General features: G+C 40.1%; 2 protein-coding genes and 2 long non-coding RNA genes across 6 annotated transcripts; 1 reads left to right on the forward strand and 3 right to left on the reverse strand.

The window, feature by feature from the left end:
• Nucleotides 1-16,266: 16,266 nt before the first annotated feature.
• LOC148186077 (uncharacterized) lies at nucleotides 16,267-168,816 on the reverse strand. Its single transcript, XR_015775377.1, has 3 exons — nucleotides 168,467-168,816; nucleotides 67,582-67,624; nucleotides 16,267-16,877 (listed from the first exon to the last, which is right to left on the reverse strand). It is a non-coding gene; the product is annotated as an uncharacterized LOC148186077 (long non-coding RNA).
• On the forward strand, nucleotides 83,164-179,203 carry LOC148186078 (cadherin-20-like). 2 transcript variants are annotated; one of them, XM_088072066.1, is made up of 12 exons: nucleotides 83,164-83,447; nucleotides 148,547-148,845; nucleotides 154,747-155,041; nucleotides 155,751-155,870; nucleotides 159,504-159,671; nucleotides 161,107-161,294; nucleotides 162,397-162,650; nucleotides 170,286-170,422; nucleotides 172,901-173,022; nucleotides 173,772-173,889; nucleotides 174,401-174,652; nucleotides 176,744-179,203. In XM_088072066.1, exons 2-12 carry the CDS (start codon nucleotides 148,627-148,629, stop codon nucleotides 177,259-177,261), a joined length of 2,391 nt encoding a protein of 796 aa, XP_087928192.1. In that variant the 5' UTR covers nucleotides 83,164-83,447; nucleotides 148,547-148,626; the 3' UTR covers nucleotides 177,262-179,203. The 2 variants fall into 2 exon arrangements, with proteins under 2 accessions (XP_087928192.1, XP_087928193.1); XM_088072067.1 differs by lacking the exon at nucleotides 83,164-83,447 and adding an exon at nucleotides 140,240-140,508.
• On the reverse strand, nucleotides 173,728-181,339 carry LOC148186079 (uncharacterized). Its single transcript, XR_015775376.1, has 4 exons — nucleotides 181,213-181,339; nucleotides 178,822-178,946; nucleotides 174,470-174,667; nucleotides 173,728-173,873 (listed from the first exon to the last, which is right to left on the reverse strand). It is a non-coding gene; the product is annotated as an uncharacterized LOC148186079 (long non-coding RNA).
• Nucleotides 181,340-209,592: 28,253 nt separating this feature from the next.
• On the reverse strand, nucleotides 209,593-269,062 carry rnf152 (ring finger protein 152). Of its 2 annotated transcripts, XM_042510383.2 has the most exons (3): nucleotides 268,542-269,062; nucleotides 245,677-245,784; nucleotides 209,593-215,830 (listed from the first exon to the last, which is right to left on the reverse strand). In XM_042510383.2, exon 3 carries the CDS (start codon nucleotides 215,638-215,640, stop codon nucleotides 215,002-215,004), a length of 639 nt encoding a protein of 212 aa, XP_042366317.1. In that variant the 5' UTR covers nucleotides 215,641-215,830; nucleotides 245,677-245,784; nucleotides 268,542-269,062; the 3' UTR covers nucleotides 209,593-215,001. The 2 variants fall into 2 exon arrangements, with proteins under 2 accessions (XP_042366317.1, XP_087928063.1); XM_088071937.1 differs by lacking the exons at nucleotides 245,677-245,784; nucleotides 268,542-269,062 and adding an exon at nucleotides 229,682-230,112.
• Nucleotides 269,063-278,547: the final 9,485 nt, after the last annotated feature.

A 278,547-nucleotide genomic window follows, 5' to 3' on the forward strand; every position in this document is an offset into this window, starting at 1 on the left:
GGAAACACTCAACTAGGGCACAATGAAGTAATGATCAAATAGAAACTGCCAAACAAATTAGTGATTCATATTCAGTGTTATGGATTATCTTGATCTATTGAAGTCGTTTTTTTCCATACTGCCGAGGGCTGAATGGCAGCAAATGGCTTTTTCTGAAGAGAAGGAAATGAGGAGCTCAGACAGCAGCAGGAAGAGGAACGTAAAGAAGAGGACCAATCTTCTCCATTAATGGAGTTTTGGATCAGATGGGTGTAAGTAGATAATGAGTAAATGTATTTAAAATCTGGGGAGATGGCACGACTGAACATAAAGTTTTATTTAAATAAATTTGATAGAAATTCCATGCATAAAAGGCATCAATAAAACAAGTCACAAGGTCTCCATTCTGATATCAAAAGGAAGTATTTGAGACAGTGCCTCTACTGTTTCTGCTTCTGACAAAGTAGGCCTCTCTCTCACACTTCATCTCACTGTCTTCCCCTGCAGCGTTTTTTATTTTTTCAAGAGGAATCCCATGACTTCCAAAGAAGCAACATGACTCCAGCGCTCACGAGATAAATACACAAGGAAAACAGAAACCTGGAAAGATGAGCGAGAATTTTTTGAAAGTGAAAAATCAAGTTATTGGTGATGAGATCAATAGTGAGGTCTGAAATGGCCACAAAAAGAAGCAACATGCACACAAACACACAAGCACGTGGCTTCTCTGCCCTGTTTTGATGTTTTCTCCGGGTATCGGTATCTTTCTACTGCTGTAAATATATAGCTGCAGGCTAATGGGATCTGGTCAAGGGAGTGTGTGTGTGTGTGTGTGTGTGTGTGTACCGAAGGCTGACAACACACACACACACACACACACGCACGCACACACACACACACACACACACACATACACACACGCACAAAACACATCTGTCTTTTTACCTGCTGCACTGCAAATCAAATTCATGCGAAGCAGCAGAAAAAGCAGTAAATGCAAATCCTTGAGAGGATGAGAAGCTGACATCTAATCGCACACATTGAGCCATTAGGATGAATTATTGATGCATGCTCATATTTATGCAGGTAATAATAGAAAAAGTGTTAATCTTTTCACCCAACCTGCAGCGCAAAGTGCCTCCATCACTGTTCCCTGCGCAGCGGCTTTATTTTAATCAGAAACAGACAGCAAAGCAGCGTGCAATACATATCGAATTAACACTTCTGGCAGGTTCCCAGGAAGTGCATTATGGGAAGACATCTTTAGCGCTTCCCCTCACGGCCTCACCTTACCTCAGTCTGACAGAGGTTACAGCGTGGCCGGATGTCCTACTTCAAGATACTGATGGTTGCATTTGCAGTCAGAGGTCAAGTAAAAACAAGAGTCTAGAGTGGATGTATGCACTATTTAAAATGCTGTCCACAGACCAGCGGGTGACATCACGCTGGCTTTGTCTATTATTTTATACAGACTATGGTTATGACTACTGCACAAGCAAACATCTGCTGCTTTAAATCTGCATTATGACCTTTTTTGGCCACTAGAGGGCATAATAACTCAACAATGACCCGACCTGAAACATTATTTATATATAAAGTATATATAAATATACATATAAAGTATAACTATAGCTTATATGTTATTAAAAATAGCCTTTTTGACTACATATTAGCTATTAAAGTCCAATATTCACTCAACCTTAGCTTCTATGGTCCTTTTTGTTCACCAGCTATTTGCTAAATGTGCCTGTTGTTGCTGGGCAGATAGTTAAGAGTGTTTTCATGTGAGCTTTTAGGCTTAAAACGCAGCATACTGGATCATACCGGCTGGCTAAAAATTGTATGCATTATTGAACAAGGCTTTGGAGAGTTGATACAGTGCTAGGGATGAGCTAAAAAGTGGGAATTCAAACCCCAAATAAGATTTAGGCAAGATTTATTTTAAAAATATGTCTCCTGCTGAGACATGATTTTGAAGTGAAGCAATTATGCACATCATGAATTAACACTTTCTCCCTAAAAAGAGTGTTAAATGTTCCAAGTTTAAAGATTTTATGTCCCTGTGCATTCAACACTTGTTCAGTTTCTTGCTGCAAGAAGACGTAGCAAACAAGGTCATGATGTAATTCTTGCTGCTTGGAAAATACTTCTGATATTAGAGAGCAAAGGGAGAAATGGGAAGAAAGTTCACATTTGGGGAAAAAAAAAGAATACACTGTGAATCTACTGGTTTTTATTTGACCTCGGTCTAGATGCCGATATTTTATTACTACTTTTTTTTTTGGCTGCTGCACTATTTTATGTTGTTTTATGCATGAAAAAGAACTTGAAGTAGTTCATATTATATGTACCTGACAATGTAAACCAAACAATGATCCCTGGAGAGAGAAGCAAGCCTTAAAGAACATAGTGTGGCCCCTAAATCTAGACTTGATATGTTTACCTTTAGTGAAGCTGGAGAGGACAGCAGGGATGCTCCGCTTGCTTTGCTTCGGGGCCACTTCTGCAGAATGACAGGAGGTCAGGGGCCAGTCTCAGCAGCTCCGTGCATGTTTCTAGGATTTTAGGACATTTCTACAACTTTTGAAGCTGTTTGTAGGATTTTATTAAATTGAGGATTTTAGGATGTTTCTAGGATTTTTGGATCTTTCTATGATTTGAGGACTTTTCAAGGATTTTCAGGATGTTTCAAGGATTCAAGAACATTTCTAGAATGTTTCTGGGAGTTTACAACATTTCTAGGATTTTAGGACATTTCAAGGATTTTAGGATAGTTCTAGGATTTTTGGACATTTAGAATTTTAGAAAGTTTCTAAGATTTAATTACTTTTCTTGGATTTTCGGATGTTTCTAGCATTTGAGGACATTTCTAGGATTTTCAGGATGTTTTAAGGATTTTAGGACCTCTAGGATTTTAAGACATTTTTTAGGATATCAGGACATCTCCAGGATTTTAGGACATTAGGGGCTTAGCTAGGACCTCCGTCGGTACAGGTACAGGGGATCTTCCATTGGCACTTTTTTGTTCTATTTTAATGCTGTTTTATGCACTCCTGCAGCTTATGTATACTAAAAGTGCAAAGACAATTGCAAATGCCTGTGGGGCCCCCAGCAGCCTATCCAGGGCTATAAATTGAGTATCACTGGTGTAGAGGTAGAGTTTTTAGGGATTTTTAGCCTTTGTTATATTACTGCTCGCTCGATTGCTGCTCTAAATTAAGTAACCTGACACAAACATACAGCTGTAATTTAAAAAAGGAAGAACTGCAGGCTTGCATGTGGTCTCACAAGATAAAAGACAGGGGGGAGAAGAGGGCTGGCATTTATTTTTAAATCCGCAGAGGGGAACATACTCCTCCCCTCCGCACCCCTACACCCACTTGAATTAAAATAATCCACTTTTTCCTTCACCACAACTTGAATGTTTCCAGAGGGTCTCAATGATACTTGACCATATGACGCAGTAACTGATTTTTTCCCCCTCTGAGACACAGCTGTTTCAAGTCCCATTACAGCGCATATGAAAGGAGGGCGATTAAAGCGTCAACATCCCTGCTTTTCCCACTGACATCTTTAATGAGAAACATATTTCAACCGAACAGAAATGCCTTTTTTTACTCTCCGCTGATTGCATTTAAATGGATCCCATGAAGCGAGGAAAAAAAAAGATTCAAATTTGTTTTTTAAGACTGCTTTGTCACAATATGCAGGTTATTCAATTTCACACACACACACACACACACACACAGCCCATATTGAGCATATGTTTGATTTTATGACAACTTCTGCCATTCTTCCCACAAACATTATTGCATCGGGGTTTATGGGCTTTCCAAGGCAAACAGCGCTGTCATTCCTGATCATATTCTCTGATTTATACCATTTCTAACTCTATTGTAATGCCGAGCTGATGGTTGCCTCTCACTGAAGACCTCATCTATCTCAAGGTTTCTCAATGACATCTTAAACCCGGACAGAAGAGGAATAAAAGAGTGAAAGAGAGAGAAATTGAGAGAGGGAGAATAAAGAACACTGAGCAGAGAGACCGAGTGCAAAAAGTTAAGAGAGGTAACTAAAGAGAGGCTGTCGGGGAGAGGGATGAAATTGAGAAGTAGGAGATGGAAAGAGAAAGACTCGGTGAGACTCACTTCATCATGTTCAGTGTGTGAGTGACCTTCAGGTGTCTACACACATTTGTGCGCCCACAATTGTTATTTTCGCAACAAGGAGGGAGAAAGGTTTAAAGGAGCGTGGGTGTTATGGAGGAATGATCCCACACCCACAAGCTGTCAGGCTCATGATCAATGAGGTCGGCCACAACTTTGACTACGGTTGATCAGATCAGCCGAGTTAACCCAGGGCACCTCTGTGCTACGCTCAAGTGTGAAAGCAATCCCTTTTTATAAAGGCTGCTTTCTGTGCGTGACAAAGAAAAACAACATTTTGGCAGGTTTGAACATGTAGGTTGACACCGACACATATGAAGAAAGCAACTGCCTGAGCTGCAGAGCTGACCAAAGCCCCAAAAATAGGACATGATACCTGAGCATGGACTCACTGCTGTGAGATTTGACTTAAGACTTGAATGCAGAAATATCCATCTGTATTAAGCTTCAACTTTTGAATAACTTGGTCTAACTTATGTGAAAAAATAAAAAAAATAGTAGTTTGAAAGAAAAGATGTTCCAAAATCACTCAAAGTTTTGCAAATAACTCACAAAGACTTGTAACTTGACTTGGACTTACCCTAAAAGGATTGGGACTTGAGGAATTTCAAACTTTGCACCATTGAGAGCGTCCTGACGATGAACATCAAGGCCTTGTTTTTCACTGTCTTGCGGATGTTCACACCAGGTGCTGCAAGAATAAAGAATAAAGGAGAATCATTTAATATCCACCTGGATAACCAACATGTTCTCATCCCAAGTCGCCACAAACCGCCACTTTATCAGTGGACTTCTGTGTCTACATATTACGCTCTGGTTATCCTGCTGCATCTGCTGTTGATGTTCCAGATGCCGCTACCGACGCCAGCCACATTACCAACTGACACCGGTACATCGTAACACCAAGAGCAGTTCTGTCCAGTCACGCTCTTTACTGATGCCGTTCAGCAGCATATTATGCGGGTGTGAAAGGTGGCTTTTTGGGTCTGGATCTGGTCTGGACACAGAAAGAACTGACAAAGCGGTTTATTAGATGACTTCAGAATGAGAATGGACTGCCACCTCATAAATTATGTCAAAGTGACAGCTATAGCTATCCATGCTAGAGAGACAAGCCAGAGCGACACATCTGACATCCTTAAAACAAGCCCCGCAAACTCTTGATTTTAACAGATTCCCAATCAAAATTTACTTGTACTTGAAAAAAAAGTGTCATATTCTTGATTCTAATATAGCAACTGGCATCATCCTTACTTGGTTACGAAGTTGTTGTTTTTTTTTAAGTGTGCTGTAATGTTTGTCTAAATTGAAATCTACACAACACCAGTTTTCCAGCCCGTTCTATGTCTGCTCCGTCAGTGCTTTAGGCGTACGAGCATGACACCAAAAGCCACTTTCTACATCCAATCATAACGTGGCTAGGACTGGAAAGTGGCTGGACGGCATTGGATGAGAATGTGCTTGGACAGAAATAGTGGCATCGTTACTGGGCACGCTCACATGCGATGCACATGGGCGGCATCACATGAAAACATGGACGGAGAGAACCCAGTCGGTTAAAAGGTGATATAAGGAGCTTGAGTGCAATTGGTCCCACAAACAACAGACTTTTATGCATACAGAGTTTGCTTCCAGTGTGGATGGGTTTTTTCTCTCTTCACTCTACCCTGTGCCTCTTTTGCCAATATCAAACCATCCTCTGGTGACTTTGTTGCACTATGCTGCATCCCACCATGTACATTTGTTGACGTTACTGTAATGACATCCCAGAGCATAAACAGCTGACACATAAGGATACCTAAAACGTCATAAGCATACGCACTGACAGAGCGGCACCATGTGACAAGCTGGGATGAGAATGTCTTATCTTCTTGTGCTGTCTTCAGTTGGCTTTCACACGCATTTAAATTTTTGAAAAGGTTCCATCCACCTACGTTATAAACTGACACCGCCCATGTATCATGCAGCTGCAAAAGGTGGCTTTTGGTGTCCGTATTTATGCCAGAGCTGTGGTATTTGAGGACTTTAAAATGAAAACGAGCTGGGATAATGATTTTTTTCCCCTGTTAAGCTTTGTAAGAAGGTACCAGATACACTAAGTCGCTACTGAGAGGCCCAGGAAGACTTTCTATCCTCAGGCCACTAGGATCCAGAATAAGGTCACTGCCTAGGACAAGATTTAAGACTTGACTTCTCTATTGACTTGAGATTTCACCTGGACTTTCCCCTCCAAGGTATATTATGCAGGACTTTCCTAAAAAACAATGTAGACTCATGCAAAAGTAATACTTCTCAAGCATCACTTATGACCGTCAAGAAGTGTGGAGGTGTATCAATCTGCAGAGACTCTGCCCTCTGCCTGTATTTTCTTATCTCTACTGAGTGCACTTTTCTTCTTATTTTGCTATATTCAGTAAGTTCTTGGGCTGCAGTCTTTGGACAGTGGTATGTAGCCCCCGGCCAAAAACAGTGTGCAGGAGAGGTCAGGACATTTTAAAAAGGTAGCATCCTGGTAGCAGCAGCAAGCATTTAAAAGGAAGCCATGAAAATCTCACACAAAAGGCAAAAAAAACTTGCACAAAATGCAGTATCAACAGTTAGTTCCAAAACTTGAGTGAATCGGATGTTGGCATCACTCTCACTTTCTCTGGTGAGCACTGAAGGAGAGGATGGGGATGAAAAGCATAGTAAAGTTGGCCTGCTTCCTGTTGGACAGGAAGGTGCAGGTGCTTAGGTTAGTTAGCCTGCCAAAGCTTTTTTTTGTAACTCCCAGTTACATTGTAACTCCCAGTGAATGCACAAGCAGCGAACAGAGAAGGTTTGTATGTTGTGTTTTTAAACAGCAACCAACAATTCCTGCAAGGTCTACCTCAAAGAACTTAAGATATGACTTGTTTTGCATTTTATTTGGCCTCAATAACATAAAACTTGTCTTGGACAAAGCTTGATGTGTAACTTAGAGCTACATTAACATGTAAAATAAAAAGCATAGTACAAGAGAAATGTACAGCGCCGAGAGGTTATACATTTTCATCGTTCGACATGCAACCCATTTGTTGTTGTGAACTTGTTTGGTATGTGACATAGGTAGCTGCTGCAGAGTTCAGTTAAATGAGCCTAAACAAGATTGGTGTGAAGGCGCCCTAAGCCTGAGACCACACCGTGACTTCTTTGGACTCTAATTAGTTCAATTGTTGCACCAAAGTGTTCTGAAATTTTTTAACTGGTTGTGTTGGTGTATTTAAAATAGTCTCCGTTTCCTTTTCCAGTTCATTGCCTTTGTTTACACCTCTGTTGCATTTACTAAATCCTCATATTCCCCCAGCCACTTCTCTGACTCTTTTGTTCTGTTGTTGTTCTTGTACGTTTTTGTCACCGCTGCTTGTGGTTTCCCCACATTACCGTTAATGCTCTAATGTTAACACAACACCCCCCTGTCTGGCATGCAAAGTAAACAAACAATACAAAGCTTTAGTGAGTATTCACAGATTTATGTGTGAAACTGTGTTTCCTTTTGGGTGTGTACCTTTGTCTTTAATGTCAGGTTGTACAGAAAAGGATTAACTGCTGCAGCACAGGTTTGACAGTGTTACAGTACAGACTGGAAGAGGCGTCACAGTCACGTGGATACACGGCTCTGAAAAACACACAAACTGCAGCTCTGCCCAAAACCTCGAGACCACCCTGCCAATGTTATTCCTGCTTAGGTCCTCCACCTCTAACACCAACACACACCCACACATTGTGCTGACTCTCCAGAATGAACCACGCCAGCGTAACCTAAACATCTGTCCGTTCTGACGTCAAGCTGGCCGCTCTGGGTCTGACAGGAAGTTGTACTGCTAATGTGACTGACTTATGTGTAATGCAGTGGCAACTTTAGTTGTGTAAGTTAGACAATGACAGAAATGTTTTTTTTTTTAATATTTTGGAATATTTCATGAGACTGAAAGTAATGGAAGTAAGGATAAGATGTTTATAATGCATCACTATACACAAACGTTTTACATAAGTGCAATTCTGAGGTAATTTATTTTACTTTAGTGCTTTCTTTTGGGGCAACTGTCTCCTACTACGCCACTAAATTTGTTGCTTTTTACTCTGCTACATTAATCCGACAGCTGTAGTTTCTTTGCAGATTCATGTTTTAGTTACAAAATTATATGATAAGCAGATAAAACATACTGTATTGCATGGAGCTCAAGAAGGGAAAATAAGAAAACCCATAATCCAGCAAATCTAAACCTGAGCAATGAAGCTCACAGCAGGCGGGTGGCCAGGTCAAGTTCTCAATTTGAACTAGTAAAAGACTGCAGTTTTGACAGTGTTTTTGGCATTTTGATCATGATGCTAAAAGCCACCTTTTGCATGTATATGCAATGCGGCTGGACAGTGTCATCTGAGAAAGCGGCCCGACAGAACCATTTCCAGTAGGCTTTTGGACAGCACCAGCTGCGTCCGCAGGATATGTGTATGGGTGGCGTCACTTGAGAACGTGGCCAGACGAAACCTGGCGTATCGGCATGAAATGTGGCGAGACGGTGTCAGGTTGAAACTCTACTGGTAACAATGTAATACAAGGAGTGTGAGGGGGCAGTTGATTGGTCCAACGAACCCAAAAACTTTCATGGGGGAGTTTCGCGTTTAACTTCCCGTCTGAATGTGATGGAGTTTTTTCTGAACCTAATCACGTGCTTCCTTTGTTTAATTTCGGGCAGTGTTGAAGCATAGCAGACAAGTACAGGTGTTTTTTTTTTTATTATCAATCTCTCACACTGGCAGTACGAGACACACATACTCCCCATTGTCCCGACGGGTTTGATTTAGAGGCCTTACGTTCTACCAGTGTTGTCGCTTTTCTGCCTCCATCTCAGCGTTAACATGAAAGTAACCTCCTTGTCCTCCTTGAGTGTCACCATGTCTGTTGTTTACATCCCACACATCTGGTAGTTGTATGAGGCCCGTGCTCTCCGGTGTGCCCTCTAGAAGGTATCCTCCAGCAACATGCGTAGTGCATAGGCAAAAGCACTCATGACGCAGCTGGACATGATTACAAACACAAAGTTAAACAGCAAGTATACCTCCGGCCTAAGCATCAATGCCCGTGTTGCCTAATCCTAAACCATCCACGCCAGCATCTGCGTTGACATCACCGCAGCAGCATCCCGAACATAAAGAGCAGACTTAGAGGGATACCTAAAACGTAATATGTGGACGTGGAAACCCATTGTAAAGCATCAATATCTGATGACTTAGGTTGAGAATGTGTTGTGTGTTTTTGTAATTGAGTAATATAACACAAAGTTGTATTGGTGCTTTTTATCCGTAGTGAAAATGATGACCCAACTGGCACTGAAGTCAGATCATCACTCAGGTAAAATCAAAAGTATTTGATCGCAAAGAAATTTTAAACAAACATCTGTTGCCCCAAAGGATGAATCATACAGACTCTGGTGATCCCCCGACTTTTTTTTCTCGTCATGAGGTTGGCATTTATGGTTTTGGGTGAAAAATCAAAACAGTGAAAGTGAAGGATATGAATACTTCATTGACCACTGACTTCACCCTGCTCTTAGAAACTGCTGACCCACTTTAACTAATTTTAGTTTTGGTTTCAGCAGATGTTACATGTCCTTGATGTCCTTTAGTGGCCTTGAGGAAAAATCCTCAAACCTCTGATTTAGTATCAAACATAGATGTCATATTGATTCTGACATCAACTTAGTCACTAATTTTGGGTCAACAGGCTTAAACTGACAATTTGATCAATTCACACACAAAAGTCACACTAATGTATGCACCATATTGTCTTGCAGTCACACTCCTGTAGCTCTCTATCACTTATATCATCACTTCCTCCTTTCTTATAAGCCGGGGAACTCTGACATCAGCGTATGCTAAAAGAAGCCATGACACTAAATCCAGTTTCCATGAGGCAAATCTGTGATAAACATACAGGTGTGAGACATGTTGACACATGGGGGAGCAGAGAGTATTTTTAGGGAAAAAAAATACATAAATATATGTATTAATGTGACAATTGCTCAGTCTGCATGTCTTGAATGTGTCTGAATGTGATGGAATTTTTAAACTTTGCCAGATGGAAATGAAAGCTACCGTCTATTTTTATATTTTGTGCCACTGTTTTTATAGCCATATTTCACATTTCAGGATCTTTTTAGTGTGATTTCCATGTGACTATAGGGCATATATTAACAGCATGTTGCATTTTTCTCTGTGGAAATGTTTATAAAAGGAGTGAAATTTGTCCAAAAATCTGTTCTATTCTGCTCATATTCGCAAAGTTTATAAATGTCAAATACATTTCACCCCCTCCTCTACGCCGTGGCAGCACATGTAAATAAAAGGCTACAATTAAGTTTGTCAGTTCTGACACAGTTAATTGTTACCGCGGTTGGTGGCCTACCTGTGTGTAGGTGTGTGTCAGGAAGAGGTCCGCTGGGCTTACACTGAATTCTGCACGCTACGGTAAAACAGCCCTAATACAAAGTGACACCTTAAATAGTCTCATTTCCGTTCAGCTCCATTTATGCATGAAGCCCCTGAGATATTGTTTATGAGACCTTCCAAAAATATGGATCAACTGCATAGTCAAGCAATTTCACCTGCTTCTCCCCTAACCCGTCTTTCCTTTTCAGACTTACAACATATGAAATGTTGTCGCTGTCACAAGTGTTTTAAATGTCACCCGGTGTCACTGCTTAGTTGGATGTCAGGAGAGAAAGGGAACCAGCAATAAGAGCAGAAATACCTGCCAGCTCTCAAGTCCTTTTCCATATACATCTTTCCATAGCGGAGCCCAAAATAAACTGATTAATCTTTCCTTCGCCTCTCCGGGGATCTATTGTTTTGAAATACCTGTTATTTTAGTGCTGTGTGTGTGTGTGTGTGTGTGAGAGAGAGAGAGTTAAGTGCTCACAAGCTGCAGTGTGTTTGTTTATGAGGTTCTTCTCATAAAGGTTTGTGGCATGAATTTAAAACATGGGTGGACTACTGAACGGGCCTCGGAGCATTTGTTTAAAGTGACCGCTGACATTTATTGTTTGAAAGACAATAAAGCAGCATCTGCCCTACGTTACCTCGATACCTCTGATTTTTTTCCTCCATCCAGGTTAGGCTCTCTGTTACCCAGCCCTTTGTTTCCTCACATCAGACACAGACCTTGGGGATGACCGTGCTAAAATCAATTTCAAATTTTTTTAAATATCACATAAACAACAGCCATAACAGAGAGAGACAGAAAAACATGAACAAAAACATCACCTCACTGGTGGATCTGAGGAGACATAGAGCTCAGGGAAGCTAGACAGACACCTCAAAAAAACACTATTCAACCACACAAAGATGCAAAATTTACTACAAAGTGACCCAAAGTACAACAAAACATTTTTACTCCCAACTTGTCATATACCGATGCTTGGAAGTGGCCTACACGTCAAAATAGTATGTATGTATATATATATATATATATATATATATATATATATATATATATCATAAGTACCCCTCCTGTGTCATTTTTGGACATTCAGGGGTAGTGTATCAATTTACACTCATGTATTGTGTTTTCATAATAAACTTACATCCTCGCAGGAAATGTACAGTTTCTGCTCTTTAAATGCATATGTAACCCGTGTGACTTTTCCCTCTCTCTCTCTGGAAGATGCAAAACGACCACAAAGAGGGATAAAACCACTACAAAGAGATGCAAAATGACCACAAAGTGAGGTAAAATAATTACAAAGAGATGCAAAATTATCTCAAAAAGAAGTAAAACAACCACTAAAAGATGCAAAACAACCAAAAAGAAATGCCAAACGACTACAAAGAGATGCAAAAACACTACAAAGAAAGGCAAAAGGACTACAAAGAGATGCAAAACGACTACAGGAAAAGGTAAAACTACTACTACTACAACTACAAAGACAGCCAAAATTAAAAAAAGAATGCAAAATGTCTACCAGGACATGCTGCATGATCATAGCAGAAAAAGTTAAGAGTTAAACACAAAACAACTACAAAGAGATGCTGACGAGAACCACAAAAAATGTAAAAACAACTACGAAAAGAAACAAAACTTCCACAAAAAGATGTAGACCAACTACAAAGAGATACAAAATGACAAAACAGATGCAAACCAAACCAGACCCAGAACAACAAAGAGAGGCTAAATAAACACAAAGAGATGCAAAACGACCAAAAAGAACCGCAAAACAACTGCAAAGACATGCAAAATGACTGCAAAGACATAAAAAATTACCACAAACACACACAAAACTGCCAGAAAGAGCACAAAATGACTACAAAGAGACATAAAACTACTACAAAGAGAAGCCAAACAACTACAAAGTGAGATTTGACCACAAAGAGGTCACATCATTTGCAATCGTCTTCCAGCCTGCTTCTCATAATCTGTTCATTAACAGCACGCAGACGACACGAGTCAGCTTCATTAATCCCACACAGACGACACGCTCACGTGTGCACGTGAAGTTAAGTCTGTCTGTGCCTGCAGAGCTGTGAGCAGGCCTCGAGCTCTCACCTTGGCGTCTCACTCTGCTCGCTTGTTAATACCACTCCTGGGATGCCTCCACCACCCCCCCACCTTTGGACCAGGTGATTAGGATCCTACGTAGTTCCTTGTTCTCTTTGCACTTTCTCTTCATTCCCTTACCTCCAGGCATCAAGGGAAATGAAGGTAATCCACTGACGGTTTGCCAGGTGAGGCGAACAATGGAAAAATGGAAAGAAGTGGAAGGTGGATGTGATTCATCATGAGGCTCCTTTCATTTTGCAGGAGTGCGCCTGGCACAGCTGTTTGAAATGGCACCCCTCGCCTGCAGACTTTGGGGAAGGGCGCTTTATGAAGATGCATGAGTCGGAAAACAGACTATTAAAGTTAGTGAGAGTTCATTAACCTTGTAAAAGTAGGCTCTGGCTCCCATAAAGCGCCATATTTTAGGGTTTTGCCCGTCATTTTTTATCATAAGTGCTCTTGGTGGCCTGATAGTTCATTTCACACGTGACAAGCATTAAATGAGACAAAGACAATAGGAGCTGGAGCTACGCACACGTGGCGGCTAATGACTGATTTTGTGGCCTGTTATCAGGGAGGAATTAAACTCGGCGCTCCTGCGGTTCATCTGGTCTCCTGGGCTAACCCCTCAAAGTCTGTTTTTTGCACTCAAATTTGGCAACACCTCAAGCTGAGTTTAAATTAGAAAACACAGAAGGTAATCGCAATCAGGCGCGCTGTTGCCGGGCTAACATGTCTAATCATGGACAACTCAGAGGGGGTCCCGCGCTAAGCGATTCGGCGCTCTTGGTGCACGAGGAAGGCGTTAGAGGAAATGGGAGCAATGAGTGAACCAGCATGGCAGCTTTGACTCGGAGACAGAGCGATTATAGTTTCTCTACCATCTGGGTGAGTCATCTGCTCTCCCCCATCACTGTATACCAGGTTCTTATAACCATCATCATCACCATTTACACTGCCGCATGCTCCCCTTTGGACCGACTCCACTTCAGATTTTTATCTTCGGAGCATCACTGTCACTGCAGCAAAAAAATAGCATGAAAACAAGCAACACCAGAGAGCGCGGAGAGTCCCAGAACTGAGCTTATATGCATGTTCAGTTTTTAATGAAAGTATTTGATTTTTATTGAGCTGTCTGTGCGGATATCAGCCTTGCAGAGTTTACAGCCGGCACATCAGGGTAACCTCTGCCAAATTATGGAAAGAAAATAATGAGTAATTCCGAGCAGATGTGCTTTGTGCTTAACAAAAAAAACAGTTAATAAATGCAAATCACTGCTAGTTTTTATTATTTGAATGAGAGAGGGTAAATAAGCAAGTGCTCCTCCACATTGTTTTCTTAATTTGTGATTTTTGATGTGCAATCGGGGAACGATCATCTCCTCTGGGCCCTAAAAATCCACAGCTCACAAGCAAAACAAGCCTGTAATTTAGCAGCAGAATGACGTCTTTTAGCAGCGGGGCCGAGCATTCAGAGAGGGCTTCCTCCCACCCGGCCCACATCAACAACAAGTTTAGAAAAACCGATGGTCAACACGTAGGAGAGGCTCGGTGTATGTGCGCTGCTAATCGCTCAGCCCAGCTGGACGCCCCGTCGAGCAGCTTCCTAGGGAAACTCCCACTGTGGCGCTGAACAGCCGGCAGCTGCATCTGTCTGCGGGGAGAGACGGAGGTTTGCCGTCCAGAGTCGGGCTTAGTCAGCAGGCAGCAGGCTGATAAATGCAGACACACACACACGCATACACACACACTGGGGACCTCTTTCAAACTGGACCCTTTAAACTCTCACGCTGTCACAGACTGTAACTCTGTAGTCACACTCACAGCTGAGTGAAGCACCATACATTAAGGTGTAGAGACTGGGTCTTCAACAAAAGGTCCGCAACCCCTAGTGAGTCCTCTGAGTCACTGTTGTGGGGCCGTCATATTAACATGAAGCCAATATATTATTAGCGAAGATAAAGCTGCCTATTTCTTTGAAAAAGAACAAGGTCAAGCGGCTTGATTTACTGTCAAAAACAGGGAAGGACATGAGCAACTTATGAAGACATGACCCAAAAATGTTCAAGGAATTAGTAAAAAGTACAAGAAAATGCCCTAAAATGATCACAAAGACAAAAAAAATAAGGAGCAAAAACAGGAAATGACCTGCAAAAAAGTCAAATGAAATAATGAATATAAATAATAACAAAAAATCTGTTGATTTAAATTATAAATTACAGTAATTACATTGTTTTCTTGACATTTTTCCTATAATCTGAGAATTTTCAAACAATTGTCTCTTTGTTTTTAGCTAATTTTCAGGTCATTTTCTTGTCCCCTTTGGATTTTTTTTTTTTTTTTTGCTGCAGTTTGTAAGACAGTTCATTTCAAGTTGCTGATTGCCTTTTTTTCCAATATTTTTGAAAGGATTCAAACCAATCTGTTGTTATATCAAATGTTTAAATACTTGTGAAAGGTGTCTGAATGCTTATATTTGCTCTGAATGTGCTGTTATCCACTGGAGCAGACGTATTACTGATGAATGAGTACTAAATAATGTTACAGAACACTTTTTCAGCTCTCCACTACAAAGTGCCATATTAACATGCATGAAAAACATGCATTTAATAAAATATACATGCTCACATTAACCCCTCTGATCCGACACTGGAATGCAAAATGCATGCACAGCAGGCCAAACCTATTTGCACAGAAACATACAGATGAAACAAAAGCGAACAAACATCCAGGCAACAACCATCCTGCCGCAAGTCTAAATCAACATTATATTGGTTATCACGTGCCAGCAGTCAGGAGATAAATATTTCATACACACAGGGAGACGTGCGGTGTGCAGAGCCGCACACGCAGCCACATGCTTGAGACAAGCGCAGTGAAATTAAAAATCGTCAGTCAGTGAGAGGGTGATGGTGACCAATATCTTGGCTTTTCAGAAAAAAACATACTCTTCAGACTTTCATTCATAAATATATTAGAGCCAAAAAAATACCTGAGCCGCAGAGACCTTAATACCTTCTTTTGTGATCTGTGGTTTATTTTATCTATTTGTTATGTGTTTTTGTACAGATTTTTTTTTTTTTTTTTTTTTAATAAAGTATGGTATAATGGTTTGAGAAGTGCTTATTATTATTATTATTATTATTATTATTATTCTCAATTTTATTCTATTTCTGTTTATTTGTATTAACATCTTTTTTTAAATTCTTTTTTATTATCATAGCAGTGATAGCCGATCTTGTGGATATACATAATATCTAAATATTTACGTTATTAGTAATTAACAGAACCTTACAATTCTATGGTGATGATATGTTTTAGTAAACATGAGAAAAGAATCCCTCCTTAAAGTCCATTTGAGGTCGACTCTTTCAAGTTCAACCATTTTTAACGCTGCCTGCCAAGTCTTTGAAGATGGCGGCGATTATTATTGTCATCATCATTAGTTTTGTACGGTGACACAGAAAACTACTTTCAAAGTATGTCAAAAGAACATTGATGCTGCTTAAAACATCAACTTTGCTTTTGTGGCAAAAAAATATTCTCTCACAGTCGGAAAACTTTTTTTTCTTCACTAGACAAGCAGCAGTTTTTGGGGAATACAAAGCACCACTGTTCATAGTTTCCACTTTCTTTTAATTTGTGGGCGCGTCTCATTATCCAGAATTTGAGTGGAACTTTTCTCAGTTGTTGACGGAGGAGTAATTTCACTTCATGAGCGGTCCAGACGCAGCGAGCAAACAACATCAAGACAGTTTATAATAAGCTAAAGTCCACTCTATTCCCTTAAATCATTTAAAGTTCCTTGTTGTTAATTGAGCGCTTCCGCATGAGACGGAGCGCTGTTTGTTTCAGTCCTCAGTGAACGTGTTTATGACTCAGATCTCCGCTTACCTCGCCAAAGCTGGGTGCCAGCTCGTTATGCACATCCCTTGCACTCATTTGCGTGAAATCAGAAGATGAGAGGAATTAGTTCCTGTCTCTTTTAGCGCCCCCCCCTTCATCCTCCTCTTCATCTTCCAGTCGGGGTGCAGATGTGGTGGGTCCTTTGAGGGCCCATCTGTTGTGCTGTCGTAGCTTTGGCCCAGCCGGCGACTGACTGGGGGCCAGATGATTAGGCTGCCATCCAAGGCAATCCACCCAGGTAAGCCACGGCTCCATCGCCCTGACCGGCCCTATCAAGGAGAGACAGGAGACGGATGTTAGACCAAACACATCATGCAAAGCCTCGAGTCCAGCTAAAACCAGAGGAAGGTTTTACACGGATATACACAAGTTTGATGACGTGAAAACCCTCCAGGTTCAGCGTCTCTGCTCGTTTCACCTCGAGCTCAAAGAACAATTAGCTTTCCTGCATTTGCCAACAAAGAAGACGTCTTAACACGAGCGATATGAGAGAACACGGAGAAGGAAACAAAGCCGCCGCAGCCCACAGGGAGCTGCACTGGTAGCAGCCATCTGGGAACCACTTCTGAAGCTTTTACTGCTGAGAGGAAACTACCAAATATACAAATGAAATGAAAACAATATTAATACCCACTTTAATTGTGTTGTACTGTGTTATTCTTTTCCCCCCAGCTGTGACCAGTAAGAACATTAGTCACCAAAAAGCCATTATTCATCATCATAAGTGCTAAATAGCCAAATGACAGCCTGTTTGGAATAACAAATGAAGGGGCTGCACGGAGAATTAGCAAGCTCAAGTGACCTTGTTGTGTTAGATGGAGACAATTCTCTGAGGACTGTGGTTGGTTTGACAATAAAAGGCTTGCTGGGATCACACTTGGTCCATATAGTGCACTTGGGTTGCTGCATGTGTACAGTTTTAAACAATGGTCTCGTGTCTGGAATCTGCATTGGAGCGTCCATCCTCCAGGACTTAATGTCAGGGATTGTTATTCTCTATATCTGCTCTATACCATACTTCAAAAACAACTTTTTTATCTTATGTGCAGTTTTTGGGAAGATGGGTGCAGTGCATAAACCGGCATTACGTCCACAGGCATGGTTTTTTTTTTTTTTTGGAGACAGAGGTGATCACATTTAGGCATGAGGCCGGCGCTCTGGACGAGTGAGGAGTGAGAAGCCGAGGACACTGTTTCCAGACGTACTGTCGCTCTAAGAGTGAAGAAACTAAGGCCTGGAACACACTAAAAGATTTTTAAAATCTTAACTGGAAGGAAGGAATCTGACCCAAAATCGGCCCGATTATCTTGCACTGTGTACCCCGCTTAGGAGAACTGGTCTCTGTTCCTGACTTTAAAGGTCTCATAAGAAAAAGGGTGACTGAATCGGAGCTTAGTGGTCTGGAAGGACCCCAGACTGGAGCTTCTGTGCATCGAGAGGAGCATGTGGAGGCGGATCAGGCTCCTGGTGAGGATTTTGTTTGGGTGTCTCCCATCTTGGCTCATCTCACTTGTTGAAAATCTGAAGTCAGAGTGCAGAATGAAGGGAGCGATACGTCCCAGCTGGCATGAGAGCAGATGGGAATCCCCAGAAGGAAATATGTGGGTGAATGTATTATTATAAGTAACTGGTTCATAACCGAGGGGACAGCAAGTCCTCGACCCGAATACGCAGATTTAAACACCCTCCATGTCTGCTGTGTACCTGGCTTGCTGATAACAGTCGATAACTTGAGAGAGACGATAACTTTTGGTTGACATCTTTGAACTTCTCTACTTTCATGAACAAAGACAACAAAACTTTGAAACATGGATCGACAACAGTTTCCTTGTCCTGCATTCTGATGCCTCCGAAACAAGAGCACATTAGTTTGATTTCTTTCAAAAAGATGCAAAATGCAAGAAATTTGTAAAAGGTGAAAAATATGGGTGAGGGAGAATTATTAGAATAAAAAAAGTTATATTTATCATTAATATACATTCAGAATTATGTAACAGAATAAATATAAAATATTATTAATATTAATATTATTAACAACAACGAAAATGAAAATAAAAATAAAAGTAAAAATATTTTAGTTATTAGTTATTATATTTAGTTATTTATTTGTTTCTTTTGTTTTCTTTTTTAAATATATGCTATTTTTCTAATTTTTTTGCAACTTTATTCTGATTTCTTGCTCATTTTGGGATAATTTCTTGTTAAGTTGCTTATTGCCATTTATTTCTTCTTTTTTCAGGTTTCAAAAGGGTTATATAAATTTACGATACAATTTTACTTTTTGAAATATGAAGCCTGAATCGAATTTAGGGCTTGGTTCCAGTTCATTCTGTACTTAACTAAGGCCGAGACATTAAAAAGTGATTAATGAAGAATAATACAGCCTGTGTGAACTCCAGTGATGCAAATATTGTGAGAGAATAAACGGCAGGCTGCAGTTTTTTATTTGATAATATGAGCATTCATGGGTGCATCAATGCTCCATGGATGGGTGATTTCTTCCGTTTCTTCCCCCCCAACTCTCATATCCAACCAAATAACAGACTCAGCAGGATGTATTTGCAAACACGTGAGTTTCTCAGAACTACAAATTGGACTTTTCAATTATACTTTTTTTAAGCAGCTTTTTTGAAGGCAGAACTGTAAAAGAAGAGCTTGGAAACACTTTTGTCATCATCTCCTGCAGTCGGTTATCAATACCAGACAACACTTTTTTAAGGGATGATTTCAAGGATTGATTCTGCACTTTTCTGTACAACTTTTGACTTGCTTTTTAAGTCGGTACTGGTGCCTCAGTCACCACAGATGCAGCATTGTGCCGTCCTAATGTCTGAGACAGTTTAGTCTCACTGTTGGTGAAGGTCAGATATTCAGGTTAGAAATATACAGACGCAGGTTACATTTACTGAAGCTAGACGGGATGAGTGGTTCATTTTCTGTTCTGCTTTCAATGAGGACTGGTGAACCGCTCGCATGCAAAATTACAGGATTCATTGAAACGATAGAAAACTTTTAAACAAGTGAACTTTGACCTCAGCAGAACACAGTTATGATATAATTGAAACGATGGCGGCGTTTCCAGAAAGATGCTGCTGACCTCCAAGTGTTTTATGTTTTCATTTCAATGTTTCCATTTGTATGTATCTCTCCCCAAAGACAGCTTTTAATAAATGTGCAGCTGAGTAGCGAGGGATGCAATTTTCAAAAAGATATTATGCAGGTTAAATGGATGAGTTTCACGGGCTATTAGCACCCTGTGTTCCTGGACTGCAAACTGTGATCTCAGCAGTGCAGGCTCACATTTTCAAAAATGTACACCTTTTGGCAAGAGCATGGCAACATATTGGGGCATTATATGTCACAACAAGGTGATTCATTTGGTAATAACTGTCCCCGTTTATGGACATCAAGGGACACTGTTACGGCTGCGACTTGGTTTTGCCATTGGTGTTTCTTCTTTTTTCTCACATCACTTTTTATTATATTTCATGATTGTTTTTATGATCTTTAACAACAGAAAAAATGTGCAGAGCAACAACAGCAACATATAATGTCTTAAATCCAACTCTACGTGCAAGCATTTGTGGCTAAAATGCTCAATAAACACAAAGTTAAAGCATCAACTGTCACTTTCATTTAAAAACCAAAAAGATAGAACTGCTTTGTTTTAACTTTTCTATTTCTGTATTCTTCATTTTTCTTATTGTCACAAAATCCTGAATCCTACAAACCAACTCAACTTCCCCATACCATCTGTTCAAGCCCCTTCATTCCCACTTCAGTTCTTAAACTGCAAAAACAGTCACGAATATATATTTGTTTTTTAAAAGAAGGTTTAGTAATTTCCTAAATATAATATTCTCGGGGGATGGCGCCCGCCCGCCCACGTATGCATCTGAGGCGTCAGGTGCCGTCAAGCTGCCTGTCAGCATATAATAACAACGGTTCTGTAACGGCCACATTCACAACTGATACCATCCAGTGGCATATCATGCGGACGCGAAAGGCGCCTTTTGGCGCTGGGATTGTACCCTAAAAGCACAGTCAGGTGGTATTTGATGAGTTTGGACTTAGAAGGGGCTGATTTCTCACACCCTTTATAATGGAAAGCTGCATTACAATATTACAGTTACAGCAATTCTTTGATACGAACTATTAACCCGATTTAACTTGTAATGTTATTCAATATTAATGAAAAAACGAATATGCGAGTTCAGAGAACACCCAGCAGCTTTGCATTCGGTAAGTAAATCAAACATGTGAGCACGTCACTGACGGTGTTTTGACAGACTTGATGCACTTTTGAGCTTTGACTGATGTATTTTCCCTTTATTTTCTTCTCAGAGTGAACCAGAATGCTTCATTTAAAGGGTGAAATCACAAAAAAATGGTCACTTCTTATGAGTTTTCAGATCTGATGATAGTTTTTTTTATAACAATGGAGCTCTATGGCACAAAGTCAAGTCAAGTCAATATTGTTTATAAAGCCCATTATTTGCCTCAGGAGGCTTTACAGCAAACGACATCCCTCTGTCCTTAGAGCCTCACATCGCCTAAAGAAAAACTCACCAAAAAGAATCCCTGAAAGAGGGAGAGAAAGAAGATATTTCAGGATATGGAGACAGTAACTGCAGTAGGATCAATTCATTGTTTTTCCTCATTAAAAAAATGGAGTATCACTCGACTTATCCTTTAAACAGTGACAAATTTTAGGATATATCCACATCTTTATTCATCTGTTTTATTTTATGTGACAAGTAAACAGAAACATGAGCAACAAACTCATCAACACAGATCCTTAAGATGCTTCCAGCCGTTGCTCCTGGCTACTTCACCACCAAACGAATCTCAGACAAACCGACTCTGTCGCGTCTTCTACTTTACCCCAAAACTCATCCGAGCTCACGGCTCGACCTCGCACAACTGCCACAAAAGGCTGAAATTACAAGACACCAACGCGACTGTTTACCTTCCAACTGGCAGCGGTTGTTTATAATTCGCAGTTTTGAGAGAAGACTTAAGCAGAATAAACGCATTTGTGTTAATACCCTGAAATATTGTATTCTCCATGCTCTCCTTTAGATGAGGGCGCATGCGATGCATGGGGCCCAGAGGCACAGATTATGCACGAATCACAGATTGCCACCTTAGTCATCTTTCCTCAGCTCAAGCGCATATTTACCCACGGATAATGCAAACAATAATTCATGAGTAAACATCTTGGTTTACAGTAATTTCTGGAGCATTTTATCCTTTCTTATGTGAATACAGAGGGGGTGGAATATTTCCCGCGGCTTTTGTCTGAGGGTTGCTGTGTGAGGAGAAATTGCGATCATTTCCATTATTCCCAGTGAAAGCGCCGTCTCTCCTCTGTGACCTGATTTGGCACCACCCCTGTCGAATAGGGCCCTGAACACAAAGGTGGCGATGCGCGTGCTTCGGAGGGTCTCTTTGTTAAGCCGGTGGGAGTTTGATTTGCCACAGGGAAGAAAAAAGGAAGCATTCCACAGGGAACGAGGCCCTATTTGATTGTCCTTGTTGCAAAGTGTAAGCTGCAAACAGAGCCTGGGGGGGACTGAGCAGGTCAGGCAGCCTGATCAATACACGCAATTTCACAATAAAACACGCTGAATATGTATGAGGGCGCTCTTCCATGCAGCATCTATTTCCCTCCTTATTTCCTTGTTGAACGACACATTTGACGCTCTGCCCTGGCACCAGTCTCGTAGCCTTCGTAAATGACTCGATTTGCCAGTGAGATACAAGCGCCGCGGTTAGAAAAGCTCCGATTCTGAACACCCACATCAGTCCCACATTCTTTACTGTAACTGAATCATCTCGTACTGACTGAGATTCTTGTGACATACGACATTGTTGACTAAGAGGAGCCGGATATTTCTTTGCATTCATGGCTTCATGACACGCTCCTCACTCTTGCATCAAGGTCTGAGTTTCATTTATCTGAGCAACTTGAAAAGCGAACACAAACACGGGAGAAAGTGATGAAACTGGATCTGAAATTGAGTCAGTTCTCAACCCCCCCTAATGTATCAACACATATTTATAATCAGAAGCAAAAATATTTGTTAGTAAGTACATTTTTAAGAGACGATGTCGCACAACACTTTACAACTGAGGACAAATAACAAGCGCAATGAACACGGCTTCATAAAAACAGGTCTAAAGAGGAGGCTGAAGTGATTTTAAGAAGTGTCCACAGATCTTATGTTCAAAGGGAGAGAGCCACAACCTCAGAGGCACAGCCTGCGCTAGTTTTAAGGCTGGAGCCAGGGGCCGGATTAACCCGCAAGGGGCCTCGGGGCAAAAAATAAGATGTGGGCCCCGACTGAGCCCCCACAAACACGTTCCCCAAACCCATAGTACCAAGAATCTCATACACCAAGTATTTCTCTTGTTGTTAAATACCAAACTCACCCAGGTTTTATGTACATACATGATTTTATATTTGATTAAACACAATTTTGTTGGATATTGACCGTATAAGAAATAAATCATTCAATGTAAAGGAATTACAACCAAATTAAGGCCCCTACTTTAGATTTAGATTTTGATGGAAGGTCAACAAATCAAGACAGGTGTCAAATTTGAGGCAGCAGCACCAGAGAATTGTGATTTTGGGAGCTACGAGGTGATTGTTTTTAGCATAAAACAACCCTACCACAGAATAAAAAAAGATTCAATGATCCCAGGCTCACAGATGCCAACCCTATCGCTAGAAAAAATGTTGGCATTGTACATTTCTGCAAACCACAGATACATCGCGTTTGTTAGTTATTAAGTAGTGGATATATTTGAACTTTATTTTTCAACAATACTGTGCTTAACATTTGGATAAACACCAACGGATTATGCAGAGGAAAAGATGACGTTTTGGCTTAAATTTCTTGGCTTTGGAGGCACAATTCCAGCTGGAAACGAAGTGATCTGGTAAAAACAAGAGTTGACAAATTTCAGTTGTGTCACGTTTTTTTAAAATCCTATCATAAATTACAACTAATCACAGCTAAAATGTATTAATTTCATGCTTATAAGATGCATTTGGCACCTATGGTTTGTACAATTTTTGCAGTACGGGGAATGCTTTTTTGTTTCGTAAGAAAGACGCCAGATACCTGTAGATTTTGGTATAAAATGGTCAATATCAATAATGATTGTCAGCTAAATTCATAATCCTTACTTCGAAAAATATTACCCTCAAAAATGCTCATCGACCAACCCAAGGGCAATCTGGTTTAATAATGAACTTAAAATAAAAACTCCTCCTTGGCTGTCTCTTCCCCTGAGACGATTTCTCTCTTGGCATTTAAAAAACAATCAACCTGTGGGAAACTTTCAAAATATCACTGATTTTAAAAAGAAAACACCCCCGAGCTCTCGCAGCGCCGCATGCAACACACCCTTCATTCTGCAAGTCTGTGTCATTTTCATATCCTTCTGACTGCGCCGCAGGCTTTTTAATAATTGAATTAATTAGATTGACATTGTTCGGTATCCTCCTCTAATTGTAAAAGCATCGCCGGGATGATAAGAGTGTCTGTCAGAGTCAGAGCTGCTCCCCCTGGAACCCATCTGGTCTCCTACTGGACACGGCAGAGGCTGCACACGAGGCCAGCGGTGTCAGAATTGAATTGTATGAAAAAGAGATTCCTACTGTGTGTGTGGGCATGCAGTTTGTGCTTCTGATGGCTTATTTGTACATGTTTTTCTATGCTCTCGCCTTGGCCTGTGTTTATATAAACAACAATATCCTGCTTGTTATTCCTATATTCAGTCCTTACAAAACGCTTAACCATCTGCTGTATAACCCCACACTGGAAACACAACAGCGAACAACACGGGCAATCTGTCGCTGCAAATGACCTACCAACTGTCTGTAGGAGCAAAGAATAGGAACAATAATACAACTGTCCATGCATTTCACTGTTGTTGCAATTGTCACCTTTAAAGTCTTATAACTTTCTTAATATCTTGAACCATATGTCTGCTTTTTTTTAATTTCCAGTTTTATTATCATTTTTAAAACTTCATAAAAAAGGGGAAAAAAGCCTGCCTGTTCTCATTAGGAAATAAATTACTTTTTTTGTACACTTTATTTTTATTAGTTTGACAAAAGTGTTAGAAGAAGAGAAAAAAAATGTATAACAAAGACGTACAAATAAACAAAGAACAAAAAATTCTGGATTGCTATTTTCTCTAAAAACATTCATTCCTATTTCATATTCAGTGGTTCTGTCTCTTATCTTGTCGTTGACATGTAAAAACTGTCCATTTCCCCCACTTTTCCTGGCCCTGCTCTTCTTGGACCCTTACCTTATAAGTTAACAATTCTGTATAATAAATTTAATTCATAATATTCAGCCATTCATCTTGTGTTGGTGGCTCAGCCTTTTACTACCTCTTGGTGATGGCTTTTTTACATGATGCCAAAGGGATTTTTAGTAAATATCTTTCTTCTCTTAACACAATGCCCCCTGTAACAACACAAAAATACAGAACTACACATGCTCTCACTATAACATAGCCCAGGATTTGGTTAATGGCCCTATGAACATTTATCCAAAATTTCAGGACAGAGCCAAAATACATGGCTATGATCAACATTTACTGCCCAACATCTTCTCTAAAATGGTTGTGTAATAGACAAACATTAGCTTTTAATCAGTGTGTAATAAAGAATCTGATTCCATTTTTCCAACAGTGCTCTCCCCAAATACATGAGGATGTTGTTCAATGTTATGTTTTCTAAATATGCAACATTCCCCTTATGTTATATTTACAACCAGTTCTTTCTCCCACTTCAGTTTTAAATTCAGTTTTGTATTTCCTTTAGAAAATAAATTACTTTCATCATCCATGATGTACAATGCAAGATGAATGAGTGCTGACATCTCAAGATGCATTTAGGCCTCCATTAGTTGATCAATATAAGGTCCTCCAAACCCATCATACTTAGCTGTTTTTTTTTTCAAGATCTGGAGAATCTGATGATTTATATATGTATTAAAGCTGCTTACCTAATGCTTGTTGTTGGGTTTGGAGGATACATTACAAAAATGAGAAAGTTGGATCTTTTTTTTGAAGGAACTGATCCCAGAAATGACCTTTAAATGTTAATGCATGAGTAAATACATTTGAAGTCATCAAAAAGCCATCCAGACGATGTTTTCTACTCACATAATGAGGACATTATTGTTGTTAATTATCTGTCAAGTTGCAAAAGTGTTGATACATTTTAAACATAAACATTTTATTGACGTATTGATGTATTTCAGTTGTTTGCTGTCAAAATTTTCCATTTGTCCAACTGACAGTTCTCCCAAAACAAACATGCAATGTTCTGTAAATCAGTTACTCCAAAATAGTCTACATAATCTCCCAAAATTTGGCACATCATTAATTATTCAGTGTAGTCTCAAAGAAATATGTGACATGTACATGTACTCTTTACAGATTATGAGCACAAAATGTGTCGAAATTATGTGCTGGCAACACAAAATCAATACCAATAAAGAGTTAATGAAGAACTTTTGTTGTGGTGGATACACAAATTACATAAAGACTGTTTCAAGGTGTATTTTGATTGATATAAGCAACAATATTGTTGTTACACTTTGACTTCTCGCCACTACAGCACAAAAACAGCATATGAAACACTGAATTTAAGTCTTTCTGATATGAAATACACACTGTGGGAAACTGCATAATGTGTTTAAGGACCTTGGATGGATTGCAATGAGTGCAATGATTGAACAAGAGAACTGGACACTGTGGAGAAACCCCAGAGTCTTACCATCTTTCCTGGGCTGTTAAATATGTGTTTTAAACTGCAAATGTCCGTAGAAGACCTTTCTCTGCCCCTGATTGGCTCATTACCTGTGTTGGTTGGGTTTGTTACGTTAAGGCATACAGAGTGATATTAGTTAAAGTCAGTGTTAAATTTTCCGGATAAGCCAATCAGAGGAAACTCCAGAGATGTAGTTTTGCAAAATAATTAACATTTTCATTATAAACAATGACTTCTGTTTCAGAGTCTTATTGGAGCTTCGAAATTATGAGCTGTCAAAGCAATGTCATGGCAACAAAGACAGTCTGTGTTCACCCTGTAAGATCATCATATAAGACAATCCAAAATGCAAGGTGTTATGGGTATAAGGTGGTGAGATTTGGTGTCTAAAGGTGAGAGGGCTTCTTCCTGTCAAGGCTCAGCTTTAGGACAACTCTGCTAATCTTCATCTTTTAAATCTCTTCTTAAAAGTGACTTTCATCCAAAGAGTTTTATTTCCATCTTTCACTTTTCTACACATGTATAAATTACAACTATGCCCACGTACTGAAATCACAGCACGCTTTGATTAATGAGAACTTCCTCATGGCAGGAGATTTATAGATGTGGAGATGCCTGAGAGGAAGATCAACACACGTACCAACTGGTACGAATATCAAAGTTTGGAAGTTACAGCAAACAGTCTATCATACTTAACAAAGTTAGGAGGAGTGGGATTAATCGGCTTCCTTTTGGCTACCCCCTGCTGACAAAATCTCTAACCTGGCGGGGTGACAGCTGATCAAAACTTTGTCCAATCAAAGAGTTTCTTGGGAGTCTGTGAGACTTTTGTTTGGAAGTTGTTACTCTCCTATAATGATGTAAATGTACCATTTTTCACGAAGATTCAAGGATAGGTTTGGTGTTTTTCGCCATGTTTTGTGTCTCAGTAAGAAATGTGAAAAGCAGTTATTAACACTGGTCAAATATTGAGCAAGAGTGTTGCAGTCAGTTAGAGTAACTTTAGTCTCAATACTTGCATCAATTTACGTCCACTAACAATGCTTGTTTTTGCCACCGACAGGCTCAGATTATTATTCCAAGTCTCTGAATATTTATGGAAAGGATCCCAAAAGAGATCAATCTTTTTGTTAAGTTGCTGTGAGCTGTCAATTCACAATTTCTAAGAAGAAGGCAACAGATAGCTTTCTTTTGGAGTCTTGCCAGACAAAGGCTCTTCTCATCCTGGAAGCTGCCTCTGTGTCTGCAGCTGAGTCTGTGTCTGCAGCTGCCTCTGCAGCTGCAGACACAGCTGCCTCTACTGCCTCTACTGGAGGAGAGCATGACAGTAAAGAGTGCTCATTCTGCAGTTAGTTTGGGTACCAAAACATCCCCAGAAGTTCACTGGCTAAAAGATAAAGACTGCTCTACTTTACAGAATATCGCTTTTACTGACAGGTCATTACGTCAACAAACACACATACCCGCACGGGTGGTTACGATTAGGCAAAAGAGACGTAGTAAGGTGCAGAGAAAATCCCCCATCACATTCAGACACCGGACTTCCACGAGAGTCAGGGGTTTGTTGGATCCATCTGCTGCCCTCCCATTCGCCCTATATGCACCTTTGTGCTCCTTATATTACGTTATTACCGGCATCATTTCAACGTTGTACCATGCAGGTACGACAGGTTCCATCAGGTTCTGTTGACTGCGTTCTCAACTAACACCGTCTGTTCACGTGTCATGTTGCTGCAGCAACGGGATCTTAAGCCGGCAGGACCACAAAAGTGGCAGCATGTGACAACTTCAGAATGAGAACAGACTGAAGATGCTCAATCATACAAGTATTTTCTTTTTAAAAAAGCCATGTGTACATCTTCAATCGACCCGCATGCACGTTAGCTTCAGCCCAGATTAAACAAGCATGTTTTTTTTTTACCTTGATCCACTCTGGTAACCTTCAACCCTTCGTTTGTTCTTCTTTTATAAATGTAACATTGTGTGGCAGGCTCTCCAAAATGCATTAGCGCTCAATAAAAATATTGTAACACAAAGACAATGAAAAGGAAACTCAATGCTCAAGAGTCTGCTAAGTGATTTTTATATTGTCCAAAAATAAATGGAACAATTGCTGCCTCGAAGTGCAAAAAAAATACAAAATATGTGTCTTCTACCTTCACCTGGGCTTTCAAGCAAGCTTTAGATTTTCACAGAATTTGATTTATTACAGTTTGTAAGCTTGGGGTTGATATTCTTTCACCACACATGAATGAATCCAAGGCCAAGAATGAAGCTCCGTGCTCATAATATGCTTTGCGCGTAGTAAAAGGGCTAGAACATGCAAAGCCACTTAAAACTAGTTTCCAAGGGCACCCACTTGTGCACCACTTTGTTCTCATTTCCACTACACATTCCCGCAGTTCACCTGAAATAACCCTGAGGCTCACATTGTCAAACATCTACGATGGTTATTTTAGTGCAAAGGTTAAAATGAAAGCCCCCAACTAATCCGATGAACCATTTCTATAAAAGAAATAACAAAGCCTTCTCCAAACATGCTCATGCGAATGCACGCTGAGATCCATTTGTCTAAAAGCAGACCTCGTCCAAAGGTTAACGCCTCCAATGTTCAGCCGCAGGACAGCTGCTTGTTTGTGGGAGACAAAGTGTCAGAGTGCATCATGTCCAAGGTCCTGGGGAGAGGGGATACATCAGACACCCAACTGTAATGGCCTGTAATTAGAGAGCTGATTAGTAGAACTAATGATCCAATAAATGATCCTTCTCTCATATCTCAATGTCTTTGGAACGAGGCTGGAGCGGGAGATAGGGGACAAACAGCGTGGCTGGATGACGTCGGGGACGGCCCCCGCTCTCGTTAACCTAATTAACATCCATACAGGTGAATACGTGATGATGGAGCATAATGAGGCAGTCGGGAGGTGTTTGCTAGATTTCAGCCGAAGGTTTGGTAGCTGTTGTTGTCATTGTTAATGTTTGATTTTACACAGGAGTGTGACGAAGATCCTCGTGGAGCTAAAACATTTTTCTTTTGCATTAACCCTTTGGAACCTTGGCTTGATTTCTTTCAAAAACACAAGTAGAAGGCAATGACCAGCTTGACAAGAAATGGTCCAAAAATTAGCAAGCTATACTTGAAAAGTAACAGAGAAAAAAATAAACAATAAAAAAAAGGTTAAAAATAATAAAATAAAATAAAATTTAAAAAAGGATACAAGAAAATGACCTTAAAAATACATGAAAATTATGTGTACATATATATATTTTTTCTTCAACATAAAGTTCTATATATAATTATAGGAGTTAGAAATACAGTTTTTTTGGATAATATCTAACAATGTCACCACAGTTCATTTTCAGGAAAATGACCTGAAAATAAGCACAAAAAGGTAATATATATTTATGTTTATATATACAGTATATATTTATATACCCTTTGATCCACCTCAGCTTTGTTTTCTATTTTCTATACATTTCTTGCCAAGGTGCTCATTTCCTTTTTCCCACATTTTCAAAAGGAATCAAACTAATCACTAAAAATACTCTGGTTCAACAAAACTTATGTCGATCCATGTTCTAAAGGGTTAAAACCTCTGCACTCCCTCTGTGTCGAGCCAAGATTTTGCACCACCACATACAGAGAGCTCCCTCTCTCTGTATTCAGCAGAGTGCTGCAGGCCACAGGGTAATAGGTGGCTTGGGGCACATCAGATGGGGAATAACAGTGGTGATTATCTTCTCTACCTCCTTGAAGTAATAGATGAAAGCCTCGCCATCATGTAATAGGCTACTTAAGTCTGTCAAGGCGGGAGAAATTTTTACCCCGTCCTTATTTGCCTGGCTCTGCTCCCCTTTCTTTGTGGTTAAATACGCTTTGTCTGAATGCCCCTGATGAATAGCGCGCGGCCTTTCTTCCTCCCTCTTTCTCTGACATGATAATAAAAAACCACACAGGCGATGTGCTTTTAGTTCCCTTCAGGCTAAATCCCTGCAATCAAGAGTCATTTAAGATATGACACATCCAGGCGCTAAAGAGCAGCTTGGCCGGGCAGGAATAATCATACTGTTAGCCATACTTTGACATCATTAATGAGGCGGAAGAGAGGGACAAACCCCGAGGTGAGGAGCAGTAGAACGAGGCAGATAAATGGGCTTGTTTTGCACAGAGATCGTATAGCTGATGCTTCGGCGCGATCATATCACTTAGCCCTCTGCGCCTGCCTCAGCAGGAGCCGTAGTTTTGGAAGAAACAAAAGCCGGTTGTGAACAGGAAGCAATGACACCTTCGGTATCTGCGCCGCATTGATCTGAGAGAGCGTGTTATCTTGTTAAAAGCTCACCTCTAATGGCTGCTGATGCCTCGAAGTTGGGTTTTAATTTGCATCAAGCACCCTGCACCCATATGGTAATCCCGCAGCACCTGCTATGTCTTTGCATAACTCTGCATAAAATTCTTATCGTACTCTTTCACGAGATGTGGAAATGTCCTTTAATGTTCTTATTGGGAAGACAACCCGAACACGTCGGAATCAACTTTGCAGAGCAGATAAAACTATCTAAATGCAAATAAACAGCATAATCGTGTCACAATCAATTCAGAGTTTATCATGCCACGGCTCCTGCAGGGCACATTGTTTTAAATCTCTTCTGCTTGTATGATCACATCCTCTTCTTACATCATTGTTTTTTATTACCGGGGACCATGCTTGGTCAGACATAATTTGTTGTCTGGTTTACTACGCTGTAGCCAGGGTAAAATTTAAACCAAGGCCTGTAATGTTAAAGTCCTAAGAAGCAGCTTCCATCTCGTCTTAAATGCACATTTAATCCGTCTGAGTCTCTGAATCTCCTCTTGCTCTTCTCTGTCCAAGCTGACTTTAAAACACTTATTTTGGCTGCAGGCCAACCCCCTTCAGCTGCATCAACAGAATATTTAATGTGTGATGTGACAATAATGGAAAAACTGTGTGTTTTTCTTGTTCAAGATTCTTCAGAACCGAATTCTATGGTCTCTGTATCATATGTGATTTATGATGATACAGAGTGAAGTTCCGACATTAACAAGAATCAGATTCAGAGTTTGGGATCAGAAGCTCGAGACTGCTGTTTTTCAGTGTTTCCAGGCAGGGAAGCGGGGAAATAAATCTACATAGACTTTGATGCTCACTTTTAATAACTGTTTCATTACACCTGTCAAGACTAAATATCCACAGGAGCAACTGAAATTATGTTATTTATGAAAATGGCTTCAATTCACAAAAGCAATCATTAAATAAATGTGGCTTGTGGAAACAGTTAGTGAAGTTCAGAGCTCACTGGCAGCCACGGTGATGATCTACAGTTCACTGTTCTTATGTTTCATGGTGTTTTGGAGAATATTATTGACTTTAATGGTGGTTTTGTGTTACTACTACAAATCTGGCTATTTAACCAACCGTTTTAGCCTGAAATCACCACAATAATGCAAAAATGCGAGTTAGTCTGAAACCCTACCCGTTCATTTTTTATTCCCAAGAGGCTATATCCAACCTGTTCTCATTCCCAGGTCGTCAGATACTGGCACCTTAATAGCAGCACACACTATGTGAGGCATAGCTGAAACGCATAAAAGCATAATGTTAATGTTGTCAAATCAGGACTAGATTTAGGCAACAAATCTACTTGGTAAAGATAAGAAAAATGATGTTTTAGTCCATTTGTTGCATAATGTCATGCAAAATAAATGCTTGATGTCAGTGTGCGATGATGTACGTAACTGACCAGCACCTTTTCATCCAACTCATCACATGGTGCCTCTTTGTCAGTTTCGCTCTGTAACTACTCAAGACATTTTAAGTATTCTTCTGCATCAGCTGCCATTGTACATTTCTGCAAACCACAAATGTTATATTTGTATGTTAGTATGATTGTTTCAAAGCTGTGCTTCACGTGTGCTGAAGTTTAGGGCACAAAAACAGTTATGATTTGGAAAAGACAATGTTTTGGCTTCAGATGCTTGCTTTTGGTGGCACAATCAGAACAGGAAATGCAGCAATGTCTCAGTAAAAACACTTTTTGTGGCAATATCCCAGCAGGAAATACAATGACGAGTTGCTATAAAACACCCAATTGTTTGGTGGGTAAAAAGCAGCAACGGCTCCCTAAAAAACAGCCAAACTGTTGTCGGTTGGTCTTAAACAGTGGTCTGCAGCTTGCAGCATCCAAAATTCCTTTCCACCTCCTGATGCAAAGTCAGCTAATATACTACCTCATATACTATGTCATATACTACAATGTGGATTTGAGGCTTAAATGCTGTTTTCTCACATCAGTTCAAATCTTCAGATGCACATCTGATTTGGTCTTGTAACTGATCTAAAGACAGTGTTTTTCAGTGTTGTGTTGGCTTCATAGATCTCTGCTGGTGCTCATTTGATAAACAATATCTGTATATTTATATATTTATTCAGAGCATCTCCGACAATGGAAAAGAAGGTTTAAAAACACATTTGAGTGCTGCACATTCAGACAGCGGGGAGAGGAAAATAAAGGCATGGAGCTGAAGTGGGAGAGAAACTAATGTAACTGGCAGCGTGTTTTGTTTTTGTGCACAGAGAGCTTTCCTTCACAATGGCCTCCTGCATGTGACCGAGGGAGCTCATCAGCAAAAAGTGAAAGCATTAATTACCTGAATAAAGGCAGCTGGCATGGCACTTTTTAAAAATTCACCCTCTTTCAAGCTTCGTGTGAGGGAAGAGAAGAGATTTCAAAGCTTATTGGGTTGGGAGCAATTTTACGTAGTCTATAAAAACCATTATTCTCTACATAGTTGAAAGAATTGCAAGATGATATGATTGAAAGGAGGTAATGGTGCCTCTTTCAACAATAACAGTTCCCAGTTTATTCCGACTAAATTACCTTTTAGCAACGCAACAAAGAAAATTTCCCTTGTTGCACTGCTGAGGGGCAATTTTCAGTTGTTGCAGATCATATTTATGCATTCCGACTTCATCTCTTGTTCATAACAGTTAATGATTACTACTTCTTGCTTCTTCCTGCTTATGACTTCTAGTTAAATTGGTTTTGCTACTTTCAAAAGAATATGAAAGCTTTCATTCCAGAACAATCTTCTTTTTTGGGGAAAATATGAAACAAACCTATCATTCCTTAATTCAGAGCTTCACCAACGGAATCTGGTTGGAAACAATCTAAAAACAGTGTAATAACTATGATTCTGCTAAATAATTTGCGTCAGATATATCAATAATGTAGAAACAAACAAACAGAGGACAATAGCATCAACCACCCACGACAGTGCCCAAGCCATGCTGCATGTTGCTGTGTGAAATAACGCTGCCATGCCACTCTGATCCCACTGTGTTGTGTGAGCAGTCATTACAGGGCCTGGGCTTCAGCAGCCACCTGTAGACCGATCACGCTGCTGCAGGTATACAGCTTCAGCGGGGGGAAAAGTCAGCTGCTTGTAATGGTGACAAATAGCAGAAAATACTGCTGCTTTTAAATGTGCCCACTGCTATTTTCAAAAAAGTACAAACCCAAAAGGCAGAATGTAGTTTTTAAAGTAGTTGTTCTAAAAGTTCTAGTTTCATAGCCTCGATTTGGTAATTATAGCACAGGCTCTCGTCAAAAGCGCCCGGCTGTTCACACCAGGAGTACATTTCTCTGCGCCTATTCTTGTTCTCTGCTCCTCTCTCGTCACACGGAGAGCTCTGTCCCTGCTTGGTTGTGTGTCTTTGAGTGTGTGTGCGTGTTCTTTATCATATTAAAAAAATATTCAGTCAAAAAACAGAAAAATTTAATCCCTTTCATATATTTCCTCTCTTTTTGAATCCAAATACAGGCTGGAACTATTATCTCCGCATTTTATCTGTACATCATAAAACAAAATTTAAAATATTTAATTGTTTTTTGTTGATGTGTCCAACTTTTTATTGTTCTCATATGAATTAATGGGTCAATATGTCGTTTTTTGGGTTGTTGTTTTTTGGGGGTTTTTTTTACAAAAGGAGAAGGACATGTAATTTCATTTTGATAAAAAATGTTGGTTAATTTACAAAATGAAAGGAGACAAAAGTAATTTCCTGCCTATATCTTTGTTTGGAACACGCAGAGAAAATTAACTTTTACATTATATATTTTTTATCCTCATGATCAGAACAGTCTTCAAGGACTCTTAAAAACCCTCAGATTAGTTTATGGCATTAAAGATTGCCTGGGTAACAAGAAGCACCAACATATTGAAATGCTGCTTTTCCATCTTTACTCTAAACATTTCTGCATGCTGCTGAGTCACCTCTGAATTTAAAGCCTCGCTCATGAGTCTCCAAGAGCAACCAAGAACCTATTAACAATCTCTTTCAAAGCTCATCAATTATCGGGCTGAGAAGAGATGTCCATTAGCCGAGCGTACAGTGAAGACACTATTATAAGACACATGCTTCGCTTGTCATCTTACCTTTTCATGTGCAAGAAACCCCATAATCAACAGGCACTGAACTAAAAAAAAAAATTTAAAAAATCTCCTCACCAGCAACACCGAGAGCATAAATCACCCAAACTAACTGTCAGAAGCAGGCCGGCTAACATTAAAGCCTTGTTAGTATCTATGCCAGTGCCCATTAAGCTACATTATTCTGTGTGTGCAATTAGGAGCGTTATATTTAGTTAGCTCAGGGACCGTAATTTAATGTCGTCACTGCATGTTAGAGATTACAGGAAATCTGAAGCGCCTTTTCCAGAACATAAGAAGTGTTCCTGGAGGTACTCACACGCAGCTGAAGGTACAAAAGTAGAAAAATAATGGTTTCTCCTAAGTGCCAAAAAGGTGTCGTGGACTGACACCCGAATCTTTAAGCAGATATCAGTATGAGTGTTTTGGAGAGTGTTCTCACTATGTCTGTGTGATATAATGAAACTGAAAAGACCAGTGGAGTGTGAACGCGACGAGCAATGTAATCAGTGAGTAGGAGGCAAGTGTCGATAGGGATCGGTGAGGTAAAACCAGATGAATCTTGTGGCCTGCTGAAAATCAAGATACTCCTATAAGACATATGACTTCATGAGTACAGGTACTTGCTAAATTTCCCTGAGCCCCAGCCCGTTTGCACTGTTTGACTGAGCTGCCCCTCTGGAAAAAAAAGTTTTTTTATTAGAGGTTAAGAGAGGTTTTATTTTAGCTGCTGTGAACGAAAAAAAACAAGTTTAAACAGTTAGGCGATATTAGAGTTGGGTCAATTTCCAGTTTTGCCGGTCGGGTGCACAAGCTTCTTAAACCAGTTTGACTTTATGAAAACCAGCTAAAGCCACATTTTTCATCACAAAAAGTCAAATTGCATTAAGAATAATAAGCAATATGACAGTGTGATTAATATAATATCATGTTTATAAACTGACTAATGGAGCCACTAGTGTCCAACAGGTGGTGTGTAATTTAAATTTACTGCCGAGCAGAGGCAGTAGCATGGGAATGGCCAACATGTGCTCATCCCAAATCGTCACATATTGCCGCTTTGCAGTGGACTTCCACGTCTGCAGGCCCTACAGGCACCCTCACTTTTCTCATATTACGTTGATAATGGCAGCATTTTCAATCTGATGTAAATGACAAAATGACATTACAAGAAAATTAGCTTAAAATAAGCAAACAAGACTAAACAGACAAGAAAATGAGGAAGCAAAAGAAAATATATATATATATATATATATATATATATATATATATATATATATATATATATATATATATATATATATATATATATATATGGATATTTTACCCATTTTTTAATTACCATTTTCTAATAATCCCCTCTTTAAAAAAAAAAAAAAGTAAAATTTTTTGCAATTTCAAGTTGGCCATTTCCTCTTTTGCTCATGTTCTCAAAAGAATCAAGTTGCTCAGTAAGCAGCTTGTGAAAGGCATCTGAAAGCAACACAAGAAAAAAGACATAAATAGGTCTATGCTGGGTCTCAGAGTGTTAAGATAATGTTAAAACATGCATAAAATAGGGCAAATGTGAAATCAAAGCCTATCTTTAACATCAGCCTGTTTCACATGAAGATCTCTGCTGAAGTAAGCAAAGGCCTCTGACACTACTTGACTATTTATGATAACCTCTGACATATAAACAGTCTTGGAAAATGCATTCAAACAGTGTAACGAGTAGTGTGACTGCATATAAACGTTAAATTAATGCTAATAAAGTTCCTCCACACGCCCTGCAGACTCTCTGATGAGTCAGTCACCTTCAGATCAGGCTGCACAGCCAGGAACCGAGAATCAAATGAGCATTCAGTGCAGGTGAAAATCCAACTCCGTCTCGAGTGAGTCAGAGGCAGAAATCAGGCTTTAGTGGCAGCCTGTGTCCTCCCAATTCCAGTAATCAAAGCTCTGTAAATTACAATGGCCCGGGAGATAAACTGTTTTGAAACCTTGCCATGGATCAAATGGGCAATCTAGATTCAAGCCAACTACAAAATTAGCCAGCCAGTTTCAGTTGTTTTTCTTTTTTTTCCTTCCAGAGAGAGGCCCCAATTTAATTTCACCCCAAGTGTGCCGAGAGGTTGCTCAGACAGTGTGATCAATTGATAATAGGAATATGGGCCAAGCAGGACACAAGTTTCATTATTTTAATTCTTTTATAGCCGCCCTCGAGCGTGAAGTCACATGAATTTATTTGTGGCCAGATGAGAGGATTAGTGTATTGATTACATACATGATTAAATGTAACAACGTCTCTAATGGAGGCTTCTTGGAATTACAGAATAAAAACATGAATGCGGATCAGTTTTATTGCTGCACATGTGGCTGTTTGCACTCTGAAGAAAAAAGTTTCCAAACGGGTTCGGTGAAGGGCCTTGTGTTATAAAAGGGTTTCAAGTAGAACATCCTGGGCAGGCCCTAGATTAAACCCTTGGAAAGGGTTCAAAGTTATGGCATCTTATTCTGTGGGAGAACAACAGCATATTAGGGGCACTGTAGGTAAACAAAAAAATTAACAAAAAAAATAAAATACAGTACCAAGGAAGTCTGGTACAATTCTGATTAAAAACAGATTTAAGTTTTAATTTTTTTTATTAAAAACCTAAATTTAAAGTCATAAATTCAAGAGAAAAAAAGTGGTAAATAATAGTACTAAATGAAAACTTCTAATTACAGAACATTTTTTTAATTCCTTCTTATAGATTAATAAGGTTAAACTCTCAGAAATGATCTCAATTATTATCTTGAAAATGTACAATTTTTATCTTGGAAATTCTTGTTCTTATTATGCTTATATAATTATATAATTCTTCTTATACTATCTAATATTAAAAAGAGATCTTGTTTAACACCAGTACGGCTGTGTTTTGGGTTTGATGTGTGTGTGATTTTATTACTTTTTCTCATAAATATGTGTCTTTAATTTCAGAGAATGTTCAATTATTTTCTTTCAATTTTTTTGAATTCTTAACCTTGGAGAATATTTTATTGAGACTTTTTAGATTTTTTTTTCTTCAACTTAATTTACTGCTGTAGTCTCGGAGATGATCCGATTAATCTTGTTGAATTTACAGCTTCAATCTTTGAAATACTGAGTTTTTCATATTTTTTATATTACATCCCTCCCTAGCTTTTAAAAAAAACAAAACAATAACCCAAGTACGCCACCATATGAACCAAATATAATAGCAATCCCCCCACCACACATGAAATACTGAATATGTTCATAAAGTGATGGTCCTCAATATCACCCCAAAACTATACCAAGGTGATGGATGCTAATTAATTACTAAAATACACAACATGTGGATCTCCAGACATGCACTTGCGTGGGATGATTTAACTGAAACATTTTATTCCAAAACAACCTACGTATAACAGCCTCCACTCTTTTGGCTTTACATCAGATTTAGGAGGCTGGCTGCAGGGAAGGCAGCAGCTCAGGTGTTAGAGGGGGTCAGCAATTAATTGTCAGGTCAAAGTATCCTTGAGCAAGACACTGAACTACAAATTGCTCCCAGTGTGTGTGTGTGTGTGTGTGTGTGTGTGTGGAGGGATAAAAGTGTGACTCTAAAGCCAAATAAATGTAATGCTGTGTAATGTAATGGATTTGCACCCATTGAGCCAAAAGAGCATTACTGAGGTCCAACACTGAATTTGGCTCTCAGTCAGTTCATCCCAAAGGTGTTGGATGGGTTTAGGTCAGAACTCTGTGCAGGCCGGAGGACAAGGATGTCCACTTACTTTTGTACTAATGTGTGTGATGTATGCACAGGTGGTTATGCAAAGTTTAAAGTTCCTACTGCAGAGCCCTTGTTGAAAATGAAGTTGTAAAACAGCGTGTTTTACTAAATATATGCACTGCTCACAGAAAATAAGATATAGACGATCAAGCAAGGCACTTGTACACACCTCCGGGCTAAATGCAAAAAGCATATTCACAGTGCAAGCCTGAGTGCTCAATTCTGATTTTTTTTCTAGATCCAATTCTTTAATGTATCTATTCACATTATCATTTTGTTCAAACAAGACTTTAGGGGATGTGCAAACAAACTGGCTAAAAAAAAACATCTTTTTAACAACATAGGTTCTTAATTGCTGTAAAAGAATTTAAAAAATAGTGTTTTCTTTCTGTCATTTTGTCAGTCTCTACCGATGGCTATTCTCAGTGGCCATGTGCAATTTTAGATTGATTGGGCAACCCACTGATGAGAACAATGGATGCAGACTCATCCTTGGGTCCAACTGAACATTTGTGCCAATTTTTTAAAAATTCCCCCAAGGCATTTTTGAGATGTCACATCTATGAAAATGAGAAAGATGCAAGTCACAGTGGCCTTTGAGCATCAAAGTCTAACTATCGTTGAGTCCAGGTGGACGTTTGTGCCAAATTTGAAGAAATTCCCACTAGACTCTCTTGAAAAACATCATTCACAGGAATGAGACAAATGCAAGCCATCCAAATCTAATCACTTCATCACTGAGTCCAAGTGGATGTTTGTGCCAAATAAGAAGAAATTCCCTTCAGGCGTTCTTGAGATACTGCCTTTTTGATAATGGGACAGACACATGAATGGACAGACAATGCCCGATTATAATGCCTTGCTACTGCTCTCACCGACATAAAAATAAAAAAAATGAATACATCACACATCAAAACGAGTCCTAGCTCTTCCTTGGTGGTCTTAACCTTCATTATAAAAGCCTTTTGGAGCAGCAGTCAGACACCTCCACTTCCCTCAGATCACACTGCACCGTGTCACAGATCCACATCACATAACAAGCTCCACAAATTTAACTAGTCTGTGGAATCCATAAAATCCTGACAGGCGACTTTCCATAAACGTGAAGCGAAATAAAGTCTTTTGAAGTATGACACTTTGTATGACAAAATAATGATATTTACTGTTTGACTATTCACCTGTGTTTACCTTTAATAGGTTAAATTCTGCCTACATCAGTCTGTGCCCATCAAACTGACATTTCTGGTATAAACACTGCAGGGTGAGTATTTATTTTCATCTTGCATGCTTTTTTATTTTCCTTTGCGCCCACATTGCAAACGGGTTTCCCCTTTGTGATGATAAAGTCATTAAATGAAAAAAAAACTTAAAAGAAATTCTTTTGAAAAATGCAAAAGTTACTGAGTCCTTGTATCTTTGAATACTGGGTGGAAGCTAAATCTGTCACAGTGTACTATAACGAAGTTATATGTCACATGAGAGGTCAAAGCTGTTATGTGTCCGGCATACTGTCTAAAATCACACACTGGAGCGGCATGACTCCACCTTCATTTGCTTCTTTGAAACTAAAAAAGTGGCAGTAAAAAGGGACTTTGTAGCAGTGTGATCTCTGCGTTAAAAGGTCTTCAGTTTTCGTTAGAGCAGACGTTCTCAATGTCCGGACCCACACCTCGAATTAGGAATGCAGTAATACAAAGTAATGAAGTGTACGTTTCCTATTTTGACCAAAAAATAGTTTCTAGATCAAACCTTTAATGTAATTGTTTCCCTGTTTGACCACATTGTCATGGCAACATTGACAGCTAGAGCGTATGATGTTTAAATCATCACGTGTCAGAGTTGAAGGGTCGCTCAACAGGCGTACGTTTAAAATGATCAAGTTCATTAGAGAGTGAGACTTCTGTCAGTGTACGTCACATCGCCATCACAGTGAGGTAAGTTATAAGCTTATAGGTTTAATAAAATTAACTTTCTTATCAACAATTGCTCTGGATTTTGGCCTTGAAATTATTATTAGAAATCAGATTTGGACCTCAGAATAATAAGTTGAGAATCCTTGCTTTAGCCAAGATTCAGGGCTTTAAAAAATAAAAAATAAAAATATTATGGGCTGAGCAGAACAGACTTTACGGTACCTGAACAACATATAATGTAGATACCAGATACAGTTAAAGTAGTCATATTTTTATAGCACCTTTCCTGGCTAGACTCTGAAGTCAGTTCTCATGTACACTACTTGAAGGGCATTTAGTTATTTTCATAACGCTACAAGGAGGCTGCAAAAGCTATTTTAGGAGTGTTATTAATATTCCTACGAGACAGCTCCAAGTGTCTCTATAACTTGTCCATTAGACAACATAAAATCTTGGAGGCAAAAATTACACCACGTCAAATTAATCTTACAACGACTCAAATTCATCCTGGCATTACTGTAATTTTTTTTTTTGCAGTGATGACCATGCACTTAAGATACTCATTTAGGCTGTTGTCAAATCCATCTCCAGCCATTCTGTCTTTCAATACCATGAGACAAGAAGGATGGGAGACAAAATAAAGACCCCACATAATATTTTTAAGTCAGCTGAAATTACTCTCACTTAGCAAAATGACTTTGTCACTCAATTTCACCCCGCTGGAAAATAGCCAGGGAACACTGGGGGAATTAGGAGATGAAAAATCATTAATGAAAGACAGTTGTCATTTCTGACAAATGACACATTGAATGAATTTGTCTCGGGACAGCAGCAGATTCAGGACGGCGAGTAGAAGATGAGAAGAGTCAAAGGACATTATGTCCCGAAGTCAAAAATGCACAGAAAAAAAAAAAAAACAAAAAAAAACCTTGCAGCAATTTTCTTTCAGAGAGTAAATTCTGCGGCCTTCAAGTACTAGAATCAAACTTTCAAGCCAAAAGTTCGCTCTACTTTATATAATTTTGCCACGATTTGTCCCCAAATCACAGTCTATTTGATACCAAGTGCAGTTTATCTTACAGCAAAATAGGACTCAATCTCTGCATCAGAAAAATGTATTCTCTCTGTCGGAGCTGGAGGGGATGACGGCAGGATGAAACATGCTATCAGGATGCGCACACTAACCAGTTATGCATTGATTTTTGACTTTACATCACACTACAATATATTAAGTAATGCTTTTACGTTGTCCATTTCTTTAACAGTTTACAGCGTAGCATGAGCTCTTAACTGAGTTAGAGGTAGAGTTGTGTTGAATTGAGTTCTGTGAGGAAGTTCAGAAACAGGGTGCAGTAGCTTCAGGCTGCTTCTCAATATGACATCATGCATTAGTGAATGTTGTTTTTCCTACTGTGGGGATCATGCTGTATCCTGTTGTGCACAGTGTAGCTCCCTAAAAGTGTCCAGTGCAAATGTGTTTACTCAAGCACTGTACTTTTAAATATGCAACTTTTCTGCAAAATGTCTAAAAATGCACATATTTTGTTAAGTCACCCTAAATGTTTCAAACAATGTTCAGACCCAGAGAAATCTGTTATTTTAAACAAGATCAACATTATTGTCCCCCGGGGTAACTTTGTCTTGGGCTGCAGTAGTGCACAAAGCTGCAAGCACTGCTAGACTATAGAGACAATCAATCGATACAGCGAGGTGAGATACACCAAAAAACTAAAGACAGTCTTCACCGATTACACATTTTAGACCAGCGGATGAGGAAGGAAAGTTACATGGCCTTCATGTATCGCACCTGTCCTATAATATTGCACCAGCCTCTATAACCTCAATACTTCAAGCATCTAGAGTTAAAACTGAATTTAACTGAGTCTGCTTTTAGATTTTCTGCCCCCAACACATGGGGCATCCTACAAACCACTCCGAAACTCAGTTCACTTGTATCCATTGGTCAGTCCAGATCTCTGACCACCAAAAATTCTGTCACAGTCTGCAACTTTTTGCAATTCTTTCTGCAATTTTTATTATTTTTAATGTATTTTAATTACATTGTTTGAATTACTTTAATTGGTTAGATTATTTTAATACTCTTCTCATTGTGGACTGCAACTTGAGATGAGAAAGTGTTGAATTTTTAAACCTAAAAATTATTAGTGTATTTATTTTATTTTATTTATTTTGATCAAGATTTTGACATGACATGACATGAGGCCATGCTAGCTTCATGCACCACTTGCAGCAACGCTTTAGGTTATGCCAGTATACACTACATTACTTAAAAAACATACATCTGTTAGAAGATGATGTTACATAAAAGAAAAGCAGTGGTGCTGAAGTAATAAGAACACTTAGAAATCTCTAAGAGCTCTGAAATCTTTCCACAAAAGACAGTAGAAAGTAAAATCCTCCAGATCTTCACAAGTACTTTCCAACACTTCAGCGGCACCATGTGACCCTCTCAAGTCCAATTATATGCAGAGCCCCTTTCTGAGAATCCCACCGAGCTCACCTAAGATGCTGGGCTTGACGTTCATTGGCTATGCAAGAGGTGTTTGTCCCCGGAGAGCCTACACCATCTTTTGTTAATTACCCCTTGTCTTCCTTTTGCATTCGACATGGCTCCCATCTCCTCAAGTCAAGATGAGGAGGGAAAAAGTGCGAACCTTGAAGTGGGCAATTATTCCTAACATTGTTCAAGTTTCAACTGCAATCAACTCAGGAAGAAAAGAGTGAACTTCAACTGACTGCAGTGTTGTTTGTTTTAACTGTATTGGTTTAACTCTCAGTAGGCTCTTGAACGCTGAGGGAGGGGAGATAAGCCTCTTTGAATGATAAGTTTGTTGCAACAGATTAAAACCAGACATCAAGTCAATATCCAGCACCACTTTGATTTGATGCTTGCAGGACCTTTAGGTTAAGTAAATTTGCATTTAAATGCTCCATGTGATACCATGGATCATGTTGCATTGCTGAAGGACAAACTGGACACTGGACATTTATTATAACTTGATTGACTGATTTTTCCTCTGTTCTAACACGTCTGCTCTGAGCGCAGACATCATCAGTTTCTCTGTCATTAAACCTCACACATCCTATGCACTGAGGCGCTCCTCTACTTAAAGCACTTGACGATTGCTTGCCAAAACGTCCCCTATTGGTCAGAAAGAACAAACCATCCAAAAAATGTTTAAAAGCAGAAACAATCCAAACTGTAGTTCAGTTTGATCTGGACCAGGGCCACCTGGTCTGGGTAAGGTTTCAGTAGGTGTGACTAGCCCATTTCACTGCTGCTTCTGCAGTGCTTTGAGGCCAAAAGCCACCTTTCACTAAAAGACGTATCATGCAGACGTGACAGGTTCAGTCCGGCTGCGTTCTCAATTCATGCCAACCATTTACGTATCCAGCCCGTTCTCATTCCAAACATGAAAAATAGCCCAGCTTTGTTAGCACTTTTGGCGTAAGAGTGCAATGGCAATGTCCAGCGGCATATCATGCAGACACTAGAGGTGATTTTTGGCAAAAGCGGCAGCTTTTAATGACTTTGGAATGAGAATGGGCTTAGATATCACTGTAGCAGAATCAACGGGGCAAAATTATGTATGGTCACGCAACACTTAGTCAACTTAGCATAAAATCGGAAAGTTATAAAACGTTTGCGCGCTATACCAAAACAACCACCATGTCCAGCATTGACGGCATCTCATCAGGAGACAGCTGAGTTTGAGTGATTGGATCACAATGAGACTTTGTGGTCATTATTGAATCTGCTTTCCCGGTTTTTTATTGTTTTTGTTTGACTTTAAATCACTGAATGGATGATTGTTTGGGATATAAACTCCTCCGCATCCCATGTGACGTCAAACTACAGGTACATGCGCAAGAATATTCTAAAAATCTGCTCTTTTTCCACATCTTTTCTTTTAAAAAAAACCCTATAAAATCAATCAAGTCTTCCTGTGCAACAAGCACCATGATTGGCTGTTAAACACTTTGATGTCACCGCTAAAAGAAGAAATTACTGCTCACATGTAGGTGATGCCAGCAACATGTGAACTTTAACATCAGGCTAAAAAACAATTAAAGTAGCTTCTGAAAATTAAAAGCATTTTACAGAAAAGGTATAAAGATTAATGGAAATCATGCTATTAACGCTCAACTGCCGGACACCCTTTCGCTTAATACACTGTTTGACCGCCTTGAGCATCATGTCTGATTGCATTTTCATTATTGTTAGACACAACATTGAAACTATCATTATTATTTTATTAAATATCAGACATAGCAGGTGTTTCTTTTTGACCTCAGCGTCATATATCTAACCGTTCCCTATAATTGCCTATTGGAAAGGGCAGGAAAAAGTTGTGGATGGTAAATTAATGAAATGACAGGATTTTGTGCTGGAAATATCACATAGATCTGCCCAGGGCTCCTATTTCTCTGAGAAAATAGTTTGGTAAAGCTTCCTCAACTTACTCTACAAAAATGTGGAAATATGATGAATTCTTTAACTTGTGGACTTTCACAAACAAACCACACGCGTAACTCTCAAAAGCAATAAATCAGTGTAGGAGAACAAACAGCAGCATGACTGACATTTATTATAGTTTTCATATTTCCACACATTGTCACAAGTGATTTCATTGAAATCTATATATAAACTCAAGCATAACCGCACTCCGTGCAAGTTCTGATTAACAACAGGCAACCATAATGATTGCGTTCTTTGCTGGCATCGTCTCTTAAGGAGTTTTCACATTGATTCGTACCGTGTTCGAGTACGATTGCGCTCCTTCCCTTCTCCCCCGCTGCTCGGCTTTCACATTAGTCATGTTGTTCCATAGTCTTGTGCACTTACAATCATCTATGTAACATTTGTGTGTGCTTGCTACAGCATTAAAAAAAAAGCGCCAATCTCAAGATCATACCGTAAAGTCTACCGTCGCATTATACCTACTGCTGTTTATGATGGAAAGTGCAAAGAACAAATCTTTCGCCCGTCTTCCTTCTTTATTATCCATGGCCGTGCAGTTTAGAGGATGAGACCGGGCTGCGGACATATGCAGATTTCAGAGGAGAGCCGTGAGACATGCCTTTTGGTACAGTGTTGGTTTTAACACCTGAAGTTAACAACACATATGAAATGTACTCTGAAGCATCTATTCAAGTGGACCTTGGCATGGATACAAATTCTGTGCCTGAGACAGTAGACAGTGTTAAAATAGTGTCATATTAATATCAGAGTACTCATGAAAACTGTGGGTTTTAGTCAGAAATGTCTTTTAATGAACAGTCGGTGAATAAGGGCTAGTTTGAGCAGCTAAAAAAAAAAGATAATAAAAGTAATAATATTGGATTTGAGCAATTAATCCAAATTGAGCACCAAGACTTGCAGTGCATATGAAGCCTAAAGCTCAGCAGTCATCGTACAGTGCAAATGTGAGCTGTTATAAAAGACAGAGAAATTAAAAGTAAATTTGAGGTACTTTTGCTCGCTCTATTTCGAGGCAGAAAAATAAAATCAAAAGATAATTATAGTCCAGCAGACCTTTAAAACATGCAAAAATGCTTTCACCAGCTGCCATGTGAACTTTTAGTGATTCTTTTTTGGGCATTTAGAGTTCACAATGAAAAGTTACCTTGAGCGTCTCCTTTCCCCTTTAGTGAATAAAGAAATTTAGATTTTAAAAGAGAAAAGATGACTTGATTTAAGTATTTTATTTGCAGTTTCTTTTAATCATGCAATTTTCCTCCCAAAAAGGGTTCTGATGTTCTTGAACATCTCTTTGAACTGAATCAGATTCTGTGTATATGTGCAAATTTCTTTTTTTTTTTTTGTTCCCACCAGTCTCAATATGCACACTGTGCTCATTGAGCTCCCGTGTTTAAAAACCTGATGGTTTTATTATGAAAATGTCCTTTCATCTTTGTTAAGAGAAGTAATTTTACTAATGAGCCTCTGGCTGAATTATAATTGACAACTGCCAAAGACCAGGTGTTTCCCTGCATTTGAATTTCAAAATTGTGCTGGATAGATGTTTGCTTAAAGCCCGTATTCAAATGCTGAGTGTGTCGAGATGAAGGACCAGCTTTGGCACCAGCTGCCTGGCACTACGGAGCCCCTGATTACGGCACCGGGGGCGACGTGTCAGCTTGAAATACTACGCCCTGGGTTAGCATGTTTTGAGGCCAACAGCTCCAGTAAAAACCCCAGCTGGATCATGACTTTACTCAATGTGTGATAGAGTAGGCGAGAGAGGGCTGCAAAAGAAGCAATCCCAGGCAAGGGCATCTGCAAGGCCAATAAATAATGGGGTGTGTAAGGAGCTGGAGTGATGGCTGGCTGTATTTACTCTCTGCTCTTCTTGACAGCTCTGTGAATGTGGTGTTTTTCTTCTTCTTTTTAAACTCTCTTGCCTGCAGAGGGACAATTAAAGAAGCCCATGCTCAGCTCTAGACTCGGTGAATGATTATGGAATACTGATGAGAGGTGATGCCCGGCCAATCCTAACAGAGTTTCACTGCGGAGTCCTGCATTGATTTGTTTCTTTTCTACTTTTTTTTTTCGGCTGACTGGATGAAAAAAGGCTCCGCCAGCTGACAGACTAATAGAAAAAATAATACATTTGCTTGGTTCTGATGAGGTGGCGGGGTGAGAAATGTACACAGATAAAATGCTGGGCTGAGGAAGTTTTGGGAATATGTGAGACATAAAGCATTTCATTTACATTTCACATTAAGTTTTGTCCTGATTGTGCTCTTTATGTAGGAATATCAGTGTTTACTGAAGCTGGGGGCAGACAGAAAGACTAATGCAAAGACTCGGTGCCCACAGTCGGGGCTAAAAGCATCTAATTATTAAATCTGCATCCAGCGTCACAGCCAACGGTGAGCTCCCAGCAGCCCATGCCTAACTGATACTGCACCAGACCTCACATGGCAGCAGACTTATTTTGTCTCATCAGCCCTAAACCCCAGACAGAAGAGAATGCAAACTCTTATTCATATATTTTATATGAATCATATTAACGTTTCCATAGACAGTCATGATTGTGCAATCAAACCCAGAATTTTTTTAGCAAAACACAGCAGCATTTCCAACCATTATGGCACCACCCAAACTCCTTGTTTTTTGCATATTTGTGGCATTTTCAACAGTGAGGGTGCCACCAAAACTGTTTTTTGGCCATACATCAGCAGCATTATGAGCCATGACTGTGCTACCAAAGAAATCCAATGAAAACCCCCCAAAAATAGATATTTTCTAAGCAAGACATCAACGGCACATACAGCCCTGATTGTACTACCAAAGCTGGGTGTTTTTTTTAAGTTTGTTTTTTAACAAGACGTTGGCAGCATTTTCAGTCATAAAACCAAAGCTTGTTCTTCCGGAGCAAGACCTTGGTGATATTTTGAGCAGAAATTTCACCACCAAAACTGCTTGTTCTTGAGTAAGACAGGGATGGAGTTTCCAGCCATGATTACATAACCAACCCCCATAAGTAAAAGCATTTTAATTTTGCAGAAATCCTTCAGCAGGTCTGAAGGAGGCTTGCATTTGGTGTTGTTTTTCTAAGTAAAGAATATTCCCTCAATGCAAAGATCCTTGTCAAGATGGAATAAACACACATTACTATTTGTCTGCCTTGTATCCTACAAATTACGTTCATGTAGGATAATGATAGTGCACAATGTCGCACTGTACTGCAGTGTCCATTTATGTACTGAATCAGACAGGGATTGTGTGGAGGTCGGAGTAGTGAATGGGCACATAATGTTTCCTGTAACAGACATACAATCAATGCTCCTTTATTTTTTCTACCATGACAATGAGCTCTTCTTAAGCTTAATAATAAGTCACTGCTTCACCTGAACTATATCATGTCCATAATTAAATTGCCATAACTGCCATCTTACCCTGAAGTTACCTCTACTGTACATTCCTCTTCAGATATGCAATTTAGAAAACATTAACATAAGAGGTTTGTTTTTTATGTAGTCCGAGGTTTGGTAGAATCAGTCGACATTGTTTACTGGTGATATAAATGCATTTGTGCCACAACTGATTAGAAATCCATAAAAGACAAAGAAAAAGTGGAAAAAAGCCAAATCTGGATGAAGTGTCGGATGCAGAGACTTGGGCAACAAGAAGTATAAACTCTGCAGAGAGAGTTGTGAAAGGTGAGTGAACTTTGTAAACCTGAGATGAACTTCAGCTCCGCACTGAGACCCAGATGAACTGGATTATAAAATAATACTCTCTCATGGCACAATGCAATAACTTTCTGTGTGCTCTCTGTTTTCAGGCAGGTTTTATTATTATTATTTCTCCTACACAACCATGTACTGTTGGCTGTCGTGGTTTAAGCCCTAATTTAAAAAAAAAAATTCTTTAAGGGGGAAACTGCAAGCAAACGTATGGAGACTCAGATCTTCAAACGCTTTCATTTTATCTCCTGACTGTCAACAACAAACTGGACTCTGACCTGGTTAAATTGGCTGTAAGGTCCAGTTGTAAAACGAGCTTCTGGATCTTGTGACGGTAAAATATTAATACCATTGAAGGCATCAGAAACTAAACTCTTTCAGGCTGGTCTATGAGCAATGTGCCTCCTTCTTCTCCTCAACAGCAGGAAAAACTCTGTGCTGCAGACTGAACCTGGGATCAAACAACGGGAGTTCTCAAATCGTGCCTGCAAAGGGCAGTACAGACTAGGAGCTAAGCTGCTCACAGTACGTGATAGGTCAGTGGTGGCTGTTGTACAGGTGAAGGCAAAGGATCACACACCACCTGATCCAATTCGATCACAAATATAGTTTGTAGGGCAACTGTAACTGGGAATACAATAAGAAAAACATAGTTTTAAAGGATCATATCCGGGCATTTTTTGGTATTAAAGGCCTTAACACACCGGGGATGGTTTTATGTGAATAATTTGCACATTAATATGTATTTCAAACAGAATATTATGGGGGGGAAAGTTTTTTCATAATGAGGTTGATTTTTCAGAGCTTCTACACCTTAAATAAAGGCATCAACAAATCATGTTTTGACAATACTTAGGATTATAATAAAACTTCATTATTCCTTTCAACCTTGAAAAAGAAAGTCATAACCAGATCCACTCCTTCTGTTTGCACATTTCACAATAAAAGCTCCAGACATACCTTTGTCACTATTTAAACTCAAACTAACTCAGAGCATTTTGCAAAGAGGAAACTGATTAAAAAGTTAAGAGGAGCTTATTCCAAACTGGTCTCACTACCAGCTCATGAAATATCAACGCTTGGGCAATGGCCTTGGCGTGACATATTGACGCATCCTTCGCCTCAGGATAAGACGCATGGCTCGGTGTTTTTTTGCCTCGAGCCGTAGTATAAAGAGTGAGAGAATCATCTAAGGTGGTCGGGAGGTGAGATGGATGGGTCAAACAAACTCCGGACTTTCACTCAAGTAGACCAGACTGTTCATGTCCAGTGTAAAACGAAAAGCAAACCAGGATATTTTTAATAACAACACAGCCTAGTATGATAGTATGTCTAGCATACTAAGCTAAGTCAGTTGAGGTACAACAAACATGCATCCAAAACCAAACCATCTTGTTTTTTCTAATCAAACATTTACTTTTGTTGAAGTAAACCTAATAAAGTAAGCAAGTAAACCTATGTTGGAAGTTTATTTTGAAAAGATACTATGTGCATTTAACAAGCAGAATCTGTACATTTTCTGTCGAAAGGAAACTTTATTACGAAAAGACACAATGCATGTTTGGAGTATAAATTGATAAGCTCAAGGGGTACTAGAGTTTCATACTGTAGTTTGACAAAGGCCTACAGGGCTACTGGCCAAGAATGGGTATTTGACGAGTTGAGAGTGAGAACATGTTGGCTATACAACTTCCTACCCCCAGACAGACTGCTGGATGCTGCTTTAGGTCAACAGGATGCCAGTTAAATGCCAATTTGCATCACTGCTGAATCTATTTAAAACACTGACTGAAAAAGTGTTGCAACTGTCGCAAATTTACATAACTGCTGGTATGTGTTAATTTTTTATATGAAATATTCGTAGCCAAGTATTTTGCATTTTTGTGATTTTTTTGTGTCATGTTACAAGTGTGTGAAGGCTTTAAAGTTTTTTGTCTTTCTTTTGTTTCTGTTAGGTATTAGCTGTTAATCTATCAAAATTTAGAAAGTAGAAAAAAAAGGTTTTTTTCAGAGCCAAACTGGATGGCTTTATTTTTTTTTGTCAGATCAACAAACATAGTCATTCACAATAATTTACAACAGAGAAAAACAGCAAAACATCCCTTTCAAGAGACTGGAACCAGCAAATACTTGTAATTTTTGGATAAATGTGTTCTACAAATAAAATAATAAATATGTAATTTCTTTATTATAAGCGATTTGAAAAAGAGAACAACTGAGACTTATCTCTGTATTTTTTCTATAAAGAACCAAGTCAAGAAGCTGTGTCATGCATGAAAGTTGATGGTTAAAGTTACTTCTATTCCAGTTCACTTTCTCAGATTTTCTCCAAAGCCATTAAGATTTGCCAGCATTACTCTCAGAACTTGGTGAGCCTTGGACCGCTTCACTCTGCCTGAGCCCGGACAGACTGGGCTTGTCAAAATCAAACAAGATTATTGTCGAATTTCAGCTGCTCCGGACTTATAATAAACCAATCACCTGTTATGACGCTGTTAGTGCCAAAGGGAAAACCTCCAGACTGGATGGTTGGGGTGGACTAGCAAAAACTTTCTGCATGACCTCGACTTTAGTTTATTAAAACCAGTCCTCCAGGAGACGCGTCCTGATTTGGACATTCAGCGTCTATTGTCCTGTTTAATGATACGCTTCTCATCTAATCTACACAATAGCACAAGAGTGTTGTGCTGATTACGGCTGACCCTAAAAGTAATTGGCAGGCTGCTTGCCAAAGCAGGGAATTAATCTAATGTTTTGGAGCAATGATGAATCAGAGGCATTCAGTAGGGATAAATCACAAGAGGCCCCACAAACAAATGACAGTGACTGTAATTATCAAAAGGACTTTGTTTTGCAGCTTCACCTCAGACTTCAGAGTACTGAGAGAAAGGCAATAAACCTCTCTGAGAACGAGGACGCAGTCTCAGCAGACTCTGCTATTGTGTAAGTCAATGCCCAGCCAGGAGAAGCTGCAGATTACAAACGTCTACTGAGAGATGTGAACACCAGGTTGCCGGTTCACAGTGAGAACTATAATCAGCGGACTCTCGAGCAAGGCACAAAACACAGCGTAACGGCTCTTATTATAGTGGGGAGGCAGGACCAAGCAGCAACCTTCAGGGCAGAAAAATGAAGCCAACACGGATTGCCAAAAAACTGCAGTTACTCAACTGGCCACTTGAAGTTTGGTCCAAAAGCAAGTCAATCCCCACAGACCCCCATTTCTAAAATGCACAACTTTACATCAAAAATATGTATACACAAACCAACAGGTGACATAACAGTCACTACGTTCATTTTTTTTTACATTATTTCTATGATAACCAACTAGTTAGTTAAAAAGAGGATGTTTGTGTTCAGGCCCCACACAAGAGGTTTGTCATTAGTTACCTAATTACCAGTGCAGAATGAATGTATGAATGAATGCCCTGTATTTCAAAATTTCAACTGATTTTTGCTTTTCTTTTAAACCATTAAACTGCGTTACAACGTCAGGCCTCTAAAATGTGTCTAAATAAACCACGGAAAATCAGTCAATGTCAAATGAACTGCTCACACCTCACAGAAATGACCTCTAAAAAAAGAAGGATCACAGGCTACACAGATGGAAACTAGCACACTCTTTTTGCAATTGATATAAAAGAAATCACAGTATGCACTGAGGTTAAATAGAGAGCAATTCTGAGCATTTTTTAGTGTGCAAACCAACTTCTTTCCAGTTTAAACACACCAAAGAGTGAGTGCCTAATATGAAATTTGGGCAAAGCTTTGAAGAGTTGTTCCCTCTTCAATAGAGCTTGTGAAGAAAGAAGGCTCTATTGGATTGGATTGGATTGGATTGGATTGGATTGGATGGGTGCATAAAACTCTAGAATTAACTATCACATCAGAAAATGTACAATGTATGTGCTATATTTAGTATGTGCAACATGGATTATCAGCGATTTTTTGTTGCAATGTGGTACAGCAAGTGCTGATCCTTTGAAAGCATTTATAGGTGCAACATCTGAGTCCAAGACAAATTTCCCTACATGGTTGATAAAGTGTATCGCATCACACTGTGAAAGTATTTAATTGCTCAGCTTTTCAAGACATTCAAAATATTATTGGACCAACTTAATCAAATGCTATTGGTGATTTCTCAGGGGTTATGATGAAATGTATCCACTGACTGACGTCTATCTCATCATGTAAGTCCATTGGAAAAAAAGTGTTTTTGGGCTCAATTGCATCATTTGACGGAGTCAGAAGCTTTAATTCTGCTTTTTTTCCATTTTGAAAAATTGGCATCCAATCCCAACACTGTTACTAGGGGCCTGATTGTTACGTAAAAATAACTCAATCAAGTCTTGCATCCATCTGTACAATTAAAAATTCTCCGGTATTGTTGAAGAAACAAAAAAATGTGTTTCAAACTTATAATTTAGCAAAAAAAATACTGATTTGTTTCTAATACAAATAACTTAGGAAATTGCTCAAAATTTTCCCCATGTTGGGGAGACTGGTGCCCCACTATCTCAGATGAGTGATATCCTGAAACCTGATGAAACATTTGGCAATTAAATCAGTTTGCATTTACTCCTTGATATTCAGAGCCACAAGCAAAGCCAAACTAGAATTTTTTATATTTTTAGAAACCAATTTGAAATAATGAAAGCTAGCAGCCATTACATGAAATTACAGTATTTTCAACAAGACCTTTGTGTTTCTATGAAAACCATGGATCATTAAAATAAGATAATCACATATTTTTTTCAGTGGTTGAAAACTCTTCTCAGTCTCACAGATAAAGGTTAACAGGGACGCACTGAATGATTTTGCCTCTGTGTTTGCAATTTGTTCATAATCAACATCTATTCTTTTTGTATTTTATTATCACCGAGTGTCATCAATTGGTGAATGCAAATCAGATTTAAATGGGCGGCTGTAAAATCAAACAACATCGCTTTCTTTCCAAATCTAACAATAAAAGTCATTTTGAATCCAATTACCAATCATGACTGATGAATTATGAAAATATGTCAGCAGGCAAACGCCAAAAAAGCAGGCCTGTTAGTCAACATGCTGTGATGTTTTGTTTGATGTGGTACAGTTTCCACGCAGAGAAGCTTTGGCCGCCACCGCCACCGCCGAGAGAGCAGCTTCCCCATACGATGTGCTGAAGGTGCTGCTTGTGGATCTTTTCAAAGAGCATAAACATGGGTATTCATAGGATTCTGGAGAGCTCACTGAACGCTGCAGAGCTGTCCCTCACCACGGCTGAGACAGTCACAAAATACCTCAAATTAAAGGATGTTGGGCAAACACTCGAGTGGGAAGAGAGAGAGGGGAGGAGGGGGTAGATAGGAAAAATCAAGACGGAGGGAGAGAGGCGAGTGAGGAGGCAAGCCAGTGCTTTCATGTCCTTCCAGTCCTCCCTCTCACATAAGGGTTTACTCAGAGAAATCTGCCGCCTGTGGTTCTTCATAGAGTTCTGAATTGGCCCTATCGGTGGGATTTGTTTGCACAAAAGGGAGACATTTGGACTGGGATTATCACAGACCCAGACCTCCATGTCTCAGCTCAGAGCAGCAGCCTGCCAGAGACGCTCGTCGCTGCCAAACTCCCGCAACTCTGAACCGAATCGGCGCGCATGAGGTTGCAGTAGAGCGACTGGCTACTTAGTGTTTAAAGAAGTTGGTGGGCGGTGTCTTTTTTTAAAGGATTTTCAAAACGCAAGAGCAAAAACGTAAAGATTGGATTAAACTGTGTGTTTATAGGCTATGCTGTGGTGTACACTTCAACGGTTAGCATGTCCGGTTAACTGGCTTAGTACGCACAGGACTCCCTAGAAGAACAGATCTTGTATCTCAATGAGACCTTTCTGGCTAAATCAAGCAACGCCGGTAATAGTGTTACTCAGAGGAGCATATAAGCTAACTGCTTTTGGGTTTTCGGATTTTAAAAAAGCCCTTACAACTGAAATATTTACAGTTTATCATTTCCTCACTAAGCTTGTCTAAGATGGTAAAGATGGTTAACCAGCTTAAGGTATGTTTTCAGATCGTGTTTGATGGTCTAGCTGGTCACAGCAGCTTGTGATGGTCACTCTAGCTGGTTTATCCACTGAAGTTCCTCTAAAATGGAAACCACATCAATGTCCTTGAGTCTGGAGAAATAACAGTGTCATGAGGGGGAAGTATGGAAAGCAAAGAGCATAAATCAGCTGTCATGGGATATGCATAAAGATAAATGCGCGTATCTTGACAGGCTGGTCACACCAGCATGTCCAGCTGGTGGTTCACCCAGCTAAACCATCAAAGACCAGCATCAGCTGGTTTTTAGCTGGGTTTTTTCAGCAGGGTTGACATCATCAACCACTTTGCTTAAGACATTTAGCCTCTGTTTTTTTTTAGCACACAACCATAAAGCTAAAATTTAAACCCCCTTTCACACGAGACCTTTTTTTAAATGTGCCCATTAGAAACTAAGAAGATAAAGTGAGACCAAGACAGAATTTTCAAAACATTTGTTGAACTAACTTCAGGTTAATGGGTTAATGGTTTAGTTAATTTCATCTGTTAAAGTTTAGCAACAGTTGACGTCCGGCGGGAAAAATTAACAGTTGCAAGCTTGAAATGAGTTGTTATGTGTGTTTGTTTTGTCCTAAAAAAAGTTAGTCAGAAATGTAAGCGCTAAATTTACTGCCATTATTTTAATCTGCAGGTTTACAGCAACAAATTGTCAAATTGTGCGTGCCCATAGTTTATGGATGACACAAATTTTAAGGTTTTAAGATTAATTACAATGTTGTTATTAGGATTTATTATATTTATTGTGATCAAATCTGCTTAGGAATGGCAATTTGCAAACTGGTGAAGATCATTTTTGTCCTGCAAAAGGACTAAATAATAAAAATGTAACTTAAGGGTGGACAGGAGCCGTTTTTAATGCCCATTTCCACTTGCTCATTACTATTCTTTCCCCTGGCTTTTTCCGCCCTTTAATTAATTTTCAGCATTCCCCCATTTCTTTTTTCCTAACTGGAGGAAAGAATGGATATTAAAAGGAAGTTAAAACATCAGTGTTTTCACAAGATAACTGGTGCCATTAATCGCAAGATTACAGTGTCAACATCTTCTTTTGCAGTGGTGTCACGGACCATCTGCTGCGTATCATGAAGTACGCTGCGTACAAGAAAACAAGCAAGGAAAGGCACTGATTAAAGGGAATTTGGTAGGGAAAAAAAGAGGTTCTCATTAATTTGAAGCGTTACTAAGAACTCCGTGTTTCTCCATTGAACATGAAAATGGTGCAGCTGCTTATGCAGCACCCAAAAAAAAAAGAAAAGAAAAACAAAGATTAGTCTTGTGAGATCATTCCAATCAGATTTCCCTTCAAAGAGATAAAATGGCATTGCATCATCTCTCTTAGAGAAGCATGGAAATGTTTATTCTGTCTCTGTTGGTGTGCATTCTGGGCCGAATGCATAGTAGCGTCAGGGTTTGCCGCGGCAACAACCTCTTACACTGAGAGCCATGAGAACAAATATAAATAAATAGATAAAATGCTGGGAGGGAGTCATGGAGGATTTGCAAAGAGAGAAAAAAACAAATATTACAGCTGATTTTAAGACACAGCTGCAGCTCATCTGCAGAGCGTGAACCCTGGAGTCTTTTCACTGCCCTTTTCCATGCAGATGCAACTGCATCTTCTTCTCCACATTATCTCTTCATCTTCCTCTTCTCGCTGTTTCTTCTTCTGAGTGCCGCTATTGTTAGCGTAATGGCCTCAGATGCTCAAAAACAGAGATTTAAAAACACATAAGAGGGAGGATGGAGATGGAGAGAGGGAGAGAAGCTCCAGAGGCGTCGGCATATTTTCGTTAAGCTTTTTTACCGCATGCCCCACAGATGTAAAAGAGGAGCTGCAGTTACCACGGAGCAAAGACCTGGAGAATATCATGTTTGCCTCATTAAAAACGACACTCTGTGAGGTGAGCGCAAACAAACAGACAATAGGAATAATAAGAAGCCCTGAAGCCCCTCACATATTCAAATAAAGTGGGATAAATGCAGATCTGCACTTCATTATTTAAAAATGTTCCGTCCAAGCTCACTAAATACGACCAGCCATCAGGATAAAACAAGCAGGGGGGAAAAAATGAATCAATTTCACAGTGATTCATAGCCGTGAAACCCATTAGTCTCCAGACAATTAGGGCGCATGTTTTCTCCGATGTGTCGTCGTGCAATATGAAGCCAAATGCAGCAGCTAAAAGGTGAATTAATCAGTTAATTAATCAGAGGCTTTTCGCCGAATTACACACACAAGTTTCAACAACTCAAAGGGAATGAAAACAGATACGAGGAGAGGAGTTGGAGTCCCTTGATATCATTGCATATGCATGTTCATCTACATAAGCAGCAGTTTGTCCGTCTGCTCCAAGACACCAAAAATACTTTCATTAAAAGTTTACTCCCAGAACTGCTATCTAATATTCAGATTGTTCTGGAGTCCACAAGTTATTAAGTCTTATTCCACAGTGGCTCAAAATACATTTATCATCACAAAGATAACAAACACACAGATGACTTTCTCTCCATCAGTATTAAAGCGCCATTAAAGTAATTAAGCTAATCAAATATGTTTGTAATTTTAACCACTGTTAGCTTTTCATCTTTTTATTTCAATGAAGTGCTCATTTTTTATTGACTAACTATGAAACTTCCAATTTAATAGTTCAAAAGAGGTTATACTAGCATGAAAAATAGATAAAGCTCAAAATAAACAATGAACATATACAGCAGTAATATTAAATTTACGGCCTGCAGGTCAAATCTGGACCCTGAGAGGGAGCTGAGTGACCCCCCAACCATATTGTAACAGCCAATGAAAATACAGTGCATTACACATTACACTCATTTTTGTACTTTTAGTATACATAAGATGCCAAACGGCATAAAACAGCATTAAAATAGAGCTTGTTTATGAAAACAAGTGCCATTGGAGGATCCCCCACACCCCCAACAGAGGTCCAAGCTAAGGCCCTAATGTCCTCAAATACTAAAAATGTCCTGAAATTCTAGGAACGTCCTAAAATCCGGGAAACGCCTTTCAACATCCTAAAATCCTAGAAACATCCTAAAATTCTAGAAACATCCTAAAATTCTAGAAATGTTACTGAAATATGGAATTTAAATTGGTTCTCAAACAGGACTTGTCACACACAGTAGCTCTGCTCTGTCAGTGCTTTCGGCAGTCAAGTGGGACGCCAAAAACCACCCTCCGTGTCCACCCTGAATGCAGCTGGACAGCGTCACATGAGAATACAGCTGGACAGTACCAGTGACAGTATTAGTATACACCGCCGTTTGTTTGCCTTATCCCGACCATCGCGACGATCCGCATTGGTTATGTGCCCATTGTGTGTAAATGTAACGATGTTATCCCACCACGTGCATTTTTTTGGAAATCACCATAACGGCATCCTGGAGCATAATCAGCTGACGCAGAAGGATACCTAAAACATCATAAGTAAGTCACTGACAAAATGGCACCATGTGGAATTTGGATATTTTCCAAATCTTGAAATTCATTTTACCTTTTAGCTTAATTTGGCTACAACTCGCTACATGTAGCCTATAGTTTACTGAAGCCCTCTGAGTATATTTATTTTTGAAAAAAGTCAAAAAATTGTCAAAAAAGTCAAAAAGAAAACAAAATGTTTTTTTTAAAAAAAGTATTCAACATTTGCTCAAGGGTATATATATATATATATATATATAAATAAAGAATAGCTTGATTGATTTTTTTATGTTGAAAGTGAAGCCGGTTTGGCTGAGTATGAGCCTGGTTGAGAACTGGCAGCATAAACAAACAAAATGTTTGCTTTGAATTCGGGTCAATGTCCCTTTAAATAAGTTAACGTTGATTAAATTCCTGTAGCATTAAAATGCAGATTTATGTAGATCATAATGTGGCTTATTGCTTTAACTGAAGGATCTCTTCTCCTGCTACGTGACTTGATAAAAAGCAACCTGAACTTAATTACAGTCCCCAGGTTCATTTATTCCGGGAGAGAATCATGAGGAGAGCCTGGCGGGTTTTACGTCCTGTCACCAGGACACATGGTATGCAGTAATGGTGGCATCTGTCTGAGCGCGCACTTATTTTTGTAAACACCATAACTTAGAAAGAATACACAAGAGAAACATCAGGCTCATCCTCCAGAGAAGAAAATCAGCCTTAAAGAAATGATTCATCCAAAACTTCAATGACTCTTTAGTCCTACATCGTTCTTATACCAATTATAAGTGAGGAGAGGGATGTTGACCTACAAAAATGGGTTAATTAGGGGGTTAATTGGCTTAATTAATGGCCAAATAAGTATAAAAGGTTTTGTTAATATATAACAGGGATTATGGAAATTGATTTCCTCTTGGCAGGATCTATGGCCAGGATTTTAGGAATACTGATGTCATGAGTCCTGACATTTTTAGTCACGCTATTAGGTACAAGGTCAATTTTTTTTAAAGGAATTCCCTCAAGGCACTCTTCAGATATGTATCTTTTTCATGATAATAAGACAGATGCAAGGTCACACTGACTTTGACCTATGACCACAAAAAAAAATTAAATATTCATTGTTAAGTCCAAGTGCACGTTGGTGCCAAATTTGAAGAAAATCCCTCTGAGTGTTATTGAGATATTGCATTCAGGAGAATGGGACGGACAGCTGACAGACAAACCGGAAACACAGCTGTTTTTTCTGTGTTTTGCAGAAAGATACAATGCCAACATTTCACTCTGATATCTGGGCTGGCAAAGCAATGCTCGCACACTGACTATGTTGCTCATTTTGGGTCCAAGCTTGCAGCATATACCATTTTTTTAAATACCTTTTGTGCTTCTCTGTTTAAGTTCTGTTTAATTCTGCCACTCAAAAAATATAAATATGGCTTATTTTCCTTGTCGAGGAATGGCCAACAACAGGGCAATAAAGTGAAATATATGTTTGAATTATGCATATGTGAGGGAAGTGCTGTGAGTACAAAGCATTAGTAACAGGTCCTCAAATACCGAATGTTATAATAGAATTCCACTCAATATGCAAATTTTCTCCGTGTTTTCAAGGCAATCACAAGTACGCTCAGCCACTGCTCCTCGCTGTCCTGGACATGGTCTATTTTGGTATTGAATTGAAATGTGTTTATTTTCTGAATTAATTTTTTCTTGCTCATTGCTGTTTACAGTATCCAGGAGGAGGATATGGATGGTTCGAAAAAAAAAAAAAACACAAACCAGGATCTAGGATCATAAAAGATGTCACATGATCAGTTGATTCTGTCCTTGTTAAATTTCACTGTTATCCTGTTTTCCTTCCTCCTTTGTTTTTGTCATCAGACCGTGCTTCTGACAGCATGGCGGCACTGAAACATGTTTTTAGTCTGTAAAAAGCAGAAACATGTACATTTAACAAACTGATGTTTTATCAGGCAGCTCTGAACTTATGACAGTCCTCCGAACACTCAGCGGGGATGGAGGAGTCTCAGCAAAAGGGTGTCATTAGTGACGGGAGAAATGAGCGGTCAGATTCAAAGCTTCCTTTGTGTGTAATTAAGGGAAATTATCCTTCACAGTTTTGGCAGGGCAACGGGCTGATGAAAATTTCGCCTCCGCTGCGGTCAGACTGACTGCAAAGAGGATAGTAAATAGCTCTGTCACTGCGAGATGGGTCAGAGTGACTTCTCAGACCACCTTAATGTTTCAAATTGAGGCTTTCCTTTCAGCTGAGGTGACACTGAAGTGACTTTGAATCACGGTGCACAAATGGACTGTCTTATCCAACACATACTTTAGAAAAATGTTAGAAGAAACTGACAAATGTTCTGAACTGTGGTGTTGTCAGGCCTAAGGGACTGTTCTTCGTTTATCTGATGTGGAGGGTGGATCCCAAAAGCCACAATTTTTTTTTTCCACATTTAGTTTTTCCCAAGTGACTTGGGGAAAATGCATCAAGGACCATCAGATATCTGATAAGTTTAAGTTAAGTTTTAACATTTTCTTGCTAAAAAATAAATGGTGTAATTTTGAAGATTTTCATTTAGATGAGGGTTTGGAAGGCATGTTTTCTTTAAAAATCACATATAAATGATTAAAGAAAAAAATATGCCAAGAAGTTGAAAAAAAGCCAAAAAATAAAAAAGTAACAGATAAAAAAGTCATATAAAATATTGAAAACATTTTTAAATATAAATTTATAAATTTAAAAAAATTAAAAGAAAAAAGGAAAAAAAAAAAACATGCCTTTCAAACCTGCAGGCCCATTTTCTTTAAAAATCAGCAATAAATTAAATACAAAACCATTTAAGTTTTATGCCCCTCCTCTAAGCCAAAATAAAAAACAAAAATAAAAAAGACCATCCCCGGTGCTTAAAAAATTATCTGACATGCCTTCCCTCTTTCTGCACCGCCACCTACCTTCTAATGAATAATACAATGTCCCTAAAAACGCTAAAAAAGCCCTTGATCTCTAGTTTTAAAGTTTTTAAGGGTAAATAAGTTGCCAGATTGTATAAAAAAGCATCAAAATAGAGGTCTGGGCTGAGCCCCCAATGTCCTCAAATCTATAGACACCCCTGCTTCTGAGCATCTCCTGTAGCATGGATCCATATTTCAAAATGCAGTTACAAAAGGAAAGCTTGAAACACACTCTTTATTACTTTCTTTGGGCAATGATTTGATGGAAACATGATAAAAAGGCTTGGTTTTCTTTGGCAAAAGGAATAAATTAATAATAATCTATTGTAAAACATAAGGCTAATATTATGAATTGTTAAAGCTGCATGTTTTCAGCTCAGTAACCATCTGTCCAATTTAATGATAAATAACTATGTTTTTGCAGTCCAATTTAAAGTTTTACTGTCTGTGGGCACAAAAAGTTATAGAAGTTAACCTGTTACAGTCAACTTCTCCAGCCCGCCTGTATATTTTTATTCCAAAGGGACTGGACCAGATGTGCAGTGGTGCATGTAACAGGTGTACGGCGTATGCTCGCCCCTGTGTGGGAAGATGTTATATATACCGACACAAAAACAGCCAAAAGTGTGTGTACATGTTGCAGAGCAAAGCTGTAGACAATCATGTTAGTCTTATTTAGTGCTGTTCTTTCGCTGCCTGCAGGTTTAAAGGGACAGTTTATCCCCAAATGTATTTATTTTCCCTCTTCTCTGTAAATTTAAAAAACTCAATGCAATGTCTCCTTCCAGAAATCATGACCCAGTTACTAAAGATAATCTAATGACCTTGTTGTTGGGGAAACAAAATCTATTGTAATTATTTTGACTGGTTATTAGCATTACTGTTAAGAGAAAAAAATATGTATTTTTGATTTTTATTCTATTTATAATTATTGTAAATATAGTTTTCTGGGTTTTTTTCTGCAGATTTTTTGCAATAACTGCCACCACTAAAACTAATTTTCAGGACAATTTCTGGTGTGTAACTTTTTTGTAACTTTTGATAAAGTTTTTGAAAGAAATGAAACTTGTTCAGGCTTAAAAGGGGTAACGGAGTGTTATTTTCAGGCCATGTAAACAGCTTTTTAGAAATGATGTCTCTGTCAGAATACGAGCAAAAAGCAGACAATTTTATGCTGCCAGCATACTCCCTCTCGTATTTATGCACAATAAGTAAAAAGCTGGAGAGGGACTTGGTTAGCTTAGCATTACACTGGAATCAAGGGGAACTGGATATATAAGTCATATTGTAACAGAAATAAATCTGTGAGCCACAATGTTGCACTGGCTGACATGTTGCTTCACTGCCATGAACACACACACTGTAGTTAATTTTGACTCCTATTAAACCACCCTGCCGCCACAAATACTCACTGGAGCACCAAATGTGGATTAATCCGCCACTGAAAATAGTCCCCAAAAATGCACTATATATCCTCCAGTCCAGTCTGTTCAGTTCAAAGCACCAAACCTGGAAAGCTATTATCCCCACCTGCACCAAACTCAATAAGTAAAGCTTTACAGATTTAAAAATGAGCAGCTCTAATTATTATTATTGTGATGAGCCACATTCTTGACCTTGACGGCGAAGATCGGCGCACTGCGTTTCCTCAGTGGAGAACGTCTGGCTGCTTTCATTATTTGCCTGCAGTCGAAACTATCAGGAGAACCTTTTAATACTTCATGTGCTCTCGCTTGGAATCAAATAAAATCAAGTAAGAAAAAAACAAAAATACTATTGTTTCACATTTAATTCCACGTCTTGCAGAGGTGTTTTGTCCTCATCGCCTAATTGTTATTTAAAAAACTAAGACGCAGGTCTGCCAGATCTCCCACAACGCCATCACCGCTGCCGCCACTCTCCTCTTCCTCCTCCTTTTGTCTTCCCAGCAATGCCGCCTCTGGCATTTTGATCACAGCTTCAAGGTCCCTGACGCCTGAGCTTAAGTTAAAAGCATCGAGACAAAGCAACTCCAATTAGGTTTTCTCTTCTCTCATAATTTATTTTCAATCAAACAAAAGAATTAAACTGTATTTTTTTTTTTATTAGGAAAGGGGCGACATCTGCGCTGCTTTGTGAGCTCCGTGGGGTACTACAAGTTATTTGACATAAATTTGACAATTTCCTCCCACTCTATATGAATTGTAATGACAAACATTGACGTTGTACAGACACTGCGAGCTGCTCTCTCTCTATCTTTTGGCATTATGTTCCCCTCATTCCTGTTAGCTGTGATTTGTAATTTAGCAGCCTACTGTTTAGCAGCAGGTTTTTTCCCACAGGGACTCCAGGGATTCCCAAACTAAACCAAATTACAGTACAGCACTGATTATTTTCTCTAATGCTTTTAAATATAGACAGCAGAGGAAATATCCGTTTCAAGGGAAGGGAGCCGAACATTTGGGCCAAGCCGAAGATGAAATTTCTCCCTCAATATGGTGCAACCAAGTTTAAACGCCAAAACACACACACTGTAACAAATTTTCCCGTAAAACTGCGTAAACCACTGGCAGCTGTAGCTGCCAGCATCCTGCTGTTATTCTAATACTGTAAAGTATTTCAACAGTATATTACCATTTAATTTACTGCAGTATTTACAGTACAATTTGAGTTTTACAGTGTAACACTGGCCCCAAAAAGCATAAAGACTTTTGGTATTTTACTGTATTTTTTGGAAAACTGTGCATTACTGTTAGAATTTGGCTATATTTTCGCTGTCACAATTTTTCCTGTAAAATCACAAAAAACTACTGGCATCTTTAGTATTGTTTTAGGCACTTTGTCTTTTGAAGCCCCAATTATGTTATATGTTGGAGCTTTTGGTCAAGGTTTCTTTTTGTAATTATGACCTGAATGTTGTGTGAAATTTATAACAATAAAAGGTGAGTTTGGCTTTTAATTGAATTGTATCTATTTATCTATTGACTATTTATCTATACATTTTAATCTTTTTTACTTTTTCCCATCTCACTGTATTATTTTTAACATCTGTTTTGTACTTATTTTATTTTGTGCTGTTATACTCTCATTTACCTCCTATTTATAGTTTGGTGCAAAAACCAAATGTACACACTGCCAAAAATGTAAACAAATCTTAGCTTTTTGTTTTGGAAGCCATTTATAGAAGATAAATAAATGAACAAATAAAAAATAAATGAACAAATAAATAAATAACATCTCTGATAAAGCTACTCTACGCTATCTGTTAATAACTACAGCAACATGAAATTGGTGGAGACCAAATCAGAGCTAAAATGTGAGTGAATTTAAGACTCATTAGGTTACCAGAACCAAAACTCTAAATGAGAGCTAATGTTGCTCTGAGTCTGCAGGACGTGTAAACACATGCTCCATAAATCACATCATAAGATAATAATGTGTCAATGTTGTGTTTACAGCTTGTTCTGCTGCCCCCAAGTGGCCAAAAAATCAATTAATGCTGCTTTAATGTCTCCTCAATAGGACAATAAGATTCAAAACTGGCACCAAGACACACATTTGAAGAAACGCTATTGATACCCTTTACAGTACTAATGGAAAACAAACATCTCTGGAGAAAAGTTGAATTTTCCAACTTTCATTGATGCAGTCTGGGATATTATTGAGAAAGCACCTGGTGGCCAATAGAGGAACTGCATCTGAGGGCACTTCAGCATTTAGTGCGAAAATGTATTATTTATTTTTTTATTTCTTCTATTATAACTGCTCATTTAGACCACAAGTACTCATGCATACATAACAAAACCCAGCTTACACATTACAAGTGCACGGCAAGATTGCACTCAATGTGCATTTCCACGTCCTTGTGGAGGTAAAGCACCTTCCTCTTTTCCACTTACCGCCGCATTTCACGGCTCTTTCTACCACTTACTGCACAATAAACATCATCCGCTCCAATTTCTCAACTCACTGTCTCACCAACGCACTCAAAGTGTGTTTTCTTATGATGCGTGGAGAGGGAGATAGGTAGCAGGCTGAGAAGTCCGAGCCAATCAGTGTTACTCGTCTCCTTCCTGGATGTTCAGTACAAGGTAGCCTTGAAAGCTGACAGAGCCAATCACCAACAAAAGGCCATGCATACCCCCGGACCCCCCCCCCCCTCCCATCCGAGCACCTCGTCATGTCACATTAGCGTCCCCCCAGCACGGCGAAAAAGACGTGCGTGCATCCCACCAACCTGGAGCCTCATCTGAGGAGAGCTTTCATCGGCAGGAGCATCACGTTGCAGCTCTTCAGCCCCCCGAGGCAAACACCGTACCTTCTCTGAATTACTTTGTAAGACACTTAAAATGCTTCAAAACAGGTAATGTGGCTCCTGAGATCTGCCAAAAAGTCTTCGACCGAAGCCCTTCACTTGCAAAATGAAATAAACAATGAATTTGTGTGCCAGATTAGACATTTTCTTCCATAAATTGCCAGATGATTCACCCACGAATGTACTTTGAGTGACTGATTGGACCCTTTGAAACCTGGATCCACATCACTTTTCTTGTTCTGTGTTCATATGCCTCTTACAAGCTGTTTAACCCTTTGAAAATTGAACAAATTTGCATGATTTCTTTCAAAAACATGGTAGGAAGGCCATGAGCAACAAAAGAAAAAGTGAACCAACAATTTACAAGAAATTTGATTTAAAAAAAAGAAAAAGAAAAGAATCTGAAAAATATTATATATAAAGTTGTTTAAAAAATATATTACAAAATCTAAATATGTAATTATGATATGCTATAAATGTAGTTCCAGTTTTTTTCCTTTTTCCCTATCTTTTTAAAAAAAAAAAAAATTCTAAATATACTATTTTCTTGCAATTTGTGGAATTTCTTACCAAGCTCATTTTTTTCCACCTTTTTTTTGAAAGAAATCACAGTTTTCTTAAGGTTTCAAAGGTTAAGCAAAGTAGTTTAAATTTTGGGGGAAAAAGGCAGTGAGCAACTTGACAAGAGATGTCTCACACATTGCAAGAAATTAGTAAGAGGTGACAAGAAAAAGTCATAAAAATTATTATTATTTTTAAACGGGAAAGTAAAAAGGGTTTAAAATTTTTTTTTTTTAAATGTATATGCATACTTTTTTAAAAATGTTCAACCCTTTTACTTTTTATTATGTTTTTTTGTTTGTTCATTTGTTTTGTCCATTTTCAGTTAATTTTCTTGTACCTTTATACTAATTTTTTGCTAATTTTTGGGCCACGTCTTGTTAATGTGCTCATTGCCTTCTACCCTTGTCTTTGTAAAAAAAAAGTTTTCAAAGGGTTAAAATCAACACTTTAGTTTACATTCAGATTTATTGAGTCTATAGCGTGTTTTCTTTTTTTTAAATGAGTGGAAAAGCTGCTGTAGAAATATCCTGAGGGTTTATCGATCTTCATGGGCAGATAAAGTTGTAGAAACAGCACAAGCAGAAGGATTCTGCAGAAAGCTGAGAAGGTGTAATGCTGTTAAGGCTGTTACAGGCTGTAATTCACAGTACGGGTGACGCAGAGGGGAGACTCTCTCTTACCATGAAACCTGCCAAACAACGGCCACATGTAAGGTAACCACAGGTCACCAAGTCATCTCTGTCTCCAGACAGCTAATGCGATAGCTGTTTGCCAACAAGCTTTTTTTGTATGAAGAAATGTTGGACAATGGTCACATTTTTGCAGAAATAACTGAAAAATACATTTGTTCCCTTTTTACTATGATGGCACTGAGCGGTTCCATCTTCATTATCTGATACGGATCTGATATCCAGCCAGATGTTCTGAGCCGGAGAGCTGTGGGCTGTGTGTCATTAGTCGTTGAACATGTCCTCACAGACTCATCCTCTGGGAATCATCCCCGCCATCATAAGTGTCATCCTATTTCAGCCTGAGTTTAACTTGGAGAGATCCGCCCTCAGAGGGCTGAGGGAGCTAGCCTGCAAAGAATATCACCAACAATGCATTGCAGGTATGCATTTGATGCCACAAAATGCATCCATGGCTTTTAATAAAAATAACAGAATTCACCAACATGCTGATTTCTGCCAATATCACAAACCGATATATTTCTTTTAGATAATAAAGTGAACATGTACAAAAGTATTTTACTTATTTTGCACAGTGACTGACAAATATTCATCTCTGGGTAAAAATCTGCATTCATCACTCATTTTTCACCTAGCTGTCCCATCATGGTGGGATCGGTGCAGGTCAAATATCACAAAGACCAACTGTCACATTGCTGAACAACAACAACGCAAAATAAATGAATAATATCCTCTACAGGGTGTCCATCATCTCTTTGTATGTATTTCAGCCTTCAGTTCATCAAAAGAAAGTAGTCTTACCTTGTGCTGACATTTTCACTTGCATGGATATTCCCAACATGATCTGTAAACACATAAAAAAACAGCAGTTTTACAAGATTTATGAACCTGTTTTTTTTTGGTTTGTTTGTTCTTTTTTATTTGTTTTTTCAAATTTGGCACATTCTTGTGAATCCAGTATCTCCAGAGTGCCTTGGGAGAATGTCTTCAAATTTGTCACTGACGTCCACTTGGTCTCAACAACGAAATATTTGTGATTATCTCTAAATTTGGCACAAATGTCAACTTTGAGTCAAGGATGAACTGATGAGATTTTGGTGATCAAAGGTCAAAGTGAGTTTGACCTGTGCCCACCTTATTCTTTTGATTGCAATAACTTATGAATATTTTGAAGGAATTTCTTCTTCTTCTTCTTCAAGTAATTATTTAAAATTTGCCACAAACGTCCACTTGGACTGAACGATAATTTGTATTGTAGAATTGTAGAATTTGTATGCTAAGTTATGTCCAAACATTTTATATACAAAACATAAAAAGGTCAACTTCACTGTTACATCATCTTGTTCTGCAAAAAATTAGTTTTCTGTCTTAAATTCAACGTCACATCTCAGGAACAGAGGACACATTTGGTGGAGACATTTGGTCAGATACTGAATTGGTGACGCTAATCTTGAAAATGCGCTGATCGTACAGATCTGTGTGTGAAGCGTCCGTGCTTTCACAGTCATAAATGTAGACGAAGTGGTAATTCTAGTTTAATTTTGTTGAAAATATGAATGAAGCAAATATTTTTTTACAAACATTATGTGAAACGTTTGATTTTTCATCTATTCTGTTATTTATTTTGTATTAAAAAAAAAAAGAGTTTCTGTTTTTCAGACAAAAGTTTCCCTTTCAGCGAGTCTCTTTGAAATGTATTTTTCTCTATTCAAGTCAAAGGTTGTTTTTCTTCCGAATCTACAGTTTCCATGACTTCAAAGAGAGGCAGGGGGTAACTTCCACCACCGTGTCAGTGAGCGTACGCTCGTCTGTCTTTATAGGGTCCGCTTTTTCCCCTCACCTTTAGACTGAGGACATTTCCCTCCTGTTCTTACTTTGTCAAGGGGTTATTTAAGGGTCAAGGTTTTGCTCTTCACAAATTTAGTTTCTCCTGCTCCAACTGGTGACTACTCAAAGCAGGAGCTACATTTCTCACCTTGTTGTCAGCTTAAATGAATCGCTTTAGATAACTTCATACAGCCTTAAAAAGACAGTCTTTTTACAGTGTAATGTTCAGTCGCATTTCAGAAGGTGGAATTTTTTTTTGTTTGGGCAGAAGTGATGGTCAAAGTCCAACCACACCTGGATTAAAACATACACGATTTTCTGTCTTGTCACATTTCCTTTAGTGGAAAAACTCTTCCTCTCCCTTACTGCGTTTCATAAAGAGCCAGTGTTGTATCTCGCTCTGTAAACAGCTAAAACAAATACATGTTTGTTATTTTTCCTCGTGCTGGGGAGACTTGTGTTAATAAGTAAGACAAGCAGAAGCCGCCTCTGTTTCTTCTTTTGTTTGTTTTAGAGAAACATTGCCATTATGATGTCTCTACAGCGAATTGCGAAAAGTCTGCCAAAGACGGGTCACAGCTCTCCTTGTATTTGCACATTAAAAAGCCTCGCAGTTTCCTCTGCTTATTATTATTCTTTTTTTTCTCTCTCTCTCTCTCTCTCACTACAACAGTGAAAAAGGTCCCTGCAGATGTTCGCTTGGCTTTTATGTCAAAAGCTATCTGACTGATACGAGGAAATGTCAGCCGAATCCAAAAGTAAAAAACAACCTGATTATTCCTTTCCGTGAAAGGTCACCTGTGACACGGTATCTCGGAAATGTAAGATAAATTTGTACAACATTAGGTGTGCCCAGCCGTACCCGGGCCGTGCACATGCTTCTGTCTCCAGAAAAAAAACAATTGGCTGCAGACACGCTCAACTTAAGCCACAAAGTCATGCATTTTTCATTTGTTTATGTATTCTTTTTTTGATAAACTCCGTGTTATACACTGCAGCTGGCTTTTGTTATTCCCTCGCGGTGAACGTACACACTTCACGGCGGCTGACATTAGTGTGTGTTCGCACCACGAAATCCGATGTCTCCATCAGGCTGATTGTGCGCATGCAGTCATTTTCTTTTCTTCCACAGGTGACCGCCCTGTTCACTCATACAGGCAATGGAAGATGTTAGAAGATTGCTTTTTATGGATTGCATTCTTAACAGCTGGGAGTGATGCTTTTCTTCGGCTGGCTCGGGGGTGCTCGGCACAAAAAACACAGTGGGCGACGCTTTGTGCAGCAGCACGTCGGGAGAAGGTTCTCTTCTGATGGCCGTGGCAATTTCAGCTTGCAGACACTAAAAACTGTAGTAATATTGTGCTGTTTTGATGATTTACTGAATATTGTGGGTAATATAAAGCATGATCTCGGGCCGGAGCGGATGTTTCAGAGCAGTATACACACTGGTGGTGTTTCATGTGGCTCCCCGCTGAGGGGGGCACAAGTTTCCATTGGAACTCTGACAGTGAACGCAGCACAGCATGCCTTTCCTCCTGCCTAATGATGCAAATTATTAAAATGATTTCCCTCCACAACCTGTATCGAGCATTTCCTTCCAGAAATAATTGAGGAATCTTTTTATGTTTTCAATTAGCTGCTTTTTTTTTCCTCGCCCCTGTCTCTCTTCCTCCCTGGTTGACATTTGTTCTAATTGCAAAAGATTCAGGCTTTGCTCGGAGATGTTGCGGGGCATCACAATAACAGAGGCACTTTATTTTCCCTGTCAATCTTCTACAATAGGAAGGAGAAGTGAGAGGGAGTTTACAAATAATTACTGGAAGAAAAACATTATTTTTTTTAGTTCTGCCTCAGAAAAAAATACGCACATATTCCTCTCAGGGAGTAATTACAGTCTATATTAATACAGTTTTTTGTTGTTGTTCTCAGGAAATTTGCTTCAGTCACACCTGACATTCTCTAATCCTGCCTTTTTATTTTCCGGTTGCCTGTATACTAAACCAGTGATATTCAGCTTATGGCCCACAGACAAAATCTGGCCCCTGACAGGGTGCCAGGTGGCCCCTCCAACAATTTCCTAATATACATACATCAAAATAGAGCTTGTTTATCAAAAAGTGTCAGTAGAGGTTCTCCCATATCCCAGGACAAATGTCCTAAAATCCTATAAATGTCCTAAATTCTTTGAAATGTTCTGAAATCCTAGAAACATTCTAAAATCCCAGAAACGTCCTCTAAATCCTAGAAATATCCTAAAGCCCTACAAATGTCCTAAAGTCCTTGGAATGTGCAAAACCCCTGGAAATGTCCAAAAATCTTGGAAAAATCCTCAAAATTCTAGAAACATCCTAAAAACTTAGAAATGTCCCAGATTCAAAGAAAAGTGCTAAAATCCTAGAAATGTCCTTAAATCCGAGGAACACCCTAAAATTGCAAAAATGTCCATAAATTCTAGAAACTTCCTAAAAACATCAAAGAAATGTGCTAAAATCCAAGAAATGTCCTGAAATTCCAGAAATCCTGGAAATGTTCTAAAATCCTACGAATGTCCTAAAATCAGAGGAACGTCTAAACAATTCCAGAAACATCCTAAAATCCTGGAAACATCCTTAAATTCTAGAAAGGTCTTAAAATCCTAGAAAAGTACTGAATCCTAAAGATGTCCTAACACGTAATATATAGACGTTAAAGTCCACTGACAAAACGGCGATATGTGACAACGTTGAAAGAGAATGTGCTCATATTTCAGTTTCTGCAACTGAAAGCTGAAGCATGATTACCAACCTGGTGACCACTTTTAAGGGTTAGTGCTAAATCGAGGCTCCTTTGATGCCAAACTGAACCAAAGACACGGGTCTGGATGTGAAGCTGTGGTTCTTCAACCACAACCCTGCAGATCCAGCTCAGTGCATAAATGAAGTGTTTCAAAAACTCATTTTCTGTGAACATAATCCAGGCAGCGGTTATGAATCACCACAATGTTGTTATGAAAACACGACAGTAATATTACACACTTTTGTAGCAGACAGGGAGGCCTTAGGATGGAAGGACGGGACAAAACGCACACATATGGACACAGACTGACTCTCCCAGTGTCCTGATGGAGGTGAAAACTAGGCTAACCTTCCTGGCCGTTTCCCTCGGGAGGAAGTGGCAGATGTACAGAACCATACTTGCCCTCCCTAGTACATATGCAACTCTCACAATCAAACACACACACACACACACACACACACACACACGCACACACACACTAAACCCAAAAGCTCTCCAGGGTTCTGTCTCAAGCCGAGCCAAAAACCCAAGCTGGGGTAATCCCGAGGGAGCTCAACTCTACCACCGGCTCTCCCCTCAAATCCTTTTGGGTCAGAAAATCCAGAGAGCAACTGCTCCTCCACTGAAGGGAGGAGGAGGAGGAGGAGGAGGAGGAGGAGGAGGAGGGGCTTGTTTTGCTCACAGTCCTATACAGTGCTGATGTCCCTGTGGAGACACTCGGACACGGGGGCGATTCGTGACTTTGTGAGGCCCCAGCTGAGTGTGGCCAGCTGTGTGCCATCCTAAAAAAACACACATACAGAATATATATATATATATATATAGTGCATATGTAGTGTGTATGTTGTCCCCCGTCTCCTGGGGTTCAGCAGCACATCACATATTTTGAAGTTTCAATCAGGCGTGATTTTGTCACATTAGAGAGGTGGATAAAAAATCTACAGGGAAGCAACTTCTCTCATCACTCAAAGCTTTCTGGAAGCACAACAATCAGTTTCAGACTAATCCAAACCAAACGCAGCGGTCAGCTAATCAGCTGCGAGGCCGCGAGGTTCGCCGTGAATCATGGCACGGCAGAGTCGTGCCGGATGGCGCGGTGCTGGCACGGAAAAATCAGGAAATGGGCCAAAGAGGAGGCTGTTTAACAAGCGAGCCGGAGAGGAAAGATAACACAGATAGATACGGCGAGACAGAGGCGCTCAACATGCTTCGCTCAGGGGCCACTGCTGCAAAACGACAGCAGGCCAGGGGCCAGGGGCCAGTCACAGCAGCCCACACATCTTTATAGGATTTCTGGAGGTTTTTAGGATTTTAGGACATTTCTGTAATTTTAGGGATTTTACAGGATTTCTTCACTTTTTTAGGATTTCAGTAAATTTTTCAGGATTTTAGCACATCTCTAGGATTTTCAAACATTTCCTGGATTTTAGGAAGTTTCTGCGTTTGTAGGACATTTCTATGATTTCAGGAAATTTGTAAGTTTCTAGTCTCTACAGTTTTAAGATGGATTTTAGGATGTAGGCTTTCTGGACATTTCTTTGATTTTAGGAAGTTTCTATGATTGATTGATTTTTTAAAAATCTTGAACAAAACAACAAAAAAGTAGTTCACTTCAACACTTCAATAACAAAAGAAAAAGAAAAAGAAGACAATGAATTATATTGATTTTAGGACATTTCTAGGATTTTAGGCCTTTATTTCTGTGACCTATCAGAGGCCAGATTAGGCCTGTACGAGGTTGTCAATAGCGCTATCGGGGAAATCAGCGAGCACTAATCACAGCCATAATAGGAATCCATGTGCAGGAATTAGTCATGTTTTTGTGTAAATTGTGACATTTTAAGTAACATTTTTCTGGCATGTAGAAACAGAAGTGCCTGTATAGTACAAAGTGTCCATGGATGTGCTGCTCACATTCAATTCCCCGAGGAAGTAAATCATTTCCAGCAAAAGTGCAGGTTTGTTGCTTCGTTTATGTGATTATCTTCAATCCAAATGAGCACACTTTGAAAAAGAAGAAAGCTCGGCCAACTATGCAGCATTTGTTGATTAAAATTTACCTGAAGACGAAGTAAAACCCTTCATACAAATGACCCCCCAGCATCAAAATCCCATCGTCTTTGGGGATCCGTTATAAGAGGCTGTGCAGATATGATTTACTGTCGTGAAATATTTACATCTAATATCCACATACAATCTGTGAGCTGCTGGAGTGGCCTAATAACACCTCATTTCCCATCCCCCCTGTGCAAAGCAACCAAAGGTCAACATCTGCTCTCGCCAGTTTGGAAAACACTGGGAGGCAGAGGATGACTGGGAGGGGAGGGGGGGCGGTGTCATTAATTGGCAATCGGAATCTCAATCACTTCATGAGCTCTGTGCGGTAAATGAACAGAACATTTGTGTAGGTGATAATGACGCGTGGAGTAATCGGCAATAAATAAAGTAATCTGTGTGCAACAGGAGCTCAAACATGCCTGTAAATGGATGCACATACAACATTAACGATGGCGGCTGTCACGACATGTCACGCCTTCATGAAGAAGGCGTGTTCAAGCTACAGTGAGGTGTTATGAAATCGAGTTTTTTCCATCCTTTCGGCATGGCTTTAAGCACTACAATACCCATGAGCCTCAGCTGCCATTGTCAAGGAAGCGTTGTGCCATAGCTGCTGAATTCAACCAAAACTGTCCCACAAATTTAAAGTGGTCCAATTAAATCCTCGTCAGTCTTCTGTGTCCAAGAGAAGAATTTAAAGGTGAAAATGTGTTTTTCCGTTTGAAACAGAAAATAGGTTTCAGAATATTACTTTAGGATTTTAGAACATTTCTACGACATTAGGGCACTTTGAGGATTTTAGGACATTTCTAGGAATTTAGGACGCTCCTCGGATTTAAGACGTCTCTAGGATTTTTGGACGTTTCTCAGATTTTAGGGCAATTCCAGGATTTTAGGATCTTTCTGGCATTTTCAGACATTAGGGGCTTTCAGGGGTGCAGGGGATTTTTTGGGGGGGATAAACAAGCCCTATTTTGATGCTGTTCTATGCACTCTGTTACCTTATATAGTACAAAAAAGTTTCCAGTGTGAATCACTTTAATTTTATTTTTAATTAGGCCAATGAGCGGCCCCCCAACCATTTTCTATCAGGGGGCCAGATTTGGTAAAAACTGAGTATCAATAACCTACCAACAAACTCAACATGATTTATGCACGAGAATGTATTTATCAAGTAAAATATCTACAAAAAAAGGTGTGTTTGAACACATCGAGGATAGGAAAAAAAAAAGATTAATTTTTTCTTACGGTGAAAACTGCATGAAGGAGCAAACAAAGTTTTTACAGCCACCGATGAGACACTGAGGGCGCAAACGACACGTGTGTCAATAAAGGTTTGAAAAGGTTAATATAAGAGAGATGATGACTAATTTAAACTGCATTTGCATATTCATGGGTATGAATAACAACAAGCTGTGATTGTTTCTTGATGCCAGTAAACCTCACACATCATCAGGACCAACTTTACTTAAAGAAATCGACGGGGACAAGAAGGGAAAAGATTTGCCGTCCTGTCTTTTGCAGTCAGACTTTGTGAATTAGTCTTAAAAGACAATCTCTTCCTCTCAGACTTTTCCCATCTGCTGCAGTCGGCTGTTCCATCCAGAATATCTCATTAATTCCAATAAAATTGTTGATATTGGATTTGATTTGCGTCCTCGTGCGCACAGCATGTATGGATCACTCTGCGTGGCATCTCACATTTCACACATCTCATCACTGCGGAGAAGAGAGACAGTCCCCGCAGAGAGACAGCAGCTTCTGCCAGAGGTCCATCATATAAATAAATACACAAACACACCGAGGCACAAACACACAGGCATGCTGAGATATTTGGAGTCCAATGACAGGATTTGGCTCTAAAAAAAAAAAAAAAAAAGAAAAAAATCCAGTTTATCTGCTTGCTGACTGGCAGGTTAACCCTGTGAGGTCTGCGAGACAGAACGCCGAGCATCAGCTGACTAAGTGTAGAATCAGGCCATGATCAAACTCAAGCTCAGATTTTCTCTGATCCTCGGCTAGAGTCGTCCGAAGCGTCACCTCCGAGAGCTCCTCTCCGGCAACGTCCGCCTCTGTTTTCCAGAGCGAGCGGCTCTCCACGCAAATTATTCATCAGGCCAAGACGAGACAATCTGCTGCAAAACGGGAACTGAGAGAATGGTAACTAACTGTCACGAGAGAAACTGGTCGAGGCCTTTTCTTCTCTCCTCTGCTGGTTCAAGATGCCAAAAAAAAACAACAGCACATCAATCTTGCATGCTGTTGACAGATTTCGGAACACCTTTCCAGCGACATTTGCTTCGCCATTTGAATAATTTGTGTCATTGTTGTTTCACGGCCGGACCGTATCAACAATTTACAGCAGCTGTGCGGGCTCCAGCGGCACTGTGTCTTGTTTGGTATTTCAAACTATGACAAACTTTATGTGACAGTTGAGTTTACAGTGTAACGCTGATTCAATATAAAGAAGTGCGAGGCTCCCAAACCTAATTTGCCACATATGGTTCCCCGGTGGCTCAGTTGTTCCTCGCACTACAACTGTTTTGATTTATCTCACGACTTCACGGCCATATGACTCACTTTCATATGGATACTTTCATGTTCTCTGCAGATTTGTGTAAACTGTACAAATCAGAGAACATGTTCTTGATGAAGTGGTTATAGGCTATTCTGGATCATAAAATCATTTCGTTAGAAGTCCTGGTATAAATAAAATATTACTTTTTTATTAAAGGGGACTTTTTACACTGATTTTCAGGGTTGCATTTAAGGTTTCTACCAGATCATCTCTACATGCCTTAATGGCCAAAAGACACTTTATTCGTCTCTTACTGTCTGTGCTGTAACACGTGAAATCACGCTCTGGTTTAGCACCTGTCCAGTGTTTAGGATTTCGGGGGATATATTGCACGCGTCCAGGAAGTGCACAAGGCTTTAAAGCTCATTTTTGTAGTGGCTAAACTGTGGAACTACAACTTCCAGGTCTGTCCAGTCAAATACTGTTTGTATTTCGGGTATCCAGAATGGTTTGAGGTATTACTTGCAGGGATTACTTTTGCATAACTCATTATTGGAAATTTTGGCCGTGTTTTATGTGAACATCTGGAATTCTTACATAATATATATTGCAGAAAATACAGAAAAGCAAAATAGGTCCCCTTTGAAAATTTTTCATTGAATATTTTTTAAGTCAGTGTACACTGCCAGACAGAAAGCAAAAGCCTTCTCAGGCAGTGCAGAGATTGGTTTGACAGGTCCAGTCTTTTTTTTTTTGTTTTACAGTAACAAGGAGCTGAATCATGAATCAGACAGCCAGGACCAGCAGCCACTGCACATGTCCATCACAACGCAAATGGCAGTTTGCATTACTGCAGTCCAAAAGCCTTTGTCAAACCGCCAGCTAGTCACAAAACAGGCAACCGTCACAAGGAAGAGATACAGCTGACAATTAGGAAGCTGTCACTGTCATTCCCTCCCAATCATTCACGTATGAAACAGAGCAGCGGGCCAGACTGAGAGGATGGACTTCAACTCTTCCTTTCTTGCTTTAATGTTTAGCTTCACTGTTTTCCTCATTATCTCCCATTGATGCTTCACAGAGACTTGTCAATTCTCACTAGTGATTTGGCTGTCAACCACAGCACACAGAGGGCATCTGGCATGTCTCATGACCCCCGATTCGTATGACTTCCAGGAAAATGCTGCTTCCAAGCACAGCAGACAAAGCAAAAAAAATGTAATGGTTTAAAACTGGTGTCATTTAATAACTTTCTGCTGCATCTCAAACAAAGGGCCTGGAGAGAAACCCTGACCTACACCTACACTTTCTATCATTTGTATCAGTTATTATTTGTTCTACTGTGGTTCGACTACTCAATATTTAATTTAATTTCATTTCATTTAGTCTTATTTTGTTTTATTTTATTTTTACATCTTTTATTGGTTTTAACCCTTTGCAACCTGGCTTGATTTCTTACAAAAACATGGGAAGAAGACAATAAGCAACAACTGAAACATGGCAAGAAAATAGGGTGGGGGATGATAAGAAAATTACTACTCTTCATATTATTATTTTTTTAATCAGTTCTGATGCACATGTCTTTATATTATTTATTGCTTCATTCTTCATCTTAATTATGATTTTTTTTAGCTTTTATTTTTAATAGATTCACTTTTATGTCCAGTAGATGGGTTTGTCATGTTCCTGCATGTCAAATGTCCTATTTAAATAAAGTTTTACTTGCTTCCTTGTCAGTTTAGTCATTGAGGTCTTGGGATGTTGCAACAACGGAGACAAAACTTTACAATGGGAGTTCATCGACCGTAACATCAGATATGCCTCATAATCAGATCTGTACTTGTTATTCGTATCCATCCCACAGACATCGTTATCAGTATTTCAGAAGCTGCGGTAACTGTTGCTAAGAGCATCGAACTTGATACCAAAGAAATGAGTTTGAAAATGATTTTAACAGCTGTTATCTCCGTAGGTCGTCTTACATCAATCTGTCAATCTCATCTTTGTCCCGCTTATTTTCATTTCCATCTAAAATGGCTCCGGCACAAAACGATGAAAAATTAGTAAAAGGTGAAAGGAAAATTATCTCAAAAAAGAGAGAGAAAGAATCATTAGAAAATGTTTAAAATTACCACGGAAAAATACAAAAAAAACTATATTTATAATTTTCAAAATTACCAGAAATTATTATTGTTATTTATATCAAATGTCTTATTTTATTTTATTTTATTTTAGCACTTTTTTCTAGGTAATTTTTGTTCTTTTTCTTTCATTTTTATTTAGATAATTTTAAGTAATTTTTTGTTTTACTTTTACAATTTTTGTGCTGATTTTTGGGTCATTTTTTTGTTAAGTTGCTCATTGCCTTCTTTTCATGTTTTTGACAGAAATCAAGCTAATTTGCTGCAGCTGCATTGTCAGTGAGCACTGGACACTTGACTTGAGTTTAACACAAAATGTTGTAAATAAATTATGTGAAATTAAACTTAAAGCAAACACACCCATTTTCGTATTTGTACAGTGTATTTGGAAGAGTTTGGGTGATAACGTGTGACTTATGAGGTGTTTTAGGTATGTGGAGACTTGCTTGACTCTTAACCGTCTAAATGTCAAGAAGTTCTCAATGTTAAAACTTGGCCAAATTTGGTTCTCATAACTTCATGATAAAAATTCTTATTGAAAAACACTTAAATATTCTTCAATGACAAAACAACCATTTCAATATGATTTCACTTTCTTAGCTTGTCTGCAGCTCTTCACTCTTATTTCCTAATTCAGCGAGTCTGTAAATGTTAAAGAGTTAGGAAATCGCACATTTGCTAGAGAAAAAACAGTATTCCATTTTTGAGTTTTTCCGATTGAGTGATATTATGCGACTTCCCTCTCGGGATAACATTCCAGTAACCATGGTGATGGATGTCCAAAATGTTGGCAGGTTAGGGTTATGAGACTTAAGAAGATCTCGGTCTCTTACCGCCACCCTATGTGACACATCATATGAGCTATAAAAGCGAAAAGGTGTTCCAATTGCAGTTTTGCGAAATATGGCGTTTTCGCCCGAAATACCACCTCATGTGAGCGTAAATACATGTTTTGCGATAAATGGGAGTTTTTTCTAAATTGTTTCCATTTGCCGTATTTTATATTTGCAATTCCAATTTGCGAAATTTGAGGATTAATGGAAACTCACCTAATAACTAAAAGGTTGCTGCAAAAATACAAACAAGTATGTATATATTTGTGTATCCAGGGTACTGTAGGTGGAGATGAGTCCAACAGACTCCACAGGTCAAAATGAAGTAGGTCAGGGTTACCAAAAAATGTCAGCAATGGTGTGGGAAAGATATATAAGTGAGAAAAAAAACCCTGCTCTGCCCTATATTTAATGATTTCTTTCCCTGACACTTTCTGCACCTTTGACAGTTCATACGAGCATCATCCCCATTTTGCTTTTCTCCTTTCTGCCTTCATTTTTTTATTGTCTATCTCTATCTATCTAGGTCTTACTTGTTTTTCATCTCTGTCTCTGTGTGTCTGTTACCATGCTCCTCTAATTGTTTTCTCATCTCACTCTCCGGGGATGTGTAGGCATGGCCTTATTATCCCGGCTGATCAATGTGATTTATAGGTTTAGGGAGCGAGACATGCAAACTTTCTCATCTCCTGGGGATAAACCGAAGAAATCAATCACGCACTGTGTGTGTGGGCCAATCCAGACCTGAAAACTACTTTCTCCAAAGACCATCCTGCAGGCAGTAGCACTCTTCAAATCCAGCGTCTGTGTCTTAAGTTGTTTTTTTTTTCTCCCAAATACGCAATTTAATCTTTATACCAGCATGGTGCTCTGTGGGTAAGCTAAAAATATACTCTATCTTGATGTTACTCAGCTGAAACACCTGGAAACACATTTCCATGAGTTACCATTTTACGTCTTTTACTCTAGTTCTGCTGATTAATTTGTTTGTGCCGTTGCTCGGTACAGTAATTTGCCACGATGCAGATGGCCTGTTAATATAATCACGTTGGCCCAAAGGAGGACAGCAGGAAATCATATAGCTGCGGAGATGATTCCAAGCAAGATTTGATGGTGATTGTTGCCTGTTTTTTCTCAAAGATGCAGCGTTTTCAACTTTGTTAGAGAAGAAACAGCAAGAAGCAGCGCTCTTGATCCAGATCGTCTACATGCCTCAGACTGGCTGATAAAGCCGCAGGGACAATAAACGCCTCCCAAAGACCGCATCGGATTAAAGCCACTCTGATTTCTTAAAACCTCTTCCTTATCCTTGATGATGGATCATGCTGTGCACCTGCCAGACAGGTGTGTGATGTCAAATCAACATACGGCAAGCTGCGTTCGCCACAGTGGGACTTCCACGGGATCGATACCGCTGCAGTTTAGCATTCAGAATCAGCCTGAAGCCTAAACGGATCAAGTATGCATGTAAAATACTCTGAATCATCTCCAGCAAACTCAGCAAGGTCAGATGTTTTTTGTCCTTAAACTATTACCACTGATAACTGCTTTCTGCAGAGTTGAGAGATGTTACTGCTGAAGAATCAGATTCTGCTGAATTTTGACAGTGTTTCTAAAATCATTTTGAACTGCTTATGAAACTGTTTCAATTTAAAACTGATATGCAGGGACGACATTTTTCTGTTGGCCAACCCGGAAGCTAACATCGCCCTCATTCCCTCATCAAAAAGCACACGGGATTTTTCCATTGGATTTTGGATCACTGCAGAAAATCAGCTCTGTGGTAAACAAACGCTAACGATACTTACACATTTTGTTCAGGAAGATAATCTTCACAACTGAACAATACTTTCAGATTTGTTGAAGCCTAAATGCAATCGCCAGAAGTTAAAAGCTAATGTAATTAATAAACAATACACGCTACAGCCACGTTGCCATGGGTACGAGGCTGTTTGGCGCGGTTCAGTTTGATGATATTCTGCAGTCTTTTTTTAAAACATATATTACTAATGTAATGTGTTATTACCCAACACTGAACGCTTCAAGAGCCAAAATCTGCTGCATGCAGATTTTGCATTCATGTGCATATATCTTTTCATATAAATAACTTGCTAAGTTATTCTTCAATGTCCATTGGATAAGATCGAAGTGGATTCAGTGGCCTCATGCAGTGAGGACTGCAACAAACTGAAATTACTTCTGGTTAGAATTCCTCAAGTGTTAATTGTTCAGGAGAGTTTTACCAGAAGCCGAATTATCCCCAAATGTCCCTTTCTTTCCAAAACAAACAATTCAGGTGATTTAAACCAGTAAAAATACTGAATAAAGCAGTTTCACATTACAAATAGGTATTTCTCCAATGCTGTTTGGCATGTCTGAGACAAGCTGCTCTCCCCACTGCTGTGAGTGCTCAGGTTTTAACTTATTATCTAGACATCAGGAGGATTTTACCAGGAGCCAAATTATCCACAGAGGTCTTCTCCTCTCCAAGACAAACAGACCAGATGATTTAAACTGGTTAAAACACTGAATAAAGTAGTTCCATGTTTTAAAAAAAATGTGTTTTATCAACTTTCTCATCACAGAGGGGCTGTCAACTACACTGGCTGAAGGAAAAACGTGAATGGTCCTTTCAGGAGCCAATGTTTGGCTTTAGGCTACTGTGGAAACATGGCGGTGCAACATGGTGATCTCCGAAGACCAGGATCTGCTCCTTATGTTGATATTAACGGCTAAATGTGCTGGAAAATGTTCAAAAAGTACTGATAAACACACAAAAGTCACAGTGTGTCATATAATAAATCATCAACCATGTTTCCAGAAAAGGGGAGGGATGGATTGCACTTTCAACGTTGCTGCACGAAATTAACTTTTTGACACACTGGCAAATTTGGCTTCTAAAAAAAATCTACCTTTTACCAGCCAAATTAATAAATCCCCTTTTTTGTTTCACACATTCGCTTAAGCAAATTCAGTTGAGATAATAATAAATGCAAATCTTGTAAACAACCTTAAAAGATTTGATCGCATTTGGCGCTCGGCAGGTGTTAATATCGGACCTTGCTGACAGTTTTTACTGTGATTTCAAAGCATGGTTATAACACACGGTTATAATTGAAATTTGAATGATATTACTAATCATCAGGGAATTTACCACGATTAGCCTCGCTAGTACACACTGGACCTTTAAAGCATGTGGAGAACAAGACAAATATTAGAACTGAAGCAGAACAATAAGACGTCCTACATTACATTAAGCTCCTATATTGGAATTTATGGACAGTTATTTCCTTTCTATGTCAACATAATTGGCCAGTAAAGTTGACTCTGATTGTGTTTCTATGGAAGGGAGGATGTAATTAGCAGTAATCAAATCCAAATCACTATTACGGAGACTTGACTCTGACTGTGATCTGGTGACGTTCGAACATCTCTGAGTCCGCTGAGCTCATCGGAAACGCTCCCCAGTCTGCGGGGACACAGTTTACTGTCGCTGGCTGATTTTTATCTGCCTTCCAATGGCTCGATATCTTCAATTAGCTCCAATTAGACTTGTTTAGCAACAATTAATCATTAATTAACCAAGGGAGGTGGGTGGTAAATACTTACTTATTCATCATACACATTTCTTGTTTTGCTCATGATTATTTTATGAGCCAATTTTCTTATAATGTGTGCGCAGCACTCGAATCTAATGTTGGGGGGCGGCTGGCGTTCCTGATTGCACATTCATCATGGATGTTTGACCATAATCTTTTATCCGTGCTTCAGACGGTCCGCTGATGAAAAAAAAAAACAGTGGAGCGCAAGAGCCACAAACTTAATAGACTATCACTCCCCCTAAAAAGAACTGATTGTACTATTCGGGAGGGTCACACACACTGTCAGAGGGGTCGCGGCAGAAGCGATAACAAAAGAAAGACTGGGGGGAAAGTGAGTGCTGCGAAAGAGTGTATTTTGAGTTCTGCGGGTTAATTCAGAGGCTTTCAGCTACAATTGCCGTGTCTAAACATTCATGAGCCGGAGAGGGATGAAGGGGAGGGAGGGAGAGAAAGAGGGGAATGGATGGAGCAACAGCACAGCGCTCAGACACAAGAGGGAGAGCTGGAGAGGCAGCTGCTGCGCGAGCTCGTCCACAACGCTTCGAGCAGGTAGAGCGAGCACAGGAGCGAGAGAAAGAGAGAGAAAGAGGGAGGGAGGGAGGAAGTCTTTTCACCTGAAGATTACTTTGTCTCACACTTCTCTCACCCCGAGCGCTGTGAGGAGCAGCGAGGAGGGAGCAGAGTTGATCAGGAGGTGCCAGATCTTTGCTCTCTGGTATTTTTTTTTTTTTTAATATATTTATTTTTGCTCTCTTCTGCACTGGGGTCAGCTGGACTTCTGTGCAAAACCCCGGTGATCAGCCTCTACTGGAAAGACTGAGAAATAGAATCCGGCAAGGACAAAAACGAAAAGTGAGAAAACTGCAGAAATAAAAGCTACAAAGGAGAAGTTTCACTGAAAATCTTCCAAAAGGTAGGATTTATTTATTTGTTATTTCTGTGCTGATGTGCGTCTGATAAACCTGCACCACCTCAAGTGGTGAATGCGACTACTTATACGTGGATTATTATTTAAAAAATCCCTATCACATATTGATTTGTCTCACATGAAGATGAGAACAACCTGTTACAAGGTAAGTCTTTAAAAGCAGAGCTTCTTCTATAGATCATCATTTGCTGACTTTTTGCAGCAATTTGTTCTATTTGTATGTGCCACATGAGGAGGAAATTACAAGGTAAAGTCGAACAGAAAGGACGAAAAACTGAAAATGAAGAGCAGAGAGTGATGAGAAAAATCAGAAGGAGAGAGAGAGAGGGAGAGGGATGAACCGTGGGGAGGCAGAGAGAGAAAAACACGAGTGTGAAGGAGAGTTAGATCGAGAAAGACCGACAGAGAGAGTAAAAGAGGAATAAGAGGAGGAGGACTGGAGTGACGGGGGGCTCGCTGGCAGCCAACTCAGTAACCAAGGCAGCTGACATGAGGGAGAGCCAACAGGGGACAGTGGGATTTCTATTTTTCACCCTTGCCGAGATACTCCGGGGCTCTGCCAAGTCCCCTGCCTCATCCCCCACGGATAAAGATTTCATTGTGCGGATCTGTGACCGAATTCATTAAGCATCTACATGTACTCTCTCCTGGCTGCTCTTACTCTCTTACGCTCCCTCTCTCTCTCTCCTCCCGACTCCCTCTCCACTCTGATACTCACTCTCTCCCCCGTCTGCTCCTCCCCTCTCGCTTTCATTACGGTCTCAATTGGCCCTATAATCAGCTCCGCTCGTGTTGCATCAACAGTTGTATTTTGTGCAGCTCCGCAGAGAATAATAAACACATATGGTACCATTCTTGAGGGATTTCTATCAAAAGAGCTACTTTGGCAAGACAAAGTTTATCAACCTTGGTGCATCAGCTGAGGGTCACGCTTGATTTAGTAGATGGGAACTTTGCTGGCGCCATGGGAATTTGGGGAATTTTAGGCCAGTAGGGGTGTGAAATCTGGCTGACTTTTTAACAGTATTAATGTCAAAATGAATTCCAACAGAAAAAAAATTACCTCCAGAGGAACGTAATATTACAGTGCTTATAATATATCATTTTATAATGACACTGGATGACATTAAGGACTGCAGCTCCTGTCAGCTCTGTGTTGGTTTTTAGTGTCTTTCAGCTTATTGTTTTGGTTTTACCACTCGCAGCATTATTATTCTGGTCCTATATTTCTTTTCCAGCAGCTGCAGCAGGCTAGAAGCTCTGGTAAAATAAATGCAAGCTACTTGCCCAGCACTAACCAAGCTTTAATGTGCGTTTTCTTTGAATAATCACAGCTTATTTAAAGATATTATGCACGATTGTAGGTTATGGTTTATAAATGTGCTAGCCAGAGAAAGAGAAAGAAAGTAAGAGCCAACCCCAGATTCCCTCTCTTTGCTGTTTTCTTTAATGCTGTGGATCAGTGCTGCTTACGGTCTGGTACCTGGTCACTCCCTTTTTGTAAAGCTTGTTTGCAATGATGTTGGGGTATGCCCATCAATGTCCTAAACACAGAAAATAAGAAAAAGGGCAAAATCTCTGCAGAAAAATAACACTCTCAACAAGTCAGCGCATGTTGCCGGTCTGCAGTGGACTTACATATTACGCTCTGGGTATCCTTCTGCATCTGCTAATGATGTTGCTGGATGCCACTACTGTGATGTCAACAAATTCACACGGTGGCATGATGATGTTACGTTTAGGCAACAAAAGCACATGGCAACCGATGCCGAGACGTCAACAAATGGACATGCTTGTACGGATGGTAAGTTTTAGGCAACAATGGCACATGGTAAAGTGTAGAAAACAAAACATCACATTCAGACGAGAAGCAAACACTGGACTCCGATATAAAAGTCTGGGGTTTGTTGGCGCCAACCACTGCCCCTCCTGCCCGCCGTATGGGGACCTCTGTGCTTCTTGTACTACATCATTAGCAGCTTTTCAACCTGTCGTTGTCCAGCGGAGTATCACGTGGACACGAAAGGTGGCTTTTGGTGTCAGGATCTTACACCAACAGCACTCGAAAAACTGAAAAACTTCTTAATGAACTGAAGGGTAAACTTTCAATAACAGCAAAACTATATCAAAATATATTTACAAACTCTCATACAACTTCTGTAGTTTAATCCAAACCTTAATTTTCCAGTCGTACATTACGTTGTACTGCACGAGTTGTGTGAGAGTTCGTAAACTGATTTTTTTGAAGTAGTTTTGCTTTGCTTTTGCTTTGTTGTTAAACGTGGACCCCTATAACTTCCAATTCATAAAGACATATTTTCTGTTTTTGGATTCTTTTTTCACCCTTGAAGTGTGTTTTCTTCAAGAATTCAACATAACACAAAGTGAGTAACTGATACACAAATGGTGTTTTCAGGGGTGAAACGTTCCTTTAAGAGGTTACGGTGAATACAAATGTGCTGTTATAGAGAAAGGGATGAGTGAAGCTGGAGAAAGCTTGATTCAAATGGTTTTTATATGTGTTCACTGGACATATCAAAGTCCTTTCATGCCTTTCTAAGTCATCATCTCTTTAGGTAAAAGGCTGGTGAGAGCCTCCTTATTGTTTCAAGGATGTGAGACACTTTGCTTGCGGTGAAATCAATAGCCCAGTAAATTCTTAATTGAATGACTGCAGGGCCTGGAGCCTGGTGGTGCTTTATGGGCTACCAGAAGGCGCCTTTGAGAGCACGCAGAATAACAAGGACCCTGCCGGCATTGTTGTGGTCTGGGAAACAACGTCATGTCAATCAGCCGGGCCTGGCAGGCGTCAGCGGCGGAGGGAGTGTCCAAGAGCTTGTATGCCTGCCATGTTCTGCTTGAGCCAAGGCCGGTGTCACATTACCTCCAATTAGCCTTTGTTCCTCTGAAACACTTTTTTTGGCTCATTTGATCATTATGCAGCACATTTTCCCAGTGATATGTGACACCGGGGAGTGGGATCAGAGATGTCATCGCGGTGATTGAAGACCCTCGGGGTAGAAACGCAGCTGACAGCAAATGGACAAACGTCAAAATGAGAGTTTTCTGTACATGAAACACCCTCATAGTATTTTGTATCAGAGTGAATCCTTTTGTCGGAGATGTAGCTCCTCCGTCTGAGCTGCTGATGGATCAACTGACCTCGAGGCTCTTGCAGCCACTTGAGCTAAAGGGAAAGCCTACAATGCATACTTCTTGTCAATTTACCGAGTGTTATGTTTGTGTCACGCTGCACAATCTCGCTCTTTGTTGCACTTTGTTAACCAGTTTGTCCACAGTGGAAAGTATGCTGATGTCTAACAGCAGGAACAGTTTACCAAATAAGTATTATTTTAATATGAAATTAATGGAGGTCTTAGTGGATTGAACCTTATAACTAAACCAACAAAAGCCAAAGTTTTTGTTTCAACCATTAAATATTACTTTTTTTCTAATAAATGGGAAGTAATGGACACAACATGAGAAAATTAAAATACATGCACTAAGAGGAGCTGCTGGGATACACTGGAGACCGTGCTATTGAATTTTATAAGTTTATAAAATCAGAGATCCAGTCTGTACCAAACAATCCAACCATGTCCAAATTTCTCGAAATGGTTTAAAGGCACATATTAACAAAACGTGTTTTATTCCAACCAATTGCTAGGATTAGAAATATTAACAGTTTCTGCAAAAGATGACTGCACCAGTTTTGTAGTCGAGACCACATAAACTAAGACAGGGTCATGAACAAGACCAAGATGTGTATTAAGACTGAGACAAGACCAGGACTTTGAGGAGTTGACACCAAGTCAAGACCAAGACCAGACCGATAGAAATTGTTTATTACATTCGTATTATTCTACAGTGAAATAAAGAGAAGTCTTCTGGGATTTAATTGTACGTAGACTTAAACCAATTTGATTTTCTCACATAAGGTTCTTGTTGACATTTTTTTTTAAATAAATCTGAAGTCATGGATAGAACATGAAAAACATTTTAATATATGCACCCTAAGAAAAACTGTTGAGATAGTCAGGAGACTACTGCACTGCCAAAATTTTAGTACGAGTCCACTGATCCAACATGTACCAAACAATTCAAACATGTCTAAGTCTCTCTAAATGGTTAAAGACGCACTTTGGAAAACGTAGTGTAGCAAGGCTTAGAAATGTCAACCATTTTATATCTGCATCAGTGATGGAGTCAAGATCACCTAAACCAAGACCAGGTCATGACCAAGACTACAGTGTATCATGACCAAGACTAGACCAAGACCAAGTCAGGGCGAGTCCCTCACTGCATGACACACTTAAAGAGATACTTTGCCAATTTTCAACCAGCTTGGGATCAAAACAATGTGAGTAGTATTTGTAGATTTATTGTGGTAAACTTCCCTCCATTAATCCAATGCCTAGATATCCCACGCTACTTCTCCTCACGCCAAACGACTTTTCAAGTGATTTTAGAAAATAATGAGAGTTTTACTACCTTGATGTTTGGATAAAACCAAACAAGCTTAATAGTATCTGAGGTTCTCAGTCTTGGCTCGAGCAAAAATGGAAGTTTAATGATGTGAACATTATCAATGACCAAAAGCTGAGCTCTCTCCAGCACCAATCAGGAGGCAGCAAACCAGGTACACAGTGAACATGGACAGGACTCTCCAGAGGTACAAGAACACGAACAAGCCTCTGTTATCTTTTTGGGAAAGGAGGAGAAACTGGTGAAGTTGTGGAGTAAACAAGAGTCTGTGCTTAATTTCGGCATGTATCTGATCCTACAACCTTCATTTAATTTAGTGAGAAATCTTAGTTTTTGAAATGTTTTGCTTCTTATTCCCACAGTCCTCTCACACTAACATAGCAAAACTAACCAACAGAAGCTGGAAGCGAGTTGAGGGGACAAAATCCAAAATATCAAGTTTGCACACACATACAGTTTCTTTGTCATATAATATTGATACTGAATTGACATTGATATGCTGTCAACATATGACGTTTTGATCTCTGGGGTTATGTGTATTTGCAGACACATAAGGCATTGTTGAAATTTCATAGAACTTATAGAGAGTTTGGCATAATATTTTCTGACCAGAAACAGAAAAAAATTATTTGAAAAGGAATCTTGTAGTATCGAAAATGTGAGCCTGTATGATCCCCAGTCGTACAGGGTCAAAAAGTGTGTTAAATGTGAGAGTGTCTGTCTTTCATCTTTCAAAAGTATTTTCAAGGTCTCCTCAAAGTTTTCTAGTGAATGGTATTACTGATACCCCTCCAGCTGATGTCTTGACCGCTCTTGAGATACAATCCTACGTCCTCTTTGTTTGACACCGAGTCACAACCGAGCAAAACTGTAGTCGAGTCCAAGACTGAAACCTTGAAAAGGTCTTTAGACCAGTTTCTAATACTACAAAAGTAGTCTGCACTAGAAAAAACAAGATGTGCACTCTCTTAACAAAAAGAGTCACGACCAGCACTTTTCCTGAGGCATCTGTTTAGCACCACAAGTTAAAGAAGAGGCACGCGGCGAGGAAATGCACTGAGGCAGCTAAAAATACAACTGTAATTTAAACTGTCAGCAGCAACACAGCTAATACAACTCCTCCACCTTAAACAACACCTACAGCAAGTAATAAGTTCATTCCCGTGACATTCGGAGTTTTTAAACACAGGCAGCAGTCCCCCCTTTTTCCCCTCAATGCATATACTCTACAATAATGTGTGTAATTCATATAAGTGCACGAGGCATTGTTTGTGTGTAAGTCAGAACAAATTCCTCAATGCCGGAGCCTGATCACGCACCACAAGATGCAGGTTTCCATTTCATTAAGCTGCTCCTGCAACTCCCTCTAAGCTCAGACAGTGAATTATTCCATCCCCTCTTGGGTTGAAGAAAGCAATCATGTTTTCACTTCTTTTTTTTCTTTTTTTTAGCAGGACTGACTCTTAGGCAACGGATTCATTCAAAATGAGAGTTGCTTAAAGTAATAGACAGAAACACCTCATCTTTAAAATTAATTTGAATTGATTCTCCCTGGTCCTTTTCCCCCTCCTGCTCCGACAAGGTTTTGAGAAAGGAAATTTTCAAACGTCAAGGCCACGTGTAAAAATCAATTTCCAAATGAAGCAGATCCGAGAGATGAGTCGACTCTCTCAGTAGTCCTCACAGTGGGCAGGAGAGCCGGCTGAGCACATACCCAACTCGCTTTAACTGTTGCACGGTAACTAACACGCTGTAGAGCTCATTAGTTTTCACTGAACAATGGGGGATTGCCTATAAAAAAGATTAAAAAAAAGAAACAGCTCTGCCTGTTTTTAATTCATTTCCAAAGTCCACAAACGGTGACTGCCATGATTTGTGTGTACTTATACTGCTCATCTTAACGACTAAGATGACATATCAAAATCACCAATAAACCACTCCCCAAATGACAGAGGTTAAAGACAGTTTGATGCCATCTGGTTGATTGTAAATCTTTAAAGCCTCTGCTGCACTGCGGTGTGCAGACACGCCATCGTCCACAACAGTGTTGCTCCTGCTGAGTTTCATGACGAGATGCAAACATACAGCTTTACATCAGACTGAAACAAACAGGTACTTCACAAAGGTTTCCCTTACAGATTTGCACAAAACTTTAAAGATGGATGTTCAAAACATTAGCAGCTTTATTTCTATTGCAGCCACCGTAACCGTCATTATTTCCAATCCAAGGCCACGTAGGCGTGTTATGCAATTATGGAAAGCAAGCCCTTTATACGTGGAAGTGGTCTGGGAGCTGATAGTCCAAGATTTCACAGAGGAATTAAGGGTTCAAATCTTCCGTATGATTCGCTCAACTCTTGAAGAGTTATGTGATGCGATAACTCGTCTTGTAGCTCCTGCTGCATCATGAGGAATCCTGTTTTTTTGTAGTAATAATGCTCATCAAAGACCAAACTGAGTCACATGACCTGCAGTCCTAACTGTGGCCACGACTGTAAAATCACCACACAGCTCAGTGTCCATCCACACTCTGCATCAAATTTGGAGAACAGAAAGCAAATAGAAAGATGTCAAACTGTCTTATTTCTGCCAACAGAGAAGACCGAGGAGTCGAGGAGGTTTCCCCCCACTGAAATGCCACCAGCTTAATTCATGCAACAGCAAATGTGCACGCTGTCAACCTGTTCAAACACCCATCCTACTCAGTTATCTCACTCTGGATTAGAGCACCAGGAAAAACACCTAAAATATAAGTGCAAACTATGATCCGTAATTACATCAAAACCAAACATCCTCTATTTAATTTTTAACAATCCATCTCTCAGGCATGGGAGAAAAATAAACAGCTAATCGACCTTCAGCGAAGGCCAAAATAATCATCTCATTGCAGAAGGAATACAGTGTGACCTTGGTTCTGGCAGACAGTGATTACGTTTTATTGGCCCAAAAAAAAAAAGGAGCCCAGTATTCACCAATGTACTCCGGCTGGATAAAATGGAGCGCGGTGGGGAATGAATTATAGTCTTTGGAGTCGGTGCACTCCAGTCAACTTTTTCTCTCCTATAGCAATGGAGGGGATGAGCCGCCATAAATCTGAGCCACAGATCCATTAGGTTTCTGTACTCTGCAGCACACAGTGTAAGGCTACTCCTTTTCCTCACTCTGTCCACTGCTCTTTGGATCAGCACTTATAGGAACATCATCATCATCTGTAATGTTATGCAGGATTTTATTAATGCATTTTTAAGAACATACAGCATCTGCCTCTTTACTATGCTGTGATTTTAATTACTTGAGTTACTCAAAGAAACCAGTGAATTACTACAAATCACCTCTTCAGTTTTAATGAAAATAAGACAGATTGTAATGTTTGGACTGTCCAACCAATTGCATGACTCTGCTGATTTTCTTGGCCCTTACAGGCAACTTTGATTTAAAAAAATCAGTGCAGTTCACGTTCTCATTTAACTCGTCACATATTGACACTTTGTCAGTGGACTTACGTGTCTTCATGTTACAAGTGAGGTATCCTTCTGCATCTGCTCTTTATGATCTGGGATGCCACAAGATCAACAAATGCACATGGTGGGATGACACTGCATCAACAAACGCACATGTTGCTACGGGCGGTTAAGTTTAGGGGAAGGAGGCACATGATAAGGTGTAGAATAAAGAAACATCACATTCAGACGGGAAAAAAAACACTTGACTCCAGCATGGACGGCCTGATCTCACACTGAACTGCTTTCGGCGTACGAGCGAGATGCCAGAAGTCCCCTTTGGTTGGCATCAGATGAGAACGCGCACAGACAGACCTGGACCTTGTTTCTTCACCTGACCATGTGCCGCTTTTACCTAAATTTACCATCTCTGGCTTTGTTGCTTAATACCAACCATGGTGACGGTCCATGCTGTAAACATAAGGACCGTGCTGCGTCATCCCACCATGTGCATTTGTTGACGTCATCGTAACAGCATCCCCGAGAGTAAACAGCTGACACAGAAGAATACCTAAAACTTCATAAGTTGACGTGGGAGGTCACCGACAGAGCGGCGCCATGTGATGAGTTGAGAACGTGCTGGCATGAAGTCAGTTGCTTGTGGGAATCATCACCATCGGTCATGTCCTCCCTACAAACGTCCTCGTATTACATCGTTACTGGCAACGTTACTTCAAACTGACGCTGTCCTGCTGCGTTTCATATGAATGCAACAGGTTCCATACGGCCACGCTGTCATGTGACGCCGCCCGTGCATGCATTGGGAGGATGAGGCAGGTGTCTGTCAAGTCGTCTGCTGCGTATTATAACCCATAACCGGTTCGGTCTGGCTGCATTTTCAGTTGATGCCTTCTAGCAGCGTATCATGCAAACACGAAAACATGCAATCACGTGGCTTTTAGCATTGGGATGTTATGCCGAAAGCGCTACAAAACATTGCAGTATTTGACGAGTTCAGAATGAAGATGGGCTGAAAAAACCCAATGTCAGGGTTATACCAACATCCTGTAAGTAATTTCTATTGATCCAAGGAATTTGGGATGAAAAGCTTTTTTTATGCAGAGTTCAGCCTGGAGACTAAAAATGTAGATTTCTTTAAAAACTCATGTCACTCTAATCCAAAAAAGCAATCAGTTCTTCCCTGGCTCACGGCCGCATTTTCCATAAAACGATTTCTTTAAAAAGATGTAATATGTATTTTTTCCAAGATCATTTCATGCATTTAGTGCAACAGGGTGCTTTTAGCTTTCATGTCCGGGCTCGATGTGAAACCTGACCTCTTTGAGCGTTTATGGGTGTGTGTACATTTCTTTGTCGGAAACCTGTGAATACATGTGGGTGTATCAGTGTACGTTACTCATGAAATATGACCTCTGGAAAACTTTCCTGTCCATATTCTCTTCCCCTTGAACTCCAATCCATTATCTTCAGGTATCAATTTCATCCCAACAGGTGGAGTAGTGTGTTAAATGATATGGGCTCATGGCAGCCTGCCACAGACGCCGGGATGAAAGAGCAGATCAGGTGCCGAGCGCTGCCTCTGCTTATACACACAAACATACATATACCCGCATATCATTTCACAGAGGCCGCGTAGTACTGCAGTAATCGCCCGCATCATCTGCAGCTGTGAGGGAAGTGAGAGCGTCACGCCATCACAGTCATCTGATTGAAGTTTAGTGAGTTTTTTTTCCGTCGTGTAGGAGATGTGACTCAAGTTTTGAAGACATATTGCAATGAAAGATACACTTTGCTCTCTGATTGGTTGGAAAGCTTTTATCTGAGCTTTATCCTCAAACACGATTCTTTCTTCCATATCCCGAAGCATCCGATCAATACGCTCAGAGTCATGTCGACAAAGAAGACAAAACCAAAAAAGAAAAGTCTCACATCTGTCTTCTTTCCTGCTGTTTGCTGAGACACTTAAGAATTGCTTGTTGTTTGTGTGAAAGAATACATCTTTGGATACACTTTTGCCTCGCAGCATTGAAAATGAAATAGTTTGGACTGATCCACCTGAAAAAACCTTCTACCAGAGAATCATCAAAATAATTACAACCTCTTTTGGACATCAATCCTGTGAAACTGCTAAATCTAAAATACATTTGCTAAAACAGTGAACTTGTGGTTTTTAAATAATAATTATTTTTATGCTGATGATGGATCAAATGACAATATGTTATGTAAGAGGGTTCACTTTTAGTGGCCAAATGTTCTTTATACAAAGTTAAGCAGTTAGCACTGATGAAATTATAACATTTAGGATGAAATATGGTTTGACAGTTAATGTGGTTTTCTGATTATCATTTTTTTTGTCCTAATTGTGGCAAAATTTGTGGCAAAAATTCAGTGAAAACAGCTTATCTTATTTGAGAAGAAGTGAAAAAAGAAAAGAAAAAATATTTATGAGTGCTAATTTAAGGCGATTAGTTTGGTTATAAGTTAAATAATTATCAAGCAGAAGAAATTAAAGCATGACTAATTCTCTTCAAATATTACATTTTCTTCCACTCTGAATATTCAATGTTAATATGCATGAAATCACTAGATTTTCACGATCATTTAAGACGAATAAGCTTCAGTATAGGACAGGAGATGAAATTATCTGTGTGGAAATCATTTTTTCGTGCATCTGAATGAAACACGTTGCTGACAGCTCCACTCAGGACCTATTTATTTGCTCATGCTGAGCCAAACTCCCTTGTGTTCACGCAGGCTGTTTGATGGAGCCGACATCACTGACGCCTTGTTGCAGTGATGGGTGGGAGTGGGGGGGCGGGGCACCATACCCCCCCTCTACACACAAACAGAGATGAGCTGTTTGATCTCACTCAGAAGTGATCTCCCCCTCAACTGCAGTCCTGACCCCCCCCCGAAAACACACGCTTCAACACCCGTCCTCCCTCACATCCCTCCTCCCGCTATCGCTTTGAAACATCATTACCTGCGTCCTCTTTTTCAGCAGGAGTGTATCGCAGCAGATGAGACAGAATGAAAGATGTGGAGGACGAGTGAAGAGAGGAAATAACCACAGTGAGAGTTCAGTATCGGCTGTCTGCAGGAGTTCCCGGTCAGACGGGAGGATCAGTTCCACTTCCTACTGTCTTCAGGGTCTCACATGTCTCCTGAGGAGATTTAAGTGTCTCATGTGGTCGCTATGAAATCACACACGTGGAAAATATGAAGCGGAACCTCTTTTCCATTTTCCCAGCAAGCGTGGTTTGGATAATTTGCAGGTCAACAGACGTTTAGATGCATTGGTTAAAGTTTTCTTTTTACTTCTAGGATACATTAAATCATTATTTGAGACACAAAAGCCTCAAATCACAACAAAAAGTCACACGCTCTCATTCAAAACTCATCAAACACGCCCGCTCTGTCAGTGCTTTCAGGGTACAAGTGTGATGCCAAAAGTCACCTTCCACGTCTACCTGGAACGCAGCTGGACGGCATCAGCTGACAATGCAGTCGGCTAAAACCTGTGGCGTTTTTAATATATGCCAGCGGACAGCCGGACAGCACCAAGCACGTCCACAAGAAACGCCGAGCTAGCCATCATTATTTCCAATCAAAGGCAGCGTAGGCATGTTATACGAGCGATAATGCAAAGGAAAGCTCTCAGTGGGAGCGGCCACGTATGAGGGATTTCTGGGAGGTGATAGTCCGCAATTTCATTCATCATTTCACGATTCGCTCAACTTTTGAAGAGTTATGTGATGCAGTAACAGCTCTTGCAGCTCCTGCTGCATCACGAGGGAGCCAGTTCCTACTGACAAGCACATAACCATAGCATCATGTGACCTGGAAAAGACTGAAAAGTGTTTCCACTGCACTTTTGCAAAATATGTCTTTTTTGAATCGCCTGAAATACCAACTCATGCGTTGAGTTTTTCTAACTTAGGCGTATTTCATATTCGCTATTTAATATGCAAGACATGACGGTTAATGGAAACCTGCCTCGTTTTTGACAACTTGATTTGTCATCATAAAAAATCTCAAATGAGAAACACTACTGTAGTAGCCTAATTTTAACTTTAGAGGCACAAATCCGTGCTTACTGGTTCCACATCCAAGAGCAGAGCTCCCTAAAAAAGGAGAGTGTATCATTGCTAGATAATGGAGCAATGTCAGCCAGGGACACCGGCACAATGGTTTGGCTTCCCTCCTTAACTTCAGCGCCGAGCTCTCGTGGCCATATGCTGGAGTAAGTGCCTGTCTTGTACAACAACCTACCTCGCCTTGTCAAGTGGGCCCTGGGATCCATGTTTGCAGTCACTTCAATTCTTAAATCCTACCTTTAAATATTTGAAGAGCCAGACACGAATTAAGAACAAGGAGAGGAGAGGCTGCGCGGCGCACATACAAGAATAGGAATGCATCCATAATGAATGCGCCTCACTTCCCTCTCTTGATTTATTTCAAGGCGAATGAGCATAGTGCGCGAGAGAGTCAAATTAACTTGTTTTACACACTGAACATGTGATGTGAATGCTAATTTTTTCTTCATGATTTTTTGGATGCAAGGGCTTGATGATTATTTAAAGGGAAATTACACGTTTTCTTTTATTTTTCAGGTAAACTCACTCCCTCTCTTGTTCCTGTCAACTTTAGTTTGTCATCTCTGACATTTCCCAGAATATGCTTTCCAAAAGAGGCAGACAGCACACTGTATGCAGCTGTGGGGTTACATGTGAGCTACAGTCGGGGAAAAAATAGGAGTCATGTAGTGCGCCCATGTCCTGTGGCTGTACGGCATCATGCTCTACTGAACCCGCTGTTGTCTGAGAAATTGCTCTGTCTTACGATGGATTTTTCTCTGTTTGATGTTTCAGAAGGCTGAAAATGTTGCCTTCAAGAGCCACCATAGTTCGGGCATTTTATGGATCACATCATCATGAATGGAAAAAAAAATTTACAACCAAAAAAGACTGTACTGAATTATGACTTTATCCAAAGATTTTTGATTAGAAAAAAGCTCAATTTTGTACCCACTATGACAGTGATTACCAACATACAACTTCGCACCAAATCTGGCCCCCCACAGGGTACCAGGTGGCCCCCCAACCACCTTCTAATTCACAAGAAATAAAATGATTCACAATGGGAATTGTTTTGCACCTTTAGTATACATAAGGTGCCAGAGTGCATAAAACAGATCAAAATAGGGCATGTCCCCAATGTCCTAAAATCCTCAAAATGTCCTAAAATCCTAGAAATGCTCTAAAATCCTAGAAATGTTCTAAAATCCTTGGAGTGTCTTAAATCCTACTGTCCTAAAATGCAAGAAATGTTCTGAATTCCTGGAAATGTCCTTAAGTCCTAGAAATGCTCTTAAATCCTAAAAACATCAGAAAATCCTAGAAATGCCCAAACATTCTGAAAATGTCATAAAATCCTTTTAAGGCCTAGAAATATCCTAAAATCATAGAAATGTCATAATATTGAAAAATGTCCTAAATGCATAGAAACATCAAACTTCCAATAAATGTCCTACAATCCTTAAAATTCCCTAAAATCTGAGAAATGTCCTAAAATCCTAGAAATGTCCTAAGAAAATATGAATTGGCGAGTTGAGTCCTTGCTTGAGTGACAATAACTGCTCAAAGTGAGACATTTTTTGGACAATCTCTGGATTCCTATTTTTGGTGTTTGTGGGGCATTGCCCCGTCATGCCCCATACTTAGAACCGTCCTAGTGTTTTAGGATTTTCCTTCAGATGGAAACACATCATTTCAAAGATCAGATAAATTCGGGGGAATGGCTGCAGGCTGGCTGAGTCTCATAGTTTAACATTCTGAACTACACTTCGACAAAAACACTGAATCCCTCCCTGCTCGCTCTCTGGTGGGCGAACCGAGCAAAAACGGCAAAAACAAAAAAATAATAATAATGGTCTTCCTTTTTGTTTGTTTTGTAATGGGAATTGGAAGCACACATAATCACAAGGGAGCCTGCATGTGAAGAAAGCAGTTCAGACCTTCATGTTTTATTTGCTTAGTGGACACTCTAATCTGTCATTTCAACACCGACAGCTTTACACATTTGGCGTTTGGCGGATGGATTTGTTTTTTATGGCTGAACGTTTATTAGAGCAACTGAAGTAAATTACTTCTCTTGAGGAAAACGGTTTATTCCCCGCTCCTACCATCACGCAGCTCCATATAGTGCAACTTAACTACAGTTTTGAAATGCTCAACTTGACAGTGTTGTGTTTCTAGGAGATGGATGATTAGTATTCAAGCACCAACAGAGGGAGAGAGATTGTGTGTGGTTCTGTTTGTAGACAATCCATGCGAATGTGCCAAGCCGGGAGAAGAAAAAAAAAGTCTGAACATTGATATGGTGCAAGTAAGAAAGAGACAGACGTATGTAAACAAAGCAGGCAGAGAAAAAGCGAAGTGGAAGCCTGCTGAGTCTTGGACTGTGGATTTGTCTCCTCAGCTGCTGGCTAAGTCTGTCATCTGTTCAATGGTTGAATCAACATCTGGTGAAACCCGCATAAACACAAGCTCTCTGAGCCAGCGACGAGGAGGAGGAGGAGGAGGAGGAGGAGGAGGAGGAGGAAGCTTACACACTCCACTGGGTGTCACAGTTGTAATTCACGTATAGAGAAAGCTCACACGTGATACAGCAGCTCGCTTCCCTTGGGGGGGGCACTTCCTCAAAATGACGGGAGGACAGTCACTGCAGGTCCAGACATGTTTCTAGGAGTCTAGGAAATGTCCCTGATTTTAGCACGTGTATTGGATTTTAGGACCTTTTTAGGATTTTTGGAAATTTCTACGGTTTTACAACATTTCTTGGATTTGAGAACATTTGTAGGATTTTAGCATGTTTGTAGAATTTTAGGACATTTTCTGGATTTTGGATGTTTCTCAGATTTTAGCATGTTCGTAGCACATGTGTAGGATTTTAGGACAACTCTAGGATTTCATCACATTTGTAGGATTTTAGGACATTTCTTGATTTTAAGCATATTTGTAAGATTTCAGGTCATTTCTAGGATTTCCAGATTAAACGACATTTCTCAGATTTTAGGACATTTCTAGTATTTTGGGACACCTCTCAGATTTTAGGATATTTCTTGGTTTTTAGCATGTTTCTATGACTTTAGGACATACTCAGATATTTGTGGGATTTTAGCTTGTTTTTAGGATTTTCATGCATTTCTGGGATTTTAGGACTTTAGGGGCTTAGCTAGGACCCATCAGGAGCTGCGAGGGATCCTCCACAGGCCCTTTTTTTTTATAAACAAGCTAAATTCTGATGCTTCTTCATGCACTCTGCCACCTTATGTATACCAAAGTACAAAAACAATTCCCAGTGTGAACCACTTTATTTTTAGTGTGATTTGAAAAATAGTTGGGGGCCACCCGACACCCTATCGGGGGTCAGATTTGGCCTGCGGGCGGTAAGTATCACTGTGATACAGCATTCTCAGCTGTAGTCTGTTGGAAGTAATGCATTAGAGAGCTCTGTAATCACATTACCCTTTCCTGTAATAGAGTTAAGCCGGGTATCAAAGGTCTACTTTTAGTCATCATATCACATTTGCTGATCGTATCAACAGGTCAGGGCTCATATTACACGTACACTATTATAAATAATGCTGAAATATCAAACCTATTTAAGGCTTTTGTATGTAGCTGCTCCTGCATTAAGAGAGAGCGGAGAGGAAGAAAAGATGAGAGGACGTGAGATGAGAGACAGATCTGACAGAGGAGGATGCTTCTAATGGCCAGATGAGCAGATTTAGCTTTGCTTATTGTCATCTGGCAGAGCTCAACAGACTCTTCAAAGGGTAAGAGGTGTGACGAGTGGACCGAAATTATTCTGCATTAGTTAAACTGCGGCAAAACAAAACGCCAGCGTGTACGTGATGCTACAGGTGCTGGTTAGAAGATTAAACGTAATCCAGACGGGTTAGTTTGAATAATACAGACATGAATTTAAAGGCTTATAATGCAATGAGGAAGAATTTGACAGCTTATGGCAATAATCACTTTATCCTGCATCTTCACAGTCATGAGGTAGTACCACCACGTTGTTTGCATTTTAAAGTTATTGTCCAGAATTTTGAGTTGTCGGACAAATGATTTTTTTTAATCTACTGAGTAGAGCTGGGCAATATAAAAATATAATATTGTACCAAGATATGAGACTATATATCATCTTAGATATTGCTATTTCATGAGATGGAATAAATGATGTTTTTTCCTGATTTTTAGGGCTGCATTACAGTGAGTAGTGATTTTTTTTTTTATTATTTATTTTTACAAGTGATTTATTTTTCTTAACTTCAGACAGTTCTACTTGTTGTAATACTCACCTTTACCCACTTATTCATTATATCGACATTACTAATGATTATTGATTAAAAATGGAATTGTGTTAATATTTTTTTAAAGTACCAATAGTCATTCCAACAATATTGTCACATCAAAGAGGGAATTTGGTTAAAAAATAGGAAGAAATGTTTGATTCTGTCTCCCAGTTCTAGCATTAATGAAGTGCTTTTGAGGAGATGTATAAATATTGAGTTATATATTGGAGATTTTGCCTTTGGGGTGATGAGCTGTCAGAACAATGGCATTGAAGGCGACAAGCGACATCACAAGTTGAATCTGACTGGATTTTGTCAGATAAAAAAAAAAGAAAAAGATGATTCTCCTATGTCTTCTCCGATATCTAGTTTGAGAAAAGGCAGAGTTGACGTCTATTAGTGACACAGATGCAAAAAATGCAAATCAGAAAAGGCAATAATCAATGCTTATTATTAAGCATGTATGATAATTTGCATGCATACTTTATATTTTGAATCAAAAATTGATATAAAATAATAAATATCAAATGTAAAGCTATTTAATGGAGGTTTTATCCTCACCGGCTGTAGTTAGGTTGGTTACAGAGGATGATGAATTAGTATTTTTCGCTTTTGGCAGCAGCAGTTAGAACTGCATAGCTGGCATGGTGAAGGTGAAGAAAATGCTGGAAATTCAAGGGAACAGATACCACAGTGCCCAAAACACCCTCTGAAACTTCAGCAAACTGGTTTGGCTTCTTTTTACATGACGAGAAGGCGATGAGCAACTTAACAACACATGGACAAAAAACAGCAAGAAATGACAAGAATGTTTATAAGAAAATGACCTGAAAATAAGCAGAAAAAGAAAAGCAAAAAAAACAATAAACAAAAAAGAGAAGATTTGTTAACTTTTTCTTTAAAATAATTCTAAAAATTCTAAACAAAGTTTTCTATACATTTTCCCTAGTTCTTGATATTTTCAAAAAAATTCTCCCCACGTTTTAAAAGTAATTTTTAGGTCATTTTCTTTCTTTGTTGATAACGATGTTTTTGAAAGAAACCAAACCAATTTGCTCAGTCTCAAAGGGTTAAGTAACTTTTTGAGAGATGTCTGAATGCGGCAGGGAAACGGATGTCGAGCAATGTTTTAAAGGTGATCGTTCGAAAGAACGTAGCAGAAACACCACAGCAACATACCACCAAAGACGGCGCCAAAGTTAGATACAAACAATTCACAGATAAACACTTTATTTAAAGTGTGCAGTCAGTGTTTCAGTCAGCCGTCACGAGCCATCCTCAATGCATCAAGCTGTCGTGCTATTTCTGTTCGGCGGTAGAGAGACGTCCTATATCAGCGCCTGTTCAGGCTCGCTTTATGGGCGACCTCCTCCTCTCGCAGTTCAAGTCAATTGTCAACATGATTTATGGAGACGTGAGCTATCTCCAGACTGGCTCCTCAATCTTCCCCCTGACGAATTGGTACCATCGGCCCATGTAACCGTCGTTTGTTTTCTTCACCGGCCAATTTTCATCCAAGCTAACAAATTAAACCTGCCATGTTTCTGAGGAAGCTATTTTTCCCTCCCCTCTCCTTTTTTTTTAACATATATGACCTGCGCAACAATTACCGGAGACATGAGATTGACACAGAGAGATGAACTTCACACACACTTTGGCACTCGTCTCTTCGCTCCTCGCAGACTCTGATATGAGTGATATCCAGATTTTTAATGGAGGTATAGTGTCATAACATTTAATGGTTAGGAACTTGCTTCGGATGACACGTTCTGAGTGTCGAATCTCTCAAAGACACGCACCACTTATTGTCCCAATCATCTCGTATAGCTCACCAACACCAATACAGCTTGATTAATGTGGCTGGCTTTTATGAGTGGGATAAAAGGCTCTGCATATTACCCAGGCAATTATAATACCCCAGGAAACTCTTCTAAAAACAATGGAAAGCTCGTGCAATCAACCTAAGTGGCGGTAACTTTTTAAAGTTTGGCTATTTAAGTTTATAATTGACTCCTCTCCACCAACACTAAAAGGAAATTAGGGTCCGGTGAGCAATCAGCCATATCTTTATCCAGTAACTTTGCTGCCCCGCTCTGCCCTGACCTGCCTGCAGATTAAGGGAAATGAACTGCCGGTGGCAAGGTGGCTGAAAGGTTGGAGAAAAGTGAAATAGCAGCAGAGTTTGACCCATGAAACGGCCGTCTGTCCGCAGAAAGTGTCCACGATCAACATACAGTTTCCAAATGTCATCGGCAAACTTTACAGTCAGCGGCCTAAAAGCTAAAACATTACAATGCAGAACCGCATCAACAACTTAAAGTGTTCTTCAAGAGTTATTCGGGCAGAACTGTCGACGGTTCGTTCAATATGATTTCATAAAAGGCTCATATTTTATGATCAAAGCATTTTTTAACAAGACTAAATCTGCAGAAGTACTTGCTTTTGACTACACATTTGCATGATGGCTGCATCACACATCTACATCTGTTAGAGAGTTGGGTGTCAGTCCTCAGAAATAAATGTTACACAAGATGTGACACGCACATTTTCCAATACTCGAACTACCAGACTATAAAGTATGGCAAAAAGAAAGACTGACTATGTCCAGATGCATAATGTGTCAAATGCATTATGCCAAAAAAAACCAGGATGTGCTACTACAGGTGGTCAGATTTTGCAGTATGCAAGCCAGTGTGCTATTCTGACACAATCCTCTGTGCAGGGGGACGACAATGACAGCTGATCGACTGCTGTAAAAAGACAGATGACGGTGCATTACAATACATACATACCTGATCTTTAATCCTTTAAAACCTTTTTTGAACCAAAGCAAATTGGTTTATTGTTTTTAAAACAATGGGAGAAGAAACTAAGAAATTACTTGAAAAAAATCTACAAAAAAAAAAAGAAACACAAAAGAAAATGACCCAAAACTGCTGAAAATTATATATATATATATATATATATATATATATATATATATATATATGTAAACTTTTTCCCTGTAACTCATTTAACATTTTTCTTATTTTTTTAACTATTTCTTTTCTTGTCACCTTTTGCAAATATCTTGCAATTTGCTTGACATTTCGTAACTTTTCTTGCCTTTTACCCATGTTCTTAAAAGAAATAATTTCACTCAAGTTTCAAAGGGTTAAACAGGTTTTTAAAGGCATCTGAAGGCAGCACAAGAAAAGTAATGTCAAACCAGGTGTCAAAGGGTTAATCATGGAGGTAGCTGAACCAGCAGCCATCAGATAATGTTGCTAACTCCATAAAGTGTGCTAAACAAAGCCACTTCACTTCTGCAACGACGGCTTTTCAATGTCAGCAGTAACAGACGCGTGAGTGCAAAGTGCCGGCAATGAGTTCGCCGGTGAGACACAGACATGCGCCTACATGCACGTGCGGCCAACTTATCAAATACATCCAGTGCTTTCGGCATACAAGCATGTCGCCAAAAACCACCTCCCACATCTAACCAAATGTGGCTGGACGGCTTCAGATGAGAACATGCTCGGATAGAACCGGTGGCGTTGTTATCAAACGCCAGCAGATGGCTGGACGGCACCGGGCGATGGTGTCATATGGAGCTGATCACATGCACATGACAGTCCGCGTTGGTTGACGAGTCTGGACAAGAACGTGTTGGATTAACCACAACGAAAGGATCGCTCTGATAACACACAAAGGTAGCAAGACTTCATTTCCTGTTCACGATGCCATTATTTTACCGTTTATTTACACAGCAGATAGTTGTTTTCTGCTTCATTAATGCTCAGAACCTTTAAAAAAGACAACAACAAAAAAAAAGTTCAACAAGCGTGCAGAAATACTCGAGAAATTGAGATGATCAAGTCAGGCAAAGATAATAAAATCAGCTAAGTGTTCACTTTCATGCAAGAAGCATATTTTAAAAGCAACATCTGTTTATCTGCCAGAACAAAAACAGTGTCGGCACCTTGTGATTTCAACGCTGCAAACTGAATTATTGAGAAAGAAATGAAAAGCAATCCCACTGTTCACGACTCTGAAGTTAATAGGACTTTTTATCCTCCAGCAAATATTGTCAAATTGAAACAACAAGATGCTAATTGTCAAAATTCCTCCTCATTTGTTATTTTTCCCCTGACCACCAGCAGAAACTGAACCGAAGACTCCTGGAGAAATTAAATAAGTTGTGGAGCTCTGAAAGAAAAGTAATCGGGCTAAAAACAGCAGCGATGTGATTCATGGGAGCTGTGGATTTCAGGAGACAGGAAGCAAAGCTTGAGGCTTTTAAGACTCTCCATCACCCCCCTCCCTTACCCTCCACCCCTTCTTTTCTTTCCACTTCCACACAACACAGAACAACACAAACGCACACGAAGGCACGCACATCCGTGCACAATCGCACTCTGGAGTATCTGCACCTATAGTGCCAGCTGAGAGAGATGGATGGGGAGCCAATGGTTTCTGATTTAGTCCGCACAATAAGGCTGAGTGATTTTCTCTGCGGAGCATGTCTCGCCTCTCTTAACCCTGCGAGGGGGGAACTCGTCCCCCCGACCAACCCCCCGTCCTCTTACCGCACCGAACCCCCCCTTCGCCCTCTGTGGTGGCTCAGAAGATTGCCTCCCTTTTCCTGGTGTGATTGAGGTGATAACCACTAATGGATTCGGAGCCCTGGGTGCATTTAGGAAGAGAAATGTTGGTGAATCTTGCTCTAACTCCATAATAAGGAGGGAATGGTGGAAAACACGTTAACCCAACGGCTCGCGTCAGGAAGGCAAGACTTAAAATATGCAAGGCGAAGCATCTCATGTTTGCAGGTGAGCATCGATCTCACCTGTCTTATGTCCAAAAAAGTATTTCAGTGCTGTTAATGAATAAAACCAGGATGTCTAAGAAGAAGAAAGATGCAAATACTTTTGAAAATGGTGCCAGAAAACACAGAGAGGATGCTTTTACTCAAAAAATAAAAAAACTAGAACTAGCAGAATGCACTGCAGCACACCAGACAAATAAACACTCCCACTGGTATTACAGTGAGATGATGAGCTAAAACAGCCCATCCTCACCCACAGAGACTGCTGATGCATAGGGCCCCAAATTTGGTGCTACACCCCTGCATGTGATGCTCAAGACCTTAGAGGAAGTCAAACAAAGTAACACACTCCTTCATCATATCAGCCAGCAGCTCAGCGAAGGGAAACCTTAAGCAATATAATCATTTATACATTCAGGCACAAACACAAACAAATGTGTACAAACAGTGGTGCGCCTGCACAGCGTGAGCCGCGTACAGGCTTCTTTTAGCTCGCCTCGGGGCGGGGAACTCTGGTTGTCATGTCGAACAAAATGTGCCGTCAAGGCTGCACTTTAAAGATGGGACGTGTCACGGGGGGTGGGGGGCTATATTTGAGGAGGAAGTAAACACAACAGGCGGCACAGACAATCCTTGGCATTTGGCTACGAGCACTCGTCTTAGCTGCTGCTGAATACATCATCTGGAGCGCAGGAATGATGAATATCCTGACGGCTGAGGCGGGAGACTTTCAGCCAGACCTCCAGAGGGGAAGAGTTATTGGGTTTGAGGTGAGGAGCCAGAGACACACTGGGAGTCCATTTGACTTTGGTCCAAACATCCAAATCAGATGATGGCTTTGTGCTGTGGGGCGCGCTGGTCCACTACACTCACTTCACTAAGAGAACTTCTGAAAGGGGAACCAATGGCATCATTAGGCGTTATCTGAGTGTTTCATGAATAGCCTCGGATCGAAACACGTAAGTGTGTTTGTATACGATAAGACAATGTTAACACATTTTTTTGTGGTTGTTGTTGTTGTTTTTACCATCCCTAAAGCCACAAATATTGTTCCTTTTTGGGAAAATCCATGAAATGTTTGCCCCTTGTTTGTTTCAGAAATGTCAGAAACTTTTTTTAAAATCCAACGATAATTTTGATAAATTAGTTTTTACAGTTTCTGGCTGTGATAAACAGTGTAATTTGGAAGATTTATATTTTGGCAGGCAAATCTAAAAAAGTCATTTTTTTCTAATCATCAAAAACAAATATTTAAAATAATATTTATTTTAAAAAATCACCAAAAATGTTCAAAGAAAAAAGAACATTTTAAAAAATCACCAAACATTTTTGATATTATGAAATATCAATATAATTACAAAACCATTTAGAGTTATGTGCCACTCCTATAAGCCAAAATAAAACATAAAAAACATAAGTGAATAAAAGTCCCTCCCTAGTCCCTACAAACAGTCCCTAATAATGATAAAAAGCTCCGGATCTAATAATCGGTCCATACTTGACAAAATGTATTTCGATAGATTCCGCCACTTTTAATAAAAGTACACCAAGTATTTTTACAAATGCAGTCAATACATTTTTAGTGAAAGCAGCTGTAAAGTATTGTTTCTATTTAGTACTAATTACTAACAACTATTAACATTTTCAACACATCATATTTGTTTTAGGAGTTTTTTTAGAGGCTTTTTGGGGTAACTGGCAACTTTGCCAGAGTGCATAAAAATGATCAAAATAGAGCTTGTCCATCAAAAAGGTCCCCCTGGACCCCTCTATGATGTGGACTAAGCCTCCAGTGTCCTCAAATCCTAAAAACGCCTCTGAGGGAAACCATGTTTGGGTTGTATTTAGGTTAAATAAATCCAGATTTCATCAGCATTTTTTTTTAAATGTGTGAAAATGTACCTGTAACAGTGGGGAAGGACTGTACGACAGCGCTGGTGTTATTTGTTTTTTTGGCTTCTGCTGCAGCACACTGCACCTGCCTCCGATGCCAAACACTCGAGAAAACAAGTGGGCTGGTGGGGAGCCACAAATCTCAGCACCCTGCAAAGTACCTGTTGCTTCGTTCGAGGATCATTTGGTGAAATCAGACAGCGACGACTGTATCATTTTAGATGAATAAAACAATCTGTCAGCGAAATGCAGCTTTTACAATGCAGCTACGGTCGTTTTCCTGAAGCAGGTGATGATATCTCACTGTGGCATCACGATTGTATCGTTTTATTCGCCTCAAACAAGAAAACAGTGATCTTATCTCATCAGAGAGGATGGATATTGAGCAGCTGCGGCGGCAGGGCTGGTGTTGTTTTCACCTTGTGAGTCTGTATGTGTGTCATTATGGCATAATATGGTCCTATTGTTGTCCACAGGAGCTGTTTGAGTGCTTTGCCGAGTGTTTATACGTCTGCGGGTAGATTTTCATCGCTGATTGTATCACAGCAGTGCAAGATGCATCAGGAAACTTTACAGGTGTGCAGCTGAGATCATAATAAAGGCTGGAATCAAGATGTAGCCCTATCTCGTCCCCTGGTCATCAAATACTGATGCTTTGTCACCCCCCAGCGTGTGATATCGACCCCAAAGGCACCCAGAGACAGACTGTGGTACAAATACAGAAGAAACCTGTTTAAGGCAGGAGGGAGGGTCAAACAAAACCGGACTTTCACTCAGGAGACCACAGTTAGTGTCCCTTGTAAAAGCAAAAGTCGACCTCATTTTAATGTAACATAATGTATTTTATGTACAGTCATCATGCACTGATGTTGTGCACTTTCGTAACTCAACATTATGTTATTTTTTTCTAACAGAATTATACCGGTCAAATTGAATTTGGCAATATGAGTATAAACCTTTAAAAACTTGGTTTGATTTCCTTTAAAAACTAAAAATGCAATGATTGACCTGGCAAGAGATGTCTTACAAATTAAAATATTTTGGGAAAGGAAAACAGAAGAAAATTAGTTTTATTATTATTAATTATTATTGTTATTATTATTATTATTATTATTATTATTATTATTATTATTATTATTATTATTATTATTATTATTACCAACTATTTTAACTATATATTTATCTTTTTTTTTTTACCTTTTTTAAATTTCAGGTAATTTTCTTACAACCTGTCACGTGCTTTGTTTTTGAAAGAAACCAAGCCAATTTGCTGAGGTTTTAAAGGGTTAAAAGGGCTTGTGAGATGTTGCGGTCGTGACATAACGTCTGTATTTGACAAACTGGGAAACGAACGCTTGGGATATGGGTGTGGTCCGAGAAAAAGGGCTAGAAGAAGGGAGGGAGGGAGCCAAGCCCCGCTTTATGCACCTGGCCCACATTCGTTGTCAGTCCGGGATCAGGACTGCGGTTGGTTTTATGGTCTCTGGTTCTTGTTCTAAGGTTGCTGAAAGATTGAACTGTTTGTTGAGATCATTTTTCCCCCAGGTTTCCTTTCGTTTGTTTCCTCCTGTTATCCTGTTATTCGTGTGCCCCGTTTGCACCTCGCTCTATTCCGTCTGTATAACACGCTGCCTCAGAGGGCTTCATGCTTCAGTAGGTGCACATGGACCTAGATGGAGCTTCTTAAATGGGTAGAGAGGTCAAACTCTAACAGAAGCAGGAGTGTGGTCGACGCAGGGCTTAGAGCTGGACGTACGGGCAGCGTGGCCAATTATTTGTTTTCCTCTGCTCCACGTCTGCTTCTGTCCTCCTTCCCTTTTCACATGTACAAACACTGATGAGTCCAGTTTCAAAGTGAAAAGTACAGTTTCAAAACATGTTGAAGGGAGCGGGAAAGGTGTGGGTGGACAGCTTCTTTTTTTGTGTCCTCTTATCAGTTTCATCCAGTCTGACAAGTTTCCTGGCTACTCTGTAAAATGCTTTGGCATCGGAGGAGGAACCCAACCTGTGCTGGCCCCAGTAAGAAAGTGTGAAAATCAATGATGTTTAGATAAGCTCACTATCAATCCTGACATCTGCTCTGCCTCCTCCTCATCGCTTCCCTCCGCGGAAAACAACAACAAGAAAAACAAGCCTGAGAAACACTGTGCTTTGTGTGTGTGCATGCACATGTCAGATCGGAGCGTGTCGGGGTGAGAGGGGGGAGGCTGGAGTACAGAGGAAAGCTAAATATTGGAGAAGTTTGTGCGTAAGGTTGCAAGCTGGGGAACGCTCTCTCTAAATTATGCTAATTTCACTCAAACACCGAGCCTCACACCGGCAGCGGTGGTGAGACGAGGAGGAGATCTGAGACGCTCAAAGTCTGGAGTGAAAGTTTGCAGATCTCACTGAGAGACTGATGTGGGAACACAGGGATGGACCGAGGATGGAAATATTCATGCACTCGCACTCAGCTGGGATTCTGGAGGGTTTAAGGGAGGTTTTCCCTGTACAGGTATGAAAGATATTGCTGTGGCTAAAATGCTGGAGCGCTGCTGGAAATTTATATTTATTATAATCTTTCATTTTATAATTTTCATGATTTATTTTCAGAAATTTAATTTTTTTTTTAAAATAAATTTTACTTTATAAATATTTATTGTTTTTAAGTTTAATTTATTTAATAGACTTTTCTTTATTAAATGTACTTTTATTTTTAACATTAGATTATTTTGAAACATTTATCTTCAACATTATTTTATTTTATTTTATTTTATTTTTTAAATTTTTACTCAATTATCTTATTTTATGTAGCTTTGTACTTTTGTTTATTTTTCAATTTTGAAAAAACAGGACCATAATTTTTGTTTATTAAGCTTTAGTTTTGTTTGTTTTATATCATGGCTGACTTTATTTTTTCATTTATTTAAATACAATATTATTATATTTTGAGCCTTTTTTGTAAATTATTGCTTTATTATGACTTTATTTTATGCAATTTATATGTAGTTTTCATTCATATATGTTAAGGAAATGATCTGTGTACTGTATTTTCTTATAGTTATTGTAATAATTATTTGAGTTTTTTTAATAACATCTTTGATATTTATTATTTGTATTATAATTACATGTAACATTTTAAATTATTCTCATTTATTTATATCTATTAATAAATATATATTATATATATATATATATATATATATATATAATTTATTTTAAAAAATTAAATTCATATTTCTTTTTTTCCTTTTTTTTCTCCATTTGTATATTTTATGATCATCTTCTTAGTATTATGATAAAGGGAGCATCACTAGTCAATTGTCCATCTTAAACCACAGATGAGTCACGTCTGCTGGTTGTTAGAAACCCCACAGACGAGGATCAGTGAACTTATCGCGGCATTCTGGTCCTGAGCTTTCTTCTTATCCATTTGCTCTCCCTTCTGCCGTACTCCACTGCAGACGTGCTGAGAGGGGATTGAGACCCAATATTCTCTCACTCCACCTCACATGAGACATGACAGGTGGCAGGAGATTGAAGATTCGGCTCCCCTGCACCAGAGTAAGCCTCAAATTACCAGATAGATTAGACGCAGCGTCAGAGGGGCCCAGCAGGCCGATCAGGGATCGGAAATACCTGCCGTGAAGAGGTGCAGGGCAACATTAGAGGGCATCCCAGAGCCACGGCTTGTGGCATGCTGAATTACACGTAAAGAGGCATACTCGGTGCAGGCTGGACGATAGGCACTGGGGTTAGGGTGAAGCACTGCAGCCCAGAGAGCGAAGCAGCGTGCTCATGTCTAATTCAGGAAGCTCAGAGAAACACCGAGCTTCATTTCTGGATGGGAGACTGTGTCTGCTCTTTTCAATGCAGTTGTTTTATGGGTGAGTGGAGAGGGACGTGGACAGAGGAATAAATGAGGAGTGAAGATGTAATCATGGTTGGACAGCAGTGGAGGATGTGAGGAGGCAGATGACACTACAGCTGTTGCAGTGCTATTTTCTCCTCAGGTGTTTAATTACAGATTTAGTTTCACCACTTTTTTAGTCAGAGCTGCTCATCGGGGAAAGAAGAAGTTCTTGTTTTAACAGTGACTCTGCAGGCTGACTGGAAGACGCTGAACTACCAGCTGATTGGGTGAAAGGTGCAACAATTGTCTCACATCACGTGAAGATGCCTTTCGAGAGTTTGTTTTTGAACAGTGCTGCAGAGATCTGTTATGGAGGTCTTTACTTTTGCCACTTCTGCAGTATGGCAGGGAGACAGCAGCACTCCTCATATTTCTTAATTATCCTCTGCAGGAGGAGTCTAAAATTCTATGGTTACAGAATTAGAAGTGATCACATGCCATCTATTTAAATTGTTTTTCATCCATTTTCCAACACAAAGTTTGAGAGAATCAAATCTCCATCATGATCTCATCCCTACATATATTGACTTGTCACTATACAACCCACTCTCATTCCGAATTCATCAAATACCAACACTTTTAAAGTACTTTTGGCGTAGGATCCTGATGCAAAAAAACACCTTTTGCATTCACCTGGTACGTGGCTAGATGGCATTAGACGGAAACATTTGCAGTGTTTTTATATGTCAGCACGTTCTCATCCCAAATGGTCACACGGTGCCGCTCTGTTACATTTTAGGTATCCTTCTGCGTCGGATGTTTACACTCCGGTATGCTATTACCGTGATGTCAACAAATGCACATGTGATCGGATAATACAGCTCAGTCTTTATGTTTACACATTAGCGGGGACCATCACGATGGTTGGGATTAGGCAATAAAGTCACAGATGGTCAGGTTTAGGCAAAAGAGGCACATGGTAAAGTGTAGAGAAAAAAAATACACGGAAGGAGGCTTTTGGCATCTCGCTCATATGCCGAAAGCACTGACAGAACGGTGTTGGACTTCAAATCAAAAACCAGAATGCTTGCAGTAACAAAATCTCATACTGCTGCTGACAGATTCTGCAAACACATGCAAATATCTGTTTAAAGTTTATATAAAATCCAACATCTTCAATCAGTTCTGATGACCGTAATGAGGCATACTTCTATCAGTCGTTAATTTCCTATTGGAATCAAATTATTTTAGCTCTATGAACCCAACAGTGTACAAAGATCAGTGTTACCAAGTTTCCCCTGTAGATCCCAGCATCTGAATCATCTCTACTCAATGAAATTAGGGGTAGGCATTAGCATGCGACATGAGTAATCTAGCAACATCTAGCGACCTTTCCAGATGACTTTAGCTACTTTCCATTGAAAATATTTGGCAGCCGTGGTGAAGCCGTGCATGTGATGTCAGTTTGCCAAGGCAGAGTCTCGGGGAGGATCGCAAAGCTCCATTGAGGCTGCAGCTTGTGTGGACTTTAAAGATAATTTAACCAGACGTTTTGGAGATAAACTGGTCCGCCTTCCTGACCTTCCAAGATTATGTCATTTTCTTTGCACTGAGCCTACTTGCACTCTTTTTCTCCACTGACATTCGACAATTTTAGGATGTGCACTTTATTTGCTTTCTTGCCAAGAGTTAGATTAGAAGATTAATATCTCTCTGGAATCTATACAGTGAATATGAAGATACATACAGGAGGCGGTTTAACATCAAGATATAACTAAAAAGGGAAGCAGCTCGTCTGACTTCGTTCAACGGGGGAAACGGGTGACTTGAGGCTCCTCTTCTAGTTAACACTTATATCTTATTTGTTGAAAATTTAGAAAGAAGTGTTAAAATAAGCTGTTTACCACAGTTTGCAGTCTTTATAGTGGGCAGATTCTGCCCCCAGCTTTGTGTTTAACTAATAGATATGAGATTAGTTTTGATCTTATATAGGGAGAAAAAGGTCTCTATAAAGCGGGTGGGAGGTGCAGTGGATCGGTCCAACAAACCCCAGACTTTCATGCAGGAGTCCAGTGTTTGCTCCCTGTCTGAATGTGATGTTTTTTTAAACACTTGACTATGTGACTTTGTTGCCTAATCTTAACCATCTGTGCCAACATGGGTTTTTGTTGACGGCCCCGCCGTTGGTTGCCATATGCTTTTGTTGCCTAAACATAACCACATGCAGCATAATCAGACTATGTATTTGTGTTGACATCAAGGTAGCAGTGTCCCAGAGAGCATAACATATAGACATGGAAGTCCACTGCAAAGCGTCAATATGTGATGACTTGCTACAGCCCTATTTAAGTCCATAAATATTTGTATAAATGTCTGTTTGGTCTGATTTTCCAGAGAGGTCTGATAGTATGAGCTGCTTGGTGTTCAGCTGCTGATGGATGCAGCAAGCACAGTAACTCTCAAGTCATTTTTGAACTTGTGACCTTCCACGTTTCAAGGACTTAATGCTGTAATGAAAAATAAAGTCTGAATAGGAACTAGTCATATACTAGAGGGGAATAGAAAAAAAGCAGAAGAAAGTAGATGGCACCCTTAGGCCTCCGCTTGTGTCCTTTTGTAAAAACCCATCACTTTGCCAGTCCCCATTCCCTTTGGGCTCTATTACAGCCGATACCAGCTCCTGCTGCCCGGCCAGATACAAACATAATCCCTCGGTGGCGCAGTGAAGCCAGGAGCTCGGGGCAGGGCGCATGTTTAACATCTCGATTCTTCTTATTCCACTGTGGGGGGAAGCCGTCTTGGCAAGATCCCGCTCCAAGATCAACACGAGGTTGACGGCCATCTGGTCTACAGCACTGACAATCCTCAAATGGCAAATACCACCCACAGTCTGGGCTCCCAACAAACACAGCAGCAGCAGCCTCCAACAATCAGTCAGGCAGGCCAGCCCGACAGCAGACCAGCGGCCCCGGACCAAACTAGGGAGATTAGATCAAACAAACGATCCCGTGTGTGTGGGAAGGTGGCACGTCTCTTTAAACAGTGAGGTGATTGGCTTTGTACTCTTTTATTTATAGCAGCGTTTATCTGAGGGGAGAAATAGACTTTGTGAAGGCCGGGAGGCTCAGTCATCCGGGGGAGCGGGGTTTGTGAGCCAGTCAAGGCTGTGCACCGCTCCATGGTGGATGGAGCAGAGCTGTGCACAAGGGTACTATTATCCTCCTTCGCTAACATGCCCTCTCTGGATGATCATTTCTATGAGAGCTGCCATAAATCATTTTTACTGCAATGGAAACATCTATTGTGATTGCCTGCCCTTCTATTGGCAAATGTCATTGTCATAATAATACCCAGGAGGCTTCGCTTTACTGTGATTATGAGTGCCACGCAGATGCGGCTAGGTGGGCATCACCAAATCATCTGAGTGAAGAGCATCCTCGGGGGGAGGATGACTTTTATTCAGCAGCTCACGTATGGAAAGTTCTGTGTGAAAAGTTGAAAGGAATATCAACAGTAGCTCGGTGGGTAAATCCATTACAGGCCCCCGAAAATAGATTCTCTCAGGCTGCCTTTTTCTGTAAGCGACGGGATTCCACATGAACACACTGTGAAAGCTGTTTTGGGTATTTTTTACAGGAGAGATTTCAGTCTGTGCTTTTCTGGCTGGTTTGAAGGGTTCGGTTGAGGGGAAAGTGATGTCACACAGTGCACCAGTAACAATTTTGTAAAATTTGAATCGAAATCTGACTACAGCGGTAGGAAAGATTACTTTAGTTTTTGAGGGTTAAACTGTTTATTTAGCCATGAATATTTAATATTTTGCAGGAAAACACAAAGCGCTTTAACTCATGCAGTGTTTCCAAATTTGGTGCAACAAACTAATAGTGTGCAGCAGGGACACTCATTTGTACACAGGGGCATTTGTAAGAATTTAGGATATTCAGATCCTCTCCAGGTACTTCCTTGGATAAAGTGACACACTGCATGCAGAGCAGCATGTATGTGTAAAGGAACCTGCCCTTTTTTATTTTGGCGCCCGTGTTAACAGGTCAGCGCAGCGCTGCTCAGCTGCGGCTCAGCTGCTGCTCATCTGTGGAACATGTAGAAAAAAGGGGGCTCGCAGATTTTTAATGTGTGACGCGCAAGGTTTTCAGCAAAAATAGACTGTGAAAAACTTTTTTTTTTTACAGATCATATTGACATTATATAAATTTTAACAACAGTTTCAATGTCTGTATCTGTCACAGACATGAAAAAATACGAATATACCAGTTTTACTCAACCTTTCCTGTTTGCGTCTCAAAATAAAAGCCCTCTGACAATGTTTCTGTCAACAGAATCCCATCAGCTTTTAACACAAAGCCTTTTATTGTGAAATATTTACAGGACCATGTTGTTGACAATGCAGTAGCTTGCACAGCTTCATAAATGAATGGAATATGTGCTTATAAATGTGGAAATACAGTAGTACAGCTGCCAGTGGCTCTGCAGCAGCGCCACAGCAATGATGCCGATTGAACACCACAAGTGTGCAAGCCGAAGCAGTTCAGTAAGGTTGCCCTCATGTGCTGCTCACGCACGCAGTGTAGCCCAGGCGTTAGCTCTGCAGCCTCATGCTGCATTCATGTGGTCTGTTTCCTTTGCTCTTTGTTATCAACACGTTTCAAACGCTCTGAGCAATAAAATACAACACATCTCGTCCCTCGGGTCCATGTTGTTTCCACAATACAACTCAAAGCTCATGAAAACACAGAAGTCAGAACAACCACGTGAATGCACCACTGGCCTCGGCTGGCAGAGGTCTCGACTCGAGTCCGATTCAATCACTTCCCGTTCACTCACCATAGCAGGCAGCGTGAGCAATTCCCCAAAGATATCAGGACTCATGAGCACTTGCATGGTCGACAGACTGACCCAGTACATACCAGCCACCAAAAAGATTAAATTATTTATTTACAGTATTGTGCAAGAAATATGTACAACATTAAAAACACAAATATTTCAGAATAAAACAAGTTCAACTGGCAAAAGTTGAAGTATTGAATGTGACCTTCCTTTCCACTCGTGTTGAACTCTCTTGGATCGACGATATGGGATTTATAATACTAATATACTGCTGTATTTACTCCAGGTTGCATTCAAGACATGTCCAAAGCTCATTAGTGGTTGTCTGAGCTACCTTTTGTTATGGTTGTGCTATTTTGTTTCAAACTAAATATTGACTTCAGCCTGAAGAAACTAGTTTGTTCTGACTTTTTGGTGTTTTTATGCATTGTACATGTTCCCTGTATTCTTTATTTGTATCTCAATAGATAGATAGATAGATAAATAGAGATGTAGATATACATAGATATAGACAGACACAGACAGACAAATAGACAGATAGACAGATAGATAGATGTGGATAAAGATAGATACTAACTTTATTTCTATAGCAACTTTAAAAACAGAGGTCATTAAGTGCTTTGACAAACAAAGACAGAGCCAAACAGCCCGATCTGAACAAAACAACAACAAGCAACAGAAGCACTAAAAGCAATAAAACAAAAATAAACAAAAAGGAAATAAAATAAATACAACATAAACTAAAAAGGTAAACTAAAAGAAATAAAAAGATGACAGACAAAAGAACAACAAATCTCTGGTGGCCTCTGACTTTTGCACATAACTATATTTTCACAAAACTTATTCAAGCCTGGAAATTGCTTTTTCGGTCAAATTCCATGTCTTTTTTCTCCTGGTTTTCAACAAACCCTGAGAGTGAATAAACTGCATGAAGATAGCCTTTAGAACAAAGCTGTGCACATACAGTCAGCGTGTAAAGTAATTACTGAAAAGCTGAGATTTGCTTAAGAGCAGTGAGACACATGAAACAGGCAAATCCTGAGAGCTGTATGCAAAAGGAGAAACATCCTGAGCTTGAATCCTGCAGCGTGCAGACACCAGCTCCCGGCAGCTTTTTGTAAACAATGTCTTCCAGGAACCTATATGTCAAACATTAGCATGCAGAACAACTGACTAGCGCACAGAGGAATTCTGTTGTTTGGGACCTGGGATGTGTCATCCTGAGTTAAGAATATGTCAGCAACGAGGGTGGCTTCCTGCTTCCTCCCCATCACCCTCCAGTGCACCCAATACATCTACGTATTCCTCTTTTTCACTAACTTTCCTTCTCTGTCTTCCTGTCTGTACAGTGACATATCAGCTTTTCTTTACCGACACTCCCTGTGTCTCTGGTTAGCAGTCCATAGATCAATCCTCTGCCCGTTTAGCTAATTGTGGGCTATTGTGAGCGGTGTGTAATTCATCCCCAGGCGTGATCTATCAGCCGATCGATCGCATTGACGTGCAGAAGTCTCGACATGTGTTTATCACAGTGCCGCGGAGAACACATGCAGAGGGTGGCTGATGGATGTGCATCACGTTGATGAATATGGAACAACGCACCGGAGTGAATCGAAAATCCAGTTCTGCTTAATGCAAATGGCATTTACAGTTTATATAAAGATTCATATTATTTATAAGCACTTCTAATAAAAAATTTAACACATTGGTTCTTTGATCTTGCCGTGAGTGCCCACATTTTCTTCAAAATTTGTGACAAATATGACTAAAGTGTCATAAAGACACAGGTTAGGACCAATAAATTATTAGTATGTAGTTTGACATTTTCAAATCTTTTTGAAGACTTCAAAAGGCTTCGAAGAGCAATGAAATACGATATTTTTACAGTCAACAATGAACCTAAATGCACAACTACTAGAGGTGTGGACTCGAGTCACATGACTTGGACCCGAGTCGGACGAGAGTCAATAATTTGATGACTTCAGATTCGATTTCACTCCACTAAGAGTTAAATTCCAATGATTTCACTTGGACTTGAAAATACTTGATACTTTCCTCCAAATATTACAAAGTAGGCTGTTATATTTTTTTTAAAAATGTGCCAAAATTCAATTAATTTTCTGAACTGAGTATCATCAACACCACTTTTGTCCCAGTGAGTCGAAGTCCTCAGAACCACTTTGTTTGAACCAATCTGACAGCATCCAGTCAAGGTGCAGGAGAGAAGAGTGAAAAGCGTCCATTATTGTTTGAAATTTTTAAGAGATTATGCATGGATCGTGATATGATTAAGGTCTGAAAATAATGAGATATTTTCTTTTAATCGCATGCTGTTATTTTGTCAGGCACTTTTTCATTTGGTAAATGGAGCTATTGAGTATTTTTGTCTGTTATGAACTCTACATTTCCTCGTTATGGCTTCTCAACTGCAATAATTCCTGTTTGTTTCAGTTTTATATCATTATAAATTGACAATATTTGGGTTTTGAACTTTTGGTTATACATAAATTAGCAAGTTAAAGACATAACTTTGGGCTCTGGGCACATGTGTAGGCAGCACTTCAGCAAATCAGTTTTAAAAAAAATCAATTCTTTACTCAATAACAACAATGAGCATTAGTTGCAGCCCAATATTCAAAAGTCATTTTCTTTTTAGTTTGTTTTTGGTTCCCTGACAGACACCTGATTCAGTAAACAACAACTGGCTGCAGCACACCTCTCCTGACAGACACACGGAGCTTTAGAAAACCTGAAATCCTTCCCACAAATCATTGTGTGAGTAATGAACAGCACGGCCCGGGACTCATTTTTTGATGGAGATGAATTACTGAGAAAGAAACAAAAAAAAAAAACCCGACACAAAAGCAGCAGAGACACCAACTGACAACGCAGCCTCAGCGCTCAGATCTGAAAGTCCAAGTGTGTGACAACAGCGATGGCAGCGCCTGCATCGGGTGACAGGCCCGATCCATTTGGCGCCGGCAAAGACACAAACACAAGCTGTCTGAAGGGAGTAAGGTAGACTTCAATCAGCTAAAAGGTGATAAAACATAATTAATTCAATCACCCACTCACTCTCACTCCTCTCTCTCTCTAACGCCGTCCTCTGAGGGAGAAAAAACAGCAGCGAGCTTTTCCTCGTGTGCCGATGCATTCACACAGGAAAGTTAATGGGAAATTGCATTCACAGTTCCTCTAAAAAAAGAAAGCCGCCATTTCTTTCTTTTTCTTCATCCGCCACTCAATAACACAGCGTGCAATTCATTCCACACTTTCACAATGCAGCCCTCGCCATCAAACACACACACGATTATGTGCACTCTTAAAGTTAAAGGTTCAAAAAAGAGTTCATCCTCAGGGCCTGAGGTTCTACCCGGAACCATTTGTTTCTGAAGAACCCTTTTTTTTAAGAAAGACCTCTCCAATGGTTCTTTGTAAGACTAAGAAATCCATGGTAAGTGGCAGAGTGATCTATGGGTAATGTAGTAAATTACTATTTTTAAAGCCCAAAAAGTCAAATTCTCTGGGTGGGTTCTAGATGAAACCATTGGAATATAAAAGAATTCTAAATAGAACTTCCTGTGTAAATTCTAGACTAAACCCTCCTTAGTGGGTTCTAGATGAAACCCTTGGAGTATCAAAGGGTTCTTGATGGAACCCCCCGGGTACGTCATAGATGAAACCCTTGCAACATGGCAGGGTTCTTGGTAAAATTCTCTGAGTGGGTTCTATATGAAACCTTTGGAATATCAAAAGGGGTCGTAGTAGAACCTCCTGGGTGTGTTCTAGATTACTTCCTTAGAAAATAAAGGCTTCTCAACAGAACCCCCTTTGTGGACATTTTTCCCTTCGTTTTTTTTTCTAAAATAAATCTGTATAATTAAGTTTTTCTGGCGATTTGCGGGACATTTCTATCCTATTTTGACCTGAATTAGCCGCTTTGCTTCTGCAGAGTATGTAGTTACTGGTTGTATAGTTTTTCGGATAAAATGTTACTTTTGTAAAGGCTTAAATATCAGAGGCATCCACTGAATTATTCCAGTGGGTTTGTTTTTATATTGATACAATACATTTTCAAACATCAAAATCATGTAAAACAACCTAATTCAATCCTTCATCATGTAAATCAAGTTGCCAAGTTGTTCATTTTTCCATGTTTTCGAAAAAAAAAAATCTAAGATTTAAATACTTTCGAAAACCATCTTTCATGTGATGTCAATCTAGGTTTCAAAGGGTTAAACTTTAAAGACATTATTATTTGACTTTTTGGTGAGATATGTATGGATATCGACCAATAGGAACATTTTATATCACAGATAATTTTTTTGCCATATTGCCCAGCCCTACAGGTTCTCCTATATGAAGAAGCCGTAGAACCCTGTATGGTTTTAGTTAGCACCGTTATTTCTAAGAGTGTGCACGCAGGTCTTTATAAATGCATTGCATGTTGAGACCCTCTTCACACGTCTACCTCCAGTCATTAACTGTAAGACCTGCAGAATGATGGCGGGTGAGAGGTAATGACTATCCAATGAGCGTCTATATTTACGTCTGTTGATGCAAACCAGCGACAGAGCACCATTAGCGCTGCTCATTGCCCCCACGTTGACTGAGAAGCCATCAACACCCCGAACCAGCACAGACTCCGTCCGTCAGGGTCAACTAGGCCGGGATTGCTCCACGGCGGCACGCTCCACATCTCCTCGAAAAAGCCGGTGTGAGATGGAGGAACGGGCTTGTGTGGAGGAGGAGGAGGAGGAGGAGGAGGAGGGAAGGAGCGGTGTAGCCTCTGCAAATGAGTTAGCATCAGATTTCTTGTCAGGTTGGTGTGAAATATGCGCCGGGAAAAATTAGTTGTCTGTGAAGATCACAACGGCCCCGAGGAAGATGTGGAGGGATCAGAGAAGCGTGTGATTTGTGAGGTTTTTTTTGTGAGCAGGTAAAAGTGTGCGTGTGAATGTGAGATGTTCATTTCGGGGGCCGTACAGGCAGCATAGCCCTGAGAAGTGGTGCACCGGTGAAACAAGAATCCACTTCCCCGAGGCGCTCGTCTCCCACTAGAGCAAGGTGTGAGGAATGAGAACAATAGCCGTTGAAGGCAGAGTCATGTTTCAGCACAATTGCTGCCCGCTGTAATACAAGGCCGCTACATCCTGTCTCCCATGACAACCAAGCCCCTACGCTCCGGGGACCGTCTGGTAACAGGAGACGGTTTGTCCTCTCCGGTGTTAACCTGACCACTAGCGGTGTCATGGAGGGAAAAAAACAACCTTGTTATCAAAGAAAAGCTTCAAAAATAAAAATAGCAAAGTGATTTTTAACCCTCTGAAACCTGAGCAAATGGTTTGATGTGAATGAAAAATCATGGGGGAAAACTCACTGACCAACTTGGCAAGAAATGTTGTTGTGTAATTGTAATTGTAATGTAATTGAAAAAAGGGAGAAGGGTTAGAAAAATGCTTAAAAAAATAACAAGGGAAAAATTATGGTGGAAAAGGCAATTACCAACTTGGCAAAAAAATGTCCCACAAAATAAAATTAAAAAAATAGAATGGTGACAAGAAAATAAGCTAAAATTAATTGGAAAAAGAGAGAGGGGTTAGAAAAATATTTTTTAAAAAAGGCAAAATGTCAACAAGTCTATATTTATATTTACTATAATTTTATATTTACAGTTATGTTACAGAAAAATATACATTTCTTTTTAAATAAATGTCACCACTTCTTGGGGGGCCATGTTTTTGTTTGTTTTTTTTACTTTTTATTTGCTTATTTTCTGGTAATTTTCTTGTAACTTTTAATTTTTTTTCTTTACTAATTTCCTGCAATTTTTTAGACATATTTTGGTAGGTTTCTCCCAATGTCTTTGAAAGAAATCAAACCATTTTTTCACGTTTCAAAGGGTTAAAAACAAAAGACTCATTAGTCTGTGACCCACACATTAATATGGGTTTCAGGGTCTAATGTTTCTGTAATGTCGCTGCCAGTTGCAGCTGTCTTGTATCAGTCAGTATCTTTTGATCTATTTTTAAAGCTCCACTAATCAATATTATATTAACAATGAATCAAATGACTACATGTTATGTGAAGGGGTTGCTCGCGGCTGAGGAACCTGCAGGGGATTATCACCACAGAAAAAAATGAATGAGTAAAAATAAATGAGAAGAACAGACATTCCCATTTAAATCAACAGAGCAGGATGGTTTTTATGTGTTGCCTTTGCAAATAACTGATAGCTGTAGCAGGCTTGTGGGTATCCTGTTTTTTGTTTGTTTGCTTACTTATAATTCATTGACATCGCAAATAAGTTAACAACCTTTCTCATGTTTTTTGGTCATATTTTGGATCCAGGAGCCCCTGTTTTTGATACATATGTGAATTGAGTGTTTGTTTTTTGCAGCTATCTTAGATTTAATTTAGTCTCCAAAGTGTAACTTATCAATCTCTGTCACCCCCTGGTGCCTGTCTGCAGTATAGGTCGTAAAGCCCGCCCCTCCATGTTAGTGAATGGGACATAGGTGAAACTAATACCTCAAAGTAAACGTTAACTAAAATTTTCCCAAAGATGGTTTCTGTCAGTGAAGGTAGTTCTCATCACCCTGATGTTTGTTCAAGTGTTTGTTTTCTATAAGTTCAATTTTATTGAGTTATTAAATTATACAAAATAGGGGGCTTTTCCACCATGACTGACAGCTGTGACAGCCAATTCATGCACGAGCATGCAATGGAACTGGATGGGTGACGTCACCATTGCAAGACTGCAACGCCCAAATCTCGGATATTTTAACATTACTTAAGCATGGCGGGGGTAAGTCGGGGGTAAGTCGGGGGCGCGTCATCCATCATTATTTAGAGTCTATTGTGGAAACCATTCAACACTCCTCCCACACGCCCTATAAGTGCATTTGTGTTCCTTATACTAAGTTGCCACAGAAAGCATTATTACCTGAAGCTCTCCTTCAGGGTTTTATGCATACGCAACCAGTTCCATCCAGCCACGTTCCTCAAGTGACGCCGTCTGTGCATGTCGCATGTGGACACGCCCGGTGCTGTCCACCGACATATAACAACAACCCCACCTGTCAGAGCGCGTTCTCATCTGAGGCCATCCAGCCGTGTTCCGGTTGGACGCAAAAGGTGGCTTTTGGCATCACGCTCGTACGCTGAAAGCACTGACAGAGCAGAGTTTGGAGTAAGAACGGGCCGTCAATTATCACTTCCAGTGCGTTTTGAGCCATAATGGTCAAGAACCATGAAGCAGCTTTAAGCAAAAATAATTACATATATCCAGTGCCGCCACCCCCCCAGTCAAAAACTATTGTCAGGAGAGAAGAGCTTATTAAAACTTTTCCGTCAACTTCTATTCATGGTTTGCTGCTCTTTAAAGCCAATGACTCACTCTGTTGATTCAATTGCAAGGAAGTCTGGCGTATATTGCTTTATGAAAACTTATTAACAAACAAAAAATATATGCAAATGTATGCACCATAAATACAGATTGATTTTATGTCACAAATAATAAAAACTTAATATCAGCAAACTCATATATCATTCTAAACACTCCTGACAGATTCTTTATGACTAGAAAAGTTCCTGGGCTTCTTTGTGTGCAACTAAAATAAAATGTAAACAGATTTAAATGGCTTTAGTCTGCACCTGATGATATATTACTGCATCATAGTGCAATGTAGCATAGCCCGCATGCAGGACACCACATTATAATCCCATTATAATAAACAAGTAATTTAGTTTGAATTGAGTCTTATAATCTTGTTTTCCCAAAACCAGGTCAAAAAAGTCTTGCCAGTGGGGTGATATCATAATGAATACAATCATAATTTTATGAAAGCAGTTTTGCCTGTTATGAGAATTTCTAAAGTGTAATAAATGGACTTGAGGCAGGTCACAACACACAAACACAAAAAACACCTATAATTTGTTTAGAAACCATTAAAATTATGAGATGGATGTTTTCCAAAGCCAGAATACAGCTCTTGTTCTTTTATTTTGTGCACCAGTGGGTGATGTTGCCCATCAAGAAAGAACTAAAGAGCAAGAAAGAAAGGGAGCATAATAGTTAGACAGACTCACACAATGAGACAGAGAGTGAGGGGAAACACAGGGAGGTTTCTGTCTCAATGTGGATAATTACATTTCTACCTTTCTCTGGCAGTTGCATAGCCTTAATGCTCGTAATTAATTTCATTATTTTTGGCCCTGGCTGTTGAGTGCAGATTAGTTCTCTCTGAGTTGTGGGGATAAACACACAGTAATTGCTTATTACTCTCAGAGCCCGCATTAGATTATACTAAAGCCAACGAATTAGAAAATATCCAATCACCTTTAGCTAAAATTCAAAATCTGCCGTTGTTGTCGCCGCTTGTTTTCATTTGCCCAATATGTCTTTTTAAACGGTGTGCTGGACACTTGAAACAATGCTGTGACTCCTGCTACCCTGCTGCAGTACTTATATATCTGATGTTTGTCATGTTATGAGTATGAGGACAGATTTGTGTCAGTGTTATTTGTGTGAGTAGATCAACAATCTGTGTGTAAATGTGCAATCTGTAAACATGAAACAACTTCTACAAGCATATATATAAAAAAAAGATTCGACATTTTGCAGGTATAATCCAGAAAAAAAGAAAACAAACAAAAAAAAGACTTGGTGTGTGTGTAGAATTGAGTTTCATAAATAAAAACTAAATGTACAAGTATGTTTTTTGAACTTAATAAATGTTAGAAAGACTCATTTATTTTGCAAATTAAAGATATTTGTTTTTTTATCTCCATATGAAGATATTGACCAATAAACTTGAAAAGGACCGGCCCAAGAACAGAGCCTTGAGGAACTCCCTTTGTAATGGTGAAAAAAGAGCACTGATAATAACTGACCTTGACATTTACACTCTGTGTGTAAATGTGTAATCTGTAAATAAAAAATAACTTCCAAATCTGCACAAATAAATGCTAATTTCAAGTGTAGAATTGAGATTCACATATGAAAATGTATTTTTATATCACATGTATTCACATTTTTTTTTATTTGTGGAGTTTGTGTGTTTGCATAACTGTTTTATGTATGCAAAAAAGTTTTAGGAGTTTACAATTTTGGGAGGATTTGTGGAAGTTTTTTTATTTTTTAAAGATTACACACCAACAGATTGTCAATCTGCTCACAAAAATAATATTGAGACAAATCCACCTCCATATGTTATCCTCGTTTAGTTTATATATCTCTTAATTCATGACAAGACAGTTGGTATTAAGGCCTTCTAAACACATTTTAAACTGATAATATAATAATATTCTTCAAAATCTTGTTTACAAAATCCTGTTCATGCTCAGTACAATGAGCATTTTCCATTTCATCAAACCTGAGTCCCTTCTTCTTCTTTTTACCTGCTCTATTTTTGGGAAGGTTACCAGAGCATTGCCAGTCTTTTTTTCCAGTCTACAGCACATTTCACAGTACACAGTTACATTTATACCCAGAAGCTGGCCACTGCAAATACAGTCCTCTCCCGCTGTCTACTGAGCAGCAACACGGATGAGGAGTCTTGCTCAAGGGGACGTCGTGGTGGTTGTTGTTTATCAGCAGCTTACAACCGAGAATTTACTGGCTGGATTGGAACTGGCAGCCCTCTGGCCACAACACTGCTTCTCCAACATCTGTCCATTAATTAGCTGGTGTGTAAAGTAGCAATTCGTGTCGACAACATGTTCACTAATGCCTCTCAGATAACTTGGATATCAATCTCACATGGCAGTTTTTCCTTATCGTACCAATTAATTCTACCTAAAACCTTGTAAACATTGCTCTTTTTAACCCTTCAACACCTGGAGTGACATCATTTTTCTGTTGCTGCATTCAGACACCTCTGACAAGTATTAAACTCGGAGACTTAGGAAAGCTGGTTGGATTTTCTCTAAAGACCAGAAAAAGGAGATGAGCAACTTGGCGAGAAATCCCAAAAATTAGTAAGAGGTGAGAAGGAAATAACCCGAAAATTATTAATAATTTTAGTACAAGACTGTAAAAAGTAACGTAAAATCTACCCAAGAGCAGCACATTAACAGTAATCCATTACAACCTTCTCCGCTTTTGTAAGAAGTACCCTAATTTCTGACTTTACTCTTCTATTGTGTGGCGAGTATCTCTGTGACTCAGAGCTCACAATGTGGTTACTTGTGCTCAAAGGCAGACAGACACTTATCTGTCACCACCGGCAGAAAATCTACCTGAGGAGCAGATCAGAGTGCAGGCTGTTATGAATAGATCATAACTCCCGTAACAAGATCTCGACACAGACACCTCTTGTTCCATCAGGCAGGAGGAGAGTTTGAGAGGGGCTGAGGTTAGGACTTCTGACAATGCTTCTTTGTGTGGAGACAATTTTCAGTGCGGCTCAGTGAAAAGGCGACGTAACGAGATCCAGCAGAGAGGAGACAATGACCCACGGGTAAACAGAAAGGCAGAAGAAGTATCACTGTGGCAACAGGACAAAAATACCTCCAATAACCTGCCAAAGTTTTTCTTATAGCTGCATCTTCGCGGTTTGTTCGTACGTTTTGTTTTAATCGTCCGTTAGCTCACAAAGCTAATGAACACTGTAATTGGTCCTCACTTTGTCTGGTTCACCAGATCTAGAAAATCTGATGATGTCATGCAGGTATAATAGATTTACTGAGTTTTTGTTTGTCAAGGTTTTTGAGTTTTAACATTTCTGCCACCATTCCAGAAAAATAAAGCTGTTTTATTGTTGCTCAGAGCACTGCAGAAATATTCAGGAGCTATTTTTTTGCAGCAAAGGTGACGTAGTTCAAATAGCTCACAGCACATTTTGCGGATTATTCGGAGCAAAAGCCGTTTGACATACGCACAGATATTCACTTTCTCATGACAAAACCCTGCTATTTAAAGGGTTAAAAAAAAATTAAAAAGTTATAAATATTTGATATCATGATTAGGACTGATGCTGGATGAAAACAAAAAAACCTAATGACAGTAGGAAATACTAATAATGTATAATATTTTTTAAAGATTGATTTTGAAAAGCGCATTTTGTGTCTAATATTAAAGCGGGCCCAAAGGGTTAAAGAGCAGTATATACTGACATTTAGGGCTGCAGCTAATGATTATTTTGATAATTGATTAATCGGTCAATTATTTTGTGCTACCAAACCTTTGACGTTTTCGTACGAAAACGTTCTGCCTCTGCCCATCTGCATGGGACATAAAGAGTCCTGCCACACAGCAACTGACTTAACGAATCGATAATTTTGTTCATTGCCGACACATTTAATAATCGATTATAATCAATTTTATTGATTCGCTGTTGCAGCCCTATTGTCATTATAAAGAGTTTAAAAGATTGGCCCTGTATGATCTTCAGAGCCTGACTTTAAACCGTAGTTAGACTAACACGCAGAAAACCTTGGATCAGGTATTCCAGCATGGTTTTAAAAAACAAAACACCGCAGACTGACAGGAGGGAACAGGAGGCTTAATAGTGGCCCAGCAGCAGATTTAGCCGGGAGCAACCTCACAGTTGCGAGTGTCCAGACTGAGACTGATTCTTCTGACATCGTGACACGAAACAGCGGTTTCTCGGTTGGCAATACAATTGATCCAATGAGTGCTGCAGGACTAATGATTAGCCAACCAGCACAACGACTAACGCTGTTTTCAAACTGTGGTCAAGATTGCTACAATGGTGCAATGGAGTAATAACAACAATGGCGAGCTCTATGGACAAGATAAACGCCGCTATCAAGGCTGTTTTCAACTGATACATTTTCTAAAACTCACCTGACATGGTATTTTGGTTTACTTTGTCCTGCTCCATCTTTTAAACCCAGAAAAGCAGGTTACGTTGGCGTGGCTATGCATCAATTCGGACTTAAAATGACATTAGATGTGAGTGGATCGCTCGGCGTCTAGCGATTGGTTAGAGAAAATCAAATCCCTCTTCCCCAAGGAAATCACTTAGAGTGGACGCAATGTCAAACTGACGATGGAAACAGAGTGGAACGAGTTTACACTTCTGTCTGACATCAAGTAAATCCTGCATGTTTAACCCTATGAAACCTGGAACAACTTTTCTTGTGCTGCTTTCAGACAACTTTCACAAGTATTTAGACCTTTAAACCCAAAGTAAATTTCTTTCAGAATTATGAAAAAAGGCAATGAGCAACTTGATTTAGAATTTTTCAACAAATTGCAAGAAATAAGAAGATTTAGAAACTTATTTTGAAAAAGCTACAGGAGAATTTTAAGGGGAAAAACTAAAAGAAAGCTAGGGAAAAACTGTACTGATAAATGCATACTTTGAATTATGATACAGAATTATCTTAACTTCTTAAGCACTTGTTCAGGTCATTTCCTCACTGCTGTTTTTCAATTTTCTTTTTATATATATATATATATATATATATATATATATATATATATATTTTTTTTTTTAACTAATTTTCAGGTTATTTTCTTGGACTTTTTACTAATTTCTCGCTAATTTAGTGGTCATTTCTTCTTTCATTCTTCATTGCCTTATTCCCATGTTTTGGAGAGACATCAAGACATTTTGCTTAGGGTTAATCCGGGAGTAATTTCTGATCTTTTTATGTAATTTTTCAAGTACTACAAGTACAAAAAACAATTTACGTAGTAATGTACCGAACTGTCAGTATGGCCACAACACTCGAGGTAATTGGCTTTTTGGTCTGTTGGTTTTGGTAAATTGAGTGAAGCAACCTTTCAAAGACTGCGTGGGCAGCTGTTCTTTTCTAAATGATCTTACATCTACTTGTAGTCCATTTGCACCTCCTCCACCATCCACATCTTCCTGCTCGTCATGCTAAACAGCAAGGACATTTTGTTCTAATCACTTGCAAGCTAACGAAGGTAGCCATCGGCATCTTTGACGATTAGAAAAACCTCCTCGTGGAGGCTGATGGACCAAGGAGCAACGAACCTGTCAGCTTAAACTCGACTCGACTCGCAGATCAAATCCACACTGTCAATTCCTCCACATGTACGTACAGATGCATGCAGAGTGCCGTCTGCAGAGCCGCAGAGCGCTTTAAAGCCTAACTAAATTTCTTGTGAAGAACCGGAGGAGCTCTCCTGGGATGCAGCAGCCTGGCCCTGCCACTAAAGGTAATAGGGTCAGACAGCTGCATATTAGCCGTGGATCATCTCCTTTGACACAGCCGTTGATCTCAGTGGCGGCAGCAGCGCAGAGCCCATACCTGTACCTGCCAGGCATATCTGTGCACACTGCAGAGAGTGTGTGGGGGAGAGGAGGAGGGCGGTATGTTAAAGCAGCGGGCAGCGAATGGAGCGCCTCTTCCCCTCCTCGCTTCCCAGATACACTTCACGCGTCACAAACTCTCCGTGCGGCGCTCGCCTTTCGAAGACATCCTCACTCTCTGCATGTGAAGGATGGCAGGTTTGTTTCTTGCAAAACGCGCTGAGGCAGGTGTACACACACTCTTATCGTAGGGTACACTCGCTCTAATATTCAACACCTCCTCGGCCATCCATGCATTTTGTCGGAGGAGGATAAATCCTGTGAAGACGGGCGGTCAGGCCGTTCATTTCACAGAAGCAGATCAGACTGAAGGAGCCGCGTCTCCCCAAGGCCTCTCATTTGAACAAGACAAACACAAGGTCTGTAATTAAAGATGTAACAAAAGCTGTCAATTGTTCCTCCTCTTGTCTCCGCCGGCACGTCGCCTTGCATTACGGCACAAAGCTCAGTCTGGCGTGCTCCGAACACGGGGGTGCTAGATCAGGTTCGGCTGTCCTCATATCCACTCAGCTAAAAACTTCCTCGCCCCTTCCAGAGAGACACAACAGCTTCGTGTTGTTCTTTTGTTTTAAGCTTCATAATATCAGCCATGGAGATAATAAAAATCCTTCAAAGCATGCAGTGATTCATATTGCATGACTGAGCAGGGTGGGATTTGGAGTCTCGCTCAAGGACAGTTTGACAGTGCACATGTCTGCTGATGGACGCATGCTGGTTGTGGAGGGAATTGAACTTGTGAGCAGATTTGAGTTTTTTGCCATAAACATTTCTCGGAGACAGAGCTGCTCGGAGGCGGAAATAATCTCATTGATTGAGTTAAACCTCAGTGGGCAGAGGCAAAGAACTGCAGCATTTCTCAGCGTGTAGAGGTAACTCACAAAAGACAAAATGAATTTTTATGGGGTTTTTTTTATTTAGTGGTTCTATCGTCTCTTGATTTCTGATGTGACCTTGTCGAAAATAGGAACATCCGTCCAATTAATATCCACTGTGCAGCGCCACAAATGTTCAACTCTTTTTATGGATCTCTCTAAAACAAAGGAAATGTTTTGCCTATATCTCAAATTCTCATGCAAACAGATTTCTTTTGATGCAGTTGATATCATCTTTATTACAGGTGTTACTGAAACGTATGATGGACCGTCGTTTACATCGCACAGCGTGGCACAAGCTGTCACACACTGCCGCTTAGCACTCGATATTAGGCTCTTTTTACTATATTTATGTAATAAATATATGATTCTAGATTTAGTCAAAACTTTGTCCAGTCAATTTTTTTTCTTCTGAACAAGTGAAAATATTGATTTTCTGCAAATCCTGACTCAGAATTTGGATTTTTTTGGTAGTTATGTTATGACATTGGCTCAGTTTTCTGGTCAAATTGAATCACGTGTCCAAGTCTTCACTTTACCTACGACGAAAAACAATCTTTGAGGTTTGTGAGGTGGACATTTCACAGACAGTCACACAATTTAAAAAGATCACATTAAAGGCAATTCAGTCTCTTGGAACTGCAACTTAACCCTTTGAAACCTGCGTACTTTGACTTGATTTCTGTCTAAAACATGGGGAAAAAAAGCCCTCGGCATCGACTACTGACGTGGTGGCTTTTGGCAGCGGGATCATACGCTGAGCGGTGGTCTTCAACAGGAAGACAGACCACCATGTTTAACTCTCTATCTTTAAATGTTAGAGGTATGACTTAAAATGACAACACAAATGTTGATTTCACACCTCTGCAAATAAAATATATTGACAGTTGTTTTTGTTTGCAACGTTGCTGTGATTCGGTCTAAAGCTCCACTGCAGAATTAAAATGTGAGTGCGATCCATCTGCACCACATCTGCACTGAGTTTGTTTGCAGCATGCACTACAAGTTACTGGGTCATTTTTTCCAGCCAGGGACTTTAAAACTGTCTGACATTAACTGATATTCTGCTCCTAATATTTCATGTCATTCTGACTCTCTGGCTGCAGCGTCTCTGCTACATTTGCAGACGTCAGTTTGGTGAATGTGGAGGTGTCACATTATCCCATTTCGTGCAATGGGGAATGAATTCTGATTTAATTTTCCCGCAGATAATGCCCAGATCAGTCCCAGAAGTGTCACATCTTCAAAACCTCATTCACAGCGGCGGCGGCGGCAGTGATGGCAATTAATTCTGACTTTTAGGAGCGTCGGCCCGCTTTCTTCCACTTTCGTCAAAACCAAAATGTTTCCACATTCTTGGGATAGTTTTTGTCAGCTCGGTAAATGAGGTATTAAAATCCTCCTTTGCTTTCCGTGGCTGTCTATCCGGCACACAAATGACTCTCTTTTAGAAATAACTGATGGCAACGTTTCTCAGACGCCTCCGGATTTTCAGCAGCCCAGAATGCTGCTTCGCCGTGAGGCTGAGCACAGCGGTGGAGTCATTAGAGCAGTCAGAGAGAGATGATTTCAGATCAGTCTGTCACCCACCCCTGGGTTGCAACCCCAGCGCAGCGTTAATGGGAACATTATTAAATCAGCAAGAAAAACAGGTGCCAGATTTTACTCTGAATCAAGCAGCCACTTAAAGCTTTGTTTCATCCCGCTCTCCTGCTTTGTCTCCTTCTCCCTTCATGTGTCTCTCCACCAGCAGTGTGACAATCCAATCAGCTCATGATTTGGTGAGATACGAGATAAAGAGTTCAGAGATCAATACACTTTTCCTTTTTTTTAATAAAGTGGTAATGAAAACTGCGGCTGTAAAAAAAATATTTTAAAATGTACAAAGAACGTAATTTAAAGTTTAAACATTCCAACTTGTTTCAAGGTTTGAATTAAAAAAAAAGAAAAAAGCAAAATAAGAGAACATCTTTGAAATGAAAAGCTTTTGTACAAGCAGAAAAGCTGAACTGAAGAATAGTGTGTAGTTGAGTGTCCTTGTAAAAACCCAAATTTGAAATTGGTTTCGGATTTCTAAGTAAGGCGTTTGTTAGCCGCACAAGGCTAACAATGACGGCTAACGGTCCTGACTGAATATCTCTAAACTATTGTACAGATTGCCTCAGAATTTGGTATTCAAGGTATTCAAGGTTACCAGAGAAGTTTTTATTGAGTTCTTCACTATTTGTCATTTCAAGTAAACATCTCAACAACTTTTAAACGGATACATTTTAGTTACACTCTGTTACCCAAAGACAGAATTACAAAAAACAAAAAACATTACCAGAAATTTAGTAAAAAATGAAAATAAAATAAAAAAGAAAGACATACTAAAATAAATAATAATAATAATAATAATAATAATAATAATAATAATAATAAATATAGTTTTCTGGACTTTTTTTATAGATATCTTTTAATTATTATTTTCTTCTAATAATTTCTTTCTCTCTCTCTCTCTCTCTCTCAACTTTCAGTTCATTTTTTATTCAAAATTTCTTGCAATTTTTTGGGACATATTTGTCAAGTTGCTCATTGCCTTTCAGCCATGTTTTCAAAAGAAGGCAACAATTTGCCCATTTTACAATGGCTTCAATGTTTGTGGAAGGCGTCTGAAAGCAGCACAAGAAAACCGATGTCGTTCCAGGTTTCAAAGAGTTAAATACGGTTAAGTTCGGTTTTAGACCGTCAGGTCAAACTTTTAGATCAAAATGCAGCTAGTACTGCAAACAAAAATGGGATAAAATCATTCAAATGAGAACTACATATGTGCTAACATGCAAAACTAAAACTGTTTCTCCAACAGTGGGCCTACATTTCTGTGTACGCTGCAAAGCTGTAGCACATACAAATAATTTGTTATGAATTTTCAAACTTTTGAAATGTAGGCGGTCGCTGTAGTGTCACCATCAGTACTATTGGCTTATGTTTGCAACAGAAGAAGTTTATTTTATTTTTTCTAATTTCCCTGGAATTGTTACTTTGGAACATTTTATTAAACGTGACGGAAAACAAGGCAAAGCATAACGGTTCCCTTTAAGTGCATCCTCTGCTATTTAATTCATGTAAACTAAAACTGAATAAGTGATCAGCTTTAGTTACCTTCACCGCAGCGTTTATGTTATGACATATTTTGTCGTAACCTGCACTTTACCTCTGCCTTGTTTCCCTTCCTCTATCATCTTGTGTTCATACGAGATGTTTAATGCTAATGTTCCTTTCTTTATCCTGGTGTTCGCTCACATAAGGTTGCAAAGAGGCTGGCTCTGCGAGCAGCAGCCACACAAACGCCACATTAAATAAACACAGGCACCTTTTATCTGCTGGCACCTTGTGAAGCCACCAACATGGGAGTCTTCAACATAATCGCTGTAAGTGCACAGAGGAGGAAGTCGTGTTCTCTGGTAAAAGGGTTCACGTCTGCGGTCCAAGATTCTTTGACCCCCAGATGGTGTTTTGTTTGAATAAAACCAGCGACGAAGCAAAGGTTTTGTGGATCTGAGACCTGCTGAGATGAACGGGTCCTTTGAAGCTTTTAGTTGCCAGGTGACAGAGAAAAAAATGTATTTTCTCCCGCACAATCCATCGGAGCATGCTGTTAGAGACCTTGGGAATAAGACTCCAGGTAGAGGGAGGACTTCATAACTATCCTAATTGATTTTTTTCATGCACCAGTAGTTAACGAGTAATTGGCCAAGATTGGGCAACGGCTTCATCTACAGTGCAGCACCAGTCAGGGGAAATAAATACAGCGTCCTCGCCTCCTGCCGTAACTCCTGTTCCCTTCCTCTGTTTGGACAAGTCGTGTTTATGTAGTCGGAAAAGAGAAACTTTTCACGCACGTAGCTTTAAAAAGGAAGCACTGGTTTTTCCACTGTGATAAGTCAGGTTTGTTTGGAGGTGGAAGGCGAGTGGCGGACGGTGTTGTTTAAACCCCCGCTGAACTATTTCTCCCTCTGATCACTGGATCAGTGTGGAACTACAAACACTCAGAAACCAACAAAGGAGACATTTATCCTGCGTGTGTTTGTTTCTCGTTAGACGTGGCTGCCTGTGCATACACCCCCGCATACCAAACGTGTAATGGAGCGCGCGCACTCCCCCTACTTGTTATTCTATTGACTCTGGGAAGTGGAGTTAAAGACTTAGACTCCAGACCTGCTGATATGAGACGTGTGCACTTGCTACCATTACATAAGCTCCTTTGAACTTCAAATTTTGGTTGATTAAAGAAGTATTTCTCTGATTTAAAGAAGGTCATCACGTAACATTAGACTGTCTCTGCAGTAGAAAGATACAAATACTTTTGGTGCAAAATGATCAGAGAAAACAGAAAACGCATTTGGTCAAAAGGTAGAAAACATACAACTACCAGAATGCACTGCGCCTGATCATACCAACAAACACTGGTCACCCACTGGTGGGTGACGTAATGTGGAATGATCCATGTGAAACAATGGCGGCAGCTTAAACGGTAAGCTACAACATGTTACTGGAAACATTTAAGGCGAGAAATTTGCAACTCAGAAACAGAATCTTGGTTTATATTTGATCAGCGCTGCTTAGTTTTACAGATTTTTACAGAGAACACCAACAAAAGACATCATTTATGTGTTTTGTCAGAGGGGAGGAGGGATATCCAGGCACTGGTTAAAAAGAGAGAAGATTAGCACAGTTAATCTACACATACGACCCACATTGTTTTGATACCCAGCTGGCTGAAAACTGTATCCCTTTTAAGTTCTGGAAAAAACGCTCCAAAAAAAAAAGAAAAACACTGAATGCTGCCACTGTGTGAGTTTAAATACTCCAGATCAGGATGCTATTTTTCATTTGTAGCAACATGTTTTCCTTTCTTATTCCGACATTCATTTTTGTCGTAAATAATTAAGCAGGAATAACACTGCAGACAGCATACATGCATAATTCAGGCATTACATGTTCTGTGTGCATTTGTAGCTTGCATCAGTCACGACGTACAGTACGCACCCCCACATGTGCGACTTCAAAAGTTACTTTAGTCTTTCATTTCACATTCAGTTGCACAGACAGGGTCACGGGGACCAAGCGGGGGGTAGGGGTTATGGGGTGTGACAGAACGGGGAGGGGTAAATATCAGAGCAAGGCGCAGTGTGCCTGAGGTTTGTGGTCCTGCTGCTGCGAGGCCCCACGTCTCCTCGGCTCCTGTCAGCTCATCAAGGCCAAGTCCCTGCCTATCCCCGCCGGAATACCGCATCAAACAGCCCGGGGAGCCTTTTATCCCAAACAGAATGCCGCCTCTTGTCACAGCGGAGGCTCTGCAACGAGCGGCGTGCGGATGGCAAAGTTTAACACGGCGGAGTGAAAGTCAATACCCTGCCGAGGTGCCGTAGCTGCAGACGCAAGGGGGGGGGGAGAGGGAAATGGTGAAAAGGTCACCAGGAAAATGGGATCTTGAAAGACACAGCTTGTCTGAGACAAGAGCACGCGAAAGCAACGAAGCCAGATGATGCCAGGCAGGCAGTTAATGTCACGGTTCACTCTTTCGACCCCTGCGCCAATCCCGATGTCTCACAATTAAGGCCAAACATCCTATTTTTGTCTTTTCCACCAATTACTGTAAAGGTTACCGCTTCAGTTGTGAACCTTGTGTATACAAATCCTCCCTCCACGCGTGCATCCACCCCAACAAAGACACAATAACTTCCCAACATCTAATTTCCCTTTGTTTCGACCTGTAGCTGGAATCAGACATGAAAAGGCTTGACTGCGCACCCCAAAGACACAGAAGAGCTCTTTGTACTCGGGCTTGTTCTGCTCCATGCCATTTTTAATCTCGGGCAGAAGGGAAGAGAGCTGCTCCTCTTATCTTAGATGACATGGAGGCTTTGCTCCCTCTCTTCGGCGCTCTCTCATCTCGTTCTTCTGAAACCTAACCCTCTTTCATGCTTTCCCCTAGTGGTGGCTGTGGTGGCAAAGTGATACACTGGATGAGACTGGCAGAATTTTGTTTAGGTTATTCAGTCTGAAGGCTGCTTCTTGATAAGTGAGGGTGAAGAACGGCGGGCGGCAGTGGGGTATTACCTTCCCGGGCTGGATTTTTCATCAAGTCCGGTGCACCTAACTGTTGTCATTATTTTTAATTGCCTATTGGGTGCACTGCACTTTTAAGAGCTTATTTAACTTTCAATCTTAGCAGAGAGGGTCAGGAGTGTTTACTTGGTGGAGGATTTGAAATGTCGCCCATAACTCTGGTGAATGGCTGTCTACATAGCCGGTGACACACCTGACCCAATCCGAGGCTTTTTTCCAGTGGTACTAAAGTTGGTGTTTTTGTTGTAGTGTTAGTCATAGTTTTTGGAGCAGGTTTGGAGTTAGGGGTGCTCTGCTCCTGAAGCCACCAGGTGAGATTCGTGCTACATGGGACAATGAAATAAAAAGATATTGTGGGTGAAAGGGGCCGAGGAGAGGAGGGATGTGATGAAATGGAAAAAATGTTGTTAATAAACAAATATAGCTGCCCTCAGTCACCAGCACCAAAAAAGCAGCCTGGTCGGTCACGTCGACAGTACACACGCACTAGGTATTCTCCCGTATTTCTTGTTGACGTGCTGAGATGGCATAAATGATTGTTTTAAAAAAACATGGGGAAAGGCAATGAGCAACTCAGAATAAATGTCAAAGAACTTAGAAAAAAAAGTGAAAATTATCACAAAAAATAATCTATCAATAATAAAAATAAATCAATAAATACATGAAATGACCTGGGAAACTGCTTAAAAATATAATAATTCAGTTTAACAAAAATCCATAAATATAGTTATTTGGATTCTTCTTTCCTAACTTAAAAAAGGTTTCTGAAACTGATTATATTTTGCATTTTGGGGACTTTCGTGCCAATTTCTCATTGCCCTTTTCCAATGTTTCTGAAGGACATCGCATCTATTTTCTCATCAAACTAAAGTTTAAATACTTGTGAAAGGAGTCCGCATGCAGCACTAGAAAAGTGATGGCAATCCAAGTTTCAAGGGGTTAAAATACACTTCCATTTCTACAGGAAACGTACACATTTTACTCATTAGATGCATCATTACATGTTGATATCAAATCCATTAACAATGTCTGCAAAACACTTTTATGTTTAGTGCAACACAAGCACGTAGTTAGCTTTAGAATAAAGCACCATGGTTTGGCTTAACATTCATGCAGGAAACTAACAGCTGGCTGACAGCGGGAAGGAAATGGCCAATAAGTAAGACAGATTAATGAAGTAGTGACCAAATTGCAAGGACACTTGTAACTCTAAAAACCATGAAATCTGCCCTCTAAAGAAAGATCAGAATAATCGGTTGTACGTGTTGGTAAAAGGTACTCTGAGGTGACAGAACAAGTCATGGCTTTTATAAACCTACAGCCCTCAGCCTTAAAAGTAGGCGTATTTGATCAGATGCGTGAAAGCACCGTGTCCCTACAACATCCTGCACATTATCACGAAACCAAAGTCCGGCAACACGCAGAACATAACTGTATCCAATCTATTGCTACGGCGGATCTGGGCCTTTGTGATGGGACCCGGAGGGACTTGTTTTCCAGACGTCTACCGCAGTAACAGACTTTAAAAACAGACAGAGGCCCTTCCATAAGCCCTATAGGTTCAATTTGTTCTGCCAATTATTATCCTCAGCTCTGCCACAGTGATGGAAGGTGGCGTTCAATGAGCCTGAATGCCACCCTCTCCACAGCCCGCCCCGACAAAGAGGGAGCCCCCTGTTTTTTTTTACTGGGGGTCCAGTCAAGCATTCGCTGACAGATTGGCTGGGGCGCTAACCAGTCAGGTCTTCAAAGAGACAAAGAGGATGGGGAGGGCAGCGGGAGAGGGAGGGGTGGGGGGGCAGTGGTGAAGAAGAATGACCTGCCAAATGAGAAAGAAGACATATTGAAAGGGACAGAGTGGGAGAAAGAAAAAACATATTGAACCGATGGAGAGGTACAACCTTTTGACCATCTGGCTCGCTGGGTGACAACAGCCTTCATCTGTATTTTTAGAGCTGGACAACAAACCAAATTACTCTGTCAGGAAGATTAAGGAGAGTCAAAAGGGCTGTCGAGTGGAGGAAAAAAAGAGCAAAACAGTCCCAATTGGTGATGAATATGGGGAAACTTTGCTAGCTGATATCTGGAGCTCTAAAGTAAAAAAAAAAATAAACAAGTAAATAAAAAACGCACTCTGGGGTTACTAGTAAGTAACGTACCCACATTTCCAGTTCTGTAAAGCCTCATTCCCACTGTACAAAAACCCACTGACACCCACTAACATCTGGCTTTTTAATGCAATGGGCTGCGTGCAATCGGCATTCACACCTGGGTCAAATGACTCTGCAGTAGACACGGGTTTTTACTGCGTCTGGCTCCGATCGGCTTTGACGGGAACACTTGTGTGAATGTGCTGATTTCAGCTCCTTAACCAGCAACATGCAACGGCATGCCATCACTAAGTAGCATCCATCTCCTCCCAAGCTGTAAACATTATTCCGAATTAGTCTGAGAGCTACTGTATATATAAAGAGAAGAAACCACTGAAACGTTTTCAAAGACCTCTGTCCCTGCTGACGTCTACTGTTTACCTGTTCTCCAGCCTGTCCATGACATCACACAGACACACCACCAAACAACCCACACACACACACACACACACACACAGAAGCTGACAGAAAGGAGGACTCAGGTGCAGCAGTGCTGTGTTCACTGGCAGTGGGAATGCAGCCTATTGCCAATATATAGCGGGTTTACCCGTGTTTGAAATAAACGTGTGTGCACTCACTAATTTTGGTAGCAAAGTGGTTTAAGACCACACTCCGTGGTTACTGGTGTGCAACACAGAAGCAGAAAGTAAGAGTTTTGTCCACTACTTTATTAACCTTAAAGAAGTATTTCACCGATTTACAGAAGGACCTCACATAAAACTATGTCGTCGCTGCAGGAGAAAGACGCAAATATTTTTGGAATGACCACAGAAAACTGAGAAAAGGATGCATTTGCACATGATGCTATGTCTATGAGCTTGTCAGTAGGAACTGGCTCCCTCATGATGCAGCAGGCGGTACAAGATGTTGAATGGATCATCCGGAAGTTGTGAATCCACAATTCCTCTGTGAAATCATGGAAATATCGCCTCTCAGAATTCCTAATACGTGTCCGCTCTCACGTATAAGGGGCTCGCCTTTCCATCATGGCTCCATAACACGCCTACGTGGCCTTGTATTGGAAATAATGAAGGCTAGTGCGGAGGCTGTGATAGAAATAAAGCTGCTAATGTTTTGAATATGCATCGCCATGCTTGGTGCATGTTATCACGAGAGGAGAAGTTGCTTCACATCACTCAGTGGAAATGCAGTCATCTCACACAAATATCACTTAAGTTTTGAGCAAATCTACAATGGAAACCTTCCTAGTTACGGCTGCCGCTTTCAGGAACAGTGGAAACCTGTATATTTTTCCACTTTAAAGATGAAACTGGTTTGTTTGTGTCATTTGTGTGTGACGATTGTGTCTTCTAAGAACTTTTGTGATGCAAGAAACGGTTAGCCCCGAGGTATTTTCACTTTATCTAATCTGGGCCCCGTAGCAAAAAGTTTTGACATGGCTGTCAAACAGTATCTTAACCTTCATACAGCCTGGATCCTCCTCACATGCCTGCATGCAGACAGTAAAGGACTCTGAGGGCTCAGAAAGTACCGAAATCCCACATCCACACAGTGTATTATGCAAGATGACATTGAAACACTCTCATATTGAATCATTTTCTGGGAGAGGCTCCGTCACTTTATTTTGTCTGTAAATATAATATGAAAACAGCTCAGACTTTGAAAAAACACCAAATAAGAACCCGAGCAGCCGCCTAGAACACTTCTTGTTTCTGTGTAATATATTCTCATTTCTGTTTAAGCATGGTTGAGTTCATCTCCAATATGATTTCATTTTCCCGGTCCCTCTCCTCATGAGGAGAAATATGCAACTCTGAAAACCTCTTTTTGCTGCATTAATTCCATGATTGCTTAAATGAAACACTGCTATTTTCCCCCCGCTCGGCGCTAAACAGGGATCAGATCTCCGTGACCATGACTAATCTTCCGCCGCACTTTTTGTGCGTATTGGCGTGCGGCTAATTTTTCAGGATCTTTTTGCCAATTTGGAAAACTAATTGCTTTGACTCTGACTGGGCAAGCAGCAGAATATAATGCAGTTTAAAGCTTCATCTTTTATGCCCATAAATCCCTCTACAGATCCAGCCGTGTTCAACAGCGGCTCATTAAAATGCATTAGAGGCAGGTTTCGTGTGAGAGAAGGTGTCCCCCCCCCAACTCCTTCATCCTTTTCTACTTCGCTGGTCAGTGATCCAAGGACCCCTGCACCCGCAGCAATCTCCACACACACTCCTCGAGTCCCTTCCCGCCGTGCTGGTCACTTTTTTCACTTGCAAATACCCTGAGATGAAATGCTTTTGTGGCGCTCGCAAGAGCATTTCCCTCCACTGCTAACTATCTGGCACCTCATGTCTCCCTCTCCTCATTCCTCCGTCCCCCTTTGCTTGCCTGATTTCACTCCACCTCTTTGATTCCCCCCTCCTCGCTGTAATTTCACCCCCATCCTGCTGTCAATCGACCCCCTTCGACTCCCACTCCCCTCCTCTTCTATCTACTTTCTCCACCTCCTTCCCACATGCTTGAGGTCGGAGATGGCTGAGTTATACCGGAGTCGCGGGAGGCCGTCCCACTGATTGTAAAGAGAGGGACAATTGGTCCTTTAGTCTGATTGGGTGCCCAGATAGACAACACCAGGGATGAGAGTGTGCAGACAGTTATGAGAGGCAGAAAGCAGCGGTGAGGCAGCGAGAGAAGATATATATTTATATATTTGTATTATATATAGATGGAGAGAGGGGAAACTTTACAAAGAGGACAGTGAGAGAGAGCATGGACTCAAGGTGACTTTAGGGAAACTGATGCACTGCAGGCAGCAGCTTTCACAACTTTTACAAGGGAAATTTAGGGGGAGCGTGCAGGGAAAAGAAGAACAAAGAGATAAGAGGGGAAGAAAAACGAGCATTTTTCACAGAAAAAGGACCGAGAAAGAGGAATAAAGTTGAAAAGGGAAAAAGGTAAGGCGTGGAATTTTTCTGCTTTTTTTAAAATGAAAAAAAAAAGACTTGACTTTCACCGGTCATGTTTTGAAACACAGCACTGCCAATGAGAAACGCCAATAACACTTTCAAGCTGTAAACAGTGAACGCAGGATGATTTAAGGGTGACTGGGGATTTGTCAGCTGTAGCTGAGCGTTGACGCTCTCTGAGTGGAGGTGGAGAGCGCTGGGATGAATGAGGCACGAGATGGGAGCGCCGCTTCATTATTGAATCGATTGCTCATTTTTTTTGTGTGTGTGTGTGTGTGGGGGGGGGTTAATTGATAAACAATGTTTACAGGAACAAATATATCTGGCTGTCAAAAGTAGGTCACGGTGAATGTACGGAGAGCCTCAGCCGGGAGGGGGTTTGGTGGCACATTAAAAAACTTTTGTGAACACGAGCTCAGACTCAAAGCATGGCTCCAATTCTCAGCACGTCTGCACTGTCGCTACTTCAAACAAGTCATGCTGAAGGGAGAGGAATGCCTATCTGCTTTTTACGGACCTCTGTTTGGCATTCAGACCTCATCCCTCAGCCTGAGCCAAGGTTCTAGTTTCTCAAGATGAGAACAGATTCATTTTTTTTTTATAAAACCCATTAAGCTATCGCCTGTCTTGTAAGCTCCAGCCGACAAATAAGACACCAGATTGGCATGCGCGCCGTCGCCGGGGCAGCAAGACTTTTCCAGCCATTATCAGTGTCAGCGAGAGGCGGTGAAGGATCCTCTGAAAGATGAGCATTGTGCGCTGGCCTCCATATTAACAACACCTTTCAGGTTCTCTGTGATGGCGCTCGTTTGGTTGAAATATCTTAAGTGACATTCGGGTGCAGGAAACGGTCTAACGGAGGGGAGGGGTCTCCAGCTGCAGCCATGTGGCTGTGACAAAAAACTTTGTTTTGTTACCAGTAAACTTCCATGAGTTTCCATGACTTTGAGGCAAATTTTCAAGACCATACAGTCTCTTTCTTCACTACTATATAAGAGCTTATTTAAACATATATTTTTCAAAATATAAGGTATTCATAACAAGAGTAGAACTAATTATTCAAATATAACTTAGGGACTGTTTGTTATTTATGGGGGGAGGTACTGGGCAGGGACCTTTGTTTTTTTTATTTTGGCATTACGGGAGAGGCATGCGACTTTCAATGGCTCTATTTATTTTACTAACAAAATTTAAACATTTTGAAAAAATTTGGCAATTATTTTTCTTTTTTGGCAATTAAAAACATTTCTTTAAAAATTCTTTAAAGAATACATGCCTTGCCGTTGTTGTTGTTTTTTTTTTAATTTTGTTTTTTTTGTTTAAAATTTTTTGGCTATTATTGAAGAAAAACTTTTGGAATATTTTTTTCTGTGAAAATGTTTGATGATTTTATTGAAAAACATAACTTTTCGTGGGTTTGGAAGGCATGTTTTTTTTTAATTTTGGCAAATTTTCTTTTTCTTGAAACTTTTTGGCATTTTTTTCTAAACCTGTGGGTTTGAAAGGGATATTTTTGTTAAAAATCAACAAGAATTTAAAAAATCATCAAAGCGAGACAGTGTATTGTTAGATCCTTGAACACATGATGTGTTATAATACAACTTTGTGAAACAAATTCCATGACTTCCAAAACCTTTCAGGATATATCTAGTTTTCCCAAACTTCTCCAGGCCTGGAAATTGCTATTTGCAATTTCCATGACTTTTCCAGGTTCATGACCGTACACACCCTGAATTCAAAAGAGGTGATGAGTTCGATATTAATTTGAAAGGATCTGTCCCCATGACACCGCTGTCTAATTTGCGGTGGGGTGACACTGATTGGAAACTTTTTTTGCAGATGACACTTATGCATGGTGACATCATTTCCATGCACCAGTGGCTGGGATGAATGCCAGTTTGTGTGATTTAATTTCTTCATAAATGACAAGGCTCCTTTTATGGCCTCCACAGAGCGATGAATGAACTAAATGTGCGTCGGGGGAGGGGGAGGAGTCCGAGAAGAGAGAAAGGATTAAGGGAAAACCAAAAATAAGTGTGTTAGAGTCTGAATGACACAGATGTAACGCAGATGTTGAAAAAGGAAAATAAAGGAGCTTGCAGACGCAGAGGGTTGAACAAACTTCTGAGGCTCGCTCGGCGCACAAAGCCACATCCAGAGAAAGGAAGGGACGAGTAATTAAAAACACCTTACAGTAACCGAGCCGCAGGGAGGGAGACGCTCGTCACGGCACAGCGGTGGTGGCGCACGCAGCTGCACACGCCGAGGCCCGGGGAGCTCCCCACAATTAGAGAGCACGACAGAAGCAGGTTCAAAGCATGCCCCATGCCGGCGTCTCTGTCCTGAGGGGGGTGCAGGGTTAGAGGAATGAGGACGAATAGAGGGTAGCACCGACACACACACACACACACACACACACACATATAGGCATGCTGTGCATCCACAGAGGACTCATATTCATTCTCACACACACAAACAACTGTGTGATCTTGAGAGAGTTTGGCCCCAACACACACCTCCCTCTGCCTTTGAACGCTGCCATGTCTCACTGCTGAGGAAACTGGGTCTCTGCTGCAGGCGCTGACGGTGTAGACCCTCCGCTTTAGAAGACCTGGTCATTTTATCCCATCTTTACACACACACAAACACACCAGAGGCCACACCGCGGGGCCCTGCTTATTAAAAGTTAGTGCTGCAGCAGACTTTAATTACGTGCAAATAAGTAAATAAACATTCAGAAATTAAAAAACTACGCTTGGTTGAGGAATGTGGCTCGTCACGCTCAGCTCGGCCCGGGAAGCGAAATTAGATTCAGCAGCTGTATTTAAGAAAACGCTTCTACATTTTTGGGCAACAGCGCCTGCTCGGCTTATTGTACTCGGCTTATTGAAAGACACTTTCTCATGCCGGAGCTTCTGCATTTTGAAGAAAAAAAAAGTCAAAGTGCATGGATGCAGCCTCCCACTCGGGTTGAGGATACACAGAGCCTCCACCGTGGCATCCACCGTGCAGAATCAATTGTGGTTAACAAATTGGCCGTGACGTTTTGCCCTGCCAGGGTGGGTGGATCCTTTTTTCATGGGTCCACCCAGTTTTTAAGGACCTTTTCCACAGTCTGGGAGGCCTCTTTTTAGAGCTGAGGTGAGTGGAGCACAGACATGGCCACTGTGAAATTAACACTTAATAATGCTCCACATAGCACTTAAACAGGGCGAACCCATACTAATGTGCCACACACTGAGCTGGCCCCTGCTAACCCCACACAGCGCATGGGAGCAAGAGGTCTGGCTGAGGTTTGGGATAACATTAGGACTGGAACGATTATTTTAAAGAATGATCAACTAATCATTTGGTCCTTAAAAGGTCATTTCCATCTATTTTCTGTCCCAACAACCGCCCAAAACCCAAATATATAACATTTACGGTCATATAAACCACAGAAAAGCAGCGAATCCAAACAGTTAAGACGCTGAAAGTCTGTAATTTGGCAATTTTGCTTAAAATGACTTACATTAATTGCAAGGCATGGGAGAAAAAAGTTTTCCCATGAATTCAATGCGCCGCGGGGTGATTAATGGATATACAAATGATCATTTGTGAGGTTAAGTATTCCTTTATGCAAACAATTTGGGGGACGAAGTATTAGTTTTGTACCTGTTGCGAAAACAAGGCATTTGCAGCACTACCCAGCCCTAACATTTAAAAGAAACATCATAAAAGACTGCAAAAAATGTTGCAAAAAATGTTACTTAAAATGTTACGTATTGCTTTGACTGGTCAGTTAAAAAAAAAAAAGCAACTTTTTGTTATTCATTTTCAAGCAAACATGCCAAATTATCAAGTTTAAGCTTCTCATATGTTTGGATTTGCTGCTTTTCTTTGGTTTATGTGAGAAAGAACTTAATATATTTGGGCTTTGGGCGATTGTTTGGACAAAAACATCGACATCTCCATGTCACTCTACACTGCTGACGTTATTTTTATTTATTCAGATATTGTTCCGCACTTTACACATGTATATATGTATATATGTACAGTCTCTTAGTTTTTTAGTTCTCTTAAGCGTATTCCTTTATATTCTATTAATAATGTGTGCTCTTTATTCTCTTCTTCTTACTGTATGGCGCTGCTACACCCCAATTTCTCAGTTTTGAGATCAATAAAGTATATCTATCTATCTATCTATCTATCTATCGATCGATGTCAAGACCTTTAGGGAACCGAAGGATCATCAGTTCATCTACAAATCAATCGCTGGTTCTAATGTTATTGTTAATGTTGGGCTTTGGGTGGCATTTGGTAAATAGATGTTTTTATGTAGTTTTTGCTTCTCAAGAATTTCATATCTAAAGACACGCAACCAAAATCAGAAGCCTAAAATCAGCTTAATAGTTTCAAAATTTGAATCAGAACTGAGCGAAACATCTTAAAAAGTACCTGATTCCAACTTTTAGTCCAGCTATTGCATTTCGACAGTTCTTAATCCGGGAGTATTGCTTCGGAAACAGATTTCTTCATTTAATTTGGGGATTACTGACTCATTCATCTGAACAGGTGGAGTGAGAGCGGCGGTGGTCGGTCAGTCGTACTGTAGCAGTTGTTTCCGGGTTTGTTTTGCTGCATTGGAAGGAAGCGCTCACCTCTCTCGCTGCTGTAGGAGCAGTTTGATGTAGTCTGCTGTTGTCAGATCGCAGTTAATGGAGCAGCAGGTGGACTTGGAGTAAGATGATACAACAATATGGCCCATCATTTTGTCACGCCAGCTGCTGCCCCTGACAATCACCATCTCCTCCACTGTCACTCAATCTCTACCTCCCTCTCAGCAAACACCTTTCCTTTCAGGGGTTTCTCGCTTCTCAAAACAAACATAAAAACAGGATGTTCTTTTTTTGCCTCTTTTGCCTTTAATTTGCTCTTTTACCTTCACACGCTAACATGCAAAGTGTGTTCTTTTGGGAAAAAGTTTCATCCTGGTGGGAAAATACCTCAAGTCTTTAAGCTTCGTCATGTGATTACTCCTCCGGCCTCCACCTCGCTCCTCATCCCTTCATCCCGTCCATTCACAGCTTATGTGGCAAACGCCAGCTGTCCCCCACACGCTTTTAAACAAGCAAAATGCCATAAGAAAGATGTGTGAAATGTTTTGCCAGCACAATCACGTCGCATGTCACCTCATTAGGGACGACAAAATGGAGCAAAATGCTCGGGTGCAAGCTGTGACCTTTGAGGGGAGGAGCCCCGAGGGGTGAAGAACAGGGAGCTAATTTTACTTCATAATGGCGACCAGGCGGCTTGAATAGGCAGAAAAGAGGGGTGCAGCGAGGTCAAGTGTCACCCGTCCTGCCAAGTAGGCCCCCGGGTAACACACACACACACACACACATGCACGCACACACTGGGCCCAGCCTCCCACTGACAATGCAGCCACACCCCCCACCCTTCCCTGCCTTTTGTGCCTCTTCAACAATGATTAACTGAGTTTGGCGATTCAGAGAGAGTCTGCAGCAGCACAATGCACTCTCTCTTACAAAACATAATGGAGTCAGCCCATGAGTCAAACAGTCTCTTTTTCTTCCGCTGCCTTTTTTTCTATTTTCTGCCCCAAACTTTCCACCTCCCCCTGCTTTTCTTTCCCTTTCTCCCCTCCCTCTCTGTCCTCTCTCTGCCTTTTCACCATCAAATCTGTCTATCCCCCCTCCGAGCTTGTTAATGCAGAGCGCCGCGGTCGCCCTCCTAATACATAAAAACAGGATGCAGATGGAAAGCGGCAGCGTAGGTGCGAAAAGGTATTGATTAGCCAAAATCAATGCGTAACCTTAAAAAGCATCTCCTGCAAGAAATTCGCCAAAAATTGACCTCACCGATCTTAAAGATTCCTGTGATGTTCGTATCAAAAGGAGCAATGCAGCGGGAGACAGTATTTAGAGGCATGAAATCCAACATCCAGGCAATACCACAGGGGCCTCCCAAAACCTGAGATATAGGAGAAAAAATACACAGTACACTTGTAATGAGCGGTGCACAGTGCTGAAGGGAACTTGTAGAACATGGTGTGAGTAAAGCTGAGCAGGGGTGTTAACAGACACACTACAATCTCAGAACATCACACCCCCGGGCCTTTTACAGGAGGTGTGAAGGAGCTTGCCTTCCTCATGACAGGAAGGAAGGGGAAGAGCGTGGTTGCACTTTTTTTTCGCCGATGTGAAATGCCTGATTGTCCCGAGCTGCAGGGAAACAGAGGCTGAAGCTGGTGCTTTCTGAGTGTGGAATCGGTTCTGTTTTCTCCTGCAGGCACCAATCAGTCATGTTTCCATTGCAAAGTTTATAAAGCAGACCTTTTACACTCATCTTCAAGTTCATTCGGGTTTCTACGAGAACATGTTTACATATTTTTTTAATGATCAAAAAATGCTTTATTTTCCTCTTGCTGTCTGTGCTGAAACACCTGTTTGCAGCCTCTGCATGAAAAACTCACTTTTTGCGCCTTTCTCTTTAAAGAAACCTTCAGAAAAAAAGTCTGCTCTGATTGGTCAATATTTCTCTGCACTGTCATGCAGCATGAAATAATTAGCACTTTTTAATGCAAAAAATATTAAAAATAAAACCTTCTACGCAATTGGACATGTTCCAAAAGGAATCTGATCTAAAGTCGGGGAGAAATTAACAACATCAACAGCCAAAATTGTTTCCCTGATGTTAGCACCTGGCCAGGCCCGCTGACATGGGGGGCCATGGAAGAGTCTATGGTTAACCATTAAATAGGCCTAAGTACAAACATTTATTTACTGATCTCTTTCACTGACAATGTAATTTATGTATTTACGTGATGAATACAGGCTAAGAAGTGTGAGGAAGAGGGGATGACAGGCGAACAAGGACATGAAAACTAGCTGGGGGGTTATTATATATAATAAAAAACAAAAAAACAAAGGAAAGATGTCCTGAAAAACATCTTTATCATTCTTTTAATTTTATTTTCTAATTTACAAAGCAAAGAAACAAAATAAACACTTTTTTAAGCACTTTCTTGAGGCTATTTTCTTTCTCTTTTTTTTTTTAGATTGCTTTTTACTTTTCTTTTTCTTTTTTTTTGTAATTTTTTTTTGCAAATTTTCAGGGCATTTCTTGTTAGGTTGTTCATTGCCTACCCACATTTTTGAAAAAATACATTTAAATTTGCCAGTTTGCTGAGGTTTCAAAGGATTCAGCTAACAAGAACAAAGCTTGCCAAAGACAGAGATGGAAAGATTTGCTTTCTATATTTCCACAATCCTGCAGCTAATGACACAACACCTGATGTGATGTGAATGCAGCCTGACGCTCACTAATAAACGCAGCACATCTCATTTGCAACCTGACCTCACAGAAACACAAGTGACCTGGACCTCTCAGCATGCTGATGCATCACCATTAACATTAACTTCTGTCCGCTGCATGATTCCTGTGTCCACCATGATTAAGGATCCTGATTTCCTGTTCGTATTGTTTCTGTGGTGACCGCACGTAACTTTAACATGCCCTTAATAGGTTGTGGTAATTTCTGTGACACCAGGCTGCTTGCTTGTTTATGCTGCTTATGCTGTGGTTGCCTGGCGACCTCATGGTGGTAACATGACTCTTGGCTAATGAAACTAATTAAAGCACCTTACTCGCCGAACACCCCTGACGTCCGAAGTTCTTTATATTTATAACGCTCTGTTGGCGAGGAGGTTTGTAATACTGAGTGGCAGCTCGGCATTAACATTTTGTTGCACATGTATTGTCCCTGTCTTCTCTGACATTACCTCCTCCACGTGGCCTCGTTGACGGCATAAGAAGAGTCATTCAGCTGTGATCATTATAATGCCACAAAAACTCAGTAGTAGAGGGCTAATGTGGAAGCAGGAGAAAAAGCTGCCGATTACGTGTTATCTGAAGATACCCCACCGTGCAACACAGAATGGGGCAGTATACCACAAAAGCATGACATTGTCCAAAAAAGACATAAATCTTAGACTAATCTGTCTTCCTCTTTTCTATTCCACAGACGCCAACAGTTGCCAGAGAAAACCAGGAAGCAACAGCACTCGAGGAGAAATTGGAAAAGTATTTTCTCTGCGCTTAACAATGGGAGACCGATTGTATCCTCCAGCAGTTGCCGGCACCTTGCTCCCTGTGGCCTTCTGCATTTTGACCCTTCTGCCCCATAGCCTTCTGGGTAAGCCCGCAGAGGGAGAGGACGCAGGGAGCTCAGCGCTGCTCCAGAGGGTGAAGAGAGGCTGGGTGTGGAACCAGTTCTTTGTCCTGGAGGAGTACACTGGACTGGAGCCACTTTATATCGGGAAGGTCAGTGTTGCCTGCACGCTGCGCACATATATGCACACACATGAAAGGTATAACCTGCAGAAATGCAAAGCCGAGACGCTTCTAAAGTGGTAGGGGAGCAGGTTTTCCGCGTGACCTTTCCACTCTGTGTACATGAGGGCGCCTCGGTGTTGGTGTTTCAAAGAGATTTCGAAGAGTAACTTTCAAACAGGGCAAACCAGTGAGCCAAAAGAGATGAATCTCTTTTTGAATGCAAAAGAGAAGATCGAAGGTGGGTAGAGGCAACCACTAAAAAAAAACAGAAAAATGTAATCCCTGGATGCACTGCGTCCAAACTACACACACAGCCTCTCCTCTGTCCACTTTGAACCGCAGCCAGACAGCAGTGATTGAGTTAATTGACTCGAACCGCAGCTTCACTCAGTCGGCCTCGTTCCACAGAGGCGGACGGGGGCCGCGTCCGCAACACCACTGACATGCTCTGAAAAAGAGCAGACGAGGGATACTCACAAAGGAGCACTTTGATCACTCGGTCCTTAAAGTGGATTGAACATTTGATCAATAGTTGTAAGGCCGGTCATCATCAGCAGGGAGACACAACAATCTTGCAAACTGCAATGAAAATTGCCATTAGATTGCTAAAAAAAAAGGTTTTTGGTGAAGTTCTTTATGTGCTCTGTGTGCTCAGGCAGAGAGCATGAAACATAAAACATCCAGTCATTTTGACCTCTCTGTGGCCAATAACTTTTGAAACCATGGCTATAGATGAGTGTAATCAGCAGGATTTTCTTGCTTAGCAGCTATAGTTTGTTAACATTATCTTGCAACTACAAATGAAACTGGTCTCAGGTAAAGATGCATGCAGGGCCAAGGATGGTTTTGTTACAGAAAGAAAAAGGGGTGCACCCAAAAAGAAGGGTGGAAAGAGGAGAAGTCACAGTTGCAAATGATGTTACACAACTAGGTGCGGCACATGCACAATGAAATCTGGTTTTAGCTTCGTTTGCAAAGTTAGCTGTCAATCAAGCCCTGGAGCGGACCAAACAACCAGACCGAGACCGCCTGAAAAGCTCGGTTTGCCCTTATTGCTGCCTTTATTCCAGTGTTTCTGAACAAAATCAAACCAATTAGTCCATGTGTCAAAGGTTTAAATGCTTGTTTTCGCGTGTTTCAAAGGATTAAACAAAAAATGATGACCCTGCTGTTTCATCCCTGTGATATCGTCCTTAATGTAAAAAACATATATCATCAGATGTCTAATATAAAACGTCAAACATCAGTTCTCACATGTTTATAACTAACAGGTGTACAGGTATTAGACATAGATCATATTACTCCTGTTCTTCTTCAGCTTCACTGGCTTTCTGTCAAATTTTGTGATGATTTCAAGATTCTGATCCTCAATTTTAAGGCCCTTCTGAACTCCATCATATCTTCTGTAAATCACATCACCATCCACCTGTTGGACTACCATGAGCTCTAGAGCCTTCGGTCGTTACGCACCTCCACCTTTGTAACTCTCTCCAACACATTCGCAATATCGATTTACACTTTCATCTTCAAGTCTCGACTGAAAACACACCTTTCCAAGCTGGCGTGTTCAGACTGGTCCATGGGTGGCACACGTGTTATGAAGATTTTATACCCTCTTTTTTTTGGACTGCTTTTGTAACTTTTAGATCTATGGGAACATTTTAGCTTGTTTTTAACTTTTAAGATGTCCTTGAGTGCCTTGAAAGATGGTTATACATAAAATGCATTATTATTATTATTGCAGCATTGCTTATTATCCCCCCTTGAATGTGCGATGACCTTCCTGAGCGGTACTTATGGGCTTATTTGACACCCCTCTTAGACATCTCTAGCTCAACACTGTATTCTGTTGCATGTAAATTGTGAAGTCAGATAATATCTGCGCTGATAACAAATTGGAAATGGCACTGAAGTGAATAAAGCATCGATTCCTGCAGAGCGCACTGGATGCACACTGAACAACATGCAACACTTTTGTTTTCGCTCCCATTTTTTAAAGAGTTGAGATAAAAGATCTAATCATTTTTCTATGCACACAAAAGTTCTCCTTTTTGTTCACAAATTACTTCTCCTTTGCCAAGATAATCCATCCACCTGACAGGTGTTGGCATATCAAGATGCTGATTAAACTGCGTGATTGCTACGAATGTGTGCCTCGGGCTTGTCCCAACAAAAGACGACTCAAAAATGTGAAATCTGCTCACAAGTCAATGCCACAGATGTCACAAGTTTTGAGGAAGTGTGTAATCAGCACACTGACTGCCAGACTGTCCACCGGAGACGTTTCCCATGAACTGAATATTAATTTCACTACAATAAGCAGCCTCTAATGTCCTTTGGCAGTACATCCAACCATCCTACCACAGACCACACGTGACAACACCAGGAACTCTATAACCAGCATCTTCACCTGCAGAATCACGAGTTTTTATGGCCAATACTGACAAAAGGGAGTAAAAAAAATTCAGATATTGATTTATCATCCAATATTCTGTCTATCTAAAAATATCAATTTAAATATCTATTAGGGCTGTCAGCATTGATGGCAACGTTATGAAGGTCCATAAGGGCTGAGCACAGGGCTGAGTTTTAAAGCTACAGTGATGAGACTGGTATCATATGAAACTAGAAGGCATGACCAAAAGTCGGGCAAAATGTTGCCGATGGAGACGGCATGGCAACGTCACAGGGGTCCCTTGACTTTTGACTTCGAGATATCTGAATGAAAATAGGTTCTGTGGGTACCCATGAGTCTCCCCTTAGTAAGTCTCATGCACTTACTAATATTACTAAGATATGCAATTGAGGCAGGATATCTGACATTTTAACAAAAAACTTTATTGTCAATATTAGCATCAGTGCATTAAAATAGTAAACTTCATTGGGACTTTATTTATTATATATTGCTCCAAGCATATGTTTCTGCAATATGTGCTGAAGAAAGAAAAGAAAAATGTTACATATCAGTGTATATCGAGCAACATGTATGCCAATAGTGGTATATCTGCTAAAGGCCAGTGTCTGTTGATAAAATTGGCTGATTATGACAGTCAGGCTCTAATCATCTGAAACCAGCCATCCGCACAACTGATGCAACAGTTGGTTTACACAACCAGAGAATTTCAGCACAAACTGTCAAAAACTGTCTCTGAGAAGCTTATCCCAGCGGACGGTCCTGGGCTGGTTCACTTGATCGGTTGGATGTACTGCCAAAAAAAAAATAAATAAATTGGCTTATTGTAATTAAATAAACATTCAATTCACAACCAACAGCTCTGGTGGACATTCCTGCCGTCCTTTTGCTAATGGCACGCGTCCACAAAACTTGTGACATCTGTGGCGTTATGTTTTGTGATAAAACTAAAATTTTAGAATGGCGTGAAAAATGGGAGTAAAGACAAATGTGAGTTTATATTTTTGTTCAGGGTATCTTTCTAAATGCCCAAATGTAGAAGCATAAAATAATCTCTACTCCCCAAATTCCTGCGCTGATCTCGAAACACAGAATTCAGATCTTTGGATCTGCCTCACTATTCCTTCTTGACTTTTAAAACATCCTCTGAAACTTCCCTTTGGAAATTATGTAAACCAGCCTAATTAGTGCTCTGGAATAACTTCCTCTGCACCGCTCGGGAATACCGGATTCCAAAAAGTCATGTGCTCAGACCAGATACAAGAGTAACAAGTCCTGAGAGGGAAGCGCGCCGGCTGTGGTACAAAGTACTGTATCTGCTTAGACTCGCTGTCGCATATTCACTTCCATCTTTTCCATTTACCGTTTTTTCATTGATCCTTATTTAAAGCCACCCACCCTCATTTTTCCGAGCTGAATGAAATAAGTGATTCTGACATGCTGGGCTGCTTCCCAGAGAGCCACTCACGGCAGAGAGGCATTGTAGGATATGACAAAGCGGGAGAAACATGTACTGTAGGGGTTTTTTTCTGCGGCTCTCAGCCTACCTTCTGCTGAGGAGCTTAGTATTCAGAGCCGAGGGGATGTCGGAGGTTTGGGCTGAGACAGTAATTGATAGCCCGAGTGTCAAACTCTTTTCACAGGTTTGAGAGGAGAGGAAGGATCAGAGCAGGCGGACGAGGGGAGGGCTACGTCCTGAGATATATCGCCACAAGACACCGGGCTGAAGCCCACAATGGGGTGTTGATTAAAAAATATATTTGGGGCCGGGCTCGGCTGCGCGGCACTTTCCAGGAGGGAGTGCAGGTGGTTCAGGTTGTCCGAGCAGATAGGAAAAGCTGCATTGTGCGGCTGCTCCGGGAATGATAGGTATTGTGAAGATTGCCTCTGAACTATTGCCGGAATAACAACAATGAGTGCTGTAGCTGCAAACTTTAAGCAGTTCGACAACCTCAGCATGGTCATTTCACTTAGTGGCCCAAGACGACGAAAAGGCCAAAGCGAGTACTTTGAGAAAGAGTGTATTTTTAGAGTCAGTGGGGGCTTTTTCTGGGGTGAGTGCTGGCTTGTTGATTATATACCAGACAGACGTCAATGGGGGCATTTAATTCCTCGCTGCCACTGTGATGGCAGTAAGTACTCATCATACGCGAGGCCCTTTAAGTACAAAGTAAGGAGTGATTGCACATCAACAGGATGGCATTTGCACTTACGGGCCACAAAAGGCTTCTGATTGCACCGCAAGGCCCATGGCAACAAACGGCCCGTAAACTGTGATTAGATGTCTACTTGCAGCTGCAGGATTAAGGTACGCTTATAACCACACACCACCCAGAGAGGTCTAGAGTTAATTTACCCCGGGTTCAATTAGGGATAAATGCGTGACAATTTTTCTCTTTCATGTACTTTTATACAATTTAGCACTACAACCGAATAAAAAGCATTCTAACACGCATTTGACTTTTACTTTGAAACTGCAAATCTTGGTTTTAGCAAGTTCAGTGGTGGGCCTAGACCAGAGGACACTCCTTAGGGGCCACTTTTGCAAAATGAGCGGAGGCCAGGGGCACATGTTTCAAGGATTGTAGGAATTTTCTAAGACTTAAGGACATTTCTGGGATTATGGCACGTAACTTGGACTTAAACACATTTCTCAGATTTTAGGACATTTCAAGGACTTAAGGACATTTCTACATGTTCCCAGGATTTTATTACGTTTTTAGGATTTTAAGAAGTTTCTAGGATTTTCGGACATTTCAAGGATTTTAGCACATTTCTAGGATGTCACAACATTTCTGGGATTTCAGGATGTTTCTAGGACTTAAGAATGCTTGGATTTTAGGAGATTTGTAATATTTCATGACATTTCTAGGATTTTACAGTGAGCAAGCTGACCGCCATTAGCTTGTTTACTACATTATGTGGATGCCACCGTCACATTGAGCGTCACAGAGCCCGTTCAAACTGTTAAACTTTGTATGGAAAACAAAACAAATGATCAACTATTCACATTATCGTTAGTAGTGGTAGTAGTAGTAGTAGTAGTAGTAGTAGTATTCATAACTCTGAGTCAGGTACAGTCTTCGCATAGACCCCCAGTTTTAGGGAACAAAAAGTAAGCAGACGATCAGACTAGTAGACTCAGACCTGTCGCTTCAGATGTCTAAATTCATCCGACCAGCTGTCCAAAACCAAAAGAGTTGAAGCCAAAGACTGCTTCGCATTTCTGTTTGCTGCAATACCAAATGATCAATTGGTTTCCGAGACTGTAAATTAATTTTTTGGCCACCGAAATGAGCAGACATTTGGTGACACTTGGAACAGACCTCACTAACGAATGCTCAGTTTGATTAAGATTATGAGGCTGATTTGGAAAGTCAAGAACTTTCCACTGAATGGCCCCAGAAAGTTATTTTCTGGAGAAAAAGCATTATAGAAAAAAATGTTTTTGACAGACATCTTTCTGATCTCCCCAGCTCCACTCAGACATGGATAAAGGCGACGGCTCCATCAAATACATCCTGACGGGCGAGGGCGCCGGCACCACCTTCACGATTGACGACAGCACTGGGGACATCCACGCCATCCAGAGGCTGGACCGCGAGGTGAAGGCCCAGTACGCCCTCCGCGCACAGGCCCGCAACCGCCTGACGGACAGGCCTCTGGAGCCCGAGTCCGAGTTTATCGTGAAGATACAGGATATCAACGACAATGAGCCGAGGTTTTTGGACGGGCCGTACCAGGCGACTGTGCCCGAAATGTCCAAAATAGGTATGCAGGGGGAGATGAAGGTGCACTGTCACAATCACTGACATATCCAAGGCGGTATCTGTTCAACATTTCCACTAACAAAAACATTGACACTTCCTGTCTAGCTGGGGCCTTCAAAATAAAAGCCCCATGGGTCCCGCTTTGATTTAGTTTGATTATACAACACTTTTTAAAATTTCATTATAGAAGTACTTTAACTTACTTTTTATTTTATTAAATGTTATTATAACAGTAGTGTATTCAACTTTATTACGTGACAGTAGCAACTTTATTTAACTTTATTGTAACTGTAGTTCAGTCAATCAGTTTGCATTTTAGTAGTTAATATTAGTTTAAAGGACACTTACAAATATCAAGATATATATAGTGTATCGCGATATAGCCTTAAAATATCACAATATTATTTTACATGCATATTGTCCGGCCATAGTTCCTCATACAACCTTACTTTAAAAAAATCTGAGCTACTCCTTTAAAGAAGCAGTTGCAGCTGTAATGAACAATAGAAAAGGTAAATGACAGCTCTGCAGAGTTACGTTTTGGTTTGTTCTTACAGGCTCGTCTCCATCTGCGTCATTTAATATTCATAAACCTAATTTTTGTGGATACTTTTAAGTAAATTTATCTGCTCCAGCCACAAATCCCAAATTATTTCCTTTGATTTATATGTTGAGTTTGGCATAAGTGACCTCCTTTCATGTTTGTGCAGGCACATCCGTGATCCAGCTGACCGCTACAGATGCCGACGACCCCACGTATGGCAACAGTGCCCGTGTGGTCTACAGCATCCTGGAGGGCCAGCCTTACTTCTCAGTGGACGCCAAGACTGGTACGACTTCACACATGCTGCCTGCTACCAAAAAATAATAAATAAATAAATAAAATCACTCATCTGTAACCACGGCAACCAGCATTTTGATCCATTACATGTAGAGTCTGATGGATTTCAAACTTCACCAGCCACTTTCACTATTTTATGAGCTCGGCATGAATTTGTAATAAGCATGAGTGAAGTTAGATGACCTGATAAAGTTGACAAACTACAACCGACAGCCAGGATTTACTAACACAGCTGCTGCTAATTCCCCACCTTGTTTCCGACTCTGGATCGCACTGTAATTTGCACCACGGTCTGATTTTAGCAGCCCACACTTTAAAGCCTCTGTGTATACCAAGCGGCTCAGAGTGTGGGAAGCTCAGCGTGGCTCCTGTTGCTGCTGCGGGAAACACTTTGTCTGAGACACGGCGCTCTTTTGTTGCAACTTGTAAAAACTCAAACTCCTGGCACTCGACAGAGAGACGTGCTAAACTTAAAAGTGTGACTTTCCTGGTGAAAATGAGGACAGAATGAGACAGGCGGCCCTTCGCAGGGAAGTGACCGAGTGGTTCAAAAAACTGCTCACAGGTTTGATTCCTTGAAAATTGATCCATTTGTCATTAAAAGCAATGGTGACAATGACAATGGTCTGAAAACATTTCATTTAATTTTGGTTTCTCAAATTATTATAATTATACTATTATCTTTGGTGAAGTATATCCTTATATATATCCCTATTATTATTATTATTATTATTATTAATTATTATTATTACTACTACTACTATTATTTTATTTTTTATTTAAATTTTATTTTATCTTATTTTATTTTATTTATGACTTGAGATATTTCACTCTGACTATCATACATCAAATTCGAGGGTAATGTTTATGTATTTATATGTCATGTACATACTTTTATGTGTGGACTGCAGGAAGAATAGTTACAACTACCCTGGCAGCAAGTAATTGGGATCCAATTTCACATACAAACAAATCAATAAACAAGGAGAATTTACACAGACCCTAATATTCCCATTATAATCAGAATGAAGCCTAATTAGTAGGTGTGGAGGTGGTATTTTAGTGTATAAAATATTCATATAAAATTTTAATATTGCAAATAAAAATGTAACTTTTGGTCGCCTTTTAGAACAATAAATCAGTCCACAAGTTACATGGTGCTGCAATAAACACGTCTGAAGTGAGATGAACAAACAAAACTGAAAATCTCAGATTTATTTAAGACCTTAGCAAGGTTTTCCTTTGGGGAAATAATTTCAGTGTAAAAAAGGTAACAAATCGCAAGTATTGCAGCAAGTATGTGGACACTCACTAATGCCCTTTTTATGAATGAGATCAAATCCTTGGAGCCAGCTTCAGCATCTTGTGGAGGTTGTTATAGCAACAGATTAATGTGCATGACTGTCAAATGGGATGTTTAACCCTTTGAAACCTGGAGCAACATCAGTTTTCTTGTGCTGTTTTCAGATGCCTTTCACAAGTGTTTCGAGCAATTTGGTAAGAAATAATCCAAGAATTGCAAGAAATTAGTAGATTTATAAAATTATTTTTCAAAAGCTAGGGAAAATGTCTAGGAGAAAAAAAGAAAAAAGCAAGGGTAAAAAAATATTCATAAGGATCTTAATTACACATTTAAAATTCTGATACCAAGTTCCTATAATTTTTAAGCACTTTTTTAGGTAATTTATTTGTTTAATTTATGTATTTATTTTCTCATTATTTTTTTAAATTTATTTATTTATTTTTACACATTTTCAGGTAATTTTTTTGTACTCTCCAAGAATTGTTTTCCGTCGCTTGATTTCTTCACGTTTTTGGAAAGAAATCAAGCCAATTTGCTCAGGTTTCCAAGGGTTAACACATTACAATGAGATGTTGAGGTGACTTTTTTCCCAGGTGTCCACATACTTTTGACCATGTAGTGCAATATATCAAAAATCCAGCAAGATGGTAGCAGTAAAAACTAAGTATATAAAACTTGTAAATAAGGAGTTTAAATTCCTTTAGTTTTATTTTCTAACCAGTGACAGCACTCATAACTCAAACCAGCACTTCCGTAAATTCATCAAAATCACAGTCGCTGCCCATTTTTTAACAACAGCTGCTTCGTCCCCCTGTTCGTCAGCTCAGAGATCTGTTGCCAAACCTCCCAGGCCGCGCTGCCCGTCAGCAGCCGCTCAGACTGCCGCTGCTGTAGATTCATCCATCACCGAAACTCGAGTGTCTCCACAGCCATCAATCAGCCTGTGACTGCGCTATCAGCACGGCGCCGAGGCTTTTATTGGTGCAAACACAATGTTAAACTCGCACCACATGCGGCTCAAACACACACATGCTCTCCTTTATTACCGGTCTGCAGAAACATCGCCAAACCTTGGCTGCGTTCTGCTGGATCTGACAAAACTGTGCACGTATGGCTGTGTTTGGTAAAAATACAGTGGTGATAATAGTGTGCAGACGACAGTTTGTTCTCTCAGTGACTCACAAATATTTTACTGTCAAACTATTGAAACTATTTTATTCTTCTACTAAAAGCTGCTTTTTTCTGTTTATCAGTAAAACTTCTACTTATTTTGGAAGAAAGCGCATGCAAAGCCACATTGTGATTTTTCTTTTCCTGCTGCCGCAGTGCCGCTTCCCTGACCTCAAACCCTTTAAGACCGGAGCAAATTGTTTTGATTTCTTTAAAAAAGATGGGAAAGCAATGGCAACTCAAGAAGAAATGACCCCAAGGACAAGAAAATTACCTAAAAGTTAGCAACAAAATAACTAAGGAAAATAAGTTTAAAATAAATAAATACCTGGAAAAAATGCTTCAAATAATAATAATAATTCTGTAAAATAATTTTATAATAATTTTATAATAATAAGAAGAATAAGAATTATAAATACATAGAATATAGAACACATTTCCCTATTTTTTTAATAATCATCATCATTCAAAATCTACTAATTTCTTACAATTTGCAGAGCACAAAAAGCAATGAGCAACATGAGCTGTTTTGCAACTTGCCCCCAAAAAATATTAGCTTTAGAAAAAAAAATTAAAGACAGGGAAAAGTGTCCAAAAAACTATATATGTATATTTAATTGTCACCATTCTATATATAAATTATTATTTTTAAGCACTTTTTCCACGTGATTTCCTTTATTATTGTTTCTTTTTTTCTCCTAATTTTTTTGCTATTTCTTGTACTTTTTCTTGTACAATTTCTTGTTTGTTTTTTGCTACTTTTGAGCTCGTTTTTTTGTAAACTTTAGGAATATTTTACCCCTTAATTCTTCATTTATCTCTTTTTGTGGGCAAAGAACTCTAAAGTCAGGTGAAAAGTGATGATTTCCTGAATCGCAGCTCACTAATGAAGCTTTGTTTGAGACACGTTGTCGGCTTTAAACGAGGAACCCAGTGATTAAATCTTTTTAAAAATAGAATAGGATGCTGTTTAATCATAAATTACTCATGCGGCCTCGTGTCCGGTCCACTGAGAGGAGCGTCGACATTCCAGGACGCCATCGCTGGGACACATGACCCTAATCTGTGTCACCAGCTCTCTGCGGCCGACCTTCGCTTCACCTCCTGTCTCCGTTTGCCCTTTCTCACCCTCTCCCTCTCCGTCCTCAGGCGTGGTGCGGGTGTCCCTGGCAGACATGGACCGCGAGACCAGAGAAAACTACACCGTGGTCATCCAGGCCAAAGACATGGGCGGCCAGCTGGGGGGGCTCGCCGGCACCACCTCTGTCAACATCACGCTGAGCGACGTCAACGACAACCCGCCCATGTTTGACCAGAGTAAGAGACGCACAACACTTCTCCTCACTGCACCACTGTCTGATTGTCTCTGTTTTTTGTTTTTGTGTTGATTCACTTTGCCGGCCGCTCTGCCTGAACCCACCTCACCTTTTCTCTAATCCCTCCTGAAACTCTCACAGCTGCAAAACAAGCAAAAAGTTTTACACTCTTTCTCTCAACAGGAGAAAAAGTGCAGCCAGAGGGTCAGATTTTATCATGGCTCCAAATATGATAATACGGAAATGTGACTAAATGCATCATTATTAGCAATAATCAATTAATCTGCATTTTTTGTTGTTGTGTACAAAACATCAGAATTTTTTTTTTCACTTTTAAAATTTCTGTAAGGTTTTTTTTTTTTTTAATAATCTAAAATATGTAATAATGGCCATTAGATATATAATTCTCTTAGTTTTTTAAAATAATTTCCTAAAATTAAAAAATTCTTGAAATGGCCCAAAAATAAGCAAAAAAAACTTTAAAAAGTGATTAAAAAAAAAAAAAATTACCTGAAAACAAGCAAAAAAAAAGTTAACAAAAGAACAAAATGACCTAGAAAAATGGTAAAAATTCTTTCAATTTGTGGGACATTTCTTGAAAATGCTCATTGCCTTTTTCCCTCATTTTTGAAATAAATAAAACCGACTCACTGAGGGTTTTATAGGTTTAAATACTTGTTAAAGGCGTCTGAATGCAGCACAACAAAGAGGATGTCGATCCAGGTTTCGGAGGGTGAAGCCAGCTGTGAACGCTGACATCCAGAGTTGGAGTTTACCGTTTTGTGTGGATGCCGCTCAGCCCACACGTCTCCACATCCACCTCACTGCTCTGGAGCATCCAAGCCGTGCAGCCCTCCGCCCTCCCGTCCACTCCTGGCCACCAGTCTCAGGTCATTTACCCCCTGGCCTCCTCCCTCTCTCAGCCACCAGTCGCCCCATGCTGTCTCTTTGATTATCCCCATTTCTGCTGCTCTCATTACCGTCCCCGAGGTCAGGGGTTGTCTAGCTGTCCGCGGTCATCTCCTCCTGGTCGACGCGGCGGCTTCGCTCTGAGACAAAGAAAACACCCACAGCCGCCCACCTCCATCACCAGTCCCCCACCAATTAGCGCCATCACTTGGATGGAACTTTGATCGGTAGTGAAGAGCTTCAGGGATTCCCCACTGTCAAGCACAATGTGCCGGCATTTCACTTTGGACTGCGGGGAGCGCCACAAATTGGGCAGCTGTCACCTCTTCTTTGAGGTTAAACGGTAGATGAAATTGAAGCCGACCCACGAGACAGTATATAACCCAATTGTGAGGCGTTTATGGAGCCATTTATTTGAAGCTGTGTGAGATGTGATTCTGAGAGCGTGAAGGTGACGGAAGAGGTTTGGCTCCCTCTAGAGGGTGAAAACAGACGGTGTGATGCTGACGCTTTGTTTATCTCCTCAGGGCTCTATCAGATGAGCATCCCAGAGTCGGCGCCTCTGGGCTCAGTGGTGGGTCGCATCTGGGCCAAGGACAGGGACATCGGGGTCAACGCCGAGATGAAGTACAGCATCATCGATGGAGACGGGAGAGACACTTTTGACATCAGCACCGACCCCACCAACCTTTTCGGCATCATCACAGTGAAAAGGGTACACAGAAACAGTTAAATCTGTTTTTTATTTGTTTTGTAAGTCACTGAAAATAGAAACATTTTACAAGTAAGTTGAAGTTACAGATTCTATATTATTTGTGCATAAATTTATCTCACTTTGAGGCTGCAGAGATGCTTGTTTAACCCTTTGAAACCTGGATCAATGTCAGTTTTCTTGTGCTGCGTTCAGACACCTTTTATAGTTATTTAAAACCTTTGAAATGTGAGCAAATTGGTTAATTTCTTTCGAAAAAGGCAGTAAGCAACTTGGTAATAAATGTCCCACACACTGCAAGAAATTAGTAAAAGGTGACAAGAAAATAGCTTAAAAAGTTTGTTTTTTGTTTTTTTCAAAAGGAAGATTGTCTATAAAACTATGAAAAAAATGAAAAAAAAAAAGTATATAGATTTTTTGGGGGGTTGGGGTTCTTGTTTGTTTGTTGTTGTTTTTTTAACTTTTATGTTTTGTTTTGTTTTTGTTTTGAACCTCCCTGTTTGTTGTTTGAGGGTTTTTTATTATTATTTTTTAGTTGTTTTTTTTTCTTTTTTACTAATTTCTTGGGCCATCGAGGGCTAAACAAGGGCTATCGAAGGGTTAACAAATATGAAGTGATTTATGTTCTGTTTCACTAAAAGACGGAGAAACGACCTGCATTTGTAAAGCCTAAATTTACAAAACTCCCTTTGAAAATCTGGCGATTGAATTTTTGAAAGTGCTGACTCTCAGTTTCTTTTGGTAAATTCTGCGCTAAATTTAAAGTAGCAATGTTTTAAAAAAGAAACATCTGTCTTGATCTCTTTACGTTGCTGTCGTCTCGTTGCACTGTGCGTCAGTTTGCGCGGCATGTTATCTCCTCTCTTCATTCTTTTATTGGACATTTTCGTTCTGATGCACCCAGAACGCAGAGAAGCACCATGTTAACTCGCACTGTGCAGGAGAGGCTCTTTTTACCATCACATCTGCACAGTTTCAAGTGTTTCTTGAAGGAATTATGACTGAGAATTCTTTGTGTTTCCACCAGCAGCCAAAGTGCAGCCAGAGTTCAGCAGCCACGCCAGCTTTCATGTGTATAATGTCTTTATGTGTGTGTCCCCTGCAGCCTCTGAACTTTGAGAGTAAGCCCAGTTACACTCTGAAGGTGGAGGGCGCCAACACACACCTGGACCCTGCCTTCCGCCAACGCGGGCCCTTCAAGGACGTCACCATCGTGCACGTGAGCGTGGAGGACGTGGACGAGCCCCCGCAGTTTGACTCGCCGGGGTACTACATCGAGCTATCGGAGGACGCAGAGATCGGGACGGTGGTGAAGACGATGTCAGCGAGGGACCCGGATGCTGCCAACAACACTGTGAGGTGAGGAGGACGCAGCACTGAGGTGGCAGCATCACCTCTGGTTTTTAATCTGCTCTTGGTGCTTTCCACAGAACCAAAAGAGTGAAAATAAATGTCACATTTGGCTTTGGTATATATATTTACTATATATATATATTTACTGTGGATGTCATCTGCAAGTTGTGCGAGTCCAAACAGCTCATTAAATACACCAAAGAAACTAGCCTCGACAGCACAGTCCAGGTCAGGAGGGACTTAATGCATCATTCAGCAAAGTCTAGATCGTAAATTATATATTTGTATTCAGTATTATAAGGTATTTATTTATTATTATTGGTATCACTTATTAGTCTACAGTGTAATTATAGAACATAAACAAAGAACATAGGTGTTTTACATTTAAAATAAATAAATTAAATAAATAAAAATAAATGAATTAATAATAATAATAATAATAATAATAATAATAATAATAATAATAAATCAATTTAAACAAATGAAGGGCTTTTGGGGATAGTAAATATATCCCCCTTTTTTAGATTTCTGTCCAGATTTCCACCAGAATGCAACTGTTAGATTCCCTTTTTTATTTTTGTACTTTATATTTTAGCCTCCTAAAGTCCATATAGTCTTTAGAAATTACTTCAAAGCTTTGAATATTTTCTACAAGAACTGATAAAAACTTTTAATATGTTGTTTTCAAACATCTTTTGAGTCTCTAACATAAAAAAAACTTCATTTTCTGTCCATCACTACAGAAGATCATTCTTTTTATTCTGAAACGACAAAAATTGAAAATGTAAAAACAGTAAATATATACTATGTTACTTTATAAATGGAGCTGAAAAAGGATTTAAAACATATTTTTCTGAATTATTGTGGATTCCAGTTACAGCTGAGAGGCTCCTAAATCTCAGAAATGCTGCATTTATGAGCTGCTAACAACAAAAAAGAAAATGCTTAAAAGTACATATAGACCTCATAAAAAGGATTATATGGATATGACCACATCCTTAATTAAAGGTGTCAATAATAATAAAACTATTTAGCTGCTATGTATTTAGCTGCTCTCAATACATTTCATTACAACAATTACTTTTTTCTAGATATTGTCTCCTCAATATCCCAATAAAAAGGAGCGAATAAGATAATTCATGCATGAAAACACATAAAAATAAGGTGTATTGGAGCACTGAGTGAGTCGTATGCTCTGGGTGTTTTCTTGTATTTCTCACAGTGCATGCTGGGACATGCAGTAGTGCCAGTGTAGCTTTGCTAACTAACTGAAGGATAATACCACTTCATGAGTTTGCAGAGTTTGTCTGGCTCTGTTGATGTAATGCCGCCTGATCACCAGCAGGGGGCAGCATCACAACATGCCTCCTCACAGCAGCTGCATCTGCAGACATGACTGATGCTCCGATAATCTGCGTGTGTGTGCGTGTGTGTGTCTGAGAGCTCAGCTGATGCTGACAGAGGACAAACATTATAATGTTAATAACAAGCTTAAACATCCAGCAATTAGTCGCCACCACAGAGTCGTGAGACGCTGAGGACTTTCACGTCTCCCAATTACTGGAGAGTATGTTTTGTGCTCTCAGAGAACAGATGTTGCGTGGTGGGTTTACTGTCCAGACTGCACCTCTCATAAACTAATTAGACATAAAGCCTTTAATTAGGCTATTAATCACGTGAAGGAATCAATGACTGCGGCAGTAAATGAGTGTTTCACATGGCACAGGCTGCGCCCCGTCCCAGCTGTCCGCTTCACAGTCTCCATTAGGGCGAAAAGAGCGTACACGGGAAGTGGATGTAGATGACACGGTGGCTGTTTGTGTGTGTGTGTTGAGTGTGTGTGTGTTTGAAATTCTGTCTGCATGGACACTCAGCAGTTTATCTGTAAGTGCTGTGTCCGAAAATTCCTCCTCATTCACTATTCTCCACACAGCCAACAGCCAATAGTGAGCAGGAGATTTCAGGCGCTTCATCGTTTTCCCTGACAGGTTAAAGTGTCACAAAATGCCACTTTACACACAGCAAAGCTGTGCATTATGGGATTTTCACTCGCTATGGATACTTAATTTTTTTCATGCAGTTGTTGGGATTTTTGAAGACGAAGCACTTGTTATTTGGACGCTCGAGGCTCCCTGTGGAGTTTTTGAGATCTAGTGGCATGTGAGGGGGTCCCTGTTTTATTGGCTCGGGTAGACGCTGCAATACACCTTCTCCTGCCAACAACGCTGGATTTATAATACTATAATAAATCTGTCTGCAAATGTTTTATTAAAAAGGACATGCACTGTTACTTAACTTAGGGCCCGCAGGCCAAATCCGGCCCCTGATAGGGTGCCAGGTGGCCCCTCAGCCATTTCCTAATTCACAATAAAAATGAAATGATTCACACAGGGAATTGTTTTTGTACTTTTAGTATACATAAGGTGCCGAGTGCATAAAACAGCATCAAAATGGAGCTTATTTTTTTTAAAAATGTGCCAGTAAAGGATCCCCCGCACACCCTGAGAGAGGTCCTACTTAAGACCATAATGTCCAAAAATCCTAAAAATTACCTAATATCCAAGAAACGCCCTAAAATCCTACAAATGACCTGAAATATGAGAAACATCCTAAATCCTAAAATGTCCTAAAATCCTTGAAATTACCTGAAATCCTAGAAACGACCTAGAATCCAAGACAATATCCTAAAATCCTATAATGTGCTGAAAATCCTGGAAATGTCCTAAAATCCTGGAAACATCCAAAAATCCCAAAAGGTCCTAAAATCCTCAAAATGTCCTAAAATCCAAGAACTGTCCTCAGATCCTAGAAATGCCCTTAAATCCCACAATCATCATAAAATCCTCAAAATGTCCTGAAATCTGAGAAACGTCCTAAAATGCTAAAAATGTCCTAAAATCCAACAAACAGCCTAAAACCTGAGAAATGTCCCCAAATCCAGGAAATGCCCTTAAATTCCAGAATTTTCCTAAAAACCTAGACATTTCCTAAAATCCTATAAATCCCCAAACCGTCCTAAAATCCTAGAAGTGTCATTAAATCCTAGAAATGTCCCTAAATCCCAGAATCATCATAAAATCCTTTAAACATCCTAGAATCCTTGAAATGCTCTACAATCTGAGAAATGTCCTAAAATCCTCAAAAAGTCCTGAATTCCTCAAAATGTCCTAAATTAACAGTGAGGAGTAACATCCTCATCATCCAATAAATGTCCTAAAATGCTGGAAACACGTATGGGGCCTAAAACAAATCAAGCCACAGACTCTTATACAGTCCCGACCTCCAGGCCGGAAACTGCTGCTGAAGCTCTCTGAAGCTCGAGGAGCTCCTGACGACAATTTACCGACAGCGCAGTCGTTTCCTGAAGAGAGAGCGGGAATCAGAGCAGCCGCTGATGCAGCTCAATCCCCCGAGCTGGCACTCGGCTCTGGCGGTGAATCAGTGGAAGAGATTTTCACAACAACGAGAAGAAAGCATGTTTGTGAGCGCGAGGAGAGTTACAGCACAGGCAGCAGAAAGCTGAGGAATCCGTTCAGGCGACAGTGAAGAGCTGAGACGCTGCAGCAGCGACATCTGATGACAGATAACGACAACAAGCAGCAGGTGACCTTCAGTCTCACTGTCTGTCTGTCTCATTTCCATTTTACATCTTTCTGTCCTTTACAGGCAGCAGCATGACTGGCAGATATATCTGAACCCACACAGGCACACACACACACACACACACCCATCTTCACCTGCTGTTTGACACATTCATACACACACAGCAGCCCCTCCTCCTGACTGTGGAGGAGTGATATTAATAGAGATCCTTCGGGGAGATTCTCGCCAGCCGAGGATGTGCCAGTCATGACTGTTCCCTGTGGGCACGCGGTCCGAAACACACACTGCAAACAACCCCTGCAGACACACACACACACACACACAGGCACACACTCACACTACAGACTTTTGTTAAAAGATTAATGTGAGTTTTCTTAGTTAAAGTTATTATTATTATGTAATTTTTTGCATTAAAATGTCCAAAACTGACAGGGCCAATATTATGTATGAAGTTGAGCTGTGTACTCACTTTATCCCTAACATTTCTAACAAAGTTAAAGCCCAAAGAAATCTGTCATTTTCATCAAGGACACGGTCATTCGGTCACTGTTGCCTGTCAGTGACGTCATATTCACTCTGCGCATGCATCATTGTCTGCCAGAAGGGGCCATAAATTCACTTTTAATCCAGTTTTTATGATACACTCCTTATATCTTGATCATTTTTAAACCTATATTCAACAAGATGAAGAAATTTACTTCATCAGATTTCAATTTATCAGAGAAACAAGCTGCACAAACATTAGCGGCAACTCAGCCCCAGGCCTTACTGTGCCAAACAGCACTGGCAAAACACTGATTTTAACATGAAACTGCTTCACTCAGTGTTATTAACACTTTAAATAAACCAGGTGTATCTCTTTTGTGGAGGAAAGCACCTCTGTGGATAATTCAGCTTCCAATAAACCCCCCCTTATATTCAAACAAAAACAAGCCAAACAAACATTAGCGCAACCTCGGCCCCAGCCCCCGTCATGCCAAACAGCATTACAAAAAAACATTTATTTAAACGTGAAACTGCTTTATTCAGTATTTCTACCAGTTTAAATTACAGGGTCAATTTGCTTTGGAGAGTAGGACTCCTCTGTGGATAATTCAGCTTCCAGTATAAACGTCTGGATCTTTAGATATCTGAGAAAAAAGCTGATGAAGTCCTGTCGTTTTAGACAGGAAACAGCTTTTCCCAGTGCTATTACTGGTTTAAGTCACCTGGTCGGTTAGTTTCCTACAAGAGGAGATCTTTGCAGAAAATTCAGCTCATGGTAAAAACCTCCTGAACATCCGGATCATAAGTTATGAGACGAACAAACTGGGCAGCAGTCAAGCCTCAGCCCCTGCTGTGCCAAACAACATTGGAACAACACTATTTTTACCAGGAAACTGCTTTTTTGCAGTGTTTTTACGGGTTAAAGTCACCTGGTCTGTTAGTTTCCAAGAGAAGTAGACCTTTGCAGATAATTCAGCTCCCGGTAAAAACCTCCTGAACAGTGAACACTAAAGTAATCTATGAGACTGCAATGCTGCATTAATCCCTATTTTGTTATGTTCTAGTATTTTAAAGCAATTTCAGACTACTCCACGTACATGGGATAACAAAAAAATGTGTTCATGGATGGAGAGAGTACTAGAATATTGTACGTAAAAGTAAGTTAAAGCACCATTATTCAAAACATTTGTGTGAAAATGTACTTACAGACAAGTTACTGGATTACATTTGTGAAAAGGAAAGGGAACACCTAATATACTGGTATGGTGGACCTATTTAAGTAAATAAGACATGCAGGCATCAAAATAAAGTGTCAAAAACACACTCCACAGAGCCCTGATGTCAAAACCAACACACACTTTGCAACTTATTATCAATTACAAATATACAACCACCATTTTCAGTGTAGCCTCACATGGATCAACAAGCAAAGAGCCAAAACTCAAACTGCACAAAAACAGTCAATAACAACAGCTCGACACCGCCGCGGGTGCAACAAGCGATATGAAGCCACAGAAATTAAACAGCGTGACATTTCTTGCAGAATCAGCAGCAGAATAAAAGTATCACCAAAGCAGCAACACAGAGAAACAATAAAACCCACAGCAGCTGCAGCCACAGCACACAGATCTCAGCTAAATCAGAGGTGCGCAGTTTCTGCACAGCCTGTAGCGCGCACGCAAACACACACGCGTATAATGCTGATGGAGCCATCACAGCGGTGCTGTACTCACCAGTCTGAGGTCCTCCTCGGTCTGCTGCAGGTTCAGCTGCTCTGATCACTTTTTCCCAGTGAAAAAGATCCACACCAACGAGTCCGCTCAGCTTCTTTGTCCCAGTAAGCAATCCGCGCGGTCTCTCTGTCCCGGTATAACCAGTCCACTCGGCGTCTCCGCAGTCACATCAGGGGTTAATGTCGAGAAACAGGCCTTCACGCAAAAGTCCTCAGTGAACTGGAGGGTCCGTGTTAACATGTTAGCATCAACCTGCAGCCACCTGTTGGTCAAACTTTATCACAATAAACAGATTACAGGTGATAGCAAGGACAAGGACAGGAGACGCGAGGACAAGGAGCACTGTGGAAACAGAGGCCTGTCTGCAGGTTTGATTAGAAAAGGCGGGAGCAGGTGTGCAGGTGGGCGGGGAGTCAGTCACGTGACCAGGATGTCAGGTCACCTCTGAGGACATCTAGTGGTGAGTTTGGGGATGGCAGGTGTGAGGAGTGAGAGGAGACTACATGGCCTCGGGTTGGAGACAGGGACAATGAATCAACTAAAAAGTTCTCTTGAGCTCTTTGACATTATTTTTTCTTAGCAATTTTTATTAATTACAACAATAGATTAACCGTATGATACATATTTAGAAGAATAAGAGGGACTAGATGATATGAAATATTATTTTTGGTGTACTAATGTAGTTTGAACAACAAACAAAAAAAATTAGATAAGATACAGATACAGACTAATAGACAAGTTAAACATTAAATTATTTATACATATATATGTATATATATATATATATAGTAAGACAGGAGCAGATTTCAGGTCGTTTCTAGGATTTTAGGAACTTTAAACAACTTAAATATGTTTGTCTGATTTCTCTCTCTCTCTCTCTCTCCCTGATTTTTGGACATTTGTAGGATTTTAGGACAATTAGCTTAGCTGAGACCTCTGTTGGGGGTGGAGGATCCTCCACTAGCATTTTTTTTCGAAACAGTCTCTGTTGTTATGTGGCTTCGTGCTCTCTGGCACCTTATGTATACTAAAAGTACAAAATGTGAAAAGATAGGGGAGCTTCCTGGTGTGTGGATCTCTATATTTTCACATTTTGGATTACCTTGGATCCAGCACCCACTGCAGGATATGTGTGTCTTATTATTTAATCCCTCTACTAAAAGTACAAAAACAATTCCCAGTCTGAATCACTTTATGTTGGCCACCCCGCACCCTATCGGATCTGAGTACCACTGTAATATACCACTTTAAAAAACATCTGAACTATCCCTTTAATCAGTTATTAGACTATAGCTAATTTGAAGCAGAGAGACACCTTTACGTCCTCCTGGTAAGAGCAGAGTGAAGCAGGTGTATTCAGTCCAGCACAGAGGACACCTCATGGTTACATAAACAGGTTTCTGCTCCACAGCCTGGAAGAGGATGTGCTTCTGTGTGTGTGTGTGTGTGTGTGTGTGTGTGTGTGTGTGTGTGTGTGTGTGTGTGTGTGTGTTGCATGTCGCTCTCAAAAGAGTGTTTTAGAAATGGGCTGGCGGTGGCAGGAGACGAGCCAAGGCTGCAGGTCTGTGTATCCCCTGCGTCAGTTTGGCAGAGGAGGCAGATACTCTGATTAAGCCTTATCTGGGGCCTATTCTTCTTCTTCTTGTGCCTTCAGAAGCTGCCAGCCTGACACCTTATCACACAGATACACACATGGCGCTGCACACGCTGGATTGTGTGTGTGTGCATCCCCCTAAGATAGGATTACAAGGTCCCAAAAACACACGTACAACACCTTATTCAACACTGATAATTCACACGTGTCATTTTGTGTCGACAGGTATTCCATCGAGAAAAGCAGCGACCCCGAGAAGTTCTTCTACATCGAAATCACAACCGGGTCACTGATGACGGTACGCTCGCTGGACCGAGAGGAGATCGGCTGGCACAACATCACCATCCTCGCCATGGAGATGAGTACGTCACACACGCACACGCACGCACACACACACACACACACACACACACACACACACAAGCTTTCTCATGCAAAATGTAAACCCCATCAGGTCTATCTGTCTGAAACTGAAATCGTGTTTCTTTCAAACTGTGTCGAGAAAATCAGTGTTCATGACTCTTCCTAGAAATAAGAGTGTGTAGCTGTACCGAAACAAACATAGGATGGCACGTAGCACAAGAATGAAGAAAAATAATACACATTTTAGAAATAAGTTTCTACTCTGGCTAAATGTTTGACTTGTTTAACCCTTTGCAACCTAATTACATTGACTCAAGAAGAAGGCAATGGAAAACTTAGGTAGAAATGGCCCAAAAATTAACAATAAATTGATTAAAAAAACTAAGTAAAGATTATCTGAAAATTAGTCAAAGAAAAAAAGACAAAAGGAAAGGATAAATAAATAAATAAAAATAAGAAAATGTCCCGAAAAGGTGCTTAAAATAGTAACCCCTTAGTCACAACATTTTCAGTGTATAATTATAATAATATTTTGTAGTTTTCTGAACGTTTACACCCGTGTCACCCTCAGCTGTCAATCTGGGGTTACCACATGGTTATGTTATCTAACCACTTCTGTTGCCATGGCAGCGACTTGTCAACAGGTGGCACCCACCTGTCACTCAAAGCAGCTACACCTTTAATTATGCAGAATGAGTTTTAAAATGAGACTAAAAACCTTCTGCTATTAAATTTGGGGCATTTTAACACTGGGGGCCTCAGGTGGCCATTAGAGGAACTGTAAGCTTCTCCCTTAAAACATTTTAAATACGGAGGACCTGTTGTGCTACTGAGTTTCCACTCCAAAAGTTCCCGACTGAACTGAAGTTTGGCTTCAATTACAGACCAAAGTGACTTAATAAGAAATAGATTTGTGGCTAAAAACAGCCCAGAATAAACAGATGGGTGACGGGCACAAACACAGAACCAGTGATTTTGGAAAACAGCTCCTGCAGAGTTATGTAACGCGGAGCAGGAGACGCCCTGCAGGTCTGCACGCAGCTGGTAGCACCGAAAGTCACCTTCACGCCCTCCTCCCTCTGCTTTGTTTGTCTCTTTGTTTGGTAGACACACCTTAAAGGAGATGCTAATTGAATTAATGACTAATTGAATAACTTTTCGCATGGTGGCTAATTAAAAATGTGAGGAGAGGGCGAGAGAGGGCACAGGACGGGATGAAGAGAGAGAAAAGTGACAGAAACAATGTGGAGGAGGAAAATTAACCCGAACAAAACTAGAGGATGGATTTGTATCTAATCAATATTATATAACGTTATTGATCACATAGTTCACCCCAACCTCTAACCCGCTTCTCTTTACTGTCTTTATTTTTCATATTATTCTGAGTTTTTTTCTGCAATTGTTTTTAGTTTTATCACAATGTAAACACTTTAACTGCAGTAATATCACATGGTACGGGGAATATATGCTGTGTCTTTGCACCACTCTTGGAGAAAAACAAAAAAACTGAGATTTTGAGAACAATGATAAAGTTTTGAAGAAATATTTGAGATTAAACTTGTTAATTGGGGTAGAATAAAAATATGCTTTTACAAAAAGTTAGTATTAAGTCTAAAAAATTTAATAAAATCGTACAAGCATAATTGATAGTCATCATTTTATGTTAAAGTCATTTTGGACATAAAATCATAATCTTACGTACAAATTGTTATATGATGAGAAAAAAGGTCATGTTATTATAATAATGAAATAGAAATTTTACAAGACAAAAATAACACGTCATCAAGTCATATTTTTCAATGAAAAAATCACACTATTATAAGAAATAAGACCTTATTTTTTTCTTTTCTTTTTTCTTTTCTTTTTTAACAAAAGTCTCATCATTTTACATTCTCTACATATTCTTGCTGGAAGCAAAACTCTCTCTTGTTGAAGCAACTCAATCAATATTTTCATTTTAGAGGAGCTGCTTTGTATTGTACGCTCACCAGAACAGATTTTCACACCACTGATTTCACTTGACTCTATTAAAACAGCAGCAAAGTTACAGCACAGGGAAGTACATCTCTCCAGCCTTCAAACACACACACACACACACACACACATATATATACAGTATGAACACACACACGTCGCTGCGACCTCCAGAGCCAAAGTCACGCCATTGATTGATCGATCATGTGATGAAACCTGAGAAAGTAGTTACTGCCCACTAATTGCGTTTCTATTGCCTATTACACAGCTGGTTAAGATATGCAAATTGCTGATTGGTAATGGAGAATAATAGAATTGTAATCTAAGCGTGAGGAGGCCTAATGCGCCGCGGGCTCGCTCTAAATGAGGGGAAGATTAACAGAGGCACAAACTGAGCTCAGCAGGATCCTCCAGGAGTCATTTATCTGAGTCCATCACTGTGTCTTACAGCTTCTGACCAATTTGTGCATCTTCTGTGTGTGTGTGTGTGTGTGTGTGTGCAGATAACCCCACACAGATCTCCAGTGTGTCGGTGGCTGTGAGGGTCCTGGATGTCAACGATAATCCCCCCTCGCTGACGCACTACCTGGAGGCTTATGTGTGTGAAAACGCCAAAGCAGGACAGGTACAAAAGTTCTTACATGAAGCATCACAACATGATGAAAGATATATCTGATAAATGCTGAAGGAAAAATAAGTACATTTACTCAAGAACTGTACTTAAACACAAAGTTTTAGGTACATATTTTACCCGTAATCATCAAACTCCAGAGGAAACTAGAAAATTTGTTACTCTACTTCATTTTTTGACCACTACAGCTTCTAGAAGATTTTACATAGAAACAGTATTTACTCGACTAAAAGTGTTTGTTTTGTCGCTGACGGGCTCTGATTGTTATTGTAAGTGTCTGACAACATCATGGAAAAGATTCCTACATAAATAGACATTTTTCTTATTGAGTAAGATCCTTGTTTCAGCCAGAAGCACCTCTGAAATCACTATCACCAAATCCACCAGACTCCATTTAATAAACAGTCATTTAAGCCTGATTGTAGTCAGCATATTTTCACATCTAATTGGGTGAATTAAAGGTTTATTTCATCCAAAACTGAGCTGCTGATTGTTGGAGCAGTGGAGAGATGAAGGTAGACAACTTTTGTGAGTTGTATTCTGTTTATTTCTACTTTAAATAGTATACTTTATTATCATAAAATTACTGTTTTTTTAAATGGACCCTGGTGGGCATGGAAATTGTGATTTCCAGGCTGTTTCAGATAAATAATCTGAGAGGATATTACTCTTTACTCTGCTAATTTTTTTTAAAGCTTTTGGTTAAATTATTCTGAATGGTGAGTCTGTTTGATGTCGTTCAGCTGATCCAGACGGTGACGGCAGTGGATCCAGATGAGCCACTGGGTGGACAACATTTCTACTACAGTTTGGCTCCGGAGGCCGCCAACAACCCCAACTTCACCCTGAGAGACAACCAAGGTAGATAAAACAGTAAATGTGTGTACTGTTGTCCAGCTGGAAACAGTGTATACTCGTGTTTTTTGTAGAAATTCAGAGAAATTCATATTGTATTATTATATCACTTATTTGTAGCATAATTCAAATAATCAATGAACTGTCTTTGAGTTATATTTTTTCCATACATATAGTGGCTTTTAAAGTCTAATGTTGACATTTTTTAACTAAACTCTAATTTTAGTCAAATTAATTAATTTCAATAAACACTATACCGACAGTGATAATTATAATGTTTCAAAAAAAGAAGTAATGACTGACTGGTGTTAAGTTGTTGTGTTAACAAATTCATCTTCACAGCTACAAAAAAAAAGAAATCCTCAGCTCTCACTACCAGCGCCATGACTCTGTACTCGTTCACAGTTACCTCCTGTGAATATGAATATGTCCACGCCCTGAACCCTGTTATCTGTCAGCTGAGCTCAAAGGACTCCACCAACTCGACCTTTTCTCTGACCTCTCCGTCTCTTTCCAGACAACACAGCGTGGATCCTGACGCGACGAGGAGGCTGGTCTCAGCAGGACCAGACCGTCTTCTACTTACCCATCTTCATCTCTGACGGCGAGCAGCCGGTCCAGACCAGCACCAGCACGCTGACAATCCGCGTGTGCAGCTGCGACCACGAGGGCAATGTCATGTCGTGCAATGCAGAGGCGTACAGCCTGCCCGCGAGCCTCAGCAGAGGGGCGCTCATCGCCATCCTGGCCTGCATCTTCGTCCTGCTGGGTGAGTTATGACCTGCTGCAGAGAGGAGCCAGAAGCCTTCTGTCAAATAATGATAACAGTGACAAAATATACTACTCCAAACTCTGAGTAATGTTTTTTATAATGTTTTTTTCAGAAAAGTTTTAGATACAGCACTAACAAAAGTTTTAACAACAAACATGAAGAAACTCTTGGCAGAGACAAAGAAAGTAAAGAGCACATAAGAAATATTCAAGAAATTAATAAGACAGAACAGACCAAATCCAACAAAGCGTCAAACAGAGATGCTGTCGTGACACTGTTTAATTCACACTTCTGCTCGTGTTTTTGGCTTTGGAATATATATAAAATAAAAAAAATAAAATTAAAAATCCTTGGGAATGTTTGTAACAATGTTTCCTTACAAGCCTGTAAAGTCCGGAAAAGTTGATAATTTTTTAGTCTTGTGTGCACAAGTTAATTAACCTTTTCCCCTCAAGCTAAAAACTTGTTCCCACAAGATAAAAAAAAAACAGGTCCCACAAGATAATCTGCTAGTTACAACAAGAAACTAGTTCCCAAAAGATTACTAACTTCTGCACGCAGATGAGATAATTAACTTAATAACTTGCTTACTTGATAATAACTTGCTCCCACAAGATAGTTAATGAGTTCCCATATAGATATGGGATTATCCCAGATAATGAACTAGTTCCCACAAGATGATTAACTAGTTCTTACACAATACGAAATTGTTTCATAAGATAATAACTAGTTTCAACAAGATAATTAACTTGTGCACGACCAATGTTGCAAAGTCATTCAAAAAATCCAAAATCCAACTCTAACAATAATAAAGTCTAATTAGTAACATTATATTAATGTCTTATTTTGTGACAATGTAAAAGAAAAAAGTGACAGGTTTTTAAAAATGAGCAGGACAGTAAAAGTTTTCTGATATCATTGACGTTATGAGCTACTGACACACTAAAAGGCTATATAATCATCTCTCGATTGCATATTTTATGTTTAACGATGTCTAAAATGAATAAAGCAGAGTTATTATGTCTTTTGAAACAATGAGCTCATACTGAAAGTGTGCAAAGATGTTTTTAGTGAATGTGTTGTTGCCTCCCGGAGGAGCAGAGTGAGTCGACCAGCTGAGCCCTCCTGCACATCCTCACAGGTCTGCAGGGAGAGATAAAGTGGGTCCATATCGGCCTCCAGGGGAGAAGAAAGTGTGATGCTATAGGGCAGCTGGTGCTAATGAACGCCCGACGTTTGCCAGGATGCAGAAGGAAACCCATATTTAATCCCGGATGATGTCACACTGGGAGATGGCTTAGCTTAATGCATTTAATGCTCCTGTGATATCTCTTTCTCCAAACCGAGGATTTCTACTCTGAAATGTTGAGTTCAAAGAGTTTATAGAGACTAAGACAAACCAAAGTGTGCTATTCTCCCTCTTTTTCAACCTTTTCTTATGTTTTTCAAGGTTGATTATTTTAGTCTAGAGGAGATTTTAACAGATACTCAAAAGAACACTCCCCAGCTGAAAGGTCAGGGTGCGTAACGAAGTGCTGCAGAGATTTTAATCAAGGCCCGACGCTGCCCCGAGGCTCGCCCTCAGTCACTGCGTTTATATCAAACTACTAAAGTTTTAAATGCAGTCTGACGTTTTCTGTCTGGAAAGACTTTTTCTGCATGTTTGTCATGAAATGAGGCAAATATAGGAAGTTAGAGACGGCATCAATCAATGAGACATAAAATGACCACAAGGGATGCAAAACAACTAAAAAGTCACACAACCACTGCAAAGAAATATAAAAGGCTACAAAGAGACACAAAAAAGACACAAAATTACCTCAAAAAGACAAACAACTACTAAGAGACATAAAATGACCGCAGAGAGAATAAAACCACCTCACCGTCTGTGTCTTTGTGTCTTGCTGCCTGTGCCTCTGTTTGGGCCTTTTGCAAATCTGTGTATGAGCGCCCACTGTCTCATAGTCTGTCCATACGTCCACCATGTTTCTGATTTCTTAAATGATTTATGTGTCGTTTCCTACTGAAGATAAACATCATCTCTAAAATTCTCCTGTCCGACTGTTTCTCATCTTTTTATTCGTCCAGTGATGATCCTGCTCATGCTCTCCCTGCGAACCCATCGGAAGAAACCATATCTGTGCGACGAGGAAGAGAACGTCCACGAGAATATCGTGCGGTATGATGACGAAGGTGGCGGCGAGGAGGACACCGAGGCCTTCGACATCGCCGCCATGTGGAACCCACGTGAGGCGCACCACCACCTGGGCAAAATGAGACAGGACATGCTGCCAGAGATCGAGAGCCTGTCGCGTTATGTCCCTCAGGCGTGCGTCATGGGCGGCGGCGGGGACAGCAACGTTCACGGATACGTGCTGGCGAAGCTCCTGGAGGCCGACATGGACCCGTGTGCCCCGCCTTACGACTCCCTGCAGACCTACGCCTACGAGGGAGAAGGCTCGATCGCTGAGTCGCTCAGCTCGCTCCAGTCGGGGACGTCCAATACGGACCACGAGTACGACTATCTGAACGACTGGGGGCCTCGCTTTAAAAAACTGGCGGAGATGTACGGCGTGCTGGAGACAAACACTCCTCCGATGTGGTAGAACAGCAGAACCTTTGCCTTTTTAATCTGACAAAAATGGCCAACAAAAGAGACAAAAACATCAAACAGACAAAAATGTGTGCACAATAAAGCCGGGATGTGCTCACGCCTGCATCCATGACTGTTAGCACTTGAATTCCTGCCGAAGCCTCGATTCTCCGCAGCCTTGAAGGCCTGAGACGCCCGCAGCAGCAGCAGTGTGAGCTGGTTTTAAATCTGCCCCCCAGAGACTGAGGCTGGATTGGCAGCCATGCAAGACCCGCAAAGGAACGGCTTCAAAGCACATGTTAACTCCCCTGCCTGACCCAGCCACAGGCAGAGCCCCTTTGGTTCAAAGTGTTGCGCGATTTATGGCAGAGATGAAAAAACGAGAGAGACCTTAACTCGCAGCAGCGCAGGAGACAAACTCTGAGAGGTTGATCCACTGTTCAGAGCTTTTCAACATGAGCCGCAACACTGAGGGCGAAAAATGAAAGAGAAAAGTCATTCCTGCAATCGAGAGATGCGTCCCTCTTCTGTTTCATCTGTGGGCAGGTCTTAATTTATTTGTTTCATGTGCTGTATTTATATTTTTTTGCTAACTTATTTGGGTACTTCAAACCAACACTGTACTTAAACTGCCGTTATGTGAGGAAGTCTTTAAAAGATCACGTATATGTTGTAACATACATGATGTAAAACAGCGATACTCAACTTATAGCCCGCGGGCCAAATCTAGTCCCCGATAGGGTGCCAGGTGGCACCCCAGCAATTTTCTAAATCCCCCAAAAATAAAGTGATTCACATTGGGAATTGTTTTTGTACGTTTAGCAACGTAAGGTGCCAGAGTGCATAAAACAGCATGCAAGTGGAGGATCCCTTACATCCCCTAATGTCCAAAAATCCTAGGAAAGTCCTAAGAGCCAAGGGAGTCTTAAAACCCAAGGAATGTCCTAAAATCCTAGAAACGTCCTAAAACCTGAGAAATGTTCTAAAATCCGATAAATGTCCTAAAATCAGAGAAATGACCTATAAGCCAAGAAACATTCCTAAAGCCACAACATCTCCTAAAATCCAAGGAATGTCCTCAAATCTTAGAAAGGTCCTAAAATCTTGGAAACATCCCAAAATCCCAGAAATATTTCCATATTCTAGAAATGTCCTTAATTCCTGAAAATGTTCTAAAATTGCCAAAATGCCCTAAAATCCTACAAAGATAAGAAAATCTTAGAAACATGTATGAGGCTGCTGTGACTGGCCCCTGGCCCCCTGCTTTTTAGCAAGATTGGCCCCGAGGCAAAGTAATTTGAGTGTCCCTGCTGTAAAAGCTCTTGTTTTCAGTCGAGTTTTCTCTAAATGTCACATGACATGCACAGGAGATGGAGATGCTGTAATCCCATGTGGGTTTTCCAGGTTGATATGTTTATCGTATTATTGTTTTTGTATCATTTTTGACCTATTTGTATTGTAACTCTGTTTTTTTCCCTGAAAAAACATGAAGCAGTTCATTCATAAGGATATGAGGGAAGCCAAACTGGATTTTGAAATGTTCATCAAGATGTGAATGTTCAGCACATCATACCCGAACCTGGACGAGCACACGACCGAGTCGCCTTTCTTTTCGGGATCCACCACCGTGCCCAGCCAGAGTCTGATGATCTGTCCCGTCAGGGACGATGCGTTGGCTTAATCCTCCAATCCTGCGGACTTCAGAGAATAATCTGCATTAAGTGCCAAATGGAAAAAAATGGACAAAAAGAGACATTTTGGATGAAAAAAAGAAGAAATCAGCGAAACACGAACACCAAAAGCTTAAAAAAGGATTTTACAAACTGCGAAGGAAGTGAAGGTGCATTTTGATAATTTGATTGGATGACGTTTACTTGAAATCTATGTGGTCAGTCATGCTGCAGTAAGTGGTATGTGAATGTAGATATTTTTTGTATTCTTGGTAATAAAAAGGAAAAAAAGAATGTGGCTTCACTTTTTCATTAACCCATCGAGACCTGGACCAACATCAGTTTGTCTTTCATAAATATTCAACCTTTGATCCCAGAGCAAATTGATTTCTTTGAATAACATGAAGGAAAAAAACACGAGCAACTGGATACTTTCACAAACTGCAAGAAATTAGTAGATTTAGAAAATTATTTAGCTATATATTAGCTAGAGAAAAATGTCATGGGAAAATTTGACAGGAAACAGCTATGGGAAGACTATATTTATAATAATCATAAATAGATATTTAAAATTCTGTAACAAAATTATTGTAATTTTTAGGCACTTTTTTCAGGTAATATCTGTGTTTTGTTCTATAGTTTTCTTTTAATAGCAGAAAGAAAACATTTGTTTTTTTACTTTTTACAAATTTCTTAGTAAATTTCGGGTAATGTTTTCTTTCATTGTCTATTGCTTTCTGACAATATTTTTTGAGAAAAATCAAGCCGTGTTTAACTGAAATGGTTTGATTTCTTTTGAAAACATTGAGGGAAAAGGCAGTCAGCAACAAAGATCCCACAAATTGCAAGATATTAGTAAATAAAAGTATAAGAAAATAAGAAAATATTTAAATTTATAATAAAACAAGGACAAGTTTCCAGAAATCGATATTCATAATTATTGTGATTATATATTTAAATTTGTTATAGTTATAGTTTTTTCAGCACTTTTTGGGGTCATTCCATTCACTCATTTGTCTTTTAGACCTCTTCTTATGCTTATTTTCAGGTAATTGTCTTGTAACTTTTTACTCATTTCTTGCTCATTTTTGCTTATTTTCTTCTTCCCATGGTTTATGCAAGAAATCAAATCAATTTGCTCAGATTTTAAAGGGTTAAACTGCCCCGAGATGAGAAAATTGTCACGGATGCAAGAAAAGATATTATGTTCTCTGAACATCTGGGTGGCAACATTTTCAGAGCAGTTTTTAATAATAAACTGCTTCTTCAGAGCGTTATGCAGTCCCCTGAAGCATGACGGAAATGTGAGTCCTTAAAAAGATAAAGCAGCTATTTTAATGTGCAATCATACGCCGAATTGTCCTCCAAAGTGTTATTGCAGCTGATTCACTTTTCATTACAGTTTCTCCTCAAAGTGCTTAATTTGCTTGACTTATTTTTGTTTAGCAGCGATAATGGCTGGCATTGATTAAAAGCTCATCGCCCGCCACACACACACACACACGCACGCACGCACACACACACACACACACCGCCTGCTGTACCTGAGCCTCATAAACAATTCGCAAAAATTGTTCTTTTCGCTTTTGCTGCAATTTTATATAAGCAAATGAAACATTGTCAAAGGAAATCAATCAGTTAGAAACAGGAGGCTCCACTTAATTGCTCGTGTCAATCAAAGTCATACCAATTAAGGACAAAAAAGGCAAAAATAAAGAAAATCAAAGAGATAATCTGCCCTTTACAATATTTTCCACTGCTGTGAATTTCCATTTCTATTGTCAAAAAAAAATAACAAAGGAATAAGTCTGAAATCGGCGGCTCCCGCTTACCTGCTGGGTGGCATTCAACAGTGAAATTGCACAGAAGATGAGCCTATAATATTCTTGGGATTTACATTTTTACTTTCATATCCGCTGCACGCTGAGCAGAACACTTCAATTACACACCGGGGATTTTTCTCTAATTTGTCTCTTTATTTTAACATTCAGCAGTCTGCAAAGGCTTCACAGATCTTTATGTTTCTCCATCAGATTTTATGTTTGCTTATCAAACACACTTTCTAACCTCCTGCATGATGTCATCAGTCAGCACTATTATTGGATGCAGCTTTATCGGTAAGTTTGTGCCATCTTTCTGCCCTCTAGAGGTCAAACATGGCTTCATACAGATTTAAATTTTTAGCTTTAACATGTTTGCAAGCTGAATGATGGATTTAAGAGCAGAAATGCATCAAAGTAACCAAATTGGCAGAGAAACTGCTGGCATTGTATGTTTCTGAAAACCGCACTTACCTTTGTAGGTTAACATGTAGCCCAGTGTTTCCCAAACTTCTCCACGAGTACCGTTTGTTCTGCATGTTTTTGATCTCTCCCTGATCCAACAAAGCTGAATCCAACATTCAGCTGGTCATCAAGCTGCTTCACGAGGTCATAACGAGCTGATCATTTGAATCAGCTGTGGTGGAGAAAAACACGTGTTGAAACGTATGTTGAAACTTTTGGTTTTAACAGTGCTTTGGTTAACAGGTGGTTAGCTTTAAGCACAAAAATCACTTGGTTTTGGTTTGGAAAAAGACCCCTTTTTTGGCTTAAAATGCTCAGTTATAGAGGCAGAATCCCAGCTGGAAAAGCAACCATGTTCAAGGCACTGTCATTTCGAAAAAATCACTCACAAAATCTTCTGTAAAACTGCCTGAAGATATACTACACTCAGAGCCAAACGTCTCAAAAATTTCATTCATTTTAGGCCACTTAGTCTGCAAAGTGTCTCGGTTTTGACTCGCGTTTCAGCTCTGTTTTGTAGAATCCACACGAGGCAGGAAAACACTTTAAAGAGGTTCGGAATAATAAAGAAAATTACTCATACTAATATTTCATTTGGTCAAATACCAACTTGATGTCCTATTTCTAATCTTACATAAACAGTGAAACACGTCCCTACACAATACATAATAATCACAGTCAAAAACGTCATCATACCCTCTTTTGTCACCATAGCTGTGGTACATGACTTAGCTTGCATTGTAAACAATAATATAAGAAGTTAGGAAAATATAAAAATAACTTTAGTTTACTACTATACACCATTCAGAATATACAGAAACTATTGTTAAAACATGAATATCCAAACCTGCATGACAAGAACCAACATTTTTGCCAAGAATAAAATATGTCTTTAAGTGGCTTTTACATTTACAGTTTATAATCACACAAAGAAAAAAAAGTTGAAAATATAAAGTCAAAGTTGAAAATATCACTTTTAAGCCTTCGGAGGGAAAGAAACTTTTCATTTTTTTAGAAGCCTGTTGGGTTTTATTATTCTGTGAATTGACCAAAGTCTTGAGTCGATCTGCGCTCGCTGTGACCTTATTCCCATCACTCCTCGCCGTAAATCTCTTGTCACGAGCATTCAGAGCTCATGTCAGCGCCCTTTGCCAGTCTTTCCTGACACTTTACCCCATTCGGCTGCATAAATTAAATCCTAACAACCCCTCCTCAAAGACGCCCCAATCCCATCCTCCCCTCCTGCCCAGTTGCCTGCCTCTCCCAGGGCCATTTCCAGGGCCGGAGCCGTGCCATCCGAAAAAGGCACTGAGGGGGTAATTTGTCTTAAGCTCCACTGCTCTTTCTAACAGACGAAGGAGCTCAAATGGTGGAGGATAATAAGAAGCCTTCCCGCTCTAATCCTGCTGAGGGTAAACCGCAGCAGACCCACTGAATCATCCCCTAATGCGAAGTGGAAAAACACACTTCGCTCTGCTGGAAATTGAGGGGCGGAAAGAAACTGGAGGCCCTGGGAGGGACGAGCAGGTCCAACCCATTTGACATGTGGAGTTAGAGAGCGAAACATATATACAGACCCAAACCGCTGCCGGGCTTTCTCTGTCTGATCCTCCTCTTATCTCGCTCTGTCCGTCTCTCTACCTCTTTTCAGTCTCCCTGTAGTTCGACTGTCTGTCTGCTTGAGTCCTCCAAGCCCTCCATCATGTCTCTCACTCCCTTCGTCCCCTCTCTAGTTTCTGTCTCCTCTCCGTCTTTGTCTGTCCCATCCTCTCAGCTTGGCTCATGAGTGCAGCGATGGGTTATTTCAGCGTTATCTCTTTAAGCTGCAGCAGAACACGAGGGCGTTTGAGAGCAGAGCCTCTCCTGAGCGTCGTGTCTTCGGCGTCTCTCTGAGGTTTACAGTACTGGTGCACAGCCTTACTTTTTAAGACATAATCTGCTCATTTCTTTTGTTTTCTTCTTTGTTTTTGGATTTTTTTCCCCCACTCAGTCTTGGGTGCTAAGTGGCTGATACAGAAGGGTTAATCTTATATAAAGTTCAAGTATCAACCATATAATATAGAAAACCATGTTAAGCTACTGTAATTTTTTCCTCCATTAACTAGAAAAAACCTATGAATCTGTGCAATATGAGTGGCAATATGAAGGTTAAAAAATAAATTTAAAAAAATCTATAAAAATTGCAATTTGAGGGTTTGTATTTTTTTAAAAAAATGTTAGAAAAAAAGAAAGAAAGGGTAATGTTATGGTTTCAAAAGTGATTTTGAGGAAACTCCTTCAAGGAGTTCTCAGTTTTTCTTGTTCAGAAGTACGTGGCTGATGCAAGGTCAGTGTGACCTTGACTTTCAACATCAAAATCTAATGAACCTTTACATTTCCACTTTTTTTAAAAAACCTTTTTATTGCCACTTTTTTTCATTCTATGGCCACTTTTGCCTTAATATTGCCACTTATTTATTCTTCTAATGCCACAAGTTGACGTTTTTGTTGGTACTTTTTTGTTTTCTTTCTATTGCCATATTTTTACCTTTACACTGCTAATTTCTGCCTTTTTATTTGCATTTTTTTACATTTCTCTGGCCACTTAACCTTATTATTGCCAATTTTTTACCCTTCCGATGCCATTTTTCTGGTTTAAATCTACACTTTTGTTGACACTTTTTACCTTAATGTTGCCACTTCTAATGCCACATTTTGATGTTGCAGCTGACACCCTTTCCCTTCCTTTCTAATGCTATTTTTCCCCTTTACACTGCAACATTTTTATCTATTGCCGATTTTTTAAACCTTTATACACTGGCATTTTACCTTTCATTTGCCAAGTTTTTGTAAACTCTCTATTGCTATTATTTCTGTTTCTATCATGACTTTGTATCCTTCTATTGCCTCATTTTAATGTTTCCATTGACGCATTTCCCCTGTCTTTGTAATGCTACTATTAACCCTCTAATGCCACTTTTTACCCTTTAAAAATTGCCACTTTTTTACCCTTTTCCCATTGCCATTTCACCTTTCATTTGCCACTTAAATGTGTCATTTCTATTGCTAATGTTTCTTCTTTGTACTGTAATCATTTTGCTTTTGCATTGTTCCTTTTGTTAAAACTTTCATTAACATTTTTTTTCTCCGCTTAGGTAGACACATTAATAAAAGCAAAATGTGACAAAGCTGACCAAAAACTTCATGAATAAATCCTGAAGTACATAAAGCACGTGACTTAAACGCCGGCTGAAGAGACCAAAACATCAGATCTGTGTGAAGCGATGATGAGACTATTTTTCTTCCACCAGCTGCTTATCACAACGAGCCAGCTCCTAATATTTGCATAACAGTAATGAATGGAAAATGCACTTTTTGGGGGGTGGTCAGTTTTCTGGAAATCCAGTTAAAATTTCGTCTGTATTTGGATGGAAACCTGAAGAATTGGATGGAAGCCTGTTGGTGTGATGTGAGGGAGCAGCTTCAGCAACCAGCAGAAAAGTTGGCCAAACTTTAAAGTCTAATCAGCCAAACAGCAAACGCCTGTGTGAGCTGGACGAAAACATTATAACGAAAACATGCAACACACGCAGAATAGTAACACAAAATACGCACCTGTGCTCCCTCAGTGACACTATGCTTTTTAATCTTTTTATTGACACTTTTTAAAATTTTCTATTGCATTCCTTTTTATCATAGCATTGCCACATTTTTATGCTTCTAATACAACTTCTTTTGTACATTTCTATTTTCTCTCTATTTGTAATTTTTCCCTTTCTGTTTCTACTTTTGTGCTTTTGACCTATGACCACAAAAGTGTAATCAGCTTACTGTTGAGTCCAAGCGAAGGTTTGTGTCAAATTTGAATAAATTCCCTTAAGGTGTTCTTGAGACATTGCATTAATGAGAATGGGGCAACTGCAAGGTCACTATGACCTTGACCTTTGACCACCAAAATCTAAAAAGTGTATCCTTGAGTCTACATGAATGTGCCAAATTTTAAGAAATTCCTCCCAGGTTTAGTTAAGATATTGCATTCACAATAGTCAGACAGATACAGGGACCTTGACCTTTGACCTATGACCACCAAAGTATTGGTGGTATTCCCAGTGAATATTTATGCTGACTTTGAAAAAAATTCCCTCAAGGTTTTCTTAAGAAATCCTGTTCTCAAGAACTGACCGTATGGACAGACGACCCAAAAACATAATGCCTCCAGCTTCAGCTATAGCCAGCACGGAGGCATAAAAACTGAAGCAGATAACGATTTTTAAAAGAATAATATGACAATTTTTCTAAGAATAAAAGCCAATAAAGTGATACGGACGGTTCATTTCACCCCCGCGTATGCACTCAGTCTATGTGGAAGGAGTCACATCCACACACACTCCGTCTCTCCGGCTCTGACAACATGACGGAAACCTGTAAACAAACCGGCCTGCTGGGATTCAGCGGACTGGCAGCTTCATCACAGGGACCACAACCAGCACTGTAGCCGTATCCCAATCCAGCTCTGATATGACAAACACTTCACATCCGCCCGCTCTCCACTCCTCCATCACGTCTGCTTCCAGTCCCCTCGTCGTTTTTCTATTTGCAGAGAGTGGCGTTCATCGTAAGGGTCTCCGATACCTAATACACTGTGTGCCCAGTGCAATTTGTCAGATTCAGTTTGTGTTATCATGCCTCACTTTTTTATTTCTTTTTAAAGAAGCGCCGGGCTTCTTCTCGTGGGATGAAGGACACAAACAGACAAATTGGAAGCAGGATGAGAGAGGAAGTATTGGAGGGCCAGTGGTTTTTTGTTGTTTTTTTTTTTTAAATTTAGCATCCTCTTTCTAATCCATTGCCTTTGACAAGTGTAGTTAACACCTCCTGGATCACTTCACACCTCCACCACCACTTTATTTCAATCCACATATTTAGTCTCCAAGACGTAGGTTGTCTGTCACCGACATTAATAATAAAAATGTGCAAAGCAGGCAGGACCGAGACAAATCTCACAGGATCAAAAAACAGTCTGAAGTGCAGAATAAAAAATGTTTTTCCCACCTTGAATCATTTTATGTCGATATCAGACAGAAAGCAGAATGTGTACTTGTGTTGTCTCTTTCATGTCGCTGTCATCTTTACCTGCAGAGGACTCGCACTGTCTCCTATATATTTCTTGATTTTTCTCTGTCTGTTGTTTTCTGGGAGTAGGATATTTGATTTTTTGGTTCTTTAGTTTTTGTGTGACTCTAGGAAATAAGATGTTACCAAAATGGTGGCAACAGAAAGGGAACCATATAAAAATTTAATAAAAAACCGCAACATATGATTGAAACTGTCAGATTTTCTTCCCATCACTTCATAATGTAATCTCAAGTATCAAAGTACGTCTGATTTTTAGGGAATTATTTGTGTTACTTTCAGAGTAAAGACATGAAGAACATAATTATTAGCTTTAGCTTACAGGTGAAAACAATATTAAGGCAAAAAAAGCAACAACACGTGGGGAGGGATAGGCGATACAGAGCCAATAATGAGGTGAAGAACAAGTAGTAATAGAAATTGAAAGATTTGTGGCAGTGTAAAGGTAAAAACGTTCAATAAAAAAATGACAAAAGTGGCAACAAAAAGATTAAAAAAGGGCAATAAAAATGTCAAAAAGTAGTCACAAAACTATAATAAAGTGGCGGAAAGGTAGTGAAGTGCCAATGGAAACATTAAAAAGGTGCCAATGTCGAGGTAAAAAGTTGGCAATATAAAAGTAAAAAAAAACTGGCAAAAGAAATGGAAAAAAAGGCAAGAGAAAGGTAAACCTGAGTGACAGATAGAAAGTTAATGGAGTTAGTGGAAGTATCAAGGTAAAAAAGTGGTTAGATTTAGGAATAAAAATACCACTTGGCTGTTTAGAAAAGGCTTACAGGTTTTCGTGTCACTATCATAGCAGGAAACGCAGCAACGTCTCTGTGACAACAACAACAACAACAACAACAACAACAACAAAATCGGTTGTCATGGCACCATCCCAACAGGAAGCACTGCTATGTCTCTGTTAAAAACAACCATTTTCGTGGCACTATCCTGGGAGAAAAGCGAAGAATTCTCTGTAAAAACATTTGCTTTTTGTACTACTGAGTGTACTACTACTACTACCAAGTGTAAAAATGTAAAAGATTATTGTTTTTTATGGCACTATCCATGCTGGAAATGCAGCAATATCTAGGTATAAATAATAATTTTCGTGGCAGAACAAAATGCAGAAATGTCTCACTGAAAACAACTGTTTTTGTGACGCTATTCAGGCAGTGATGTCTCAGGAAAAATTAGCTTTTTTTTCATCTTTCCACCTTTTTTAGGAATCAAGGCTGTATGTTTTGTCGTTCCTAACTTGTTAATCAGACCCCTCAGAGGTCGACGTCGTTTTATGTATTTCAATCAGAACAGGCTGCTTTCTCCCTCTTCAGAGACCCTGACCCACATATGAGTCCACGCATTATCATAATAATCTGCTCTGGACCAATTAAACCACCTGGGAAGGACAACCACGTCCCCTGTGGACACTGAGCCAGCAGCCTGCAGGTTTCCACGTCTGCAGGTGAAGGTGATTTCTATTTGAAGGTGTGCTAATCAGTGAATCGGCAGGTGGACTGTTTGGGTTAAATTAGATCCTGCAGACTCTCAGCCGTACGCGGCACATGATTGTCCGTCCCCAGAGGCTGAGGCCACCGAACATGGCTGAAGACAGATAGAAAGACACGCAGCTCGTGTGCATCCAGTCACGCACACATGAAAGCCCAGCTGTGCAGACACGGGCTGCAGGAAAAGCACATATTGTGAAAGGAGCAGGGCTGCACGCACACGTAACGCACTCTGAGTGTGTCCACGATATCAAGAATAAAATGGACGAAGCAGCCACTTTCGTACACTGATGATAAAATGAATTTGCATTAATTGGTGTTTTCAGCAATTTAGAAGCATATAAAACATTCAATTTGCCAACTGAGAAATATATTTTTCTGTTGGTTTTGTGTTGCTAATGTCTCCAATAGTGTCGTACCCATGACCTTCAGCAGCCTCTGGTGTTGAAAAGACTTCACCAGGGCCGGGCTGTTCACCCGGCTGTTTTAACCTCTCTGAAACCTGGATCAACATCACTTTTTTTGTGCAGCATTCAAACGCCTTTCAGAAGTATCTTAACCTCTGACATCTGAGCAAATTGGTTTGATTTCTTTTTGGTTTAAAAAAAAGGTAATCTTCAACTTTGCAAAAAATGTTCTGCAAATTGGAAGAAATTAGTAGATTTTTTTGGCTGAGGAAAAATGTCCAGAAAGCTATAATTCTTAATAACATCATCTGGAGTGTACAAAAATACGACGCAGCTGTCCGTTTTTAAAGGGTTAAAGGTGAGTAAAAAACTTTGCGTGAAACATTTGTCCCCGCACTTTTATGTTGTACAGTGTGAAAGAAAAAGGAGAAAAACCGTAATAAAGTGTTAAAACTTAACTGACTCAAGTCCTTGAGTCAGTTAAGTTTTAACACTTTAGTTATAATGTGGATTTTCATTAACTCTCAAATTGTGCAAATTGAAATTGCAAACATGAAAAACGGCTAACTAAACATGTAATTTTTTTTTTTTTCGCAAAAATGGTTTTTAAGCCTGCATGAGGTGGTATTTCAGGTATTTTTTTCGAAAAAAGTCACATTTAGCAAAACTGCAAACACTTTTTTGACTTTTATAGGTCACATGATGCTATGGCTGTGCACTCGTCAATAGGAACTGGCTCCCATAATGCAGCAGGAGCTACAAGAGCTGAGCATCACATAACTCTTCAAATGTTGAGCAGATCATCTGGAAGTTTTGAATCCACAATTTCTCTGTGAAATCGTGGACTATCAGCTCCCATAAATCCCTCATACGTGGCCGCTCGCTCATGCAAGGGGCTCGCCTTTCTATTATCACTTGCAAAACACGCCTTCGATCAGAAATAATGACGGTTAGAGCGGTGGCTGCAATAGAAATAAACCTGATAGTGTGCTGAACATTCATCACCATGCTTCTTGGAATATTATTGCCAGAGGAGAAGTCGCATAACATTACTCAGTGGAAATGCAGTCATCTTAAAATTGTCTTTTATCGACATTTCCAAAAAAATTGCACAAATCTGTAATGAAAACATGCCTCCTGTCGCTATCTGCTCCCTCTGTGTTGAGCTTGCTGCTTCCGTTGTGGAGTGACAGTCTCTTAAAGCTGCACATTTTTGAGATTCACATAACAATCCGTCCATTCAGTTGACATTTCTTCTGCTGTCTGTCCAATTAGGGTTCAGAAAATATCTGTGACAATGTGCATGAGTGTTGCGTGTGTTTGGCATTTCAAAAAAATCAATATTTAAGTCTCGTCGGGGAGCATCTGTTTCACACATCTGCAGCAGAACTGAGGGCTCATCTTACTTTATATGTTAATGTACTCGGTTTAATTAGGTAGGCACTTCATTACATTATTAACAGACCGGTGGCAGCCGATGTGAAAAAGAGAAGAGTTTTACAAACAACCAGAGGAGCTTTCAAAGAGGCCTTCGGGGCAGGAAGTTTGGAGACTGTTTCCCCTTGGCACGGAGCATCAGAGGTCAGTCGTGACGAGCGCCGACATCCACGTCCTCAGGTGGGGCTTTGAAGGGCGAGCAGCGAGGCGGGGCACGCCTCGGGCTACAGCGCCGGAGAGCGAGGGATGGATGGAGAGCGAGGGGCTGTCATAATCAGTCCTGGATTACTTGTGAGAAAGCTTCGACTGTGGTCGATGCATCACGGGAGCTGCCAGCGTACATCAGTCACGGACACACTTCACGGAGATCCAGCCATGTGAGTGAAGAGCAGCTGCCTCCGTCTGCTTCTACCTGCCGGCCACGTAATCTACTCAACGCCGTCTGAAGGACTCTAAATCTTTCTATCTAACAACATAATACAGGTTCAGGTATTTGTATTAAAGATCTAACAGAAATGTTTTAATTCTGCAGGAACAAGAATCCACATTTCCAGAATCCAGTGACGGGTTTTTTAAAAACAAATTTGCAGGCTTCAGGACATTTGGATTACTTAGGACTAGCAGTACGAAGACATTTTGTGATTTTATTATGGTTTTTTTTTATCCTTTTCCTTTTGAACCTCTGGCAGTGTTTTGTGGACTATAAAACTTCACCTGACTTTCCATCGACATGAGGATGAGTAGATAATGACTAAATTCTCACTTCAGGATGGCTCTAGTGCATCCTTAAGCAGGGATTTAGGCATGTCCAAAAAATCCTGGACACAGAAATGGTGAAAAACAGTTTAGCGGTCAAACACCTCAATGCAGTACTACACAGCTGCTGATCTTTTCTCGTTTTCAACAAATATTTTCTAAAATGTTTGATGTGTTTAGATAGAAATCAGTGATTTTGCTTTACCTGGACATTAAAGCAATTGTGGATGTAAAGCACAACACAAACTTCCTAAAAAATGATCTTGTTTTTCCAACTATGCTGTTTTCAGAGAGATAAAGCATCTCTTTCACACTGTAACTACAATCCCACAGGCAGACTCACAAACTGACAAAGACCGAGTTTCCTCTGGTGAGAAAGTGAATTGAAGCATTTCTCTTCACCTCTGACTCCACATTTCTCCGACCAAAAGAAGCAAAGCGAGAGCCGCCGAGTTGTGTCACGGCCCCCCAGACTGGACTCCAGCGACAAATCTGAGGACAAAAGAGTCTGTGCTCACTCCTCTGCAGGTGCAGCGTGTATTTTGATCATTACATTTCTATTTTCAAGGAGATTTTAACAGCTTGTGACCTATTATTTCCCACCCAGAAGGAGTTACGGTAACAAAGACTGAAGTCATTTCCTCCTCCGACCATCAAGGATGTTGCTCAAGGGCAGCGCAACAGTTTGAGTGACCTTGAAAGTCCTGTCCGAAGCACGTCTCCATCTCATGTGTGTCAGAATGAGGGTGGATTTGACAGAAATTGGTGCATGGTGAGAAAGCATCCTGTCAGGCCGCAGCGTCCACAGAAAGCAGCATGATGCATATTCCCAGGATTAGACACATTTGTTTTGAGTTGAGTATGACCTCCTTTAATCCGTCATGCCGCCTCCCCGGCCTCCCCGGTGCATTCATTAAGGCCGAGAGGCGTAAACAGATCGATGGCATCAAAACAGGTAGAAATGGAGCCTCAAACAGGGTCAAATGCAGTCGCTGCTCTCATGTAGAAACATTAAAATAATCGCCAATATCATCCTGATTGAATCAGCCACATTAAGTAGAATAATTACAAGTTGTTTGTCTGTAGCTGTACTCCCAAGAAAGACATCAAGACATCTTGTCCAGGAAAGGCAAGAAATACATGTTTAAAGATTATAATGGTGGAGACTGTCCTCCTCCAAAAAACAACACCATAGGTCATTAGATTCAGTTTTTGTAGTTCAGGCATCTCCAACATGTCCAGCTGACTTGTGTTCAGACTTTTTTACTGCCTACATTATTACACAGCCCATCCTCTTTCTGAGCTCAAATACCATCACTTGGTCAAAAATGTTGGTGTAAGACACTAATGCATAAAACCACCTTTCATGGCAGTATAATACGAATTTGTGCAAGTTGGGAATGAGAATAGGTTGATACTTCGAGACGTCAGCCTGCAGCTCCACAGACAGATAACAACAGCAGCCCAGCAGAAGGGCAGTCACACACTTTAGTTCATGTTTTTGATCCTTTTTAAGTTGGTTTTGTCTCTTTCTTCTTATCTTTCAAGGCATGCATGCAGGCTATTAGCTGTATCTGTGTTCCCCCCTGCTGTGCCATCAGATCAAAGGTAATTACAGGCCTCGTCTGGCGGTCTTGAAATAGTATTTGTGTTCTGATGTATCTTTTAAAGGAGGAAACTCGTAAATGCACATTTCCTGCATTCCAGTGGAAAGAACTGCTCATACAGATGTTTGTCCTGTTTCAAGCAAAGTCAAATCAAAGCAGAGATACTTTATGACATTTTAAAAATAACCCTAACTGTATTTACAGCTTTATTTTTTACTGGACATCTGGACATTGCTAATGGGCCAGTCAGGATTCTAGCTGCAATATATTTCCCACTCATGATAAAAAATACATAAATGTGAAAGGATTTTTATATGAAAGCTTTCCTCATGAGAATATGAAAACACACACGGTCTACAAGCATTTCCTGTTACACACTGACTGACAGTTAGTAACAATGTTGTCAGTCGGGGTGTAAATGTCAGAGCAGCCTTTTCCCGAGCAGTCAGGCCTGATTAGATCAGAGCTGACAGGATGTGCGACTGGGGGAGCAAGTGTGTGTCTTCAAGAGTTTATCAGTGTATGATCATGTGTGTCAAAATGCATGACTGTGTGTGTGCACGTGTGTGCATGCGTGTTCACAAGCAATAAATGAAAAGAAAATATCAGTTACTCAAAAACCTGTTACAGTTTTCACTGAGACATTTTTTTTGTTTGTTTGTTTTTGGTAAAAAGCAGCTCAATGGGCTGATTTTAGGACATTTCTCTGATTTCAGGACATTTGTAGAATTTTAGGACATTTCTCACATTTTAGGATGTTTCAAGGATTTTTGGACATTTATAGCAATTTAAGACATACAAAATGTTAGGGGGGGGTCCCTATCAGGGGCCAGATGTGGCCTGCGGGCCATAAGTTGAGTATTACTTGCATAACCTCTTTAAGGTTAGGGACCAGCCAAAACAATACGTGTGCAGTGTTAAAATCTTTTCAGGTCCTGAGGCGAGGACGGGCAGGCGGGCTGATGACTTTGACGGTCGGGGGATTTAGTGAAAACGGCTGGCCCAGCGCTTCCTCCACAACTGATGGATTAGACAAGCTGGAGCAGGGCTGCAAAGAAAAGCGGGCTGTCTCACACTGAGCAAGTGCAGGTGTTTGCCTCCGTGTGTGTGTGTGCATAATTTTGCTTGTCTGCCTTTATGATTGTGAGCATAAAAAATGCACTGCTTGCAGAAAACTGGCTCGCAGGCCTGTGTGATGATGGCACAATAAAGGTTTCCACAGTCAATACTCCAGTATAGTCCAATAATTTGCACACAGCCATGCATTGCTGGGAACTATCTGAATCAATAAGTGGGTAAATAAATTAAACCGGCGATGGGACAGTCGAGGAAATACATCGGCGAGTGGCGAAGTGGAATGGAGAGAGCAAATGCTTCGCTCCTCTGCTGGCAGAATTAATTTCAGTTTATGCCTATATGAAATATCAAAACACACAAAGCTGTTAGACGTTAGACGTTAGAGCACAACCATCAACACCATCAGACACTTTGAGATTTAGGCCTTGCAAAAGATTTCATTGCATAGTGATACAAATCATCAGTTTTAAACTGTCTTAGTTGTACTTTTCCAGGATGTTTGGAGAATTTTAGGATGTTTCCTGAATTGTAGGGCATTTATAGAACTTCAGGGCATTTTTAGGATTTTGGGACTTTTCTAGAATTTTAGAGTGTTTGAGATTTTAGGACATTCGGGGCTTTTTGCTGATTTGTTTTATGTTAGTATGTGCTGTCCAGTATGGATGTTGATGTCTTTTGTAATTTATGTTTTTATGCTCTTGCTGCAAGACGAATTCCCTTCAGGGCAATAAAGGTTTCATTCATTCATTCATTCATTCATTCATTCATTCAGCTACGACCTCTGTCTGGGAGTGTGAGGGATCCTCTACCCATAAACATAGTTTTATGAAAGGACTACATCTTTAAGAGTGCATAGGTCAGGGGAGAGAAACTAAATCCATGTAAAAAATATGCAAATGTACATTTCTACCACCTGGAGCAAAGGTCGAAATGGCATCAATCCCACCATCACCTCGTTTTAAAGCCTTGTCACCACTGGCAGCAAATAATCTGAGCCGAAAATCTAATCAAGAAATCATCTAATTGAGGATGAAGTGTTTGACCACCAGAAAAACACATTTAAACACCCCCTTGGGACCAGAGAGGATCAATGTTGTCTCAATGGGTTTGAAGCTTTTGCAGAATTCTGAAGGAAAGTGGAACAAATTTGATACGGCACTTTTCGGAGGCTATAAATTGTGCAGTGGGTAAGATGCAGAGAGGAAAAAATCTATAACGGCTGTCAAGAGCAATTTTAAACAGGTCTCTCCATCAATCGATAATTAACATGGACTTTCTACCAAACTCTGCACGCAGAAGATCTCTACAATCAGCACAGTTTCAAGATTAGTCACCTATTCAGTATCTGACTAATGTCTCCTCGTCTGCTCCTGACTTAAAACTGAGTGATGGCCATTAAAGTCTTTATGCAGAATATTTTGTCACAGTTGACCTCTTAGATATAAAATGTCAGACATTTGTGTAAAATTTGAGCATATGAATCCTTGATTGATGGCAAAAAAAACATGTTTTAAGCTGTCACTGTGACCTTGACCTTTGATCATCAACCACAAGATTCTTATCAGTTCATTCTTGAGTTCAGGTGGGCATTTTTGACAAATTTGAGTAAAATCCCTCAAGGCCATCTCCCAATATTGCATTCAAGAAAATGAGACTGATGCAAGGTCACAATGACTTTGACTGACTGCTGAGTACCAAAATCTAATCAGTTCATCTTTAAGTCCAAGTGAATGTTTGTGCCAAATTTGAGTAAACTCCCTCAAGACAATTTTCCAATATTGCATTCACGAAAATGTGACTGATGCAAGGTCACAATGATTTCCACATTGACTGCAAAAAATCGAATCAGTTCATTATTGAGTCCAAGTGAATGTTTGTGCCAAATTTGAGTAAACTCCCTCAAGACTGTCTTCCAATATTGCATTCATAAAAATGAGACTGAAGCAAGGTCACAATGACCTTGACCGTTGACTACAAAAAAATCGAATCAGTTCATTTTTGAGTCCAAGTGAACATTTGTGCCAAATTTGAGTAAACTCCCTCAAGGCCATCTTCCAATATTGCATTCACAAAAATGTGACTGATGCAAGGTCAAATGACTTTGACTGCTGACTACCAAAATCTAATCAGTTCATCTTTGAGCCCAAGTGAACGTTTGTGCCAATTTTGAAAAAATTCCCTCAAGATGTTCATGAGATAATGTGTTTACCAGAGTGAGACGGATGTAAGTGACGGATGTACAGTGACCTTTGACCATCAAAATCTTTTCAGTTCATCCTTGAGTTCAAGTGGATGTTTGTGCTGAATTTTAAGAGATTTCCTGAAGGCATTCTTCAGATATTGCATAAGATATTTCATGAGAATTAGTGGGATGGATAGATGGACAACATGAAAAATATGACATTCTCAGCTATCGCCAGCGTGGATAAAAAGGATAGAAAGATGGCTGAATCTCTGTGCCCAGCGGGACGTCTGGTTGAAGAGACTGAAGAGGAAAAGTGGACTCGTCTGGAGGGCCGCTCAGGTCAGAGTGGAGAAGCAGCGATTTGAGCGATTACGGGCGCAGCGGGAAAAGGGTTTGCCACTCTGAGTGGACTGCCAGGAAAGAAAAGCTGGCTGGGGTGTGTTGTGTTGTGTCAGGAGGAGGTCACCTACCACTTGATGGTCTGAGGAGGAGGAGGAAAAGGAGGAGGAGGAGGAGGAGGAGGAGGAGAAGGAAACAGCCAGGAAGAAATAAGTGAGCACTCCAGTTTGGATAATTGAGCCCCTGCAGCAGCTTCATAATCAAGATCAAGATTCAGCCTTAAAAACAAAAAAAACCCCAAAAACCCTGTGTGTCAGAGGAGGTAAGCCAAGAGAAAATGGTTTGTTAAGTGCTGTTACTTAAAGGTCCATAATGGTAGCAGTTTTCAGCCGATTTACTACAACTCACATATTTTGCATTTACTGCCGACCATTTAGCAAATTACCAACACTTAAGCAGCATTAGCTTCAAGGCAAAAGTCAACAAGACTAATGCTTTGTCTCAAATCCTGTCTCAAAGGTGGCGTAAAAGCCAAAAGCTCCGTCAAAGGTGCCGTATTTTCCGACTTCAGAATGAGAACAGGCTGGCAGTCTCCCGTGGTGCTGCATCGTTTTATCTGTAAGCTTTTGGAAAACATGCTCACAGATGAAATGAACGCACACATCCGTCTTCGTATGTAACTCTGGATGTAACTGCAGATTTATATAAAATATTGCAATTTGAACACAGAAGATGGAAAGACAGAGACAGATAGTAACAAAAACTCACAACCATTCTGTATGTGATGTAAATATTATTATTATTATTGCTCAGAGAAATATGTAAAACGTACACAAGGTGAAATAGATGGAAAGTATGATGTATAAATACCTAGACATATTTTTTAAAATGATGACAGTAATTGAGTTCGACGAGGGTTTTTTTTTTTTTTTTTGGACACAATGATGGGACTAGTTAAAACAAAAAAATTCACCAAAGTTATTATAATTCATCCCGAGGGAAACATGAATGTGTGTACTAAAGTTCATCCACTGGATTTCATACACAGACAACAAAACTAGAGGATACACCAGTTTTTGGCACAGCTCAGTCTTGGCCCTGGTCCTTGCTGACGGTTGCGTAATCTTGTGACGATAACTAACACGCATTAATCTAAAAATGAGGGTAACAAAGACTTCACTGTGATAGATTACATATCTCAAGTCTTTAATTTTCTTCTATCTCTGCTTTTCATCATCTCTCTTTTAATCTCTTTTGACAGTCTATGAATAAACATGACCGGATGATTTAGCCAAAACACTTCATGAGGAAAAGTGTCAGCGAGTGCATGAGTCCGCTCCCTCCGAACTGCTTACTGTTTGTTTACCGCCTCTGTTGTCATCTGCAGTGATTCGGTATCGAAGCCATGAAGGATGAGCGCTCCGTCACAAAGACTGACGCCAATTGATGGTTTTCACTCTCCAAACCACAAAGGTCGGACTGAAACAAGCCGCTCAGCTCCTCTGTGGTTTGCACATCAAGACAGCCTCATGGAGAGTCTCCAAAAAATGTCTTTGTGGGTTTTTTTCACATATTTTTCATACACATGCACACATGCATAATAGTGTGACGTAAGTTACATTTTCTCACCTCTGTCACGTCGCTGAATTGTAATTTGGTCATGAAACGACCTCGGCGTGGAGGTAAAAAAAAGTCCCCACTGTCCTCGAATTGCCGTCTTTATTTGCTTGTTTTTTTTCTGTGCTACGTTTAAATATCATCAGTTCTTGATGATGTGAGACAGAGAAAAGCTGCCGCTACAAATGTTTTTCATTTTTATTTGATAAAGTACTTCAAAAGGATTCATCAATTATTTCAAATGTTGAATCAGTTTCAGCACTATTGTACTTCCAAAACGGAGAATGTCTCATGGTGCGGCGGGGATGTTAATCTTACATAAGAAGGCCCAACAGAGGAAAAGCTAAAGTGACGGGTTAAATAGAAGCTTAAAGGGGAAAAAAACCCACACACAACAAACTCTGAAATCCATCTCGGCCTTTCTCTCCCAATCTCCATCCTCAACACGGCAACAATCCCTGCAAAAGATTGACAGTGAACTCTCCGACAAAAAGGGGCCACTTCTTACACAAGCAACGCTCTCGGCTGTCTAAACTCCTAATTAAGCTTTCTCTTAACGGGCATCCCTGTGATCCTCGACACCCTTCCTCCAAAGATAAGAAGACACTGATGGGCTGGGAGAGACAGACGAGGAGGGAAAACGTAAAACCATGTCTATTAAATCGGTAATTAAGTCAAAGCGGGGGGGAGTCAATCGGTAGAGGTAAAAACCAGAGGAATCCCGAGGCAGAAAAAGCAGCGAGTGTCAACCGATGTGATTAAGTCCTTGAAGTGTAATTGCACGAGGGAATCGGGGTATTGTCGGCGTCAGAGAGGGATTTCCAGGAGAGAAGCGGGAGGGAGGGGAGGGGAAATGACTGCGTGTACACACTTCAGGTCCTGGAGCTCGGGGGAGGAAGGAAGCCGGTTTGGGCGACACTTGAAGCAAACAATACTTCAGTTCAAAGAATAGCACGAGGGCTGAGCGGAGGAGCCGAGTGCTCGCCGTTGATAAAGCGTACCATCTGTTGTTTATACCCCATCGCTACCTCGTGGGCATCCTCTGTGAAGAAAATGAGTCAAACACATGGGAGCCGCTACATCCACTCAAATTGCAAGCCCTGTTTTTTCTTTTTTTACCGTCCCCCGATGAGCTCTTGGTTACCTCTCGAACTTTCGTGCGCGCTCGTGAATTCTATTGTGCGGTTAGCAGCGCTGCAAACAAAATCTCGACTTCTCACACTTGTTTTCTCTGAGCCAGATGTGGCCTGCCGAGAGTAAGCCGGGAGCTGGAAGTGGTTCAGGATCTTTTTTGGCCATCTGCCCTGATCATGGCAAAGGCTACAGCGAGAATATGTCTGAGCAAAAGGTCCGCTGCTGATTAGAGCGAGTCGGGCCTCGAGTCGGGCCCGAGTGTTTCTGTGGTGGACGTGCAGGAAATCAGGCCTTTGAAATCTGAGTAAATTGGCTGGTTTTCTTTCAAAAAACACTGGAAGAAGTTACAAGTTATGAGTTATGAGAAAGTTACCTAAACTTTTGCATTATAAAAAAGGTTAAAAAGTAAAACAAACAAACATATATATAAATGTATAGATAAATTGTTAATAATGATGATAAATTACAAAACTTTAGTGGACATTTTTCATATTACTATTATTATTAAACTTAAGGAAATTGACTTGATTTCTCTCAAAAACAGGAAAAAGTTAGAAGTTACAAGAAAATGACCTTGAATTTAGTTTGAAAAATAAATAAATAAATAAAAAAAGACAAGAAAAATGTTAAACAAAAAAGAAAAACAAAATAATAAAATAAATAAATAAATAATAATATAAATGAAAACATAATAAAATAATAAATAATGAATATATTAATAAAATGTTAGTAGTCATTGTAATAATAATAATTATAAATATATTTTTTCTGAACATTTTTCCTTCTTTTTTAATTATAGCTTTGTGTTTAAGAGAAATCACATCCATTTGCTTGCGTTTTAAACATTTAAATCCATGTAAGAAGCTCTTGAAGGCAGCACAAGGAAACTGATGTTGTACCAGGATTCAAAGGGTTAAAAAGCAGGAGCGACGTGAGGTTCGTCATTTCCTGAGCTGAACTAAACCAGATAGATATCAGCTCTGATTCGTGTATACTCAGAGTATCTCAGATGCTTGACAGCACTTTTATCTGTTCATGCATATACTATTTAAGTGCGCAGTGAATTTCGTTTTTGACCCCGTTACTGAGTAACCCACTTTTAGTTCACTGCATCAAAACATCATGAATACTTTATAGCAACCTGGCGAGGAAAAACTTTCTCTGGTGTGGAAACATATTTCACCTTCAGTGCGAGCTCAGTGTTTTGAAAACATTTTGGTACAGACAAAAAAATCAGATCAGTTTACTCGACACAAGGAGAACAACTGACAACAGGTGCGTAATTTTTAATGGAGGAGCTAAATCCAGTCAGAGAGAAAAATCTAGATGTTTTAAGCTTTTTTAAAATAATTTTTTAGCAGAAATCCTGCATTACAAATGTGAGATGAGGGGGTTGAAATAAGTTAACATTTCGGGGGTAGTTTTGTCAAATAAAAGATGCTATTAAGAGGCATTGTGGGAAAATAGGACCCATACTAGGGACTAAAACCTGTTTTTATAGACTCACGCTTATGTGATGACATCTTTTATAATTTCATCTACTGTAGTTTGTCTTTTTCTTTATTTCATCATGTGACGATGATGATATGATTAACTAAAGATAGTTTAGGTGAAAAATCTCAGCCTCAGCCTCAGGACCCGCAGGTATTGTCACATGATCTAGTCTGGCTACCTCCCAAAAAAGTTTGCATGTTCCTGATCAAAGTGGATGCTACATTTACAATATTTTTACTGCTTTACCTTTCTGTCAGACAGCCCCTTTTATGGCATTACATTTTTTCAAATGCATAAATTCTTTATTCCAACGCAAAAATGCCCAACTGTCAGAAAATCTGACTGAAACAAAACGTTTCTAAAGATATCTAATCTGGTGCGTGCTCGTGTTTTTCGTGTTTTTGGAAATTGCTGTGTCCAGACAGTCACACTGATTATAGACATCAACACCTCTGCAGCAAGACTGAGACCACTCAAGAGTTTGCAGAGAACATTTCTCTCAAAGTAAGAGAAAGACACTGTACCAAACCATCATGTAAAATCACACTAAAAACCAACAAATAAATAAAACAACTTACAATACATCCAGGAAGGTGTGACGTGCTGGCATCTGCTGGTTCAGAAAGATCCTGAAGTTTTCTGTGACAAACTTTTGGCAGCAGCAGCTCTGTGGGTTGATAGTTCAAACTTCAGTTTTTTAGCCCGTTTAGTGTCCTTCTGCATTGTTTTTTCTTCTGTATACTCTGGTCCACAAAGGCATCCTTTTGTCTCCACGGTGAAGGGGTGACATATCCTCAGATAACATCCACACACACTGATATTGGCCTTTTTTAAGCAGCTAAAATATGTTTTGCTCTTAACCTTCCTCACTGTCTGCTTCTCCAGACATCTACTGCTGATACAAGACTGATGATGGATAAAAAAAACTCTCTCAGCTCCCCTTCAAAATATCCAAAAAATCCTCTTAATGTGGAGCAGACTCCTCTGCGTCTCCCTGCTGAAGCCTGCAGGTGTTGATGGTCATTAGAGAGAATTCAGCACCTGGTGAGACTGACGCACCAATCAGCTGATCTGTCTCTCCTCACCAGCTTCTCAGCTGAGTTTGTTTGCTTTGGTTGCATCTGGGTTAAGTCTCCTCTCTTTGTTACCCTTTGAAACCTGGATTGAAATAAGTTTTCTTGTGCTGGGTTCAGATGCCTTTCACAAGCATGTAAATCTTTGAAACCTGACCAATGGAGAAAAAGGCAATGAGCAGAAGGCTTGTTTCTTTTTGGCCTAATTTCATGTAATTTCTTACAAAAGTTAATTCTTGTATCTGTTTAAATTAAACTGCTATGTAGTTCATAACAGAAATTTAAAGTAATTTAATTGATTTGTTTTAAAATGTTAAACTTCGTATCCAATTTGGATTTTTTTTTTTTTAAACTCTTACTTTTTTCATTTTTTTCAAGCAGCAAGCATATAAACCATAATATTGCATAACATTACATGAAATAACACAAAACTAAATAAATAAAGGGGGAGGCATTGCACTTGCATAATAAGAGGCACAATATAATAAAGTTAAATAATAATTGTACAACGATCCGATTCACATCCAGTGTCCATAAGATGGACATTTGTCCCCAGGTTTCTTCCATTTCTTCATAATCAGATGAGTCCTTCTATTGATTTAATGTCCTGTCCTTTCTGGAAGGAGAAAAGTTTAAAAGTGTGCGGATCATGGGTCAAATTATTATTACATTTTCTGTCATTAAAATCATTATTATGCAAGCAAAGGTCCGAAAATGACTCATTGCCTAAAAAGAAATGTTTTTACTTGAATGCCAGCACTTATTTCTTCAGAGTGGGTGCTGTTTGGAAAGAAATCCCTTCATTAATTTTGCCCTGACCATTTATTACTAAAAATCAACATGATAAAGTGACCTTGAGGTCTAATTCTCCAAACTCTGCTTTAAAACATTTATTTTTACTGTTTTTCCAACTTTAGTGTTTTAAATGGCAAGTTTTGGAGTTACAAGGTTAAAAAAATCTGAATTCTCAATAAGAAGTCGGCCTCCACAAAATGAATTTAAAAAAAAGAAAAAGATTATCTCCTGAATTTCATGAGCGTGGGATTGATCGGTAATGTTCTCCTGCGTGTTGGACGCTGTCAAAATGCTAATGAGGGCCTTGGTACCCTGAAAACCCACCAGCCATCTGTGCAGAGTGAGGGTCGCATGTATGCAAACGCACCCCCCCACACACACACACACACTAATTAACCTGTCATTACCTGCACCAAAGGAACAATCGCACGAGTAACAGAATTGATTTTCCTCCTCGTCCATACGCTGAATTCGCCTGCCTAGTGAAGGTCATTTTCTCTGGCTGTCATATTTCAATTTGTTTGATCATCTCAGGTCCGACTGCAGCTTCTGTCCTGGAAGCAGAGCTCACACACACACACACGCACACACGCACACACACACACACACACACACACACACACACACACACACTCAGTCACACACTCACACATGGACATGCAAATTGTTGGGGATCATTTTCTGGCTGAATTAGCTTTCATGTCGGGCTCCAGTGCAGACAATGAGGAGGATTTCAACATCAAAGGCCACGATTTGATTAACATTAGACAACCCAATAACCAGAAAAATGTTGGAATTGTACGTTTTTTGCAAACCACAGATGTTATATTTACACGTTATTATGTAGTTACATTGAAACTTTAAGTTGAAACTTTATATTGCAGCGGTGTTGCAGTTTAGGCACAAAAACCACTGCTTATGATAAGAGGGAAATACCCAGTTTTGGGGGTCATAACAAAACACCCACATATGGTGGCTACAAAATTGCTAGAAACAGTAATAGGTTGCTACAAAACACCCACATTTGTTGGCTAAAAAGTCCCTGAAACACAATGTAAGGTCACTACATTACACCCACATTTGATGACTAAAACGTTGCAAGAAACACAACAAAATGCACATACATTTGGATTCAGATTTCAGATTTTCTTGTATTTTAATATTAATTTCTCTATGATTTTTGGGTGATTTCTTTTTTTATTACTAATTGCCTTCTTCCCAGGTTTTTGAAAGAAATAAAGCCAATTTGCTCAAGTTTCAAAAGAATGAAAGAAATATATGAAAAAAAAATAAATGATGATGCATCTTTGTGGATTAATCCACCTGGCAGTACAAATTAAAATTAAAATCTGAATCTGCAAAGTAAAGAAGGGTTAGGGAGTTATTTCTTGTCAAACATATCTGGGGGAGTGGAGTTAAGGTTAGAGCAGCAGAGAGTCAAATACTGGCTTCCAAACTGTATTAGAGTAGAGGTATAAAGTAGCATAAAATAAAAATACTCAAGTATGAAACTCTTGAGATGTACTTTCTACCACTGGCTCTCTCTGGTTTTTCAGCGTAACTTTAGTGCTGAAAATTATTCGCTTCATCTTCTGCATGTCTTATAAAATAATGTTCCGGGTCGCACTCCTCTCTCTCTCCATCTCTGCGAATCGTTCCTCTCTCTGCATTTTTGGGCAACACAGAACTTTGTCCTCTAATCCTTTCAAATATTTAAGTTTTCAGCCGCCTGACATACTGTAGGAGTGTTCTCTGAAAAATTGATATTGCTTTTATTCACTCCGTTGCACACTGTCACCCAACACTGCCTCCTACAAATAGGGACCATAACTTTTTTTTTTCCTTCTTTTCGCAGCACGAGGAAAAGAAGTCTCATCTGCTGCCAGGCTTAAAAAGACGACGGTCGCCCGAGCGTATGCCAAGAATCCATGATACATCCTCGAGAGCGCTCACATAATACGCTGATACGAGAAAGTAGTTCCTGTGACAAACCTGGCATTTAATAAGATGTGAATCTCTGACTTCCTGACTTGAATAAAACATGAAAATAATCAGCCATAGAGGTGAGAATGAGAAAAACTTTAGCGAGTTACTTACATTTTGATTTTCAGCATTTCATGAGTTTGTTTCTTTGAAGTTATCTGCTCGGTGGATACATCAGGAGGGTTAAGTTGCACTCAGATCAAAATGTTTTTGCAGGAAGTAGCTGTTGTGTTTATAGAGGAGCTGGTAGCGTTTTATCAAAAAGAAACTCCAATCAAAGCTGCAGCTTTCGCACAAACAAGCTGCAGGAGAATTTGTAGGATTCTTTACATCTATAACACTTTTTCTTTTTTTTTTTTCCTCGGCTGCATAAATTCTTATTTAAAGAAAATGAAAACAATATGGAAATCTGAAGAGTTTTGAGAGTGTTTTTGTTGTGTGGGAAGAGTTTGTGTAGCGAGTCAGTGAATTACCCTCTCCCAGGTACATTATTCTGAAACTGTGCATGAGTAAAATCAAGTTATTGATCTCCTCATCCATCCAGAGAATACTGCGGAAACAGGCACAAACATTAGTGGCAACAAAAACAAGACAACTACCAGCGTGTCAAATATATAAATACCTGCTTTTGTCACTGCAAACACAGCTGAGCATGTCTCCCTAAAACGGTCATTCACTAGCAAGGACCACAACTCTATCGGAATTAATTTTAACAATTTATTGACATGAATGTAGATTTGGTATAAACATTGATGTTGAATTATTGGAATGGATGGTTGAGTGCGGTGTGGGGAAGCTTTGGTGGGAATCTGCCGTGGCTCCCGGGCACGACAGACCCCCAAAAGCGTGCATTATATGAGAGAGGAAAAAGCCGATTTGAGATCTCTTAGGTCGGAACGGACGTAACGGTGATAAGCTTGGGAGGACCATCTGCCCATGATCTGAATAAAGTGTTCCGGTATACCGCTGCGGGAAGCCGAGGTGGCAGCTCCGATTCTGAAAGAATGTCCGGAGTAATGCATGGGAGAGATGCCTGACAATGACGGGACCTGACGGAAGTGTTGGTGGAACCAGAAGCCGGTAACCACCTGGCCGGATTCAGATGCAAGGGTCATTTTGGGATTTGCTTTGTGATTTCCGGAAATGTAAGTAGTTGGAGAGAATAAGGAAGGGGTTTAGAACTGATTGAATGTTAAAGTAGAAGATGGGAGTGGGTTGGCTAGATTAGTTGGTTTTTTGGTTCTTTATAAAAATAAACTATGGTGTCGTTAGAGAAAAAAGGTCCGAGAGGCAGGCGTGCCAACGTGGATCGTATCGAAGGGTCGAAGCAGTGAATTCTGAGCATCTGAGGAAATGGAAGAAGGCGAGGATGAACATTGCCTCTAGAGTTTGGTTGACGTGAGGTATGCTATATCTGGAGCGGATGGTGTGGATACAGCGTGACAGCAGATTCGTGGTTAATGGGAGTCTACGAGGATTTTGGGCTGGTTCTTAGCGTGAGAGGCCTCTGAGCAGTGAGGTGATTTGGGGATGACCATGAGCTGGCCATGACTACCGGTTAGGAGTTTAGAGATGAACGAAATGCCGCTGAGGTAGACTTTGATTGTCTGGATTTTAATTTCCCAAGACAGAATGGCCGTGGGTGATGAAGCAGGTTAAGGTAATGAGATCAAATGAAGGAAAAGTTATGTTATGCATGTCGTGAAAGTTGTGGAAACAATTCCAAGCCGACCGATATGGAGAGAGTTGCATGGGGACAGGCTATTGATGATGGTGTTCTGAGATTCCAGATCAGGGGCATGGAAGCTGGGTTTAGATGTTGAAAGGCAAGGTCGAATATGGAGGAACCGGAGTCGGGTGTGCGTCTACATGAGGAGCCAAGCTTCTGAACTTCTTTATTTATGATGTCAAACTACTGCGAGATTGTCTGAGTAGATGAGGACAGATAGGCGACTCCATTCATGGCCCCATAACATGGTGGCGACGATGATGGGGTAGATCTCAAAGAGAGCAGATAAAGTGACCTGGCAGTCTCCTTCCAACTCTTGGGGCCATTTGCCTACGAACCATCCTCCATCGTAAAAAAAACCCCAAAACCAGCAGACAGAGCCGTGTCATCAAAAAGGTTGATGTCCTGAGGATGAGACAGGTGATCGTCATAAAAGAAGGAGAGGTCATGAGCGATGGGACGGAAGAAGCGACAGGCAACAGGTGAGAAAGGAAAGCCCTCCCCTGGGGAACAATGCGGATGCAGGCTTCGAGGGTAAGCAGTAGAGGGCACTGGCAGCCCGGTGCCAAAGCCCCAAGGAGAGTGAACCGGTGCAGTAGCCGATGTCGTACATCTGGGGGCCCCGACATCTCGGTGCCAGATGCCCCAACGAGAGCAAACTGTCGAAGTCACTGTGGACGTACAACTGGGGGCAGCGGCATCCTAGTGCCAGAAGCCCCAGCGAGAGCGAAGTGGTGCGGTTGCCGAGCGTGTACGGCCGGGGCAATGGCATCCCAACGCCAGACTCCCCAGCAAAAGCGAACCGCTGCAGGCGTCGATGTTAAGCAGTAGAGGGCACTGGCAGCCCGGTGCCAGATGCCTCAAGAAGAGGGAAACGGCGCAGTAGGCGAGGTCATACGGCCGGGGGCGCGGCCTCTCGGTGCCAGAAGCTCCAGCGAGAGCGAACTGTCAAAGTCACTGTGAACGCACAACTGGGGGCAGCGGCACCCCGGTGTCAGATGCCCCAGCGAGAGCTAAGTGGTTTGGTTGCCGAGCGTGCACAGCTGGGGGCAATGGCATCCCAAAGCCAGACTCCCCAGCAAAAGCGAACCGCTGCAGGCATCGATGATAAGCAGTAGATGGCCACTGCTATGGATGGCCAGGAAGAGCAGGAAGTGGCGCTGGCATCCCGGTGCCAGGCGGTCCAACATGAGCGGGCTGCTCAATTTGAGGAGGGAGAACAGTCAAGGGTGCAGGCGACACAGCGTCAAGAATCCCAGGTCAGGTGAGCTGGCGGGAGTGGGAGGGTGCCACGACACATCAGACGCCTCAGGCAAACCTGACCTCCGCCAAGTGAGACCAAGGTGAAGCGACTTTTTTTTTTTTCTTTGTTTGTTTTTTGGGAGTTTTTCCTTGGGTGATGTGAGGGTCTAAGGGCAGAGGGATGTCATAAACTGTACAGCCCACTGAGGCGAACCATGTTTTGTGGTAATGGGCTCAACGAATAAAATTGACTTGACTAGACTTGACTTGACTCGCCCGAGGCAGCATGTCCCTGCTTCCTATTCAGCACAGGCCGCCGGAAGTGGTTGAAGACGAACCGGCCCTTTAACAGAGGCGCTGACGTCATAGCGCACGACGGGAGCCGCCGCGATGACGTCACCCGGAAGAGCGCCGATGTTGACAGAGCGGCGCTCGGATGTCAGGATGTCGAAAAGCTTGTTGTCAGTTCTGCGAAACGGTATTCCCCGGTCTGCAAAGGCGGCCGGCAATCGGGAGACCTCGCTGGAGCGTGGTGACGCCTCGCTCCAGCGCACATCGCTCGACGGCGAGCCGCCGAGCCGGCAGAGTCGAGACAACGGCGGGAGGCCGCCACCGTCCTCCGCGGCGATGGAGTAGGAGAACCGCGGTAGCGCAGGGCTGCACGGGGGCGACCGCGTCCTCTTCTTTCCGCTGAGGGTGGCGGACCAGGAGACGCAGAGGAACCATCGGCCGAGCCGTACACCTGGATGGTGAGCAGAGAGGAGCCGGGTGGAACACGGACCATGGAGGCAACCGAGGGGCCGGCGGCCGGTTGCACTGCCGAGGTCGGCGTCTCCGGCACGGACGCGACAGAGAAGTTGTCGGCGTCGGACCCTGAGGACGCCTGCACGGCCAGATGGAGACGGTGAGGGCCATCATCACGACTTCGACTTCGAGTGAGCGAACCGCAGCCGACCGAGAGCGAAACGCTACGTGGTGTGTCGGTACGCGCTCGTGCAGAATAACGAGAACGAAAGGGGGAGATCGGGTTAGGAGGATATTTAAGCCGGAAGAGGCGCGGTTGAGGTGCGGTAGAGGTGTGGTCCTGCTCCTGAAACTCTGCTATATAGCTTCACTTAATAATACCCACTTATGTTGCTACACAGCAGAAAAGTACCCAAACTTTTGGTAAAAATGCCCGCTGTTGTTGCTACAAACATTTCTGGAAATGTCCTTAACTCTCTTCAAAAAAATACCTGCTTTTGTTGCAACAAATACAGCTGTAAATGTCCCAAACACTTTAAAAAAAAAAACCACAGTGTTGTTGCTACAAACACACCTGAAATCGCCTGAGGTCTCGTTAATAAATGCCTTCTTTTGTCACTACAAACATGGCAGGAAATGCCAAAAACTCTCATTAAAAAAATCCTCTTTTGTAGTTACAAATGAGCCTGGAAATGTTCCAAACTGTAATTTAAGAATACCCACTTAAGCCGCGACAAACGCAGCTGGAAATGTCAAAATCTCTTGTAAAACATGTGGTTTTGTTGTACAGACACACCTAAAATCACCTGAACTCTCATTAAAAAATGACCCCCTTTGTCGCTTCAAAACAGGCAGGTTACGTCCCAAACTCTAGTTTAAAAAAATATCCTCCTTTGTTGTTAGAAATGAGTCTAGAAATGTTCCAAACTCTTATTTAAGAATACCCACTTTGTCACAACAAACACGGATAGAAATACTCTATATGAAATTTGCTTTTGTGTCTACAAACTTGGCAGAAAACGCCCCCAACACTCGTTTAAAAACATCCTCCTGAACCCAAAATACTTCAAGATCGAACCCTAAAACTAATTAATACATCTATAAATATCTGTGTTTTTGAAAAAAAAAAAAAGCTACTAAATATACATGAAACTATAAGTACCAAGCTCCAAAAAACCTTCTTTAAATGCTGGAGAATAATGAATGTTGTAATGAAGTAACCTGAAAACTGAGGGTAAAATAGTCCACATTTCGTCACTGATGCACTTGAAATAAAACCTTACTCTGCGGTCATTAACGTAACAAACTCGTCATTAAGAGTGAACAGAGATGGCTGCCCCATGATGAGTGTTTCTGCCACCGCCGCCCGTGAGGAATAGAGGTGTTTTGCTGCAGCAAAGCCGGCTGAAATTGGTCCCTGGGGAGCGTTAATTACCTCCCTGACACTATATCAATAAATATTTGAGGAGAAAAGAGGTTCCGGAGGGTAAACAAAGAGAGCCTGCTCTCCTCTGAGTTCACTCGGCCGTGAAATATGGGACCTCGATAAATAACACTGCAAGAAATTAGCTCTTTTTCATCTTTTAGTGGAGTCCATTTCTTTAAAAAAAAGAAACATTTTCAAGGTTATCTGTGTTGTTTAAGCAGTAAATGAACATTTGTGTTAACCCTTGTGTTAATGACTTACCAATGCATTTAAACCTCAAAAATTTGTGTAGAGTGAGAGAGAGAAATTATTAGAAGAAAATATTAAGACAATGGGGAAAAAATTCAGAAAACTATATTTATGATTATTATTAACTGTACTATCTATATATTTAATTGTATTATTTTATTTTTTATTAATATTATTTATTGTGTAGCATATTCAAATCATATAATAAATAATAAAATATATAATTTCATATTTATTTTTTTCTTTTTTCTTTAATTTATTCTGGTTTTTTTTATTTTATTTATTCAACTTTTTTGTTTTTAATTTGTTTTTGCTCAATCATTTTTTTCTTGTCTTTTTTTTCTTTTGTTTGGCTAAATTTCTTGTAATTTGTAACTTCTTCATTTGTTTTTGAAAAAACAATCACATCAGTTTGTTCAGATTTCAAAGGTTCGAAGGTTCAAAGCTGCAAAATAATCAGGCGGATTAAAATGAAGACGACCAGAGTCTGTTCAGATTCAGAGCGTTTGCTTTAATAGTTCACCAAAAACAGCTATCAGCCGTCATTCGACCTGACACAAACAGGAAACTACAACAGGAACTTCATGGCATTTTTTTTTTTCTTTTTTACAAACACACGGGCACAGAAATAACAAGCCTCCTTTCCTTTCTTCTCTCACGCTTTTAGTTTCTGTAAAAGTCTTGTACAGGGCAGCTTTTGATTAGAAATTAAAAAAAAATTATTACAGATGACAGAAAGTGAGATTCAAAGGTGCGATATTCTCTCAAATCACAGGAAAATGTCATGAGAAAAGGTTAAATTATGACAGGAGCAGACCTTTAAAATATTCTGTCTTATCCTTTGTGATCTTTTACTGGAGAATCTTTAATTTAACAGGGAAAAATATGAAAAGCGATGTTGCCAAAAGCCAAAGTACACGTCCTTGGTTTTGTGCAAGACAGCATTTTACAGCGTTTGATGGGATTTTACCGCCTTCGGATCAATAATCTCATACATCAGCATTGTGCAGACACTGTAAGGGTGAAGAAACGAGGTGCTTTGTTTCTCCATCCCCCCGTTACATCACGCGCAGCGCCTCATTCATGATGGATCGGCGAAGAGACTAAAGACAGCTTCATTTATCATCAACGGAGTGAACCAAGAGCCTCTTAGTAATATTTATACTGGTTTGTGTTTCCTGCAAGAAAACTACAATTGAACTCATCCGTTTCTTGTGCTGCTTAATTTATTTAAACCTTCAAACCTGGCTGGAAACTGGTATGATTTCTTACAAAAACATGGGAAAAAGACAACAAGCCATTCATAAATTGCAAGAAAGTAATAGATTTAGAAAATTATTTAAAAAAAAGAAAAAGCTAGGGAAATGTAAGCATAATTACATTTTTTAAAGTTGTGATACAAAATTATTACAATTCTTAAAGCACTTTTTAAAAAAATTCTGTTCACTTATTATTTTTCAGGTAAATTTTTGTACTTTTTTACTAATTTCTCCCCATGTTTTTGAAAGAAATCAAGCCAATTTGCTCAACTTTCAAAGGGTAAATTCCTATGAAATCACTGAAACAAAACCAACTGCATGTGTCTGTCATTTTTTGTTAAATAAGGCTCATGAAACATCACTCAGTGGAAACACAGTCATCTCGCAATTGTGTTTTCGAGGTTATTAATGCTTTGTGGATCGGTAATAACTCATTAACTGTCTATTGATGATTTGAAGTATTTGATAGGAAATCACAGTGCAAGAAATGAAACACCAGCCAAACTCATTATTCTCAACATAGAAGTTGTTCCTACAATGGTAAAATACCGATTTATAAAGCATTAAACGATAATTAAGCCATCATTCACAACTTAAAACCCCAGAATTAAGTACGCCCTATTAAAAAAACAAACCCTGACATGTCCCATAGCCTTCCTCGTGACTTCCCCCAAAATGATTCATGCACTTTGTTGTTTTAACTGGGATTTCCTTTATCTCAGAGTTATCTCGGGCGGCGCCAGAAAACCACTTCAACCTCAAGTGCTGAGAAATTAGCAAGCTTTTTTAGAGCCCACAGAGTGCCGAGTGCTCGGAGCTAAAAATATTTCAACTTTCAGCAAAGCGGCGCCGCACTTCAAAAGGACTTTCAGTGTAGTCTCATAGCAACAGCAGGAGCTGCAACCAGCGCGCATTTCCCAGAAGAACCAGTTCAGCTGAACTTAACTCCGTCTCTCACTGCGTCTGTGAAACAAATAGCTGCCCTATGGTGGCCCGAAATGCTTTCATAACCGAATATACCTGTGCAGAAAGCACATGCGTATGTTTTGATTTATTCCATTTATCGCCGATATAATGTCTGAAGTCTTTGCTTTGGTGAAAGTGAGTGAAATTATGTTTGTATCAGACGCCAAATCAGTCAAAAAAAAAAAAGTTATTTCCTGTAGCATAAAATGGAAATCTCAGGTTTAAGGTAGTAAAATCGTGTTCATGTGGGAAATCAAAATAGTTTAAACATCATTTTAAGAAAAACTTTATTTTTTGACCTTCAGTGACTGGATCATCTACAGAGCTCCTAAACGGACATGGGGAAGAAAAAAAAAAAGATGAATTCTTTTGCGTTCTCATAAACAACTTTTGCGTTTCCTGGCAGAACTTTTTCCTTCTCCAGAGAAAAGTACTTTTACTACTCTAGTTGTTTTATATTTTATATGCAGGATTTCCCTAAAAATCAGTATATAGACTCATACATTAGTAATCTGTATGCCCAGCAAAAGTAACTAGGTTTTGCATCATAGTAATGTTACTTTTAGTGGACGCAATTAGTAAGTACTAAAGTACAGTTTTCTTGCCGGCTTACTGTAAGTACTTTTCTCAAGAGGATGCAAAAGTTTTGTGAAAGAATGCAAAATTTACTTGGAAGAACACAAACATTTCTCAAGACAATGCAAAAGTTTTTTGGAAGAATGCAACAGTTTCTCATGAGAACAAAAATTTTTGCAGGAGGTTACATTTTCTCGGGAGAACACAAACATTTTGCAAGAGAACGCAAACGTTTTGTTTTCTCCCGAAAATGGACGAGTTTCCCAAAAGGGTGCAAAAGTTTCTCAGAAGAAAGAAAACGGTTTGTGAGAGAATGCGAATGTTCTCAGGAGGATGCAAAAGTTTTGCAAGAACATGAAAACTTTTTTGGGAGACTACAAAAGTTTCTCACGAGAACACAAATGTTTTTTGGTAGAATGCAAAAGTCTTTACCTTCATTTTCTCATCTATATATTTTTGTCCTCTCCCATATTTTTTTTAGGAGCTCTGTAGTCATCAGTGGTTTAGATTTATGATAGTAGAATTATTTTTAAGTGGATATACTAATTTTTTTCACAACAATGGTACAGTATTTATATACTAAATACCAAAAACACCAAACACTTTCTTTCCTTATATTGTGTCGCTGTTGTGTCGTGCCATCTCTCAGTGCCCTGAAGTGTAACTGAATTACTTGTTTCTTTTTGGCAAACACACACACACACACACGGAGATCTCCATAATCTCAAATCTGAATACTAACCAAATAAAACAATCAGAAAAAAAGACAAATTACAATCATTCTGTACATGACGAGGCTGCTGTACAAAAGAGTTCACCCTGTATGTGTGCACTGTACACTCCGCTGCTTTAACGATACAGTAAACAGACAAATCGCTTGCCTCAACATATAAAAGTGAAAAAAAGAGAAGCATCCATCTCTGCAGATGTGAGAGATATTCAAAAGCAGATAAATCGATACAGCCGTCATTAACTGGAACCCTGCGGCGCCCGCCCACTCCTGACCCGTTACTGACCCATCACTCACACACATAAACACACACCATCGCACCGTTGAAGCCCATATCCACCGCTTTTCTAAATTAAGAATGAAGATGAGGGGAGTCGATGGTGCGTGGGCTGCCGGTGAAGGCTCGGTCAAAGCTGGAGAGTCCGTATTTGGAGGACGATGATCTGCAGGTCAGGGTGAAAAAAGTAGACTGGCAGTCAACTAATCGATGAACGATAACACACGAAGCATCCGCGGGAAAACAGAAAAATGAAGCACCGTGAAAGAGAAATGACGAAAACCCAGAAACAAGACAGTTGCCTAAAGATGTCCAATATTCTGTTTTTTAAAGAAATAGTTTGACTATAGGCTTATTGGCTTTCTTTCCGAGAGTTAGAGGCGATCAATACCACTCTCAGATACAGCAGAGGCAGGAGCAAATTAGTTTATTTTAGCATAAAGTCTGGAAACACATGGAAACTGTTTGCTTTGCTATCTTCATTGTTAAAAAAAATGTATCTAAATCTCACAAATTACTGCAACATATCTTTTCTCTATGTATAATCCTTAAAATTAAAATAATAAAAAAAAATGTAAGGGGAGTTACCTGCTATACGCTAACTAACTCAGTTAGCATGTAGCTACCCGTAAATATGCAAGAAACAGCTAGCCTAGCTGTTTGAAAAGTTCAAAAACTTTTAGAAATACTGCTAAAACTCACAAATTACTGAAATATGTTTCATCGTGTTTGTTTAATCTGATGCTAGGATAAGCTAATTACCTCCTGGCTCTGGAGCTGTATGTAACACATGGTCAGTGGTATCGATCTTTTTTTTTTTAATCTAACTCTCAGACAGAATGCAAATGAAAGTATTTCCCAAATGATCAAACTATTCCTTTTAAGATTTTTCTGTTTTTAGTAGAGTATTTTGAGCTTTTTTTTTTTTTTGGTAGCTAGCATCCTGGAAGAGGGCTCCACGACATTTTTCCACCATATTTCAAATATGATAGAAACTAGCGGTCATTTTCAGAACCAAGTATTTTCTTCAATTGCAGAAACATTTCAAAACATTACAACTTCAAAAACATTTTGATGTGAAATTCTGAGGAAAAGTGACCGTCACAACTTCTGAGTGCACAAATGATGTCTTCAAATATGTTAACCAAATGATACAGAATTTACAATGATGCAAATAGAAAAACAAAACTGTAAAACGAGCTAAAAACAATAAATGTTTGTTATTTTTTGCTTGAAACATGTCAAACAGTAATATATTTACTGAGAAATCTCTCCATGCCGAATCGTTTCAGCACTGATTGCAAATTTTAAGACTTAATTGCACCACTCCCTACTCCCCTGTAACAAGATGAATTAATAACACAATCCAAATTCTGTCCTTTAACTAACTACATGGAGCCACCATAGCAACAGTTCGTTCTGAACAGGAACAGGTTGTAGGAGAAGGGATGCAAAAAAAAAAAGAAAACTGTTGATTTTGAGTTTCCCAGATGAACCAGGCGGGGCCAGGCGTGGATCCTGCACAATTAATTCCTGCAGCATCAGAGGACGGAGAGCAGCCAAGTCCGAACTCTTTGTACTGCGGCACCAGCTGGAGACGCCGCAGTTGGAGCCTACACTCAGCTAAACAACACTATGATAACTGATGTACTTCTACAAACCACAGACTAAACGGGCAATCCGACGGCTGTGAGTGCGAGTGAGTGTCAGATCGGCCCCTCGCCAGAAAACATATCAGCTGGCCAAAAAACAAATCAGCTGGCCCAAAACATTTCTGGAGTAATTCCCAAAGTGTTCTTTCAGAGAAAATAGGACCGGAAAAGGACGGGCCAGAAAGAAAAGTGAGGGTTTGTTTCTGTATTTCCATTTTAATTTCAGTCTCCCAAAAAACCAAAAACAAATGGGGACACAATGGCAGACGGTTCGTGGATCCTCCTCATCTTCACCCGTTTCTCCAAACTTTGCTCTGAAGTTTCCTTGGATGCCCATGATGTGAGTTTAGTCCCCTCTCCTCAGCAGAGTCCCGCCCCGAGGAGAGGCAGGGCTAATCCAGGGGGGGTCCGCGGCAGTCCGAGCAGCCTCCCCCCGCCCTCAGCCGCAGGAGATGACGGTGAAGCGTTTGGAGATGCAGGACATGTTGTGCAGCACGATGCCCAGGAGGAAGAGCAGCACGCACGCCACCAGGATCACCGTGCACACTCCAGACCACGTGGACCCCTTACCTCCTCCTCCAACTGGGCCGGTAACTCTCCTCTCGCCCTCGCCTCCCTCCATCCCCACCCCCTCCAGCCCCATAGCAAGGCCCAGAGGCTGCTGCTCGGGCACCGTCACCACCGTCACCCCCTTCTGCTGGCTGCCCGGCAGGAAACGACACCCCAGCTCCCCCGGCAGGCCCAGCGCCCGCTCCTTGGCGACAGGCAGCGGCAGCATGTAGCAGCCGTTGCTGGGGAGGCGGATGAAGACGGGCGTGTGCTCCGAGGCGTGAGGAATGGCGATGACGGTGATGATGTCCGGGTCGTCCGGGAGCTGGGACACGGACAGCCCAGGCGGGAGCTTAGTGACGCCACGGCACCAGGGACAACGGATCTCCTTCTGGCTACTGCGCATCTGGGTCAAACACACCGAGCAGCACGTGTGTCGGCAGTCCAGGAGTTTGGGCCGCCGGCGAGGGCTGTAGTAGTTAAAGCAGATCTGGCACTCCAGAATTGAATCTTGGGAAAGAGTCTCCATATTTTAAAGATGGATGAGTAGTCCTTTGTAATATTTATCGGCAGAAAACAGCGATTTATTTTGGAGAAGGTGAGCCAAACAGGTCTTGTGGAAAAGTTGCACAAATCCAAGTTAAGAAAGCACAACGTCCACCTCGGTCCACGACTTCACGGTGACGTCACAGCTGTTTGGTGGCAACATGGTCATCCGTCTGCAATACAAGAGAAGAGAAAGCATTGTTTTTTTGTGGATATTAAGCAAAGGGCCGAGGTTGAAATCGAACCCGTGGCCGCTGCAGTGAGGTCCGCTCTACCAACAGAGCCACTGAGGCGCCACATAGATGTTTTGTTTTTTGTTATCTTTGAGTCCATGTGGACATTTGTGCCAAATTTCAATTCCTTCAAGTTACTCGTGAGATATTGCGTGAGTGAGAATGGGACAAATGGACGGACGGACAACCCGAAAACACAATCCCTCCGGCAATAGCTATTGCTGTCATAGAGACATAAAAAAAAAAAAAACAGTCTACACAAAGATGCATGTTTAAACTGTATCTGAAAAGACCTTTTAGAAATGTGATTCTACTTTTGTTGGTGTTTCATTAACCTACGTTCTAATATTTAAGTCTGGCAGCCTCTCTGGCATTTGAAAGTATTCAACCATGATTTGTTTTTAAAAAGTAAAAGCTTGCAAACATGTTAGTTGTTTAACACTTGTAAATGTTGCCCTGATTGGGGAAGACGCAGCAAAAACTACATCATGAATGACAGGCTTCTTATTAAGCACGGCTAACATCGTACATGTCAGCTGGCAGCGGACTGCAGAAGGGACGAGTTCATGAGAGTTCATGAGACCATTGGCCTCAGTATCTGTGTTAAGTGTGGCTAATTCTTTTCCGACTGTCTCCTTCAGGCCTCAGACTCCACAAACATTTTCTTCCTCCTCCTACTCCTCTTGCATAATCATGTCTACCGTGTTAATCCATGCGGAAGCCGTGATAGTTTTCTTTTACAGATGATTAAACCCTGTCAAAATAGCACAGAGGAAACAATGAATACCAAACAGGGCCCTGCCGACTTCTCCTTTTATTTTTCGCCCAAATTGTCAAGTGTGAAAACTGCTGAGGAGGGAAGATGACTAGATTTTTCTATCTTTCTCCTCGCTGCCATCTCAACAGAGCCGGTGTCCCTGCGGGCATGACTGTGGGTAGACAGCTCGAGTGAAGAGCGAGACAGATGGAGGGCGAGAGTTGGAGAGAGAAGTGGTGATAGAAGTGGGGAAAAGGTGACCACTGATTGCACTGCAAGGCCGTACATCTCAGTCCTTTATCAAAAACAAGATCTCAGGCAATTAAAGTCGTCATGGCGCCCTGTGGGGACACCGACGCGGCAATGACAGATAAGAGTGTGCTCACACCCGGCACGCTGGGAGCGATTCATTCAGTCTGGAGTCCTTTCGTTTGGTTCATTTGGACAAGAGCGGATGATCACATTCGACCTTGGGCGGTGGTAAATAACTGCAACGAGACGGGGATTTGATAACATTTTATCGAACTGAAATCCCACATAGATTCTGCTTATCAAAACCCGAATCCTTCTGAGAACATTTCATCGATTGATACATCAATATCTAGGGCCAGGACGTCATTGCAGCAGACTAAACAAGGTAGCCAAGTTGCCCTCTGTAGCCATGTCTTCCAGCTCTACCTGCGGGATCCTGAGGCATTCCCAGGCCTCATGGGATAAATAATCCCACCTGTGTGTCCTGGGTCTGCCCTGGGGTTTCCTCCATGTTACCCTGACCAGAATATCTCCTTGGTAAGCGTCCAAACTACAACTAACTCTACTTAGATTAAGTTTCTATAGATGCATCAATATGATCCTTGAAAGGATAGTTCACCCAAATATAAGAAGTCAGTAATTATGTACTCACCCTCATGTCGATGGAATCTAATCTAAGTGTCCTGAAGCCCTGACGTGCCAAGTTATTTTGAAAAACGTGGCTGGCATCATGTTTTTAGCCCTGTCGTAGCCTGTAGCTGAGAGTGTGGGCGCCACGTCCACGTATGCACGCTTGCGTAACACCAATGAGATCTTGCGGTATCTGCACGCCAGTGTTTACATGCTACCAGGAGGCCTCCCCCTCACACAGACAGAGATTTGTAGAGTAAGCAGCAAGAAACAAGTCCCTTTGTCAGATTTAAACTACTGCTGAGTGCATTATGAGTCCCTGTGTTTTAATGGAAACTGTGTCAAACTTAACTCAGCCTCGTCGAGCCATCTCAACCATTCTGTTGGTTGATATTTTACACACAAAAAAGCACTGGATGTTACTAGATGTCCTTCTGTTTCACCATTACCATGAACGGGCATCTCAACCATTTGGTAGAGGCCTAAATTAATTTTAAAAAAAAACTACGAGGTCTGTGAAATAAATAAATATTGATTTTTGTTCTTAAAGCCCCAAGGACACAAAAAATACAAAGAAAAAAAATCTTATTGTATTTTTCTTGGTGACTTAAAGGCTGAAATACAGTTTTGTCATCTGAATTCATTGTCGGTTAGCACATTTCTAAAGTCAGGATGGGCTGCCAGCTCAGTTTTAGCATTTCGACTCTAATGAGTTCCACGTAGTGCGTTGGAGAGATTTTAAATTTGGGAAAAGACAACACTGGTATCGATCTGGTAATTGGTATTCCTGCATTGAGGTATTGAAATCTGTAACAAGACAGAAAACAGATGGTTGTAGCAGACTCTTTGTCTTGTAAGGTTTAAATTCTTTTCAAAAAGGACCACAAGGAACGATAGGAGAGTTTTTCTGTTGAGAGTACCATCTCTTGTTACATTTACCCCCTCCACCATGTCGCAATTGCAACAATTAAGGCAAATTCAAGTTCTGTGTGACCTTACAATTTTGTTCAATAACCACAACTTTTTCACAAATTTTACCAATAATTGTAGTTTCCCCCAAGTTTCACCAGTTATTGCAGCCCCCTGCACAATTCACCAACCTCACATCTTTATTTCATTTTGTGGAGAATCAGATATGTGCGACCAGAACATTTACCAACAAAAATTACTGCTAAGGACCTTGCACAGCTATTGTCTGATGTTCAGCACAAAAATGAAGGTAAACATCTTTTTGCTACGTGTGAATTGTTGTAGTAGAACACAAAGAACCTCAATTTACAAAAACGTTTCTACCACAAAACACATTTTGAGAATGGCTGAAACACAACAAATGAACACCATCACAAAGGCTGTTGCATCCACATCTATTGCAAATACTGAAAGACTTAATGTGAGTCAGATTGAACATGCAGGATTAGTGATGATGTTCGTGTAGTATAAATCACAGACTCATAACAGTGCAGTTTTATTCTCAGTGGAACAAGATGCCTTCAATTTTTCTTATAAACAAACAAATGCCTAAAAACACTGCAACGTGCATAGCAAATTTTTCAAATAGGTGCTGTAGAAATCAGGCAATTTAGGCCATAACAATCACAGAAAGAGTCTGCAAAATCTGGAGGACCTTCATTGCTACAGCTTTCACTAGTTCTTGCAGATATGAAAGCAGGAGTGCTAAAACCTTTAACAACTAAAATGCAAAGACTGACATTAAAAAACTTAAACTCGCGCAAAGAAAAAAAAAGAAAAAACCTGAAAGATTGTATTCTCCTGAGTATTTACTTGAGTGGCTACCTAAATATCCTGTGCATAGCTTTAAGACTGCTGTTTAAACATGTTGGAGAAGCATTCCTCAGGCTGTAAAGAAAACCAGGTATTCTCACACCCTTAAATACTTAAAGGGATAGTTTACACTCACCTTCATACCCATGGAAAGCCATGTGAAGTTTTCAAATATGCTCGCTCGTCCAAGACCAACAAGAGCTTGCAGTATCTGCATGCAAGTGTTTACATGCAACCCAGAAGCCTCCCCCACACAAAGAGCGAGACTTGTGGAGTTAGCAGCAAGCAACAAGTCCCTTTGTTGGATTTAAAGCTACTGTGTGTGGGGGAGGCCTCTGGGTAGCATGTAAACACTGGCCTGCAGATACTGCAAGCTATTGTTGCTCCTGCCATACATGAACGTAGCTCCCACACTAGGAACTACAGGCTACAACAAGACTTAAAACATGCTGCCAGTGATGTTTTTCAAAACAACTTGGCACATTGGGGCTTCAGGACTCTGATTACTTCAAATGAGCGGTATAGACATTTTGTGGTTTTATTATGTATTTTTTTTAATGTTTGAATCCTAGTTACCATTTGTTTTAATTGTTTGGGAAATGCCATTTCCCCGTGAACCTCCCGCAGTGTTTTGTGGACGATAAAACTTCACATGACTTTCCATCGGCATTAGGGTGAGTAGATAATGACTGAATTCTAATTTTTGGGTAAACTATCACTTAAATTACAGGCACTGTGGGCGTCAGCATCGTCTGCTTCAGCCTCATGTTCCTCTGCAGCAGCAGCACCAGCTAGACCCCTCTCCAGCCAGGGTCCGGAGGCCAGACCCCTCCCCGCCCCTCCTGCCTCCTCGCTCTGCACTCCCCTGCTGACCTAGTTTCTCCACACCGTCACCTAGTCAAAGTCGAGGAAAAAGAAGTGCAGAAAAATCCTGGCAGTTTTATGGAGAAGTGAGGAGAGAGGAATACGAGCACACGGGAGAGGGAAGCAGAGAAAGAGAGCTGCCCTTGAGGGGGCGAGACAGCCCCGGGTATTACTGACTCCTTTTCCCAAAGATAAGGATTAGCTTTGATCTGACATAAATGCTTTGTGGCTCAATATTCCCATACACCCAGTCGCTCTCTCTCCTTCCTCCTTCTTCCTTCTTACGTTCTGACTATAAAAGCTTTTCCTCCTCTGCTTTACATCAATTCTTCATACTTTTCACTGAGTAATTTCTTCCCCTTTTCCCCGCTCAGACTTTACTTTTCACAAACACTTTTTCACTTGTTTTCTGCACGTGAAACACCAGAACAAAGCTGCACAATAACCACAAAAAATGTAAACGGCAATATTAGCCTCAGTAATTATCAAATCACAAGAGGTGGCACTTCCAACAAGTTTGTTTTGTGAAAAAATCAAAACCCCAGAAATTAAGTTGTATTTTAAATGAAATATTGTTTTTTTTATTAAAATGAGCTGTTTACATGTAATTCTTAGAGATCTTTTTTCTTCTTTTTTTTTAAATTATGATACCAATGAGGCTCGGACGGTATCTATTTTTTCATACCTTCCTGGATTTCCTTGCAATGTTAATTTTGGCAGTGATATTAGATGTAGTCCTAGTCTTTTATCCTTCATACTTTTAGTCTAGTTTTAATCGACTAAGAATAATGACATTTAGTCAAGAAGTTTTTTGTTTGTTTTGGTTTTTTTGTCATTTTATGGTAATCCAATTAGGCTAATGCCGGCCCATGAAATAACAATCAAAGTGACAGGTTGTAAAATAAAAAAATAATAATAATTTTGAGACAATTTTGAAATAATGGGTCTAATATTTAATTTGAAAGTTGAAAATCTCTCTATTTATAGTCTAAAACACCACAAATAACTAATTTGAGACAACTGGGATTTGTACGCAGGTTCAGTGTAAACTCTGACCTATTGATCACACTGTGAAGAAGCAAAAAAATAACTTAATTTCAACCCGAATTTGCAATATATTGGTCTGCATGTTGAAACTCGGGTCCTCTCACAGAGTTGGTGCTTTGATCTAAACTTTCAGCTGTCAATGAAAACTGCACTGACTTCAAACCGTTTACATACAGCACCGTAAATGAGAGTGACTTTCTCTTTCGTATCTTTTGATTATTTTTTTGATCTATAGATGATTGTTTGGTCCAAAGAATATCAGAATATAGTAAAACTTATAATTTCCAAAAGCTCAAGCTAAAGTGAACCGATTGCCTGCTTTGTTCAACCAAAATTTTCAATATTACCGAATATCAATTAAACAAGCAAATATTCACTTTAGAAATCAAATTTTTGGCAATTTTCCTTTGAAAATAAGTTAATTCTTTATGGAAATAGCTGCTGATTAATTTTCTGCCAAACAAATTAATTGACTTGATGCAGCACAAACTCAGTGTCATTAAGTATCATGATCTGTCATATCTGAGGATTTAGTTTTCAGTTTTCTGCTCGCCGCAGCCCGGACGATGACACAGTCGTCACTCAGTCGGAAGAGATCATCTGAAGTAACAATGAAAGCTCGACAATCCAGTGTCAACTTTTCCCTGACTGCAGAGAAAATAGCACATCTGCTCTTGAGGAGCTCGAGAAGCGACCCCGGCTGCAACTTAACGATATGATTTATCGGTTCAACTGAGCTGTAACCAGGGCAACCCGGCTTTCCAGCAAGTGCTCAGTTTGTGACCCATTTTCTATCACACCTACATAGAAACAAAATCAAAACCTCCTAAAAAAAAGGTCCAGGGGCACGTATTCGTCCTGAACAAGCCGGTTCAGATTCTTAACTCGAAGACAAATCTGGACACAAATCAGGTGAAACATTTTAAGTTCAGGATTTGATTTCGCCTCTCAGTCTGCTCTATTTATGTGAAAGCGTGACTCTTTAATAATTCTGAGTGTTTTTGTGGCGTCATCAGGGGGAGAAGGGAAAGGACGTATGACTTAGTAATGATGCAGAGTGACCGCGCGACGGCCTCCACCACCCCGACATGCCTGTGGTCCACTGGGAGTGACCAAACAGAAAAAAGACACACACAGGACTGAGCTAAAATACACAAATACACACACACACACACACACACGATCCCTCAGGGCCTCCGCACACAATCAGCCGAGGAGAAAGTGCACTCGTCCTCGCAGACAGAAGTTAAAAATAACCGCCACTGCCAGAATTGCACAAACACACTCTTATATACACACTACACACACACAGCTCCCCCCAGCTCGATATAATAAACTACCTGGAAGCAGCAGGGGGGAGGTGGGCTGTGAGAGCAGCGCAGAGGAGAAACTTGTTAATCTGCAAACCCTTAGGAGGTTTAAACCAGCGAAATGTCAGCGAGATGATGATGCACAGTGTGATGTAACTGCTCATGTAATGCATGTGCATGCTGCTTCATTATGGGAAGTGTGTTCACGTCGGTGCAGGTGCAAAGCAGTTACCTCGGATGTAAAGGATTTTTCACGCAATTTAATAGCCAATACTGTTTTCTTTTTTACGGCTGAACAGAAAATTTACATTTTAACAAATACGCCAGAAAAACATGATGTAACTATTAAGCATTTAAGTTTATAATTGACTTTATGAAGTGTATTTTGACTAAATAAATAGGAATTAAGTCCACTAATAGCTTAGAGATCCCATCTTTGTGATGTGGTTAAAAGATCTGGAAAAAAATAAGAGGACTTTAAGTTAAGACTGCTATACTTTCATAATCATAAATGGCCAACACATTCTCATCCCAAGTCATCACATATTGTCGCTTTGCTGGAGGACTTTTAAGACGCAGCCCTTATCTGGTCATAAAAATAAAATCTTTGAAGAAACTGATGGAGTGACACTCAGTGGTCCTTGGCCTATGACCGAACATTCAACAAAATTTCACTGTTGGCAAGCTTTTTAGAAGTCTGTAACCACCGAACAAATAAAAAAAGGACCGAGAACTCTGTAGCAGCAAAAATCATGTTTGGCGAATGCCCAAAATTCACCCGAGTGAGATTTTAACAGATATTCAGAGTCCATAAAGCCATTATTTAACCCTCTGAAACCTGAGCGAATTGGCTTCATTTCCTTCAAAAACATAGGAAGAAGGCAATGAGCTCGGGGTTCAGAGGTTTAAATACTGGTTTAAGGCATCTGAAAGCAGTACAAAGTGATGTTGCTCTAGCTTTCAAAGGGTTAACACTCGTCCAATCTACCTTTCTTTATTTCCCAAACATTGTTTAACACTCTTTCCTTCCTCAAATAACAATCACAGCAGCAGAGAAACTGATTGGAGCAAACACATTTCCTATCATTTTCCAACAAGCCAGAAACCATAAAACTCAACAGCTCCATTTGGCGTCGGTCCATGCCATTTGTGGCTCTTTCCATTACGCCCAAATCGACATTCACTCATTTCAAAATGACAGATAAATGCAACGTGCTGTCATGCAGGTGCTGCATGTAGATTTTATGCTAATGCCTTGTCACTTACGCACGCTAAAGTATGAAATTAATCTCAATATTCTTGTTTGTCACCAGCGAGTAAAAGCTGAGACGGTACCAGATTGGTCGATTAATCTCTACATGTTTCAGGCATGGGATTTTTGCAAGGACGTAAATATTACAGAACAAAAAAAACATGCCAAATGAAATTTGTTCTCGTCTGAGTCTTGAACGTCGGCAGTGTGCTGAGCCAGCATTTGCATGAAGTTGGTTTGTCGATTTTCTCAAACACACGTTTTGGACAGGAGTCAAAATTTCTTGTGGAGTGCATTTAAGTCGTCGCGCAGGAGCTGCAGAGGCTAAAGGGCAACAGCAGCTGCTTTTTATGCCCCTTAGTCCGTCTATGTCTGTAAAGCCAGAACTCAATTAACTTAAACTACAGCCCATTTTTCATATACGTTTCATGTTAACTGCACAGGCGAGAAGGACAGAGACTTCTGTCCTTGACTAAGGTCACAGCCTATGGTAGGGATGTGTTAAAAATACGCTGCTCCTCACTGCTTCAAAAGGTCTGCTTGAGAAAAACGTCTCAATTTTACAGTTAAGATTAGAGTAAAGTTTAGAGAAAAGAGAGATTTTAGGCATTTAGCTGTAAGCTGAGGTCTACAGAAAGCAAGAAAATTATACTATAACCAGTTTCAAGTAATTTGACAAAAATTATCACAAAAAACATCTCTGCATCAATCTGTAGGTCACTTATCATTACAGATTTGTGCAAAACTGAAGCCATATTTTCAAAATGTCGATAAAACACATTTGCGAGATGATTACATCCGGCCACCGCTCCTTATACGTGGGAGCGGACGCGTATGAGGGAATTCTGGGAGCTGTAGTCCACGATTTCACAGAGGATTTGTGGATTCAAAACTTCAAGATGATGCGCTCAACTTTTGAAGAGTTATGTGATGCAATAACAGCTCTTGTAGCTCCTGCTGCATCATGGGAGCCAGTTCCTACTGACAAGCACAGCCTGCAATTCCACCTCATGCATGCATAAAAACCTTTTTGCTAAAAATGGGGAGTTTTTTCCAAAATTAACATGTTTGCACTTAACGTATTTTGTATTTGCAATTTCAGTTTGAGGGTTAATGGAAACCTGCCAGGTGTTGGACCTCACAAATGCTCTTGTGGCCTAAAAGGATGAAATCTCTGCAGTTCTGGACTTGAACATCTGGAGTGGAGGCTGTTCTAGCTGCAGATTAATGCTCACGGTTCAGGAATGAGAAGCTCACTTATCACTTATGAGTTCCTGTGACCTTAAACTGAATGCTTTTTATGGTGAATTGTTGTTTTTTGATGTGTGCTGCATTGTGTGTGAGTGTGTGCATGTGTGTGTGTATGTGTGTGTGTGTGCTCAGCACAGATGGAGCCCCTGATAGAGGCCTGTGCAGCCGACCACTGCAGGACACATTATGGCAATTTCCAGCTTGAGGAGCCAGCGAGCGTCAGAGCTGGCGAGGCTGCTGGATGAGCGAGGCCCCGCAGATCTGCCCGAGTGTGACACCGACTCCTGCGCCACTGAGACGCCGCCCAGAGGGAGGAGGTGAGCGGGGGACAGCGGTGTTTGTTCGGAGCATCGCTCCAGGTGTTTGGTTTCATTCTCTAAAGTCAATATTTGACAACAGGAGACTTTTTTGGAGTTAACAACAATAAATTCACCTGAGAAAATAGAGAGCAGAGGCAGCGCTGATCGAATTATCTTTGGTCATTTTCCATCTTTAAAGTTGCCCTAAATTTTCTTTAACATCTGTTATTAAATGTAATGGAAATTTAAATCACAGTAATTTCAGCTGAGTTTTTTTTCTTTTTTTTGACGCTCTGCCATGAAAACTGAAGGGGAAGAGAGGCTTTGATAGATGAAGAAATGCATTTTTAATTATTATTTAATTCTGATTATTAAATATAAATATAACGTTATTAAATATAAAATCTTAACCTTACATGAAAAATCCATGAACTTTCATTAAATTTGAGGTACCAAAAACCTCACCACAGTCCTACATCTTCTTGCTTAAAAATGTATTCAGATATACAAAAACTATATTTTTTATCATATTTTCCATCTTCAAATTCATCTTAAATTTTATGCAGTTCTTTCATGTCTGTCATTAAAAAAACAATGCGATGAAAATTTAAATCCGAATAATGTCAGCTTTGAGTATTTTTTTAATGCTCTGCCATGAAAACTGAAGGGGAAGAGAGTCATTTTAAATTTTCATCTGCCAATTCTCAAAGTTATGAAAAACAAAATCTTGACCTTAAAGGTGAAATTTGGGCTTTTTTTCCACTAAATTTGAGGTGCGCAAAAACCTAACAACAGTCCTGCAACATCTGTCTTGCAAATGTTTTCAAATATACAGAAACTATATTCTTATCATATTTTACATCTTTACAGTTGCACTATCTAAATTGTTTTAGAGATTTATATGCATGAGTGTACTGTGTGTGTGTGTGTGTGTGTGTGTGTGTGTGTGTGTGTACATGTGGACTCACACACCTGTATGCATGTGAGCGCATTCTGCAGATGCTCCCACACACGATCCCATCATCCCTCAGCGAGGTCACGCAGAGTCCAAAAACTCTCATCAGCAAAACAAATCACCGGCCCTCTGCGCTCTTTGATGAAAGGCATCTTCTACACGGAGAAAATGTGCAATTTTCAAAGCAGATGAAAAGAGGTGAACGCCGTGATTTCTGCAGCCGGAGGCCTGATCTCCATCTACAGATTCAAATAAAGATCCTGAAGACCTGAGATAAAGGCGAGCACAGCGGCTCTGCCCAAACTTCAAACACCGACACTTTTAATTAAGCTACAAGGCTGCTTATGGAAACTATGTAAATGAGGATTAGTTGAAAACTATTAATAACTGCGGGACAATGTCGCTGTCAACACTCCGTTTCGACAATAAAAACCCTGAAAAGTTCAACCAATTCCAACAAAAACAAAAGCGACTCCCCTGAAAACATCTCATAAGTGAGAGTGGTCTTTAGATGACTCATAACTTTAACTGCAGGCCATAATGTGCTTTTCCCTCGCATGCCAGCAATCATTTTGTAAGAGCAGGTCTCATTTCTTCAAGTGGAGTACATCCCGCTGTGGAATGAAAGACTTCGATTCTCTTATTAAATAAAGAGTTCACCACAGAGACGGTGATAAAAGTCGCTGCTAAGGACAGACCTCGGGGCTCAGATCCTCCGAGGCTCCAAAGCAGTGAAACTCAACTTATGGCCCCCAAACCATTTTCTAATTCCCAATAAAAAATAAAGTGATTCACATTGGGACTTGTTTTTGTACTTTTAGTGTACAGAAGGTGCCAGAGTGCATATAAAGCAGCATCAAAATAGAGCTTAATTATCAAGAAAGTGCCAGTAGAGGATCCCCCACATCCCTGACAGAGGTCCTAGCTAAGCCCCTAATGTCCTAAAATCCCAGAAATGTCCTTAAATCCCAGAAATGCACTAAAATCCTGGAAACATTCTAAAATCCAAGAAATGTCCTAAAATGTCTTACAATCCTAGAAACGTCCCAAAATCTGAGAAACGTCCTGAAAATGTCCTAAAATCCTACAAACGTCATTTCAACCTTGAGATGTCCTAAAACCAAGCAATGTCCTTAAATCCTATATACCTCCTAAAATCTTAGAAACACCCAAAAATTTAAAAAATCTCCTAATATCCTAGAAATGCACTTATATCCTAAAAATGTTCTAAAATCCTTGAAATGTCCTAAAATGTCCTACAATCCCAGTTATGTCCCAAAAACCTAGATATGTCCCCAAAAATTGCTAGAAATGTCCTAAAATCCTAGAAATGTTTAAAATCCTAGAACTGTCCAACAAAATCCCAGAAACATCCTTAAACCCTGAAATGTCTTAAAAACAGAGCAACAACCTAAAATCCTAGAAATGTCCTAAAATCTCAGAAACGCGTATGGGGCTGCTGCGACTGGCCCGCGGCCTCCTGCCAAAAGTGGCCCCCAGGCGAAGCATGTGGAGTATTTCTGCTCTAAAGAGACGTCTGAAAATCGCAGACTTTTCTGGAAAAGAGCGTGAGCAGTGAAATGTGTTTTCTCGGAGGCTCGCCTGCCTGGGCGTCTGCGTTTGTGTTTTTTAAGTCTGATGGGAGGTGGTAAATAAGAATCACTCCTGGAGAAGACAGGTTTTAACATTGTGCATCTTTTTGCAGCTGCTCGAGTCTATTCGGCACGAAGCGACTCAGCAGGCGGCGAACGCACCCCGACCCGTACTCCCCCGACTGAGTATGAGATCATACGCATATCAGCGAGCAGCATGGTGTGTGTGTGTGTGTGTGTGTGTGTGTGTGTGTGTGTGTGTGTGTGTGTGTGTGTGTGTGTGTGCACGGATGTCTGTGTGCATGTTCAGGTGTCGTGCTACGCAGAGACAAAGGCCCAGCTTGAGTTTTGAAGAAGCTCAGCAGGTAAACGTTGTGGGAAAAAGAAATAAAAAACACTTTCCCTGGATGCTGAGAAACAGCTCGATTAGAGATTCATCACACGTCTTCTGTTCAACCTCGACTATCTATCGCACTGGTGGCGACGCTGCGAGCTAACGCTTTCAAGAGTCTCTCAGTCAATTTGAACCACAGACAGGAGATCTGGCATGTTGCTAGGAGACAGACGTTGTCATATCTCCGCTGTTTTGTCAAACCCTCGCTCCGAGGTACTCGGGGAAAGAGACCAGAGGTGGTAGGAGTGACGCGGTGACGGCGCGGCGCGTTTTTAGAGTTGCCCTCAAACCGTTTCATGTCACCTCGTCACCCTTAACACCTCCGTGTCTTTCTGCGGCGCTTTGACACGTTAATTACGGGCGAACCCAAACAAATGAGGCGGGCGACATCAGCGACTCCACAAAGCAATCTCTGTCACACACACACACACACACACGCACACACGCACACACACACACACACACACACGCACACACGCACACACACACATCTGTGTTTCCAGGAGGAAAACTAAGTTGTCAGGCGAAGAGAATCAGTAACAAGCTGGAGGAAAGCGAGGATAAGCCTCCCTCAAGGAAGGTTTTTTTTTTAATAAACTGCCTATTTTGGTGTCTTTTAACGCTTTCTGACAACTTGATTTTATTTAAAGTCTTAATTATGGAGCAATTTGCGTTTGAGCGTGTACCGCAGAGCTACTTGGAATACCATCCAAATGAGGTCTAAACATTTATTGCTGCAATAAACTGCCTCACAAATGCAGACAGCAGTAAATACTGAAACAGTGACAAGAAACAGTTTAAAGTTTGAAGGCTAATTACATATCTGTATTTCAGTTTGTCTCAGTTTTAAAACCCATTTCATACCTTCGTCAGCTGAAAAGAAAATAATCTTGGAAAAGAAAGTAAACATAACTATTATCTTAATTTATGTTTACTTTATATCTAATTGTTACAATGACTTAAAGATTATCTGTATTTACTTGATTTTGTTAAGTTGTTGCAACTTAAAAATGAGTGAAATCACCTTGTTCTTTTTAAGTATTAGCAACTTCAGTAAACCAAGTTAGTCTGACTAAACTTGATCTGTGCGTTCTGTTTTAACTTTTTTAAAGAAAATACAAATATGATTAGACTAGTTTGCAACCAAAAGAATAGATATAAGTAAGTAGAATTAAGTAAAATCAACTTGTCAGATTTTACAGTGTACCTCTTAATCTTTACTGTCCATTTGAACAAATCAGACTTTTTTTTTTTTTTTTTTAATAAAATACATCTCAATGTGTTTTAAAGGCTGTTTTAAAGGCTGCAACAAACTGCACAAATTCCAGTAGTTCGATGATAATTACTGACACTTTGCTAAGCTTTGGACCACAAACTATGATTTTTTACGGTTGAAACCAACTCACCCAGACTGGAACAAACTCGCCATGACGCCAAAATCATAAACACACTTTCTTTTCCAACAATGTGTTAACAGATTCCTGCTTTTAGATAGAAAACATGACAAGCTCTGGCGACAACACGTCAGCGTCCACTGCGAACACGCACAGCTGTCCTCCTCTCTGTTTATATCGGCGGCCGGAGGCGGTGAAAAAGTGTTCAGACCTGTTTTCTCTGGGTCACACTGATAATTCACTCAACCTGAAGCGTCCGGGGTCAGACACACCTACAGTCTGTTGTCTTAGTGCAGGTTACAAAACTCACCACTGTTGTTGGTGTGTGGGTCACAGTTAAACTCAAGCTACTGTTTAACCCTTTGAAACCAGTGTGAACTGACTTCATTTCTTTCAAAAACATGGGAAGAAGGTGATGAGCAACTGAACAATAAATGGCCCCAATATTAGTGAGAAATAAGTAAAAACAAAACTACCAGAAAATAAGCACAAAAAAGTAAAAAAAAAAAAAAAATAAATTTAAGAAAGTGCTAATATATATCAATTTAAAAAAAATATACAAATAATTATCCATTTTCGGATTTAATGCTCCCACTGGCTGGATGGTAATATATATATATATATATATATGTATATATATATATATATATATATATATATATATATATATATATATATATATATATATATATATATATATATATATATATATATATATATATATATATATATATATATATATATATATATATATATATATATATATATATATATATATATATATATATATATATATATATAGTTACCTAAAGGCATTATAGACATTATATTAAAGACATTATTAGACATTATATTCACTGTTTCACAACATGACATCAATGACCATTTAGTGGATACTGACATCTGTATCAGAACGACTCTGTCTAAAATCCAAACATTGTGTTTAGGCACAAAAACAACTTGATTAAGGTTATGAGAGGATTGAGTTTATGGTGAAAACAAAATGTTTTCTGTCTGTCGGAAACAAAGGAAGTCCAATGGTCCAATGTATCAAAGTCACAGTCTTTGTTGACTCATCCGTCCGCCCAGCCGACCTCCACCCCGCGGCTCCATTGCAACAACGTGCTACTTTAGTACTTCAGCCTTTGTTCTTAACAGACAGTCTTCACACAGCAGCTCGAGGTCTGCGTCGGGTGAATGTGGGTCATCTCAGGCTGTCACTCCTCCTGTGACATCAGTCTCTTCACCTGTTTACACGACTTAAGACTCTGTCAATGTTTCACATCCTGCTGCAAAGTGCATTTCCCCAGCGAAAACAGGTCAAATTAGTTGAAAACATACTGTGGTTTGGGTTTGGCAATACATCAATATATCAATATCTTCCTAGATTTTGGATTTTCTAATTGAATTTTTCCTGGTTTTAAAAGGCTGCATTACCGTTAAGTAAGTGGACGTTTGTGCCAAATTTGAGGAAATGTCCTCATGTTGTTCTTGAAAATGAGACAGACGGACAACCCCAAAACATAATGCCACCAACATTCATTTATAAAGTATTTAGTCTAGAGCTGAAACAATATGTCAATAATTATTTTGTTTTATTTATTTTTATTTTAAATTACAGAAGCGTTTCTATAATTGGTTAACCCTAACCTCACCTTCTGTTGGTTAGACAGCTTAAAGACGTATTTTCCACAATTTTGTGATTTTTTTTAGACTGAGAGAGTAATCAATTCTGAGAAAAATGTTAGTTGGGCCCCCATAAAAAATGGAAACTTGTAATTTTTCTATAAAATACTTTGCTAACTGTGAAGTTATCTTTAAATCAAGAATGACACGTTGTTATACACTCTTAAATGCCTCACACTCAAAAATTATACAGTATAAAATGTCCCAGAGCTTTCACATAAGAGGCACATGATGCAATAGCGGGTTTAACCTTCATGCATTCATTTCCTCCCTTTCATAAGTCATATTTAAACGGTGGATTATTTTAATTTAGGACTGATGTTATTGCCATTAGCTCCGATCATGTTGAAACCCCGCTAAGCCCGATGCATTACAGCTACTTTCCACTGAATACAATTATGTTTAAAAGGCCAATTACACACAGGAATATCATTCAGAGCAACATGAAAAGGACTGAGGAGGTTCAAGTGGTCCAACAGAGCTGGAGGCTGATGGAAAGTCTCACCTCCAAATAATAGTCACATTTAAAATGAGATTTTCGAAATGCACGGCCGCAACAAGCTGCAGTATCCTCTATCAATGACAGGCTGTGTGTCCAGTAATCCATACTGTGTCAACAGTCTGCCTGCAGTCATTAAAAGGACACAGGAATCAGCAGAGAGAATAAACAATTAGCCCGCTTACTTTTCCATCAGAGATCAGCCGCAGTAAGAGGATGTAAGCAGTCTTTATCTGAGCACACTCACACAATACATGATTAGTATGTAGAGCAGACGCTCAATCTGAGGATGCGAAAGACGTCTTTCAAGGCTGTAAATACCTTATCGCCTCATAATTCAATTAGATTTTGGTTTACGGTGCTATAATTCGCTCAAAAACTGATTCCTAATTAATCTCTGTGTTGATTTCCATGCTTTTTCTGTCGCGTCATGAAAAAAGAAGTGAACTTACTTCCACTTTCTTTTTATTCACATAACTGGTAATTTGAGTTGACAACTTGGGATGTCTTCCCACAGAGGACATGCCTGCTGCTTTGACGCTCTCTGTTTGGCATCGATAACAACAACAACAACAACAACAACAACAACAACAGGTTTGTTTTTTTCCTTCAGCTCCTCACAGAAACATGTAATGTGATTTCTGGCTCATCTCCTTTTTTTTTTGCTCCATTCTGCAAAATCCAAAATCTGTCAATTTGGATGGATGGAAAATCCAAAAAAGAGACAGCTCGGTCTCAGTCAGAAAGAGAGAGAAAAAAAAACATGTGCTCTGGACTCTGCTTTGATTCATTTTATGGTTGGGCGATATGACTACAGACAGAAAATTTCAGATTTTACAACCAAACATAAAACATTTACCTCTTTGGGTCAATGAAAAATGTTTTTCTATTTTTTGCATCACCGACATGAAGAACTTTGATTTTCCAGTTAATTATTTTGCTGGATTAACCACACAGGCAATCCTGTTCGGTTATTTAATCCACTCTCAATTAATTTTTCAGAATATGTGCTATATCCCATATATTATCAATACTGCAACATCAAATCACATGTATTGTCATAGATGATTTTTGACCATATTGGCCATCTATCGGGGGGAAACTGACACTGATATTTGGTAATACGTAATATTCTGATGCTATGGGTCTCTCAACCAAAACAATAAGAAAAAAGATAAGAAATGCAGTCAAGTCCGTTTTCTCCTGGAAAGGATTCCTTCAGTACTCATTGTTCAGCAGGGTTTTAGCGGGAGCAGAATTATCCACGGGGATCGCTTCCTTTCTAAAACACACAAACCAGACGATTTAAACCAGTAAAATCCTGAATAAAGAAGTTTCACTTTAAAAATCTCCTGTGCTGTTTGGCACTGGGCTGGAGTTGAGTTGCAGCTAATGTTTACTCGGCTTGTTCCTCTGATTACTTGAGATCCAGATGTTCAGGAGGTCTTTACCCGGAGCCGAATTATCCACAGAGGTCTCCTCCTCCTCAAAATAAAGAGACCCCGTGATTACGACTGGTAAAACACCCAATAAAGCAATTCACTTTGGAAATTGGTGTTTCTCAAATGCTGTGTGGCATGGCAGGGGCTCAAGATGAGCTAACATTTGCTCAGCTTGTTTTTCAGATTACTTAATTTCCTGCTGTCTGATTACCTAAAATCACGTATACAGCTAAAATTCAAACAAAATCTAAAAGATTTTCTGTAAAAATTTGGTTTGTCTCTGAAATTCGTCTCCGAGTTTGAGCGTTGTTGGAAACACTGCGATAATGCAACTATGCAACAAAATATATAGCATTGCACTAGCTACCCTGAGACATTTCAGCAGTGAAAGTAACATCTTTTAAGTCAAAAAGAAAATTTGGAAAATACTCTGTCGACCTGCCTTGATGGTGCACAGAATAAAACTTTCAGCAGACTTTTAGGTGGAGCATATAGCACTCTTGTTAACTGTTAATTAACTCGGTTAAGTAAAGATCAAGCTGCAAAAGGGCTCAGGTGGATTACAGTCGAGTTAAGATCAGCCAATAATCTTGTTACCTTGTTTGACTCCAAATGTAGCCTATAAAATGTCCCTCTCACTTCAGATTACACAGTTTCGAACATTAATGCTGATTTGTTCAAGAGAGAATTACAATATTATCTAAGAATGATTATTTTCAGTCCCTAATAATCAACTAGCGACTTTGCTCCTTAGACTGCACCATAATTTTCAATCTTTGGTGCTTCTTAGCAGCGAGAGGAGTTCGTCTTGTGTTTGTGTCCTTATAAGAAAGCTTCATTTTTTTCTATTAATTCCATCTTTTAAACAAGATAAAATACTTTATTATAATCCCAAATCATTTGAGTATATAAACTAATTAAGAATACTTAATCCCTCTATTTAATTGAATTTTTTAAAGAAGGAAAACTGAGGAAAGTAGATAGCAGACATCACCAAGGAACAGCTGTAGTTTCAGAGGAAGGACAGAAAAGCTTGTTGTGTTGTAAAATACATATTTAAATATACATATTATATAGGAGCAATTAAGAACTAACTGACGACATTAATGTTAAAAGCCCGTAAAGTACTTTCTGTATGTGTTTCAGGAGCGAGGAGTGAGGTTGACAGCTGCCGGGCCACCTGCTACTACACTTTTGAGTTTGAGAAATGGCCGTGATGTCTTCCACCGGCTATTTTCACACCCTCCCTCCCTCCTCATCTCTTTTAGTGAGACGGACAGCGGCGAGGCTGAGGACACGTTTGACGCTCAGCCAAGGAGAGGAATATTTCATAGAGACTGATGTCAGCGTGGACACCTCCGGCTGGTGAAAACACAAATGGGTCGATACTCTGATTGGCACGTAGCTCCCGAGTCACGGGTCGGGTCCTCTTCTGACTGACTGAGACAAATCCATCAGGACGGACCACAAACTGATACTATAGGCGCTGGCTGTCAGCCTCGTGCTAATTTACTTTTCTACAGCGGTGACCTCACAGGCAGTGGACTGCCATTTGCCAAGTATGGCGGCCCCAACAATGCACTGCAACTAGGGCTAGACAATATGGCTTTAAAATAATATCACAATATTTTAAGGCTATATCATGATACACGATATCTCAGTATTTTTAAATCACCTCTAAACTAATGTTAACTACTAAAATACAAAATTGGCGTGGTGAGCAGACATCTAACAGCTTTCTAATTCATAAATCACTAATAATTGCAAGTCGCTCTGATACTCTGTGCTCGCAAAATTTGATTAAATAGTCGAAATCGGAGCTCTGCAGATACCAACACACGCCTCACCTGCTCACACTGCCACTCATTAAGTTAGACTGTTACAGCAGTGCAATTAAACATATTGATTTCTTCTCTGTAGGCTGGAAACAAATTAACCGCTCTCCAGTTCACGTCAATAATATTTGCAAATCGCTGTAGTGCTCCATGGTCACTAAATGAGACTAAATAGTTACGGTCTGAAGCTCTGCAAAAGCCCTGCTTTTTGTGTGTGTCTGTGAGAGGCAGAGAGCTGCAGAAGAGCAGAAGAGCAGGAAGGAAACTGAAATGCCAGTGCCGTATAAAAATGATATGACAATTTATACTTGATGCTCGCAGTATAGTCATTTTATATATTGCTCGTGGAACTAGCTGCTATACATCGAGTATATTCGATATATTGCGAACCCATAACTGCAACTTAACAAATGCAAATAGACAAAACAGGAAAAAAGGGAAAATCTCACTCCTCAAATGACCATTTGCATATGTTACTCAACCAAAGTTGCTTTGAATTTGTGAGGAAAATCAACAATCTCTGTAAACTGAAGTCATCAGTCATATAAAAAACATTTAAACTCTCACACAACTCGAGCAGCATCATCCTAGTCTCAATTATCCATTCGCAGGCTTAAAACTTCCCATACCGGCCTTTCTGGTGGGGAACTGAACTAAAATTGAAACTTATCTTCAAAGTCAGACTGTACTGACTAAAATAGTAACTCAACCGTGCTAAAAATGCGTATACTGGTCTCCCACTTCCTCAATCAGTTAGTCTGCATTTTTGTGCGACTTTTGTGTTTTAAAGAGTTAGTTCAGATTCATCAAACCACACAACAACACAAACAAACTGATTAAGACAGCGGTACATCAGCAGCTCTGGGGGGACAACAGGCGTGTCCCAGCTGTGTTTGGGTGCGTCCCCTGCATGTGAACACATGATTATTCTCACCATTGTCTCTGTACACACAAACAGCCTTAAAACCTCTGCTCTTTCTCCAGAGGAAAGCAAAGTGGAAACACTGAGGTGGTTTTGAAATGAGGACCCAGTCCTCAGTGATGTATAGGAGGCTGCAAATCAGTTTTTAGCTCTTTATGAAGAAAAAAAAACTCCCTTCGAAAGAAGCTTGGCTGACTAATTCTCACTTTAAAGGACAGCTTTCTATAGTTTCTCTTCCAATCATCCTCCAGAAAATGTCCCCACATGTTGCCAAAATAAATAGGCTTTGATATTCCTACATGCCTTATCCTCGGCTGGCAAGCTCGCAGTCTTTAAAGGGAGCGCGGCGTTGGTGCGTCTGACAGCTGAGCGGGACCTTGCGACGCCGGTAACGACATGAGAGATGACAACAGAAGCTGCGACATCAAAGCCCCGCGGCACTGACACACATATGCACATACGGAGGAAAATGTGCAGCAGATTACCAAGGCCACTTATTCATCAGCACTTACACGAGCTGGGTTTCACGCCAGAACACATATACACACACAGGGAAGCTCTGAAATAACTCCCGCAGCTCATTTGTACATGAAGAAAAAAAAAGAGCGCCTCTCAGCATCCTATCGACACTCACTTAAGATAATGGGCCCTGTTGGGGAGGATATAGATTGGAGAATGAATCTCGGAGCCTGTGTGCGCCGGTGAATGGGCGGACGAGGCAGATAAAGGGCTTTAGAAAGAGACTCTGCAGTAACCGTGGTGGCAATTTGTCAGGATTAAAGCCGGATGGTGTCTGTCATTTTGTGTGCGTGTGTGTGTGGGTGGGTGGGTGTGTGTTTGTCGCAGCGTCAGGTGTTGTTCATTACCTCGAGGTTGTCGGAGAGTCGGAGCGGTGATCTGCAAGCGCGCTGAGGTCAGCTGAGGCTGCGCTTTAACTCCCCTGCACATCCTCATGGACAGATCTGACTGCATTGTTTTATCAGTTATTAATTTCAATTAGATGCAGTTGGTTTTGTAAAAGTGACAGAAAAAGGTCCAATATCCACAATAAAGCCAAAGATACTCAATTTATAAAGATATAAAAGTTGTGATTGATTAATATTCTGTCAAAACACTTACTCAATAATTGCCTAATTGTTTCTATACTCGATCTGACAATAACATTTTTAGAAAGTCCTTTAGTCTCATGTAGTGAAATGAGCTCATGTTGATACCAGCGACAACATTCACGTGCACATCAAATCATTCAGTTTTTTGCCCTTATTGTGAAAAAGGAAATATCCCGGCTAAGCTGTTTACACGGTGAATGAAAATTAATATTCCACCATTATTCCTGTTGCAGAAGCGCATGCCTCGATTAGGTCGCTGTCATCATCATCGTTGAGTCCAGGTGAACATTTGTGCCAAAGTTAAGGAAATCCTTTCAAGGTGTTTTTGCGATTTCACCTTTACACAAATGAAACAGACATGGTCACAGTGACTTTGACCTTTGACCACCAAAATCTAAGTTCATGTGTCCAAGTGGACATTTGTGCCAAAAATGGGACTCATGGACAACCCCAAAACATAATCAACCAAAACTATCATCAGCAAGGACAATTAAAAACAACATTTAATAAAAAGACATTTAAACAGTAGCTTTCTTCTTAAGAGTGTAAATCCCGGTTACTGAATAAATCACAGACCATTCAGAAACCCAAACGGCTCCAGTGTTGTGCTCGTTTGTGCTCACTTACAGGAATAACAACTTTTATCTTGACATATTTCTTTGATCAACATGACAAACGTGAAGCTGAACTCCTCCGAGCAAAAGCTCCAGCGCCACATCTCCGCCAAAAAAGACGTCAGTTGAACAGATATGTCACTTTCTGCTCCTTTGTTAGGGCCCCTTCTTCCAATTTCAGAGTGAAATAGACCAGAAGAAAATTGCTCTCAGATTGAAAAGCTGTCTGTTGGACATGTGGGGACATTTTCTTGGCGTTTTCCCTTCTTTTTTACACATAAAAAAGGCCATTTTACGATGTTACTATGGATATCTTTTGCAGTTTCTGGTGCGAACAGGATTGTAGTGGGTGGAAAGACAGATAATGAGAACAGACCCAGAGAGCCTCGCATGATTGTCTCCATATCCACATGAGCTGAATGATGCCCTTGAACCGCGCACCATCGCTGACGAACCTGCGATTACCTCCCTCTTCATCTCCAACACTGCTCTCTCCTCTCGTAGCATCATCTCTCTCTCTCTTTGAACCTCCGCACTCACATGACTCCTGATTCAAGAGCCCTGCGGCCACGAGAACACGAAAAAAAAACAGACAAATGTCAAACATAAAACACACAGACGCACACACTGTACACACACATCGGGCACGCCTGACCTTCAGCAGCGTCTCCTGAGGCCAGACATGTGAAAGGCTACCTGTGTTCAAGCAAAGATCCCCAACGGCCTTCTGCACATGCTTGCAAACCTCACCTCTAATGAAAAGCCTCAAAGTATTCCCTTCTGAGCCGATTCTGCTGCCGAGCACGGAGAGCCCCGAGGTAAAAACAGAAAGCAATTGGTTTCCACAAAGCCGTCAGACTCGCAGCTGACAGTGAAAGCTGTTGTTGTGGTGGTCAACAACATGTAGCCCCAAACATCCAAACCTGAGTCCAGACAAAGGACACGCTGTCTTTCCCTCTGCAGGAGTTAGGAAACATGTTGATATTATGCAAACAGTTTTAATCCAGCACTTCCTCCCACACACTGTGACACAGAGGCATTGTGTTTAAGATAAATTCACTGCAGAGGCTGTCAGAAAAATTTCATTACAGACCAAACAGCAGTCGCAATTAGTGTTAAAGCCAGTAAAGAAAGATTTACTTTGTCAGATTTCTGCAAGATTTTTGGTCTGTATAGCCAAATTCAACCCCAACAGGACTGATGGCATTAACTCTTTGAAACCTGGATTGACATCACCTTTCTGGTGCTGCCTTCATGTGTTTTTTACAATTACTTAAACCCTTTATTTTATATTTTTTATTTATTTTTAGTTTTATTTCTCTCAGGTAATTTTCTTGTACTTTTTTTTTTGTTTTACTAATTTTCTTGGTAATTTATGCTGTATACAAAAGCACAGGGTACTTCATGCTACATGGCAAATATTAGCAATCTTAAGATATTTATGTTAGGATGCCACCAATATTACATCCTTAGCATTAATGCAGCACGTTGGTCTGTGAAGTCAATTAATTCCTCAAGAAAATAATTATCAGAATCATCAATAGTAGAAATTATTGTTACTTGCAACTGCAAGGAAAACATTTAACCTGTTTCTACTTGTGCAAGAACACAGAAATGCCGTGCACTGCTAATCAAATATGTTTAAAGATTATGCAGCTTACACATCAAGTGACATTTACATTTTTTAATGAGCATCTTGGCATTGACTTTGACGATTACAGCATCATGAATTACATTAAAGATTAAAGAGTGTTATGTTCGGTGCTGTGTCGGCTTGACTGACAGCTGTCTCTGTCCATCAGTCTCAGCCGCAGTGCTTTGCCACTTACTCAGCCTTGTTTAGCTCCACACAGAAGCCAAATTTTGAGTTTTTCTGCCTGGAGCGGCTGACAAAATGTTATGTTATGTTATTGAGCGTAAACTCAAACTGCAGGCTTCAAAAAGTGTTCGTCCTCTGAGGCACGTCACAGATACTGCATCCATATTTGTGGAAAGGTATGTAATGTCTAAGAATTATTTACATACTTGCAATCTCATTTTGAATAAATTCTCTCTCACAGCTGCCAAAGAAATAACGCAAGCTTTGACAGTGTTTTGGTTTCCATCAAATTTCCACATCACTCTCTGTTCTCTGACAGCAGCACAGGTGTGGATGGACTCCGGTGAGCAAGATGAGCTACAGTAACACCTGGCGTCGCATTTTGCATGGTAACCTAAATGTTAATGACTCGAGCAGTTGGTGAGAAAATTGACAGGATAACAAGCTCTGATGAGGCCCGCCGAGTTAATCAATGCCAGTGACATCGGATGTGATGGTCGTAAAAAAAAAAAAAAAGGCCAGACAAACACACAAAGACAGAGTCAATGGGAGGCAGTCAATGAAGTGCACAATGCAAACTCAGCAAGTGAAAGATGAACAGCCTCCAGCATCAGAGGGGGAGAAAAAATCCTGTTTTACAGGGTCAATGTCGAACGAAATACACAGACTCCCCAGTGGATTAAATAAAAAAGGAAGCAGATGGGAGAGGAGTTTCACAGCAGGAGCGTCGGTGTGCTACAGAGGTCATAAATCTGCCGCTTGGCATCGTGTGTCATCAGTCGGGCAACAAGAGTCAGACTCAGGGCATGTTTCAATCAACAAGCCAACAGACAAGCTGACAGCACGAGACGCACAAAACTCAGAGCGCCCAAAGACTATGACCAGCTCGACGAAAAATATGACACTAAAAGAGCGACATATATCGAGCTTTAAAAATAAAAACAAATGCACAGAAGATCTCTACAATCAGCACCGTTTAGTGTCACCAACTCAGGATGTGACCAAATGTCTCCATTTCTGCTCCCGAGATATGACATTGTGTTATGGCCATAACATTATTGATCTTTTGGTCATTAAATTTCAGAACTTTATCATTACATCCTATGAGACATCTTGAGTTATGGCCAAAAACATGTTTTATGAGGTCAACGTTACCCTGACCTTTGATCTTCAACCACCAAAGTCTAATCAATAAGTCCAAATGGACTTTTGTGCCAAATTCAAGTAAATTTCCTCAAAGCCATCTTCAGATAATGCATTCACAACAATGAGATGGATGCAAGGTCACCATGACCTTAAACTCAGAGAGACATGGTCGCAGTGACCTTGACCTTTGACCATTGAACATTGAACAAAATCTAATCAGTTCATCCATGAGTTAAAGTGAATGTTTATGCCAAATTTAAAGAGATTCCCTCAAGGTGTTCTTGAGATTTCTGATTCACAAGAATAAGACAGATGAGGTCGCAGTGACCTTGACCTTTGACTGTTGATAACCAAAAACTAATAGATCCATCCTTGAGTCTAAGTGAATATTTGTGCCAAATTCGAAGCAAGAATGGGCGGATGGAAAGACGTACAACCAGAAAACAAACTGCCTCGGCTATTGCCAGCGTGCTAAAAAATACAAGAAAGAAAGAGAGCATGAATGAACTTCTGAGAAGCAACGTTATGCAGATCAAGTCGTGCTGGATATGGGTCACATATCTGCAGGGCTGATAATGATGGCAGCTTTATTATGCCGACGTCACACATGCAGTTCAGAGGCACATGGACACGATTATTCTCTCATGCAGTGCCTTCATCTTTCTCTTTAGCTCATCCATCCCCCTCAAAAAAAACCTTTGCCGCTCACATCTGAACTCTGCAACAAAGCAACTTTTATCATGTGGTCTCATCTGATCAAAGGGGGGAAAAAAAGGAGATTTCATTGCCATTGTCGTAAGATAGTCAAAAAAAAAAGGATAGACAGAAAAAGACAGACATCAGTGAAGATGGAAGATCCTTCTTGACCTTGAAAACAGACCTCAGATGTTCTGCAGCTTTCAACTGGCTCACTGGGACGTTTTAGGCACCAAATGTGGGTGTTTTGTAGCAACCCATAGCTGTGTTTTAAGCAGCTTTTTAGCTCGAAACAAACGTGTTGTCATGGTGTTTAGGCACCAAACGATGTTGTTTTTTTCTGACTGTCAGCAGATGAGAAATGTGGTACCAAAGGAAAAGGCTGTTTTATGGCGAGATGAAGTGGTGAAAATACTGTGACAGCTATTGTGTGTAATATTCTGACTACACATAAATATCTCACGTAGCCCCACTTCAACAATCCACAACTATCACTTTAACCTTCAGTATATCCGCCATGAAATAACATGCAAATGAAATCACAAAAAAACATCAGTAAACTGCAATAAGCAAACTCCTGTTTGCCAAATGCAGAGTCTATAACTGCCAAGCATCACTGATGGTTTAACGTCCAGCTCACCCATTAACACCACTTCCTGTAGTGATGTCCAAACAGACACCTGAATTTCATTCCAGAAAATTACAAATCCATCTCAATCAGAAAATGCTGGAACCGTCTTTGCTTCCTAGAGTGGGATTTAGTTTGATCTAATGGGCATAATTATTCATGAAAAGCCCGCCTAGTCCGGTATTAAGTAAACACCGCCACAGGAGATGCAAACACTCATTTTTGAGGCCAAGTGTGGACAAACTGTAGATGGCATTCCTTAAATTTCTGCCTGTGGGATTTAAAAAAACCAAAACCAAACTCACTGAAAAAGATTATTTCCTCTTAGAGATCAAGAAAAAACCAGCGATGCCACTCACTGATTTCCATGATCACCAAAACCTGCAGCTCGCAAACCTCAGCCGCCCACTGTTCACCACCCGCCAATTTCTTGGCAACAAAGCTGAAAAATTATTTCCTTTCCAAGAAAAGAGGGGGAGGAAAGGCAGGGAGAGAGGTTTGTTTGATGCGACAGCCAGCTCGTGCTTTCACTCGGGCCACCCGAGGAGTGGACAGATTATCATCGGCTGTCTGGGAGGAAGCAGAGCTGCAGGATCAGTCCCCGACCTGCCGAGGTTAGGCCTCTGGATGCAGATAAAGCGTTTGCTTTTTATCAAACGCCTCGGGGAGAAAACCAATCCCAAAAAGCTGCAGTGTGGCATGGCACAACTGTCAGACTTAATGCTACAAAGTGGTTAAATTATCAGACAGGTAATGGCAGCAATTTCAAAGGGCACCTTAGAAAACTGATGATTTTCTCGGGGAAAAAAATGCCTTGGTAAGAACTGGGAAATTGTGTTGGTATAATCCCAGACTTTCGGCAGAGCTTTAGAAAAGAAATCAGGTTCATTTTCCAAAAAGTAAAAGAATTTAGGCCTTAAAAAATGTTCATCATCTCATCATCGCCTTTAAACCCGAACTTCACAAACTGCCAGCTCCAACTCCGGCGAGAGGCAACTTTCATAAAGAAACATCAATACGAAGAAATCCTGCAAGGTGACATCAAAATCAACACAGCATGTTCATGTCCGATCTGTGAAGCTTTAAAGCAAAAAGAAAACCCCGCGAAGCACACAGGCGACACATCTGACGCTGGCGAGTCCAGATTTCTCTGGACGGAGACGATCACAACTGCTTTAATTCCAACTCGCCCTTTCCTGTGAGCACAGATGTGTTCGTAACACATGCCAGGATTTCATTTGGAGGGAATCCATGTTGACTCATTTAGCGGGAATGAATGAGACACTCACTGCGGAGCCTCATTTTGTGATTTAAGCTGATAAAGTGGCTCTATTTTCACATTAAACCATTGACTTGTGCAGTTGTAAAAGTGAATTGTATTTTGTGCAGCCAGATATTTTCTTTTGGTATTAAAATGCATCTTTCACACAGATATGTTAAATGATCATTTACAGATGGTGTTGAAAGTATATTTGTTATTTTTCAACATGTGTCAAATTAGGGCCCAAAGGACTGGAGTGCCACCTGGCACCCTATGAGTATCACTGCAATAGTGTATAAAAAGGTGCAAAATTGAGTTTCTTTATCAGAAAGCTTTGGATAAAAACATGAATGATTTCAGCATAAGCGCAATAAGAATAACTCATATTAACCACCAACATCTAAAAGCATGAGGAAACAGCTGGCCTGTCTAAAGTTTAAAAATACACCTAACACCACATCTTGACTAATCTGTGAACAGCTACACCAAATGGCCCCTGGCTTTGTAGTGGTATCCATCAATCAAATTTTACTTCTTCACCCAGACACAGCTCACATGTTAACATAAGGTCTAAATGTGATTACAGTGCCTCTTTATCCGAGCAAGATGTCTCATCTGGCTCAAAACTCAGGTGAGCTTCTTTTCCAGCGAGCAGCACCTGGTGCCGAGTGCCGAATTGTAAATCCAGCCCACTGAGGGAGCAGCCAGCTCGACACAGATACCAGTATGGACACCTGTGGGCCCTCCTGTTGCCATGACCACCAGCAACAGCAGTCAGCAACAGAGTCACTGTAGCGCTATCGTCACCAGCAGCCGGCGGCGGGGGGGAAATCAGCGCTTCCTAAACAAATTAGCCCAGAGAAAACTGCTGAGGCCCGGACCCTTTAATTACATCAACCTGAAACCGAATTATAGGCCGACTCTGCTGCGCGTAATAACTAATGCACATCAAACACTCCCCGCCTCCATCTCCTCCTCCTCCTCTTCCTCCTGTCCCACTCCATCATCAGCTGGAACATTTATATCGGGATATTCATTCCCAGGAGAGACAGAGAGAAATGTCAAGACAAGGGAGACATGGCTTATCCTCCCTCCCTGGCCTTTTCGCTTCTCGTTCTATCACTCCCTCCATTCTTTTTTTTGCTTCCCCGCTCCCCGCTCCTCATTCATTCTCCGCCACTCGGTCTCTTTCTCTTTTTATCCTGTCATCTACATTGTGAGGAGCGTCTGCGGGTTTCCTTCGAGCCTCGCTGTGTAAGCAGAGCGGGCGAGATGAGAAGCAGAGGTGCTGCGCGCAGAATAGTGAAGCTGGATGTGATTTTAAATTCTGCCACCGGTGAAGCAAAATGAGATATCGCTCTAAAACTGGTTGTTGGCATCAAAGCAAAGTAAATTAACACGAAGGTCGGTTACACAAGGTGTCACGAACAAGAGGTCACAAGATGATCAACAAAACTGAGAAAGATAAATGATTTCTAGCAGGAAAGTTTCATTATTATTTTTCTGCCTTTCTTTAATCTCTGCTTTTATTATAAAATACTGAATAATTTGACTTCTTAGCCTACGATTACTACTAATACTACCACTCCTGATCTACTACCACCCCTGAAACTCATACTAAATCCCTTAAATCTACTACTTCTTTTACTATGACCCCTACAATTATTACTTATTTCCCAAAAACTACTACTACTACCACTACTACTGCCATGAAAAGAAAAAGCATTACATCTATTACTACTACCCCTAAATCTACTATTACTACTGCTATGACCCATAAAAAAATACTACCACTGCTACTGCGACTACCACTACTACTACCACCACTACTACTACTACTATATACCATAAAACTACTTCTATTACTACTCCCCCTTATAGGCTACAAGCTTCCTGAAAACTACTACTAGGCCTGAAACTAATAGTACTATTACCTCTAAAACAACTACTTCCCCAAACTGCAACTGCTACCACTTCTACTGCTTACTACTAAAACTACTAGTACAATCACCCCAAAAATATTACTAATACCCCTAAGTCTACTATTTCCCCTTAGCTTCTACTACAGCTAAAACAAAAACTACTACCGCTAAAAATACTAGTTCATATTACTACTATTACCCCTAAAACCACAACTTCCTATAAAACTATTACCTCAAAAAATCTGACTCCCATCACCCCTACTACTACTACTACTACTACTACTACTACTACTACTACTACTACTACTACTACTACTACTACTATCCTTGAAACTTCTACTTCTTCTACCCCTGAAGCTACTACTACAACCACCCTTGATACTACTCCAGAGGCCCAGAAAACATTTTAAAGAATTTAGAAACTTTACCTGAGTCTTGAACGATAGATGCAGAGACATAATTCAGTTCCTATGCCATAACTCCAGGTGTCAAACAGGTACTTGGTCTTGATGCAGTACTTTCTGAAGGCCCAGGAACTATATAAAAAAAAAAAAAACATGGGTCAAACAGAAAAATATTAGTGTGGCAGTGACATCAGTATTCAAACAGGCGGTGGACATTTCTTTTAATTGCTATTGGTGTTAAAAACAAAATGATGTTGTTTTCTTCTCAGCTAGTTAAGAGAGAAAAAAGAAACAGAGTGTTGGCGAGCGAGATGAGAGAACAAAGCGAGTGAACACGAGAAACAAAATTTAATTTGTTATTTGCTTCATCGCAGAAGAAACAAATAATCATCAAACACTCAGAGGATTGTTGGAGCCATGCCTTCTGCAGTTCCCAGTCTACTTTTCAATCTCTGCATGTCTCCGTCTCGTTCATTCATTACGTCCATTCAAACACCCGAGTCAAAAAAATAAAAACAAACAAGATAACTCAAACATCAGTCACCAGTTTAATTTGCCAGATGCAGTCGAAACACAAATAAGAGCATAAAAAGAAAGTTTGTTTAGTTTGTGAGTTAAATAGTTCTTGGACTACTTAGGTTAAAAGGGCTGTAAGATAAAATGTTGATAATTATGATTTCGTAATTAATCATTAATCATTTGAGCCAAAAATGGCAATCATATACTGGTTCCCACTTCTTAAATGACGAAATGTGCTGCCTTTGGGGTTGCAACATATACTTATTATTATCCTCGATTAATCTCCTGATTATTTTCTCGATCCCAAAGCCCAAGAGGACATCCTCAAATATCACATTTTGTCTACAACCCAAAGATATTCAGTTAACCGTCATAAAGTTAAGAGAAAATATTCATATTGAGGAAGTTGGAATCAGAATTTTGCCTTTTTTAGCTCTTAAAAAATGACTCAAACCTCTTAATCGACTATCAAGTAAGTTACAGATTATATTAACAGTTGAAAACGAATCGATTATCTGTTTGAGCTCTACTGTAAATATAATATATATATATATGTCAGTGGTTCCATCAGTAGAGACTGCAGAGCTCTGGTGGTGCATGCTGTGCACTACATACAATGACTTTGATAAGAGCACCTGTATTTTTGGAGGGATTGGAAAACATACCTTCAGGATTTCTGTGTACCCTGGTATATCAAAATACTGCTATACCACCTAAACCTACAAACTGGCACCTTAAATCTATTTCCCTTGTTGGATGACGAAAACAGATTTACCACCGCCTGTTGCATTGGAGTTATTTCGTCTCACACAGGCACAGAACATACAATCCATCTGGCCATTATCTGTGGTCCTCGCTGCGTGTTCACCTTTTTTGCAGACACACAGAAGACATAAGGCCACGCGACAGTCGACCTTCATCTCCACTAGTTCTTTGAGGCCGATTTGGTGCATCTTGCAATAAGCACAATGTTCCGATATTTTATACACTCAATGATTAATACTCAGAAAAGCAACACATTCACAGACAATAAAAAATAATGATTAGTTGAAAGCCCCGTGAATTCTCTCTTTTCTGCAGTGTTCACGTTTCATTCAGGATTTAATCCAAAATGAATATATGGAACAGGAACATGTGCGACCGCATAACCCCGAGGCGCTTATCAATTCATTATAAAAACATTACTGCTGGAACTCAGCGTTCTCCTGCTTACCTTTTCAGATGGAAAGACAACTACAGCCGCCCCGTGAAGTCATACTGTTTATCTTCAAACCATTACAGCGCCATCCAGGCACTAAGGCAATTAATTACTGAATTATACCATGCTGGTGCACAATGAATGCAATAGGCCCTTGGGGCTTTTTTCTCATTACCAGGTACACACTGTCCTACACGGGCGAAGCAGGGGAGGCTTTTAATAACATTTAGTATTCAGATTAAACTGTTGTATGCAGCCAAAGCTCCGGCTTCCAGGGTTTCAGCTCCAAAGTAGGATCAATTTACAATCCAATTAATTCAAATTGTTTGGAAACATGCTCACAAGTAGGAAAACAATCGGCTGTCCCGTAATGGGGGTCTAGAGCAGAAAGGGGAGGGGGGTTACCTGATGTGTTTGACATGCCTCTTTTGATGCTTCAGTACACAGTCAATACAGCCATACAGGAGGCTGTTAAGGGGATTAAAACCCTCCCCTACTTAAATGCATTACACCGAGTATTTGTTATATTTAAAGAGCCTGATAATGCCCGGTGTTTATCAAAAATTAACATCAAATGTTGCAGCACAATCCCTTGTTTTAGTCACATTTTATCTACAAAACTGCACGTCTCTCTGAAAACAAATGAGGAAGTCAGCCATTAATCTACGGGCAAGCTAAGTATGTGCTTGTATTTAATCTTAAATAATTAAATTTAGGGTTTTATTTATTTTCCTAAATATCTATCTATATATATATAATATAACCTGTATTTCCACCTTAACTGCTTATATTTTAAATGTATTTATGTGTCATATAAAATTGAATAAACTGACTTTCTGCCTGTTAAATAATTTTTAAAAATCAAAGAAAAATATGAAATCTTTACTACCATCACTGCTCTCCGCCCTCTGTGTTTGTGTGTGTGTCTTTGTGTTCGTGTGTTACTGTGTGTGTCAAAAGGGGTCAGCTGCACCACATGTGACCATCAACCTCCCCGCTGGCAAGGTGCTGGGCGAAGCCTCGCCGGCTGCCATGGAGACACTGAGACGCCTAATGTAGCAGAAGGGAAAAGGCTGGCTGGCCCAGTTTGTCTTTCTGTTCGTGTGCTGCTGATTCAGACTTTAAAAACAGGTAAAGCTAAAATAAAAAGAGGAAGGAATCAGTGGAGCGCTTTTCTTGTGGCAGTAAAGACACATCAGAGCAGCGGTTGGAGGATTTGTGGTGGATGGAGTAAACGAGATGCTGCTGCAGACTCCCTGGTGGCCGCGATGATACAAGGATTTGTATAGTTATCTTCTGAGGAGCATGTGTGAAATTCTCTTTTACTACATAATACAGAAAACCATTCCCAGGATGTGGGTTGCATAAGAAATGAGTTACATGTGACAGACGACGACATCCCAATCAAAGGCAAATCACACATGACAACTAATTTCGGCAAGCCGACTCCAAACTGTGTCCTCTCTGGATGAAAATAAAAATGATCCCCCCCCTCTCTCTCTGTCCCCTCTATCACTGCCACCCATGACTTGTTTTACGTCCAACAATGATCTGAGCAGCGGCTGCCAAGCATATAAATTTGGCCACGAGGACAGGCTCATTGGCAGCGCTGAAACAGAGCGAGCTGTGGTAAATCCTGGAGGCAGTGCGTCTTTATTACGCCGTGAATGGATGGAGCGACACACACACAGATCTGATTCCTAATGTGGAGTAATGGACAAAAAGAAGAGTGATAAAAAAGAGAGGAAAGGATGTCAAACTGTCACAAAATAGAGCTGCAACCAATGTTTATTTGAAGTTTTGATTCATCTGTTGCTTATTTTCTTGAGTAATCAATAATTGTTGGTTTTATTAAGTGTCAGAAAATGGGGAAAAAATGTCAATTAGTGATTCCAAAAGCCCAAAATAACGCGCTCAGATGTCTTGTTTTGTCCACAGCCTGTTTTTTATCATAACGTGCAATTATCCATGTGCAGTTGTTATAAATATTTCATTAACTGTCATTAACATCAGCAGGTTTACCTCTATTGCAGCAGCCACACTAGCCATCATTATTTCTAACTGAAGTCGACGTAGACATGTTATATGAGCGATAACAGAAAGGCAAGCCCCTTATCAACGGAGTGACCCCGTATGAGGGATTTCGGGGAGCTGATACAATTTCACAGAGGAATTGTAGATTCAAAACTTCCAGGTGATCCGCTCAACTTTTGAAGAGTTACGTGATGCAATAGCACCTCATGTAGTTGCATCACGCCTGTGAAATCCAGTTACTGCCGATAAGCCCATAGCCAAAGCATAATCAGACTTAGAAAAGCCAAAAAAAGTGTTTCCATTGCAGTTTTGCGAAATATGGCTTTTCCAGATTGCAGAAATACCACCTCATGCGAGCGTAAAAACTTTTTTGCGTTTTTTTCAAGACTGATGTTTCGATTAGGCATATTTTATATCCGCGATTCCAATTTGAGCAATTTGTGTATTAATGAAAACCAATCTAGTGTTTAACTGGCAGAGCGTGAATGTGTCCTTGGCGACTGACTGTGGCTGCAGCTACCTCGACTTTTTCTGCATAGCAAGATGCTGAACGCCAGCTCGCTTTGTTCTTTGTCATTCACTCTCATGTGTACTTTGTGGTATTGAAGCAGCGCATACACCTGAGTACTCGCACAATCCTGACTCAGTATTTCCAGCAGGAATCAGCATTGCAACAAGCCAATAAAAGATAAGAATAGAGATTTTTAAGTGAAAGAGCTGAACAGTTTTTTGCATGAATGTGCAAAATATTGACCAACAGATGTGCAAAAGTTTACAGTGTGAAGTATAGACTGGATGCCCTGCTGTACCTTCTGCTCATTAGCTGGATTTAATATGTTTAGCCAATAAAGAGCTGGAAACCAGTTTCTCTTTATTACCTGACTTTGCTTATCAGATGCGGACGTGTGTGCAGGAGGACATGGAAATTAAAGACGATCAGCTTCCTGTAGTGTGAAGTTTATCTGTTTAAAGCACTAAATATACATTCAGAGGATAAATAAAGTCATTGGGTTTTTTTTACTGAGATCCACAAAACCAAAATTCAATGCAGCCAGAGTTGTTGAGATATTTTACTCAGGAGAAAGTGTCAGACGCACCGCTGTGCCTCCAGCATGGTTAAAAATCAGATAAACTCCCCTGCTGCTCATCTGCCTCAGAGCCCCGCGCTGTCTCTCTTTTATCTGCCCTCCTTTCTTGATCACTCATCTTTCTTCTCTCCTTTATCTTCTCCCTCCTCATCGCAGCTCGTTGCCAAGGTTCCATCAAAACCACATCCCTTTAGGGGCTGTGTCCTTGTGTATCAGAGAGGAAAAAAAGGCGAGGCAGAAAAAACAATCTCAATCACGGCAGGCAGGCATGTGTTGTGACTCCTCCACCCTACAGACACAACACAGCAGGCGGCCTTTTTCCACACAGTGTCCCCAAACAAGCTCCGCCAGGTTCAAGAGGGGAGGTCACCCTGGAAAAAAATACATTTTAACAAAGACCTTCCCCTCCTGGGATATTAACAACACTCCTCTCGAGGGCTTCCAGCCTGCCACATCCTGAAATTTAAAAAAATACACCCGCAATACTGCTTGACCACTGCAACACCATTTTAAAGCAAATTCAATCCCCAAGTCAAATCTGAAAGTAAAATTAGATGCCTGTGGCTGGGATGGAAACAAATAACTAATATTAATATCTTTCACAGCCTCCGAACAATCACTGAGTCGCCATATGCTGCTGCTTCTCTCATGATGCTCGCATGAAGAGCGGCTGTCGCAGATCGCGTCATGTCCCGGTGATAAATAATGAAGGCATGTGCCAGCAGGCGGAGGCAGACAGCCCCAGATGTTGGAATAAAAGAAAAAGTGGGTCAGGTGTCTGGATGATGCTAACCACACACGGATACATGACGAGCGAGCAGACGGGCGCTGAATATTCGGACGAATCAGGAAAGCAGCAGTCAGAAAACGGATGGTTGTAATCCATCATGATTTAATCAACACTGCCGTCCAAAAGTTATGAATAGGCTGTTATATTAATGTTTTACGTCTTTTCTTTGGTAATGTCTCCCTTAACAGAGATTAAAAAAGGATAATTCACCAAATGTTTTTACATTTTTTTTCCCAAAAGAAGAAGATGAGTAAAATGATTCAAACGTGCATTTACTATGGCATCAATGGAGAATATTGTGTGAACTTGTATTTTAATTTGACTCTCTCTCAATCATGACTGGACCATAACATACAACAGGGATCTAAATCAGGGTTCCTGTTATCCGATAGTGACCGGTTTTGACCAAAAAAAATGGATTAAGTCCCAACTTTTAAATCTCTATAATCATAAAGTCTGGTGAAAATGATTCCCACCACATCCACATTCTCCTCCTCCTCTTCTTCTGACTTTGTTAAGACACACATAAATGCCACTATAGCGAGGGCTCGATTTGTTTGTTTACATTTTTCTCTCATCACTACAGCAGCGTAGATAGATGCTGTTTGTCAAAAGACGTTTTGCTCTTGCATATTGACATCAACGGATGTACATATTGACGATTCAGTACGTGATGTCATCGTATAGTCTGCATGCATCAAACTTGCCGTTGCACCGAAGTTTATTCAGATCCATGTCACAGAGTGGAAGATTGCAAAAAGCTCACAGAACTACTTTCTCCGTAGCTGCACCTTCAGATCATTTAGCACTCCCCTCGTCAGCTCTGGTCTGTGATGTGAGTTACGTTATCACATGACTGGTGGAGGATGCGCAGCCATCAGCTACTATTGGAGGAGAGTTCCACTGTTATATTGACAGTTTGTAAAATGTCCCATTGGCACAGATTTATTAGCCAAAAATGATACTCGAGAGCCTCATACCCAATGCACAAAAAACCTGCTAACACCTGAGTTTAACAAGCATTACAACACCCAGGTGAAAATGCTAATTTCAGCCACTTAACCGGCGAAATGCAATGATGGGCCATCAATAATTACTGTCCATCTAATCCTAAACAGCGCTAAAACATTATTCCTAGTTAGTCTGCTCTGCGTTTGGGGAAAAAAAAGAATAAGTAAAAGATATATAAAGAGAAGCAACCACTGCAAAGTTTTCACAGACCCATGCTGCTGTCTGCTGTTTACCTGTTCTCCTGCCTGTCCGTGACACGGACACACCAACAAAAAAACACATACACGCAAATGCCTGCTGACAGAAAGGCCGACTCGTGCTCCAGCGTTGAGTTCACTAGCAGTGGGAATACAGCCTATCGCCCATATGTAGCAGGCTTGTCTGTGTTTCAAAAACTTGCATGCACACTCTAATTTTGGTGTGCAAAAGGGTACAACAGTGCTAACCCCAGACTTACCTTCTGTTTCTACTGTGAAACTGCAAAACATCTCCTCTGCTCTGCTTCCACATTCTTTACCACTGACTGCTGATATCTTCTATTCCTATTCAAATGTTGCTCAGAGGGATCTTTGTCTCTGTCTGCTTTTTTATTTGTCAGTCTGGCTGCAGCAGTTTGTTCTCCAAGTGCAAAAACAAATTCTGGAACAAAATCTATTTGTAAAGACGACTTTCTACAAGCCAAGACCGTTCAAACATGCAGAGGAGTACTTTTGTGGCAGGAGATAACAAACTTTTCAAGAGTAATTTATGTGCACAAGAGGTCACACGACAGGTGTCACTTCAGCCTGAGGCGAGCGGAGTGTAAATCCGTGTGTGTTGAATGTAGCTCATCGTCTGTTTCATTAAAGGTCAGGAGGTCAGGTGCAGAGCGGCGTCACCTGTAAATGACTCCCTGGAGTCCTATGTCGCTCTGTCGATACATCACCCACTGCGCGCTGCTGGGAGGGTTATGTACTGTGGACCTTCACAGCTCAATGATGTTACACAAGCTCATCCATCTAAAATACCACACATCCATCACCCTGCATATCTGCTTCTGATGCGCACCCCCCCTCAGGTCCTGCATCCCGCTGCCATCTGATCAAAAGTGACACATTCACCTCAAAAGAAAAAAAAAAAGACAGAAACTCTCCTCCAGCCAGTCAACACTGGATCATCATGCAAATCCCGCCGCTCATGACTTGCGTCGTAAATCGACCATAAACAATCCGGCTCGTCAATCATATCTGGGTCGTTTGAACGAATCAGGCGCCACGCCCCTGTCAAATTAAAAGCTCCTTATTCTGGGCAACAATGACAAAGTTAAAGAGTCTCCTCTGCTCTTTGCTCTCTCATAAAAGCAAATTACACACAAAGTTTATGAAGTAAAAAAACATTTATTAACGCCTCTGAAAGACAAAGACGTCATGTCTGTGGCTTCAGGTTTAGTATTCCAGCCACAGTGACCCTGACACGTTTAGTGTCTTTGATTTGTACTTAAAGCATTCTTTAACTTTACTGTATGTTTTAAAAAAAACTACAATAAATTATTTGGGGATATTTCTGTTTTTTCCTGCACTGGAAAAATTTCTTTGCTCTTTTCAGGAATCATATTCAGACTAAAAAAAATGACACAAACATGCAAAATTCTGGAGGATATTTTTACAAGTTACTTTAGACAACCCAACAAGTAGATAAAAACAGGATCCAGGAGGTCGAGTTTGAATAAAAAATATCATTTAAATGCACATTATTATTCAACTATTCTTCCAAATATGACAATATTTCAATAGATACAGGTCATGCAATCAGCAAATTCTGTTTTGATATTACAAGTTTAGCATTTTCCAATTAAGACATGTATGATTTGGCTGTATTATTCAGGTTTTAGGAGCTTTTTTTTACACAATCCAACAGTTTGCAAGGATTTGGGGTAGAGATGCATGCACAAATAAGTCAGACGTAGAAACACACCTAATTTTAACGTCATGAAAGGTGGAAATATGGATATGCACCCATGGCGTTTCTGCAAACCACAAATGAATTTCATTCGTATGTTTTATACCTATCACATCAATCGCTGGTTGGCGTGTTACTATGACGACCTGCTTTCCAAGCTGCAGATCACTATAGACCATTATTTAAGATAAACAAAAAACAAAAATAGTTGTGATTTTGAGAGTCATTGCTGCTTTTTTGAGGCTTTTTAGGTGCCAGATGTGGGCGTTTTGCAGGGACCCGTTCTGACGTTTTCAGCAGCTTTTTGGGCATAAAAGCATGAGTGGTTGTTTTTTTTTTTTTACAGAGACTGCTTTTTTCTGCTGGGATATTACTTCCCAAATGGGGTATTTTTAGAAAAAATATGACTTTTTACCATCCATAACCAAGTAATTTATGTGTATAAAAACAACACATTAACCACAGCATTGCTGCAGTGTAAAGTAGGTTCCCAGTTGGTGGGTCGCTGTCATAAAGTGGGTCCAAGGTCCATTCAAAATGGATAAAAACACTTAATTTTGAAAAACAGTGAATCACCAGCACAGAGCTTTTATTCTGAAGTGCCATTTCCTGCGGTAGAGTATGTGCGCTACATAATAATGTGCAAATATTTTATATCTACTGTCTATGTTTTGCAGAAAAGTATACTGCCAGCATTTTTTTCTGGCGACTGGAAACCTGTGGTCACTCGATCCAAAAAGTCCACCACCGGTGGAAAAACTGCTGTTTTTAAGCAAATAAGCACCATGGAGAAAGTGGCGCCAGTTGTTCCATATTTTGAAATGAAAAACAACATGATAGAGCACGATAACTGAAGTGTGCACGGCTCATATTAACAGGAAAATTAAAAAAATATTTAATTTTATTATCCATGTAATCAGCAAGAATAATCCTTCATCCTTTTTCAGGATAAAGGGTAAAAAAAAAAAACAGAAAATTTAGTGCATCTGAAAGTCGCCACTAAAATGAATGAGGAGGCTGTATTCATAATGTTGCTTATTCTACTCAAGAAATGAAAGTAGCTCTGATCAGACAAATTTTTGTCTTTGATCTCAGTGATAACTTTCATGAATAAACTATGGGAGAGAATGAAGGTCTAAATCAGACTGAATTTTGTGTTAATAGTTCTTGTAAATCACTTTTCGACACGGATCCATCAGCTGCTCACAGAGTGAGCTCTGAACTGAAACTGAACAATAAAGCAGAGCTCAGTGCGCTGCTCTGATCCCTCTGCGTCCCTGGAGCAGAAGTCATTCTCACCGAGGTCGATGGATTTTCGGGTGTGTTGCAGTAACATAAAAAACACAATAAAAACTCTGAGGTGTGATGGCACCTCGCAGGTCCGTCCTCGGGGGGGAGGATGTATGACCCAATGACGCATGTCTGACACCAGACCGCAGGTGACTCAGAGGGCTGAACAGCCTCCGTGCACACTCGCCTGCACACGTGCACACGTGCACAAAGACGTCCACTGAGGAACTTATTTACTGCAGATGGAGAGCTGCCATCATCTACAGCAGGAATACTCAGCTTACTTTGCTTGGGGGCCAATTTTGCAAAATGACAGGAGGCCAGGGGCCAGTCGCAGCAGACCCATACATGCTTCTGGGATTTTAGGACATTTCTAAGACCTTCGGATGTTTCTAGGACTTTAAGACAACTGTAGAATTTAAGGATATTTATCAGACTTTAGGTCTTTTTAAGGGATTTTAGGACATTTTTAAGAAGTTTCTGGGATTTTAGGACATTTCTGGGATTTTAGGACTTCTCTGGGATTTAAGATGTTTCTGGGATTTTAGGATTTTTTGGGTGATTTTAGGTCATTTCAGGGATTTTAGGACTTTTCTGGGATGTTAGGATTGTTGGGTGATTTTAGGTAATTTCTGAGATTGTAGCACTGTTCTGGGATTTTAAGAAGTTTCTGGGATGTTGGGACATTTCCAGGATTTTAGGATGTTTCTAGGATTTTAGGGACAGTTCTGGAATTAAGGCCATTTCTAGGATTTAAGGACATTTCTAGGATTTTAGGAGTTTTTGGGGATTTTAGGAAAAACAATTCCCACCGTGAGTCTGTGGGATATGCGTGGACATTTCATGATAAAGAAAAACTTGCCCAGCTGTTGGTCTGTGGTCTAGTTTCCTCCTGCAGCTGTGTTTGAAGGAATAACACACAATGATGTCATCACTATAATGTGCTACACACAGCTGGCACGTCCACAGATCGTACTGATTTCCAGAGGCCTGCAGCAAGGTCTTTTATGTAATTGCGCACTCATGCAACAATGCTGGAGCCTTTACTCAATATCTTTTCTCACGATTACGGGTCCAGCTACTTCTATTAGAGTCTAATGCACTAAAGAACAAACTGAAGCAGACAAAGCAGATATTTGGACATGTCGAAGTAAAACAGCAACCAGTGCAACTACTGAGATTAATAACAGCTGCATTCCAATTAGTTTCAGGGCCGTGGTGCATGTAGCCTGGCATGACTTACTGTTCACTTCAGTGGGAAACTCAGCCATCATATCATGAAAATGGCAAATATTTTGACAACCAAATTTTTTTTTCATTTTTTTAAGCAAAAGAGCATTTTCACTTTGTTTTTGGATAGGTAGTGATAGATATTAATGGCCCTATTTTTTTCTACTTTTCTTGAGATTTTGCAGGCTTAAAAACTGGTCAGTTAGTTTTTAATTGTTGTCAGTTCATTTTTTTGTCATTTTTTCTTCTGAAAGAAAATGCCAAATAGTCTCTGGTTTTCAAGTTTTCATATATTTAATAATTTATTTTTTTCCCCACTTTTATTTGGTATTGTTGTAAATTGAATTAGTTGCATTATATATATATATATATATATATATATATATATATATATATATATATATATATATATATATATATATATATATATATATATATACACACACACTTTTTGTACTTTTTTAGAATTTTTTAATAATTTTCTCATCATCCTCCCCTTTTTTTAAACTAATTTTTTGATTATTTTCTTGTCACCTTTTAGTAATTTCTTGGAATTTTTGGGACATTTCTTGCCATGTTGGCCATTCAAGAAATCAAACCTATTTGCTCAAAAATTCAAATAACGCTCATAAATTCAAATAACTTCAGAAAGTGAATGCAGCCCAAGAAACCTGATATCGATCCAGGTTTCAAAAGGTTAACCAGTGCATTAAAAACCAGAGGCTGGAATATTTGGAAGTTCACTGGCTTCTCAACAACAAACAATCTGCACCCAAAATGGCACCTGGAGGGTGATTACTCTCTGTGACTTGAGCGGTTGCGATTTCCCACACTGAAACATGAATTATTGTCCATAAAGTTGCATGTATGATGTCTAAGCTGCAGTATCCACAGATATAATCCGTCAGCGTCATGTGCGGACTCAAAGCACCTCTGCAGATCCAACTTTTCTTCTTCTCATTGACTTAATGGATTGTGAAAGCAAGGTAAATGATTTTCCTCTGACAATAGACGATGCATTAGCCTTCACCATCCGTCACCGTTTACAATCCATCCTGCAAACAGAAATAACGGCATCTATCATCGCAGGAGACACCCACAAAACAACAGGAACGCCGGGCAGACGGTGATTGATTCCAATTGGATCCTTTTCAGGAATCCTGGGCAGGAGAGGAAGCGAGCGGAGCCACAGGTTCACGGCTTCCCCCAAAAACGGCATTAAATACTGTCATTAAGGATAGATGGAGGAGTCAGCAGGTGTATCAATGCACCTGTTTGTATTCACGAAAGCCTCATTCTAGATAGAGCAGCTAAACAAATGGAGTGCCAGAGAAACACGGCGGTATCAGCTCGCGAGCCGGCTGCAGACCATCAAAATATCAGGAAACTAAAAGCACAATAAGTGCATTAAACGGATGTGTGCAATTCTCTCACAGCGTCTCAGTTTGTGGGATAACCTTGGAGGTCTGACGCCGCCAGTTACTTCTATCATCTCCACTCAATTGCCACTTTAAAACTCATCCGCTTCTCATCTCCTCCTCTTCTCTTCTGTTTTTTTTTTTATTGTTATGGCAAATTAAATTTAGCTCCAGTCTGCAGCCCTGTTTTTCAGTCTCTCCTTCAGCAGAGGAGGAACCCCCCGCCGGCAGATATCGAGACCTTACCTCATTACAGAAGGTCAACGCCGGCACCCCGTCAATTGTCAGGAAGCTCTCAGAAAGAGCTTGAAATTGATTCATCAGCGACATCTCGCTCTCAGGAGGGAAGCGTGTGGCAAAACATAATGAATAAAAATGCACAGTGATGAAGAGGAGGAGGAGGAGAGGTGAAGGTCACAGAGGAGAGCTTTTCTTCGGATATAAACACTCAGAAAATATACATCAATATAAATCATGATAATGACACTAATGCAAATCATTTTTGGAATACAGTTTACTGTCACGTCTTCCTGAAAGACACTTTCAGAAGAGGACAATCTATTTTTTATATGGAAAACAAGATTATTTGTTCTTGGTGTTGAAAGCAACATTTTCTGGACATATCTGAACAGTTAAAAAGCTACGTGTGTAGGATTTCAGGGGATATATTTCCAGAAATATAATATAATATAAGTATGTTTTTTTATGTATAATCACCTGAAAATAAGAATTGTTGTGTTTTCGCGACCTTAAAATGAGCCGTTTATTAGAGCTGCACCTATTGATTCATTTTTCTGGATTAATTAAACTATTCAATTCCAAAGATTATTTTTTATTACTGGATTAATAAAACAACTAATTTACCCCAAAATAATATACATTTTATCATTAATTATTACAGAATTTTAATCAGTCATCTTCTCTTCTCAAACAATGACATTACCGTTATATCGTTACATTACTGCTAAGTTTTGATATTTATAAAACTTAAAAAAAAAAAAAATCTAATAATCCTTTACTCTATTTTAAAACAAATTTTTAGTTTTTTTTTGTTTTTTTTTTACAAATTTCTTGCAATTTTTGGTGACGTTTCTTAACAAGTTGGTTATTTCTTTTTTTCTCCAATGGTTTAAAAAAAAAAGATTAAACCAATTTGCTCAAATTTCAAACGGTCAAAGTGCTTGTGAAAGGCGTCTAAACGTAGCACAAGAAAACTGATGTCGATCCAGTTTTTAAAGGATTAAGTGACTACTACTCCTAACAGAAACATGTTTCACAGGCGGGCAGCTTTTCTGCAGAACCGTGTCGGAGAAACACTGATTCATAATCTAATTACTTGTGATGGAAAAAAACCAAAAACAACAGAAACTTATGCAATGTGGAAAATATGTATCTCATGACTTTGATTATTTGATTGATTATTTCAATAAGGTTACACTGAACTAGATTCATTCTGCTGCACAATTTACCAAAATAGCAAATGCATGAAATTAAATAAATACTTCCAGGATAAAGCATGAGCATAACATGTTTTACCTCCAAAGGCAGAAAATGAGAAAGTTTTACAATCAAGATTTATTGCAAAACATCATGAGAACTTCAGTATCAGGTCAAGTCGATTGTAAAAAATGTGTATTAAAGTGGTCACACTGATGCATGAGAAAATCCCTGCAGACTTCAGATATCATCAACAAGCTGGATTTGGTTCATCTTGCAGTCTAGACTTTTTATAAACGCTCGCCCTCAGAGACCAAACACAGTTTTCTCTGTCGCTGCTGAATGTTAAAGAGGAGCAGAAAAGTTCAGTGTGGACGAGAGCCAACAGTCTCTGCTGGCTCGGCGCTCTGCTGACTCAAATTATTTGTTTTCTCCAGGTAGCACACGAGTCAACAAACTGTCTGAAACAAGCGTCTCGCTGTTTCCTGTAACTTCCTGTTTTTGGGTCGTTGGACCTGGCCACTTCCTCCTCTGAACTTATATCTGTACACACACACACAACTCACGCTGCAGATAAGTGATGTGAAATTAAAGCCTCGGATGCACTGCAGGAAGTTCACTTAATCTGATCAAAACAGCAGAGCAGAGAAGCTGAGAGCAGTGCACTATAACGTCTTTTACTTTAACCCTTTGAAACATGAACAATTCGACTTGATTTCTTTCAGAAACATAAGGAGAAGGCACTGAGCAACCAAAAATTTGGTAAACAGTTCCATGAATATTACCTGAAAATAAGAGGGAAAAAAACAAGAAAATGACCTAAATAAATATAAATAATTAAATTTAATTATATTACATGTTTATATATATATATATATATGTATATAATTTTTAAAATATAAAATTATTATAAAATTAATTATAATTGGGGGGGGGGGGTAATTTTCTAGTAAAGCTAATTTTTTGGTAATTTTCTTGTCAGCTTTTACTTTTTTTTTTTTTTGCGATTTGAGGGCCATTTTTTGCAAAGATGGCAATTTCTTTTTTTCTCCATGTCTTTTTGTTCCATGTTTCAAAGGGTGAGATAGTTTGGATTTTGGGAGATTTTTTTGGGACAATACAAAATAATGAGTATATCTTTAGTGTACTATCACCTGAAAATAAGGACAACTGCGTTTTTTTAAGCTTAGAATGAGGCTTTTATATCTACATAGGAAGCAGGTTCGTCTACATAGAACGCCATGTTACACCGCCATGTTTCTACAGTAGCCCAGAACAGACAAACCAAACACCAACTCTACGTAGAAAGTATCTTTTAAGGTCCTCAATGCAGGACTTTCACTTGTAGTGGAGTACTTCTATATTGTAATATTGGTACTTTACTGAAGTGAAGGACCTGAATACTTCTTCCACCAGCAGTGCAAAATAAAACAGATTTTAACATCTCTGCTCTGCCTCTTGCATCAGAAAACTTCACAACTGACAGATTAACAGAAAAAACTAAATCATGCATTTTGTGCTGACATATATTCCAACAGCACTCGAAACCCAAAACTACCCAAACTCTGGACTCCCAGAGCTCACCTGCTGCAGCAATATGAAGAAAACAAAGAGATAACAGGGTGTGAACTCTGGGCAGGGAGGGAAAAAAACTGAATCAATATGGTAAAAACTCCTGACACAAATTACCCACGATCCCATAAAGGCCGCTTTCTCCCAACAGATGGGAACCAATTAGCCACCTGACTCCCAGAAAACACTTGGGCAGCCGTGTGGAGCCAAGATGCAAATGAAGCCGAGGGAAAGGTGGGAGCCAACCTGCCAACTGTCCTGGGAGAGGAGAAATTAATGGAGGAGACGAAGGAGCTGCAGTTTTTGGAAAATGGAGAGTAGAATAAAGTGGGAAATGATGTATGGAGGGGCCGCAGAGCAGGAGCGAAGGGCCCCGGAGAGGTTACAGAAACAACGAGCCGAGGGCAGAAATATCTGCTGACGGAGAACGCGGTCTCATCCTGCGGGCGGTGGATCCTCCATCAGCCCACATCGGCGTCAGCTCGACGCGTTCAGTCTGAGGCTCACATGAAATCATTGATCTAGTTAATGAACATCTTGTCATATTTATTTAAGTGATGCAGCGACGAGGCCACAGGCTGCTAACGCTGCACAACATCAACACTTTAAATCTCTATTTTAGAGGAAGAATCTGGTTAACTCGGCTGTGCGCCACAAAATCAGTCAGAATACAGTCTGCAGCACTCTCCAAAACACTGAGCCAGCGCTGGAGGAAGTACTCAGATCTTGTACTTACGTAAAAGTACTACCGAAACAAACTATGCAGTTTGACCTCAACACACTCAGTTTTATGTCATACTTAGTATACAGCAGGGGTCTACAGATTATTAGCATGGCTGATTATCGGGGCCAATATTTGGCATTTTGCCGATTATCTGTATTGGCGCTTTATTTTAATGATCGCGGATACAATTAATTACTTAAAAAGTGCAAAGAAAGTGTCAGCATGGGAGGAACTTTTACTATGTTTCTCTGGAAAATTAATGCAAAGATTCCAAAGAATGATCTGCAACCTGAAAGAGGCTTAAAAACTATGGTTCCTGTTTCAATTTGACACAAAATAAAGCTGCGACCTTTTTTTCTGATGCCAAACTCCCAGAGTCACATTTCAAACATCTCACACCCCTCCAAAGTAAGAGAAGGACAATAAAAAAGCATCTGGAATAAGATGCCAGGACAAGTTAAGCTCTTAAAGGACAAATTCAAAGCTGTGAACGTGTCTGAAGCTCGCCGCCTCGACAAACTCACAGGCGATGTTTACCTTCATTCCCTCTGACTGCTCGCACAGCCGATCAGGCAGCTGTTAGATAAAGCCAAGTAAATATTGGTAAGTGATATAAGGTGACATATTTCCCCAGACATTTAGTCGCACCGGCTGCAGCGGCTGAGTCCGATTTATTTGCATAATCTCAAGTTCTTCTAGAGGGACATTTAACGACTTTGAAATCATATTAATTCTGCTTCTGCTGGGCGAAAAGAAAAGTAACTTTCACAAAAACGTAGTGAATGAAAAGGTTGATTTAATGTACCGAGAGGATAAAATATATTGCAATTTAACACTTTTGGACTTAAACTGGAAGAAAAAGTGGCTAATATTTACTCTTAATTTATACTTCTAAATTTCTGGGAGGTGATCGTCCACAATTTCTCTGAGAGATTCAAAACTTCGGATGATGCACTCCACTTTTAAAGGGAGTTATGCGATGCAACAACAGCTCTTGTAGCTCCTGCTGCATCATGAGGGAGCCGGTTCCTGCTGTCAAGTACATAGCCATAGCATCATGTGACCTAGAAAAGCCAAAAATGTAAAGAGTTTCTATTGCAGTTTTGCAAAATATGGCTTTTTTGAATCTCCTGGAAGGCCACTTCATGCAAGCGTAAAAACTATTTTGCAATAAATGGGAGTTTTTTTCAAAATCGACATTTTTCCATTAGACAAATTTTCTATTAGCAACTTTAATGTATATAATTTGAGGCTTAATAGAAACCTGCATAATGAGACAAATCCAAGCTTACCTCGACCTTTGAACACCAAACTGTAATCAGCTCATCGTTGAATCTAAGTGGACAATCGTGCTAAATTTGAGGAAATTCCCTCAAGATGTTCTTGAGATATCACGTTCACAAGAATCCAGAACCCGTGACTAAACATCCTGAGTGCAGCTCAGCACGTCTCAGCGTGTCTTAACTGACAATGGAAAGGCAAATCGGCAAATCGACTCTGATTTCAAAAGTACAAACAGAAAGGGACAAACACAAACACAAAAAGTTGGAAGCACACTATCTGGGAAAACCAGCCCTAGATCTGAAACAAACCCTGTCCACATACTTTTGGCCATCTTTCCTCATTCTGTCTGAGGGTTAAGAGGTTGTTGGAGCTTATCCTAGCACAGTTATAACTCTTAAACATGAAAGTTTGAACAAAATCAAACATTTTCACATTGAAAAAGTTTGATCTGCTGCAGGGCCGTCACTGATTGCATTACCTCATACAGGTGTTCCTGATATTTCGACCACACCTCTATATTCCCCAGCGAAAATGCTCAGAATTTTACATAACTCAAGTTCCTTATCTTGTTCTGACTTGCGCAAATTGAACTAACTGATGCATTTTAAATAACTGAGATAACCGTTTTCTTTGCAGCTCCGGACCTTTGCTCTTTCTCACATTGTTCCACATTTTGTCTCTAAACAAAGAGCACAATGGGCTTCTTTTGGTGAAATGCCTCAGCAGCTTTTAAATTACTGAGAGCCCCAAAATCTGTGAGAGGTGCCAAATATGAGTCCAAGAAACAGGATTGACAACAGACACAACAGGTTTTACGGGTGAAATTCTTCTTTGTGCGCAAAGTGTATAAACAAGCCGTCAAATCCATCACGTTTCCCTCAAAAACGCAGAGTGTGATCAGATTTGTTTCGACTGCCCGTCTCTCGCTGCCAAATTCTCAAACCTGGCAACTCTGTCCAATAAACAAGCAACTTATGAATTCATGTGACTGGTGTTTGCAGGATATAAATCAGCTGGTGTGAACTTTAACAAAGCAGAAATGCAGGAATGTAAACATCCCTGCAACAGTTTGATCCGAAAAATATAAACAGTGTATGTGTGCGCTGCGGTTTGGTTCTCTCAGTAATGCAAGTACTGAATGAAATAAGTACACAGACTGAAGTATTTGTCCTCCTGCATGCTTGTTGTTGTTGTTGTTGTTGCAACATGTGGGCCTGTTAATACTTGTTACTACATTGTTTCCTCGTGAGTCACCAACGCTGATCTCTGTCCAGTTACTCGACTGGAATGTAACAGCCAAGCACACTGAACTTTAAGCCTCTGGGAACCAAAATCACCAAAAACTTAACTTAATGTATCATTTAGAGTCTCACATGCATAATAAAAAAGCATCAAAAACTATTAGATATTTATCATTGTAAGTATAAGTATCCTTTTAGATATATATTTGTTTTTATTTACACGTTTTATATATGTTTTTGTTATAGTCTTTTCTGCTGTTGACACATTTTTAATTATTCTACTGCACTGTCTTACCTGTGATATTATTATTTATTATTATTCAATAATATTCATTATTATAATAATCAATAAATCATTTGAATTTACACTTTTTTGTGTGGCCAGAGACGATATTCTTGTTGTTTGTTTGTTGATTATTTGAAACATTTGTGTTTTACATATGCAAATGTTCATTTATTTTATGTGTTAAATAAAAAAAATAAAGTTATATAATTTATATAATAATTATTTATCTTATTTTTTTTTTAAATGATCAGACATTAGCCTCAATCCAAATTTGAAATATTATCATTTTATGTTTTCGCCGTTTATTGAAGGTGGGTTGATTTGGGCGTGGTCAATCCATATCAGGTAACATGGATAATTATCTAATCATTGAAAAAAAATAGTTTGCTCATGCTTGTATGCCTCTGCTCACCGATCAAGCTCCAGTTTCAATCCATGTCTATCCTTTACATTAATAAACATTATTCAAACAGACAAGAAAAGTTTTTATAAACTCTATATATGTATCCTATTCACCCAAAAATCAAGAAAAGATTCCACAAAATTAAGGAAAAAAAAAAAATAGGCACAATCTCAGCAGGTCTGCAGTATCAGCCGGCAGGACACTCTGCGGATATAGAGCCATGTTTTCTATTTTCAAAGAATTTCACAGCTGCGATGTTTAAGTGTCGTGCTGAGCGTTTGATCTATAGTGAAAATCCTAAAATAAAGGTTTAAAGAAAAAAAATAACATACTAAGTTCTAATCAGGAGCACATGCCAAGCTATAACAACCCTTTATCCTACAGTTCCCATCATGCAACTGACCAGAATCCTTCCTTAGACTCCTCCATGTTTGGCGAACGTCCACGCCCTTCAAACTCAACGCCCTCTGGCTTTCATTAAAAAGTTTCCGAGCCGAAGCCAAGATACATACACACAGAGGGCAGAGCTGCACGTGATGAGTACATTAAGGCTGTATGTTTAAACTGGAGGGTGCCTTTAACCCTTTCAAACCTGAGCAAATTTCTCTCAAAAACACAGAAAGCAAACAATGAGATTTTTTTTTCTTTTCAAAAATTGCCTCCCAAAAAATAAGAAAATAATAGTAAAAAAATAAATAAATAAATTACAAGTAAATTATCTGAAATTAGGACAAAAACAGGAAATGACTTGAAAGAAATGCTAAAAACAAAAAAATATACAAATAAATAATAATTAGTGAGCATCAGAAAAATTATAAATATGGTTTTCTTTCTTTTTTCTTTCTTTTCTTTTTTATAATGATTCTCTCTTTCTTTTTTTAGATTTTTTAGTAATTTTTTGTCACCTTTTGCTTTGTTTTTTTTTTTTTTTGCAATTTGCAGGGAATTTTGTTGCAAAATTGCTGATTGCCTTTTTGTCCTCCATGTTTCTGAAAGACATCAAACCAGTTTGCTCGATGTTTCAAAGATTTCAATGCTTGTGAAAAGCATCTGAATGCTGCACAAGAAAACTGATGTCGATTCAGGACTCAAAGGGGTTAAATTGGGTCCTGAACTTTCAATTTAATCTTAAAAATGTGTCAAAATCTGCTCTTAAACCTTCATTTTTTGCCCACATGTTGCATAACCTTTAATATGTGTTGAAAATAATTGTCTTTGAACACATCTCAGGAAGTGTAGAAAGACAGAACGTGCTGTGCAGGATAAAGAAATTGGGGGGGAATAGGCGACTTTATGCCCCTGTGCCTTGATAACAATCTTTAAATTCCATATTTTGTCCAAACAACTCGCACGTCAAACCCAAATTATACAGCTGTAGGCACACATGCAGCGCCCATAAATAACTGCATGCCATCATCAGTGTACCACACACACACACACACAAAACAGCAGGAAATGGTTTAAAAGAGGAGGAAACAGCTCAAGGTTGCAGAAGAAGAAATCCAACAGACGTAAACTCCCGTTCTCACACAGTAATCCTGCAGGCAATTAAGTTAGCAAAGAATTAAGTGAGAGGTTGACACATCCTAAATGTTGGATGAAGTCCAGCAGCAGCAAATGAGGCTTTTAAAAAATAAAATAAAAAAGAAAGCAGGGGGATTACAAGCTTTTTTAACATTCATGGAGGAAGAATACACAAACATAATGACGACCAACTTTAAATTCAGATAACTGGAAATGAGTTTTTTCCCACAAAACTGAAACAACAAGCTCTTCTCTGCAGGTAAGACACAGATGGCCTGTGGCTCTGCTGCTTATCAACTCTAATTCTGCATCTGAAAACACACCGAGAGGAAACTAGCCACTTACATTTCATTACTTCCTCACACTTTTAACTCCAGGAGGTGGCTGACAGATAATTAAAACTTCAAATTTTGCACAAAAATGATAATTGAAGGAAGAGGCTGCACGGATGGTGCTCTTAAACCCTTTGACACCTGAGGCAATTGGCTTGACTCCTCTCAAAAACATGAGAGAAAGGCCATGAGCAAGGAAAAATTACCCTAAATTAGCTAGAAATTTGTAATAAAATTTTTTTTAAAAAGCACAAGAAAATAGAATAGAAGAAAAACATTTTTAAAGACAAAACAAAAAAGAAACAAAAAATAAAATAAAATTTAAAAATATTAATAAATAAAATACAATAATTCTGTAAATATTTATTTATTATAATTATATTAAAAATAAAATGAAATTTAAGACAAATAAAGAGAATAAAATATAATCATTTTATAATTCATTATAAATATAGTTTTTACCCCAAGGCATTTTTAGCTTTTTCTTTTCCAATAATTTTCTAAATCTACTAATTTCTTGCAATTCAAAAATGCCAAGCATGTCATACCAGGTTGCTCTTTGACTTTTTCCCCATATTTATGAAATAATGGTGAGAGGCAACTGAAAGCAACCTATGCAAAGTGATGTCACTCCAGGTTTCAAAGAGTTAAATGTCTAAAAATAAATAAAAATATAAAATAAAAGCCGTTATTCCTGTTTATATGTATGCAGAAGTGGGATATATCTACACGTTTATTTGTCTTTAACCAATCAGCATAACAATGGGTGACAATGCCATTAGACCCCTGCTGCACGCAGTCTGATGAAGGTACAGGAACCCAGATAACAACACAAAGCCTGACTGAGAAACAACAAAAGGGACTCACTGATTCCAAAAAGGCACTAAAAACGGCGGAGCTTTGTGAAGAAATGAAGAAAAAGAGGGAATAATCTAAATAAAATGCCTTTTAAAAATCATTAAAAGCTGCATTTAACCCTTTGAAACCTGAGCGTATTGATGTGATTCCTTTCAAAAACATGGAGAAAAAAGCAATGAGCAATTCGTTAGGAAACGTCCTACAATAACAACTTAGTGGCTTTAGATTTAAATAGATATAACTATCATAGTTATGTATTTAAAATTATGTTATAGAATTTTTAAGCACTTTTTCGAAGGCCATTTCTTTGTTGTCGTTTTTTATTTATTTTTTAACAAATTTACAGGCAATTTTCTTGAACTTTTTGTGTCATTTTTCTCTTTCTTTACTCACTGCCATCTCCCTACGTATTTTTGAAAGAAATCCAGCCAATTTGCTCTGGTTTCAAGGGGTTAACAAAGTCCACACTCAAAAAAAGAAAGATTTCTTATTCTCATCAATCAACGCCACAATCATGCCTGTCGCGTTGCATGACTGACTGAACACAATGCTCATGCAGAAGTGTGCAGACAAAGCCAAACCGGAGGGATGCAGCTGCCACCTTACAGCACCAAACAAAGCAAAAAAAACCTCACAAGTTCCTCAGTGCTCCGCCAGACAGACTCCATGCACGCAAGAAATGATCATTTTTAGAGAGAAACGTAGATCTTACCTTTTTGTTAGTTCCTGTGCAGGACAGCAGCTGCAGCAGAGCTCCCCTGTGCGTGTGTCTGCTCTCCTCCGCTCCTCTGTGGGTTTAATCGGGGCAGCAGCGGCGGCGGCGGTTGCGAAATTGTTGTTGCGCGCTTCGCCTTGTTTGGTGGGCGGCGTGGCTGCTCGCTGTTTTCTTCCTCTGTTTCAAACCAGCGAAAACACTGAAGAGCCCTCCCACTCCCGCTGTACTGCCTCTCTGTGAGAGCGGATCCGCCCTCTCACTGAAGCAGCAAAAACACGAACGTTAACGGGCTTCAGGTGACACGCTGAGGAGGAAACCGTGTCACCGCAGCGGGCCGGAGGCGTGATGTGACGCGAGTGTGTCCGGCGGTGAGCAGAGCCGAGCCGGCAGCCGGGAGTCCTGCTGCACCGCTGCGCTCCGCTGCCTTTTTGGTGGCTCTGACTGCACTGCAAAAAATGTCCATCCTGACATGGCTTTGTAGTCTGTGACACAGTTTTTAAAGTGGCGGCAGAGGCGCGCGCACAGGGGCACAGCCTGTGCTGCACGCGGGAGGCCCAGATGTCCTAATTTACCCCTGGAGTTTACCCAGTTTCCTCTGTGGTGGCCCAAAATGCCCCTCTGATTACCAAAGTACCTTCCTATCGCCCAGTGTCCAGTTTTTAGACCCAAATGCTCATATTGGTACTTTTTTTTGTTGCTATCTCTGCCCTAAGTTGCTATCTCGGCAGAAAAGGCAACAGCGGTGACAATATTGGTGGTACATAAGGCCTCTAAATGAAGCCAGTTGGACAACGTTGATTATGTTTCTTGTGTGCTTTTCGCCATTTGTAATCCCAGCTGCCATGTTTACTCCGTCACATCCACTCTGCCTCAACACTGCCCCTGCTGGCTATATATGTACTTAGTTTTTTAGGACGTGCACAGCTGATGCACCAAACCAATGCACCAAACTGACGGGATGCATGACAGCCATCATACACGTATGTGTCATTGACAGCAACTATATCTCCAGCCTTAAAATGGTTAAGCTGGTCGACCAGCTTGTTTGACCAGTTTAAGGTATGTTTTTGCATCATTTTTGATGGTTTAGCTGGTCATAGCAGCTTGTGATGGTCACTCTATGGCTGGTTTAAATTGCAGTCAAACTGAAACCAAATCACTGTCCTTGAGTTTGGAGAAATACCTGTGTCATGGGGGGGGCAGCCAAAGTCCCCCAACCTGTTGCCCAAGTACCCCTCGACCTCAAACCAAATGCCCCCGTTAGCTTTGCTGTGACCTTAACACACAACCTTTACTGAATCATAAAAACCGCCCCCTGCCCTCACAGAGGGGCAAAGGGCAAAGTCTATCACAAGCATTTCACAAATCCTCACCACAGCGAGAACCTCTTTTTAATTCAATATCCACCTTTAAAGGCCAAACCAATATAAAGGAAGCCTTCTGCTTTACTTCCTCTGTGTTTTTATAGCATACATGTACATAAGGAGGCTTGTGTCACTGTGATATATATAAAGAATAACAGTCAATGTGAAACATTTCCTACATGAAACTGCTCACAATAAAGTCTGCAGATTATTTTGAGCAACCACGTCATGATTTCTGGAGAGATAGCTGTTGAGTTTTTTATTTTATTTTATTTATTTTTATTTTTTTATTGTTTGTTTTTTTTCTTTTTTTCCCCCTTTTGAGCACCACAAGCCAAGTGCCATCTAGTTGAATGATACTGGAGAGAAATCAGACATCTCTACGGCTGATATCACCAACAATCAGCAACTCACAACACTTTACACTGAAAAACAGCACTACAGGTAAGAGGAAACATATGTACATCAATTTTGGGGTGAACTGTCCCTTTAAGAGATTGCTTTATCAGGATACACACAAGAAATAAGTTGATTTAGTCTATTTTCCTACCCCTCATATACAGGATGTAATGCATTTTAGAATAAATATCACAAGCAGAATAAGGAGCTAAAATTCAAACTCAAAGCCGAAACTTTAAACTTCCTCCAAAGAAAATCAGAGTAAATGACACCCCAGTGCCTTGGACCATCACCTTGGCAAATCTAAAAGTCAAATTTTAGCTTGAATGGCCTTTCACAGTTGATATTTCTTGCAGTGTGTGGCTGCTCAGACAGCTCTCTGAAGAAATGTGAAAGAGTTTCCTCTGTGAAAAGTCAAGTGAGGACAGATTTGCCTTATTTGGACTGATTATCACTCAACCGTTGAAGGAGAAAGGCTTTGTGCTTTATAGTCTCGAGGTGTATAAACACATTAAAGCATAAAGCACTTGTGAAATAAAAGGATGCTATTTAATATAATCGACTAGAGGAGTAGTATGTTGCTGTATTGCTCTAAGGAGATGAAAAATGCCATAAATTATGATAATGTCAGGATGAATTCTCCACGGAGCACCGCAGACTCTCACTGTTCCTCAGAGAGTATTTCAGGATTTTGTGTCGCTGATTTGCCCTAAAAATTATTTCACCGCCGTCAGAATGAACACTATAATTAAATGTGGTGGCCAGAGTATAATTAAAAGCAGCGGCACTTACGTTCTGCAGGGAACAGACGAGGGAAGAGCGCAGAAATGGCTCACAGTTTTGAGGTTAAATCAATAATCAATTTGGTGCCCTTATAGTTTAAGTAGACATCAGGTACCAGAGTGCATAAAACAGCATCATAATAGAGCTCATTTCTAAAAAAAAACAGTGCCAGTGGTCTATCTCCCGTACCCCCTGACAGAGGTCCTAGCAAAATTTCAAATTTCCTAAAATCCTAGAAATGTCCTACAATCTGAAAACCGTCCTCAAAGTCCCCAAAAAGTCCCCAAAAAGTCATAAACTCAAAGAAAAGTGTTCAAATTCTGCAAATGTCCTAAAATCAGAGAAAAGTCCCATATCCTAGAAATGTCCTAAAATCTGAGAAATGTTCTAAAATCTGAGGAATGTCCTAAAATCCAAGAAACATCCCAAAATCCTAGAAAAGACCTGAAATCTGAGGAACATCCCAAAATCAAAGAAAGGTCTTAAATCCTAGAAAAAAATCATAAAGTCAGATAAAATTGCTCAAATCCTGCAAATGTCCTAAAATCCAAGAAATGTCCCACAATCCTAGAAATGTCCTAAAATCCTAGAAATGTCTTATAATCCTAGAAATGTCTTATAATCCTAGAAATGTCCTAAAATCTGAGAAATGTTCTAAAATCCGAGGAAAGTCCTAAAATCCAAGAAACATCCTAAAATCCCACAAATGTCCTAAAATCCTACAAATGGCCTAAAATCTGAGGAGCATCCCAAAATCATAGAAATGTCCTAAAATGCTAAAAACAAAAGTCATAAAATCAGAGAAAAGTGTTCAAATCCTACAAATGTCCTAAAATCCCAGAAACGTCCAAAAATTCAAAAAATGTCCTAAAATGCTAAAAATGCCCTTAATTGTAGAAATGTTTCCCAAATCCTAAAAATGTCTACAAATCTGAGAAATGTCCTAAAATCCTACAGATGTCCAAGATTACCTGAAAGTGTCCTGAAATGCTGGAAACATGTATGGGGCTTCTGCTACTGGCCCCTGACCTCCTGTCATTCTGCAAAAGTGGCCCCCGAGCGGAGCAGGTTGAGTCTCCCTGTTATAATTAAATGTGTTGGCCAGAGTGTAATTAAAAGTAGATCCAATTACGTTTTGCAGGAACCAGATGAGCGAAGAGCACGAGGATGGCTCACAGTTTTGGGTTTAAATTATTAAAGGGAACCCTGAGGATGCATTTAACGAGATGCTATATTTATATATGTGTGTGTGTGTGTGTGTGTGTGTGTGTGTGTGTGTGTGTGTGTGTTCTAAGCCACCTGGGCTGCAGGCCTGAGCCTCGCTCCCTCCGGAGTTCGCTGACAGTATCGCTGCAGTGTAAGCAGACTTTGATATATTTGCTTTAATTATGGAGATAATGAATTTAAATTTGTGATGCATCAAGGCTCCGAAATGGCAACACACCCCCGGAGCCCGTAAAAATGCCTGATACTGCTTCAGGGGCTCCTGCAGAGTTTGGGGAAATCTCGTGCGAGATTGAGTTAATGGAAATGGATAGGCCTCTGAAATGCTAATGTTGACTTTTGGTGCCGAAATCTGGCTGCAGCCCACGGGACACGGCGCGCTGCAGAGGCCCCAAACCGGTTCAAATGCAGACACTTTTCTGTGGAGATTAAAGCTAACCTTTAGCTTACCCTCCCATAAACGCTGTACATTTTGTTCACAGACAAAGTGCTCTGCAGAAACCAACAAATTGTGCTTCGGAGATCAATCGCACCAAAAAAAAAAAAAAAAAAACATTCATTTTGTCGGAGAGCAGCGAAGCTTCACTCTGCCTCAATTTTTCACCCTTTGTTTCACACAGAATTACGCCAAGCGTGCTCTCCGTCCGCCCACGTGTACCCGAGCCGCTGGCAATTAATTAGAGCGACCACATGCACGGCTCAGCCGGCTTGTCAGTGCTGCCAGTCATCAGCGCGGCGTGACAATGATCTGACCATCACCGGCTTAATTGGCATTCGGAGGACATTTCTAGTCTCTTCCTGACTGTAGGCTAAATAAACACGCAGGCAGGCAGGATGCAACCTTCAGTCCTCGTTTCTCCTGATCAATAACCCTGCAACATCTCGCCTGACAGCTGCAGGAGCGATTTTTTAACCTCTGCGTGGTGTCGACTGAGCTCATCGACTCGCACAATTACAGACTCACAACGCAGGAGCTGCCGAGAATGATTATAAACTTCCTCTGAGAGAATTTGTGATTTAACCTGATTTATTTCGGGTCAGACTTGTCTCTGCCTGGTTTTATCCATCTGCATCTCATTCAAAGCTGTTTGCTAATTTAATTCAGCTTCAGGTGACCTTTCTGTTTAGTCTCCAGAATAAATGTTGCATTGTATGTTTCTGCAAACCACAGATATGGTACACTTGTATATTTCATATGTGCAACATATTTTTTATTACATTTGGGACATTTCTAGCTCTAATAATGTCGACAAAAGCGAAAATGTTTAAACAAGAGTTTGCAACATTCCCAGTTGTGTTTGTAGCAGCAGCACAATTTTTTAACAGGAGTTTGGAGCATTTCCAGCCATGTTTGTAGAGACGAAAGTATGTTTCAGCAGGACATTTTCAGCTGTATTTATAGCAACAAAAGTGGGCATATTTCAACAAGAGTTTGGGACATTCCTAGCTGTGTTTGTAATGACAGAATGACAGAGTTTTTTAACAATAGTTCAGTAACATTTGTTTGGGACATTTCTAACCATATTTGTAGCAACAAAAGTGGGTATTTTTAATGCGTTTGGGACATTTCCAGCTTTGTTTGTTGAGTCAAAAGCAGGTTGTTTTTTTAACAAGAGTTCAGGATATAAGTGGGTATTACTAATGAGAGTTTGAGATAAAAGTGGGTAATTTAAGCCAAAAAACAATGTTTTTCAAACCCTAATAAGTAATTGTTGTGCCTAAACCTAACCACATATGAAAAGAAGGGGCTTTGTTGCCATAATATAGCGTGATCTCTGTGTAAAAAGGACTTAATAGTAATAATAATGATGCAATAAAACACTTTTACAGAACTTGTTTTGTTTCTCTCAGTGTGTTCACAGGTTGCATTATGCACCAAAAAAGTGTGAATGTGACCAAAGGTTTGTGAAAACCTTCTTGTCAGTAAACCTGTTTCTGATTCTGATTAAGTTGTGCAAACTGTGACATGAACAACACCGAGGAAGAGGACGTGAAGATAATGAAGCTAATGATAGACAGACACGGTGATAACTGAAAAGACAGCAACAAACAAGATGAAATATTTTACAGCACAGACACAGAGCAGCTCTGCGTATGTGAGAATAAAAATAGGAACGCGGCTTCTTTCTTCCAGCACTAAAGGTACATTTGTTGTCAGCAGAGCGGCAGTGAATGACATTCTCCTGCGTTCATTCATATTCAGATACAGTATCACAGGTGGGTGGAAAACACACAAAGAAATGTCACATTGTGTAAGACTTTGTCTTTGATGTGAGGTGTCTTATACAACATGCACAGAACTGCTCACATGCTAAATAAATAACATGACCTGTACTTAAAATAACAATATGTGACACGCCTGGCGGAGACATGTCGTGATGCACAAACTCACACATTTGAAATGATTTAATAAAATTATGCATGCATGAAAAAATAATCATGATGTTTGGCACAGAACTGAATCATGACACGAGCAACGTCAGACAGCAGTTATATCACTGCATCTCAGCTGTCACGTAATGTGTAAAAATGTTACAGTTTAAAAGAAAAACACTGAAAACCTGTTGACTGCTGCTTAAATTACACCAATTATAGATTAACTGTGACATCAGGGCACCTGAATGTGACTGACAGAGATAATATCATTAGACAATTAAAATGAGATATGAGAGAGAATGCCAAAGATACACTCATTTAATACTTTTTGTAGCTTTGTAGGCTGATATTTTGAGACTAATAATAGCCAAAACTGTGCAGCTGGAGGACAAATATGAGCCAAGATGCGCTTTGAACAAAAAAAGAAAAATAAAAGCAAAGGTTGCAACGGATTCAGAATACACACACATGCAATCATTTTTATTTTATGAATAAAACTTGCAGCATCCAGGCTTATTTTTAGGTAGTTTTCTTGTAACTTTTTTCTAATTTCTTGCTAATTTTGGGGGGTCATTTCCTGTAAGTTGCTTATTGCCTTTTTCACATGTTTTGAAAGAAACTGAGCCAAATTTGCTTTATAAAAACAATTTCCTCTTTTTTCAAGGACGGGGGGCAGCCGTTTACGGTGAAAAAAAGGAAATAAATGACTGATGTGATTGGCTGAAATTTTATATTCAATCACAGTAATTATGTTCACAAATAAATCTGTTGTTTTCTTAAGCAGTTTTGATTATAAATCTGGTGTCCGTTATGTCAGAGACCGAGACAAGTCAAAATGCGTTCGAAGTGGTCTCAAGACCAAGAATGGACTGCACTTGTAGAGCACTTTTCTAGTCTTTTGAGCACCAAGGCTACTGTACAAGGTGCCACCTGCTACTCAGTAACCATTCACACACACTCACACTCCGATGACACAGCATCAGGAGCAATTTGGGGTTCAGTGTCTCGCCCAATGATACTTCGACATGTTGACTGAGGACAACGGGCTCTACCTCTGAGCCACAGCCGCCCCCAAGAGCGCCTTCGAGTACCACAACACCACCTCCGAGATGCAAACGACAGCAGCATCCTCAGTGATGATGGACTGATCGATAAAAAGACGTCTCCGTGTGCTGTATGTTTGCACCTGGCTGGATAAATGTTGTACGTTTCTGTAAACCACAGACATGTTTACATTTATGCAGCAGATATGTTAATATTTTTGTTTCAAATTTTATGTTGTGACACTGTGGTTAAATACTTAAAGTTTGTGTCACATCCACCTCGATCTTCTTCTGTGACAGACAAAGACAGACAGCGCGTCAGTGTGCATCCCGTCAGTCACGGGGTGAAGGCCTCCTCCAGCCGTCAACCTGGACCGGTGCACGAGAGCGACGGCTGCGGTTGCCTTTTTTCCTCCCAAGATGCACTTTCCCTCGTATGAATGAGTGCTTAAAACACACAGCACTTCCATTCCTGAAAAATTAGGTCAGCCGTCGAAAAAAGGAGCAAAGACTCCAAACGGGACAGAGGCGCCGAGATGAAAGCCGGCACACTTCTGTGGAAATTTTCACAGCTCCTGTCGACTTTTTACATCACAAAGCATCAACCACCTGGTACCACTTCAGGCTGGAAAGGCAGTGATTGTGGGGGAGGGGTGGGCTTTCTTCTTCTCCAGCACAATTTGAGGCATCAGAGCCGAGTGTGCGGCTGTTGTGTAATTGTGTTAATAAGCACAGACGGCACAAAGATGAATTCCTCAAGCGTGCAGTGTTTTCAGAGAGTAAATAAAGGTGATTGTGATTTTTCTCCTGCTGGGATCTTCTCCCCGTCCTCCCTCCTTTTGTAAAGTGTTTTCTGTGCTTCCATGGGAGCTTCTAATTGCCTATTGTACTCGCTGCTCGGCTGTCTGGGTGATGCGCAATGACAAGCATCCGAAAAAAAAAAACTGATGTGTTCTCCCGAGGTTCTCCGGGAAAAGCTTTCTGTCTCTCACATGATTTCTCTCCCACACAAATCCTCCTCTCACCCCCTCGTGTCTCTTATAATGTAAAGTATGTATGTCGAGTGGAAAGTGAGCATGCATGCCTTGTTCCCAGGGCAACCGCCATGAATAAAAAAAAAGTTGAGCAATTTGTCAGTTGTTCGCAGAAGTCTGTTCAAAAGTTGTGCTCAGTGGCTGTGAGCCGTTTTTCAGTGTTTCCACTCAGATGAGTTGGGAAGTCTGGGAAGGAAAGACAAAGGAGTGTGGGAGAGGCTCGCTGTTATCTCTGCAGAAGGCTGTCAGCGGTATTCTCAGGTTGGGAAATTGAAAATGAGGTTTTGAAAGCAATTTAAAAAAGGTCAAATCCACATTATTTGTTCGTCATTTGCCACCCAAAAACAGAGGCACAGTTACAATTTGTGTGCAAGTTTTCTGACTCACATTTGCAACAAAAACCCATCAGCAGTGTATGTTTCTGCAAACCACGGATAAGTTTCATTTTTTAAATTACAGAGCAGATATGTATGTTTAGGTTTAGGCACAAAAATCATGGTTACAGTTAGGAGTTATGGTTATGTTTTGGCCTAAAATACCTTGTTTAGGGGCACAATCCCTGCTAGAAAAGCAGCAATGTCTCTGTAAAAAAAAACAAATGCTTTTTGCGGCACTAATCCCAGCAGGAAATACATCAGTGTCTTGGTAAAAAAAAAAAAAGAAAAACAAAAAGCTTTTTGTGCCACTGTCCTGACAGGAAACACAGTTATGTCTTGGTAAAGAAAAAATGCTTTTCACGGCACTATTCCAACAGAAAATGCATCAATGTCTTGACTGAAAAAAAAGAAAACTCGGTGATGTCTTGTTTGTGGCGCTATCTCAGGTGTAAAAACACCTACGGGTCGCTATAAAACATCAACCTTAAGTCCCTGAAAAGCTGCTGGAAACATAGTAATGAGTTACTGCATGAAACATCCATTTTAACATATTCATTGTTTTGAGAAAAGTACAATGCCAACATTTCTGGCGACTGGGCTGGAATAAAAGAACTGCCCAGAAATATTATGATGTGACATCCTTAAACCTAATTAGTGTCACTCCTAAACTGAAAAGAAACATTGTGGGAAATCGGCCTATTTACTGCCCTGTGAAGCGTTACATTCATTCATAGTTTTATAGTTTATTCACAGAGTCATTGAAAAAATAATAATATAAACATGATTTCACCCTGATAAGCTATTTAAAGCTTGTAATTATCGGCCCAGACATTAAAAAACATACAAGTTTAAAACTCAACATACAACTCTAAAACTCAAAATTACGATTGCAATGTTTTTAGTGATTCTGGGATTTAGCAGATTCTCCACAAGAATAACTTACCTGCAGGAAACAGTTAGCAACAGTTAGATGCGTAAAAAAGGCAACATGTTCTCATCACATGTTGCCGCTGAAGTGGACTTCAGTGTCTGCTTATTACGCTCTGCGTCTGCTGATGACCTTCGGGGACGCTGCTACCCTGATGTCAACACAAGCACATGGTGGGATGACGTGATTTAGGCCACAACAGCACCTGGCAGCCAACGCCAGGATGCCAACAAACACACACGCTGACACGGATGGTTAAAAAAATCACATTCAGACTAGAAGTGAACAAAAGACTCCTGCATGAAAGTCCGGTGTTTGTTGGACCCATCCGCCTCCTCTATAAGCGCCCTTTACAGAGTGCCATGTGGACACGACAGGTTGCGTCCAGCAGCGTTCTCAATTGAAGCCGACCGTTCACTAATCACGCCACAGATGGTGCCGTTAGGCCGTCTGGCAGCATGAAACAACACTGGGA

This window comes from Plectropomus leopardus, chromosome 21, assembly GCF_026936395.1.
Source record: "Plectropomus leopardus strain MGB_pleo_1.0 chromosome 21, ASM2693639v1, whole genome shotgun sequence".
Lineage (NCBI taxonomy): Eukaryota > Metazoa > Chordata > Actinopteri > Perciformes > Serranidae > Plectropomus > Plectropomus leopardus.

Excerpts from the sequence above, each read along its gene's own strand:
- LOC148186078 (XM_088072066.1), top strand. The coding sequence starts at position 148,627 with ATGGGAGACCGATTGTATCCTCCAGCAGTTGCCGGCACCTTGCTCCCT. Across the intron at positions 155,871-159,503 it reads CTCAGTGGACGCCAAGACTG|GCGTGGTGCGGGTGTCCCTG; the intron begins GTACGACTTCAC and ends CTCCGTCCTCAG. Across the intron at positions 173,023-173,771 it reads AAAACGCCAAAGCAGGACAG|CTGATCCAGACGGTGACGGC; the intron begins GTACAAAAGTTC and ends GATGTCGTTCAG.
- rnf152 (XM_042510383.2), bottom strand. The coding sequence starts at position 215,640 with ATGGAGACTCTTTCCCAAGATTCAATTCTGGAGTGCCAGATCTGCTTT.